General features: G+C 40.0%; 1 protein-coding gene across 7 annotated transcripts; it reads left to right on the top strand.

Annotated features, from left to right (window-relative positions):
* Nucleotides 1-95,626: 95,626 nt before the first annotated feature.
* Nucleotides 95,627-235,934, top strand: FAM110B (family with sequence similarity 110 member B). Of its 7 annotated transcripts, none has more exons than XM_063079703.1 (5): nucleotides 95,627-95,754; nucleotides 133,079-133,176; nucleotides 176,488-176,576; nucleotides 212,511-212,606; nucleotides 233,062-235,934. In XM_063079703.1, the coding sequence occupies exon 5, from the start codon at nucleotides 233,387-233,389 to the stop codon at nucleotides 234,497-234,499; it is 1,113 nt and encodes a 370-aa protein (XP_062935773.1). In that variant the 5' UTR covers nucleotides 95,627-95,754; nucleotides 133,079-133,176; nucleotides 176,488-176,576; nucleotides 212,511-212,606; nucleotides 233,062-233,386; the 3' UTR covers nucleotides 234,500-235,934. The 7 variants fall into 7 exon arrangements, with proteins under 7 accessions (XP_062935773.1, XP_062935774.1, XP_062935778.1 ...); XM_063079704.1 differs by lacking the exon at nucleotides 95,627-95,754 and adding an exon at nucleotides 129,866-129,976; XM_063079702.1 differs by lacking the exons at nucleotides 95,627-95,754; nucleotides 133,079-133,176 and adding an exon at nucleotides 171,549-171,720.
* The last annotated feature ends 52,424 nt before the right edge of the window (nucleotides 235,935-288,358 follow it).

Raw genomic sequence — 288,358 nt, forward strand, 5'->3', positions numbered from 1 at the left:
ACAGGGATCCAGTATAACAACAGTGGATTTTGGCTGAACACGCTGCAAAACACAGACTGTCTCTGAAGAGAAGTGCATAGGTAAGCCCAAAATGAAAAGAAGAGACAATAACAGCACAGTAGAGGAATCTGCTGCCTGTGGTACCTATAGCTACATTAAACATTAAACACAGCCCAACATCTAATCAGATTAACATAAATCCTCACACTAAAGGCCTATTTATATCAGTTCTTCTTACCCAGTATAACATGCTTGGATTTCAGCAAGAAATTACAATGCATGAAAAAAATGAAAACAAGCAAACAAACAAGATATATACATACATATGCTGAAGAAATAAAGAAATCATCAGAACCAGAGGCAGATGTGACACAGATGTTGGAATTTTCACACAGGGAATTTAAAGTAACAATGATTAATATGTTAAAGGCACTAATGAAAAAAATAGATAACATGCAAGAACAGATGAATGATGTAAGCAGAGAGATAAAAATGCCAAGAAAAAATCAAAAGGAAATGCTAAAAATCAAAAACACCATACCAGAAATGAAGAATGCTTTCAATGGGCTCTTCAGTAGACTGGACATGGCCAAGGAAAGAATCAGTGCACTTCAACATAGATCAATAGAAACTTCTCAAACTGAAATGCAAAGAGAAGAAAAGAATGAAAAAAAGAAAAGAAAAAGACAGAACAGAACATCCCAAACTGTGGCCATCATCAGAAGGTATACACACAATTGGAATACCTGAAGGAGAGGAAAGAGAAAATGAAATGGAAGAAATACTTGAGGTAATAATGGTTGAGTATATTTGAAATTAATGACAGACACCAAACCACAGATGCAAATCCAGGAAGATCGGAGAACACCAGGCAGGGCAAGTACCAAGAAGGACCATACTTAGGCTTATCATAGTCAAAACAATCCATCCCAGAAGTCACCTGGTAAGTGAGTAGGCAGTGGGAATCAAGCTATCTGGAGGTACTTGTAAGAACTTCAAGTAATGTTTAACACCTCTGTCTTCCCTCTTTCTCACCTTCCACATTAAGTTGCTCACAAAGTTCTGCCAATCCTTCCAGAAATATCTCCAAATCCAGCATCTCCTTTATCTTCTTATTGCCACTGCCTGGGTCTGGCGCCTCATTATCTGTTACTTGGAACTAACACAATAATCCATCTGTCACCAGTTTCTTCCCTACATATGGAGGCCAGAGTAATTGTCCAAAAAACTCAGCTGGTTCTTTAGGACCTTCAAATTGAAACCCCAAATTCTGCTAAAAGTCTGGCTACAAATAACCTTTGTAGATTTATTTCTACTGCCCACCTCCACACACCCAAACTGAACACAGTCTCTTTTTGGGGGGTGTTGGTACACACTATTCTCTATTCTTAGACTACATCTCCCCTCATTCCTCATCTCTCAGTCCTTATTCATCTTTTAATATCCAATTCAAATATCACCTTCTCAGTGAAGCTTTCCCATAGCCCCACAGTTAAATTAGTTGCTCTGTAATGCTGTGCTTTAGTGGTATTTTACTAATACTTATTGAAGCAGTTACCGTGTTATATTAGTTTATTTTTTCACATGTTGATATGTGACCCTAGAACGTGAGCTCTCCAAGGGCAGAAGCAGAGCACATAGTACACGCTCCCTTAATGTGTTGAAGTAAAATGAAAAGATGAGATAATTTTTGGAAAGGACATGGATGATGAAGATAAGAGAATTTTCTGAATGTAAAGAAAACTATTAGAGAGGAGGTTCTGGGCATTTGATTGAACAATTAATTTGGAAACCAGCAGCTATTGTTGAATTGCCCAGGAAAGCAGTGATACTTCACTTTATGAGTAAAAGCATGTACAAACATGCAATATCACATCAGAGATTTCTCCAATACAACCAAGTCTTGGGACTCTCCTGGTGGCATGTTCCTTCCCCCTGTGGTCCGCACTCCCCTCGCTTGTCATTACAGGAAAAGCTCCATGTGCTCTGCCATGCCCAGTATTCCAACTTTTGATAATCGTGGATCGTCAACTCTGTCAATAAATATTATAATACGATTTAATAATATTTCCATCAACAACTCTTAATTTTTAACAAAATTTCGCTACTAAGAGGTTAGTTCATTTTTGATGTTATTATCTGTCTATTACATTTTATTTTGGCTCAAACTCAGGATGTAAACCCAATTATAATCCTTTAAACTTTCTCTGAACAGGTTCCAGGGAGACCTGAATGCTTCTGGCTTGGACCTCTCTAGGCTTCCCCAAAGCTTGTCCACAGTGCCAGTCATCCCCAGTGCAGCTGCCCATAGCAGAGGCCACGGGCCATCCTGATAAGAAGGAGCAAGGAATGGTCTCATCAGCTGGGCCCAGGGCAGAGTCAAGAGGGAGACAGGTGTGCAGGGAGAATAAGGCCATGTGCTCTCAGAACAACCTTTCCTAACTGCAGGGGCTCTGGACTTGGTGTCTACAGATCCCCATGTGATCTGTGAACAGAACTATATTTCAATACCATTGGTTTCCTCTGTAATCCTATTGATTTTATTTTATGGCTTAAAAACATCATCTTTGAGAAGGGGTCTGGGTCATGAAAAAGGCTACAAACTCCTGCAAGTTTTTTTTTTTACAAAAGGACCATATCGCAGAGGGATACAGACCCCCTGAAATAGAATGTGGATTTTATGACACCTGCATTTTCCTGAGATATCCCAGGGCTTTCACTAGCATGAAATGGGTACTAGAGAGCCAGAAATTAAACCCACTGTGCTGCAGTGAGAGTTGTTCAATTTGACAGGTTTTCAAGTGACTTTTCTAGAAACCCCAAAATCTATCTCCACCTAGTTTGTATAAGCAAGCACTATTTCTTTTCATTTCTTCTAGGTTTAGGCAAAGAGTGACTGACTAATCGGTTAACTACATGCTGACTGATCATATCTTTTATCTCAATCTACTAGGCCCAGACTAGGGCTTAAATGGTCAACCCAAGACTTCAGGTAGTCCTGTCTATGTGACATCCCTGCCTTGTGGGCAGAACAAGTGATTTGAGGTCAGGACACCTTACTACTTACCAATATTTCCACAAATCCATTCCATTTCATTTTTACATGAAGCCTTTACAGTAAAAATACCCCAATACAGCAAAGTGGGATTTCAGGCAAAGTCCCAGCCTTAGACTGATTCACAGGACAGCTCCGTAAGGGGGTGGGACTTTATGCCCGACTCCCACCCTCTGTCCATATCACTAGCTTCCCCTGGGGAGTGGGATGATGGGAAATGTGTACTTCCAGGCGCTTTGGGCTCTCTGGCATGGGGCAAATTGAGCCCAGGAGCCCAAGAATAGTTCTCCAAAGACAGCCACAGGTGCCAAGTGTTAGAAGCAAAAGCACACTTTGGGGATGGTTGCAAAGATATGATAAAAGGGATTCCAGAGGATTTGGGTGGAACATTGACAGTATCTGCTACAAAGAGACTAAGTGATTTCCCCAGGCATATATGAAATTAAATATAGGTCTTCAAACTTAAAATGTCACTATTGTGTTGAGCCTTCCATTATCCAGAAACATCACATTTTCAGAACATTTCTCATATTCTACTAACCAGGGCATATACCTGAGATGTAATTGACAGCCACTCTATGCATACCCTATGAACAAACTACACAAAGTCACTTAATAAATCCGAAAAGGCATAATAACATGGCTTGCTAATTTAATTGCTAAAAAAGTAACAGGTAACATACTTTGTCATGTCACTGTTGATGACTTTGGCTTCCCTCAGCATGACACAGGCTGGGACAGAGGAGAGACTGGTGATTGCTGAAAGGATGGCTTGAATAGAATATCTAAAGTAAGATGAATTCACAGGAAATGAAGCTTCATTAGCTCAGATGCCTCCATATGGAACTGCTTGTTGGGTCAAGAGCTTTCCAAAAAACCATATGAAACCCTGGGAAATGTCTGTTTTGGATGCAAGAAATCTCAAGGGATTTTATGGATTCAAATCTTTGTTATGGAAAAAGAAACTTTGAGCTGAGTCTGGGAAGTTTGAGTTCTGGGAGACATGCCAAACTCAGAGCTGACGTGATTTGCAATAACCTAGTTAATCAACCATAAAAATCAAGGCTTTATCGTTTTTCAGACATAATCACACACTGTAATTTTGAATAGTAGGACTTATTGTGAGAAAACTGTGTGCTTTAGCTAGGGTATATGTTTGTTCCAAAGGCTGCTAAGTGTAAGAGTCTCAGCCAAGAACTTACCTCGTCTATAAATATCCAATATTCTAATGTTTTCAGATTTCATTTGCTCATACTGTCAAAAGATAAAGTGACTTCAGAGAACTTTCATGACTTAAACTTGGGTAATGAAAGAATCATTTTTTTTTAAATAAAAGAAATTGACTTTCAATGACAAAAATTAGAAATTCATTCATTGCTCACATGTAGTGTAAAGCTACATGTAAAGAATTTTTATGTAAATAAATCAGAATTTTGAAGCCAGCCCATAGGCAGATTCATTCTTACTAGCATGGCTATGTCAGAGATGGTTATTTCAGAATTTTGACCTGCTATTTTTTTTTTTTTTTTTTAAATACAGACTATCTGAGATCTTAAGCTGAAATTTTATAAAAGGCCTAGCAAAGCGGTTTTAAGGGGCTGGCAGGAAAAGAGGGGGAAATTAAAGAAAGAAGCAGATCAGAAATGTCAATCCCAAGAGAAATACTAAAGACAGTGAAGTTGAGCTGTGCGTCCTGCCTGTTGCTTCAGGCACCCTCCCTTTGGGAATGCCTCATTCTTTGAAGCTGCTCAGAATCCCGCAGTGGGTCTCAGGCAGATATGCCCAGCGGAACAACCTACAGAGCTTAGAAAAATAAATACAAGTTCCTGAGATGTTAGGTTCCCAAAGTGTGTTCTAGGTACCTCTGGGGACCCCTGAGACACTATCAGAGGAAAACAAGGTTAAAACTATTTTCATAATAATACTGAGATGCTATTTGCCTTTTTCACTCTTATTTACCCTTAAGTGTGCCATGAAGCTTCCCAGAGGCTATATAATGTATAACATCATGACAAATTGAAATGCAAAAGCAGATAAGAGAATCTAACTATCTTCTCTTGTCAGACACTAAAGAGATTTGCAAAAATGTAAAACAATGCTACTCTTCACTCTGTTTTTCTTTAAGATATAGTCATCTATAAAAACGTATTTATGATAAGATATGATAGGTTTATTATATTTTAAATGACTTAATAAATACATATTTTTAATATTTCTTAGTTTTACTTTACAATATAGTAAATATTAATAGATAGAATCCAGATAAACAAGAGAACTCTGGAAACTTCAATGATTTTTAAGACTGTCAAAGTGTTCCTGAGACCAAAAAGTTTGAGAATTGCTAGCATGATAGAATGACCATCCTGATTTAAAAAAAAAAAAAAAAACTAACATGTTTAATAAAACATAAGCCATATTTTTAGATGCAGTGTCAGCTGACATAGTTGTAGGTGATTTGCAGGGCTCAGAAACAGAGTAGAATCAGGAATTCTGGAAGCAAGCAAGCACCAAAGCCAGTTACGCTCTGAAGATACCTGCTTAGTCCTAGAAACCTTGGGCTTCTGCTTAATGAATATCCAGGGGCCAAAGCTTGAGACCTCTTAATGTGGGAAGTCTAATAAAATCCCTGTTGTAAAATGGGAACCCCAACTGGTTATGTCCTCAGTTTGGGATAAGCAAAAATAAGTCTACGACTTGGAATGGTCTAGTTAAGAAATTTGCCTGTCTTGACTGTGGGACTGAGTGGAGAGGGAAAAAAAACTCACAATTCTCCTGGTAATTCATAACCACGAAGGAGCTTTTATGATGCATGGAAGTCCAAATTTATACCACCTGGGTAGTCTAAACAAGCTCACGTAGAGAATTTAGTTTGAAGGTCTTTGGATGATGGTACCTTTGCACAACTGGAAAGGTACCTTCCCACACCCCACTTTGTATCCCTAGGTATGCTCCCTCCCTCTGCAAGTCCTTAGCCCCCAAAACACATTTAGTCATATCTGCCCAAAATTATAGAATACCAAAAAAAATTGAAATAAAAAGAACTAACAGCAACCAAAGAAAATAGACTGATAAACAACAAAAGAATAATTTATAACCAGTCACGAAAGGACAAATACTACTTTTTGATTCCACTTATATGAGGTATTTAAAATAGTCTAACTCACAGAAGCAGAGAGCAGAGTGGTGGTTACCGGGGGCAGGAGGGAGTAGGGAGTTGCTGTTCAGTGGGTATGACATTTCAGTTATGTAAGATGAATAAGTTCTGGGATCTTCCGTACCACAGTGTGTTAACAATATTAGTTAATAACATTGTATTGTAAGAGGGTACTTGAAAAAGTTCAAAGAAATATTCGTATTATCTTTTAATTCTGTTTTTCCACAAAATTTTTGAATTTTTAAAATCTGTTAAGAGGGTAAATCTCATGTTTAGTGTTCTTACCACAATAAAATAAAAATTTTAAAAATTACATTGAAAGTTGATTTCTCAATAGAATAATGGAAGTTAAAAGAAATGAAATAATATTTGAATCAATTTGAGAGAAAATAAGTCTCAAACTCTAATTTTATATACAGCAAAACTTTTTGTAAGAGCAAAGGTAAAATAAAGATATTTTTAAACAAGCAAAACCTAGGAGAATTTACCACTAACAGATCCTCACTAAAGAAAATTCTAAAGGAGATACTTCCAACAAAAGAAAATGTGCCCAGATGGAAGGCCTGAGATGCAAGAAGGAATGCTAAGAAAGATATAGGTAAATATATGGAAAATTCAGACACTTATTGATCATAAAAGAATATTAATGTCAAATTTGTGGGGTCAAAAAACAAGATAGTACTAGGAAAACAGACAAGCAAATATAAAATTTGGGGGAGGATAATCAGGTTTAGAATTATTTGGAAGGGAGTAAAGATACTGATTTTTTTTCCCGAGAAATTGCTAAATATGCATTTTAAAACTGACTAAAATAACAACTAAATAGTTGATGTAAAACATAAAATTTCCAAATTGATGTTGATTAAAAAATTTTAAGGAAAAAAATATCTCAGTCTAAAAGAAGGCAAATAATGGCAGGGGGACTGGAGAAAAGAAACAAACAAAAATATATGGAAAAAATAGAACACATGTGATAGGAAATACACCTAAATGTGTGAGAAATAACAAAAGAAGTAAATGATTAAAGTGTTGAGTTAAAAGATGAAAATTAACCAGACAATTTATTTTGGGGGTTTTTTTTGTTCATTTTTTTGTTTGTTTGTTTTTCTGTGTGTGTGTGTGTGTGTGTGTGTGTGTGTGTGTGTGTGTGTGTGTGTGTGTCTAGTAAGGGGATTGTAACCCTTGGCTTGGTGTCACCCACACCGCGCTCAGCCAGTGAGCGCACCGGCCATCCCCATATAGGATCCGAACCCGCGGCCTCGGCACTCCCAGTGCCACACTCTCCCGAGTGAGCCACAGGGTCGGCCCTAACCAGACAATTTATAAGCAAGACTGAAAGAAAACTGGCAAATGACAACCCATGGACCTTGTCTGGCCCCCGTCTATTTATATATGGCTCTTTGGTTAGGAATGGTTTCCATAGTTTTAAATGATTGGGAAAAAAGATTATGTGACAGCCACCCCATTTGAACTGCAAAGGCTGAAATATTTAGTCTCTGGCACTTTAGAGAAAAAGTTTGCCTATCTCTACTCTAAAATATAAAATCATAATATCCAGAGTGGAGACAGATTGGAGACAGATATATTAGTTTTAGAATAGACCATTATTCTCCCTCAATATCCAAATATTAGCTAGACACGTGCACATCTTGCTAAGTACCACGATTGTTAACCTCCCTTGTAGTTAGTTGTAGCCAATAGGAAGTGAACTGAAGTAGCTTAGACAACCTCCAGGCCGGGTTTTTAAAACAAATACATATGCCTCCCCTTCACTTTCCCTCCTTTTCACTGAACGGAGAAGATGGTTGGTGTTGGGGTGAGCCATCTCTGACCATGTGGATGGGGTCATCACTTGGAGGCTGGCAAAGCACTGAGACAGAAGGAGCCTGGGTCCCTAGACAGCTTATGGAAACAGAAGTGTCCTATAATCCCTGTACTGCTCACTTCCAGATCACTGCAGTTTAAACAGAAGTAGTCTTCTCTCTTATTTCAGCCATTCCTAGGTGGGGATCTGTGTTACTGTAATTAAGCTTGTATCCTAGCTAACACGTCAAGCAAATGCTAACTAACTAGAAAGCTAGGTAGGTATAATAATATCAGACAAAATAGACTTTAAAACAAAAAAAGATCAAGAGGGTCATAATAATAACAGTTTCGTTGTACTGAAAGATAAAACAATTCTAAACTTGCATATACCCCAACTCTACACTTACATATCTTCACTGAATAAGAAATTGACGAATCCACCCTCCTCATGAAATATTTAACACCTCTCAATAAGAAATGGATAACACAGACAATAAAATTAGCAATAAAATATTTTAAAAGAAAAATTAATAAGCTTCATCCATAAATTATCCCCCATTTGAGATGATTTGACTTACAATTTTTCAACCTTATGATGGTGGTGTGAAAGCAATGCACATTCTGTAGAAACCTTATTTCAAGCACCCATACAACCAGTCTGTTTTTCACTGTCAGCACAGTATTCAATAAATTACATTAGACATTCAACACTTTATTGTAAAATAATCTTTGTGCTAGGTGGTTTTGCCTGACTGTAGGCTAATATTAAGTGTTCTGAGAACACTTAAGGTAGGTTAAGTGTATTAAATACATTTTCAACTTATGATATTTGCAACTTATGATGGGTTTATCAGGACATAACCCCACCGTAAGTCAAGGACATCTATAGTGAGTAAATACAGAATATTACATCCCATAATAAAAGAATTTACACTCTTTTAAAGCACAAGTAGAATAGTTTTGAAAACAGACCACGTTCTAAGCCATAAACCTAACTTTAACAAATTTCAAAGGATGGTAAGATACAGAATGTATCCTCACAATACAAATTAGTTATAAGTCAATGACAAAATAAACTAAGAGAAAAATCATGTTTACAAATTTTATAGAATTCTAAACAACTCAGAGAGCAAAGAAGAAAGAATAATGCAAATTATGAAATACTTATAAATGAGCAATAACCAAAATATGCAACAAAACTTGTGGAAAGTAGCAAAAGCATCACTTAGTTACAAACGTATACATAGCCTTTTTAAAAGATAAGGTTCAGACCCAGTGTCACCCTCTCCCACAATCAACCAATTTTCAACTAATGAAAAGCAGTGACTGCCAAGCTGGGGCCACTAGAGCTCAGGGGAAGAGGAGGAGAGACCTACGGAGTTCATGAAGGCAAGAAAAGCCATAATAAGAGAAAGAAAGGATTGCTCCCAACATTTCAAATCCCAGCCACTTCCAGTCTGGCCCTGGTGAGCACACGGAGCAAGAGCTGGCAAAAACCACACTGTGCCTTTCATATGAAGTTTCTTGGAATCTGCAGGAAAGAAGAGGGACTTGGTGGCCCTCAGGCCAGCAAGACCACTAACAGTATTCCTGTGGACCCACATAGGAGCGAGGGGCCACAGACAACTGAAAAACAGAGCCACTCAGAGGCCTGTGAGTCATCACAAGGGACCGATGCATGGTCTGTCCCATAAGAAGTGTTTGGAGTGTGGGCAGTAGGGGAGATGACCCACTGGGGGAGCATTGGGGCACAGCATGGACAGCTGATCTGCCCTCCATCAGTGCAGGACCACTCAGTGGAGACTGGTCAGGAGTATAGAACTGCAAGGGGTACAGTTTGCTGAAAAGACTCAGGCCCAGACCAGAGTTTCCACACAATTGAAGTGTACTGGACCTCACAAGATCCAGAAGAGATTACAAGGTCAACAATTAAAACTGAGCTGCACAAAAAACCTTCCCCAGGGAATCAGCAGCAAAGCAGCAACTTAGCTCAACCACAGGGCTCAAGTGCTGGTTCCCACAGGAAGTTCCCCCACTTTAGAAGTAAGCAAAGGACAACAAATTAGTTCCAGTGCAGAGTTTAAGTGGTGGGAACAGTGAATGATCCAACACAGAACTGAAACAAAAAACAAAGAACCCACAGATCAGAGACAAAGTTCTGATATTAACCAGTAAAGGTCTAACACCACCAAAGAACACCTAGAACACCTAGAAGGATGGGACGCTCTCCAGGCTCCCAAGCCAGTGTGGAAGCAGGGCCAAGCATTTCAGCCACACCCCCTCAAAGTCTACATCCAGCCCAGTGACACCACCGAGCTGCTGCTGGAAGTGCCCTGGGATCCACTGCCTGAATGAGGGGGGTACCATGGGCCTTGAGCACATCCCCACATCCTTCCTCCCTTTCCCACCCTACTCCTCCCCTTTTCCCCCTCCTCCTCCCCCCAGCTGCTCTGTAACAATAGCTTCAATGTAAAAATATAATAAGATTTAATAAACAAATTTTTAAAAGAGAAGAAATCTTAAAGCCCCTGGCTTTAAAAGAAAAAACAAAAAGATAAGTTTCAATGACTTTCATACAGATATAAAACTGAATACATGTTAAAAATATTATTTCTTTAATCAGTGAGTGAACCATGCAGATGTTAAAACTGTTCAAAAGAGAATCCAAAGAACAGATACATTTATAGATCAAGAACACTGAAAAGAATATGCAAATGGAGGTAAAACTTATTTTTCCACAGGGAATGAGAGAAGTAATTTGCACCTCTACCAGGCAGGACAGAATTTGCATGTCTATAGACAAAAACTATTTTGAGTTGTTATCAGTTACCTACAACCTACAGAGTTGTAAAGCAGCTAAAAGCAAATGAAAGGGTAGAATCAGACAACCCAGAAGGGTGTGTTGTGTGTAGACAATGCATAGTTTTCCACAGAAGGACAAATTTTTCCTTTTAATCACTCTCCTTAAGATTGAAAATACTAAAAGAGACGGATTATTCACGATCACAAAGTAAAGCTGTTCTCACTCATTTGGGCCTCATTATTTATAGAGGAGCAGCAAGAGTGTTAATTTACCATAAAGGCCTCTTTGAGTCTCTTTTGTTGCAATAAACTAAGCTTATGAAGTTTAGGAGGGAAAAAAAAAAAAAACAACAAAATAAACCCAAAGAATAAAAGATAAGGAACATAAAGAAAAGAGCAAAAAGTCATGAACTGAGAAGAAAGCAGACAATTCCTCCATCTGCCCCGGGATAAGAGAGCTCGAAAAGCCTTGCTCCCCCTTACAACACGATCAGCAAGCTCATGTCAAATTCAAGACTTTTTTAAAACCACCAGAGAACTGAGATTGCAGAGCAACAGCTGGTCCAAAATCTAAGGAGAGAGCGTACATGCAGGGAGAGAGGAGGTGGGGACACTCTTTTGAGGTATACCACCTGGGGCAGAGGAAACCAGCCACTAATTAGTGTTGAGCTAAAATAGTGGAAAAATTGGTGAAGGCCAAGCATGAGCTGGCTGGACAGTGTGAAACTCGGGGGGCTGTGGAAATTGAGTCTGCATTCACTTGCAGGCTCTTCTTCTGCAAACCACAGTGGCTGCTCACAGAAAAGATCAGAAGCCGCAAGAAACTCCACAGTACAGACAGGAGGCATGGGACGAGCAGAAGGGCATGAGAGGCAAGAAATACTGGTCCCCTCAAAGCACCTGTGAAAACTCCAGGCAGCTGGGGGAAGGAACAGAGGAAACTCTAGGCCCGGGGAAGGAGCAGGATTACATTGCGCTCAAAACTGTAGCCAGGGAAGGGGCAGGAACACAGAGAAGGTCACACTCCCAAGACCCAGATAAGCAATGCAAGCCTAAGACCAAGAATTAACCAAAACAACAGATACCAGCACCGCCTGCTCCAAGCTAACAAGCTTCAAATAATAAGTAACAGCATAATACTGATGGGAGGGAACAGGAGAAAAAGGAGAGAATTCAAAGAGACTTTCTTTGAGATGCAAAGGAAAGATCTAAGCACAGAATACAGCAGATCAGGCTTCACCCTAAACAAAGGTATCTCTAGAGCAACTTGAAGCATTTGTGATACAGTTACCATAGCAACAACAAATCTCAAACACAGGCAACCATGTTCTAGGCCATGAAACAAACCTCAACAAATTAAAATGAATAAAAATCTCAGACCGTAATGGTACTAAAGTGAAAATCAATAACAGAAAGACATTTTAAAAATCCCAAAATGTTTGGATATTAAAAACATGGTTCTAAAATACCCATAAGTCAAAAAGGAAGTCACAGGAAAAAATAAATAAATATTTTGAACTAAATTCAAATGAAAATAAAACATACCAAAATTTATGACATGTAGATAAAGCAGTGCTTAAGGGGAAACTTCGAGCCTCAAATGCTTATTAGAAAAAAGTCACAAATCAATAATTTAAGCTTTCACCTTAAGAAATTAGAAAAGCAAACTAAACCCAAAGAAAGTAAAGGCAGGAGATAAAGGTAAGTGCACAAATCAATGAGTTTGAAACCAAAAATCCATAAAGAAAATCTATAAAACCACAATTAATGCTTGGAAAACATTGAGAAAACTGATAAATCCTTAGCCAGATTGAACAGGAAAAAAAAGACAGATGATACAAACTACCAATATCAGGAGGAAAAGAGGTTATTGATACAAACCCCACACATATTAAAGAAAAGAATAAGGAAATATTACAAAATTCTATTCATATACTCTTAACAACCTGTACATGAAATGGATCAATCATTGAAGAATACAAATTACCAAAAGGAAACAGATAACTTCAGGAGTCCTGTATCTATTAAAGTAACTGAATCCTTGCTTCAAAAACTTCCCAGAAGATAATTTCAGTCTCAGATGGTTTTACTGGTGAATTCTATTAAATACTTAAAGAAAATAATAATATGAATTCTATACAATGTCTTCTAGAAAACATAACAGGAGGGAAGACTTCCTAATTCATTTTATGAAGCCAGCATTACCCTAATACCAAAACTAAACAAAGACATTGTATGAAAAGAAAACTACAGACTAATATCCCTCATGAACATATATACTTACAAAAACTCCTCAACAAAATATTAGCTAATCAATCCATCAATATATAAGAAGGAAAATATATCATGACCAAATGGGGTTTATCACAGGAATGTACGGCTAGATTAGCACTCACAAATTCATCAATGTGTTTGTAACCTCCTATGAATCTATAATTATTGCAAAATGAAAAGCTAGGTAAATTTTAAGATAAAATAAAAATAAGCAAAAAAAAAAAAAAAACCAACAAAAACCCTTAATGTTAATACAGAAAATCATTTGATAAAATTCAATGGTCTTTCAAAATTAAAACTCTCAGCAAACTAGGAATTGGAGGGAACTTTCTGAATTTGATAAAAGGTATCTTCTAATAAAGGACACTATCATATTCCACGGTGAAAAACTCAGTACTTTCTCCTAAGTTCTGGAACCAGGCAAAGATGTCTTCTGTTGTCACTCCTATTTAACATTGAACTGGATGTCCTGGCTATTGCAATATAGCAAGAAAACAGAAAGATGTATACATCGAAAAAGAATAAAATTGTCTCTATTCATAAACAGCAGTATAGTCTATGTAGAAAACAAACAAACAAAAAAACTCTACAAAAGCAGTTCCTGGAACTAATAAATGAGTTTAGCATGTTTTCAGGAACTTGACATACAACTAATATCAATTATATTTTTATATACTAGCAGTAAACAATTAGAATTCAAAAAATTTAAAAGCAATACAACTTACAGTAGCACCAAAGAATTAAATTATTAGGTATAATTCTAACACAATATAGGCATTATTTTTATACTAAAAACCACATATAAATGATAATGATGAAAGAAGTCAAAGACCTAAATAATGGACATATAACATGTTCATGGTTTGAAGCACTAAATATTGTTTGATGTTATATTATTCAGGGTTCAACCAGAGAAGCAAAATACGTTAAGAAAAAGATAAGACAGATAAATGATGGAAGATAGATATGAGAGAAAATTAATAACAAGTAATTGGCTTGTGCAATTTTAGGGGCTTGCCAAGCAAGTATGAAATCCGTAGCTCTGGCAGTCAGGACAGGAGGATCGCTGGCAAGGTAGAGCTTATAGGAATGGGCCAAAGCTGTTGTCCACAGGTGACCAGGGAAGGAAGATCATAAGCAAGATAGAACTCTACAGACATCCCACCAAAGCTGGTAGAATTTCTTCTTTCTTTTGGAGAAGACTCAGCCCTGCTATTAATACCTTCCAATTTATTGAATAAGATCCACCCAGATTATATAGTAGAATTACCCTAACTTAGTCAACAAAATACTCCTTTAGGTAATTATATCTATGCTTTAAGTACATCTGCAAAATAACTTTGCAGCAACTGGTGACTGTGGCCTAGCTACATTGACACATGAAAATAGCCATTACCAATGTTAATTCTCTCCAATTTGATCTATAAATCAAAATCCCAGCATGTTTTTCTGTAGATATTAAAAAGATGATTCCAAAATGTATATGGAAAGGCAAAGGAACTAGAATATATAAAACAAATTTAAAAAGAAGAAAAAAGGATAGAAAACATACTACTTATAGTCAAGATACAGTAATCAAGACAGTGTGGTATTGGTGAAATGACAGACACGTATCAATGAAATGGTATAAGACCCCAGAAATAAACATTCACAAATATAATCAAATTGTCTTTTTACAAAGATGCAAAGGCAATTTGATAAAGAAAGAATAATCTGTTCAACAAATGGTTATAGAACATTTGAACATCCATATTCAAAAAAAAATAAAGTTCAAATTTTACCTCATATTTTATACAAAGCTTGACTCAAAATAGATCAAGGACCTAAATGTAAAATATAAAATTATAAGATTCTCAGAAGAAATTAAAGGAGAAAATATGTGTTATCTATGTGTGGGTCTGGGTAAAGATATTTTAGATTGAACGCCAAAAGCATAATTGATTTTTAAAAAACCAATTAATAAATTGGGCTTTATTAAAATTCAAAACTTTTGCTCTACAAGACGCTATTGAGAGAATGAAAAACACAAGCCACAGTATGGGAAAAAATATTTGCAATCATATCTCTGACAAAGAACTTATATTCAGAATGTATAAAGACTCTCAAAACTTAGTAAGAAAACCAATTACCAAAAGAGGTTGGGGGCAAAAGGTCCTTAGACATCTTTATCAAAATACCTAAATGTCTTTATCAAAAAAGATATATGAGACCAAATAAGCATATAAAAAGATACTAAACATTACTGATTAATAGAACAATGATAAAACAAAATTGAAAATAAAGTAACACTTCATGCCTAAAGAAGATATAAAATTTTAAAAATCTGGGAATACCAGCTCACATGGGTGGAGAACAACTTGACTTGCACACACTGCTGGTGGCAATGTAAGATGCTACAACCATTTTGAAAAACAGTAGGGCCATTTCTTATAAAGTTAAAAGTGTAACTACCATACTACCCACACAAAAAGCTATGAATGAATATTTATAGAAGCTTCCTTCATAATAGCCAAAAATTGGAAACAACCAAATCTCATTCAGCTGGTGACTGGATAAACTGAAGTACATCCATAAAAAGGAATGAACTGTGGATTTGTGCAGCATGGATGAATCTGAAATGCATTTTGCTAAATGAAAGAATCAGACCTAAAAGACTAAATTTGCATGGTTCCATTTACATGGCATTCTGGAGAAGGAAAAATTATAGGGAGGAAAACAAGTAAATGATACCAGGAGCCATGTGGTCAGCCGAAGTGTTGTCTTTAAAGGAGTAGCACAGGGAATTTGGGGGGAAAGCGGTAATAAAACTGTTCTGTATGAAACTGTGGTGGTAGATAAATGACTCTACAATTGTCAGCCCTATAGATGTATAAACACACACACACACAAAAGCAAATACTCCATGTTAAAAATTCAACAAGGATATGCATTAACGATGGAATGCCAAGGGGGCTGGCCAGTTAGCTCAGTTTGTTAGAGTATGGTGTCATAACATCAAGGTCAAAGATTCCAATCCCCCTACTGGCCAGCCACCAAAAAACAAATAAACAAACAAAAAGATGGAATGCGAGCTGTGACAAATAATTCTAACTGTACTGCAAATAAATCACACACCCACACTAAACCAGACAGGTAAGAAAGGAGCTAACTTAAGTAACTTTGAAAGGGGGTGTCTTGTCTGAATACAGTAGACAAACAAAATTGTACACAAACACTGCATCTAATTGGCAAATCTTTTTCTCACAAGGGTATGGGTTAGGAATTCTGAAACTTCTTTATTTATACGTTAAGGTAGAACAAACATGTAAATAAATTGTAAATAAGGAGAGCCAGGTTTCTCATTGTTAGAGGGAAAAGCCACAAATAAGGAAATGGGGAAAGCTAGAATAAACCCTATGGTACTAGACTGGAGTCTGCCGTATCAGTATGGAGTGGTAGTTTATTATCTTCATACACACACACATACACACACAGGTAAGTAGTTCAGAAATACTGACGTGTGTCTATGTATGAGTTAATATAAATATGCATATATTTCTTATATCTGTCCACAAAGAGGGGCTGAAAGCAAGGACAACCCAGTAGTAATGAGCACACTTGCCCAGATCTTGGTTTCTAATCCGATTCTCCAACAATGGAAACCAGGGATTCTTGAAGAACTGGTTAATTACAGGTATGAAGCCGGCAAAATACAAAGTGAGCCTAGAGCATCTTGTGGCTACAGAAAGTAAGAAAGAGCTAAAAAAAAAAAAAAAAAAAAAAAAAAGAGGGAGAGAGAAAGAAGGAAGGGAAGGAGGGAAAGAATAAAAAGAAAGAAAGGATGAGCCTAGCAAAAAGACAGGATCCTGAAAAACCTTCCAATGTCCAACATTAGAACTTAAGCAACAAATAAATAACAGTCCTCATGAATTATAGAACACAGAATAAAATAAATATCCATAAATTCATATTGATATAAATAAATACCTGAATACATGAATAAATAGGGGAACAGCAACAACTCTTTCTTACAGAAGAATCTCAATTAATAAATGTAGAAAGGATGACGGAAATAGAAAACACCATTGGAACAACACCATGGTAACTGCCGCATGCAAAATTCACCAATGAATGCCAAAATAAAGGGTGAAAGGTTAAGCGGAAACAGGATATTTGCATAGTCCCAAATACCACCCCAATATATGCAGTAACTACAAACAGAGAAATAGTTTACAGTGGAGAATCCTGGCAGACATCACATCAGCCAGGTGATCAAGGTTGAAATCACTAGTAATATATGTCAACATCACATAGCTTTGATACAAAGGGCACATCGCCTCAGTGGTATACTTTCCAGTATAGCATAACCTCAGTTTAATTATGAGAATACGTAAGAAAAAAATAAATTGGGAGGCAATTTACAAAATAATTGGCCAGTTCTTCGAAAGTCTGAAAGTCATTTAAGATAAGGAAAGTCTGAGGAGCCCTCACAGTGTGGAGAAGACTAAGCCATTATGGCTGGGTGCAGTGTGGGATTCCAGTTCAGGAAAAGGACATCAGAGAAAAACTGCTGAAATATGAACAAGTTCTGTTCCACAGCGAATAGTACTGTACCAAGGCTAATTTCTTAGTTACTGTAAATGTTCCATGGTTAGATAATGTAGGGAAAACGAAAAGAAAAATGATCAGGATCCCTTGGGGGTTTGGAATCTTGCCAAGCATTTGATGTAAATGATAACTGTGCACGTGCACCCAGGTGTTCCTTGACTATTGTCTGTGGATGTGTGTGGGTGCCCAGGTGTTCCTGAGTTGTCTGACTCATGCCCAGGTGTTCCTGGGTTATTGGACTTAAGTATAAAGGACAAACAGCTCAGATACAAAATGGCCCTAGGGATGCTCTGGGAGGCCACTGGGGAGGCTGCTGCTAGCTACCTGAGCTTTCATCTGAATAAAGCCTATTAATTTTTAACTACAGCTCCCAGGATCTTTTTCCTATTACCTAGCTCATGGACCTGGAGTTGAGAGGTTTGTGACCCAGTCTGTACAAAGGGTTTGAAGGGTCTGTGAGCCCTAGCCCTGGCAACACAGATAGGATGTTAACATATGGAGAAGCTGGGTGAAGAATATACAGGAACTTTGTATTATTTCTGTAGATCTTCTATAAATCTAAATTTATTTCAAAATAAAAACAAAATATAAAAATCAACTAAGCCAAAATGAATTGTTGGAAAAGAGTCATAAAATAAACACACTTCTGGCAAGGCAAAGAGAGAAGGCAAAAAAATAAAGATTCCTGTCCCCAGTATCCTCCCTAAACATCCACTCCAATTTGGTAGGTTTGAGATGCACCCAAGACCCAGGCATTAGCAGATTTTCAAATACTCACTACAGAGACACTCTTATTTTGACTGCAGTTCTGCACGTCATCCCAGTACCTCCAATCACTGTCTTTCCTTCTTTCTCTTTGGCCCTCCCTTCAAAGTCCTGTTAGATGGACGGCCAAGTTGAACTCAGCCCATCAGTGACTTTTAGACTATTCTTTTCCAAACAACACCCTTAACCATTTGCAGTAACGTGAAGACAAGTGAGAACACCTTAGGGGGGCTCAAAAAGTTTGACTAATCTCCAAGTTTCTAAGAGGGGCTCAAAGGTCAGGGGTGGTAACTTCCCATATGGGTCCTGAGAAAGTAAACAAATTAGGAAAGGAAATCTTGGTCAGACTTTGATGAAATATAGATTCTAAATTATGGGGTGAAATGGACCAGACATTGTCCAGACAGTGTACTTTACTTGTTTCATGTTTTCCTGACAAAAATTCCAAAAAAAGAAGGTAGTTTTATCCCCCTTTTATTGATGAGAATACTTTCACTCAGCGAGCATAGGGAACCTGCTCCAGTTAAACATCCGCTAAGTGGCAAACACAGGTGCTGAAGCCTGGCTTTTCTACAGCATAAGCCACGATCATTCTCCTATAGCCACATGTCAGCTTATATGGTGCTCATTTTGCTGTTTACAGTCGGGTGAGTAAAATGGTTTTGTTTTACTAGCTCCACGGCTGCCTTGCTGTTCTTTATTTCTCCATGACAAGTCTTTATTTTTAAAACTAAAGAATGAGCCACATAGTCCCACAAAACTCTCTTTTTACAAAAGGAATTTTTGTAAATCCTATCTTGATGGACTCATCCTGAGGATGTAGAGTAACATAAAGGCTTTCCAAATCTGTATGAAACAGCCCTGCTCAGTGTCATTATGCAGAAGCCTTGGAAGCAATTCTTTCTTGCCGAGGTGGTAGTGTGCCATTTGGCACAGCAAGGCATTCTAGTCTGAGCCTTACTGATGAATTGTGTCCCAAATGGATTTTTTTTTTTTTCCTAAACAAAGTTGAATTAGATTTAATCTGAGAACTTCTCCAGCTGGCTTACTTTCTTATACCAAGTATTGAACTGAATCTCTCTCTTCTAATTCCCTTGGTTCTTTTCAGATGACGATAACCCATCTAATCAGTTCGGCATCATCTTTGGATTTGAGTAAAACCCTTATAATCTATGTGACTTAACATAATTAATAAATACCTCAAATGTAGGTAAAAGAAGCAGAGGTAACCATTTGCGGTAATGTGATACAGTTGACAAAGGCTTCGGAGGACTCCAAAAGCTTTGACCGATCTCCAAGTTTGTAAGAGGGGCTCAAAAGTCAGGGGTGGTAGCATCCTAGTTTGGAAAAAAAGAGCTGCCATCACTAAAGGTAAGAAGAAGGTGGGAGTAGACAGATTTTCTTTGTGGTTAATTGCAAATTAAGTCCGTCTCAAAAAAGAACTCTCCCCGATATACGAGGGGACTTTGAAAAGCTCATGAAAAGGTTCATATTACCTTTCAAATCCACTTTTCCATGAACTTTATGAAATAGCCTTGTATTTTCCTCTAGGATCTTAACACAAGATGATACAACATCTCTTGATAGTAACTGCTAATGAATATCACCATTGACTTGAGGTATATTCAAAAATCAGTGTATGGAAGTGATATTCCACAGTAACTATTTATTGAGATGTTTACTGGTCACCCCAAACTCATCACATTCTAAGTTTAATTTACCAGCTCCCTTCCTCCTACTTTGCCTCAGAGCATTTCTCCCTCTTAGCTTACCTCTTTATGGCAATGGCCTCACCATTCCTATATCAGACTTGGAGCCACCTCTAATTTTCTAGCAGCCTTTCAGGGAATTACAGAGCTAAGGGCTTTGCAGTTAGATAGTCCCAAGTTTAAATCCTGACTCCAAATCCCTTGCTGGTTATATGCTATTGATCAGTTGGAGCCTCAGTTTACTTATATGTAATATAGGGATAATAAAGTTGGCCTCACAGCATTATCGTGAAGACTAAATAGGATAAAGAACAATGAATACCAATCACAGGACTCAACGCATATTAAGGGTTCAAAGTATTTAGGTTCTGTATTAATCATCTTGGGCTGTCAAACAAAACACCTTTTAAGACCGTGTGGCTTAAACAACAGAAATTTATTTTCTCACAGTCTGGAGGCTGGAAGTCTGAGATTAGGATGTCAGTATGGTCAGCGTTATGGGTTAAATGTAACCCCCAAAAGTTAATGTATTGGAAACTTGACCCTGATTGTGACAGTGTTAAGAGGGTGGGAAATCATGCCCTGGCACGGGGCTTCCCAGGGCCTGCAGGCCGGCCTCCCCTCCCACTCCCTCCGCGGTTCTCTGGCGGGGCTGGTGGTGTGGGACGTCCCCGGCCAGCGTCGGGAGGGCAAGGAAGTACGGGCTGGGCCGACTGTCACTCCACCGCACCCTGGGCTCCGGCCCCCGGTAAACTTCCTGTTACCAGGAGGCAGATACCATCTCTGCGGCCACCAGTTAGGAAAAATGCCTAACCAATTTCTGGTTGGGAATAGTGTGGTCAGAGAGTTCCCGAGTTCGCTTGAACCTGCCGGAGACCTGACTGCGGGCGGGCACCAGACTCGGTCTGTGCCGGGGGGATTCAAAGGTGAACCATGTGCTGCGGGCTCCTCCCCCGAGGAGCTCACGCTCTGATGTGGGAGATAAGACAAGTACACAAATAACCGTGATACCACGAGGAAGGTGATAAGTCCCGAGAAAGATCTACACAGTGCTACAAAGGCACCCAGAGCGACCGGTCGTCTGTGCCTAGAAGAAACCTGGTAGACTTCCTGGGCGAGGTGGTGCCGAGCAGGGTGTTGAAGGCCCAGCTGATAGATGAGGGCTGCAGAAGTCACGTCCCAGCCCAGCCCAGTGCGCACAGAGCGGGGAGACTCGAAAGAAACCAGACACCATGTGGGGTCGCCACTGCGAGATCCAACAGCCCAGGCCAGAGCGCACAGAACAGGGAGAAGTCCTGCACGGGAAGTGGAAGCTCAGCAGAGACCACACACCCTGCACTACTGACCCGTGATCCAGCAGCCCAGCAGAGTCCAAGCTGACCAGAGAGGTGGCTCCCTGGAGAGGCCCAAGGCCCGAGGCAACCACACACACAAGGCACTAGAGGCAAACTGGGCAGTCACAGAGGTAGCCATACCAAATTGGCAACCACAGCAACATCTTAGTTAGTCAATAGTCTCAAACGGGTGGACTGTGAAACCCCCTGCCACAATGAATAAACGTCAATAAAAAGATACCAGAAATACAAAAAATCAAGAAAGTACACCACCAAAAGTTAATAAATCTCAAACTCTAGATCCTATAGAACAAGAAGCCCCAGAAATGACTGACAAGGAATTTCGAGTGGTGATTCTAAGGAAATTGAATGAGATACAAGAAACCTCAGCTAGACATCATGATGAAATGAGGAAAAGTATATAGGACCTGAAAGAGGAAATGTACAAGGAAATCAATGTCCTGAAAAAAAATGTAGCAGAACTTGCCGAACTGAAGGAGTTATTCAGTGAAATAAAAAACACAACGGAGAGTTTAACCAGCAGGCTTGTCGAAGTTGAAGAGAGAACCTCTGAACTTGAAGATGGGCTGTTTGAAATAACAAAAGCAGACAAAAAAAAAAAAGAAAAAAGATACAAAGACATTGAAGAAAATCTGAGAGAGATATCAGACAACCTTAAGCGCTCAAATATCTGAGTCATGGGTATTCCTCCCCAGAAGGGGAGGAAAACGGAGATGGCATTGAAAAGATATTCAACAAAATAGTGGCAGAAAACTTCCCAGGTATAGGAAAAATCACAGATCTTCAGATCCAGGAAGCTCAACGATCTCCAAATGTATTCAACCCAAAAAGGCCCTCTCCAAGACATGTTATAGTCAAATTGGCAAAACTCAGAGACAAAGAGAGAATCTTAAAACCTGCAAGAGAGAAGCATCAAATAACCTATAAGGGAGCACAAATCAGGCTAATATCAGACTTTTCATCACAAACCCTTAAGGCTAGAAAGGAATGGGATGATATATTCAAAATACTAAAACACAAAGATTGCCAGCCAAGAGTACTCTACCCTGCAAGGTCATCCTTCCAAAATGAAGGGAAAATAGTATATTTCTCAGACAAACAAAAACTGCGGGAGTTCACTACCACACAACCACACATACAAGAAATTCTCAAGGGAGTACTGGGTTCGGTTCCTGAAAAATAACTACCACTGCCATAAAATGCAAGAAAAATCTAAACTCACTAGTATAATAAAAATGGCAATCATAAAGAGAAAACAAACAAACAAAAACACTATTTACAACCTAAGGAACCAACAAACAGTGAAACCAAACATTAAATCAGAAAGCAAGGAACAAAAGAAACCTAAGACAACCAAACAAACAATAAAATGCTAGGAATAAATCAACACCTTTCAATAACAACTCTTAATGTAAAAGGCTTAAATTCCCCAATCAAAAGACACAGACTGGCTGACTGGATTAAAAAGGAGGACCCAACTATATGCTCCCTACAAGAGACCCACCTCACCCATAGATTCACATAGACTAAGAGTGAAAGGATGGAAAAAGATATACCATGCAAACAGAAAAGAAAAACGAGCTGGAGTAGCTATTCTTATATCTGACAAAATAGACTTTAAACTAAAAACCATAAAAAGAGACAATGAGGGACACTACTTAATGATAAAAGGACTGATCCATCAAGAAGACATAACAATCATAAATATGTTCACACCCAATGTTGGAGTAGCCAGATTTATAAAACAAATTCTATTAGACCTAAAGAAGGAAATAGACACTAATATCATAATAGCAGGGGACCTGAACACCCCACTGTCAATATTAGACAGATCATCTAGGCAAAGAATCAGTAGAGAAACACAAGACCTAAACAATACTCTAGACCAATTGGAATTGGCAGATATCTACAAAACATTCCATCCAACAACCTCAGAATATTCATTCTTCTCATCAGCACATGGGTCATTCTCCAGGATAGATCACATATTAGGTCACAAATCAAGTCTCAATAAATTCAAAAGAATTGGAATTATCCCATGTATTTTGTCAGACCACAATGGATTAAAACTAGAAATTAATAACAAATGAAACTCTGGAAACTATACAAACACATGGAAATTAAACAGCATTCTACTTAATGACATATGGGTCCAAGAAGAAATCAAGCAGGAAATCAAAAAATTTATTGAAACTAATGAAAATAATGATACATCATACCAAAACCTGTGGGATACTGCAAAAGCAGTATTAAGGGGGAAATTTATTGCATTAAATGCTCACCTCAGAAGAATGGAAAGATGGCAAGTGAACAACCTAACACTTCACCTTAAAGATCTAGAAAAACAAGAACAATCCAAACCTAAAGTTAGCAGACGGAAAGAAATCATTAAGATCAGAGCAGAACTGAATGAAATTGAAACCCAAAAAACAATTCAAAAGATCAATGACTCAAAAAGTTGGTTTTTTGAAAAGATAAATAAAATAGACAAACCATTAGCATGGCAAACAAAAATAAGAAGAGAGAAGATTCAAATAACAAAAATTAGAAATGAAAAAGGTGATATTACAACTGATTAATCTGAAATACAAGGAATCATTCGAGACTACTGTAAACAACTATACACCAACAAATTTGAAAATCTGGAGTAAATGGACAAATTTCTGGACACACACAAGGTCCCAAAACTGAACCATGAAGACGTAGAAAATTTGAAAAGACCAATAACAATAAAGGAGATTGAAGCTGTTATCAGAAAGCTCCCAACAAAGAAAAGCCCAGGACCTGATAGATTCACAGCAGAATTTTACCAAACTTTCAAAGAGGAATTGACACCGATTCTTTATAAACTATTCCAAAAGATGCAAACGGATGCAAATCTCCCAAACTCATTCTATGAAACAAACATCATCCTGATACCAAAACCAGGTAAAGATATAACCAAAAAAGAAAACTACAGGCCGATATCCTTGATGAATGTAGATGCAAAAATCCTCACTAAAATACTAGCAAACAGAATACAGCAACACATATGTAAAATTATTCACCACGATCACGTGGGATTCATCCCAGGGATGCAAGGTTGGTTCAACATACACAAATCAATAAATGTGATACACCCTATTAATAAAGTCAAACACATGGACCACATGATCATGTCTATAGATGCTGAAAAAGCATTTGGTAAAATTCAGCACTCATTCATGACAAAGACCCTCTATAAGTTAGGTATAGAGGGAAAGTATCTCAACATAATTAAAGCCATATATGATAAACCCACTGCCAATATCATCCTGAATGGGGAAAAGCTGAAAGCTTTTCCTTTAAGTACAGGAACTAGACAAGGATGCCCACTCTCACCACTCCTATTCAACATAGTGTTGGAAGTACTAGCCAGAGCAATCAGAGAAGAGAAGGAAATAAAGGGCATCCAGTTTGGAAAAGATGAAGTCAAACTGTCCCTGTTTGCAGATGACATGATCCTATATATTGAACAGCCTAAAACCTCTACAAAAAAACTCTTGGAATTGATAAATGATTTTAGCACAGTAGCAGGATACAAAATCAACACACAATAATCAGTAGCATTTCTTTTCTCCAATAGTGAACATGCAGAAAGAGAAATCAAGAAAGCCTGCCCATTTACAATAGCCACCAAAAAAATAAAATACTTAGGAATTGAGTTAACCAAGAAGGTGAAAAATCTCTATAATGAGAACTACAAACCACTGCTGACAGAAATTAGAGAGGATACAAGAAGATGGAAAGATATCCCATGCTCTTGGATTGGAAGAATCAACATAGTGAAAATGTCCATACTACCCAAAGTGATATACAAATTCAATGCAATCCCCATCAAAATTCCAATGACATTTTTCTCAGAAATGGAAAGAACTACCCAGACATTTATATGGAACAATAAAAGACCACGCGTAGCCAAAGCAATGCTGTGCAAAAAAAATAAAGCTGGAGGCATAACACTACCTGACTTTAAGCTATACTACAAAGCTATAATAACCAAAACAGTATGGTACTGGCATAAAAACAGACACACTGACCAATGGAATAGAATAGAGAATCCAGAAATCTACCCACACACTTACTGCCATCTGATCTTTGACAAAGGCACCAAGCCTATTCACTGGGGAAGGGACTGCCTCTTCAGCAAATGGTGCTGGGAGAACTGGATATCCATATGCAGGAGAATGAAACTAGACCCATACATCTCACCATGTACTAAAATCAACTCAAAATGGATTAAGGATTTAAATATATACCCTGAAACATTAAAACTTCTTAAAGAAAACATAGGAGAAACACTTCAGGAAATAGGGCTGGACACAGACTTCATGAATACAATCCCAGAAGCACAGGCAACCAAAGGAAAAATAAACAAATGGGATTATATCAAACTAAAAAGCTTCTGCACAGCAAAAGAAACAATTAACAGAGTTAAAAGACAACCAACAGAGTGGGAGAAAATATTTGCAAAATATACATCTGACAAAGGATTAATATCCAGAATATATAAGGAACTCAAACAACTTTACAAGAAAACAACAAGCAACCCAATTAAAAAATGGACAAAAGAGCTAAGTAGGCATTTCTCTAAGGAAGATATACAAATGGCCAATAGACATATGAAAAAATGCTCAACATCACTCAGCATCTGGGAAATGCAAATCAAAACCACACTGAGATACCATCTCACCCCAGTTAGGATGGCTAAAATCCAAAAAACTCTGAACAATAAATGCTGGCGAGGTTGCGGAGAAAAAGGAACTCTCATACATTGTTGGTGGGAATGCAAAATGGTGCAGCCTCTATGGAAAATGGTATGGAGGTTCCTCAAACAATTGCAGATAGATCTACCATATGACCCAGCTATCCCACTGCTGGGAATATACCCAGAGGAATGGAAATCATCAAGTCGAAGGTATACCTGTTCCCCAATGTTCATCGCAGCACTCTTTACAATAGCCAAGAGTTGGAACCAGCCCAAATGCCCATCATCGGATGAGTGGATACGGAAAATGTGGTACATCTACACAATGGAATACTACTCAGCTATAAAAACGAATGAAATACTGCCATTTGCAACAACATGGATGGACCTTGAGACAATTATATTAAGTGAAAAGAGTCAGGCACAGAAAGAGAAATACCACATGTTCTCACTTATTGGTGGGAGATAAAAATTATATAAATTCACACGCGCGCACACACACACACACACACACAAAAACGGGGTTTGGGGGAAGAAGATATAACAACCACAATTACTTGAAGTTGATACGACAAGCAAACAGAAAGGACATTGTTGGGGGGGGAGGGAGAATGGAGGGAGGTTTTGGTAATGGGGAGCAATAATCAGCCACAATGTATATTGACAAAATAAAAGTTAAAAAAAAAAAAGAGGGTGGGAAATCCAATTATAGTATTTGAAAGACAAGGGCTTTGAGAGGTGATTGTATTGTGAGGACTGTGCCCTATTGAATGGATTGATCCATGTATGGAGTAGTGAGTTATGATGGGCATGGTTCTGATGGCTTTATAAGGAGAATGAGAAGCTTAGCTGACATGCTCCTGCCATTTCTCACCATGTAACTGGAAGAGTCATGCACCGTGCACAAATCCCAGATGTCGGGATGGCTCACCTCACAAAGACCACGAGACAGAGACCGCTGCAATCAAGCAAGAGGAGTTTATTCCAGCATGCTGGCATCACTCAGTCTCTTGGACAGAAGTGACCCTGAGGTCTTAACACAAGCACTTTTTATACAGTTTTTTAGACAGACTTTGGCAATAGGATGAGTTGTATACTGCTTACAGGTTATCAGAGGTGACCTTTGGATTTATTGGTGAGCTTTAGCGGGCTGGCTCACCGATAAGGAATAGTGTATTTCCCAATCATTTATCTTCCTTGTGGCCAGGTGGCCTCTAGATAAGGAACTGGTCAGTTCCTAGTACCGGGTGGTGGTTAATCCCTTTCTGGATTTTAGTGTGCCTGGGCCCACCTAGCCTCTGCTTAACCCCTTAGAGGCTGCCTTACTTAAAATGGCATTAATTATGTTTTCTCGTTTTTAGCAAGCATTAATACAGAAGCAAATTGTGCGTGTTAAAGTTATATTTTTCTCTACAATCTCCCCCCTTTTTCTTGTGCATATTTCAATCATGAAATACTTGTCTCTTGTTGATTTAATTCCTGATATTGTTGTCTTAACATCATAATTTGAACAGTACTAACAAGTTCTGTAACAAAAGGTAGCAGGCGATTTAAAATGCAGGGACCAAAGGTCAGAAGCAATATTAAAATAATTAGTGGTCCTAACAGGGTTGACACGAGGGTCGTGAGCCAGGGGGAGGAGTTGAACCATGACTCAAACCAGCCCTGATTTTGTTCTCTTTCTCTTTTTTTCTTTTGGCTAGGCCTTCCCTAATTTTGGCCATGGAGTCTTTAATTACCCCTGCGTGATCAATGTAAAAACAACATTCTTCTCTTAGTGCAGTGCAGAGCCCCCCCTGCTGAAGGAACAAGAGGTCTAATCCCCTTCTATTTTGTAGGACCACCTCAGAAAGAGAGGTGAGGGACTCTTGTAATTTAGTAATTGAATTTTCTATTTCTTTAATATCAGCATCTATGGCTGCCTGCAAACTTTGGTAATTCTGATGTTGAATAACCAGAGCTGAAGCTCCTGTAGCTGCCCCAGCTGCTCCCAATCCTAAGCCTAAAAGGACAGAGAGCGTGATACTTAGGGGCTCCCTTTTGGTTTGGTAGTTCCCGTTATTTTCATCCCAATATGATAATAGTTCTTCATAGGGATGATAAACGAGCCGAGGCAACAACCGAACCAAGACCCAGAAATCTTGGGTCTCTTTTAGGACCTGTAAGCTAACACAGGGCGTGATCCCAGTAGCACAGGCCCACCATCCTTCTGGAGGGGGCAACAGATATGTGCCACTAGACCAGTGGGTCACGTTAAGAGTCTGGTTGCACAGCTGGCTGTGTGAAGAGAGGATTTTTCCCACACATATTCCTTGCCCCGCAACAGCTGACAGAGTGAGTTTGACTTGGAGACATCAGTTGTAATATTAATTTCATTTCTGAAGGCTATTCCTTCATAATATGGGGGAGCAACATTATAGCAAAGCCAGCAGGAGCGGGTAGCATTGGGGTTGGTGCTATTTAAGACCTTGACGGCTTCAGAGATTAAGCGGAATAACCCAGGTTGTTCTTGAGGACTAGGTTCAGGGGGCTGAGTTATTTTCTTTGGTGCTGCTGCCTCTGTCCCTGCAGTGGGGACTGAGGACTCTGGTTGGGTACCCGGGGGGTTCTGAGGTCGTCTTTGGTTTGACCCCCAGAACTAGGTATTTATTTGGGCCTATGGCAGTATACTGGGTTTCAATTTTGAGCTTGATAGTAAACAACAGCCCATCATCATATTCTGTTTTATAAAACTGTAGTCCCCATGTAAATCCCTTTTCCCATCCGATGGCTTTTTTTTTTCCCTGAATCCATGAAGGACATTTGGAGGGGGTGGCACCATCCCTTGCAGGCAGGGACAGTCTTTTGGTGGGTATAATTAGCAGTTACCTTTATATAATCCCAGGATGATGATGGACTCCAATATGTGTCTCCCGTGGTCTCGCACCCCCAGCTCTTACAGAAATAATCTGCTTTTTCTCCACACTGGGAGCTGAGTTTCCTGTTGCGGTGGAACCCAGGGCATACATAAAAGGTGAGAGCACTTAGCCGACTCCTTCTAGAAGGGGCTGCGCAACCTACCCCTCCTGATATCCCAGGGCGGCCTGGTGGGCTGGGGGCAACAGGGGGTTTATAGCTTTCAAAGTATTCTTCTAGATCCCAGTTGCCTGAGGCTCCTAAAGCCAGTTTACACACATCTGGAAATAAGTCAGGCCACCACCCTCCTGTAGTTACCTTGGATTGACTCCAGATTGTATCTCCCACCCCACTTACAACATACCAAGTGAAATTTCTGGGGATGTGTGGGCTGCTAGTTCTTGCGCCCTGGAAGAGAATTGTTAGGCATAAGAGGAGCAAGAGAATTTTCATCTTATAATATTTAGGGTATCCGAACAATTTTCAGTCTTCAGGGGTGCTCCTTGGAACTCTGGACTCTCCAGGCAGCGTTTCCTGGTCCTTGGTCCTCTGGCGGCGCAGGTTTTACATGTGAGGTGTGGATCCAAGTGGAGATCCCGTCTTCCTTCACAGCCATTGGGGTTGTTAAGAGCACCAGGTAAGGTCCTTTCCAGCGGGGTTCCAGGGTCTGAGAGCGATGTCGTCTCACATAGACTGTGTCTCCAATCTGGAACTGGTGAGAAACTTCAGGGGTCCCAGGCTTATAGGCAGCCACTAGCTGCGTCCAGACTTCCTTCTGCAATGCTTGTAGTCCCTTCAATCTGGCATATAAGTCACTGTTACTGTGGCAAACGGGTTCAAAGGCATCCCCCAATAAAGTCAAGGGGGCAGGGGCACCATAGAGAATTTCAAAGGGAGTCAGGTTGAACCGGGAGGGGGTGTTCCTAGCTCTAAATAGGGCCAAGGGAAGGAGCACCACCCAGTCCACGCCAGTCTCCATGGTTAATTTAGTCAGGGTCTCTTTTAGAGTCCTGTTCATCCTTTCTACCTGTCCTGAACTCTGGGGTCTGTAGATACAATGTAATTTCCAATCGACCCCTAGGTGTCTGGCCACTCCCTGGCTTACCTTGGCAACGAAGGCGGGCCCATTGTCAGACCCAATTACCTCGGGTACCCCAAAGTGTGGGAAGATTTCTTCCAGGATTTTCTTGACCACGACGGTGGCAGTTTCCTGCTTTGTTGGGAATGCTTCTACCCATCCAGAGAAGGTGTCTACAAAAACTAGGAGATACTTGTAACCATATCTGCCTGGCCTGATCTCTGTAAAATCTACTTCCCAATACACTCCTGGTCTGTCTCCCCTGAGTCTCTTGCCAGGCCCCGCTGTATTTTTGCAGACATTTACTTTTTGACAAGGTACACAGCTTTTAACTATCTGCTCTGCTAATTGTTTTAGCACTATAATATGATATTTATCCTCAGGGCAGTCTGGGCCAATTTATTTACTCCCAGATGAGTCCATTGGTGCATTTGTTTGATCATGGTGTGTGCTTGGTCTTGTGGCAAGATAGGCTTGTCTGACGCTGCATGCCAGCGCCCTTTCTCCTGATCAAAGTGGTTATCAGAGTCCCTTGAGATCATTGCTACGTCCTCAGCAGAGTATTTAAACTTGGGCTTTTCTAGCTTAGGGACGTTAACTAACAGAATAGACGAGGACCCGTAGGCTGCTGCCCTTGCTTCAGAATCGGCCAAGTTGTTTCCCCTGGCGAGGGGGGAATCCCCTTTTTGGTGGCCCGGGCAGTGTATAATACTCACTTTTAGTGGTCGGTGAAGGGCCTCCAGCAGGGCTACGAAATCTGCCTTGTTTTTGATTTCTTTTCCTTCAGAAGTTAGCAGACCCCGCTGTTGATAGATAGCACCGTGCACATGGGCAGTGGCAAAGGCATACCTGTTGTCTGTGTAGATGTTGATTCTTTTGCCCTCTCCTAGTTCAAGGGCTTTTGTGAGGGCGATGAGTTCTGCCTTCTGAGCGGACATTCCGGCAGGTAAAGTCTGTGCCCATATCAGGTTCTGGCCATCTACTATAGCAGCTCCTGCCTTTCGTACTCCTTCCTCCAGGAAACTGCTGCCATCAGTGAACCAGGTGGCTTCAGCGTCCATCAGAGGCTGATCTGACAAGTCTTTTTGCCATCCATGTGCCTCTGCCAGCACTTGTTGGCAGTCATGGATAGGAGAGTCGAGGTCAAGGTCTAGAAGCAACGTGGCTGGATTTAAGCTCACCGGTGGAGCAAAAGTAACCCGGTCTGAATTCAGTAAGAGAGTCTGACAGTGAGTCATGCGAGCATTTGTGAGCTAGTGGTCGGGGGGCTGGCAGACAACACTGTCTAGGGCATGAGGTGCCGAGATCACCAAACTCTGTCCCATAGTCAACTTGTCAGCATCTTTTACCAGAACTGCGACTGCCGCTATGATCCTTAGACAAGCTGGCCACCCCGAGGCTACTGGGTCTAGTTTTTTAGACAGATATGCCGTGGAGGGGGGGGGCGGTTTTTAGCCTTCCCTATCCCTGCAGTTTCTGCCCATGCCTGGGGGTAGTTTTCTAACCACCAGTCCATCTGTCCGGTCTCCCGCCCTTGTTTCTCAAACAATTGATATTCATCTTCCAGCCTGAGAGTTAGTACCTGGAGAGGCTTTCCTTGTTGATTTAACACCCGGGGTCCCTCGGGGTCAAAATGAATTTGAACACCCATTTTGGTGAAGAGGTCTCTTCCCAGTAGTGGGTAGGGGCACTCAGGAATGACCATGACCGAGTGGGATACCTGGCCCACGCCTAGGTCCACCATTCTTCGGGTAGTCCATGAGTACTGTCTGTTCCCTGTAGCCCCTTGTACCCATGACTTCTTTTTGAGAAGGGGTCCATTTGCTTGTTGCAATACTGAATTTTCAGTTCCAGTATCTACCACAAGCTGAGTAGGTTTCCCCTCCACTGTTAGAGTTACCCTGGGTTCAGGGAGGGGGTCCAAACCCCATCCCCTCTAATCACTGTCTTCCTGCAGGGCCAAGACTTTGGGGGCCTGGGGCTTTTTCTTTTTCTTGTGGCATTCTCGGGCCCAGTGTCCTTTCTCCTTGCAGTATGCACATTGATCCTTTGCCTGGGGTCCCTTCCTGTTGCCCGGTACTGTCTTACTGGGCTCCCTAGTTTCCCTGACTACAGTGGCCAGAATTTTGTGAAAATTTCTTTCTTGGTGATTTTCCCTCTTTATTTCTTTAGCCTCCTGCTCTTTTTGCTTTCTCTCTTCTTTTTCTTCCTCTGACTCTCTATTATGATAAACCTTTTCAGCACTAATTCCCTCAATGACTTATCTTGTAACCCTTCCAGCTTCTGCAGTTTCTTCCTGAAGTCTCTATTAGACTGTTCAATAAAAGCATCTGTCACTGTAGCCTTGTGCTCCTCACTGCTAGGATCATATGGGGTAAACTGACGGAATGCCTCCATGAGTCTCTCCAGAAATGCTGACAGAGACTCATTGGACCCCTGGATCACCTCTCTTACCTTAGTCAAATTGGTGGGCCGTTTTGCTGCCCCTCGGAGACCTGCCATTAGAATCTGGTGATAGACTTTCAGGTGCTCCCTACCTTCTGCCGAGTTGAAATCCCAGTTTGGTCTGGTCAATGGGAATCCTGCATCTATAACATCAGGGAGGAGGGTAGGTCACCCATCGTTTCCTGGAATGTTCTTTCGAGCCTCCAGGAGGATTCGTTGTTTCTCCTCGGTGGTGAACAGGACCTGGAGGAGCTGCTGGCAGTCATCCCAGGTGGGCTGATGAGTAAAGAGGAGGGATTCTACAAGGTTAGTGAGACCCTGGGGGTATTCAGAGAAAGGGGGGTTCTGAGATTTCCAGTTGTAAAGATCGGAAGAAGAGAAAGGCCAGTACTGTAAGGGCTGGTTGCCCTCTTCATCAGGAGGGCCATAAGCCCGCAGGGGGAAGATAGGAATTGCCTCTGGAGAGGCTACTCATTTGCTGCGTGTCCCTTGAGCAGGCCCTCTCTCGGGTCCTTGTGGGTCCTCTGGCGGAGCTGACGGGTGGACTGCCTGTGGTCGGAGAGAAGGGGGCTAGGGAGGGGGAGGGCCTAGGAGAAGCAAGTCTGAATCAGTGGAGGGCAGGACTTCTGGCTTCTTTTCCATCCCTTGAAGAGCAAACACAGCCGATGGACCTGTTAGGGGAACAAAGGGACAGACCCACGGAGGAGGATCGTGACTAGGTCTTCCCAGACAATGATATAAGGGATCTGGTCTGGGTGACTTTCAGAACTAAAAATCTTCCTTTTTACCACCGTGATCAGCGGCGGAGAGAAGGAACCTTCAGCGGGCCACCCAAATTGGAAAGCCGGCCGCTCCAAAGAACAAAGTGCTGCCCACTTCTTCCTCTTAACTTGCACAGACAAATTATTAGCCCTGTCCTTCATGTCAGTACAGTATTTCAGAGTCAGAGTTAGAGGGGTAGAGACAGTCTGCCCCATGTCACCCCAGAAAATCGTCAGTCCCCACACACACACAACCAGACAAACAAAAACCGAAACACTGACGCGCCCCTGCCACGGACGCCACAACCAGATTATCAGAGAACTCGGAAGGGGTCCCCTTCCTAGAGATCTCCTGTGGAGCCGAACTTGTTCGTCTCCCACAGAGGAATCTGGAGCATCCTCCAGGATTCCTGTGGCCGTGACGTGCCGGTACGTCTACCTGCCGCTATGACCACTACAGACCAATGGCTCTGCCTCAGAGCCTCAGAAAACCCGAAACCAGATTACAGTAAACAACAAAGAAGACTCAAAGACAGACACAGCATCACACCCTGCATAGATTGTCACCACCCAAAAGAAGTCCCTCACCATATGTGTTCCCTGAACCTTGGACTTCCCAGCCTCCAAACTGTAAGAAATAAATTTAGTTTTCTTTGTAAATCACCTGGTATTCTGTTATAAGCAACAGAAATGGACTAATACAGTCAGGTTTGGGTTAGGGCCCTCTTTCTGGCCTTCAAACAGCTGCCTTCTTGCTGTGTCCCCACAGGGCAGAGAGAGAGAGAGAGAGAGCAATCTCTTCTTATAAGGCCACTAAACCCATCATGAGGGCCCCACCCTCAAGACCTCATCTCAAACTAATTATCTCCCAAAGGCCCCACCTTCTCATACCATCACATTGGGGGTAGGGCTTCAATCTGTAAATTCAGATGGGACACAATTCAGTCCATCACAGTTTCTTATTATGAAACATAGAGAAGAGGAGCTCTTGAAAACTGTGCCTCCTTTTTTACCTAAATCATGGAGTTAGTGAATCAAGCTGAAATCGCACCAATAAACTGTCACAAAACAATGCAACCTATTTCAGAGAAAGGACTCAACAGACATACTCAGTAAGAAGAAAACATTTTGGTTTATATCCACTACTTTATAAAGGCCAACCAGGCTGAGAGGAGAAATGATAACATTATCCAGGGTAGAGTTCTCAAAGTAGGATGTGCCATGGCAACTGGCCGGTTGTGACAGGCTGACCAATGGGCAGTGAAAGGCTGCTAAGGAGCAGTCCCTTCCTGGGCTCTCAGGGAAGTGCAATGCCCACTTCTGTGGTACCTTTAATTCTACATTTGACTAAAGTCTACTTGTTAGTAGCCTACTAAGTGAGTTATTAAAGGTAAATGACATTTGATATTCACAAACTAAAACGAGTGCACGTATTTGTTTAGTAATGATTCCAGTTCAGTATTCTACTAAAAAATACCACTCAGACCCAGCATATTATAAAGCTCATCCTGTGTACAGAGTTAAAATGCCTCCAATTTTTAAGGAAGTTATTTTAAATTGGAATCTCAATCCCCATTTTTCGCCAGTTACTTATGTAAAGGATATTTCTTTTATATAACACTTCCCACATAGCAAGTGATAACAGGTAGTAATTACTACTATTAGTTAACCCTCTATAACCATTTACTTGCCAAATCCTAGATATTCATCCTCTAGTGATTTCCCCTCTCTATTTCTGCAACCACCTGAACCCAGGCTGCATCATCCCATAGCTCAGAGACTCAACACTGTTCTACTAACTTCAGTCTCCCTGGCCTTTCTGCTCATCCACCCTACAGTTACATCAAACTTCTTTGAATGCCACTTTACAGTAGCATTCATTGCTTCTTGCTTTCTTCAATTTAAACACATTTATGTGCCTGATTCTTAAGATAACCCTCTATAACCTGCCCTTCCTATCCAGCTGTCCTCAATTCCCGCAGTTTGCCAATACGAGTTCTTCACTCCCAGCAAGCCGAGCTCTTCACAGATCCACAGAGGCTCTCGGGAATTCAGGAGCGATGTTCTGAGTTGGGAGGCCCTGCCTTTCCATTTCACCTATCCCAGTCTTGCCAGTCATCAAGATCCACGCTAACTGCCTCCTCTTCTAAAACTCTCTCTAAACCACTCTAGAGTTTATTTCCCCTCTACCAAACCTCAGAGCACGTAACTACTGTGCCATTCAACTCAACACATACTGGTGCATTGTCTCACAAATTTCTTTAACCAGGCCTTGTATATTTCTTATGTGTTATTTCTTTCCTCTCACATAGGGAATTTCCCCAAGGACAGAAACTTTGTTTTAATCACCTTGTGCATCTAAAAATAGTGGTGGACATGTAGGATAATCAGTTATCACAGAGTGTACAATTGTCACTATCTGGCAAAGTATTAGGGGTTTTGGCCAAATTATTTAGTTTAATATGTAAGCAATCCTCTATGGCAGGTATTTGTTATTTCCCACTTTAAAGATGCATATTCTGAGGTTTGAAAAAAAAGTTACCTGCCCAAGATCAGAGAGTTAGTGAACAGCAAAACTACGAGTTTATTCAAGGAATGTTTGACCCCCCTGAGTCTTGATTATAGCAGGAATTCAACACAAACTTGACCGTTGACAGTTCTTTGAAACCAATTTGCTCTAGTCCAATTTCAATGACTTCCACACCATTGAACACAGTATCGAGTCTCAATAAATATTTGTTGGTTGATTGACTATAGGCAAATGTCACATAATTAGCCTAATGAGCTTTTCGTATTTTAATGGGTCATAGAGCACAAGACCACTGAGAATCTTTTCAGCTTCTTTTCAAGAACTTGTAGTTCTACATATTTTCCACTTGGGGAAATAAACAAAGACTATCCAAATGGAACAAACAGACGCCACTTATTCAGAGTTCATTAAAGAAGAATCAGCCACCATCACTTACTTGCATTTGGCAGAGACACAAAAGCAGGCAGAAGAGTAGGAAAGCTTTACAGTGGAAACAAGGGAGCTTCAAATGTTCCCTGAGTGGAGGCTGCTGGCCCGGGAAGCAGGAGGCAGCTAACTGGAAGCAGGGGATTGTGTATGATTCGTTGGTCCTGAGTTGGAACAGGGGCAGAGTGGCAAAAACTAGGGCAGCTGGCAGTCACTAATCAAGCCCTGACCTTTTTGGGTCAATTGCTTCAGAGCTTGTGGTTTGACAAGATTGTGGGCTGTTTTCTGCAGAAGTTGTGGGGCAGAGTTCTGTCTTCATATAGGGTCTGGCTACTGTCTGTTGGTACAGTTTATCTCTTACCCTTAACTATCAACCAACTTTTTTCCTAATTTGAATTTTGTGGGTATTTGGAATATTGCTTCTATTTTTAATTATAAAGAGACCCAATTTAATATATATCCAAAGTCTTAAGTTTAGTGGGTTAATAAATTGCTTTCTTAGGAAATGCAATTTTCTATAGAGGCTCCTTATCTTTTTTAAAAAATAAACTTCCCCCTCTCCAAATATTAAGAAGCAGTTAAATCAAATGATGACCACGAGTGTCACTTTTCCCACATAAAACACTCAGTGAAAGTCTAGTGCCAACAAAGAATGTGAGTTCAGCAACCACAGACTATAAATAAGGACACGGGCCTGTTTTCAATATGTAAGGGTTCTTCATAAAGTTCATGAAAAAATAGAATAAAAGGATAATTCTAATATTTCCATGAGCTTTTTGAAGTATCCTTGTACTACAGTGAACCCTCTTTCAAACCTATACTCACTGCTATTTTAAATTTATGAAAAAGTTTTTTTTATGTCTGTGTTTTCATTTTTTATTGAAACACAGTTGATTGTACATATCTGTCGGGTACTGAGTTAAATATCCACACCCGTGTGCAATATGTGATACTCAAAACAGGAAAATTAGTATATTCAACATTACACAATATAATCTTTTCTTAAAGTTTTGACATTTGTAAAGTTTTGGGCTTTTCTTTTTTCTACATTTGCCAAATTCTGCCTGGCTTGTTTCAGACAGTACCCAAAATGTAAAAGACAAAACACTGTAAGGTACAATATTTTTTTCCTGATAACACTATAACTAGCTCGTTTTAATTTTTACTGACTAGTTTTGTCAAATCCAGAGATTTGAGGACTTTAATCTCTGAAATACTCATTTTACTGAATCACCAACTCAGTTTGTCCTCTCTGCTGTAAATTAAATGTACTACAATTTTTTTAAGCTGCTCACATCAAGTTGGAAATTAGAATTGGTCTTATTCAAGGCTTTATGCCTGAATCCAAAAAAATACAATACTCTGTTACATAGAATAGTGCCCTTTACATCTTACCTGGAGATAAGGGGAAAGTCAGCTTATTTTCATCAAAAAGATAAGCAATTTTCTCATGAAAACAACAAAATAAAATGTTTTTAAAAGCTGGGATTTTTCGAAATTGGAATCAATTAGCACACATTGGTTTGTGCTTCTGAGTAAACAAAAGGAAACCAAAGCTGACCTGGTTTTCAGGAAGTTCTGATCTAGTCAGGGTCCAGTCCTAAGCCATCACACCAAACACACAAGCTCTGGCTGGGTAAAAAGGGGAAGACGAAAAATATCAGAATGAGCAATGTGATGGGATGGCGGACTGGCAATGGTTATAGCTTCGGGGAGGCCGATCGCCAGCCAGTTCTTGAATTGGCAGAAACATTTATGATGACAATATGTACTGTCGGGTATTTGAAACATATCCTACACATCGTAGGTGGGTGTAATTACTCACCTGATCATGTCTACTTGACTTTAACCTCCAAGCTCTAAGTTCTGCCCCTTTCAAAAAAAATCATGGACCTGAATTCAGTCCCTAAATGGAGTAACATAAGGGAAATATGTTCAGAATTCAGCGTTATATCAGCCCAGCTGCCAGTCAGAATATTATGCCTTCAAAAATAATTTAGCAGACTCTCTCCCAAAAGTGCCTACAGAACAATTTTTTTCTTCTTCCTTTTCTTCTGCTGCAGTAAAAAATAAAAATAAAAAATTCCTATATGCATGGTGTTGGAAAGGCAGGAATAAATTAAGGAACATTAATATGCATGCACTCACACACACCTTAACTGTTGCAAGAGCATCTGCTTTTTAACTGAGTTGAATGGGTGAGTGGTTTGGTTTCAGTTATAACTGGAAATTCTGTCTCCATCTGCCTCTTCTAATTATTAGTATCAACTAAGTCATATGCATTTAAGGCTTTTTTTTTTTTAGAGAGGGAGAAATGCTTTCTCATCTCCTTCCCAGTCTTCCTCACACTAAACTGTGAACTTCTCCAGGGCAAGGGCTGAATTCCCCACAGGGAAGTAAATGAGAGACTATCTCAGGGGGCCACACCCGCCCACCTGCATCACCTTCTCCTTGGCAAAGTCAAACATTAGACTTGAAGGCATTTAGATTTTTGGCTTCATGGACACTGGAGTGGAATTACTTCCAGTCTGACAATGGCTTCCTTGGCTTTGCCTCTGGACCCAGCCAAGCAGCTCCACCATCTCCCCGTGGGGTCTGGCTGTGTTACTGCTGAGCACAGTGCAGTTAGTGTGTGATCTTTAAATAACACCAAGTCTGACATTTCTGGTTTATGAGCATTTGGGGACTAAGATAAGCGCCTTTGACAACTGCATTTGAACTGGGTTTTGATGATGAACTAGACTAGAATGAGACTGCCTCTAGGGTAGGACGCACGTGGCCCCATCTGCTTAAGGTTGATTGTGAATAACTGATAATGACCAAGCAGACGGCAGTCATGCCCTGATAACAGGGCTGTTTGGAACAGCAAATACCAGTTTTTAAAATATTGAAGATAAGTGGTATCTCCTTGAACGCCTGGTCTGGTAGTTAGGAGCCAGTTTACATTTTTCACTTTAAAGTGATTCATTCTTGGTTGCATTAGTGGCAAGAAGAAAGGAAAGCTCTGGAAAGTAGAACAAATCATTGATAGAGATATTTTGAAGTATAAACAAATGATTTCAAGAACAATAGTAAATATTTAACCAGTTTCTCTTTAACTTCAATATTAGTATACTAGTGATTATGAAACGCAGTTAAGAAATGAGAAGAAAAGTAGGTAAGAGGAAAGAAGAAAGGAAGGAAGGAGGAAAAGAAGGAAGGAAGCAAAGGAAGGAAAGAAGGGGAAATAAAATATCTTTTGTAGTTTTTTAGGTTTACCTGCTGCCAATTTTGTTCTTCCCGACACTGCAGCTGTATTATTAAAAGTTTAGAATGAAAACCCACATAAATCGAGACATGCCACAGTAACCCAGACATGAGGGATCCATAAAGATTAATTCTCACACAGAAAGAAATAGAATTAGAATTACAAATCTAGGTTCTTCCAATGGTAAATTATATTTTTACCAGACTTACAAATTAAAAAGAAAAAATCTAAAATCCACAAAACCATTTATTGATGACATATCTTTGAAAGATGCACAAACAAATTTAACCTTCCTGCATATAATTTTATGATAGTGGGTTTTTTCCCCTAATAATTCCAAAATCTGTGGCTTGAGCCTAGCACCATGCTGTCAGTCCACTTAAGCACATTTTAATGAAGGAAAACTAATCTCTTTGCACTGTGTATTTTTTTCACACAGAGCCTGAGTGCATGCTTAGTACTCTGCTATTAACACGATTTAGAAACCACTTTGAAGCTTTGAATTTAGGTCATCAATACAATAATTTGGCAGCGTTAGCTCCACTTGGTAATAAAAAGTCATTCTTTTTTGAAGTCTCTTAGCATTACAAAGAAGCAAAGGCATTTAAATATCTCCAACACAAGTTCTAGCTCATGAACATTTGTATTCTGAGATATGTTTCTAATATACACTTGTATTTTAAAAATATTAACAGCCATCAGCTTCCCAAAGTGCATTGTTACAATTTAATTTACTTTATCATTAATCTTATATGAATATTGAGGATTAAGGAATTGAAGAATAATTCAGTTTGGGATATTCTGTCAACAGATTCTCAGCGGAAACCAGTTAAACATGATTTTAGGTTTCTAAAGAGAGCACGGACTGTGAGAGAAATCAGTAAGATATCTAAGATGTTGGAGATGAGGAAAATTTCTTCTGGCCAAAACACTGATAAATTAGGAATTTAATAGTGACACAATCTGTGACACAATTTGAAGAACAGGAGGACAACAGTGACCTACCACCCAGATCCATCACTCTGAGCAGGAAGAGGTGGGAGAGGAAATCACACATTTAAGGGAACTAACAACATTCCCTCATGCATTTCCAAGACAGCTTCTCTATTAAAGGCACACCCCAAATTTTTGTTTGCTTCTTAAAATATATGCATTTTAAAATTTTTCTTCAGAACAAAGTGAATCTAGTAAAGCAAAAAGTAAAATTGACCGTAGATATAAGTGCAAGCAATTCCCTAGACAATAAAGTAAGTCAGCTATAAAAACTAGTAAAGGAGTTTGATGATCTCTAAAAGCTCTAATATTGTCACTGAATAATCATAATGCTATAACAATCATAATGCAGTCACCACCTGGTCCGCAGCACTTACTGTGTGCTAGGCACTGTGTGTATATGAACTCACAATTCATAATGACCCTGATGTAGTTAGTATCTTTATCCCCATTTGGGGGTTTTTCTTCTTTTTTTTAATTAAAACATAATTGATTATACATATCTGTGGGGTACAGAGTTGACCAGCAATACTTGTGCACAATGTGTGATGACTGAATCAGAATAATTAGCATATTCATCTTTATAAAATTTAATCATTCTTTGTGCCCATTAACCCACTTTTCCCTAACCCCCTTCACCTCCCCCTTTTCCATCACTAGGAACCACATTTCTGTTCTGTCCTTTTGAAAGTTCAGTGTATTATTGTGATTGTTTTTTCTTTTTCTTTTTCTCTTTCTTTCTTTCTTTCTTTTTCTATCTTTCATAGCTCCCACTTATGAGTGAGGACATGTAGTATTTCTCTTTCTATGCCTGGTTTATTTCACTTAAAATAATTTTCTCCAAGCTCATCCATGTTGCTATGAATGGCAGAATTTCATTCTTTTTTATGGTTAAGTATTATTCTATTGTGTATATATACCACATTACCTTATCACATTGTCCAACAATGGACATTTAGATTGCTTCCAATCTAAATTGTAGGCTATTGTAAATAAAGCTGTAATTAACATGGGAAGTGCAGATATCCCTTTGACTTGATTATTTCCATTCCTTTGGATATATACCCAGTAGTGGGATTGCTGTATTGTATGGTAGTTCTATCTGAAGTTGTCTGAGAAAACTCTATACTGTTTTTCATAATGGCTGTACTAATTTACAGTCCCACCAACAGTGTAAGAGAGTTTCCCTTTCTCTACATCCTCACCAGCATTTGTTATTCTCTGTCTTTTTGATAACAGCCAGTCTAACTGAAATGAGATGATATCTCAATGTGGTTTGGATTTGCATTTCCCTGAAGATAAGTGATGCTGAACATTTTTTACATCTTCCTTTAAGAAATGTCTATTCAGCTCCTTTGCCTATTTTTTAATAAAATTATTTGCTTTTTTACTGTTAAGTTGTTTGAGCTTCTTGTATATTCTGGATATTAATCCCTTGTTGGATTTATAGTTTACAAACATTTTCTTCCATTCTGTAGGTTGCCTTTTTGCTCTGTTGATTGTTTTCTTTGCTGTGCAGAAGATTTTTAGTTTGATATAATCTCATTTGTTTTTATGGGGTTTTTTTTCCTTTTGTTGCTTGTGCTTTTGAGGTCTTGTTCACAAAGTCTTTACCCAGTCGTACATCCTGAAGTGTTTCCCCTATGTTTTCTTCTATGAATTTTATAGTTTCATGTCTTATATTTAATTCTTTAATCCATTTTGAGTTGGCTTTGGTATATGGCAAGAGATACAGGTCTAGTTTCATTCTTCTACACATTAAAGATACAACAAAAAAAGAAAACTACAGGCCAATATCCTTGATGAACAAAGACACAAAATTCCTCAACAAAATATTAGCAAACACAAGACAGAAGCATATCAAAAAGATTATACATCATGATCAAATGGGATTCATCCCAGGAATACAAGGAGGGTTCAACATATGCAAATAAATGAATGTGATACACCACATCAACAAAATCAAGGACAAAAACCCTATGATTATCTCAATAGATGCAGAAAAAGCATTTGAAAAATTTAAAATCACTTCATGACAAAGACTGTCAATAAATTAGGTATAAAAGCAAGTATCTCAACACATTAAATGCCATATATGACAAACCTACTACCAATGTCATCCTAAATGGGAAAAAGTTGAAATATTTCCTTTAAGAATAGAAACAAGACAAGGATGCCCATTCTCACTATCCCTATTTAACATAATATTGGAAGTACTAGCCAGAGCAATCAGGCAAGAGAAAGAAACAAGTGGCAACCACACTGGAAAAGACAAAGTCAAATTGTCCCTGTTTGTAGATGACATGATCCTATATACAGAAAAATCTAAAGACTACCAGAAAAAGCTTAGAGCTGATAAACAAATTAAGTAAAGCAACAAGATACAAAATCAACACGCAAAAATCCGTAGCATTCTTATACACCAACAATAAACTAGCAGAAAGAGAAATCAAGAAAGCCATCCCATTTACAATAGCTACCAAAAAAATAAAATGCCTAGAAATAAATTTAACCAAGGAAGTGGAAGACCTCTACAATGAGAACTACAAATCACTGCTGAAAGAAATTAAAGAGGACATAGAAATATGGAAAAAAATCCATGTTCATTGATTAGAAGAATTAATGATGTGAAAATGTCCATACTACATAAAGCGATCTACAGATTCAATATACCAATGACATTCTTCATGGAAATAGAAAAAACAATCCTAACATTCATATGGAACTTCAAAAGACCCCAAATAGTGAAAGTACTACTGAGCAAAAAAAATAAAGCCATAAGAATTACACTACCTGATGTCAAATTATACTACAAAGCTATAGTAATCAAAACAGCATGGTACTGGTGTAAAAACAGACATAGGGACCGATGGAATAAAATAGAGAACCCAGAAGTCAATCCTTGTACCTACAACCAATTGACCTTTGACAAGGGCATCAAGAACATACAATAGGAAAAGGACAACCTCTTCAATAAATGATGCTTGCAAAACTGGATATCCCTGGTTTTTAGATAAGGAAACTAAAGCACAGTGTATTAGTTTTCTGTCACTTATAACAGAATACCTGAAACTAGGTGATTTATAAAGGCACAAAATTTATTTCTTACAGTTTTGAAGGCTGGGAAGTCCATGATCCAGGAGGCACATCTGGTGAGGACCTTCTTCCTGGTGGAAACTCTCTGCAGAGTCTCAAGGTGTGCAGAGTATCACATGGTGAAAAGGTCTAGTGTACTAATGAACTTTCTTCCTCTTCTTATAAAGCTACTGGTCTACTCTAGTGGTAACCCATTAATCCATTAACCAATTAATCAATGAATCGATTAATGATTCATGAAGTCCTAGCCCTTATTATCCAATCTCTTCTTAAAGGCCCCACCTTTCAAATACCATATTGGGGATGAAGCTTTGATATTAATTTGGAGGAGACAAACATTCAAACTATATCACACAGTGAGGTTGGATAAATTTCCTCAGCTCACAGAGTTGGCATGTGCTAAACTACCTCATAGCTTTTGCACTCAAGACAATCAAATTTCAGCAATGTGCCTAGACCAACCAACCAAAATTAGCCATGAAGAGTTTACTAAAGTCCCCCCACTCTTAACAATCTATTTTTGCAGAGTGTGTGTGTATCAATGTGTGTCTATCTGTGTGTGTGTGTGTGTGTGTGTGTGTGTGTGTGTGTGTGTGTGTGTGTGTGTGTGTGTGTGTGTGAAATCTATACCTGTTTAGCTTCATACAATGCAAAGTCTTTTTCAGAGTGTTAAGACTTAGTACTAGACTAATTCAGTTCTGGCACAGTGGGAATAAGCCTAGAATAGAAGCCTGGGGCCCACCTAGCTTGCATCTAGCAATGCAATGCTGTGAATCACCAAAAGCACTAGTTTGCTCCAGTCATAACAGAAAAGTTGCCACTTGTGGCTATGTATATATGTTATCAGAAAAAAAGGTAACATTTTTAGGTCATTTTTTCTTCTTTCTTTTAGCATATTAGCAAAAATAGTTATGTTTTTGGGCCAGAACAAATCATCACAAACTTAAATACAACAGAAATGTATTATCTCACAGTTTGCAGGTCAGAAGTTGGAGTGGGCTCAGCAGGTTTCCCTCCAGTTTTCACAAGGCTGAAATCAAGGTGTCAGTGGGATTATGTGACTTTTTGGAGGCTCTAGGGGTGAATGGGCTTCTAGGTTCAGGCAGGTGTTGGCTCCTTGCAGCACTGGGGCCCTGCTGCCTTGCTGGCTGTCGCTGGGGTCCTTTCTGGTTTCCAGATGACTTGCATACTCCCTGGCACACAGCTCCCTTCCCCCATCTTTCACCAGCAATGGTGGGCTGAGCCCCTTCACACCTGGAATCTCTCTGAGCTCTGCTGTGGCCCAGCACTCTGAGGAACACTTCTGCCTTTCTCTTTGTCATTTAAAGTCTCATGGGATTATACTGGGCCCATCTGGATAATCCAGGATAATCTCCCTATTTTAAAATTAGCTGATTAGCAACCTTAATTCCATCTGAAAAGTCCCTTCAGAGCAGTATCTAGATTAGCTTTTGATTGAATAACGAGTGGATAGGAATCGCAGAGGACATCTTTGGAATGCTGCTAACCACACACATTGACACTCTACAGATAAACATGAAAATGTTTTCTTAACCAGAAATTAGGAAGTTTTGTGTTCTAATATCACTATTCCACATTCTGTATTTTTCAACTTAATAGCTGTGTTACCTATTAACAACAATACATTAGAACTAGGAATTTAGATAGTTATAATTCTGATAAAAAGATGCTTTAATCAGCACATTATTATTTTATATGACATCCCTTTATAATCTATAGATACACTAATTGAATTGAATGATCTGAAATCATATATGTTGTATTTTAATTGATTTGGATATAATAAACTAATATGTTTACATTAAATTATTCTCGAGAATTATGGGCATCTGACAATTATGGACAATATTATTTTCTTTAATGATATGTTTTAAAATGAAAAACATTAGAGAAGTTATGAAAACACTATACACTACTTTTACTGGCTTTTTCTTTTGACTATCAATAGAACGGCCTATAAAAACAATTTCATCATCGTGACTAAATTTTAGTTCAGATTATAAATTCTCAAGAAATTAGTTACTAGCCCTAAATGGGGAGACTGAGGTGGTACAGTGAGAAAGAGAGAGTATGCCATTTCTGGCAGTTTCCTGAAAATGTGACCTTAGGCAAAGCACTTAGCTTCTCTATGGAAAGCAAAGCAAAATAGGGGCAAAGCACTCCCCTCTCCTAATCTGTGAAAGAGGTAGGGCTCCCTGAAGAAGGAGCATTTCATCTAAACAATCAATCTGTCTGTGCTGGGGTATGAGGCTGTTTCCAATGGCTGGAGTCTTATGGGAAGTGAGCTGCAGCCCCCACCGAGTGGTTAGAAGTGCCCTCGGGCATTGGCTCCTAATGTTTATTATTTTTATTTTTTATTTTAATGTTTACTTGTACATATTTGTGGGGTACAGTCTGTTGTTTCATACATGCAAATACTGCACAAATGATCATTTAGGGTAGACAGTTTTGTACCCATTTTGTACCCATTAGTCCACTACTTTGGCTCCTAATAAAAAAAAAAAAAAAAGACATTTGCAAGCTGATGGTACATACCTTCCACAAATTGAATGGCACTGTGTGCCTAGATCATTAGAGAAAGACAAGAGTCAACGGTTTAAAAATCTCCAGCAATTATTCTACTGCGTCAGACTCCCAGCGTTCGTATTTCCTCTCCGCTGACATCCACAACCCTCCAACCAAAGGCCATTTCCTCTCGGTCTGTCAACAATGGAAATTGAAAACAGCTGCTCACCAATTCTTTGGCTAATAGCTCCGTACACACTATGTTGTCAGGTCTTTAAGGTTACCTTCAATGCCTGAAGAGGTTAGAGAGGACAATTTTGGAGTTAAGAGGCCTTAGTACCCATCGCATCCAACCTCCACCAAGGCAAGAGTCCCATCTGTAACTTTCATCCTTGAGCCATCCCGGGCCTCTGCAGAACACTTTCAGACGGGGAATTTGTGACCTTCCCCGCCCCCAAGACAGTACACTGCTTGTTTAGATCACTTGAATTGTCAGAAAGCTCATTCTTATATTCAACTGGAATCTAGCTGTACTTTCTGCTTGACCTTGTTCTGTTATCTAGAATCAAACAGAATTAACCGTTGTTTACCTACGTGAATAGAGCTCTCCTATTCCCCCCAATGGTTTATTCTTGTTTTAACACGATCATTTCTTCACATGAGATGGTTTACATTCATCTTACTATCCTTTTTATTTCTTCATGCTCTCTATTGTGTGAATGTCCCTGTTTTAAAAAAATGAGTCAAATAGTAGGACACTGTACATAGCTCAGGAAAAATAAATGACCTATAGTCACAGGCAAAAACATGGCTGAATCTCACAACAGAATATTGACCAAAATAAGCAGGAGACAAAAGAATATAGTATATCCCCATTTATATAAATTCAAAACTAAGTTGTTTAGGAACAAGTGTATAGATGTTATAACTATAAAGCAAAGCCATGATAGTGTTTACCTTTTGGGGACTAACGAAAGTGTGGTTAGGGAAAGACATGGGGCTGGTCTCAGAGATGTTTTGGAGTGTCAGCAATGCTCTATTTCTTCACCCTAGTGGTGAAAAAAAATAGAGTGGTACCAAAAAAAGCAGCATTTTAACTATTCCAGATGAATCTTTTGGTGTATGCCTCCCTATTCTATATAACATGTTTGAAATACTTTGTTTTGTGGCTTTAAACATTGTCTGTTGACTTCCCGCTGCAGATGGTGAAGATTTATGTCCCTTTTACTAAGAAACCCCCACCCACACTGCACACATGCATTTTCCTGTCCTCACAATCTCCCAATGTAGCTATATCACAATTTTAGATAAATATTGTGTTTACATTACTGTGACAATGAATGCAATAATCACAGCTGTCATGGAGTACCTGTCCCCTGAAAACCTTTTTGTTTTTCTTGGAGTTAGCAATCACTTTTCTTTGTTTATTTGCTTGGTTTTCAGTGTTCTTTTCTTTCCCAGTTGTATAAACTCCCTCTCAATTCACCAAATACATGCTATTTCTATCAGGTTAGCAGTTTCTTTAGGGAACCTTTCCCAGAGCTTTTGACTGTCTCTAATCAGACCTGGTCACTCACTCAAGACCTTACTGCTCATGCTGGGCATTCCTTTCACCTGTCTCTTTCATTAACTTCTGTTTCCCAGATTCCATGACGTCCTCCTTCTTTGTTGACACCCACATTTTGTTGGAACACATTCCTTTGTAGCTCCCTGTAAATGGGTGCTTGAAAAGTAATTTATTCGAGATTTTGAATGCCCAAAAATGTCTTTATTCTGCCTTCTCACTTAATTGATGGTTTTCATAAGTACAAAATTCTAACATGAGGAATCCTTTTTCTCATAATTGTTAAGGCACTGCTCCACTGTCTTCCAGTTTCCAGTGTCGCTACTGAGAAGTTGATATCAGTCTTGTCTTTTTGCTCATCATTCACCCTTTGAAGGTAGTTTGGAAGCTCAATCAGGTGTTAAGAAAGAAAATAATAATAAAAAGTGCTACCATTTTAGGTGTATTAGACACTGTATAGGTCAAAATAATATACACCCCTCATAGCTGTGTGTTGTCTGCACATCTCATAACCATGCTCTTTGTCTTTATTGAAGTCATGTATTGGCAAACTACAGCCTATGGGCCTAGCCTGGCCTGCTGCCTGGTTTTGTAGATAGCTTTGCTGGAGCACAGCCACGCCTGTCTGTGTATATAGTGTCCATGGCTGCTCCTGCACTAGAGTGGCACAGTTGAGCAGTTGCAACAGAGACCCTATGACCGGCAAAGCCTAAAATATTTACTCTCTGACCCAGAAAAAATTTGCACACCTTTGCTTTATTGCTAAAAACATATTAAATATGACAAAAGTAGAACTAAACACAGTGGTGAGGTGCTAAATCTCTGTGAACACTGACACTGATTCATTAACCAGTACTAGACGGTTAGCAATACATCTCTTTAGCTTCATAATTTTTAGATTATACATATAAAATGCATAAGATAAAAGCATATAAATTAATATTGACTTTAAATTGAATGAATCATCTTACAAGAAAACCCTAATCACTTGGTGTTCAAGCAGTGATAACATTCAAACACAAAAAAATCACTGTAGAAGATATTCCTCTGCAGCATTCCCAAATACTATACATGGATTGTTGGGAAGTCTAAGGGATTCTAAGTATTCCCAAAATGGATTCTAGGGAACATTGTCCTGTGGAAAGGGAAAAAGGACTAATGCTACAAGTTTGTGAAATATTGTTTTCTACATTTTCCCTCTTGAAGACTTACAATATGTTAGCAAATGAAAGAGTGAAAACTCCCACAAAAGGAAAATATAAATAACTTTGTTTATGCAAGTGTTACCCATTGGAAATTGCCCATTCTAAGTCCCTTCCAATCCTGAGATTATGTAATTCCATTTTACCTGAATCTATATCTTAGGAAACATTGTCAAATGTTTGCTGTCATCGTTGGTACTAACCCGAATGATTAATGACGTTTTTCATGGTTTCAGAAATTCCATCTTAAAGTTATCTGTGTGTATAGCAGAATTTCACCTAGAAGCTCTCCAAAAGAAGCCGACAGTTAACAAAGACAGAGGCAGAAGACTAAGACAAATGGTGTTTATCAGTCATTTCCTCCCTCTCCCTTTTGGAAAGGAATGAGGGGAAAATAGGAACAATAGTTGTTTAGCTGGAGACAAGCAGGATAACCCGCAACTGCTGGAAGCAACTGGAATGCTCTGCACTTAGCAACCCACATCAGATAGCAAGACAACCCCTCAGAAGGTTTATGGCAGAGCTTGTCTTCCAGTCTTGGACAGTATTGACTGCTGCTTTAATTCTGTAATTTGGTATAGATTTGCTTAGGGCCACTGATAGATGATGGTTCTGTCATCTCCTGTGCCATGAAGTCCTTTCTATCACATCTGCATTCCCATCACCCACCTCCCTACCTGTCACAGATGATTCTAGTCATTAATAAAATTAGCTATGCCTCAGCTTATATACTAACGATAAAATGTTATGTCTTATGCTTTTTTTCACTACACACTAAGTATATACTAAGAGCCATCACTATAAGCTATATCTTTCTTTTTATTCTATTCAAAATCTTTTATTTACTTGCACATACTTGAGGGTACCAGGTGTTGTTTCAATATATGCATATACTGCACAATGATTCACTTAGGGTAGATAGCATAGTTTTGTACCCATTAGCTTTTTCTTTTCACACAAAGCATGAAATTGGAAGGGTCCCAATGAATGAGGATTTTCTCTATTTCTGTAAACTTACAATAGTTTGCTTCCTGATGCATCATTACATTCAAGAATCAAGCTGTATTATCATTCCCATTTTGCAGATAAATAAACCAAAGCTCAGAATGCTTAAAACTTACCAAAGGTCTCGTAATATAACTGTGATTCAAGCTTAGATCTTCTGTCTACAAATTCCATGTTCTTTCTAACAAACCATGCTGCCTGTCCAAACACTCTTGTTTTTCTCATTCTCCAATTCTATCAGTCTAGTAAGTCTATCAAAAAAATTAAAAATTAAAAATCCTACAAATAAGAGATAGAGATATGAGGTTTGCTTACTATGAATTCTTCTTGGTAAACCCAACAGGGCTCCAATATGTCTTACACTTTGCCTATAAGTCATCAATTAAATATTATGTGTTTTGAGGATTTTACTGGGCAACAGCATAATACTAATTAGTTTGTGGCTTCTAGATGCTAACATTTTTCTCTTTAAAAGCACAAGCAGAGGAAAGAGATTTTTTTTTTTTTTTTTTTTTTTTTTGGTTTACCTCCTATGTGCCAGAAGACTTTGTGTTATATGTTTACACCTGTTTCTCCATTTAACCTTCACAAACACATTGTAAGTTAGGAAAGTGCTATTATAATCTCCATTTCACGGATGATAAAGCAGATTCACCAATGTGTACTAACTTGCTTAATGCCAGAGAGGTGCTGCTGGTGAGCTACACTTTTATTCCAGGGCTGCCCAATTCTGCTACACCAAGTTATCCTGAGACAATGTCAGCCCATGTCAGGTCCTGGCTGCTTTTCTAGTAATTCCTACTGATTGTTTCTCAGAAATTTCAATAATGTTTTATAATTCCATCTGCAAATTATTTTAGTAATTATTTCTTCTAAAGTTTTGTGTCTTTTTTGAACAGCAGCAGTTCTTTCCTAATTAGTGTAAATGAAATTCAGAGAAATAGTTAACAACTCTCTGTAAAAAAGAAAATCTGCCAATAGGGCAAGCCAGGTGCATACAGAAGACACAGACCACCAGCAGATGCCCGATTGTTGAGGGCCCCAGCATTGCTGCATAATGGCTCTGTGTTATTATCTGTATTAGAACTAAATGGAGATAAAAATAAAACAACAAAGTTTGGGGGATGAAGTTAAAGCAGTGTTTCAAAGAAATTAAAACTTTAAATATTTACATTAGAAAAGAAGAAAATTTTAAACCAATTACCTGAGATCCCACTGTTGGAAACTAGAAAAAGAAGAGCAAATTAAACTCAAAATAGGTAGAAGTAAGAAAGTAAAACAGATAAAAATGGAAATAAATAAAATAGAAAATAGAGAAAATCAAGAGACACAAGAGTTGGCTTTTTTTAAATGCTCAACAAAATTAATAACTCTAGGTAGAATGATCAATAGAAAAAGGAGAGAAAATACAAATTACTAGTATCAGGAGTGAAAGAGATGACAGCACTAACCACCCCACAGACATAAAAAGATAACGGGAGAATATTGTGAACAATTTAATGCCACATATGTAACAACTTGGGTAAAGTGAGCAAATTCTTTGAAAGGCCCAAGTCACCAAAACTGAATCAAGAAGAAATAGATAACTTGAATAGCCCTATACAGTTAAAGAAATTGAATTTATAATTATAAACCTTCTCACACACGTACACACACACACACACACACACACACACACAAAACCTACATCCATAATGGCTTCTCTGATGAATCCTATCAGCTATTTGAGGAAGAAATAAATGAAATCCCACTCAAATTCTTTTAGAAAATAGAGGAGGAAATATTCCCACTTCGTTTTGTGAATCTCCTATCATTTTTATTCTAAAACCAAAGATATTACAAGAAAAGAAAACTACAGACCAATGCTCTTTATAAACATATATATAAAACCTCATAACAAAATATTAACAAATTGAATCCAGCAAAATATATAAAAATATACCACATCATGACCAAATGAGTTTTACCCTACAAGTGCAAGATTTGTTTAACATTAGAGAAATAATCAATACAATTCACCATATGAACAGCCTAAAAAGGAAATGCCATGTGATCACTTTAACAGATACAGAAAAAGCACTTGACAAAATTCAACATCCATTTATCATTAAAGTTCTCAGCAAACTAGAAATAGAAGGGAATTTCCTCAGTCTGGTGGAGGACATCCATTTACAATAATAATAAGAAGAAGAAGAAGAATAAACTACAGCTAAAACCATATATGGCTCACATTATGTTTCTATTGGACAGAACTTATCTACAGATTCAAAGTAGTGTCAATAAAAATCCCAGCAGGCTTTGTTATAAAAATTGGCAAGCTCCTTTCAAAACGTATATGGAAGTACAAAGGACCTGGAATGGGCAAAACACATTCAAAAAAGAACAAAGTTGTAGGAATACATTCCCTGATTTCCAGAGTTACTATAAAGCTATATAATTAAGGCAGTATGATATTAACATAGATTAATACAAAAAAATAGTCTCCAGAAGTAGAGCTACACTTGTATGGACAATAGATTTTTAACAAATACAAGATAATTCAATAGGTAAAAGATTGTTTTTTTTTAAAAAAAAAATTGTGCTGAAACAATTGTTTATCCATGTGAGAAAATAAAAATAAAATAAAATAAATGAATCTTGACCCTAACCTCACACCAAATATAAAAATTAACTTGAAGTAGATCATAAACTAAAACTTAAAGATAAACTATTAAACTTCCAAAAGAAAAACGTGGGAATATCTATTGATGATGTTGGAATAGGAAAATATTTTTAGATAGAACACAAAAAGTATAAATCATAAAATTTAAAATTGATAAATCAGACTTCATCAAAATAAAAATTTCTGATTTTTGAAATACTCTTAAAAAAATGAAAAGGCAAGCCACAGACTTCAAGAACATGGCCATGATACATAAATCTCATGCAGAAAAAAGCCTGTATCCAAGATATATAAAGAACTCTTATAATTCATTAATATAAAAACAAAAAAAAAAACCTTTAAAAAATGGGCAAAAGATTTAAATAGATCCATCACAAAAGTATCCATCCATACTGCCATATTGACATGCCAGTAAGCACATGAAAAAAATGCTCAGCAACATTAGTCATTAAGGAACTAGAAATTAAAGTTACAATAAGCTATCACTACATACCTTCTAGAGTGGCTAAAATTAAAAATGTTGATAATACTAAGTGCTGACAAAAATATGAAGTTACTAGGATTGTTATACATTGCTGTTAAGACTTTAAAATGGTAGAAACACTTTGGAAAATAATTTTGCAGTTCTTTATAAAAATCTAACATATACTCACTGTATGACCCAGCCATTCAATCCCTAGGTGTTTACCTACAGAAATGAAAATGTACATTACCACAAAAATTTCTACTTGAATGTTGAGCACTTTACTCTTAATAGTCAAATTCTATAACACTTGAATGGATAGACAAATTATGGTGTATTCATATAACAGAATGCTATTCAGCAACGAAAACAAATGAACTACTGATACATGCAAAAAATATGAGTGTGGCTGAAATAATTATGCTGAGCAAAAGTAATCAGACACACAGGGTGCATGCTGTGCAATCCCATTTTATGAAAATCTAGAAAAAGAAAAAACAACAGAAAACAGAAAGCAGATCAGTGTGTGCCCGAGGTGGGAATTGACTGAATACGGGCAGAAGGGAACTTTTTTGGGATGATGGAAATGATTTATATCTTAATACTAGTGGAAGTTACATGGTTATATGTACTTGTTAAAACTCATCAAAATGTACACATAAAATGGATGTATCTTATTGTATGTAAATTATACCTTAAGAAAGTTGATTTCTTAAAAGCATATGTATAGAAATAGGAGAAAAATAAATCCAGGAGTACATATACCAGGGTTGTCCCACCTGGATGGTATAACTATGGATTTTTTTTAACTTCCTTTATGTTGCACTTCTGCATAATTTAGGTTTTTTTCCAAAATAATGGTATGTAATGTTAGTGAAAAAATTTAAAGTAATGGTGACATCTGTTCATTTACAAAAAGAGCCATGAAGGTACTTTTCTAAACTCCTTTAATAATTTTCTCGTCTTCTCACAGGAACAAGGATAGGCTTATTTATCCCTTAGCCATCTACTGAACCCAGCACCCCCAATCACTCCTGGTGAATGAATTGAAATGTTGGATTCGCTTTGAGTATCAAGCACACCTAGACTGCCTGGCCTGCTTCCTTCAAGACTCATTTAGAACTCTCCCCGTCAATGCTCTTATTCTGGGCCTTTCCTATTGTCCTCCACAGTTACCTAGTGTTTTAGCTCTATCAGTTGTGCCAAAGAAAACTAGAAATGGACGGTGGCAAAAGTGGTAAAAAACAGATTTGACTCAGGTACTATTGCAACAAGAGAGAACCGACCTCAGTGTGGAATGGTGCTCAATTTCAAATACAGTGAGGGAAAGTGCAATTCATAGCTAAAGAGCAGGGTGGGGTTCAGTGGATGAAAAATTACACAGCAGAAACATTAGCAGTACGAGCAGGATTCTGGCTAAACCGACTCGACAGGATTTTTGCTGAAAGCAGGACAGGGTGATCAGACAACACCTGGGGAATGGTGGGGAATGAGAAATTTGATCAGATATTAAGGGTGGGGATTCTCACAGTTAACTCTAAACATTACAGACATGAATCTCCATGAAGAAAAGTGTTACTTGGGAGTACGGCATTCCTATGGGAGTATGCCATGGTCAACTACGTGCATATTCAGGGAAATAAAGGAAGACAAAGGGTTTTGAAGGGAAAGTGACAGAGAATTACATAATTGTTTTGGGTTATTTATTCTTGGCTACAAGGATCAATGACAAAGGTGATGCCAGCCCGAGGTTGGACAGATGTCCTCGCAGCAGTACTTTTTGTTGTTTGCAACACCTTTGTTCAAGGTGTGGTTTTCGGAGTCCTTGGGGGTAGCTCTCCTTACCACACATTTGTGTGAGAACCTCCCTGGCCTTCTGCAGCTCTATTTGTCAGGGTTTTTGTTTGTTTGTTAACACAAAGAATCCATTTTGCTTCTGAAATCTTTCATGCCACTAAACTGACCTAGCACCTTTCTTGCTTTTGAGGATGAGGCCCAGGGACAAGGCCTCGCCAAGAAAGAGCTTAGAGAAGACTGACTGAAGTTTGGTTAATGAGGGTCTCTGTCAGGTGTCTTTTCTCGTCCTGCTTCAGATTTCAGGCTGTTCTTCCTCTGCAGACCGGTCACATCCCCTGCAGTCACCGAGGATGACAACTCCTTCTCCCAGGGCCTGGGGGTGCTCCTTGCCACTGAGAGAGCCCCTCCGCCTTCAGAAGGTCCTGATCCAGGCCTCCTGAGGGGAACCTCAGACACCCTTTGGCCATTTTCTCCTATTCCCTTCACTCCTTGAAACCTTTTTTTTTTCCTCCTTTGGTTGGCTTCCACCATTGTGTTTTGTTTTGTTTTGATCCTAGGAGGAATTTCTTCGCTTGCCTAGAAAGTCAGATGATACAGGAGTGTCCCCTGACCCCCTTCACTTCCTGGTCCTCCTGCAGGCAGAGTGGCTTGCTTTTGTGTCACAGGTCTTCAGTCAGTGCCTCCTCCAGGACAAGTAGAAGAAAGTATTTTGTTCATCCTGTGGATCACAGAAGGCTTCTTCCCAGCCAGAGTGACAGGCCTGGTACATCGTATCAGGGACAGCAGTGTGTTCCCAGGCACAGGAAGTAAACTAACACACCTGGAAGCAAGCCAGATGGGCAGATCCCAAAGGTTCCCTACGTGTTTGCCATCTGGCTTTACAGTGCCTCCTCTAAAGTTATTTTTTCATGATAGCCTTTCGACAAATCACCTCAAAGAATTACTGAAAAGGTGACACTTTTAGAGAATGTGGTGAGGGGGCTTGCACCCCTGCCTAGCCGTGCGTTTGCTCCTAGCCTGCTTTAGGGGAGCACCACAGTGGACAAGGGACTGGTGAACAGGAGGGGAGAGCGCAAGGTCCTCAGTGGCGCTGAGCTGCTGGTGCAGACAGGACTGAAAGTCTTGACCAAATCAGGGCTACAGAAACTCTAGTGTAGGTTACAGAAGTGTCCCAGACACGTGTTCAATAGTGGGGTGTAGTCACACTGATTCTGTGTCTCCTCCCACACCGTGCACTGCCTTCTTGACTCTAAATATGTGCCTGTGTGTAAAATGACAAGAAAATACAGTAATCTCTATTGGACTCATATAACAACACACAGAACAGTTGTTAAATAATTTTCAGTTGCCTTAGTTCTTATGAAAAAGAATAAACATGAATTTAATTCTGATGGGAAAATCCATGGTGTCTGAAATGCTCCCAGCCTAGCTAGGTCACTGTCACATTTAATATTTGAGAAGAGCATCTGTAAATGATGAAACGGGTTTCTGAGTGGTGGGAAAATAAGCCCTTTAGTCCTGCAGTAGGTATTTTCCACGAATGAGTGTTCAGGGCTGCACAAAGGATTAATGAGAGAGAGATACAGCATAATCGAAGCATCATGCCATATTCGAACCAAAAGGTTTGGATAATACAAGCCTCCCCTCTTTCCCTTCATATTTCTCATTACATTTGAAAGAAAGGCTTTTTAACACGCCCTGTCTGTTATCAGCACAGCATGCAGTATCTAGGAATATTTGACTTAAACAGTTGCTGACTAGAGCTCTTTGAGACTGTATTGCATGGTCTCCTTTTCAGGTCTGTATTCTTTTGTTTATATGAGGAAGGCACAAGCACCTTAATTAAGTGTGATCGATGAGATTACCCTTTATACGTTTTTAATTAGGTGTTAGATTGAAGAAATATTAATCTATGTGAAAACTGTCATTTTGCCTGCATATAGGGCTTTAGTAATCAAATAAAATATTTTTGAGTCAAGAACTTTAGTTACATGAGAACAAAAAATTCATTTATTTTAAAAAAGGGAGCAATATAGAATCACGTAAATTTAAAAATCCAAAAAAATTTTAAAATGCATTGTTGCTTTATAAAAAAGTTTTCTTAATATTTCAGTGAGTCAGTTTCTCTATAATGTTAGCTTTCAAGATAGATTAGAATGTCATTACAAGAAAATAAAATTAAAATAAGAATATACATACAATTTGCAAACTTTCTTATTTTGATTTGAACCTATTTATTTTGGGGGTGGAAAATATAGTAAGGTGTCCTTCAGCAGACTTCCTTCAGAAATAAAAATAAAATTGTCCTTTTTAAATATTATAATTCATGTATTTCTGAAATTACTGAAGAAAATTTGAATTTGTTTATCAAACTAATGAGATAAAGAGGTTTGAGATGTTGACAACTTAAAGGTGTAAGTTTTATTTTTATCAGATTTATTACTCTGCATGCTGAGTGCATAATGAGTAGCTATTCTGGGATTGATTGGCACACATCATTGGAAAGGGGAAAGAAGGATATGGCTAAGGAATCCTAGGACTATGGTGACAATCTGCTACCTCTGCCCAGAAAAAGGTGCCATCGAAGGTCTAAGCCCTAAATAACAGCACTCTGCACAGATATCACCTAGAAGCACCTGTTCAGCTCTAGGATTCTGGATAATTCAATTAAATTGTACTTACTGGTGGAACATAACAGTTACCCTGAATGCTTTACGTTATTCTCTGCGGTTCATATTCTCCTACCTGCTGGGATTTTTGAGCTAGCACAATAATCAGCACCACTTCGATCTCTACCAAAGTTCTGAACAACTGGGAAACAGGACAATGGACTAACGCAGACAAAGAATAAGGCACAAAAAAATTGTACAATGTGGCTCATATTCTCAGACAAATGGGCTTCTTAATACTTTAAGAATTCAGCCTGGGCTGCTCAGAACTAAGCACAACTTGGGATCAAGGAAGGCCTGTTCCCACCCACCCCCATCCTTCTCTCCCCCACAGAGCCTGCCCTTGGTGGGGCAGTCTTGGGAATGCTTATTCTTTATAGGCAATTCATCCCGAATGGAAGTGCCTGGGCTAACATGCTCAGATGCTCCTGCCAAAATCACTGGATGTGTCATTCCATGTCTCTAGGGATGGAACCATCAAGAGATACAGACACAAGCTAACGTTTTTTATACAGAAGGATACATCAGGATGAATTCACCCCTAATACTGTCCATGGGGAGACTGTAGTCTAGTATGTCCTTTGTCAAGAGTTGGGGGTCCATGACGATTCCATTTTTCTTGTGTGATCCAAGGAAAGCAAGCAGGTCCATCCTGCCTGATAAACCCTCTTTCCGTGAGAGTCTTCCTGGAGCACGAGCTGGTCAGGATGGTGAGGACATCTACCTTGGTGGGTTGGTAATACCTGCCCCAGTCAGGCTGGAAAGTGAGTGACTGATAGTGCTGCCAAGTCCCCTTCCTGAGCCCTGGGCCCTAGCAATGGAGCTCTGTGACATCAGGAACCTCCACGGAAATGGGGAGAAGCTACATGATCTGGAGTTCAAATCCTGCTCTTATGATGGCTCCCTGGAAAGTGTTTTTATCGTGTGGCTTCATGCTCAAAAACACTCAAAGGTGTCCCCATTGCCTCCCAGATAAGGGCAAATGCTTGGCTTCTACACCGGCACTTTTCTCCAAACTCCTCTCATGAATCTCCTATGCCAGTCAATGGGCTCTGTCCCCTCCCCTATAAAATGGATTAAAGAACCTCTTCAGAACCTTCCATCTCTAACAGAAGGTGTGTCTTACCTGTAGGCATGGTTAAAAATCAAGTAATGTACGAATCCTTTGAAACTGCTTGAACATGTGCATTTTTCTTGGGAGAGGGGTCATGGCTTTCATAGACTTTTCAAAGGACCTGAGCCCCAAAAGGGAAACCACTCTGCTCATCACAATCTCTGGCTCAGATACTGGGACTGCTCATAGTCTATGGCACAATATGCTTTCCAAAAACACTCTGTGCCATAAATACTTTCACCTGAACCAATAAGCTTTATGGAAACATGTCAAAGTGCTGCCTTGAGTCACAGGAGAAGCAGGGAGGTGATTTGTGTGTTCTGCTGGCTTGGAGGTGTCCCTTTTCCTTGCTCTGCTATGATCGTAACTTCACTTGTCATTATCTGTCACTGTTGTAAAGACAGACCTGACCCTCTGCTCAGACTCCCACAAACTCCAACAATCCTATCTAGTGGCCCTGCTCACTAAGAATTTCTTAATCCTGCTTTTGTACTAGTTAACCTGGGTGAGCACTTTTCCCAGTAAGGACCAGGTGAACTCTGGTGTAATGGATTTCCCCTAGAACAGTGGACATGTGTTAGGCACAGAGGGAAATTTGGCTGAGATGGAGTCCACTTCAAGTTCATAGTTCCCCCTAGTAGGTCAGAAACACATGCTTGGCAGGTGTTGGCTACTGCTTGTGGATGCAATTTGTTATGCAGGGAAGAAAGTAAACCACTGTTTATCCAGGTTCGCCACCTATTTTGGAACTATGAAAAAATCCTAGACCAGCCCTTTACCCCGCTCCTTTTTCCAAACTTCTTTTCAAAGCTTGGTCTGTAAAAGCAGCAACGAAGTTATTGGAGAGAGCTTAAATCTGTACTTGTCTCCTCATAAATTTCTAAGATTTCCTATTTTCCACTGAGCTATAAAGATTACTGAAAGAAATCTTATTATGTTTTGCACTTTGTTGTAAATAATCCCAACTCAAAACTTAAAGAACGTTGTCTATGGAAAGCTAAAAACAAAGGTAAACAAAGAAAAACAAAGCAAAACAAAAATTTTCTTATTAGACCTTCAAGTGATGAAGTCAACACCTTAGCAACCTCTCTTTAACCTACCATTTTAAAAGTACTTAATTCTGGGGAAAAAATTTAAAAAATGTTTAATTTCATTTGAATTTAAGAGAAATATTGGGAAAAAAATGAAGGAACATAAATGTGAAAGTTGACTCAAATTGTTTTCCCAGATTCTCAGATGCCTTCCTTCCTCTTACTTTTTTACCTGAACTGAAATTTTCATTTAGAGTCAAATCTTAGTTTATCAGGGGCACATGCGGAAACTGTCATTCACAGTCTTCTTCTCCATTTTCCTTTCCTCTGTCTTTTCCTTTTTCTTGCCCTTTGGTTCCTCCTCTGATCAGCTCACCCCAAGTCTAAATTATTTAGTTCCTGAATTGTTTAATCATCATCATTTTTTCCTCAGTGTCTAGGGGTTTCTTTCTTATAAGTACACTAGAAGGGTTCACCAAGCTTCCCCCAGCCATGGTCAGGAGAGAAGGACACTGGACACACCACTCGGCTGGATGGATTCCTCTCTCTCTCGCCCACGTCATAAAGAAAGAATGAATTGCTCTATCCACTTTCCAGAAAACAGGGATGCTGCTTAAGCTCATCCTGATAAAAATACAAGAAACTTACTCTCAGATAAGTGGGGGGAAGACAAACTCAATCTTGTCACCAAGCAGAGCTGGTAGCTTCTGTGGAAGTTTCTCTGCACTCAGAATCACCTCCCAACCCCCATACACACACCTGACCAAAACCCCAACCCTACTGGGACTAGTAACTGAGACACTTGGAAGGTTCTGAGGGAGTATCAACTACCCTTCATCCTCAGGAATGCCTCTCGTGATAACTTTCTCACCCCAAGCAAGCAAGTCAGGCACAGTTGAACTTGGAAAGTTTTCAAACCAAAACTCTCTTACTCTAAGCTGAGGTCTTCAAAATCACATGTGAATCAAATACATGAATTTTCAATTGCAGAAATGATAAATTATCTTATCTCAAATTATGCCACGTAAAAAATAATTTGGATTTCTCAATTCGATAAAATAAATGATAAATTAATTTGCTTACTCACAAAGGTTGTCAATTTGCTTAATTATGCTCATAATTGTTGTTCACTAGAAATGTCAGTAGGTTAAACAAATGCTCTTCTGTTTTCGTTTCAACGGTTTAGTAGAAAAGAAAATCAGTTGAGAGGTCTTGAATTACACTCAAATAACAGAAAAAAAAAATATTTTCAAGGGATTTCTTAGTAGAAATGTTGATGTAATGGTTCTTAGCTAAAAAGAATCCACTTATGAAAATATTTTTAGTGGTCTATGAAGCATCATTAAGTTTAGAAGAATACTCTTGAATATAATTGAAGTATCATATTGCAATGCATAACTTCATTTATATGATTGTTATTATACTAATCATCAAATCAATATTTTCACATAAAGGAGAAAGAAGTTTCCCGGAGTTATAGTACATTCTTAAGACTTAATCTCTGTTTACATTTCTGAATGCCATTTCCAAACCCACTTAAAGTAGATAACGACACAGTAAAGTTAAGCATGAGACTTCATGCTACAAATTCTGTGTGTTGTTGTGAGGTTAAAGTTCATATGCCTCTCCACAATTACTTTTTACAAATCTGGAATTAAATGCATTTAAAGATGATGCAGTTTTAAAATGGATGCCAAGTCTGGCTAATATCTAACTAAATAACATTTTTCAATCTCAAGAAGCATTCATGTAGTCCAGGAAACATTTGGGCTTGAAATATGGGGATGCATCCTAATCCCACGTTATTACAGGGGTACTAAGAGCATGCTCTGCTGATGTCAACTTGAACTTACAAACTTAGCCTTTTACGGGTTACCTTGTGTAGCTCAGTGTAATGGGGCTTCCTTGGTTCCCTGACCTATAGCTAAAGTTCAGCTTGGGAAAGTTCCTTTAAAAAGTTCCATTTTAGAATTGTCTCTAGGAAACAGGTAAATGGTGAATGACCTCCAAGTGGGCTGATTGCATATGGGCCTACCATGTTCAGAATTCAGATACAGTTGTAGAGAGCTCTCCAAATATCTTCTTATAACTCAGCCACCATGCAGGTCCAATATTCTAGGTTAAATCAAACGTAACAGTAGATACAAGCATGCACTTGTGCATAATCTATTCTTCTTGTTTAAAAATGACTTGGCTTTGTGGATTATTGTTGTTTGATGTTCATTCTTTAACAGTATGCTCACTGGTTCCCTAACACTCTGATAAAATTACTGCACTTAATGCCAAGATTGTGTGGACATATGCGTATGCTGTGCAAATCTGTAAAAGCTGCTCCAGTTAATAAGCTTCAAGGTTAGCACACTAATGAACCTTGTCCTGTTCAATCATATCAGCATCAAGGACATGGTATTGAAAGGCCTTGTTTTTTAAAATCACAGACCTTGTGAACGTTGTGTTGAAAATCATATCAGTGACTACAAGAACAGAATAAGCCAGCTGTATACTGGATAGATCAGAGCATTGTAACAGCCCCACTTCAGTCTGGGAGCAATGGAATTTTTTTCCTCCTCAGATAAAGCCAGTCGTAATCTTTCCACTTCTATTAGAACTAGTAAAAACCTTTATTTAACCAATGTGATATATGGAAGATCTGCTCAAACACTGTTTGGTCAGACTGTGTTTCCAAATTCAGTTCTTTCTTGTCTGGCAAGTACAATAAATTTAGTTATGTCTTTTACTATTTTTGTATTTTTATTAACTCTTATTCTAAACCATATCTGTCTGGTCAGACTTTGATGTTCTTATATTCACTGTGTAGACAAAAAACTTGGAACATGAAGACATCTCAACAATGTCTGCTTGCTCTCCAGTCAGTCTCTTAAACCTCCTTGAACCAGTGCTCAAATATAAATAAAGGTAATATTCACAGATTATTGTTATGACTAAATGAATACAAAATGCAGAAACACTTTGTAATTTAAAGTGTTTACAAATGTTAGATATTATTACAGTATGCAAATGCATTTACTGTTTATATTTATATTACAACATAGAAAGAAAAATTAATACCATAGTAATCAACATTGTAAAAAAAAAAAAGACTATGGATTTAAAAATGTTTACTTATCACTTTTGAAGTAGATACTGATTTTCCAGACCCTAAAATTCATTAACTTGAAAAGAGAATGTCAAAAAAAGCATCAATTTTGAAAACTATCAATTTTAAAACATTATTGATTATCTATAGTACCTGTTCACATCATACTAGATGTTGAAGTGGATATATAAATATGTATAGAAGATACCTCCTAATCTGAAAGAATATAATTTTATTTAAGGAGATAAGACTAATGCATATGAAATAATTAGAGAATAATGTAATATCGACTGCCATTATTCAGACTAAAATTAATACTAGTTTAAATAAACTATTATAAATAAAAAATTAGCACACTTTGGCACTATTTTAAAACAAGAGACTCTCAGTAAGAAAGGAATATATTAGAATAAAGGGAAATAATTCCTGAATCAGACTGAAGGTGTTGAGATTCTGACCCTGTTATATGCCATAGGAAATTACACGCTCATAACTTGTTTTATAATGACTATTTTCTTTAAAAAATCTTTAATAGATCTAATAAAGTGCTCTTTGAGGAAAACAACTCACTGATTTGATAAATAAAAAATATTTTCTGATTAAACAAGAAAAAATATTAGGGTTTCATAGTATTACATAACCATCTTCCAGTGAACTAGATTTATAGCATTGATTCTCAAACCTTAAAAATCATTTTAAAATGAAGATTCCCCATGCTAGACCCCTAAGTCTGTGGAATTGGAATTTCTGGGGGGTAGTTTCCACATACGTGAACACTTAGCAAGCACCCTGGAGATTCTGATGCAGTTATTCCAGGGAAAACACAGAGAAACACAACTCTAAGAAGTAAAAAGAATTTATAGAGGGCATGGCCTTTCATCACCTAAAAGAATAAACATTCTTAAACAGTTTACAAGCTAAGAAAAATCTTTTATTTAATAGATTTAATTAGAAAGCTTTACTTAACTTTTAGATAGCATATGTATCTTTCTCAAACACACATTTCTAAATGTTGGCCACAATTAGTATCATACGGGCTACATCAGTGTCTACGACAGAATAAAGGGACAATTAAAAACATTTAGAAATATGCTTGGAAAATTTAAATTATACTTTCAGATAACAAATGTATTAAAGAATACATAGTAAGGGGAATTAGAAAATATCTAGAACTTGTAGGATATAGCTTAAATAGCACTTATGAAGAAATATATATCCTTCTTATCTTAGAAAAGAATAAAGGCTGAAATTTAATGAGCTAAGTTATTAAATTAACTTGCCAAAGTTAAGACATTAGAGAAAATGAAAAAGAATTGATCCAAAGGAAGTGAAAGTAATGAGATGGCAAAAGTAAGAGCAGAAATCAAAGAAGAGAACAAAACTGTCATAATGGGGATCAACACAGCCAAAAATTGGTTATTGACAAGGACATAATAAACTAGACAAAAATCTCTGCTGAAAGAGTAAGAGGTGGCGTGTACACACAAATATACACGTGCACTCACACACGAACATTTTAATAATGATGAAAGGGGATATAGCACAGAAACATCAGAGATTAACAGATAAGAGAATATTAAGATGACTTATAGCTATTAAATTTAAAACTCAGATAAAATAAATAAGTTCCAGAAGAGATCATCAAACAAGATTAGCTAAAGGAGAAATACAAAACCTAAACCTTCCTTTACTATTTAAAGAAATTGAATCAGTAGTTAACAATCTTCCCACAAAGAAAATGTCAAACTCAGGCTTTTTATGGATTATTTCAGTTTTATACCAAATCTTCCAGAGAAGAGAAAAAGAGGGACCACTCTGAAGCTCATTTTACATCATTAAAACTACCTTGAAGCCAAATATATACAAGCATGGCAAATGAAAAGTAAATTATAAGCCAATTCAGTAAGGTACATAGACTCAAACCTATCTATTGGCAGATGAATTCAAGCAATATACATAAAAGTTAATCGATCATATCAAAGTATTATAGTTCAGGAATTCAAGGTTGGGTTAACATTAGAAAACCTACTAAAAGATTTCAGCACATTAATAGATTAAGAGAGTAAAAACAGATAATATTTTCAAGAGATTCAAAAAAACCATTTGATAAAACTCAAAACCTGTTCATGAAAAAAATGAAATTTAAACTCTTAGCAAATGAGAAACAGAAGAGAGTTATATGCTGACAATCTGCAACAAATATTATACTTAATGATGAATGCTAGCAATCAGAAACAAGATAGTTGATGTCTCATACCATCATTTCCAATAAATGTTCTGGAGACTCTAAAAATCAGACTAGCATATGTTGTGCAAGAGATTTCCAAATGTCACCTCTCCAACAGCCACAGTCATCACCTTGTGTGTAGCTGGCACCGCACACACATTTATCTTCTGTTGGAGATGTTTTTCATTCAGCAGTCTCCCAAATTATAGCTCAAGTTTATAAACATTTAATAAACAGAACTAGTCCAAAAGGTTCTCTGTGGTTCTAAGCTGACCCAAAGTCTTTACAGAATCAAGGAGGCCTGAGACATGTCATAAATTCAATCAGAGTTTAGGACGCAGCCTACAGTCACTGACTTTGATGGCTCCCCATACTCATAAAATCTGTGATGTCCAGACAAGCCCAATGGAAGAAATCCTTTACATGCTATGCTTATCCAACAGACTGTTCATCAGCAGCCTCTCTCAATCTCTCCACGTGACCAAAATTCTCCAGTCTTGATTTCTGAACAAAGGCAATCCAGTCACTCAGTCACCAAGTACCTATAGCAAATTACCACAAACCGGGTGACTCAAAACAACAGAAACTTATTCTCTCATGGTTCCAGAGGCCAGAAGTCTGAAATCAGTTTCACTGGGCCAAAATCAGGGGGTCAGCAGGGGCATGCTTCCAGGGGAGGAGCGTCCCTCCCCTCTTCCAGCCTCTGGAGGCTGCCGTGATTCTTGGCTTGTGGCTACATCTCTGTAACCTCTGTGGTCACACTGCCTCCCCTCTTCTGTGTGTGTCATCTCCCTCTGCCTTTCTCTTAGAAAGACACTTGTGATTGGATTTAGGGCCCACCCAGGTAATCTAGGATAATCTCCCTAGGTCAAGATGATTAAACATCTGGGAAGACCTTTTTTCATAAGGTAAAGAAAAGTTCCAGGTTCCAGGGATTAGGTCCAGTTATATTCGGGTGGCCATTATTCAGCATACTACACAAGGTGACCAGGAGTAGTCTCTATGCTTCCTGGCAGGGCTGCACTGGGCTTTACCTAGGACAGCTGCCCTCAAACAGGCAGCAATAATATGTTCTGCCTCTGCAGGCTCAAAAGTGATAATGCCCATAGCTGCCATTGTAGAAATCTGCAGCCACGGGCTCACAAGTGCTGCTGGAATATATATAAAGATATTCATTTTAACTTAAGAGCAAATAAGCATGCTTAAAATTAAGTGACACTTGCCACTGACTAGCACCGAACTTGGCACATAATTGGAGGCCACCAGATAGGTGTGTAGCTGAGTCAAGGGATACTATTAACGTATTTTTGAAAGGAGATTGGATTTGGAGAAAATGCTCCTTGTCTACTTTACCACAGTAAAAACCATAGAAAACATGCCAGAATGCTGATGTTTCAGCAAGGCCTTTTGTGTTTTGAGGAACAGAGACATGCGCAAGAAAAGAGGATCGGGTGGGGTTGTTGTAAGTAGTACATGGCACAGCTACAGCCGGACACCAGGCAGCCCTCCCCTGCCCTGGCATCTGCTCTGCCCTTCATGAACACACACTTCTCCAGACACACCCACCTCTTCACAACTTCTGTTTGAACGTGACCCAGAATGGCCACCCTGTTCAGTTCCTCTCTGTATTGCTGTTGGCAGTTTCCTTCCGAGTGGCTTACTTTAAAGACTCAAAGTCTGATTGCTATAACTTTTTTTTTTTTTAACAAGACAGAGCTATCGTGGGAGGTTAAGACTGGCTGACCTTGGGGTCCTAGTCAATTTCCAACGAAGGTCAGGTTGGGGAAACAATTAAGAAAAAGTCATGTGGTAAAAACACACACCACTTGAGGTAGAAGGGACTGTGTGAGGGGAGGGGACACCCCCCAGAAGTGTATGTGGGTGGACGGGCACACTAACCTGTATCAAATACAATCTTCTGTTGGAAGTCTGAATCATTAAAATTCAAATAACTCCTCATTAGGCCACGTACATGTAAAGGTTGAAAATCTCAAAAAGCAAAAATACCATCTGGTTGGTATATTCTAAGCATTTACTAAGGAATGAATTTTTTAATATCATTATGCTCAAAATCTAATGTCACATTCACAGTATATCACTATTTTCTCTCTTCACATCTGCTCTTTCCAAACTTTCAATACATTTACCAATCGTTCTCTTGCCTTTGGTCTTGCCTTCCCACTTCTCCTTCCGCACCCACAACCTTTCTCACAGACCTCCCTGATGATAGGATTGCTGGGCTCTATGGGGCTTAGGGCTCAAAGAATCACTTTCTTTATCTCCTACCCAGCTACGTCTAAACTGTCTTAGTCTAAAAAAGAGACCAGACAGAAAGCCTTGCTTTCTGCTAGGTTGGGAGGACTATTTTTAAATACTAAAGAAATGAGAAAGAGGAGAAACCAACACAGTTGAAAATCCCAAACAAGACCAGTCCCGAAGAGGTTGCCCGGCCAGTTGCTGATAAATGTGACATTACTTGTAGTAAAGATGCACTTGGAAAGGATACTGGCTTCATGCCCTCAGTGTTATATATTGAGTCCCCTTGTGATTTGAGAACAACACAAGGCACTGAGTTAGACAGGACAGTCCCTCATCTTAAAGAACTTCCCCCAGTGGTTGAAACATAACAGACCAAATTATTGCACAATAACGGCTATGCAAAAACAGAAGTTTGTATACAGTGCAGCGGCAGTTTGAAGGATCTGGAAACGTGGTGTTGGGCATTCAGGAAAGATTCCACCAAGCTGATATTATTTTTGATATTTGAAGGATGTGGAAGAATTTCCCAGTAGAGAAAAGAGAAAAGGAGCACTCCTGGTACAAAGAAAATTATATGCAAAAAGTGCCCATGCTGAGGCATAGTGGTTTGAAACATGGTAGCTGAAATTTTTAGCATGCATAACAAGGGGAGGGGTAGGGAATGAGATAAGAAGTACAGATTGAGGCCAGATGGGGAAGGACCTGGATAATCAGCCAAAGACCTGGATTTACCTTGCAGTCACTGGAAGATGCCAAAGGTTTTAAAAAAGAAGAGAGAGATGGCCACATTTGGGTTTGCTGAGGACAGGACAAAAGTAGATCAAAATGGGGAAGGGCTGGCTGGAGGAAGTCATTTAGGAGGGCTTCATAACAATCCTGGCGAGAGCTCAGGAGGCCTAAAACAAGGCCTGGAAATGGGAGGGTTAGGAGGGGAGACATTTGAAAGATGTTTCAACGGTAGCATCAACTGGATTTTTCACATGCGGAGAGAAGACAAACATGACAGCTATTCAACCTGGACTTGCTAGCCTGACTGAAGAGTATGGAAGGTGACATTAGCTGAACTGCTCACAGGAGAAAGAACAGTTGGTACAGATTTGGGGGAGTTGGGTTGAGCACAGGGAGAGGTGAAGGGAACTACTGGCGAATTTGGACAGGATAGGGTAGCATGTAAAATCAGGCAAGACAACTCTGTGACTGCACTGAAAGCCACTGGATTACACACTTTAAGTTGGGAATTGTATGGTATGTGAATTATACCTCAAGGAAGCTATTTTTTTGAAAAGCACCAGGCCAGGGAGGAAGAATCCACAAAAATGACAGAGCAAAGACAATAGAGAGATTTCAAGGAGGAGGTGAATACCCTTCACCTCTTCCCTTACTTTCCTCCCTTTTCATTTTGGAAACCTCTACTCCTTCTCTGCCATTTCTTATACTATTTACAATTTCAAGTTTCCTATTTTTTAATCCCTACTAGGAGGAGCCTGCAACTCAATTTTATTGAAATCCAAATTCTGATGATTCTGCTTCATAGTAAATTCATATATGCTAGAATTTCTCATAAAGAGAACCTGTAACTAGAGAGAAATTGTAATTTGTATTTGACTGAGCATATGCAGAATGTTGCAAGAATTTAATGCACTATAACAAAGTGAAATGTTTTATTGCTTATTTTTTTAAAAAATGATTTTGAACAACCATATCAGGGTATCCTTAAGAGCTAAGCTTTTAACCTGATATGGGCCGAGCCCATGGCGCACTCGGTAGCGTGCTGCGCTAGCAGCGCGGCGACTTTCCCGCCGCAGGTTCGAATCCTATATAGGAATGGCCGGTGCACTCACTGGCTGAGTGCCGGTCACGAAAAAGACAAAAAAAAAAAAAAAAAAGCTTTTAACCTGATATAGCAAAACCATATACAGACGCTCCTCAACTTACGACAGGGTTGCGTCCCTATAAACCCATTGTAAGTTGAAATATTTTAGATGAAAAATGCATTCACTACACTTAACCTACTGAGCATCATAGCTTAGCTTAGCTTACCTTAAACATGCTCAGAACACTCACATTAGCCTACAGATGGGCAAAATCATCTAACACAAAGCCTATTTTATAATGAAGTGTTGACTATCTCCTGTGATTTATCAAATATGGTACTGAAAATAAAAAACGGAATGGTGTGTGGGTACTCAAAGTATGGCTTCTACTGAATGTGTATTGCTTTTACACCATCATAAAGTCAGAAAATCATGTCAAACCATTGTAAATCAGGGACAGTGTGTATAAATACCTAAATATACAGATTCTGCATATTGGATAAATTCATAATCCTGAATGTTTTTACTCCAGTGACAAAGTACTGATAACACTCGATGCTTGAGAAACAGAAAAAACTATCTCAAAATCATATAATATATTTATACAGGTGACAATGGGAAGTTTTCCACATAAAAGAACCAAATTATCAAAAAGAATAACTCTGAAGTAGTACTAAACTCTACTTTTAAGAAGGGAGGGGATTCCCCTTACCAGCCAGCTGACCCACACCCCCCAAAAGGAGAGGGAGTTGCAGACTGAATGTTTGTGCCCCCATCTCCAAAATGCACATGTTGAAACCCTGACCCCCAATGGGATGGTATTAGGAAGTGGGGCCTTTGGGAGATGATTAGGTTTATATGAGGTTATAGGGTGGAGCCCCTGTGGTGTGATTAATTTCCTTGCAAGAAGAGAAAGAGTCTGGAGCTCTTTCTCTGTCATGTAAGAGCATAGTGAGAAGGTGGCCACCTGCAAGCCAGGAAGAGAGCCCTCATCAAAACCTGACTACAGTATACTGGCACCCCAAGCTTGAACTTACAGCCACCAGAACTGTAAGAAATGTTCATGTACAAGCCACCCAACTATGGTATTTTTGTTGTGGCAGCCCAAACTGACTAAGATGGAAGGAGGGGACCCAATTCAGAGTGACCCCATAAAAATGCACGTCAGATCATGGTCATGATCATGTTGCTCTTCTTCTGGAAACCCTCCCAGGCCTTCCCATCTCATCCAGAATGAAAGCCAAGGGCTTTCCATGGCTTTCAAGGCCCCTGCTCCCTGGGCCATCCCTTCCTTTCCTGCCTGATCTGTCACAGATTCTGTAATACATAAATGATAGGCACCCTGTGAAGGATATAAGTATATATGAACACATTTGTCCAACCTACGGTTCATGACTATGGGCATCTGCATATGTATCAAATATCCATGAGAAGCCAATGCAAACAGTGAGTAATGTTGAAATTCTATGAATATATATATTTCTATATAAAGATGATTTTTAGATAAAAATAATCTTAGAAAAGCCATTTGAACTCTGTTGCACTTGTGTATGAGGATACTTCAAAAAGTTGGTGGAAAAATGAAATTAAAAGATAGTGCAAATCTCTCTAGGAACTTTTTGAAGTATCCTTTTATATGATTTCTTTGAATATATTCTTGTGTTTTTCCCATGTATTGAACTTTTTATATCGCTCAATTGTTAACTCTGAGTCCAGAGAATAGCTTTGGGACATTTTCATAAGTTTTACCAGATAGATTCAGGAGAGTCCATAATATCTCTTGCTGAATGTTTGAGAGGATGCAAAGACCAGACCGAGAGGAAGCACCATATACCCAACATTGTGGGAATAGGCCCCAGACACTGAGGCAGACTTTCTCCAAGTCATTTTGCCTAGAAATGGCTCTTCATAGAACTTTACTCTGATTAAACAAGTAAATAAATAAATAAAAATCCTTGGCATTTATAATGTTTGAAAAAACAAATCCTTCAAGAGATATCAGAGAAAACACATACACACACATGTATGCATGCACACATTTTAATGAGATCTTCCACTTCAAAGTCTAAAGAACATCTGGTTCATTTGGGGACATATATCATAATCTTAAGAATGTGCAGTGGCTAAAGCCCAAGAGAAAAAAAATGCAATGGAAAGTATATTCAGCATTATTGTAAATGTGTTTTATTGCAAAACCGTAAAAGATTTATGACTGAGTCGTGAGGATTTGCAGTATAATTTTCTCACTTCCTTTTATAAAGAAATCGTATCAGCAATAGCTTTGTAAAACATCAGCAAGGGACAGCATAATTTTAAAGTCACATAATAAATAGTGACAAGAAACATTACTAAACCAATTAAAATTTATACTCAAAATTCCCTAGTAAATTTACTTATAATTATTTTAGAGTCTGTGAAGGTTTCCATACTGCTGACCTGAATTTAATTACTGCTTAATATATTTTAGGACATCTGTTTAAAATAAAAAAGTTCTACATATATTATTAATTATATGTCATATTCTCCCTGTCTAGTTGAAGGTGTGTGAAAATAAGAAAAATATACAAAGAATAAAAGTTTGCTGTGTATTCTTTCATGTCCTGAATTTAAGAAGGTATAAATATTATTCATTTAGAAATCCATTTTTCAAGGATAAATTCTAGGAGCATAAATACAAGAGATCTGTAATACTATAAAGACAAGCTAGCATTGAGCAATAGAGTAACTAAATGTCCTTTATGGAAGGCAGATTTTATGACAGAATACAATGGAAGAAATATTTAAGTATTTATAACAAATATTTTGTCTACAAATTTTACATGATATTCTTCTTCATGAGTTTTAAGAATATGGGGGGAATTCTAGTGTGATTCTCGGAGTCCTGTGGGTGGTTGTGTCGGCAGGTAAGTTTTTCAGACTCGGGTCTCACTGTGAGTTGTGCCCAGCTGAGCTCTGTAAACACTGTCTGCAGGTTCGTTTGCCTCTAAAAAATCCATCTACTTTGGAAGTGAGAGGAGAAGTATAACACTACAAAACATTTACAAAAATATGATACAAAGCTTAGGCAATATTCCTCCAATAATTCTAAATTCAGATAAGAATATTCTCTTATAGCTAGGATCAAATTATGAAGCCAGGAACTCCTGGAAAAAGAGCTAAGCCCCAAAATATAAAGGATGCAGGAGAAGCCACCTCTTCCGGTACTTTTCTCACACCCTCTCACCCTCTGTGAGAGCATCACCGGCATCACTTAACATCTGTCATGGGAGGGCGCTAACCAGGAAAGAGAATCTGCATGGAGGGAACCCTCCAAGTTTATTTGGGGGATGGTTTCCACAGACCATCTGTTGCTCAGAGGCTCCTCAAATAGTAGTCCTTTCTAACCCTCTGCCCTCTACCCTTTTGGAAGCAGGGCCAAGTTTATAGAGATAGTAGACCGAGTTACTATTTCTTGGGGGTACTGGGCTGACTCTGTCCAGAAATTCACATCTTGGGTTTCCACAATAGAGAAACACCAAAGGAAGGCTATCAATGTTTTCAGACTTATAAGTCTGATGGCAACAGGAAGTAACTTGTATGTCAGAAGACTAAGTTGCCAGGCATCCCATTTAACAAGGAAGGTTCTGAGCACCACTTGGTTTACCTTTTTCCAAATTTCCATTAATATCCCCTGACTATATATAAAAAAAAATACATAAAAGTGTATATGTGCATTGTAAACTAAGGTTGGCACATAATATGCAAGAGTCTAGGGCAAAATTGTACTGCTTACTGCATGAATAAACTCAACTGAGAAACAGAATCATGGGTCACACCACACTTAAACTAGTACACTATGGCTGGAAAGCAGAAATTAGGAGAACAGTTTGATTTACTACCACCACCTCTCCATAGCTAACTCATTCGTTTTAAACCTCATCTCTCTTACTCCCCAGAGACTGAAACTGCCAGTGAAATATACAGCCCACATCCTACCAGGCAAAGAAACTTAAGAAAAAACACTCTAGGCGAGAGAAGAGAGACGCATCCTCCCAGAAGTGCATGCTAAGGATCTCATCTTCTATGCACCAAACCTGGACCAGAAAGAACTGCTTTCTGAGCTGTGAGAACACAGCAGTGAAAGAGAATGACACAAAGCTCCCTCTTGCCTCGGTGTGAAAGGATGGCCCTAAATAAATATTGCGTTACTGAAGATTCTTTCTATCAGAAATGATGGAAACCTAAATCACCCAAGCTACAGAGGGAAGTTGATTGGATCGGGTGATCTATAGGGCAGAGAGGGCAGAGGTGAAGCTGGCTTCACGGACAGCCACAGCCACGTATCTCTGCTCCCTCCTCCACCCCACTCCTTTCCTTCATTTTCTCTCCTTCCTTCCTTCCTTCCTTCTTTCCTTCCTTCCCCCATCTTTCCACTCTCTCCCCCTTTTTCTCCTTCTTCCCTCTCTCCGCTTCTTCATCCTTCCTGTCTGTGTGCAGCTTTATTCTCTCTAAGTACAGAGAGACATCCTCCACCCGCAGGGACACTAGACGTGCAGCAGCCCTACACTCCTGTCCTAAGGGCTCTAGCAGCAGCAGGAGAGGCTTCTCTGCCAGCCTCATTTTATTCTTGAGGAAGGACATCTCGGGCAGGGGAGAGAGTAACATCACCAGCATGGCCTGGGTCACTTGTCCCTGTCTCCATGGGTGGAGTGGGAAGAAAGCAGTAACCAAAGAAAGGGGAAACATGGTTAGAAGAAAGGGTAAAAAATAGCATATATATTTAATGCAAATGCCCGCAAAACATCAGAAATTGTGCTAGGACAGTATTAACCTCTTCAGGTATAGCTTTTTGTTTTGTTTTATTTTTACTTTATGGTGGCATATCAAAGTGCCATAAACTTCACATATTTAAAATGTACAATTGGATGAGTTTTGACATGTGTCCACCCTTGAGATCATCACCACAGTTAAGATAATGAACATTTTCATCACCTAAAGATTTTCCTCATGCCTCTCTGCAATTCATCCCTCTCTACAACCTTTACCCAATAAACTACTGACCTGCTTCCTATCACTATAGACTAGTTTGCATATTCTAGAGTTTTCGTAAACAGAATATTGTTGGGCCTGGCTTCTTTTACTAAAGGTATTGGGTTTGAGAATCAGCAATGTTGTGTACATCAATTGTTCCTTTTTATAGCTGAGCTGTATTCCACTGTACAGATATACACTATTTGTTTATCTAACTGCTGATAGACATTTGGGTTGTTTTCAGTTTGGCACTACTACACGTAAAGTTGCCAGGAGTATTTATGCAACAGGTTTTGTGCAGACATATGCTTTTGTTTTTCTCAGGTAATTACTTGAAAGTGGAAACTTCCAGATTGTTTCTAAAAGTTTTTACACTCACAACAAGTTTGTTTTATATTCCCACTAGCAGTGTACATGTTCCAGTTGTTCCACACCTTCACCAACACTTTGTATGTTCAGTCTTTATGTTTTAACCTTTAAATTGGATAGATAGTGGGATCTCATTATTGTTTCAAATTGCATTTACCTCATGATTAATGATGATGAACATTTTTTAATGCGCACGTTGTCCATTTTTGGAATGTAAATTCAAGTCTTTTTTAATTGGCTGTTTCTCTTATTCCCCATTGTAAGAGGGGTTTTTTGGGGTTTTTTTTTTTTTAATATGTTTTGGGCATAAGTCTTTTGTCTAATATATATTATGTTGTAGTCTGTGACTTACCCTTTATTTTCTTTTCCTTTCTTTCCTTTTTTTTTTTTTTTTCCAGCCATTGCAAATTCTTTATTCTTGCTTCAAGTTTTGAGTTAATGCTTACTTATCATGATAACTTTATTCCCTTCAGGTTGTTACCAGCTAAAGGGCTTAGCTTCTAAGAATTGATTAAGATCTGTCTTTTTTACTGTGCTGGCTCTTGGGACTGTTCTATTCTCTGCTTATTTTCTGTTATTGGCCTGTTATCCCCAAGCTTGTGCTAAAAAACACCATGATTTACAATACATGGTTCAATAATATATGATAGATTAAAGGAGAATATACCATACACTGTTCATCCTTTTAATACATTATAATAAAACATAACTCAAGATATGACATGCAATAGAATCCGTGACAGTATGCAGCAGGATATTTTTTAAAAATCATATTCCAATATATCTCAGATGCTAAGGTGAAAAAGAGGTTCTGGGAAATTGAAGATTATGGCAGATTGAACGTTAGCATTAGGCCTGGACTTAACACTCGTACATCAGCAGAGAAAGCAGTTGTCTGTTGATGGAGTTTGGATGTGTTGTCCCCTCCAAAACTCATGTGGAGATTTGATCCCCAATTTGGTAGTGTTGGAAACTGATTGAGTCATGGGCATGGATCCCTTATGAATGGATTAATGCTCTCCCTAAGTGGGGAGATTAATGAGTGAATTCTTGCTTTATTAGTTTCCACGAGAGCTGGTTGTTTATAGGACCCTAGCACCTTCTCTCTCTCTCTTGCTTCCTCTCACCATGTGACCTGCTTGTACCCGCCAGCTGCCTGCCACTTTCTGCCATGAGTAGAAGCAGCCTGAGGTCTGTGCCAGATGCAGCTGTCCCAGAATCGTAAGCCAAATAAACCTCTCTTCTTTATAAATTACCCAGTCTCAGGTATTTCTGTTATAACAACACAAAATGGACTAATACATCTGTCCTGTATGACTTAAGGAGGTGGTGGTAGTGGAGATCCCTGGTCCAAAACTCAATTTCATTATGAAACAGTTACGCTTTTGGGTCTCAAGTCTTTTTTAGTAATCATTGGAAAAATCCAAATATCCCAGACAGTAGTCCCACCTTCAGTTTTAATTAGGTGATCTTGTAATTATCAGGAGTCAGAGCTGATATTTTCCCATTTCCCACTTCTCACTTCACCAATTAAATATTCTTACAATGGTATGGCCCCATTTACCTCTCTCTCAGACTCGTCCTGTTTTGTCAGGTGTTTTCTTCTGCATAAATTGTAGATCCCATTTTACTATATTACTGTTTGTGTTTTAAGTAGTTTCCTCTTAAGGAAATGCTGAGAAGATCAACCCCTAGTGTGTTACGTGTACCCACCTAGCTGTCCGCGCTGCTGCTCTTCGCTCTTTCTTGTCCTGTCCGGGTTCGTTTCCCAAGCCTGAGGAATGTCCTCCGACATTTCTCTTAGTGCAGGTCTGCTGGCCACAGATCTCTCAGCTTTCTTTTATCTGACAATGTCTTTTTTCACTTTTATTTTTAAAGGATGTTTTTGCTGGATATGGAATTCTGGGTTGACGGTTTTTCTTCTTTTCCATGTTTTAGAGATGTGAGTCTATTGACCTCTGGCCTTTATTCTTCCTCCTCCTCCTCCTGTCCCTCTCCACCTCTCCCCCTTCATCTTTTTTTTTTTTTTCATTTTATTTATATTTATTATTGTGGGGTACAGTGTGTTGTTTCAACATGGGCACACACGGCACAGTGATTCACTTAGGGCAGATAGTACAGTTTTGCATCTGTTAGTTCCACCCCTTCTCTTCTCCCACCCTTGGTAACTTTCATTTTCTTAATGGTGTCTTTCAAAGAACAAAGTTTTAACTTTTGATATAGTCCAACTTATCAATTTTTTCTTTGTCTTTTATGTTTTTAGTGACCTGTCTAAGAAATTTTTGCCTAATACAAGACCTCAAAGATTTTTTTCCCTTTGTTTCTTCTGGAAGTCATAATATCTTTAAATTTTATATTGAGCTCTGTGACCCATTTTGAGTTAATTTTTGTTTATGATGTGAATCATTGAGGTTCATTTTCTTTTTACATATAAATATCCAGTCGATCTGCCAGTATTTGTTAAAAAGACTTACCTTTTTACCATTGAATTTCCTTGGCATCTTTGCCTAAAATCAATTGATAATATATATGTGGGTTTATTTACAGAACATAGGAGTAATAAAAAGTGCCTCTAAGAATAACCTACATTCCCAACAAACTGTTTATTCTGTTCCATTGACCTGATGCCAATATTCTAACTAATACCAAAATGTCTCGATTATTATAACATTAGAGTAAGCCTTAAAATCAAGTAAGGTAAGCCCTCCAATATTGATCATGTCTTTCAAAACTATTTCAATCTATAATTGGTTCATTGCATTCTAATACACATTTTAGAATTTCTACAAAAAAAAAAACAGACTGGAGTTTTGACTGGAACTGTGTCAGATCTATAGATCAATTTGGGAAACTTGCATCTTCACAATATTGAGTCTTCTAATTCATGAATATGGTATGTATAACTCCATGTATTTATTTAGGTCTTTTTTTACTTCCTCTTTGCAATGTTTTGCAGCTTAAAGTGTGAAGGTCTTGAAGTTCTTTTGTTAGATTTATTCCTATATATCTTTGTCAGTCAGGATTCAACCAGAGAGGCAGAACAACAGGAAATTTATCAAATGCAATTGTGGAAGTCTCTAAGTCCTTGTGTTGAATATTGGAGCCTAAGTAGAACAGGGAGGGCAACTGTTATGATTTGAGTGTTTGTCCTCTTCAACGCTCATGTAGAAGTTTGATCCCCAATGTGGCAGTGTCAAAAGGCGGGGCCTTTGGGAGGTGACTGGATCGTGAAGGTTATGCCCTCATGAATGGGTTAATCCGTTCGTGCATTAATGGGTCCTAGACAGGTTGATGAGTGGATTATCACAGGAGTGGCACTTGTTCTCCACCAGTGATCACGTTGCACACACTCATCCCTCTCACCGTATGACACACAGCAGCACCTCGGGACTCTGCGGGGAGTTTCCACCACAAAGAAGGTCCCCACCAGATGCAATCTCTTTCCCTTAGACTTCCCTGCCTCCAAAACTGTAAGAAATAAATTTCATTTCTTTATAAACTACACAGTCTCAGGCATTCTGTTACAAGTGACAGAAAATGGACTAACAGAATCGTGAAGGGGCGTTAGATGTAAAGTGGGAGGAGCAAAACGAGCTGGAACCTCTGAGGACGTACTGGATCCTTTCAGTTCTCACCACCTCCACCTTGATGAAGTGCATGTCCTGCAGGAGAAGATGACAGCCCGAATCAGGGAGAGCAACACACACCTGGCTCAACAGTAGAAGCTAAAAGAGGATTCAAGAGAAAAGTGATCAGTGGCAGGTGCAGGTGTTGTCTGTGCCAGTGTAATGAGACAGCTGATGAGCAGCAATGACAGTGAGATACAAAAGGTATCTGCTCCAGCCTCCCCAGCATGTACACAAATTGCTTCTTTACTTCTGCATTCCAAGGCTCACAAGAAAACATCTCTTTTAGTGGCTCACCCTAACTACAAATACACAGGGAAGGGAATTCTGGAGGAGAGTTCATCCCAGACACGTTGACACATTACAAAACCACCCCAGTCCACTCCTTTTCAACTTGCCACCCATAAACATCTCTTTAAAACATACTTAATTTCCAAATAGAAATAACAATAAAATCACATTTGTACAACCATGAGGCACACAACAAAAACAGGGTAACCCATTCCCCGAAAGTTGGTGCAAAGACTCTTCTTTGACTTAGGTTGATGTTCATTCTTCTTCCAGTGATTCACGCTCCTCATTTGATATCCTGTAACTTAAATACCTGAATGCTGAGATACAAAGTAAACTATTATTAACACATGTTAGATGGAATTTGGAAAGGGGAAGAAAACAAAAATATTGGTTAATATATATACAAACATTCTCATAAAAATAAGGAATAAATACTCTTAACTATTACTCTAACTGGTCATGTGGTTACAGCTGATATTTGTAACTAAATTCTTCCACTACCCATTCTATATTTCCTTTGCCCTTAGGAAGCACCTCAGCTGGTGGTGTTTACTGGTGACCCAAACTTCCAGGCCTGAATGATCAGCTCATTAGTACTCCTGCCTGAATTGGGTTTTTGTAGTTTCCATGGACTTTCATCTTAGGACAGGAAACTACTAAGCAGTGCCCCGGGAAATCCCCTGCATTCCACACATACTGCTCTCTGCCCGCACTGTGGAGTAGCCATCTAATTGTCCCTTAATGGTTGTGATCAGTCATTCCAGTTAATATAATAACTATCTTCTCTGCCTGTTGGTTCACTAGCTTGAGGATCCCAGAGTGGTCAGGTGACAGTCTCAAATTCCAGTTCAATGGTATCATTGCTGTGGCCCCTGGTATAAGCTTTCTTCCCTTTGGAATTAAGACCTCTAGATAAACAGAGTCTAAAGTTGCAGGAACAGGAAGCACAAATTTTTCTCATAATGACTAGGAGTCATAGTAAGACGTTTCAGATGCGTGAATCTTGAGCAGGGGAAAAGCAACGGATTTAGAGCCTATACTGCGTCCTGCAGGAAATTTCCTGTGCTCCCCAAGGGGCCGCCACTTCACTGATGCTGTAACTGGATCTTCAAAAGGCCACTGTACCGGTTGGTTCAGAATGGTGGGGACCAGGGTAAGACCAGTGAATTCCATGAACGTGGGCTCATTATCACACTTCACCTGCTGTAAAGTGAGTTTCTTAATCAGAAGCAATGCTAGGTGTTTAAATCCATGAATGGTGATTTTGGCAGAAGCACTGCAGGCAAAGAAGGCAAAACCATATCCAGGGAAATTTTCCACTGAAGTAAGAGAAAAGCACTGCTCCTGCATGATGGAAGTGGTGCATTGTAGCAGCCTGCCGCCGGGTAGCTGGGTGATCGCCCTGGGGAATGGTGCCGTATTTAGGACTCAGCTGGTAGATGGGCACTCAGCAGTGGCTATAGCCAGGTCTGCTTTGCTGAGAGAAAGTCCATGTTGCTTAGCCCATGCATAACCTTCATCCCTGCCACCACTACCACCTGTTCATGAGCCCATGGGACGACAGGGGTGGCTGAGGAATGAAGCTGACTGGTCTCCACAGAAAGAGTCATCCTTTCCACTTGCTTATTACATCCTCCCCTGCTGAGATCACCCTTTAGTAAGCATTCACACGGAACACAAATATAATCACATTCTCTGCGCATTCTGTCAGGCCTGTCCACCTGCCTCTCCCCCTGAGGGCTGGCATTTGTACTACACTGACAGTGAGAGTCTCCTTAAATTTTGAGCCTTAAGCACCACTCTTGTATTACCCTACTCTTGGATCAGGCTCATATCCCAAAGTCTGGGCTATCAAAAGACCAAGCAAATTTTATTTTAGAACTTCTACTGGTAAAGTTTGGGGAAAATGAAAAGAAAGGAAAGGATTCCACAAAAGAGGGATACTGTTGGTCAATCCTACCCAGAAATTTCAGAACCAGTTATTCATTCATCCCTTGACTTAACATCTATTGAACGCCAGGCCAGGCAGTTGGGACTTTCTGCTGAAGATAGTGGGGAGCCACTGAAGAGATTTAAGCTTATGGAAAAAGACTGACATTATTAGATTCACGGTATGCATGGATGTCTCTGGCTGCTGTGTGGAGATGGAACAAATGGGAAGGGATTGGAAACAGGGAGCTCACATGTCCTTCCCATATGAGCTTAAAAGAAGTGGTGGTCTTTATACCTCAATGAAGCTGACAAGAAAAGAAGGACCAGTCAGTTCTTCTCAAACTAGCCTAGCCTTAGGATGCAGATAGGGGTATTACAGGAGTGGGAGCAAAAGAGAAGTTTCAGAGATGAAATAATACAGAGTCTTAGAAAAATTTATACATAATTAAGAGATGAGAGAAAGGGGGAGCAGCATTCTAGGCAGAGAGACCCAGTGATGGAGATCTAGCTTAGGAATTGGCAGAACTTTTACAACAAACCATTAGACTGGTTAATATGACCCAGGACAAGATAGCCTTGAGGAACACCAGCCCCTAGGGAACAAGTAACTTTTTTCGTGAAACCCTGGGAAATTCTAGTGCATGAGCAGGACTCAGATATCCACCTGAGTACTGACCACTCTACCTCCTATCATGGTTCTCAGGCAATTCATTCATTTACCTCTCTCAGGCCCAAGTTCCTCTTATACACAGCACTTGGAAGGTTGTTTTGAGGCCCATGTAAAATTCAACCCCATGCCTTCATGTATTAGGTGCTCATAAATGCCAGTTGTTATTATTACAATTATTAATAATGGCAGCTTGAAGAATTGTGTAGTTATGTAAGTTTGTGAATCCCTCTCCCAAACTGATAATGAATGAATGTTAGCCTAAAATGGGATCTTAAATTGATTTTCTCTTTGGGTTTTTCATGATTTGGTCCTATTCAAAATATTTGCTAATATTGCTAACATAAATGAAAAATAGAATACAGGCTTATTAAATTTACCAATGACATTAATCTGTGAGAAAAAGTATATTTAATGACAAATTAGAATTCAACAAAAATGTGAAAATGATAGTAGGTAGATCATTAGGTACAATTAGCAGAGTTCCAGAAAAAAAGAATAATTTCACATTAGCTTTCTTTCTGCTCTTCAAGCATGCCGAGTTCACTCCTGCATACGGCCTCTGCACAAGTTTTTCTCCTGCCACAATGTTCCGCTGTCTTGGCTGGCTCCACTATGTCATTCAGATCACAGCTCAACAATCTCTTTGGAGTGGCTTCCTTGAGCACTTGATTTTAAATATTACCATCCTCCTCCCATGGAGAAGTCATCGTATCCCTTCATATCATTGCCTTTGTTGCACTTATCAAAGTCTAGCAAGTTTTCATTTCATGAAGTTCAGTTGGAATATAGCACGTGTTTCTCTTTGCCTAGGGCTTATTTCTCTACTAAGATTCTCTGGTGACATTCACAGGTACAAGGCTGTTCACATATAGATTCTGTTTAGACTCAGAGTATGCACCGCTGGTCCTGTATTCAACTACTTTCCTTCTTCTTTTCAGGAAGTCTCAGTCTCCAAACCAGAAAGAAAGCTGTTGGTGAAAGTGAGGAGAACAGATGGGGAGGCCATTGTCTGTTCTTTGAATGGTGCAGACTCTTGTTTTCTGTTTTGTTTGGCAGAAAGCGAGGGAAACTGCTGAATTCTGACCTTCTTTCTTGCCAGTAGCTTGGCTCCATTTCGTCTGACCAAATAGCTTCAGGCTAGCAATTGTGATTCTTATTCAACTCCACTGATTTTTAAATCCTTTATGGAAAATTATCTCACTTTTGAAATAGGTTGATTGGTAGTTTTGGTCTTTTTATTCTGTGTTCAGCTTCTTTATAGATATTTTAGAGAAAGGTTAATGGGGCTGCTATCTAGACAACCCTTTAACCACTTCAACCTCAGCATAACAACCGCTGAATTGCTTTTACATGTACTGTTGGCTGTTTAGGGTAGGTTATTCATTGTTTCTCTGAGCACGTGAGAATGACTTTATACTTAATTTGCAGTTCCCTGACTATTAATGAGGCTGAATGCATTTTTTATATGCTTACCAGCCATTTAGATGTCCTCTTTTGTGAATGTCTGCTGAAGTATTTGTCCATTTTTCTTTGTTGTCTGTCAAGAATTCAGTTTACCTTTTAACGAACAGAACTTCCTAACTTTATATAGTATATTTTATTAATCTTTCATTTCATGTCTTAGTTACTATATCTTTATAACAAGTCTTAGTATTCACTAGTAAAATTCCTTCAACTTTGTTCTTCGTTTTTAAGGTAGTTTTGAATAAAATTGTTGAAATATTGTTCAGTTGGTTTTTTTGTGCATTTTTTAAATTCAACAAGTTATAAGCTACTTTCAGTAGATTATAGGCAGGATCATCAGTTTTTACTAGGAGAATGACCTAGAAATTGTGAAATTTTCACATTTATGTGATAAAAATCTTCTACTATTCTCTTCTGTTAACTAGATTAAAATCCTTGCTGCCTCCAAAATGTAATAAACAGCATTTCCAGTATACTCTGTCCCATATTCAATCACATTAGGCAACTGGGAGAATTTTAATTCACTTAGTAGACATACAACCCTGTTTTAACATTAGAGAATCATATGGCCTTCTGCTCTTAGTAAATGGTCTTAATTACCCAGAACTAATTGTTTTATAACTTGATCTTATAAGACTACAAGACTCAAACAAATACCGAAGTATTTTGTTCAGTATTCACAAAGTTCTTAAATCCACAAAGTTCTTCCTGATAGCGAAACAGAATATTTTCTAACTGATGTTACTTTTTCAAATCTAATCCTTTGCAGAAATGCAGAACCACTGATCAAGTTGCTCTCCATCCCACCACCCAGAATCTCATAAACCTTAAGCATCTCCTGTTCTCAGTCCTCCTAGGACCTATTTCCAATTCCCTTATATTTGCTACCTTTGAAATGTGGTAATAAAAACTCAAAACAGAAAGCAAGAAGAGGGCTATTTCTTAGACTTTGAAATTAACATTTTTTTTCAAATACACTTTTCCAGTATCATATTGACTTTTTTAAAAACAAAAGGTCACAAAATTATCTCATATTTAGCTTACAATCAGCCAAATGAGGTTGGCCCTCATTAATGACATAGCAGTTTCCAAAGGTATGGTTATCAGTGGAATGTTTAAGCAGAATCTGCATGATCATCTGCCCATGAAATTGGACTAGACATCCTCTAAGATGTGAGTCTAAGATTATTTGACCCCTTTCAACACATCCTCAGCCTACATTTATATGTATTTTCTACTGCCAGTACTTATCACTAAGGCTTATCATTTTTCACTATTCTATATCACCTCACCTCTAATATAAAATCCATCTTCACATCCTGTTGGCTCTACTTCAAAAATACAACCCAAATTCATTAAATGTCCCTTCATCTTCATTACTGCCACCTTGCTGCAAGCTACCTACTTCTGCTCCCCTAGATAACTGCAGGTTTCCAAACTGGTCTCCCCGTTTCTGTTCTTACTCCCCCCTCACCCCACCACCATCATTTATAACACCTCAGCTGGATTGACCTTACAGGAGCATAACCTTCCATAGACTATATAACTTCCAGGGTTCCTTCCTGCATGTAGAATAAAATGCTGATTCCTTACCCCGGCCTTTTCTCTTCTCCAGCCTCACCTGCTACTACTATTCCTTGCTCATTAAGCCCCAGCTACATTCATCTTCCTTTTTCTGAGACACAGCTAGCTCATTCCTGCCTCAGGGCCTTTGCAGTGGCTGTTCCCTCTGCCTGGAATCCACCTTCACCTTTACAGGGCTAGTTCCTTCTACTTCCTCAGGTCTCAGCTTAAATGCCATCTCCCCAGTGAGAACTTCCTGACCGAACTAAACTGCACATCTCCGTTGTCACTTGCTTTCAGCATCATCATCCTATTTAAAACAAACTCATTATCATTTGAAATTATCTCATAAATTTATCATGATTTGATTACTTTTGCTTTCCCACCATGAGTATAAGGAGTCCTGTGAGCTCAAGAACCTTACCTACTTCTCGCTGCTGTGTTCCAGGAGCCTTTAGCAGAGCTTAGACAGAGAAGTTTTGCTGTACATGAAAGCTGAATGGACAAGTGGATTAATGAATAAGTGAATGAGTGAGTGAGCTTTTTTTACATTAAGCCCATTCTTTCTGCATTTTCCTCTACCATCTTCCTCTTAATTCTGACTTATGTAAAAACAACTTTACACATAATTTATGCATATAGTTTGTCAAGCACATAACTGCTAAGATCTCTTCTTGCTTTGCGAATTTTGAGTATATTTATATGCAATCACACGAACATTATCTTCAGCATATAAATGTTTTAGAGTCTTTAGTCTTTGATCAGTCACATCATTGTAAATGATTGGCAGGCTTTGTCTGTCATGTTGTGAAGTACCAATGATACTACCTATTATTGCTGCCACCCAAGTAGCTTTATAAATACCTGAAATTTCTTCTATATAAAATAGAATTCTTAGGAAGCTTTCCTTATCACTACAGTGGAAGAAAATACAAGTAAATTAAAAGCAACAGCAGCTGGAAATATGCAGGCATATTTGTGGCTGGAGTTATTTCACTACTTGTACATGATGTGGTATACCACAACATGTGGAAAAATACAGTAAGGCCTTCATTGCACAGGCTGTAGTTACAGTATTGTGTAACTTAGATGGTTTATTCTTTCTTGCAAATATTTTACTATAAACACTATATGCTGAAATCTTTTCTGGACAATTGATGTCTATTTCCTTCAAGAAATTTTTTTGTAAAAATTTTCTTTGTAAAAATCTCTTTTTACAAATGTATGTTTCTGTCTTCTCCTCACCTTTACCAAAGAAGTTCCAATCCCACAAATGTGGAAAAATGCCTTTAGGTTTATTAAAGTTATTTATTTATGGGAGTATATGTAGTAAATCAAACCTGTCCATCCTGAAAGACAAAAAGACAGAATTCTGAGTTATTACTATATCTGATTTGCTTAAAACAGTAAATTCAGAACTCCAGGTAACATAATTTTGCTACTGTTGTTGGGGAGAGAGAATTAGGTTAATTTGTTCAATGTATCCGGAATTTATGCCCCACATATGGCATTCTTCAGTGAAAGATGTTTTTAAAAAATAGTTCTCAGAAATCATAAAAATGATTTGCTTTAGTTTCTGACACTTTCAGTGGTCTCTTGTCAATTTCACTAATAAGCAAAAGAAATATTTCTTCTTGTATCTAGTCTTGAGGACATAGAAAGTCTTAAAGATCTATTTGCTTAAATTTTTTTGGGGGGAGCTTAATATTATCTCACTATAATTGTAATAATTCTGATTTAGATTTATTAATCTAAATATAAAATAAAGATGATTTCAAAAACACAAACTAAAAATTTTTTTTTACTCCAAAATCTCACAGTTCTTTTTTATGTATAATTCCAAAACATCTGTTTTGTATAAAAATTTGTTGAATATTAAATTACATAATTATGATTCCTAGTACTGTATGCTTTAATCCTGTCATTATTTGTAAATTGAAAAGCCTCATTTTATAATTTAATCATGCCAGTCAACAGAAGTCAAAAATGCCCCACAATAATATTCAATACTAAAGTTAGAGACAAGTGGCCAGTGACTCCATGACCATCTAGAATCTCCTGAAATGCTGTTTAGAAGGGACTGTCCAGCTGGCTGGCGTGCCATCAGCCATTCATCAGATATTTCTGTTCTCCTCATTACTACCCTTACTTTTCTTCTTTAAATCTTTGTCTACCATGAACTCTTCAGAGAAGTTATCAATATTTTTCTTATTTCAATCCTCTATCATTTAAAATTGTAACTTTTTAATCCCGGAAAACATACCTTCCTCTTCTTAACCCTCCCATTATGTGAGTATAAAGTCCCATTAAGACTTAATTTTCTTGAAGAAATGTTCATGGCCATCCCCCATCTGACTTCTCCACGTCTCACCTATTTGGCACTAATTGGAAATAGATATTGCATTATACTCATCTGACCTTGTTTGTCTGCTCAGTTTTTTTCATTGGTATATTGTTACCTAAGGAAATTGAAAACTACTTGTGGATAGAAATCACATGTTATAATTTGTTTATAATTCTTCCCAGCCCTTCTGCATCATATGCATAACGGACATTATATAATTTAGTGAGTGGATCATTGGAATAGCTCTCGTTATGATGGTACATAATTATGGATGGGATGCATTTCCTTTAATTACGTAATCATTTTATTCTACTGTTATAGTTAGAGCAGATTAGGCCTATATACACTAATCTATTCCTTATGCAATGGTTTATTAAAATGCCTCTTTAAAATGTAATAAGCTTCTGCATTTAAATAGGTTCTTGCTTAATAGATTCAATCATTAAGAATAGCAAAGACTTTCTCTCACTGAAATCATTAATACATTTACTTATGTGGAGATGGGCAGAAAGATTGATACTGGCATACAGTTTGAAGCTTATGAACAACACAGTTATTTACTAAGGTCACATTGGCTCGTTTCAGAAATGTTACCATAAGTCACAAAATATTTTGCAAAATGATTTACAGTACACTTACAGTTACAACATTGAGTCTATTGTACCAGAGAGCAAATCAGATTCTGTAGAGGAAAAAGACAGAAAAGCTTACAAAATCAAATTTTATAGCACCAGGGTTGTTTTGTGCACTACTCCAGGGGGCACCATTTGCAGCAGGTCTACAAAGGTGGGCAACAAAGGCTATGCAGTTTTATGCGGCAGCCCTGGAGAAACCAGAGAGAGTATAGAGAAAGGTATTGTAACATTTTGAACGTCATTGCTACTCCTTAATTAAGCAGTCTTGAAACTCTTGGGTGTCTAATCAATCTGTTATGATCCATGATGTCACAACAGTCTTACCAATCATTTTACTTAGAAGAAAAGAAAAATAAAATATAAAAAGTAAATTATATGTTTAAAATACATGTCAATAAAATAGACTTAAGAAATAAAGCACAAAATATATGACAAGCTTCTGAATATTAAGTACTTTTCATACTTTAAATTTCTGTCTACAAATATACCTTAACCATTAAAATTGTGTACTGTTTATGCAATTATTATGTCTTAAAATAGAAACAAATTTCATAGCAATAGTTCAGTCTCTAAATAAGACCATCATTTAGGAAAGTTAAAATGAATTATATTTGCTAAAACTAAGTAAATTATGAGATTCCATATTAATTATATGCTCTGGGTTATTTTTCAGCTATATATAACAGTATTTTTTAGACATTATTCAACCAGATGAAACACTGAAAATCAAAATTTATTACCTAACATGAAAATAATATACTTTCTAACTTAAATTCTTTTTATAAGACCTTTGAGGTACAAGGAAATAAAAAGACATAATATCTATTTCATCAACATCTTACTTGGGTAAATGAAAATTAAGGAGTAGATTGTATCTGTTTATATAAGATAAGCTTTCTGTATTTCAGGTGGATTATAGAGTGGTGGTGCTATGGTCTGAATGTCTGTGTCTCCCTGAAATTCATATGTTGAAACCTAATCCCCAATGCAATAGTACTGAGGTGAGGCGTTTTGGAGATGATTAGATCATGAGGGCAGAGCCTCATAATAGGATTAATACCCTTCTTAAAGAGTCCTGAGGGAGCTCATTTGCACCTTCTAACTTTTGAGGACTTAGTGAGGAGTGCCATCTATGAACCAGAGAGACCCCACCACACAGCAAATCCAGCAGTACCTTGATCTTGGACTTTCCAGACTCCAGAACTGTGAGTAATAAATTTCTGTTGTTTGTAAGTTACCCAGTCTAAGGTATTTTGCTGCAGCAGCCCAAGTGAACTATGACAGGTGGGAAAGAGAGTTACGTGAGGGAGTACATCCACTGTTATGGTTAATTTTATGTGTCAACTTGTTTAGGCTAAGGGACGACCAGATAGCTGGTAAAACATTATTTCTGGGTGTGTTTCTGAGGGTGTTTCTGGAAGAGATTAGTAATTGAGCTGGTAAACTGAGTAGAGCAGATGGCCCTACCTAATGTGGGTGGGCATCATTCAATCCATTGAGGGCATGAATAGAACAAAATGCAGAGGAGGGGTGAATTTGCTCTCTCTTTCTGAGCTGGCAACATTCATCTTCTCCTCCTTCAGACACTGGCACTCCTGGTTCTCAGGCCTTCAGACTTGGACTGAATTACACCATCATCTTTCCTAGTTCTCTGGCTGCTTGCAGATGGCCCATTGTCGAACTTCCTGGTCTTCATAATCATGTGAGCCAATTCCCATAATAAATATATACTTATTTGTATAGGAGATACTATTACAATCATAAATAGGTATTATTTATTAATTGGAGATAAATACATATCTTCTATTAGTTTGGCTCTGTTGCTCTGGAGAACACTGAATAATCCTTTAATTAGCCCAACTGAATTAGTCAAGAATATAAAATACATACTGTACATGTAACTGCCTGGATGCATGTAGCTGTAGGTAACCCAGGCCATGCAGGAAAGCATTTCTCAGGGTCTGACAGGCTCAGTAGTTCTACTTAGGCTTCTTTTATACTTGGATCTTATACTTTAGTTCTTCACTTTGGAAAAGCTAAGACTACATTTAAGGAAATATTAGTTTGGCTGCACTCTCCTTCAGGGAGAAAGCAGAGTCCCCTGTCAGGCATACCCAAAGAACATTGCTGTTGCCAGGTTTCCAGCATTCTGGAAAACCCATTTTCCTACATTCCCCACAACCTTCTCACCCCTACCCTGGTGATTCACATCTTGTTTCATTCAAGAACTGTCATCACAACTCCATTCTCTCAAATATAATTTTTTCTTTAGAGAAAAATAACACCTTGCTTATCAGAATTAACAAGAATATTTTGCTATTCATATCCTTAAATGTGTGGCTTTGTGAGTCCTTCCAAATCAGAGTGACAGTTAGATCTTCCTGTCACCCTTCATTTCTGTTCTTTCCTGAATTCGGATGTGTGTACCCTGGTGGGAAAGATGCCCAGGTCATTGTTGGCAGCATACTCAGATTAGGGGCTTCTCCAGGATGATAGCATATCCTGTGCTCAGGACTCGATCATGCAGGAAATGCTGCATTGCAGATGCTCCATACCAGTTCCTAGGGATAAGAAGTCCATATATAAAAAGTGACACAACCATCAGAGTGTGCATTTATCTCAGTAAGTATCTCATGAAACTTTGTGAGCTGCTCTGATTTTGCCAAGTGGGAAATTTCAAAGAGGGGTTAGCTACATCTCCTATTCTCATGTAGTTTACAGTCTGGAGAGATTAATAAGGAGCTACCCAAGACCATATTTATTATTAAGGGATTTATTTTGTGTTAGATAAGTTATTAGTGCATAGTGCAATTTGAGTTCTGAGAAATAAGCCATCTAATCCAACATAACATAGGAAGACCTTCTTATAACTGCACAATTAAGAGTTTGGGAATCCAGCCAATCCAAAAATGTATAAGAGATTATTACTCTTTATGATTATAAGAAAATTGTACTATTATTTAAAAATTTTCTTATTACTTAGCATAAAACTTCAAGCTAACAACTAAACAGGAAGTAGAAGCTGTCAGAAGAAGATTGCATATGGGTAAATGTTGAGTTATACGTTGCTGACTGAGTGTGTATCCACACTTCTGTCAGAAACACCAAAATGGCAACATATGCTGATGTTTTTACAAAGGATTTCAGCCTAGCATGATTTAGTCTTCCTGTATGTTCTCTAGTAGAGTTTAGACAAAGCTTTTGGGACGGGTGGAACAATGAGATGAGAAGTCAAGTGGCTCTCTCCACCCCCCACCTCTGTCTTTTCCTATCCTCCTCCCTCTGGCATTCCTCTGCCCCATTCCCCTCTGTGACAAACTAGCTGGGAATTTGCAAATGTTGATGTTCTAAAAAGATATCTACTTAGAAGTTTTGGCTGCTGGAGGTCAAACTAGTAGAACATTAAGGATATGTGTAATTTGTGAGTAAAGAAAATGATTTGGAGTCACTGAGCTACTGCTTAAAAGATTGATTTTTACCAATTTGGGGAATGGAAGAATAATCATAGAAGAGGCAATAAAGATCATGCTTGACTGGCTGTGTGATTACACATTTAACTGGGAGAGCTACTAGACTAAACGCAGGTGAGATGTGAACTACCAGATGCACAAGTGAAAACATTGAGAATGAGAGATTTAGTTACAGAATGAGTGAGGGAGGAATGAGTGGGTGAAGGACTTGGAACACACATCTGTACAGAAGGCACTCTGGTGGCATTTTGTTAAAATTTCCCTATGATTTGTAGGTGATTTCTACAAATGTCAGAAATACCATTGCTCATCCTTCAGATTAATATGACATGACTACATAATAGAATGCCTACGTGAAATTCTGAATATATCTTTACCAAACATTTAGAAATCATAATATACACATTTTTAAAAGCACAGGCAAAATACACATTGAACCCTAAAACTTACAAGTCTGTGCACCTACTCTGAACATGTTCTGAATAGAGGAAAATGGTTATTATGTATTGGTACCATCTGTGGCTCAGAGACTTCATATTCCCTACTTGTCCTTTACTCCTTGTTTTCTCCTGCTTGTTACCTATCTTGCTCATTAGCATGTCTGCTATATAATGGTAGGTAGGAGGAGAAAAGCTCAAATTAGTTCATTTTTCTGCTACTAATGAACTGGTTTAATATTCGATTAGGAAGAGGTTGGAATAAAATTAAGGAATTTCAGTTATTCATGGCACCCTTGATTTTTTGATTCCAGGGAAAATGAGAATTAGTGAGCTCCACACCAAATAGATGGATTTTATTTCTAGTAAGTAAGTAAGTAGCCTAAGGTTCTAAACTCACGTTACCACCAGTAATTTAAAAACAGTCCACATATTTATTACCTTATTTCACATTGTCTATGAGAATACAGAAAGTGTTTATATTAACCTAATGTTCCACATGCAATGCAAGCAAATTCTGAGAGCATAATCCTTTCAAAATATTTAAAAATCTGGATGTAGGTGAAAGTCTCGAGAAAAATAAAAACAAGAACTCATGTATTATGTCATAGAAGTGCACAGAGCATCTCAATTCTCAAGCACAGATCGGTTTTATAGCTGGAAAGAACCCCCTCTGCATAATTACCCTGTTATATGTAATTTGGCAATCTAGAGAGCCTCAGGAAATTTTTCATTCTGTTCAGTGTGAGTTAACAGAAGAGGAAAATCAATTCAATTCAGTTCAGTTCAATTGAAGAGACAGTATCTGTGTGTCCTCCATGGTCTCGGCTTCCTGGGGGCAGGGGTGGGCGACAGTCTTTGTTATTCCTTGTTTTTGATCCCTTCCCTTCACCAGTGCCAACTCCTGAGTGCCAGTGACACCACCTCCTTTATCTGCTGCATTCACAGATATGGATAGATGTTTTGTGTGATTCATAGGCATGTTTGGTTTAGGGTAAAAAAACATAAAGGCTTCAGAGTCTTTAAATCCTCCAATTACTGACTCTGTGACCTTCAATATGTCACTGACCTTCCCTCAGCCTGAACTTCTTGTTCATAAAGTGGGAATCACAATATTATGTTAAGGGCCGTTGAATGATGCAGATCCGTATTCATGCACATAGTTCAGTTGTTTTCCTTCTGATCATCAGGCTGAACATGCAACAAACTGTGAAACAAGCCAGAAGAGATAATCCTCTGGGGCTGGCCAAGGTGGAGGGCATCTTAGTCCGGCAACAGACAATGCTTTTCTAATTAGTAATTCTCTTATCTCCGCCTTGCTGTGAGCGGTCCTTTTCCAGTGTGATTGCCTCTAGCATATCCACATGCTCCTGCTAAGGTGCATTCCTCACTGCTTTTTTTAATAACCTCAGAAGAACTGAAGACTGTTAAGGGGAAAAGACAAATTGAGCTTGTTCAATCAATACCTTTAATTTTACATACAATTCTAAATCAATGGAGCCTGAAGTGAGGGTTTCTCAAGTCTTTTTCTGTGGAATGAAGAGCATATATTCACAGACTTTATTAACCTTAACCCTGGCTGATCACCACAATCTCTTAGGGAACTTTTAGAAAAATACATGTGGCCATCCTTCCTCCCTCCAACTTGCAGACCTGGTGGTGTTAGGATCACTTTAGGGGATTCTGTTTCATGGTTTGAAAACCACTAGTTTATGCCATGGTTCCAGGGGGAGGTCCAAACAGACAGGGTTGTGTGACCCTGGATTAACTGAGAGGTTGCTGTCCAACTCTAGAGCCAGCAAACAGGCACAGACATCACAGGGACCCACCATGTGGATGTCGGGGAAACTCTGGACATTTAGCAGAATTTGTTCCTGGGGAATCATAGCCAATCATTTAAACAAGTGTCACTCAGAGCTGAGCCTGGATTCCAGAACTCCTTTGTCTTCACTTTTCCTCCCAAGCTGCCCTGTCATGTTTCCAGAGATGCACTTCCTTATACCTGCCTTCTGTGGCGCTCACATCTGTTTATGATATACTATTATTCAGCTCATGGCTTTTATACATTTGAAATTTCACTAGTTGTTGACAAGACTGGAAGTGTACCCATCTGGAGAAAGACTAGCGGAGACTCTGAACTCGTAGCTTCTCAATGTCACATTGTCCCATAAGAAACCACTCCTGCGATCAGAGGCTTAGGACTAATACTTCATGACCTTGGTCCCAGACCCCTGCTCGAATCCCACCATTGACAGTGACCTGTGAGTAATGGTTAAGTCACACACTGATTAGCGCATAGATGCTTGTTTGGGTACTAGTCAAATATTGTTATTTACTTTTAAGATGAAAATCTCTGAGAAACAAAAGAATTTTAAGCATAGGCCAATGGCCCACATCCCCTGAATAACAGACAACATGATAAAATTCTAGTACAACAAACTAATTTCAACAGTCCCTTAAAGTCTGTAACAGTCCTTAAAACTTTTAGTCCCCAAAAGAAGAAATGTTCTATATCAGCACACATTAAAGAGTATAAAAGCAAGTTTTAATGGAGTAATTGATAAGACAAAAAATTTACTGGGAGGTTCTGGTTTTGATGTTTTATTATTTTCTCTCTGGTTCTCTACCAAATCTTTTATTGTTTTTTATTTTTGGTTTTGGTAAAGGCTATGTGCAGATAGTAAATCTATACTGGGCAGTAGTAATTCCCTAACTGGGAACCTTAATCACATGAAAAGTTAGGGCTTCCTACTAAGTGACCTCTTTGGCATATACTTTATTATCCAAAACGTAATTTAGGCAATAGAAAAGCTAGAACTCATTGGTTACATTCCTTTCAAACCATAAATCATAGAAGAATCTTTTATGACTTTATAAGTGAATATTTTAGAGAGAAATCTCACTCAAAACAGCATAAGCAAGAAAGATAATTTATTGGTGCATTTCCTTTGAAGCTGAGGGGTTTTGACTGGTTTCAGAGCTGGTTGCATCAGGACTATTTCTGGCCCTGCTGCTCTGGTTTTCTTCTGGTGGGTTTCATCTCTGGTGGGCTACCTACAGCTGCTGCAGGCTTACATGGCATGGTCTCAGGAACTGCTGTATCAGTCAGGACAAAGGACTCCCACTTTTCCTGATCACACCATGTGTCCTCCTCGCCCCCATCTTTGTGCCCAGGGGATGAGACGTACTCTCATTGGCTGGCCTGGGTCACATGCCACCACAATGACAGGGAGGTTTGTGTCCTATTCACAACCAACGGGAGGGAGCAATTCCTAAAAGGAAAGGGTTGGGCAAAGAAGTTAAAAAAAAAAAAATCTCAGAAAACTACGACAAAAAAAACTTTTCTACTTTAGAGGGAGAGAAGCTGGTTCCTCTTCTTCTGGGAATGATGAAGAATAACTTCATTCTACTGTTAAACAACTTTTGGAGTTAATGAAGACACGACATGATCTGGGATCACAAGGAACGCATTAGTATGTCAGAGGAAATTTCCACTTAAAACCCAGTACCATGTCACTTTCTTAAAATGGTGCTCTTGTAAATAGCCAAAATTTTTTTATAGAAGTCTGAGTTTTATTTGTTAATTTCTGAACTAGAATAAAACAACAGTCAGACAATTCAAATATAGATCCGAGAAAATGGGATGAATGGAATTGTATTTCAAATGTACTAAAGGTTAAAAAGACATCTTTGCTACATATTTTTGAGAAATAAATAATTATTTTGTGACTACATACCATTCGAATTCAATCATTTTGATAAATATGAATTTTATCTTTTATAGTTCTCAATAGCAAAACTAAATTAGATGTGTTTACTCTTCCTAAAAACTACCTCTCCCCTCAAAAAAAACCAAGTTACTAAGCATTCTAAAAAAAATCTACACGTACTAAGCAAAGAATACCCTAAGAGATGAATAAGGATGCATCCAAACGTTTACTTAATTTTGAAACATCAGCTGGCCCACACTCTAGAGTACGTCATGCTTGAGATTTTGCTCCATCTTTTCCTATTTTCTCCAAACGTCTTTTGGAGTCTTAAAAATGTCTTTGGAAATTAAGCCCGTCTGAGCACAGGAGAGTCAGGAAACAGCAAATGTCCAGCACCAAGATGCTGGGGATGCTTCTGACTACCTACCAGGTGCACTTACCACGTTCATCACAGAGGCTCGGGGTCGCGAGCGCTGCGCGGTCTGAACACAGTGGATTCTTCACGCCGGTGGGAGCTGGGGTGGGGGAGCAGGGGTGGGGGTGCTGGAGTGGGGATGAGGGTGGGGGTCGGGGGAGGGAGTGGTTAAGGCCTGGGTGGAGTGGAGGTGGCTCAGGGGCCGGGGTGTGTGGGGTAGCGGTGGAGGTGAGAGTTGGGGGGAGGCAGAGCTAGGAGTGAGGGTGCAGCGGGGGTGGGGACGGGAAAGGTGGGGTGGGGGCGGGATGGAGGCGGGGCGGGGCGCTCGAGGGGCGGGTACTCCCTCTCAGGGACACGCGCTCTCGGCCCCAGCAACTCGCTCCAAGTTCCCTCCCTTGCTCTTCGGCGAAGCCTGCCTGAGCCCTCCCACTCGGTGCAGAGCGAACGACCGCGGCCGCCGCCAGCCGGGCCCTCCGTGGCCGCGCGTCCTGGGCCCGCTCGTCCAGCCCCGTCCGCCCTCTGACCGCGGCCCCGCGGCGGCGGTGGCGGCGAGGACTCGGTGGCCGCGGCAGTCCGCGCTCGGCCCTCGGTCCCTCGCGGACCCGACCCTCCCTCCTCGCCGGCCCGGGGAGCCTGGCGCCCGGCCCGGGCCGCACCGCCGGGGCCAGGGACGCGGCCGAGGTAAGACTGGGCGGTGGAGGGCGGGAGGGCGACCGCGGACCATGCCGAAGCCGCGCGCCGCCGGGTGTGCGCCCGCAGCCCCCCGCCCGGCCTGGGGGCCTCACTGGCGCGGACGGTCCCCGGCCGGCTTTCTGGGCCACCAGGGCAGGCGCGGCGCCTCTGGCCGCCCTGCGCCCCCTCTGCGCTCGGCTGCGCGTCCCGGGCTCGGCGGGGAGGCCGGCGCGGGCAGCAGCGGGGCCCGAGCAGGGCCGGGGGAAGCTGGCGGCGCTGCGGAGCCGGGGCGGGGGCGGGCTCCGAAAGCGCGCCCGCCGGTTGCTGCTGGAGGACTGGGTTGGCGAGGGAAGGGGACGCCACTCGGCCACCGCTCCTTGCATGGTCCCTCATCTCGGAGCTAAATACTTTGGGAGTATCAGAATCTCCTAATCCCTGGCTGGGAGTTATTGCAAGAAATGCAGATTCCGAGGCTCTGAAAGTTTGTTTGTTTTTGGTTACCCCCTCCAGCCCCTCCCATGGCCTCAATTGTCTCTCCTTTCCTTGAAAGCATACAGGCTTGAAAATGACTGAAATTCTCCTTAGCCCACGCGTGCACCCCTCACCCAGCGGGGCTCAGGACTTGGCCACAAAGCGCGTGCAGGCTGTACGAAGCCCCGCTGCCCAGCCCGGTGCCCTCCCATTGTTAACAAGGGAGCTGCCCGATGTAAATGGCAGTGACAGGTCTCCCCTAAGCTGACTTGTGGGGAAGGAAGCGGAGATAACTTGTCTGTGTGCTTAAATTACTCTGGAAAAATGGAAAGAAAACACCTGGTGCCCGGCTTTTCAACCCTTTCAAGTTGTTCTCAGACTTACTGAGCCACAAAAAAAAAAAAAAAAAAAAGAGCAGGCTTTCTTTCCTGCCTAAGATACAGGCAAACTCTGGATTTTTCCTCACAGCCAAGTTATGTCCTATGCAAAATCTGACACACATGTGTGACAACATTGTTTCAAGGACTGCTGGCGTTGCAAGGACTGCAAACTGACCTATTTTTGAAAAGGGGAATATGATAGTAAAATTAGCATTTTTGCAGTATGAATAGTTTGACTTCCATTTTCTCCATTTCCCCTGCTGGCGTGGAATATATTTATTTATTTAGTATTTCCCCCCTCATTTTACATTTAGAGTCATTTCGGGGAAGATACCTATTTTAATTTGTTGTTCTCATTTTGTGACATCCCAACCCCTGGCCATTGAGGTGAACTATTTATTAATCAGATATTTTAACATAGGGTGAGTTCATGGTAAGCCAGAATTGTTTGGTGGTTAGTATCATCCCATTGATTTACTCTGCAGTATTTAATCTGTTGTATTACTGTTCATTACACACTGTAAAGTTACTGATTGGATAGGGAAGTGGTGATGCTTTGTCAACCTGATAATCTATGAAGTGCTGAGAACAGTACGTGGCATTTAAGAGCTATGTTAGTGTCAGCTAGTATAATATTAAGTTTTTATTATCAACTCATGTGGGTTTTTTTCTGCTTGGAAAATGGTTGTTTTGTTCTTTTAATCCCAAATATTTTAAATCATGGTCTGTTTAAAGTCTTGGCTTTAATTTGAGATCGGAATTGATGTTGTGTTATTATTTTGCTTATGACTGATGCATGTTAAGAGTTGCTTTTAGTACATCTTATGTAGTGGATCTATAAGGTCAAGACCAAACTCCTGAACCTAGTTGAGTCCTGGTAAATTTCATAATAAGTAGACCCAATTATCCTTGAGGGCCTAATTTGTCCAAGGAGAGACCTAGACATTTTGGAAGATCTGGGCTCTGAACCCCATCTTTAACCCTCCTCCCCTTGTTGTATTGGTTTAGAATAATACTTCTGATTCCTAGTTGAAAGAACCATGTTTACACAGCAGAGTTGTAGTTCCCACTGTGTTAAAAGATATTAAAAGATAAACATATCTACTGTATATACATCAACCAGAGTAGGTAATTCTTACTTATGCTTTAGAATATTTAGAGCAGGATTTATAGTCTAACTAGCTAAGATAAGAAAAATTAAAACTGTTTACTTGATATGTGTCAGTAACCAGAACATGTTTGTTATTGAGATATTTTTAAAGATTGTCAGGAGTTTAAACTTATTTCAAGCCCCCTGCCCCCGCCCCCCTTAACTTTCAAGTGACATCTTTTTCATTCCTAAATAACTTACTTAGCTACAAGAGGTGCTGTGTTAACTCTTGGGGCCCTGCGGGAGCCCAGCTGCTGCCGGTAGAGCGCTTGGCAGCAGATGGTGCCGTGGATAATGCTGATGGACAAGGTGCATAAGTGGGCAGGTAGAATGGGAGGGGTTAATTCAGCAATCCCATTGCTCACCCCTCCCCAAAACCTACTGCTTACCACACAGACACCATCCAACATTTTTAAGAATAAAGCTTTTTTTTTTTTAACATTTTCCTTTTGCATCTTCAAGTTCTTTAGACGTTACGTGGTCAGGTTTTTCTCTCTGAAAGCCATAGTCTTTCAGGTGTCAGAGAAACATTCCTTGTAAAAGTATCATTTAGCCAACTGTACCCTTTACTTTTAATTTCCCATTCTAGAGTCAGATTGACCAACCTGAGCCTAGAGGATCTCCAACTAACCTGGACTTTTTTTTTAATACTTAACTTGTTAGAGAGAGAAACAAAAGATTAGACACCTATTTGCATCTTGAATTTATTTTAAGACAACTTCCTATGGTCAGTTCTCAGTTGTTTTGATTTTTGCCATTTTTCTGGCTCCTGGTAGGATGCAATGAGAATTGATATTAAGGATGAAACTCCCGAAGCTTTGCAAAATCATGACTCATCCAAGAAAAATGTATTCATTCTATTCAGTACAGGCAGCAAAGCTAGAAAGTATGCTCAGTAAAACGGTTTTCTCACTCACAGTAGCAGTTACCTCTGAGAGCCGGTGCTGGGACCGGCATAGTCCTAGGCAGTTCATAGTGCATTCTCTTTACTCCTCCAAGACCAATAGCTGCTATTATCTCCTTTCTGCAAGTGAGGTGTAGTGACTTGTCTGAGTCACATGGCTCATAAGTAGCAAGGTGCATGTGTCCCCAGAGCCCACGGATCTTTTCACCGCACCAGGAGGAATAACTTCTGCCTAGAGCATTCTGCTGCGGGAGGCGTTCACTAACTTCTCTTTTCTTAAATACCAAAACATATCTTCTCTATAACTCAGTGATGTGCTTTGCATTTTGTGGGTAGCATTTGGTCATCAGAGAGTCCAAAACAAAACAGGAGAAATTAAGCCATTTTTAATTTTCAGAGGAAACAGCTTAAGATTTCACAATATCTTATTAAAGATTGCCTGTTTTAGGAAGTTGAGGTGACAGATGGCAGGTTTAACTTCTTTGAACTATGTAAAGGGTAATAAAAAAGGCTTGGATTTTGAAGTAATAAAGAATGTTGAGCCTGTTTTAGCTGCTTTGCTCAGGTGATCTGGGGACAGTTACAGCTCCCTGTACACCCAGTGACTACCTATTTTGCTTTGGCTTAAAGGAGGTTTGTTCATTTGAACCACTCAAGTATGCTGGAGAGGATTAAGATGCTTAATGAAACGTTGGATCAAATCCCCATTCTATATATTCATTTTTTAAAAACTTTATTTTACACTTTTTAGGCAGAACCTCATTTAATTTTTAAAAAATGGTGAATCTTTTTTGTATTGAAAACATTATGGAAATACAAAAAAAGTAATATTTGAGAATTGTTCAGAAGAAAACACATCATGCCCAAAGTGTTTATCAAAGAAGCTACATGTAGCATTGACTAAACTTTGAAAGGATAAGTTATGAGATGATTTGCATGGAAGATTTTGGAGAGTAGTTGTAGGAAATTTTTTGCTTTTCATTGTTTGTGAATGTCGTCATCCAAACAATTAACTACAGATAATTTAGACACAGGCAAGGTTTCTCCACTGTTACAGAATCCTTTTTCATCCTGGTTTTAAACAACCTGCGTTCGTTTCTGAATGATCCTTTTGTGACATAAAATTAATGAACATAAATCATGCATATGCCTATTTTCACACCTTAGGTTTCCTCCTACTTATGAGGAGAAGGAACTTAGCAGCATTTGTACGTTTTCAACATTTTGCAGTTGCAGTCTCGTAAGAACACATTAAGAATCACATTAAGAACCAGGCATGTTCAAAAACACAAGCCTTGCTTTTCTTTCTTTTTTTTTTTTTAAAGGAAACCATAGTAGGTGAAGCAAATTACTTCCTTTTTTCCAGTATGTTTGTGGTAAAAATAGTGAACGTGTGGATGACTAAACAATTTTGAACTGGCAATAAACTGGGATTTTAAAATTATAAACACTTAAGAGAGAAGTTAAAAGGTGAATATCTAAGCAAAAGGAAACAGTATGTCATTTGGCAGACAGGCTTTTGGGAGAATTATAAGAGTTCTGTGGTATGTTTTATACATCAGGGCAAGATCACTGGGTTTTGAAATTGTCCAGTTCCAGGTAAAGCTTTTAAAAATACAATTCACAAGCATATGAGAAATTTTTGAGTAGTTATCTTATAATACAAAGCTTTTTTTCCTCATAGCTGCACTAGAAGTTTGTTTCATCTTTTAATTGTTTTTTTTTTTTTCAGGAAGAATCCCAGCTATGGGATCTTTCTTGCCAGTAATTTTTTTGTGCCATTAACTGGAACTTAACATAAAAAAAAGTAATTATGCAAAAGAACAGTTTAGTCATTTTAAACAGATGTTTATAAAGGACTCATTGTGTGCCAGGTACTTTGAATAAACAGTCTTCAGGAAAGACAAGGTACCTGCCTTTTGGGGGGCTTTATAGTGTGAAGTAGGAAAATAAATAATAAAATAAACAAAAAAATGAAGAGCTAATTTAAAGCACAGTCAAGAATGGGGCGACTTTCTCATCTGGGCAGGGTGGTCTGGGAGGACCTCACAGAGGACTTTAATGCTGGGACTTGGGAACCCCTAAAAGGTCTGATTTCAGGTATTGAAATGGGAAAATAGGTGCGTCTTAGAATCGGTAAAAAATGGTATGTTCTGGAGATCAAGGTGAGAGGACCCGCACATTTGCAGATTTGCATTTTCTTTCTATGTACCTGAGTGGTACAAAAGGAATGGTACCTGAATGGTACAAAATCCTGTGTTTGGAGGTACAGGAGGGAGGTCATGGGTTGTGGAATTACCCACCCCAAGATTGGAAGGTGGAGTAAAAAACCATGCCACGTGTAAGTAGTCTTTCTGATACTTAAAAAAGATGTAGAGGAGGTATTTATTTTATTTGCCTCCATGTGCACTACAGACTGTTGGTGTCACATAGACCAGTAAGCTGCGGAGGCCCAGATTTGCCACGTTCAAGGGGAGTTGCAGACACTGCCCCAGCCTTGAATGTGCATGTAGATCTGGGAGTTACAAGCTTTGTTTTGCTCTGCCACAGGACTGGGAGCAGGGCAGGGTGAGTGCTTGGTCATGGTCGTATGGATCCCTGGCCAGAAACTTAGTTGTAGGCCAGCAAATGGCAAAGTAGGTTACTGAGTGACAGAGAGACAGGTCTTCCATTCGAATCTGTCTGGGTGCACAGCTGGCTCTGTGTGAAGCTGAGCAAGTGATGGAGATTTCAGGAACCTGAGTTTCCTTATCTGTAAAATGGGGATGACTATACTACCTACTTTCTAGGATTCTTAAGAGGGTTAAATAAGATGATACTCATAATACACCAAGCCCTCTATTGAGGTTAGTTGCTGTTAGGTGTTTCTGTTGCATGGATTTCGTTTCATCTGTCTATCTCCTAATGTGGGCCTCAGGACTAAAGTCACTCTTTCAGAGACTCTCCCTGACTGCTGAAGCTAAAGCAGCCCCTTCTCTAGCCACTCTCTTACTGCCATGCTGTTTTATTGTATCCACAGCCCCATCCCTAACTGAAATCGCATTCATTGTAGACGTGTTGGCGGTCCATTTTCCCAGGGTGAAAGGGGCTCTGTCACACAAGCTGCTGTAGCTTCAGTGCCTAGAGCTGTGCTGGCCATATCTCCTGGCCAAGTATGTGTTCACTGAGTGAACTGTTTCCTTCCCTCCGGGGCCTTGTGGGCACAGCTGAAAGCCTAATCCCAAGCAGGGTCATCTCTGGACTTGTTCTTTGCACAACGAGGTAGTGACTGGCTTTCCAATTGTGTGTGTACATAGCTGAGGTCCCGCTGGCAGGTTCTGAGAAGTCTTTGATAGAGTATTTTGGGGAATGGGGTAGGAGGAGATGGAGAGCTTGTATTTGGGAACATTAGTTTCTTAGGGTAGTAGGACATGCTTGTCTTGCCCTGGCTTTTGAGATGGTGCCACCTGCTTGGTCTTCAAGCTAAATGTCACACGAGGCCTACCTAAAGCCTGAGATACCAGCTTACAAACACCTAACTCATTATATAAAAATCGTGGGAGTGAACACAGTAAGAAAATGCAGCTACTGTTGTAAAGGCGACCGATGCTTGTGAAACTGCTCTGGCCCCCAGAAGCCAGAAGCCCTGTGTTTTCCCAGCACTGAAATTGGTGCTGAGCTGGCACTCTGGACTGTGGATTATTCTCCCAGTTTCTGCTGTTACGTTGCTTATGATACCACATCTCAATATAATGACTTTCATTGGTGCATTAATTTTTGATGCTGTTATATCTTTCAAGAGGAAATCCTATTCATTTTAGAAATGAGTATGTATTCTTCAGGCTTTTAATCTTTCACAGAGCTTGCTTATTGACTAGTTCTTGAGCGAAGTTTAGTAAATAAAATGCAAAGACTCACCTTCAAACCCTTGTGTGGACACTCCATAATCACAGATGTGTCTACATAGTTAGTTAACACACGTGCAAACACAGTAGTTAGTTCCCTTTCCCTGGCTACCATGGGGGCACCATTTCTACTCTTGGTCAAAAATACATTTGGAAATTGGGCTCTCAGCAGTGTTGGGAAATACCAATGAGTCTTGACAGCACTTCTGTGTTTTGACATAGTTCTACATAGTTGGAACAAGGTGAATGGGGAAGTTCGTTGTACACTTGACTGTGAGTTGGGGATTTTAAAAAATCCTTTTAATCTAACCCTGGCCGGTGCCCTTTCAAATGATCATTAATTGGAATGTTGTGATTTTTAAGAATCAGATGTTTTTCTTCTCAATAAATTTTGTTCTTGTTTAGTGACCATGAGAAAAGAAGAGAAAGCATTGTGTTGGTTTTTAATATGACTAGTCACGGTGCTCTTCACGGCTTCTGTTGGCTTTTTCTAGCTTGCAGCATAAACCGGGTGTGGACCATAAACCATTGTAAAATGTTTTGGCCAAAGTGGCCCCCAGCTTTGAGAGGATAAACTGTCTGGTTACTTACCTCTTTCATTTAATGAAGGTTTTATTTTTTTCTGGTTCTCATGAGTAAATTTATATTTGCAGCTCTTACAGGGGGAGTCTATTACAGTCATATAAATAACATATTTTGTGGATAGTTGAAATGTTCTTTTAGGTAGTGCCAGAGAAGATTTGTGGTCTGCTTACATTGTTTGAATTGGTTTTAAATGAATTTCCTGAGAAGTGATGAGAGTCCCACAGACATCGTGGAGCTAGTGTGCATGTATGTGAAGGGACCAGTGTTTACTGTGAGCATCACAGTGGCTGTGTTTTTACAGTTAGAAGCAGCTCTGCCCTCGCCTCATTGTGACGTGAGTTTCAGCTCATGTGGCCTGATTTGCTTATCTGATTTCTCCTACAGATATTTTACCTTTCAGAATTCACTAGCACAAGACTGAACTGTTTTGGTTGTTCATCCCGTTACTATTTCCACAAGGTTTTCCAGAGTAATTTCAGTGTGAAGCATTCTACTGTGAGTTAGCAATAAAGAGACCACATCACAGGTCCTTTTAATTGAGCATATCAGCACATTATCAAATATCTTTATACATTTTGTGTCTGAAATACTTACGTATCTTCATTTTACTTTGGATTTTTCATTTACCATATAGTATTAGTTTTTTACATATACCTTATATTAGTCGGGGTTCTACAGAGAAACAGCCAATAGGACATACATACAAAAAGGTTTATTGTAAGGAATTGGCTCACATGATTATGGGTGCTGAGAAGTCCTATAATCTGCCATCTGCAAACTGGAGACACAGGAGAGTTAATGGTGTAAGTTCTAGGCTGATGTCAGGAAAACACAGATGTGTCAGCTCAAGTAGTCAGGTGGAGAGAGAATTCAGCCTCCCTTCACCTTTTTGTTCTATTTGGGCCTTCCACCACTTGCATCATACCCAACCATATAGGGGAGGGCCATCTGCTTTACTCACTCCACCAATTCAATGCTAATTTCATCCAGAAACACCCACAGACACAGCCAGAAATAATGTTTGACCAGATATCTGGGCACCCCAGTGGCCCAGTCAAGTTGATACATGAAATTAACCATATCTGTAGTATAATCAAAGTATTTCAGTAATTTGTAAGCTGGTTTCAAAACATTTTGTAAAAGTACTGCTTCCCAAGTCTGTCTAAATGAGCTGACTCCCAGAGTGTTAAGAGAAGGTACCCTTGGTCTAGGTCCTGCTCTTCCTTCAACACTTCCTTCACTGATTTAGTTGATTGCTGCTTTTTATGATGTGTTCTTGGTTTGTGAGTGTCTCTTCCATGAGACAGTAAGTTCATTTGGGATGGAGATAGTTTCTGCATCTCTCCACACTGAGTATTGTCTATGAAAGGACAACAGTGTTATTGATACCCTCTCCTCCCTACTCTGTGTGGTCTTTGCAGAGTGCACATGGAGATGACCTTTATGGCCATGAGCAACTTTAACTTGTACAGGGATTAAGTCTCCACTTTATAGTTTATGCCCAGTACAACTTACATTCAAGTTTAAGGTGATAGTAATTACTTTGTATAATTGCATTGCATTTATAGTTTTTATTTTTATTTGATCTTCGTATTTCAGCCAAGTAGGGGAGCATTTTAAAACTGGAAAATATACATTTTCTAGTTTCAACAGAAGATAGTTATTTGATTTGATGATAATAGAGTCCATTTATTGCCTAATATGGTAAATATCAAAAAGGAACTGAGTGTCCTATCATTTTTTCAAAAGCACCTGATTATTCATGTCTGATTATTTGTCCGTCACCACATGTAACCAATCATAATAATAATGATAATGATATTATTATTGAGGCAGACCCTTATATAGTGTTTACTATGTTTCCAGCACTGTTTTCAGCACTTTACTGATATTCTTTGTATTTTCATGATGGGTTTCTTTATCTTATAGTTGAAATAATTGATGCATTTCTACTTATATGCACTTTTAGTGCTGCTTTGTGAGACATTTGGCTTCAAGAGGCAAAGAACTGAGCAGCTGCATATAACTAGAACTAATTAACTTCTCTAAGAGTTTACTTTCACACTTGTTGTGAGAATGCTTTGGGCTTTCCTGAGTCCCTCGTCTGTTCCTCTTTGGGCCAGGAGTTGGTTTGAGAATAGAATCAACCACAGGCAGCAGCTCGGTACAAGGCCCAGGGGACCATGATGGTGGGGGGTGGCCAGGTGACAGGTGGTGTGGCCATGGCAAAGTCCAGTAGGCTGGCTGTGGGTCTTTATTAAAGCCCAGGGAAGAGTTTAACTAGAGACCTCCTGTGGTGAAACTGGCTGAGTCCACGTGTATGTAGAGTCAAAACTTCTCATCAAGGATGTTTCACAATTAGGACATGAACTCCGTGCTTAACTGAACTCTTCTTTTTTTTCCAAAACCAGTGCTAGGATTTTGGCCAGTGACATGGTGATTAGAGATGTCCCTGGTTTCTGGCACCACTTCCATTTCCTAGGCAATGAATATTGCCTCTATGTGCCTGACACTGTGTGGTTACCTGGTGGGCGGAATCAAGTCTTCCCTCATCCAGAAGCGCCCAATAGCTCTAAGTCCTAGGTGCCACTTCTCCTAGTTAGAACTTCATCTTCGTCTTCACCTGCCTCCTAGTTAGAGCTGCACTTCACTGGTTCTGATCCTCAAGTTACTGCCTGGCGTAAGAGAACTTAAATGCCCTTCCAGATCCTTCTGACACTTGCACCCTCTGAAATGTCCTGTTGCCCTTGTTGATGCCTTGTACATCTTGTGAAAGGGATCACACGCATCCCATACTGCCTACTGGACTTGGGAATGCAGTGTCAGTGGAAGAAAGATACGCCTTTTTATTATTGGAGAAAAAGAGGCTTCTTCGCTTTTTCTTTCTACCACCACTTTTTGGCCCCTCCCTCCCCTCTGCTGTGGCCTGAATGTTTGTGTCCCTGCTGATTCATATGTTGAAACCTAATTCCCAAGGTCATTGTATTAGGAGGTGGGGCCTCTGTGAGGTGATTGGGGCATGTGTGTGGAGCCCTCAGGAGTGGGATGATTGCCCTTATAGAAGAGATCCTGGAGTGCTGCCCTGCCCTTTCCACTGTGTGAGGACCCTGCGAGTAGAACACGTCATCTGTGAACCGTGAAACGGGCCCTCACCAGACATAGAATCTGCTGTTCTTGACTTCCAGCCTCCAGAACTGTGAGCAATAAATTTCTGTTGTTTATAAGCCACCCAGTCTTTGTTATAGCAGCCCGAATGGACTAAGGCTCCCCTTTGAACAAAAAGTAATACAAACAGAATGTTATGTCAGAAGGTATTTTTGATATGTAAAGTAACAAAACTCCTAGAAACTTTTCCTCTTTCAGCAAGAGGGTAAATCCGTCAGACCTGAAATAGCAAATATAGTAACAAGACGTCTTTTGTCTGTGCTCGTAGGTTTTTAATGGATTAGCTGAAGCTCTCTGGTGTAATGAAGTGACAGTGTGGGAGTCATGAGAAGCTTGCATTTGGAAAGGGCTGGGTTCTCTCCCTGCATCTGAGCTAAAGCTAACACCAGGCAGGCGCCCCATGAGTGGAGAGCCCTCCACCCTGAAGGCAGAAGACAGGCCAGTCTTCATCAGACTGCATTCCTGCCAGCTGGTGCTTAGCAGCTCATGACAACCTGAGTCCCCCTGACGTCCCCTGGTCATGACCTTTCCCCTCTGTATGACCCTGAAATGTCTCTCCTGCCTGGCTTCTCTCTGTTTCTGGGGCACCCTCCACCTCAGTGCAGGCCTTGGTCATTTTTTCCTTTTTCTCTGATCTCCCTGCCTCTATTGCACTTTACTGCCTCAGAATTAGCTGAGCCATCAGCCTTGTCACCATCCTCAGCTCCCAAAATCCCTGGTCATTGTGCCCAGAACAGTCTCATTGTCATGCCCTTCCAGGTCCTGGGGGCCCCTGCAGCCCCCTCCCTGGGCATCTCCTGGCCTCACACCTGCACTCTCCTCAGCCTGAAGGCCTGTCATCCAAAAAGCCTTTTACCATGCCTGCTCTCTAAGTATTTTCCTTTACCTTCTGTGGTGTGAACAGAAAGAACAGAAGAAACAGATGCGTCTTTATGATGCTCAAGTAACTGGAATGTAAAGGCGCACAGTATGTCCCTGTCTGACCGCTGGCCCATGGGACCCGATAGAGGGGCATCAATCATAGTTGAGCCAACAGAGTCTTGAGAGTGTCTATGTCAGTCCTAACCCTCTCTGCTGCCCTGAGAGTAGTTTGTGTCTGGAGTCTGAGGTGACTAATCTCTCAGGTGCTACAGGAGTGTGCAGATGGGATTGAGATACCACCGTTGATAATATCCTGAGAGATTTTGGAGAATACAAGATGTGCCGGAATCAAGGTAAATGCCTTGGTTTTTCAGAAAGCACCAAGAGATCCTAGACCTGCTCTGCATAGCCCTGGAAATGTGACTGGACTGAATTGCCATGTCCTGTAAGTGTAAAAATATACCAAATTTTGAAGATTCAGTTAGAAAAAAGAATGTAAAATAAATCATTTTTATATTAATTATGTGCTGAAATGATAATATTTTGAATGTATTGGGTTGAAGTAAATATATTACCAAAATTAATTTTACTTGTTTTTTTCATTTTTTTAATATGGCTCTGGGAGAACTTAAGATTCTTGGGTACTTCAAAAATTTCATGGAAAAATAGAATTAAAAGATAATATTACTCTTTTCGTGAACTTTCTGAAGTATCGTCATATAGGTTCACATTTGTGGCACACATTGTATTTCCACGGGACGGTACTGTTCTAGATTCTACAATTCATTGACATTACTCCATATCCTTGGCAGCATTCTAAAACATAGTGGGAAGCAGATGGTTGTGTACTTGTAGAAAGGAAAGTAGTAATAAGTAAAAGCAAGAATAGCTTCACTAAGAGCAAATTATGCCAAGCTGACTTCAGTTGTTGTTTTGGTTTTTTTTTTTTTTTTTTTTTCATAAGGTTGCTAGGCTAGAAGATGAGAACAGTTCGCAGATTTGTATATGCATTGGATTTCTGCAGTGCATTTGAGACGTCTCGTTGGATAAGCTCAAGGAAAATTTCGAGAACAAGGAGTTGTGGTTGATGGTGGGGCTGTGTCTACAGCTGGTGAAACTCAGTTCTCCAGGTACTGAGTATTGATGGTTGTGTCAGGAACAGCCTAGGGGATGCTCTCGGGCTTCCCATAGAGCTTCTTTCCTTTCAGTGATGTGAAGGAACATGACTAATGTCATTGGCAAGAGGTCAAGATCGGTCAGGATTTTAGTAGTCTAAAAGGAGGTTATGCACAAAAGCCATGCTCTGCTGAGTGGTCTGGAGTTCATTGAACACATTTGTTGAGCACATATGTGCCCGAGCACTGTGCTAGGTGCTAGGAATAAAGATTAGCAAGATAGTGTTCCTAACCTCAACATGTATCTAAGGAGAAAGAAAACCACTTAAATAAAATGGCACTCTGTGTGGTACCACACCAGTAGAGGCACGTGAGTGGAGGGTATGGGACATGAAGGGGATATCACCTCCAGCTCTGCTGGTTTCTTGGCAGGACTTGAGCTTGATTTCTAACTCTTGCTGCAAAGAATGGTGTAGTATTAATTGGTCTAAAATCAAAATCATTATTTTTAATGGTTCCTATCCAACAACTTAGTATATAGCAAATTAATTTATGTAAGATTTTTCTGCAGCTGTGGTAGAAAGCTTGGTAATATCTGCTTTGAAAATTTTACAGTACACAATTGTCTCGACAATGTATTTTGGGGGATTTACTGGACCCACATACTAGAGTGGCCTTTAAACTATTATTTCTCGAAGAACAGTCTGACTTTGCCCACAAGGTACCTCTTTGGTTGCATCTCTACAGAAGTGAAAGATTCTACATTCTGGTCAGGTGTTTTGAACTTTAGCTAAAAGTTAGGAACCTGCTGGGCTTTTAACAATCTGAGAGGCTTGTTGGTTCTGGTAGATTCTTTCAAGGGTTTTACATAGCCCATCCACGGCTTTGCTTTTTGATCCATCCATCAACTTTGACCTTCCAAGTACCTAGCAAGGGGATCCAGGCAACGTCTAGGTGGCAGGGAGTTATCTTAGCCGCTCTCAGAATCACCTTCATGACTGAGGAGCTCTCCCATCTGTCATGGGCTCTGCTTTGGCTGAAGGATATTTCAAAGACGGCCACATGACTTCTCTTGGAGATGTGAGTCCTCTCACACTTTATCGCCCCATGAGCTCTACACTATACACCTTTAAGAATCTGTCAAAAATGTGCAAGGCAAGTAATTTGATTTAAAATATAGACAGTAAACTTTAGACAAAATCGAGGGACAACTGTAGGAACTTAATAGGAAACTATGGTTAGTTTCTCCTCTGTCTTGAACTCTGTATTTATTCCATGCCTAAATTCTCTCTAGGTCCTAAAATTTTTATTTCCTGTTTTCCTCTGATTTTATTCCACTTATTTTTCTTGAAGTTTTCTTACATGTTTTTGTAAAAGAAGTCAGGGTTTAAGGTAAAACTAGAGGCTTTCTTAATGTCATTTTTGGTCTATAAGTTGGTTTTGTTTAAACTCTTTACACTGGGAAGATAGGAGTTATAGGAGAGTACTTCACATAGCTCATAGAAAACTAGAATTGAAAGATATACGAATCTTTCCATGAACTTTTTGAAGTACCCTTGTATCTTTGACCGTGTTGAAACTTTTATATGTTAAATCTTTAAATCAAAGTGGGCAAGTTTTTTATTTTATTTATTTATTTATTTATTTATTGGTAGGTAAGAAAAAATATTTAGAGGTTGCATTTTTTTTCCCCATTTAAAGTTAAAAGTTTTATTGAGTCCTAGTGAAAAAAAATAAGTTTTTACCACTGAATGATCTCTTTTGAGTAGAAAATCTTCTAGGGAGACTAGGCGCTGGTTCTGGTGGCTGACAGACCTTTGGGTTCCTGTGCCCGTGCAGAAGTACTGGAGGGCAGTTGGGGTTACCCCAGCTCTTTCTCAGAACATCCTGCAGGGTTGGCATTGCTTTGGTTCCACTTTAGGAGTGGGGACATCAGTGTGAAGAAGTGAGATGGACTCTTCAGGTCGTCTGAGGAGTGAGTCAGGAGCTGGTGTAGAACATGTGCTGAGTGGTCCCTCAGCCACGCTGCCACTGACCTCCCAGCCTGGTTTTCCCATTCCTGGGATCCTGGGTCTCCCCTGCCTGAGCTTGGCGAGGTGGGGTGAGCATGGGAGGACTTTTCCTTCCCAGGCTGAGCTGATGCCTTCCTAGGGGTGGCTCTCAGAGGCCCCAACTTTCCCTTTGCCCTGGGCTGTCTATTCTACCAACCGGTCTTCCCTCCAGGCCTGGGAGGGGCTGTTGAAGAACCCCAGGTGGGTTTTCTTCAAGGAGAAAGGCTGTATTGGAATTAGTGTGCTGCCTCAGGAACTGAGGCTGTCTGGGCTTTACTTACTGACAGAAATTTCCCCAGTACTGAACTAGGTAGCAGACACCTGACGTTACAGAATCTTTATCCTAAGTGGATCGAAGATGGAATGTCATAGCAAGAAATGTCGGGTCCAGCATAAGAATGTGAAGCGGGAGCCCTTGGGATGTGCCCAGAGGCGGTCCTTAGGCCCAGCCAGGGGCTCGTGGTGGGGCGGGTGCTGTCCTGTCCCTGCAGCAGTCCCAGCTGGGCACACCCGGGGCTCGGTCAGTAGTGGTTACCATACCAGAAAGGCCTTTGTGGGAGGAGGGATTAGTGAATTGTGTGTGTGTTTCCCACATTGCTGAATCGAGGCCCATGAGGACAAGTGGGAGGGAGGCAGGTTTCAGAGGTGACCCAGAGCAGAAGGGGCTGCCATGTGGAGTGGACTCTGGCGTCAGTGGGTGGGGGCGGGGTAGTGATAGTGGACTGGACGTCGTCTTTCCGTCCTGCATGGCAAGGCTGAGATTTTTTTAACCTGATACGTATCTACCTCACCCATAACCTGCAGTTTCTGTTGCTATTTCCAGCACCATCTTTTTTACTTCTCATTTTGAGTTTATTTCATCATGTCTTAGAAGCTCTGAGCCTGCTCCCCGGTAGACTTAATGGAGTCTATTCAGGGCACTCTCAGGGGCACAGTGCTGAGAAATAAGGTCACTTCTCTCTTTAACACCAAAATCAAGTGATAAATGCTTGTAAGCGCAGTATGAGAGGTGTGCAGTAGCTGGCCTTTCTGCTGGGGTGTCTGTTATGTGCTGCGAGTGTGACTGGAACACGGGCCTCATGTGCATAGGGATTGCCTGTGCATTTGGATCCTGGAATCCGGTTGTGAAGACACGCTTTTGCCTTCTGTGCTCTCTGGCTTGGAAAAGGCCCAAACAAAACTAGAACTAGCAGGATTAAGTTGGCATAAAAGATACCAGCCCTTCCTTGAAAGGCCCTTCAAGATTCCCTATGCCAGTGGCCCAGACTGTCGACCCAGTAGGAACACTTGGGATTCTGTGGCTTCCTGGGCCTCCCTCTGCCCAGTGGGAATTAGTCGAACTGCAGAGGGCCCTTCCTGACTGATGCTCATGTAGCTTTAGGAACCCTTGATCTGGGTCAGTGCTTTGCAGACTGTAGCACATCAGAGTCCCCTGGAGGGCTGTTCAAACACAAATTGCCAGTTCACTCCATAGTTTCTGATTTGCTAGGTCTGGGAAGGGCCTGGGAGTTTGCATTTTTCACAAGTTCCCTGGTGATGCTGAGCTGGTTTGGGTAAGGACCTCCTTTGAGAGGTGCGTAGTGCTAGGTCTGAGTCCCAGGCGTGGTAAACTCTGCAGGATCCTGGCAGGAGGGAAGGTTACAAAGGTGGATGTCTCCTAGGGAAAACACTGCAGAGAGCAAAAAGTGTTATAAAAGTTCTTTCAGAGCAGATGACCTTTAACCTTCTCAACAAGAATCTTTAATACAGTCCCTAATTTTTAATGTAAAGTCCCTTCTGCTTAATAAGCCATAAGTGTGTATGTTTTTGCCTACCCATTTTGCATTTGTCATTATTCCATATAGTTTTTCATATTTACAAATATCAGTTCAGCTATGATTTGCTTTGAGGGATATCATTTCTTGAACATGTTACATACTTGGAAGCAAACCTATGGTCTTCATTTTATTATTTTTAAAAGAAAACATGTTTTTGTAGTGTATTCTGCTTTAATAAAATATTTTTAAATGTGTGGTTATAAGACATTTTTAATAACGTCAAGACTTTAGGCCTTGGTGAATTAAAACATGATTTTGAAAAGTTACAAGGATTTCAAGTGAAATCTAGTAAAATGTGTTTTCTGTAATAAAAATAAGTCCTACCTGGATACAAATTTAACTTCTTGAATATTGAACTATTTCTTATTATATCTTCAACTCATTCTGTTTTTATGGTTTAATTATATAGTTGACCCATTTAGTCTGAATACCTCACAAAACAAAACTAACTAGGGTATCTTTTAATCAACTTTAGCCTCTGAGAAATCTGATGTCTCCATGGTGAGTATGGCCACAGGGAACTGGTGTTCTCTATGCAGCTTTGATGATTTCTTTTTTTAATCTACGAAATAGATACTTTTAGATAAATGATTATGTAGAGAAAGCTAGGAGTTGAAGTAAAATCTGCATAACAAATGACCCCAAAACTCAGTGGCTCAAATGATACGGATTTCCTGTCTTCACATTTCTGTGGGGATTGGAGGGTCTTAGCTAGGAGAGGTTATGGCTGGGGGCTCTCAGGAGCCCACAGTCAAGGTACTGCTGTGGCCACCATCAACTGGAGGCTGGGCAGGGCCTAGAGGCTCCGCTTCCAATGTGGCTCAGCAGCAGGCTGGAGAGTCAAGGCTGCCTGATGGATCAGGAGCTCAGTTCCTTCTCACCTCGGGCCTGTCCTGAGGCTGCTTGAACTGTCTTGGTTATAGGTCAAATTCCTGGCCAGGGAAGAACCTGAACAATGATCGATGATCCTTTGTAATGTCGCAGACTGTGTCTGGCTAGCTACTCACTTCAGCGAATTTTGCCTGAGGTGCTGCCACGTGCCAGGAAGTGCTCCTGGCACAAGCCTGTAGTGTCCTCTGTCCTCCAGGAGCTCATGATCCACCAGAGAAAGGCTAAGCCCATGGCCCAGGAGAAGATAATGTGAGCAGAATGGGCCCAGCCCAAACAGGAGAGGCAATGTGTCCAGGAAGGCTTTCCTGAAAAAGGTCAGATCTGAGCTGAGTCAGATCTACCTACATTTTAAGGAAGGGTAGGTGTTAGCTAGGTGAAGGGATGGGCTGGGAGTGGAGAGTTGGGGGAGGAATTCCAAAGGGAAATTCTAGGTAGATACGTTTTCATTTTAGAAATGAGAGACTGGTTGAGGGAAATTAACTGACTTGCACAGGATCCTGTGGCCATTGAGTTGGCAGGATTCAGCATTTATCTGCATCTGCGGGAAAACTTGAAAGTAGAGGTAAGATGCAAGGTAGTATTTCGTATCACTGGAGACACATATTCAAAATAAAGATTTCAGGGCCCCACTTTGGACTTAACTCTAGAGGAAGGGCCTCAGGTGCTGTTTACTGTTGGTGCAGTTGAGAGCTTAGCTTTGCTTTCATCTTGAACTTGGCATCGAGAGAGTTGAGGAGTTGGGGAAAAGGGGCTGCAGTGTCTTTTCTGTATGGGCTGAGGGACATGAAGGCCAAAGGATGGTTTTTCTTAGAAACCTCCGAGTGACATTACAGCCATATTCTATTTAAAGAGATTTCCGAAGCCCCTCAAAAATAAATTGTGACAAGATACTCACAGGCTTTAGTATCTTGGAAGTCAAGAAACAGTTTGATTTTTGATATTTGATTTGATTTTCTATTTGGTATTTGATTTGTTTGATATTTCATGTGAATGAGTATCTGAAAGGTGCTAATGAGGTATTTCATATTTGTGCTGGAACCAAAAGCTGAGAAATATCCTGAATTCAAGAGCCTAGACCAGTAATAATGTCCTGGGGTTTCCTAAGACTGGAAAAACATGTAAAAAGTAGGAATACTTAGAATTATTCAGAAAGGGTGCTTTGCTGTTCAGGATTGCTGTGTATCTCTTTCTTTCTTTTTTTATTGAAACATAGTTGATAGTACATATCTGTGGAGTACAGATTTGAATATCAATACCTGTGTGCAACATTTGATGCTCAAATCAGGATAATTAGTATATTCAGTTTTGTACAATGTAATCATTTTTCGCGCCCCCTTACCAATTCCTCACTTATCCCCTCTCCACCTCCCCCATTACAGTCTCTGGTAACCTCAGTTCCACCCTCTCCTTTTGAAAGTTCATCATGTTATTCTGATTGTTGTGTCTTTCTTTCTTTCTTTTTATTTTATTTTATTTTATTTTCGCTCCCACTTACGAGTGAGGACATGCAGTATTTCTCTTTCTGTGCCTGGCTTTTTCATTTGTATTTTCTCTGAGTTCATCCATGTTGATGTGAATGGCAGAATTTCATTCTTTTTTATGGCAGGGTAGTATTCCATAGTGTATATACACCACATTTTCCTTATTCAGTTGTCTGTCAATGGACATTTAGGTTAGCTCCAATTCTTGGCTATTATTGTAAGTAGAGCTGCAATAAATATGGAAGTGCAGGTATCCCTTCAACATGATGAGTTCCATTCCTTTGGGTATATACCCAGCAGTGGGATTGCTGGATTGTATGTAAGTTCTGTTAGTAGTTGTTCGAGGAACCTCTGTACTGTTTTTCATAATGGCTGCACTAATTTACAGTCCCACCAACAGTGAAGGAGGCTTCCCCTTTCTCTGCATCTTCGCCAGCATTTGTTATTCTTTGTCTTTTTGGTAATGGCAAGTCAAACTAGTAGGGTGAGATGATATCTCTGTGTGGTCTTGATTTGCATTTCCTGATTAGCAATGTTGAGCATTTTTTTCATGGTCTGTTGTCCACTTGTATATCTTCCTTTGAGAAATGCCTGTTCAGCTCCTTTGCCCATTTTTTAACCAGGTTATTTGATTTTTAATGTTAAGTTGTCTGAGTTCCTTGTATATTCTGGATATTAATCCTTTGTTGGATGCATAGTTTGCAAATATTTTCTCCTATTCTGTAGGATGTCTTTTAACTCAATTATTTATTTTGCTGTGCAGAAGCTTTTTAGTTTGATATAATCCCATTTTTTATTTTTTATTTTGTTGCCCATGCTTTTGGGGTCATTCCTAAAGTCTTTGCCCAGTCCTACTTCCTGAAGTATCTCCCCTGTGTTTTTTTTTTAAGGAGTTTTATAGTTTCGGGTCTTATATTTAAATGTTTAAACCATTTTGAGTTGATTTTGGTATATGGTGAGAGGTATAGGTATAGTTTCATTTTCCTGCATTGGATGTCTAGTTTTCACAGCACCATCTATTGAAGAGGCGGTCTTTTTCCCCAGTGTATGTTCTTGGTGCCTATGTTGAAGACAAGTTGGCTGTAAATATGTGGGTTGATTTCTGGGTTCTCAGTTCTATTCTATTCAGTTGGTCCCTGTGTCTGTTTTTATGGCAGTACCATGCATTAGCTTTGTACTATAATTTGAAGTCAGGTAGTCTTATGCCTCCAGCTTAATTTTTTTTCTCTCAGGATTACTTTGGGTATTCGAGGTCTTTAGTTGTTCCGTATAATAATAGGATTGTTTTGTCTATTTCTATGAAGGATGTCATTGATATTTTGATGGGGATTGCACTGAATTTGTAGATTGCTTTGGGTAGTATGGACATTTTCACAATGTTAGTTCTTCTAATCCCAGAATATGGAATATTTTTCCATCCTTTTACATCCTCTTTTTTTTTCGTTTACCTGTGACTTGTAGTTTTCATTGTAGAGATCTTTCATCTCTTTGGTTAAATTTATTCTTAGGTATTTTACTTTTTTGGTGACTATTGTAAATGGAATAGCTTTCTTTGTTGTTTCTCTGTTAGTTTGTTGTTGGAGTATAAAATGCTGCTGATTTTTGTATGTTGATTTGTATCCTGCAACTTTACAGAAGTCAATTATCAGCTCTAAGAGTTTTTTGGTAGAGTCTGTAGTTTTATCTATATATAGGATCATGTCATGTGCAACAGCGACATTTTGACGTCATCTTTTCCAATCTAGATGCCCTTTATTTCTTTCTCTTGTCTGATTACTCTGGCTAGTATTTCCAATACTATGTTAAATTGGAGTGGCGAGAGTGGGCATCCTTGTCTCATTCCTGTTCTTAAGGGAAAGCTTCTGCTTTCAGCTTTTCCCTACTCAGGATAATAGTCATGGTGGGTTTGTCATATGTGGCTTTTTATATATGTGTGATATAATCATATGGCTTTTGTCTTTCATTTTGTTGATGTGATGCATCACATTTATTGACTTATATATGTTGAAGCATCCTTGCATCCCTGGGATGAATCCCACTTGATCATGGTGTATAGCTGTATTCTGATTGCTAATATTTTATTGAAGATCTTTGCATGTATGTTCATCAAAGATATTATCCTATAGATTTCTTTTTTTGTTGTTGTGTCTTTGCTTGGTTTAGTATCAGTGTGATGGGGCCTCATAGACTGCATTTGGGAGAATAGCCTCTGTTTCAATCTTTTGGAATAGTTTGAAGAAAATTGGTATTAATTCTTCTTTGTAGGTTTGGTAGATTCAGCAGTAAAGCCATCTTGTCCTGGGCTTTTCTTTGTTGGGAGACTGCTGATTACTGCTTTAATCTCATTACTTGTTATTAGTCTGTTCAGGTTTTCTGTGTCTTCTTGGTTCAGTCTTTGTAGTTTGTATGTGTCTGGAAATTTATCCATTTCCTCCAGGTTTTCAAATTTGTTGGTGTAAAGTTGTTTATAATAGTCTCTGAAGTTTCTTTATATTTCTGTGGTGTCACTTGTAATGTCTCTTTTTTCATTTCTGATTTTTGTGATCTGAGGCTTCTCTCTTTTTTGTTTTTGTTAGCCTAGGTGATAGTTGTCTATTTTGTTTATCTTCTCAAAAAACCAACTTTTTGTTTCATTTATCTTTTGTATAGTTTTTGGGGTCTCTAATTTAGTTCTGCTCTGATTTTAATTATTTCTTTCTGTCTGGTAATTTTGGGATTGGCGTGTTCTTCTTTTTCTAGTTCTTTGAGGTGTAGCTTTAGGTTGTTTATTTGAAATATTTCTTTTCTTTTGATGTAAGCATTTATTGCAGTAAAGTTCCTTCTTAGTACTTATTTTGCAGTATCTCACACATTTGCTATGCTGTGCCTTTATTTTCATTAGTTTCAAGAAATGTTTTGATTTCCTGTTTAATTTCTTCTAGGACCCATGGTTCATTCAGAAGCATGTTGTTTAATTTCCATGTGTATGTATAGTTTCCAGATTTTCACTTGCTATTGATTTCTAAGTTTAATTCTTTATGGTCTGAAAAGATACTTGAAGTGATTTCAGTTTTTTAAAATCTGTTGAGACTTGACTTGTGACCTAACATGTGGTCTATCTTGGAGTATGTTCACTGTGCTGATGAAAAGAATGTATATTCTGTGGTTGTTGGATGAAATGTTCTGTAGATATGTGCCTAGTCTGTTTGGTCTAAAGTGTGGTTTAAATCCTGTCTTTTCTCTTGATTTGTTGCCTAGGTGATCTCTCCAAAAACTAGGGTGTTCAGGTCCCCAACTATTATTGTATTTGGGTCCCTTTCTTTAGGTCTAATAGTGTTTGCTTTATATATTTGGGTACTCCAGTGTTGGGTGCATATATGTTTATGATTGTTATGTTGTTTTGCTGGATAGATTTCTTTTTCATCATATAATGATGTTCTTTGTCTCATTTTTACAGTTTTTGGTTTAAGGTCTGTTTTATGCTATATAAGAATAGCTACTCCTCATTTTTGATTTCCATTTCTGTGGTACATCTTTTTCTGTACTTTCACTTTTAGTTTGTGTATGTCATTACTGGTGAAGTGAGTCTTTTGTAGACAGCATATAGTTTAGTCTAGCTTTTTAATCTAATCAGCAAGTCTTTGTCTTTCAAGTGGGGAATTTAATCCATTTACATTTAGGGTTGTTATTGAAAGATATTGTCTTTCTCTTTGCATTTTATTGATTTTCATTTGGATGCTTTAAATATCTTCTGTTCCTTTCTTTCCCTTTTATTGCTTATCTTTGGTGTTTGTTGGTTTTTGAAGTTAATAAGATACAGTTTCTTTCTCTTTCTCATTTGCATTTTTGTACTACCAGTGGGTTTTGTTCTTTCTTGTGTATTAATGGTAGTGGTTATTGTTTTTTGGATTCCACATGCAGGATTCCCTTGAGGATTTCTTGCAGGATTGATTGAGTGATGGTGAACTCTCATAGTTTTTGTTTGTCTGGGAACTACACTATTTCTCCTTCATTCCTGAAGGATAGTTTTTTTGGGTATAGTATTCTAGGCTGGTGGGTTTTTCTTTTTGGATTTTGAATGTGTCATCCCATTTTCTTCTGGCCTGCAGAGTTTCTGTTGAGAACTCTGCTGTTAGTGTGTTGGGAACTCCCTTATAGGTGACTTGATGCTTTTCTTTCACTTTCTTCAGGATTCTCACTTTGTCTTTGAATTTTTCCAGTTTGACTATAATATGTCTTAGAGAGGATCTTTTTGGATTGAATTTGTGTGGTTATCTTTGCGCCTCCTGGATCAGAATGTCCATATTATTCCCTATACCTGGGAAGTTTTCTGCTATTATTTTATCAAACAGTTTTTCAATGCCTTTTCCTTTCCCCTCCCCTTCTGGAACAGTTATGATTTGTATTTTTGTGTACTTATGGTTGTCTGCTTGTTCTCAGGGTTTTTACAATTCTTTTTTTTCTTTTTCTTTTTCTTTTCATCCACCTGAGTTATTTTGAAAAGACTGTTCATGATCAGAAATTCTTTCTTCTGCTTGTTTGAGCCTACTTCTTAATCCCTTTGTTGTGGGTTTTTCTGTTTGTTTGTTTGTTTGTTTGTTTGTTTTCATTGAATGACTCCTTTAGCTCCAGGAGTTCTGCTATATTCTTTTTAAAACTATTAATCTCTTTGTAAATTTGCTCTTTCATACTCTGTTTTGTTTTGCTCAGTTCATTGTGTTATCTAACTGAGTCTTCTTATATCTCATTGAGTTTCCTTATGATTGTTACTTGGAATTCCTTTTCCTTCATTTCAAGGGTTTCTTGCTGTATGGGGTCTTATATTTGAGAGTTATTGTATTTCTTTGGTGGACTCATATTTGTTTGGCTTTTCATATTTCTAGTATCTCTATGTTGATGCCTGGTCATCTGACAGGTGGTTGCTTCTTCTATTACTCTGGAGTGGCCTTTGAGGAGAGAGACTTTCTCCTACTGATGTGCTTTATATTTACTATTGAGTAGGATGTTCTAGTATTGCTTCTGGGTAGAACCAGTAGTAGTAGTCTCCATGAGGTTACTTCATTGGTATTCAAGGTTGGAGTTGCATGTGAGTGCCTTCAAGGCCTAGGCACTGGGGCCCTTTGTGATTCCTTGCTGAGGTTATTGACACTGTGTTTGTTTGTCCAAGATGTGGGCCAGATCTTGAGTTCTTGGGAGAAGCACCTGTGTGCTCTGTCATTCTTTGGTGGGGGTGGGTGACCCTGGGTGGGCTTTTTGGCCTCCCAGCTAGCATCTCCTGACACTGATAGGTACACTGGTAATTTTCTTCCCTACTCTGGCTATCCTCGATTTCTGCACTCCCCAGGGGTTACACATGTGTCTTTCCCAGGATCAAGACAGTTGTGTGGGCTGCCCATGTAGCTCCCACCCCCAGGTGCACTACCCTGGGGGCAGTATAATTCTCCATGTGGGTTGGGCCTCTGGGTCATGGGTCTGCACTTGCTCACCTCACTCCCTGGACACCAGTGGTGACCTTTCTTGTGATGGGCAACAGTTCTGGGACCATGCAATGGCTCCAGCCACTGTGGAAACAGTGACAGGAGGCCCATTTCAATCTTCTTCTGCAGAAGGAGTATGCCCTGGGCACCTCTAGTCCCCTGTCTTCTCCAAAGTTCCCCAAATGGTGCTTATTTCATAAAGCACTGTTCTAAGCTGCTTATATGTATTGGATCATTTTGTCCTCAAAAACAAAAATGTTAGCCTTCTATTTCCATTTCCCAGGGCTATAGAATGTGAAGAAAAGAATACGTACACTAGTTAATGGTTATTATGTTGATAAATGCTCAAACAAATGTATTCAAATTTTTAATATTTTTGTCAAGTTTTTTTTTCTACCTGTCCTATCAATTATTGAGCACAGAACACTAATATCTCCAACTATAAATGTGGATTTTTTCTGTTTCTCTTTAATTTTGTAAATTTTTGCTTCATTTACAAAATGAAGGTTTTATAATTAGATGCACACATGTAATGTGCATTTGAAACTCTCATGTCTTTGTACTGAATTGAATCATTTATTATTTTGTAGTGCCCGTTCCTTATTTCTAGGAATACTTCTTATCTTGAAGTGTACTTTATCTGATATTGATGTAGCCACACTACCTTTTCTATGATAAGTGTTTGTGTAGTATATATATATATTTTTCCATTCTTTTATTTTTAACCTACCTCATGTTTATACTTAAAGTGTGTCTCTTATAAATAGTATGGTTAGGTGTAGCTTTTTTTATCCAGTCTTGAAAAACTCTCCCTTTAAATTGAGGCATTTAGTTCCTTTACATTTAATCTAATTTACATTGGTATCATCATACATTGATATGGTTGATTTTTATGTTGATATGATTAATATGGTTGATTTTAACTAATCTCTCATTATTTGTGTTCTATTTATCTGATCTCTTTGTTCTTTCTTGCCTCATGTTGGATTAATCAATAATTTTTAGTATTGTATTTTATCTCCTTGGCTTTTTAGCCAAAGTTTGGTTTTATTTTATACTGATTCTTCTAAGGGTTACTATAGATGATAGATAGGTAGATAGATAGATGATAGATAGATAGATAGATAGATAGATAGATAGATAGATAGATAGATAGGTAGGTAGATAGACAGACAGACAGACAGACAGGTAGATAGACAGACAGACAGACAGACAGACAGACAGACAGACAGACAGACAGACAGATAGGTTCAGAGTCATCATCTTCATTGAGTTACTATTGTACCACTTCACATTCAATGTGAGAATCTTACATGAATATTTCCATTCACTCTCCTCCTATCTTTTGTTCTATTATTATATGTTTTACTTCTACATGTGTTATAAACCTCATAATATATTACTATTTTTCTTGCATTATCACCAATTATCTTTTCTTTATATCAAAAATAAAGAAAAAAATACTTAAAAAAAAACACACATTTAGCACTTATGTGCTCTTCATGCCTTCCTGTAGATCTAAGTTTTTCCATTTGATATTACAAATTGAGCATCCCAAATCCAAAAATCCAAAATTTGAAATGCTCCAAAATTTGAAACTTTTGATTGCTGACTTGACAATCAAAGGAAATGCTCATTGGAGCATTTCAGATTTTGGATTTTTGGGTTTGGGATGCTCAACCAGTAAGTATAATACAAATATTTCAAAATTCAAAAAAATCAGATTTTGATATCCAAAACACTTCCTGTCCCAAACATTTCAGATCATGAATACTTAGCCTGTATTTCCCTACAGCCTGAAGAACTTCCTCTATCATCTTTTGCAGTGTGGAGCTACTAATGACAAACTTTCTTCGCTTTCATTCAGCTGAAAACTTCTGTCTGTCATTTTTCAAGGATAATTTTGTCAGGTATGGCGTTCCACGTTGACAGCTATCTTGTTTTTTTCTTTTCAGCACTTTAAATATGTTGTTTGGCTTCCCTTGTTCCTAATGAGAAGTTGGCCATCATTATTACCTTTGTTCCCCTGTATTTACTATCTTTTTATTCCCTCTTGCTTTTTGAAAATTGTTTATTTATGTTTTGTTTTTAGCAGGTAGATCGTAATATGTCTAGGTGAGTTTTTCTTTATCTGCATGGGGGTTACTGAGCTTCTCGGTTTTGTGGGCTGATTTTTTTCAAATTTGACACATTTCATCTGTAGATATTCAAATATTTTTAATCCTATTTTTCTCTCTCCTCTCCGCTAATTTTCCATATGTTTTGTTGTTTGATATCATTTTACAAGCCACTGATACTTCATTTTTTTCCCTGTTGTTTTTCCTTGTTCCTCTCTTTAGTTTGGAAAAATTAAGTTTACCCATTTTTTTCTTCTACAGTGTCCAGTTGACAAGCCCATTCAATAATTTTTTTATTTTAAATATTGCATCTTTAGTCTTAGATTTTATTTTAGAATTTTTATTTGTCTTAAAATGTCTCATCTCTCCTCCCATTAAATTCTTATTTTCTTATATATTCTTTAACATATTTGTTATAGTTGTTTTAAAGTCATTAACAGCTAATCTATTGAGTCATCTGTGATTCTGTTCTTATTGACATGCTCTTACTCATTGCATTTATTACTTTTTGCTAAGCCCATAGAAAATTTTCTTTTTTTTTTTGGTCTGGGTGAAATTTCTTGTTACTGTGGGATCAAATGCCTTTCATGTGCCCCTTTTCCTAATTGGACATGAAGTCTCATGTGCATTTTTGAAGCAAGTGTCCCCCAAAATATGAAGTGTCCGTGAGTTCTCTTGCCCTCTGGATTCTGATTGGGTTTGACCAGTGCGAAGCTCTGGCTGATGATCATTCCCATTTGAATGTGTTAAGTGACATTTTTCTAATTTTTCCTTTATCCACGTCTGAAATTTGTGATATCTGTGCTATTCTAATGAGCCACTACTAGTTATTGGTACCTGCCAACAAAATAGGCTGTCTGAAGGGGAATAAAAAAATAAAACCAAACTTTGCTCTTTAGGACTTTCCCTGAAACACCCTTTTTAGTTATGCAACTGTCCAATCACATGCAAGTCAAAAAGCATGAAAAGTTAAAGATACATACATCAAATTGATTTGTAACATTACTACTACTAATGGATGAAATGTAATTGATTATTTACTGTTTCAGGTACCATGCCAGTGGTGTCAAGTGCATTGTCATTTAATATTCAGAACAACCCTGGGTAGAACTGAGATTCCAGCTAGGGGTTGTTTGCCTGCAAAATGTACATGTTACCACTGAGCTATAACTGCTACGTTGTTCACCCACTTGTTGATCAACCAGTAGTGTTTTATCCAGTACCTCCTCTCCTGTGGTTATAGATTTGAGAGTGGAGCATGGTGGACATAAAAGAATCCAATGACTGTGTTTGTGAAACGTATAATTTGGTTGGGGAAGTGAGGCTTATATAAAACACCCCCAAAATGCTACAAAAGATCATATAATATATGCTATATTTTATGGGGCAAGTTGTATTTTTTATCATGCAATTTAGTATTATTAAGATAGTAAAATTGCCTTTAATGTAATGGAGGCATCAATTTGAAATTTTCTCATAGTGTAAATCTTTCTTGGCCAGTCATTTATATTGACATTAATTTCCTTGACGACCTAAAGAAAGCTTATAGCCGACATTAAATATTGAAAGTCCAATCTTCAGTGAAACCTTATTCTTACTTATTTTGCAAACACACTCTACAGCTTGTCTCACACATTCCACTTGCTGGGGTGTCTGGGTTTCTGGGCTTCCACTTGGGTTGAGGGTTTCTGGGTGTGTCAGGGAGAAGGGAGCCATAAGCAGCATTCTGGGGTGCTCGTCTCTCTGGATCCTGCTAGTGCAGTCAGGCTTTCATTTTCATACGCACAATGATGTATATTTAGCTTACCCATTCACAAGGGCTTTACTGGTGAGAAGCACCTGGCTCTGTTTCTCTTCTGAACTCTAAATGCCCTTTGACATGAGAAGCAAGGAGTGCTCAGTAGACACACGCTCCACATGAGGTCATTATCCTAGGTGGAGTAAGCCAGTCACGAAAGGACAGATACTGCATGATTCTACTTATGCGAAGTACCTGCATGGAGTAGACAGTGCTGATAGGCAGTGTAATTTTCATTGCCAGAGACTGAGGGGAGGGAAGAGTGGGGAGTTATTGTTTAATAGGTACAGAGTTTCAGTTTTGCAAAATGAAAAGAATTCTGGAGATGGTAGTGGTGACGGTTGCACAACACTGTGAATGTACTTAATGCCACTGAACTGCACATTTAAAAATGGTTAAGATGGTAAATTGTATTTTAGTTGTATTTCACCACACTTTTAAAAAATGCAGTAACATAAAACATGATGTCTCAATAAAACCTATGTTTAAGCCTTAAAAAAATTTTAAGAAGGTGTCTCGTGGGCTATATTGCATTTTACTAACATCATGCATAATTTCTGTATGATGGCAGAAAATAGCAGTGTTCATGTCTGCATTGTTCTACACTGCCTTTTATTGAGATGAATCTTTTTTTTAAAAAAGGGAAAGTCAAAAGTAGAGATTCTTTGGCATGAAATCACTGGCACCTGCTCTGAAAAGCATTGGAAGAGAGCTCCAGTCATACTTCCAACCTAGACAAGGAAGCCCAAGCTCAGGATTGTTAGACAGTGATTAGTCTCCCCAGGAGCAGAACAGCCATGTGGGTCCTTGTGGGGGTGAACATGAGGAGCCCGTGTGTCCTTCAGGTGAGACCTAGAGTCCTTGGTCCAAGTTTGAGTATGTCGTGGAGACTTATTTTTTAAGGAAAAAAAAGAAAAGGGAGACTTGAATTTAATCAAAACTCTCTCTTCTTTGGTGTTTGTAGATGCTTGGAAAGATGGAAAATCGCCAGTTTTCCATAGCAGAAAATAGAAATTTGTTGATGTAATTTCTTGGCATGATTTTCTAGGGTTATTTATATTATATTACATAATTTTAATTTTTATTTATCAAGCAACAAAGTGACTGATTTAATACATAGTTATTTTAAAATAATTATTTAAAGATCATTCTCCAGATAAGACACATGCTTTCTGCCTTAGGTGGTTGTGATTTCCTTACTCCCGTGTTTCTTCTTGAAGGAAGTATTTTCCGTAATGTAATTTAATAGGGGATTTTGCATGTAAAAATTTGAGTAACTACAAAATACATGTTTTCTGCAACAGCTTCTGCTGGACAGAGAAGTGCAGTGACTTTGGAGGAACGGGGCTGACTAAAAAGAAAATATCTCTCAATGTAAGAGGGTGCTTCAGAAAGTTTGTGGAAATATAGAATTAATAAATAATACTAATCTTTCCATGAATTTTTTTTTGAAGTACTCTTGTATTTTAGATTTAGGAAATGTTTGATGTTGTACAAATTCAGAAATTTTTAAGGACAGTGGCTGCTCCATTCTCTCCTTCCAAAGTAGCACAGTAGTTCCACAGAATCTATCAAAGTTCCTCTTGTTTAGGTTCGTATATCTGGATCTCAGTGAGTCCCACCCAGCTGCTCCTGGCATTTTGGCTGGGAACTTTATCGTGAACTCTGTGTTTGCTTTGTAATTTTAATGCTCTTTTCTAAATGAGTTACTATTTCTAGCTACTGACTCACAATCCTTAAAACTCTAGAAAAAGACAAAATTATTAATGAGATCATATCCAGTTAATAATGTGCTAGCTTTAAAAACATGTATTTATATAATAAGTTGGGTATCTGAGTTCATTTTTAGGAGTGTTAAAAATGAACATTTGAGATGTGTATATGCACTCCTTTTTTAAAAAATTCTTCTTTGCAACTAGGTGCATTTATCCTTAATTTGCAACCCAGGTACCTTTATCCTTAAAAAAAAATTGTGACACTGACATTGTAGTAAGAATTTTACAGGTTTTTCTCTGTCATTTTTCAGAAATTTCTATCTGGGACATAACATGTAGGTTTGCTAAATGTTATTGTTTATGGAAAATCAATGAACAAAAGTGATGGGCTACATCTGAGTGAATTTAATGAAACTTTTTGGTGTGCTTTTTCTTTTTTTTGTAAAACCCAGAGAAATATAGGGATCCGTTTCAACTCAATCCAAATAAATTAATTACTGGATCACATCAAAGGCCTCTTTTTAAGGTGTCTCTACAGCATGTGAGGAGCATTACAGTGAGGTGATTTGGGTCTTTTTAGTTTGAATCTCAAGAAGATGCCTCTCATCATGTAATCCTGACTTTCTTGGAAAGAACAGGAAATTTTCCAGATTGTTCAGACATCAGTGGATCCACAACCAACAAATGAGATATAAGAAATCTTTATTAAGTGACTCCTTTGTGCCTGGCATTTTTACAGATACTATTTTGTTAAAACCCCTTCCTCTGAAGTAGGTATTATTTCTATGCTTTGATGAAGAACAAATGCCCGATGTGACTTGTCCAAGGCATGTTCCTGTAACTGTGGCCGGGGCTTAACCCCAGCTCTGCCTCCTTATTCAAGGCTGCTGCTGCACAGTCAGTGAACATTTCGTGCTTACAGGTGCCGATTTCTTTGCTGGATCATTTATAATACCTTGTCACCTAATCCTCACAGTGATCCTTTGAGGTAAGGGCTATAATTACTTTCATTTTACAGGCCAGGAAACTGGGCCTTTGAGAGGTTAAGTTACTTACTCAAGGTCACATAGTGCCATAGGGGCAGGATTGGGACCCAGCTGACTTCAGAATGCCCAGGAGTGTCCGCTAGGTAATCACTTTGGCTCCAATTCTGTGTCCCAATGTAAGGAAGCCTGGATCCTTCTGTCTTCTGTAGCCCCAAGATGACAGTGTTTGCCTGGGCCTACTCTGTACCTGCTGCATACCCCAGTGGCTGCACTGCTTGTGGGTTATTTCAGACAGGACCTAAAACCCACAGATATCTGTACTATCTTGGGTTTCATGCATCCCTGACTTACTCAAAAATATCCGTGAAGTGTTACATCCTAGGCTAAGTCCTAGGGATTAAGATAACCAGGCCGAGCTTTATCGTTTAGTGGGAACATACAGCTATAACTAATCTTTACATGTGGAGTGAATGGTTTCCTGGGGACAAGTCAGGCACCATGAGTTTGAAGAAGATAAAGCGTAGAGAGGTCAAAGGACGCTTCTCCAAGGTGGGATTGCCTGAGCCAGGTATGAATGGGCTGCAGTCTCTAGACACACATCAGGAAACATGAGAGGTATTTGGGACAGTGGAAGGCACGTGCCACACAGTGTGAAGGCAAGGAAGAGCATGGTCCTATGAGAACTTCCACAGTGTTCTGAATAGCTGAGACAGCATCTGGGGGACAGTGGCAGATAAGGCAAGGTCCATCAGGGGCCTTGTCTGCCATCCTGAGAGGTGTTTGGCCTTGATCTTGTGGGTGATAGGGAGCACCGAAAGAGCATAAAGATTGTATGCAGGGGGACAGCAGGGCATGGTCACAACTTGCTGCAGGTCTCCCTACCTTGTGAGGCAGTCCATTCAAATTTGAGATTGTTCAAATGCTAGAATGTCTCATCATGAGCCATATTGCCTCTCTCTACCTTCTGCTATTCAGAATGATGTCTCTTCCTCCATATGACTGTCCACCTGCCACCCTCACTCCCTGCACTTCCCTAGTAGATTTATATATTTTCATCTCCCCATGCCTTAGTTTGTCAAAATCTTGTAGTCCTCAGCACTCTTACCAGCTTGGATTGTGTAGTAGGTACAGAGTCATTCCAGACTCATGCATCATCTTAGGGATTTAGTAGTGGAGGTTTGGCAGCACTATAAGTGATCTGGGCACCTTAAGCTGGGTATAGAAGGAGTTTGTGATGAGTATATCCAGAGCATAAGAGAACGTTACCCTTACCCCTGCATGGGTTGACCAATTCAGAGCAGAGGAGCACTTGTGTGTCTTTGTCCTGAACTCAATAAATACGTCTGGTAGTTCAGTCTATAATTTCACCAGTATTTATACCATAGCTGACAGCTGAGTGATAAACTCAAACTTGTAGTCTTTTTCATGTAAATTAGTTTATACTTTCTACCATGGAATGCATTACTTACCTTTTCTGGATAGTGAACTTTGTGTAAGGGCAAGGACTCTTTCTTATTTAAATCTTGGTCTTTTTCCATTTAGTGTAGTGACCAACTCATGATAGCCCCTCAGGAAATATTTGTTGAATGAGTGCAGTTTGGTTATTACTTTGTTTAACATATATTTGCTATTTATACTATAAAACTGTTCCAACTTTGCACATTTAGAATCATAATTCTACTGTATAACATTTTAGCCATTTTCAAGCTTGAATCGTCTGTTACTTTAATAAACCTGTCTTATATCTTTAATTACATTATAGATAAGCCTGTCCAACCAGTAGACTCCAGGACAAAGCATTGTGGACACTTAAGAGGTGTTACCCACTTAGTATATCAAAGCGTTCTTAGTAATAGTTTCAGAGTTGATTGGTAATCTGGCACATATCTCTTCATGTTTCCATACTTGGTTTTTTCCTAAACACTTCTTGGTAATTCTTCTATTTTTTATATGTTACCCTATGTAGATTATCAGTAGTTTTAGGAAGTTAATTTTTTTATGTTGCAGAGGTTTATTGTAGACTAAGTTTTTTGGAAAACTTATATCACTTTTTGGAAATCTGTTATAAGGCCACATCCTATTAGAAGTTGTAGGACAATGGAATAATTTAATTTTCCTGTAAGTAGTAGTATTAACTCTCAGTTTTCCTTTTTTGGTGGTCTCCAGGTACTTTGCCATCATTGATTACTATAGTTGTTATAAAATATTTGAATACATTAAGTACCATCCACTGAAGGAATTTCAGGTCTTACTGACGAAGTTAGTGAATTTTCAGGTTAAATGATGGTGGCATTCTTTTTTTAAAGTCATTTTTTTTTTTAGGTAAAATGTATATACAATTAAATTTACAGAGTTTTATTGTACAGTTCAAGGAATTTTCACAAATATGCAGTCAGGTACCCTCTACTGCAGTCATGATACAGAACATTTCCATCACACCGACATGTTCCCTCCAGCCTCTTTTCAGTCGCTTTCCCTGCTCTTCAGATTCATTTGTGTTGTTGCATGTACCAGTCATTCTTTCCTTTTTATTACTGAGCAGTGTTCCCACATGTGGTGTGCACTGCAATGTGTTTAGCCATTCACCAGTGAATGGGCATTTGGTTTCTTTCACATTTGGGGCTGTTATGAATAAGGCTGCTGTGAGCGTTCTTGTGCAAGTCTGTGTGTGGACTCTGTGTTTAAATTTCTCTTGGGTATATACCTAGGAGTAGAACTGCTGGGTCATATGGGAAAGGTGAGCTTAACTTTATAAAAAACTGCCAACTTATTTTTCAAAGTGCCTGTAGTATTTTGAGTTTTCCCCCATCGTATGAAAATCCCGCTTACTCCATATCTTGTAAACACTTGCTGTTTTCAAGCCTTTTAAAATTTAGCTGTTCTAGTTGTTGCATAGTGGTATTTCATAAAAGTTTTGTTTCCCATTTCTCTAACTAATTATGATGATCTCTTTGTGTGCTTACTTGGCATTAATTTTCTTTTTTGAAAATGTCTGTTGAAATCTTGTCCTGCTTTCTCCCCTTTTAATATGGCTTTTTGGCACTGAGTTTTAACACCTTTAGTGAATTTATGTAAAAAATATAAGGAAAGTATTTTATTGCTTTCATAGTTTTGAGAAAAGAATCCCTCTCAATGGATATTTTTTATCTCCTGAGCCATTTTTTTCTCTTTTGGGCATGTGTAGAGGGGCTTGTTTTTCTGTCATCTGTGGCCTATTTTGATTTATCTTACTTTACTTTCTTGCATATACTCTTTATTTTAGCTGAATCTGACAAGTCACGTTCCCTGGGAAGACCACAAGAGGATTTACTGACTGCTCCCATAAGCACATGCTCACACATTGTTGCGAGGTTGCTCACACAGAGGAATCCAAGACCAACGTTGGTATTACAGCTCTTTATTAGGTAACAGCTCTTTTTGGTGTTACAGCACTTTATTGCTTGCAAGCAAGGAGAGCATGAGCATCAGGCTAGTGTCCCCTTGAATGAAGGAAAGGGGCAGCCTTATATAGCCAAAACTTCCTGCCCAGGTTCTCATTTAGGTCCTCTTATGCAAATGAGGGATGCAAGTCTGTTAATTCAGATTGATTGGCTATGGGACATAGCTCATTGGTCAGTTCTGGAGCCAAATTTGCATTCGGCCCTTAGGGTGGTGCCAAACCGCTGTTACCTTTCATTAGCACAGGGTGCAGGAAGCAAGCAAGGTTACAGAAGCTAAAGTTCTCGATTAAGACAGCCAAGCATAAAATTTCTAAAACAGTTTCTCCAGCGGAAGGGGGCAGGTTTAACAATCAGAAAATGCTCAGGGTTCCCTGCTTCAACATGCACTCATCCCTTCTACCTTTGTCATCAGTTGCAGTGGGTAGGGCACCAGCCACCTCATGCTTTTTGATCCTCATGCACCCAACACTGTGCAGTATAAATAATGGGGGAGTAGACAAATGACTATTGATGATAGTAAGCTGCCAATCTGGGTAAACTGAATGCTTTAGAATGATTCCAGAGTTTTAGAGAGTATGAGTTCTGTCTGAATTGAGGGATCTAATACTAAATCATTTTTAAGTTTCTTTAAAACTGCTTATGTAAGCTTTAACCATAAAATATCCATATTTTGCTTGATAGCTGTCTGTAAAATCTACTTGACATTGTGTTGTAGGAAACTATATGATTTCAGTTTGAATATGAATAAGAGAAGGAAATTGTATTTTTAGAGTACATGTAGCTAGATTAGACAACCTAAGAGTATCCCAAATTTCGTTTCAGATTTGAATGGGCATTAATGGTTTAATCTAGCTTTATAAGTGGAGCAAAAGGCAGAGTGTGCTCTTGATAGTTTTGAACTGTGGTTTATATTCACATGGAGTTAAATTGACCCACCAAGTGGAGTTCATATTATGTAAAATGATTTTGTTTTACTCTAAAACAGATGAAATTATAAGCTCCTAAGCAGTTATTTATGGAGATTAAAGATTGGTTATGATCTAATAGAATGCTATAGTGGCACATAGGAAGTCTGGGATCTAGGGCTGACTTAGCTGTGTGACTTTGGAATGGTCACTCAACCACTCTGGGCTTTCATTTTCTCATCTGTGAAATGAGTCATCTGGAGCAGAAGACCATAAGATCCCCAAGTCTCAAGCACGGGTGCTAAGTAATTATTTTTATTAGGATGGTTTTGATTTCACATGGCAACTTTGACGATAAATCCAATCTTGAAGTTCTTTATACGTGGTACTTACTCCCCATCCCGATCATAATTGTGTGACTTTTCTTTCTCTGAATCACTATAGTAAGGGTTCAGCTCTTCATTGTTTTCTCTCTTCAAAAAATGTGAGAAGGAAAAGACAAAAATAATGATAAAGATGAAAAGGAATTTTTGATACAATTTTTGGCCAAAACAGAAATAGTGATTGCAAAATTTTAAAATACAAAACCTTTTGCTTTGCTAGCATGAATCACAAACAATTTGCATTGGGCCCAAACATATTTTAGATTAAAATTTCTCTTAGGTAATATTAAAAGTTTATGATTTTATTAATTTGCGTTACTAGAATCCCATATATTTCAGCAGGCAAATAAAATAAAGTTTTAAATTACAGGTTAAAGGAATCAAAAAGAGCCAGGGAACTCGGAGTTTCTATTTTAATCTAATACTGATTTTACTATATGTTCTTGTTGAACATTGTTAGGTTACGGGGCAGGAGAAAAGTAGGTTGTTCTGAACGTTTTAAAGGTGAGAGTGGGAAGTATCAGTCTTAGTTGCTATTTAAGCAGACATTTTCAGGCTTTCTTTTTATTTTTTTGAAGCTATACAAAAACTAGGTCAGGATTTGTAGCCTTACTAATAAACTTTTAGCATGCTGTTCATTACATGTTGCTCCAGAAAGGAGGTAATGATGGTGGGGAAGCTGGCGCAGGCCATAATGAAGTGGTCCTTAGCCATCATGTTGTGGAGTCCCAAGTGCCTCCTTAAATATTTTACTATTGGTCACTTCTATAACCATGCAGAATGTACAGTAAATCTCAGTAAAGATATCCACTGCAGTCAGAACGTTTTCCTTCCCTGCCTGAGCTCCACCTTGCAAGTAAACAGAGATGCAGTCATCTGGACTGATGACATCCGGAGAAAGCAGATGCTAGAGGCGAAGACGGTTACAGTTTCCGCCACAGTGTTTTCTTTTGAGTTGCCAGATGTCCGGATGGATAACAATCACTTTCATGTTTTATCCAAGTGTCTCCAAATACAGTAAAAGCAGTTACATGTCTGACAGCCTGGGGGAGCCCCTTCCCCCGAAGAGCCTCAGTTTCTCTCCTCCTTTGTAAAATGGAGTCACGTTTCTGAGCACAGGCACCAGCCCAGTCCATGTTAATTTTTTTCTTTCCCGAAAATGAAATATTGTATAGTCCATCTTTGGGGTGGCATAGCCACCAAGCTCTGTCCTTTATCTAGAAAAGAGAAGCCCCAGGACATGTAGGAACATGTTGTTCGTGAGTTTAGGTCAGAAGTGCATTTGGAGAACAGGGTGAGCCGCAGTACCTATTTTGTATTTTCTTCCCTTGCAAACATTAACAATGTTTCTGGAGTTCAGTATCTCTTTTTCCTTCCCCAGTTTTGCAGTTGCTTGTGAGGAGGCTCCATCGTTTGCTGCATGAGTCTGTGAGCTGGAAGGAAGGACAAATCCTACCTGGGGTTGCTGAGTCTGGAGTGGTGCAGAGCCCATGGGCTCCAGGCTAAAGGCTGTACACAGGCTGTCTTTGGTTTGGTTTCTGTTAAACACACAAACACAGCCTCCCCCATAGTTGATTTTTGTTTTCTTCTGGAATCAATTTAAAGTGTAATAGAGCAGCTAAATTAGAAAAGGGCTTAGAACCCAACTTTTCCCTAGGTGTGTCAGGAAATGTACTGTCTCTGTTAATTCAGTGAAAATCACTTTCTTTTTAACGATACTTATAAATCACTTCTCTTCTGCAGCACAATTTATATAATCTGTGTCCTTTTCCTTTTAGAAATCCCCAACTGGACATCCAGAGCACCATTCTTGTTCGTCCTGAGTCTGGAATTAGAAGCTACCAAGACTTTGTAAGGCCTGAAAGCGCAATAAAAGGTAATTATATTTTTAAAGTATATTATTAAATTTATGTGTAAATCTGATTGTTAAGTAAATATACCCTTTATATGTTGAGCAGAATTTAGGTCTCCCTTTCCCATTTCCCCCACCTCTTTCATTCTTATTTAACTTCTCTTCCCTCCCTTTTTCCCTCCCTTCTTTCCATGTGTTCCTTCAGCCAGCATTCGTGGCACATACACTGTGTCCCCACCTCTCACGTGCTGGCGGGAATGGGAGGGAGTGGCAGGGACCACCTCTGTGGAGATGGCTGTCCCCCATGCCTGCTGGGTGAGCACAGACCCTGCTGCCCCAGTCTGGCCGAGAGGCTGGTTCCGGCGCTCACTGTCCTGCTGGCCCTGAAACGCACGCACCTCTCCCAGCAGCTCTGAGCGTACCTGGCGGTGTTTATTTTGATGGTGTTTTATAGTCACATTGCATTCATAACGCATTGGTCGCTGGCAGAGGATTTTCTGAGAATTCTGAGCACTCTTTCTGTGGATATTTAGCTTCCCCAATTTGAACTGTTAGAATCAGAATCACTCATGGGGTTAATTAAGTAAAGCAGCAACAGTGTACCGTTCCCCAGCTGGTGAGTATTCTCACTGGACATGGGACCTGCTATTTTTTTTTCCAGTCATTAACATAATAGGTATATTGCCCCCCAAAAATAGTAAATGTTACAGATATATAGCATAGAATGTGACTGTCTACTCTAAATCCACTCCCCAGAGAAAATACCAGTTAGATTTGGGTACACGTACATAAGTTATTTTCTTCTCCATGCACAAACTAATGTTGCTAATCAAGGCGTTTAGTCTGTAGTAACTGCCTTAACCCTATGAATAAAAATATTTGAGGTAAAGGTAGTTTCAAAATTTCTGCTAAATATAGCACCCTATTCTTGCTCTTGTCCTTTGCTAGTTTAGATTGTGATTTCTCTCAGTCGGGGGCCATTGGCGTTCTCATGCACCTGGTTTATTTTGATGGTGTTCTGTAGTCACATTGCATTCATAATGCAATGGTCGCTGCAGTGTGCTCGGAGAACCAGGACTCGGGTGTCAAGGTGAGTGCCCTTATCTTGGGTGCAGGGCAGGAGTGGTGACCATCTCCCCAAAGTGAAAATGGCTTCAGTAGTGCATGCACTCCAACACGGCTCTTGAGACGTCAGTGTCATTCTTCACAGTGCCTCTGCTGTCCTTAAGTTGATTGTAAGTTAGCCGTTTGGTTGAGAGCACAGCTGCTTCCCCTGCCATGAGGCTTTTTACCAGAGCTTCCCGCTTTTCTCCTGGGCTGCAGGGGCCTCGCCCCACTCCCCAGACTCAGCCCTGTACTGACTTTTCATCTGGCCTTCGTCAGCCTCCTCACACACCCTTGGAATTGATGCCCCGCTCCCATTGCCAGCCCAAAACAATTTTACCGTGATTGCAACAGTCCTTATTCTACCCATGTGTCCACATATTAGTCTGTGTCCCTGTGCTGTCCCCTCCTGAGCAGGCCTCTGCCCTAACAAGCTCAGTAACCAAGAGACTATTATGGTCCAGGCACCTAGTGGGCCATAAGCCACAGATGACCACCGAATGGAAATGGAGCATCTATCCAGATCAATACTCTTTATTCTGGAGTGCCTTGCACTCTGGCCAGTCTGAAGCCCTGGCCTTGGGTCACATGCTCCCAGGTCCATTGAGCTGTGCCAGCTTTGAGGCAGGACTTTCTGTGTTCTTATAGTGAGTTACTTCAACGAAACTTTGAGAGGAGGGGGTGTCCCAGACAGACTGATCAGTTGGCTTGTGGGTAGGGGGTCCATCTCTGACCAAACCAGCCCTGTCCCCTTTGCTGTCTGCTGTTGCAGCTTTTCTCTGGGTGGGGACAGAGGGCAGGACTGGAGAGCCCATCTTCTCAGTCCTGGTGGGTGAGAGTATGGCTTTGGTGTTAGGAGGGTCTGGGTCAGCACCTGGACTCTGTCACCTACAACATCTGTGACCTTGGGACGGCTGTATACTTTCTATGTCCCAGTCTCTTCATCTGTCAAACCAGGACAACAGTAGTGCTGTATAACAGGATTGCTGTGAGGATTGAGTGGGTGAGTTGCCACATGGGCTGCCTCATGGGAAATGTTGAATATTTGTTAGTAGCTTTTGTCACTATGATCTCCTGCAGAATGGAGGTAATATATCTACTTCTCAGGGTTGCTCTAAGCATTAAATGAGGTGGTATATATAAAATGCATTGTGTTGGACACATAAGTGGGGGCCCTTGGTGATAATGGTAAAATAATAATAGCGTTATCAGCAAATGCGTTCAGAATGGGACAGATTGTGACCCTGAATGCTAGCAGTAGCAGGGAAGAATGGCTACAAGTTCAGTAATCTCATTGTTAGTTTATTAAACCATTGTCTATGTTTTGGTCACAAAGGTTCATTCATAAAGGATTTGATTATGATTAACTATTGGAGTGAGTAGTTAAGAGTTATGTACTCCTAAAATCCTTTTATTCTTATTAGTGCCTACTTTTTAAATATAAAGGGCATTATATTCTTGTATTTTTATATTTTAAAACCAACTTAAGAATAAAGATAGTAGATCTTGGATAACATTACAGTGCATTAGTATACACATGTCTTTGGTTACAAATATATATGTGTAATTATTTTTGGTCTCTGATTATGTAACCTCTTTTTCCATTCTTACATGGGAAGAATACTGAAATATTATCACCCATGTTATATGGTTGTTCCAAAACTATAAAAGGGGAAGCAAACAAGAATATTTGATTCTATTATACCTAAATTAAATGAAGCTTATTTTTTAAATTGTGACCTTTTCCCTCTACTTTGAACCAAAACACATTTGAATCCTTGGTATGTTACAGAATTTTCTTACCATTTGTTTTGCATGTTTACTTTTTGTACACTTGAAACAAATGACATAACTTGGCTAACAAATGTCTTTTAAAGGAAAGGGCGTATAATTATATAATTTGCTGTGAGTCACCTTAGAAAGTAAATGTATCTGAGCCCTTCTGGCAATAGAGACCTGTCCTGTTATCTCTGCATCTGTGCCTGGCATTGGGCTTGCTCAATTCAGATGGGAACTGAATTGAAAATGCAGCAGGGGAATTGGAGAAGTGAAAACCCATTTGTTAGAATGCTGGGAACATGAAGACTTCAAATTTGCCTTTAGTATTATTGTGATACACTTTAAACTATAAAGAAAGATATTTAAGTGGGAGTGATGTGTGTATTTGAATGCAGTGATATTAGTTCTTTGTTCCAGCCTAATTTAGGATGCTGATGAGCTAGAGTCTGTTTCTTCTTTTTTCTGTCCTTCCTCCCTGCTTCCTCCTGCTTCCTTGCACAAGGCCTAGTCTGTCCCTGCTCTTGCAGGGACTCTGCAGTGACCTTGCTGTGTGCAGTGTCCGGAACCCCTTTGGAGGTCCTGGTGAGAATTCTCCCTAACAGCAGTAACTAGCCTTCAGCAATGAGGCCACTACCCTTGCATTTCTGCTGTTGTGACTTGTATTCTGGGAGACCCCTGCATAGGTTACACACTGAGGGAGGGAGTAGTCGCTGCTCTGTTGGAATCCATGGTGGCACATCTCTGATATTGACTTAAATCCACCTCTTAGAGTGGTTTTATTAGTGCCTTTTGCTATATCTTTTCCTAGTTGATTTGGAAAGAAAATATTCTGCCTCTGTTAACATCGCTCTATTCTGGCAGAGAACAGTTTTATGGTTGAATTTCCATAAGACTGTTTGTATTTCTCAGAAAAGAAGCAGGCCCAGCCAGAGGTTTTATATTCTGTTTGAAATCAAGACTTACCGTCTCATGCTAGAAATCTAAAACCAAACTTGTTAAGTTCTTCCCAACAGTACACCTCTGCCACTTTTCATTATGATTTTTTTAAGTAAATTTGCGTAACTAAAAATTTTACTTTGTTACATGGATGCAGATAGGTTTGTCCTGAGATTAAAGTCGGAATAACACAACTACCTCTCAGAATTTGCCAAGTGATAGTTTCTGGAAACCAGGAGTAGTTAAGTTGCTGATCCGAATGGGGTAGATTAGTGAGACCTGCCACCCCCCCAACTTCCTCCCCCCCTGCCAGAAACATTTGATTTCAGCTCTTGTTGAGTTTGCCTCCTTATTCTCTTTTGGTATTGATCTGACCTAAGTACCAACAAAGAGCAAACTATTTATATTTAAGCTTGAGAATATTTTAATATGTAGTAATATACAGTTCTTCAAACCCTAAGAACTTGAATTTTTCTTCTCCAAGTTCTCCAAGTGTACGGATTTTTTAAATTTCTACAATATAAACTTAGATGTTCCTAGACTAAGTTTGTCTGATTGATATCAAATTACACTCATTATTATTATTGTTTATCTTGCTCCACTGTTTGGTTGAAGGAGAAAAACATCTGACGGTATGTTTTGGTTTTTCAACTTTTTTGAGACCATGAATGTATTGATAGGCTTTTCATGTATTAGTGACATTAAGGTAGAAATATGTTAAATTTTCTTTTCAAAAAAAAAAAATTAACCTTCTACAAAGCTTATAATGTAAATGAATTCTTATTGTTACATAGTTGTTGTTTTTTTTTTGTTTTTTTTTTTTTTGGCAGCTGGCCTTTATGAGGATCTGAAAGATTCTTTTTTAAAAAACAGTACTTTTAGTTTTTTTCAGGTTTTGGTACACAAATGTATAATTACACTTGCCTTCTCTAAAAGGAAATTTGTTTATTTTATTGATATAAAATGTTTTCAATTTAAGCTGCACACTCTAGTAATGACTAAGGTCTATTTTAACAGGTACTGTTTACAATCTGTTTAAATTTTTTAGTGGTATCTCTTTTCAGTGAGTACTGTCTTTGGCAAAGTTTCCTGGTTTGTTTCCTTAGTTAATTAGAATTAGAAAACAGCCCTTTCTTTTCTCTCTCTCTCACTGTTGTCCAGGCCACCACATCTTGGTATCCTGATGTCCCTCTCTCCCTGCACCCACTGCAGTTACCTTTTCATCTCTGAAGCTGCTCTTCTTTCTTTGGAGTCTGTCAGCTGAACAGATAGGCATCACCAAAGCATGACACAAGCAGGACTGTCTGGGTTTCAAATGCAGGGTGTACTGGACCGAATGAATTCTAGATTGTTCTGCTTAGTAGCTCACCCAGTTTTTGTTTCTTAATCTTCCAAAGATGCTACCAGGGGGATACTTGCACCTATTGAGAAAGCATGTTGTACTTCTCTCTCTAAAAGATTGCTGATGACATATAAATGTGTGGTAGCCTTTTTTCACTTAGATATTAAATCCCTCTGAATCAGGTGACAAAGCTGCCATCCCTCCTTACCATCAGCCTGGGACCATCTTTGATGACTGTTCTCTTTGTTCAGAACTGTGTCATATTTTGCATATGAAATCATGAAGTGTTTGAGGTAGAGATATTGCAGATTCGACGTCTTGATTTTACAGAGAAGGAAATAGAGATCATTTTACAATTGCCTTCATTTAACATATTTGTAAGAATGCAACAAAAATATCTTCTTCTATATTTATTCTTAGTATAGGCACTCTTCGTGTAACTAAAATACTTTTGAAAAGTGACAAGTGCATCAAATCATATTAAAAGTGATCAGCCCCTATCCCCACCCCAGTAAGGGAGAGCCTCGCTCCATTGGGGACTGCAGGAGACAAGAGTGGCATTTGGGAGCTGGTTGCTCATGGCTCACGTAACAGACGTACACTGGGCATCCACAGTGCCGTGCTGGAAAATCATGGCCCTTGTCTTTGAGAAGCACATGTAGTTAATCTGCCAGAGTTGTTATCTGATCTTATATTTTATGAATTTAGCATTCAAATAGGCCAGGAAGGTTTTTTCAACAGAAATTTCCTGAGGAAGCTGAAGCAGGCATATGAGTGCTGCTATGATAAGTCTATGGAAGGGCATTTCCCAGGTCCATCTGGGGGAGTTCTGATCATATGGCTGCCTCGCCTGGGAACAGGCTGAGGCTACCTCTGCTCCGGGATCAGGCTGAGGCCGCCCCTGCCTGGGCCCTGCCTGGCTGGCCCCCCTGAGCTGAGTCATCTGCAATCTGAGAACCTTCTGTGTTGGGTCATGCTAAAAAGGCAAAGAGCTATCTTCGATCAGCCTTTCTTGGACTGGAAGAGGAACCCATTCCCCTGATAGTGAATGCGATGTGTACAATGCCTGTTCGATTCTCTGCTGGTTGGCAGAGGCAGGCATAGAGGCCACCCTGAAGCACCACAAGCGTGTGCAGTGGCCAAGGAGGCCTTCGTCACCAGCTCCGTGACCCTTTCCTTCCCTTTTAAGCTTCTTACCATCTGCCTAGAAAAAGTCTTTAAATATGGGATCCCAAAGTTTACATGGTCTTGAAATTTCAAGCACTAGTATTTTTCTCACAATTTTTGAAACAGTCATTGAAGAAATGATATCTGTTTGACAGGCTGTATTGGGCACCAGGCCTGTGCGTTGGGCAGTGGAAAGTGCCGCAGGAATTTCAGAGCTGCCTCTGACACTGCCTGCCCTCTGGCAGCAGTTTGAGTCAGCCTCCTCATTTGAAGGTCACCTCTTTTTTGACATGCTGTACCCATTTCAGCTGTCCAAGGGTGAAACCCTTTCTTTTTTTTTTTTTCCTGCAACATGTTTACCTTTTTCTACTCTTAATTTGGGCACAAATTATTCCATCCCAAAAGCTAATCATTCTGCATTCTGTGACCATTTAGTTATGAACACATAGCAAGTACAAGCAGTTTGCTTTTCCCTAAGCATTTCATTTTTCCAATATCTGAAATAAGTTCACAAAGAGAAACTGGTGTGGGTAGCCCAGTGGGCACGTGGCATGTGTGCACAACAGCCGCATTCTCAGCGGTTGGTTTGTGGCTCCTGGACCGTCATCTCATCATCATCTCAGGCACACTTAGAAACCAGGTGCTCCCAGTTGGTCTACCCCTAGGTTAGTCCTGGAGAGAGAGCGCACCTAAACCCGGGTGGTAGTGGTCATCAGACCACCTAGGAAGACTGCTCACATCAGAAAATGGATACGTTCACGTTTTAGGGAGTAATGCCTATTTCCACATAATATTAAAAGCATATACGTTTCCTTTTTGCTAACATTTATATTATGAACTTTAAAATTATATTTTTACTTGAAAATCTAAAGACTTATAGTAAGATGAGTGGAGACTGAATTTTAATAAGGCAGGACCAATGTTTTTTTTAATTTGGTTTTTAATGAGGCTGAAAATGTCCACTTATATTTTTCCTTTTTATTTTAGCCTTAGTTCAGTAAGTTTGTTGGCATATGACGGTTTATTGCTAAAATAAATTGTAGTGATGAGTGCATGTGTTTTTTTTCTTGTAAATTAAATGAGGGTTTTGAAATAGGAAAGTCTTAATTCATAGGGCACACTGCAGTGACAAAACCATGTGAGGGACATTAAGTGGCAGTGTTCATTCCAGCAAGAAATAGGACCACGCTCTCATCTACGTGTTTCTCATTCTTCCCTGTTCTACCCTTTGATCCAAATTCAAAACATTCTATCATGAGTAAGTGTCACCAGCGGGTGGTCCCATCAATTAATTGGAGTGATATTTCAGCCAACATGTTAGCAAATGTTCTTTTATGATTTTGTGTCTCCCTCCGCACCCCCCCCCATTTGATTTGTCATTGTTCTGCAGCTTCTGCCTATTCTGAGTAAGCCACAGTCAGAGAAAATCACAGTAGGTGGGGAGTCTTGCTGCCAGGTAGAGCAGAGGAGGGCATTACCCTGAATGGTGAAATTCACTCACCAGCGTGGTCAACAGCTGTCACCAACATGTGACATTGATGTTTTGTGCTACACTGATGGTGAAGGAAGAATTGGGGTCAATAACACTTCCTGCTGTTGAGCATGTGGTAAGCAAGACTTTCCTAAAACTAGTGCATGATCTCTACTCTCAATTTCAGCCATAAGATGGGGTAATCTTACATGTAGTGACCTGGCCACCAAGGGGTTGACAGACAGCTCACTCCTGCTGTCAGCTGGAAGCAGTGCTAAGAACTGAAATTATTTTCTTGTACTCCGGTCTTTCTTGTATGAAATAAGCACAGGTCTAGCTTCAGTTCGTAGTAAGATGCACCCTCGAGTACACTGTGTAAACTCTCCAAGCCTCAGTTTCCTCCTGTTTTCCATGAAGAGGCTGGATAAAATAGATTCTGATTCCTATGTTTCCATAAGACATGTAATTTTTGATTTGATTACTATAATCAGGCAGTAAGTTACAACAGGTGATGTCACTGGACCAAGAGTTCCTGTTCCTTCCTCTAGATACCATATACTTGATCCAGTGTATTGCACTAATTGCATTTATGATGAAGAAATTCTAAAATCACAAATGTTAATGAATTTAAAACAGGTGTTTTTATTAACCTGTTGAGATACAGGGTTTGGGCACTTCTTCCTGATTTGCTGGCTCAACCTAATGGTAATGGGAACTGTGGGTACAATGTCAGCATGATGCAAAGATAATACTGGGAGGCCCATTTGTCTTTGGGCTGCTTTTTGCACACATTGTTTTACGCAGCATATTTATTCCTAGTGTAGTCAGACATCGATTCACTTGGGTTTTTTGCTATCCAGATTTTAATTTTGCCCAGTGGGATCTCCCCATCTCATTTCCTCAGAGGAGAAGTAGTTAGGTGATGTTTGTGAGAGGTACTCTGGACTGTTTTAGAACAACCGGATAACGCTGCATGGTTGTGTGCGGCGTCTTATGGGAATGACTACGCTTGTCTCTATGCTAGGTGTGGAGCAAGTGAGGCTTGAATTGTTGCGTGCATTTAATTCTTTTAAAAAAGCATGCTTTCTGTGTATGTCGTTCTGTTTTCCCCTATCTAAAAACGATAATCTGCACCAAAACCAGTTATCCAATCTCCTGGGATCCTTATATAAGAATTGAAATAGATAAAAAGCACCCACGAGCTAACGTGCCAGGGCTTTTTCTGATTTCTAGCTGTCTCACTTCACACTGTGGAGACTGGCCTGGCTCCCTCTAGCCTGGGAAACTTTGCGTCTCCCTCAGGATGCCAGGAACGGGAACTGTTTGCACTGCAGTGAAGAAGCTGATTTTCCAAGGTGGGAGTGCAACACACCAGGGGTTGGCTGATATTTAAAGAACATAAATGAAAGCAGCAGGCACCTCACCAGGGCAGACGCAAGAGCCTTGGGTCAGTTATTCTGTTCCAGGACTGACATCTTATCGATGGCTGAGCATGTAAACTGGAGCTGTTTGTCCACTGGGTGTGTCCTTCTCCATGAGGAGAGGCCACTAAAGGTCAGCCCAGGTTCTGGTGAAACCTGTGCCTCAGCCCAGGGGTGGTGTGAGGACAGCCAGCACTCAGGTTCGGGGAGTTTGCTTTTCAGACCTAAGTATTACCTCAAGTATTACCTCAAGGTTTTACTTTGGTCAGAAAGTTAGCTTGTGAAACAGTGTGGTCTCATGAAAATCCTTTCCTGTGAATCAAAAGCTTTCATTTTCATTCTGGAATAAATTAGTGAATAATTCTTAAACCCATGACAATTTATTTAATCTTTTTCTACTTTGATTTTCTTACCCAGTAATACTAATACCAAATCCGAACGAACACTTACATAGTGGTTTTTTTTGTTTGTTGTTTTGTTTTGTTTTTTAAATTTTATTTTGTCAATATACAATATGGTTGATTATTGTGGCCCATTACCAAAACCTCCCTCCCTCCTCCCTCTCCCCACTCCTACCCAGCAATGTCCTTTCTGTATGCTTGTCGTGTCAACTTCAAAGAATTATAATTGTTATGTCTTCTTCTCCCCCCCAGTTTTTTTTGTGTCTGTGTGTGTGTGTGTGTGTGTGTGTGTGTGAGAATTTATTTATTTATTTTTATCTCCCACCAATAAGTGAGAACACATGGTATTTCTCTTTCTGTGCCTGACTTGTTTCACTTAATATAATTCTCTTAAGGTCCATCTATGTTGTTGCAAATGGCAGTATTTCATTCTTTTTTATAGCTGAGTAGTATTCCACTGTGTAGATATACCACATTTTCCGTATCCATTCATCCAATGATGGACATTGGGCTGGTTCCAACTCTTGGCTATTCTAAATAGTGTTGCAATAAACATGGAGTACAGGTATCCCTTCAACATGATGATTTCCATTCCGCTAGGTGTATACCCAGCAGTGGAATAGCTGGGTTGTATGACAGATCTATTTGTAATTGTTTGAGGAACCTCCATACCATTTTCCATAAAGGTTGCACCATTTTGCAGTCCCACCGACAGTGTATGAGGGTTCCTTTTTCTCTGCAACCTCGCCAGCATTTCTCGTTCAGAGTCTTTAGGATATTAGCCATCCTAACTGGAATGAGTTGGTATCTCAGAGTAGTTTTTATTTGCATTTCCTGAATGCTGAGTGATGTTGAGCATTTTTTCATGAGTCTGTTGGCCATTTGTATATCTTCCTTTGAGAAATACCTACTTAGCTCTTTTGCCCATTTTTTAATTGGGTTGCTTGTTTTTTTTCTTGTAAAGTTGTTTAAGTTCCTTTTATGCTCTGGATATTAATCCTGTCTCAGAAGTATATTTTGCAAACATTTTCTCCCACTCTATTGGTTGTCTTTTCACTCTGCTGATTGTTTCTTTTGCTGTGCAGAAGCTTTTTAGTTTGATATAATCCCATTTGTTTATTTTTCCTTTCGTTGCCTGTGCTTTTGGGGTTGAATTCATGAGGTCTGTACCCAACCCTACCTCCTGAAGTGTTTCCCCTATGTATTCTTGGAGGAGTTTTATTGTTTCCAGATGTATATTTAATTCCTTAATCCATTTTGAGTTGATTTTGGTATATGGTGAGAGGTACGGGTCTAGTTTCATTCTCCTACATATGAAGATCCAGTTTTCCCAGCACCATTTGCTGAAGAGGCAATCTCTTGCCCAGTGTGTAGACCTGGTGCCTTTGTCAAAGATCAGATGGCTGTAGGTATATAGGCTGATTTCTGGGTTTTCTATCCTATTCCATTGATCTGTGTGTCTGTTTTTATGCCAGTACCATGCTGCTTTGATTATTAGAGCTGTGTAGTATACTTTAAAGTCAGGTAGTGTTATGCCTCCAGCTTTATTTATTTATTTATTTATTTATTTATTTATTTATTTATTTATGCTCAGGATTGCTTTGGCTATTTGTGGTCTTTTCTTATTCCATATAAATATTAGGATAGTTTTTTCCATTTCTGAGAAAAATGTCATTGGAATTTTGATGGGGATTGCATTGAATCTGTAGATCACTTTGGGTTGTATGGATGTTTTCACAATGTTAATTCTTCCAATCCAAGAGCATGGGATATCTTTCAATCTTCTGGTGTGCTCTTTAATTTCTCTCAACAGTGGTTTGTACTCATCATACAGATTTTTCACATCCTTGTTTAATTTTATTCCTAAGTATTTTATTTTTTTAATGGCTATTGTGAGTGGGCTAGCTTTCTTGATTTCTTTTTCTTCATGTTAAGTGTTGTAGTATACAAATGCTAGATTTTTGCACGTTGACTTTGTATCCTGAAACTTTGCTGAAATCATTTATCAACTCTAAAGGTTTTTTTGTAGAGTCTTTAGGCTGTTCTATATATAGGGTCGTATCATCTACAAACAGGGACAGTTTGACTTCATCTTTTCCAATCTGGATGCCCTTTATTTCCTTCTCTTCTCTGATCAGTCTGGCTAGTACTTCCAACACTATGTTGAATAGGAGTGGTGAGAGTGGGCATCCTTGTCTAGTTCCTGTTCTTAAGGGAAAAGCTGAAAGTGGGCTTATCATATATGATATTGGCACTGGGCTTATCATACATGGCTTTAACTGTGTTGAGATACTTTTGTCTATACCCAACTTGTAGAGAGTCTTTATCATGAACAAGTGTTGAATTTTGCCAAATGCTTTTTCATTGTATAGAGATGATCATATGGTTCTGTCTTTGATTTTGTTGATGTGTTGAAACAACCTTGCATCCCTGGGATGAATCCCACTTGATCATGGTGTATAATTTTGTATATGTATTGTTGTATTTTGTTAGCTAGTGTTTTATTGAGGATTTCTGCATCTATATTCATCAACGGTATTGGCCTGCAGTTTTCTTTTTTTATGGTATTTTTGTTTGGTTTTGGTATCAGAGTGGTGTTTGACTCCTAGAATGAGTTTGGGAGAATGGCTTCTGTTTCAGTCTTTGGAATAGTTTGTAGAGAATTGGTATCAATTCTTCTTTGAAGGTTTGATAGAATTCTGCAATGAACCTGTCCATCCTGGGCTTTTCTTTGTTGGGAGACTTCTGATAACAACCTCAATCTCTTTTATTGTTATTGATCTGTTCAGATTTTCTTCGTCTTCTTGGCTCAGTTTTGGTAGTTTTTATGTGTCCAGAAATTTATCCATTTTCTCCAGATTTTCAAATTTGTTGGCATATAGCTGTTTATAGTAGTCTTTAATGATTCCTTGTATTTCAGAGGTATCAGTTGTAATATCACATTTTTCATTTCTAATTTTTGTTATTTGGGTCATCTCTCTTCTTTTTTAAAAAAGTTAGCTTTCCTAAAGGCTTGTCAATTTTATTTATCTTTTCAAAAAGCCAACTTTTTGTTTCATTGATCTTTTGTATCATTTTTTGGGTTTCTATTTCATTTAGTTCTGCAGTGATCTTAATTATTTCTTTCAGTCTACTAACTTTGGGTTTGGATTGTTCTTGCTTTTCTACTTCTTTAAGGTGAAGTTAAAGTTGGGTTGTTTACTTGCCATCTTTCCATTCTTCTGAAGTAAGCATTCAATGCAATAATTTCCCCCCTTAGTAATGCTTTTGTAGTATCCCACAGGTTTTGGTATGATGTGTCATTATTTTCATTAGTTTCAAGAAATTTTTTGACTTCCTGTTTAATTTCTTATAGAATCCATATGTCATTAAGTAGAATGTTGTTTGATTTGTACGTGTTTGTATGGTTTCCATAGTTTCATTTGTTATTGATTTCTAATTTTAATCCATTGTGATCTGAAAAAATACATGGAATAATTCCAGTTTTTTTGAATTTGTTGAGACTTGATTTGTGACTTAACGTGGTCTGTTCTGGAGAATGTTCCATGTGCTGATGAGAAGAATGAATATTCTGAGGTTGTTGGGTGGAATGTTCGGTAGATATCTGCCAATCCAATTGGTCTAAAGTGTTGTTTAGATCTTGTGTTTCTCTGTTGATTTTTTTCCTAGATGATCTGTCCAGTTCTGAGAGTGGCGTGTTCAGGTCACCTGCTATTATGGTGTTAGTGTCTATCTCATTCTTTAGGTCTAATAGTGCTTGCTTTATAAATCTGGCTGCTCCGATGTTGGGTGTGTATATATTTATGATATGTCTTCTTGATGGATAGATCCTTTTATCATTATATAGTGGCCTTCTTTATCTCTTTTTATGGTTTTTGGTTTAAAGTTTATTTTATCTGATAGAAGAATCGCAACTCCAGCATGTTTTTCATTTCTGTTTGCATGGTATATCTTTTTCCATCCTTTCACTCTTAGTCTATGTGTGTCTTTACAGGTGAGGTGAGTCTCTTGAAGGCAGCATAGTGTTGGGTCCATCTTTTTAATCCAGGCAGTCAATCTGTGTCTTTTGAGTGGGGAATTTAATCCTTTTACATTAAGAGTTATTATTGAAAAGTGTTGATTTACTCCTGGCATTTCACTGACTTTTGTTTGGATGTCTTAGGTATCTTTTATTCCTTTCTTTCTGATTTACTGTTTGTCCTCTATGTTTGTTGTTTTCTTTCGTTGCCAGATAAACTTTTTTTCTCTTTATTGTTAGCATTTTTATTTTACTGGTGGGTTTTGTTCTTTCTTGAGTATTCATAGCAGTGATAGTTGATTTTCAGGCACCAGACACAGTACTTCCTTTGAGAATTTCTTGTAAGGCTGGTTGTGTGGTAGTGAATGAACTCTTGCAGTTTTTGTTTGTCTAAGAAATATACTATTTGTCCTTCATTTCAGAAGGATAGCTTTGCTGGGTAAAGTATTCTTGGCTGGCAATTTTTCTCTTTTAGTATTTTGAATATATCATCCTATTCTTTTCTGGATTTTAGGGTTTCTGATGAAAGGTCTGAGGTGAGTCTGATTGTGGCTCCCTTATAGGTAACTTGACACTTCTCTCTTGCAGCTTTTAAGATTCTCTCTTTGTCTTTGAGTTTTGCCAATTTGACGATAACATGTCTTGGAGAGGACCTTTTTGGGTTGAATATGTTTGGGGATCTTTGAGCCTCCCAAATCTGGAGATCTGTGTCTTTCCCTATACCTGGGAAGTTTTCTGATATTATTTCACTGAATATGTTTTCAATGCCATTTCCTTTTTTCTCCCCTTCTAGAATACCCATGATTCAGATACTTGAGTGCTTAAGGTTGTCTGTTATCTCTCTTAGATTTTCTTCAAGTTTTTTAATTTTTTTTTTTTTTGGTCTGCCTGTTATTTCGAACAGACCATCTTCAGGGTCAGAAATTCTCTCTTCTGCTTGTTCTAGCCTGCCGATTAAACTTTCTGTGTTTTTTTATTTTGTCGAGTGAATCCTTTAGTCCCACAAGCTCTACTACATTCTTTTACATGGCATTGATTTCTTTGTACATTTCTTCTTTCAGGTCCTGCACACTTTTTCTCATTTCATTGTGTTGTCTGACTTTTCTTGTATCTCATTTAGTTTTCTTAGAATTGTTGCTTGAAATTGCTTGTCAGTCATTTCAAGAACTTCCTGTTCTATAGGATCTAGAACTTGAGAGTTATTATTTTCTTTGGCGGTGTCATACTTTCTTGGTTTTTCATATTTCTGGTATCTTTCCTTTGGTGTTTAGTCATTGTGGCAGGGGGTTTCACGTTCCACTTGTTCTGTCCTGGATCCCACAGGGACTGCCAATTCAGCACAGCTGCCACAGGGCCTGTGGGCTCGGCAGCTCTTGGGTCTCTCTGGACAGCGGGGACTGGCCTGGCTGTGGTCCCATGGCTAGGCGCCCACTGGTTCTGGCATGGCTGGCTTAGGGCCTGTGGACCCAGTGGCTCTTATGCCTCTCTGGGCAGCAGGGACTGGCCTGGGCTGGGGGGTCCTGCGGCATAGTGCCCGCCTGTTCCGGCATCGTTGGCTCAATTATCCCCATTTTATAGATGAAGAAATTGAGGCATAGATAGGTGAAATAACTTGTCCAAGGTCACACAGCTAATAAGTAGTGAAATTGGACTTGAACCCATTCAGACTGGCTCTAGAATTTTCTGTTAATTACTGCGCTATACTGTATCTCTGAAAAACTAGTATGATGTTCCCTGATTCTTTTGTATTTGGTTTCTCTGAGTACCCCTTTATGGGAGATATTTGAGCCAATGAATATGAGTACTATTTCTCTGGTACTTATATTGTTTTAGGGGGCTTGCATAAAACACCTTGTCTGTGCTACTTGGGAATTGCTTTCCACAACAGCATGAGCTCATACCTAGACAACTACGTACTGAGAGGCACCACATACACTCACACAGTGACTCATGTGCAGTCCTAGGGGTGCACTCACATAGACCACAGTGGTCATGATGCCCCTGAGATAATGCAGTATGTAGCCTGTACCACTGTATGTGCAGCCCTTCATAAGCTGACTGACAGCCTTATTTAGATAACTTTCATGAACATGTAAAAAATTAATATATATTATGATAATATTTCATGCTGTATCAGCTCACCTCACTACATCAAAGCTACCTTTCAGTTAAAAATATATGAATGAAAAAATAAATATATTATTTTACATAGCATACGTCTATATATTAAAATGTCCATATAAAAGCAGCAGCTGCCAGTTAAAGAAAGTATTAAGGTTGCAACAGAACAATCAAAAAATGTACCTGTAAAAATTTCTAATTTAGATACACAGTAGTTGGCCAGACTGTGGACATTATACTTAACAAAATAATCAGCTTGATAATTTTGCAAATTATAGACTCACCCAATAGAATTACAAAATAAAAGCCAATTTGAAATATTTTAGCTATCATTTAGCTTGATACCAACAAAACTCTTCCATACATCAGATTTTAGGTATTCAGGGATACTCTTTAATGAAGTACCAGTCTGGTTAACAATCAGCCAGTACTTGGAAATTCTCATGAGCAAGAGCAGAATTGAAGCAGAGCCCTCAAACTGTTTTAAACAAATATCTTCAATATTAAATAGGTTATATAGCATTCATACTGTTTAGTTTTGGGAAATAATGAGTTAATTGCTTAAAATAAAAAGCTGTCTTTTTAAGCAGCAATTAGTTAAAAAATCAAAGCTTAATAGTCTGTTAAAGAGTTATTTTAAAAATTAGTGAAGTGAGATTAATTGTAATCTGACATTAAAGTTGGTGTAGTATAGGTCCAAGCAATTAGGATGTCACTGCCATATTAATTAAGGGAAGAGGCGGGGTCACCAAGCCTAACCAGTGGTTAGGGGCACACTTGAATTCTATTCTCTTAACTGCTCAGAGTAGTGCTGAATATGTAAGTGGTCATAAGGGTTGCACAGCAGGGACTTGGCGGGAATCTCCTGCATCTCTGACAGCATAATCACACTCCCCCTCGCTACTGTGTCACTCTCCAGTTAGAAAGTTAACTGGTAGAACCATGATTTAAGCATCTTGAGGGTAGGAAGTTTTATCTGTGTATTGACTGCTCTGTCCCCAGGGCCTGGCCCCTAGTGAGTGTTCAGTAAGTAGTCATGAAATGAATGAATTGAACTGTTTATTGATCTGACTGCACTCTGTCTACTTATTAGGCATAGGTCTTGTATGTTTCCGTGAACAGCTTTAGTTATGTGACACCTTTGAATGAATCAGACTCACTTTATATTGTACCTTGAGCCCATGCAGACCCAAGTTTCATCTAACACACGTGCCCATTAGTTCATTAAAGCAATTCAAGTTTTATCTATTGATTAAAATTCAGGGACCATTGGACATCTGTGAAAACCTCTGCAGTCTGGAGCACAGACCAAGGAGTATTTTTAGTCAGGCATTCTTTTAAAGAGAATATTGCAGTCAGTTCAAGCTGCTACAACAAAATACGTTAGACTTGGTAATTTATAAACAGAAATTTGTTGCCCAAAGCTCTAGAGGCTGGAAAGTACAAGATCAAGGTGCTAGCAGAATCTGTGTCTGGTGAGGGCTCATTCTTTTAGATGGTGCATTTTATGTGTCCTCACATGGAAAAGTGGGGTAAGGCAGCTCTCTGGGTCTTTTTAAGTACATTAATCTCATTCATGAGGGTGGAGCCTCATGACCTAATCACCTCCAAAAGGCCCCACCTTCTAATATCATCCCCTTGACAATCAGGTTTCAACATGAATTTTAGGAGGACATGAATATTCAGATCATAGCAGAGTATTCTTCCCTCCTTCAGCAAAGAGCATTTCATTAACATAAAGAAAGCAAAATGTGACATTCACTGATCATGGTGGCCAAGGTAGCATTATCAGATTAGCTATAATTGAATTTTCATATTCTATGCAATTCAATTGTCAAAACCAACCCTTACTGTACGTTAATACACAACTGTAGACTTTAAAAATAAAGCCATAATAATTCAGTCTTCTAGGACTTGTAAATTCTCAGAAGTCCTGTGTACATTTTGTGGCCATTCTGAAGAGTGCCCATTTCAGAGAGAAGGAAACTGAGGCATAGAGAGGTTGTGAGGAGCCCAGGCATTCGATGTCAGACCCATGATCCCATGTGTTATGTTTTTTCTACTATGCTGTGTATGCCAGAATCCTCATTAAGTACAACATAGTCACCCATTATCAAACCTTAGAGATAACCAGAAAGTCTTAGTACCACTCAATACGTATATAGTTTCTTCCTTGTTAGTTCAACTTCGGGAACTTGCAATCTGCAGCATTTCTTAATCCTCAACTTGTATCATCTGTTCACGTTTACTTTAATATAACGAGTGATTGATCCAAGTCAGGCAGCCATCAAGGGCCAGTTTTAAATATTACATCTCCGGTCTTGCACTAGACTGTGCCGTTCTGCTGATTGATGGCTTTGGGAATCCCAATTTACTGTAGCGATCGTGGTCCAGTTAAATGTGCAGGTGCAGTGCTTGGTGGTTTTACGAATGTTGGAGAGAATTGTGCTGCAGGGTCTTAAGGTCTCATGTCTTAAATTGAGAAGCCTGTTATGTATATGACAGATTTCCAAAGCTGATGTTGTTGACAGCCATAAAGTTAACACACTTCCAAAGCAAAGACAGTTAAATGGAAGAGTTATGAAGAGAAAATATTGGCAATGGCATTTCCAAACAATATTGACATAGCATTTTAGGAGTGAACACTAATTAGGTAGAAAATGGAAACTCAGTAGATTTCTTTCCTGTAGGGAAAAGGTAAATATTAAGTACCTGAAGCTTTGGCTCTGTGTTTGGGGAGGATATTTGTAGTAAGGTTTGGTACTAGGGGTGGTATTCATAAACTGTAGCCAAATGTGGGCTATGCCTGGAAGCTGCACTTCTTGTTTCCTTCAGAGGTTCCAGAAGGAACCATAATAGCCTCCAGCTATGCCCTCAGTGGCCTCCCTGGAGGCCACCTGGGCTGTGGGTCCCGTCACTGATGTACAACAGCTGACCAGAAGCACTCTGGACCTCATCGGACTGTAATTCATCATCCTGTTTTCCTTTCTCTCCCTCTCTCACTCATTTTTTTTTAAAACTTATATAAATCCAGGCAGGGTATTTTGTAAAATATTTGAAGAGGTAATTTCCTATCAAACAGTAATAGAGGAATTCTATCTTTATACAGTTTATACTTGTTTTGGTAGATGACTGATCTCTTGTGAAACTTGAGAGGTTTTTCAGGGCTATTTAATGTGCATAATGAATATTGAGATTTTAGGGTTTTTAAAAATAGCTTCTTCATGTAGGTGTTAGTGTGCTTGACGACCAGTTTGAGAATTTTGAAAAAAAATTTTTTTTAATGTCAAAGTAGGACTTAATTTAAATGTTAGCTTCTTTGTTTTAACTCTTTTTCAACTTCTTCAGAACAGTTATTAGCATAAAAGCTTAATGATTCACATTTCTTAGGTTATGTATGTGCAAGGAAATTCAGTGTTGGTTCTAAATCCTATGTAATCATTCTAAACCCAACTTGAAATTTGAGGGTGTTTCAACATATTTCAGTATCAGAAAAGTAAGTCAGCAGTGAATCATTTATCAAACAATATTTTGTAGTGGTTTTTCTATACCTTAGTCCCTTCCAGAAACATCTGCAAACTTTTTCAGGAAAATTGTCTGTTCCTATTTTGAGGATAAAAATAGCATTTAACGTTCCTTTAGTGCAGCTTTTTGGGGATGTTTCGGTGGTGCTGAATATTTTTTTTATTTTAAAAGGAATATTAACTTTCATCTCACCATTGTACTATTTGGAATTCCTAACCCTGCTGATCCCTGACACCCTTGCCCCTACGGGGGAGTTTCCCATTACTGGGGAAGGGGTTGTCCTTGGGCCCCAGTCCCATCCCTACCTGCCTGCCCTCCTGCTGACAAGGCAGCAGTATGTGTTCTGCCACTCTGTCTTTTTTTTTTTTTTTTTTTGTCTTTTTGTGACCGGCCACACCGTGCTCAGCCAGTGAGTGCACCGGCCATCCTTATATAGGATCCAAACCCGCAGCGGGAGCACTGCTGCGCTCCCAGCGCCGCACTCTCCTGAGTGTGCGACGGGGTCGGCCCCTGCCACTCTGTCTTCATCGTCCCTACCTTCCTCTACCTGCCTTCCATACCTTTTTAACTGTGATTTAAAAAAAAACAAAACATAAAACGTACCATCTTAGTCATTTCTAAGTATACAGTTCTTAGTGGTATTTTGTTTTTGTTTTATATCATTACATTTTAATATTTTGTATATTTACTAGCCACACCTTTGTGGCCCATGTATATATGTATAAACTACTTAAGGGGTAGGGCCATGTATTGTCCTTTTCACTGCATTCGGTCAGTGTGTTTATTACGTGACTATGATTTCCAAGCACAGTGTTCTATGTCCCTGACTTTGTCTGGCACACAGCAGATGCAAAACATCTGATGATTGAGTTAAAGAAATGTTTTTAGGAGTAAATTTCAGTGGTGGAATTTGAAAACAGCTTGTGTGGAGAGTCACAGCTGAACCTTTTAAAGATAAATGACAAATAAGACATATTATCATGGGGAATTTCTCACTTAAGAAAAATTATTGTAAAATAATGGCAATTAAGATTTTCATTTCCTCCTAGTGGGACTGGTATGATAGATACTCTATGTGTGTGTCTTTTCCTAAACTATAACGTTGAGTATTTTCTTTTTTAATTGCTCTATTTTCTTAAGAATCCAATCATTGTCATTTTACATTGCTGGGTCAGGAATGGAAGGTTTAGTGTGTTGGACTTAGGTTCTGAACTCATTCTTATACTATACTGTTTCTGTGGAGTCAGCTTTGTTTTAATAAAGCTCTCTATTTGGGGTATTTCAAAGTTAGCGAATAAAAGTGTTCCCTTCACATGGATGGGCAAAATTTCATGGTAATCAGAATGTGGTACTAGAGATCTGAAAACTTAATTGTAACGGATTAAAACTATCAGTTGGCTTTATATTAAAGCAGGCAACAATGGATTGTAATAGTTCTCAAAAAGCTAATTTTCTTTTTAAAAAATGTAGTTGGTCACAGTTCTTGGGCACACAACAAATGTCAGAACTGCCCTTAATGAGGTCAGATATTTCTGTTTAGCTCATAATAGTCTTGAATATGTGGACGGACGGATGATGGAAGGATGGAGATAGACACTTTCTTAATTTACCTTTCCACCAATCACACCAAACGTATAATTCCCAGGTACATGGAATGTTAAGCGTTAAACATACCCCTGAGACCATACTGATTGAAGTTGCTTGTTTCAAGAAATCTCTCTTAATGTACTGTGGGTGTCTGGAGAGCAGGGGCTGACTTACGTGTGTTTGTAAGTGCCTAGCATGGACGCAGAAGGAGTGTATCTAAGTTGAAATAATAGCAGGATCCAAAAGCAAAATGAGATGCAGAATGTTTATATTTTAGTAGTTGATGTTTACTCTTAAGAAAAGCAGTGGTCAAAAAGCATCCTCTAATACTTACTTTCTCTTGTAATAATCTTGAATGGTGTATTTTTATTAGCATTCCCAGGAATTATTCCATAAATACTTACAAAGAATTCTGTATATAGTAGATAATTAATATTTTGATGAATAAAAAATGAACACTTTTTCTGATACACCTCATAGAAACCTAAATAAATTACCTTGTTGATGTTCCTAAAATCCATTGTATTTACTGTCCCGGGTATTGTAAAGGACACTTACACCATGGGGGTGGGAAATCCTGGGACCGTCTTAGAAATCTGCCTCCACAGAAAGTTCAGGTAAGATGCTCGGGAAATGCCAGATTTACCCCAGTTCTTTTTATACTTTTGAGTTGCTGAAGACCATCTTTCATGGACTTTCTTAAGCTCACTGTGTTTCTGTAGGAAACAGAAGCAGTTCTGTCCTTTACATACAGAGATGTTACTGATTTATGGTCAGTAGGGTGAGGTTTGAGGCTTGTGACTCTCACACACAGATCTGCATTCTTTCAGCCAGTCACCCCTGCCCTTGCTGGTCAGTTGATGCCTGGAGTCAAGTGTCCTGTCTTGCAGTTAACACAGAAACCAAGCTGGCCCAGGTGAAGGGCCTAATGTAGGCTAAGTACTTGACGAGTTGGGCCACAGAGAGCCGCCCTGAGTTTGGGACCAAAGGAGTGACCTTCCAAAATCTCTGTTTTGGGCAGATTAACCTGGAAACTGTATGGATGGTAAGAGGGGAGAGGCCAGAAGCAGAAGCCAGCCAGGAATTCGGAAGTGAGTGCTCACTTATCAGTGGCAAGGGAGATTTGGAAATGGATTGTGTTCCTTGAATTACATTCATAATCATAATGCCAGTAAAATAAAAAAGAGTGGGAAAGCATAACCATGACAAAAGAGAAAATAGGGCAGCTTTTTAGGACCCATGATCACCTGGGTAGCCTTCGGTTACTTTTGAGGGAGACCAAGTGTGAGGAACTTTCAGGGTGCATTGTCAGGAAATCATCAATTTGTTAGGGAACTTGCAATTGCAACTGGATCTGTGGGTATTGTTTTAAGTGGGTATGCATTTGGGGTTTTTAAAAATCACCTAAAAAAGTTAACCAGAGGCACATGGTTTGCAGTGGATATCAAATGTGTGTTTTACATGGGGTTGTATTTCATGTTTATGGCATTTGGCTGTGCGTTCTCCCCTACCTCTTGGAAAAACCAACATTCCTTTAAATGAGATGGATAATGGATTTATAACATTTACTACTCAGTGGTAGGGTGTTCATTGCTTCTGAATACTCTACGTTCTCTTTATTGGAATCACTGACCTAATCACATACTCGCAGTTTTCTTGGACTCAGTATTCAAAGGAAGTTTGGCTTTTACTTCCTATTCTTCCCAGTGTTTGAAGAGTTTTTAACATAAAACATAGAAATCATCTGTGAGCCTGGGAACTGGACAGTGAGTACATCTGTTTTCACATAAGAATAAAATGCTGGTTTTACAAATATTCAGTGCGAATTTCTCACCACAGAGTTGGCTGAAGTTTTCCGTATTTGCAGTAGAACTTGAAATGAAAATGAAACTATATAGCTTTGTTAAGGTTAACATGGGAAGGTTAACATTTAATTTTATCCTTTGTTACTAAACTAGGTTCTGAGGCAATGCAGCCACAGTAGAAAGAGGTTGAGATCCTGATGTTTTTAAAGCAAACCAACAGAGTAAATAATATGCTAATTCAATAAACATTTATTGATAATGTGCCCTGAACCAGGCACTGTTCTGCAGGCTAGGGATATGGCAGGAAACAAAAAGAGACAAAATGTTCTGACTTTATGAGGCACATATTTCAGCGAGATGAAGCAGAGAATACAGAACATAAATTTGTAAAATATTTGGTATTTCAAATGGTAAAAAGTACGAAGGAGGAGATAAAGCAGGGATGGGGATAGACGTGTGTATTGCGGGGTGGGGTGGGGGTGGTGGGTTCTCTGATGGTCCTTGCATGGGTGGGAGGGCCTTAGGGATGTGGTGAAGGACATGGGCCAACACTGCTGTGATCAGGAGGCCTTAGAGAAGACTGTGTCACGTGGACTGCAGTAGAGGTCCTCTGCTGGCCTTGAAGAAGTGAGCTGCCCTGTTGGAGAGGCCTTTAAGAGGCCACGTGGAAAGGAGCTGTGAGCAGCTCTGGAAGCTGAGAGCGGCCCCAGCCCACAGCCAGCTGGAAGACAGACACCTCAGTCTCCCAACTTCAAGGTACTGAATTCTGCCAACTGCCACAGGACCCACATTTCCCAGGCCTTTGGACAGGAAGATGGCCCAGATGATACCTTGACTTGTGGACCCAACTGAACCATGCCTGGACTTTGCCCCACAGAAACCGTGAAGTAATACATGGGTGCTGTTTTGAGATGCTGAGTTTGTTGCCCAGCAATAGAAAACTGATACAGATGGGGGCTGGGGAGGGCCTCGCTGGGTGGTGGGAGGGGGGAAGTCAAGACCAGACAGGGCAGGTGTGAGCCTTGCACCTTTCTGTGGGAAAGGCATCCCAGGCAGAGGGAGAAGCCCCTGAGCAGAGGGTGCCTGGCGGATGCACCTGAGCAGCCAGGAGGGTGCAGCAGAAGGGAGGGGGTGTTTATGGCTGATGGAGAGGAGGGACAGCACTGTGGTGTCAGAGGTGAGGTCAGAGAGGTCGATTAGAGCCAGGGTGGAAAGGGCTGTTGGGCCGTGGTGGGTTTTGGCTTTTGCTTGAAGGTGATGGGGAATCATCTGAGGGTTTTGGACAGAGGAGAGGGACATAGTTTCACCTTGCTTTTAATAGAGTCTCCTGTGGCTGCTGTGCAGGTGAGTGTTGAGAGGGCAGAGACAAGAGACCACTAAGACGGTGCAGTCACTGAGGGAAGCCACAGGCAGTAGTCACTGGGCCAGGGTCTAGCTGTGTGGGTAGGTGGTGCAGAGGGGCCAGATTCTGGGAATGCTTTGAAAATTGAGTGTATGGGATTTAATGACAACTGGTGTGTGCAGTGTGATAAAAAGATAGGTAGAAAGAGGAACGTCAAAGCAGTTGGAAGAAAGACGCTGCCATTAACTGGTAGAGAAGGGTGTAGTGGGGACAGGTTTGAGGGAATCAGAAACTCAGTTTGAGATGGTGATGACATGCAAAGGGAGACATTGAGCTGGCCATTGGATATGCCTGGCTGCTGTTCAGGGGATAAGATGGACTGGAGGTGTAAGTGAGGGAGCCATTAGCACATTTATGGTGTCTGAAACAAGAGGTCCCTATAGAGCGCTCTAGTGAAATACTTTCAATTGCTTTATCTTCATGATTTTTGTGTTTTATTATAAGCTTTTCTATGTCTCTCTGGAACTTCAGCTCACTTAAGAAACTGTTTCTGTTTGTGTTCAGTCTACCGTGTTACATATCGGACCCTGGGAGTTGAGGGTGTGAAGCTGAATATGAAACCCTGGATGTGAAATCTCCTGATGGAGGATTCTGACACCAACTAGGAGCAGTCCACGGGGCCAGATCCTTTCTTCCTGAGGTCAAATAGATGTATAAATCTAAAGTCTCTTTCCAACCCCAGATGAACAAGAACAAGCAGAGTATTTATATGCTTCCCCTAGTCCTCAACTTCATTACCAAAAAGTAGATCAACAATCAATGTAGTTTCTCAAAATGGGATTTACTGAAGACCCGTTGCAGGTTAGGTATAGTTTGTCATATTTCTTAAGTTATGCACAACTAAACAAATAGATACACAAGAGCAGGAGAGTAAACTGTGGATTTACTAGGTAGGAAAAAACTGAGACTGTAAGAACAGCGATTGAAAGGAGGTGAGAGCGTGGTCTCTGGATCCGTTGGTAAATCTGCATTTACCTCCCTGGCCCTGGGACCAGCATATGTGCAGCTAGGGGCTAGTCAGAGTTGATGGTAGGAGTAGAAAGAAACATTTCGCTCAAAAGCAAAAGACCTGCACCTGTGGATGGATCTGTTTTTATATAAGTAATTCCTTTAGTTCATAAATTGCTTTTCAGGCATGTTATTTACTCATATATCTTAATAAGTTATTTCATGCCACTTTCTCAGTCCTTTTTTCCTTCTATTTTTCTACATGATATTATCAGATGGCTATTTAATTTAGTATTGAATTATTATGGGTGATAGGTAATTGTCAAAGTGAAGGAAAAAAATTTTAAGAGACTCACACAGAAGATGATATAAAATCTTTGGGAACTGAGATAGTTATTCATACCCTCTCTTGTTCCCACAAAGTCTCTAAGCAGTGACCTTTGAGAGTTTGAGTTTCCAGTAGCTTTCCTACTGTAATGAGGACACCAGCCCACGACAGCCAAGCTAACCTTGTCATCCAGGACAGTCAGCACCAGGAATCAGAGAGCAACAAGGTTTAACTGTTCGCACCTGATTTTCAGTATTAAAAGTCCAGAATAACTATCCCCTTGCCCCCATGAGCATTTGCTCAGACCTGACCAGCAGACGTGTCATGCTGGGGGTCTTGCTTTAGCAGACTTCATTTGAGTAGGTCCACTCTCCTTATACCTTGATACAGCATCTTTTTTGTCCTCCCCCGCCCCCCATTTGGGGTTATGTTCCTTTTTGGCATTTTAAATAGTTGCCATTCCTGATCTAAAGATTACATTTTAATTAATTTTTCTTAAACCTGTGGACACAAATTCTTTACTGTCATTTGAGAAGGACACATCATGCTTTTCTCTGCTCACCTTACTGTTTTATGTGTTTTTCAAAAGCATGGCATTTTCAGTGCCCTTTTGAAGTTGAGTGAACCAGTTGTGCTCTTAAGTGACAGAAGTGACTTGTTTCTATTTAAGGTGCACTGGGCCTGTTAGAGCCAATCCCAGTCACATGAAGCATCCTCTCATAAGTAGAACACTTTCTTTAGCCATCTAGAGTCACACCTGGGAAACACTGTTTTCAGCTGTTACCAGCCTTAACACCTGTTAACATTCTCTTTACAAAAAATGATAAACATACTCAAATCTTATGCTTCATGATAAAACTTAGAAACTTCCAGAAGCTCAAGAGAAACATTGCCCACCTCTAACACTGTACAATTGGATACAAGGGGTTGCTTACTTATGGTTCTTTTTCAGTCCAAAGTTTCAGTTTTCAGTATATGTTAGAGACTGAATTCCACACAATATTTTAGTCTAGTCTAGATCAGTAGTTAGCAAACTATGGCTCATGGTTCAAATTCAGCCCACTGTCTGTTTTATAAATAAAGCTTTATTGGACACAACCACAATTATTCATGTATGTGTTGACTGTGGCTGGTTTTATGCTTCAGTGGCAGAGTTGAGAAGTCATGAGAGATTGTATGGCCTGCGAGGCATCAAATATTTACTGTCTGGCTCTTTACGAAAAAGTTTGCCAATGCATCGTCTACAATATGTAACATTTTTTAAACTGAAATTTTTCATTCATTAAGTAAAATATATTTTTAGCATTTTTAATTTGTCAGGATAAGTCCATCTAGAAGATAGCCAGTGGTTTAAATTAAATCAATTTTAAATATTGAGCTTGCTACGATGATTTCAGTCTCTACAGATTATTAAAATTTAACTTAAGAAGCATAATATGGGGAAGTGTAAAATAAAAGGCATCAGATGAAACTAAAAGAGAACACTGACATTTAAGTATTAGGTTTCATTTTTATAGAGCTTGATAACATTTAAAACGAAAATCTTCATGAAGGCATAATTCACATGTCTGCTGGGGTATCCTTTATAAATGGCCCGAGATGACATGTTTATGGCCTAAAATGAAGGTTGGATTTGCTTTTACTAAAAACAAATGAGGGCTTAGTTTGCTCTGGCTTGCATGTGCGTGTGTGTGCGTGCATGCATGTGTGTGTGTTAAGATTTCAATGTTTTTTTTGATAGGGTAGTGAAACTTTCTCACTAATGCGTAGTTTTTTGCCCTGACATTCAGTTTGTGTGAGCTTTGGCTGTCAGTGTGTGCTCCAGCATGTAACATGGAGCCCACCCTCCCAGCGCTCTTTCCACCATGCCCTGCTCTCTCCACTGGTTGTCATCTAACAATCTGGAACCTGAGCTCAGAACTTCTGTGTGTTCTCTGCATCACTGTCTTTGGGAGCTAAGGTAGAACCCAAAGCTCAGAATGAAGAAGCCTACATTTTTGGGGGGAATAGTCTGCCTTTCCTGTCTAGGGCTGGTAAATGAGGGCAACCAAAGGATCATGTTAAATGCTACAAAATCTAATTACTGCTTGATTTATTTACACCATGGCGGAGGGGCGAGTTCACTGCCATGAAGAAAACACACTCGGCTGGGCTCCCTGCCGTCGGCCTGGTCACGGGCTGCCTACAGGGCACAGCTCCCTCTGCTGGCCCCTGCGGTCGGTCACTGCTCTCCCTGGTGAGAGTACTAGGGGGACGAGCTCACAGGTCCCCAGCCTGGGGTGGCGCCTTCTCCAGGGCACTGAGCAAGGGCCCCTGGAGCACAGGCTGTTGGCACAGGTAAGGAAACTCTGGGCTTGTCTGTAGAGTGCCTGAGAGGAGCCAGCCACGCTCATGCACACGCGCACACCACACACACACACAGGGTACATTTAGGCAGCTTAGTGCAGTGTTTTTGGCAGGGCTGCTCTTCTCCATTTTCTGGACATTGGGAAAATAGACTGTTTTTTTCCCCTAAGGAATATGACTTTTAATTTTAATTTTTCTTATTTTTTAATTTTAATATTTAATTTTTCTTATTTCTTATAAGGCTGTGAATCAACCTTAAGGATCCAAATTCTGTAAAGCAGACTATTTTAAATCACAAATCCTCCTTTTCCCTCCCCCCACCCTCTTCCTAGCCAACTCTCTTGAGCCCCAGGGAAGGCCCAGCAGCTCAGAAGCAGTCATGTGGCTTCATGGTTCAAAGGCCCATTTTGGAGTCCACGGCCAGTGTCCACGGCCAGTGTGCCCGGCCTCTGGTTCCACTACTTACATGTTGGTAGCCTCAAGAAGGTTAGTTATCTCTCCATCAGTTTCCTCAATTGAAAATGGTGACAATAGTATCTACTTCATGGTATGGTTGCAAGAATTAAACGATTAATGGGTTTTAGCATGGGGACCAGGCACATTTAGAGAGGATTCAGTAAAGGTCAGCAATTGCTGGGCGGTCACTGAATGAAAGACTCACCTGTTCTGTGTCACTTACTCCCTCCTTGCCTCTGCAGGGGTGGCCGCCAGCACACATTGCTTTGAATTGTCCTATGTAGTGTCACTGGGAACGGTGTGCCCCATGGGGAGAGTATGTTGTCACTAACATGTTTTAGAATTTTCTACTTGTGGCTTTATTACTATTTTTTAAATTCTCTACAGACAATACACCCCCTTATTAGTTTCAGGGGGGCCACTTTCCCCTTCCCTTCCTTTTTGAAGCTGTGAAATAGCTATTGTGATAACTATTTTTATTTAAGAAGAGACTAGGTCTTAATGAGATTAAATAATTTAACCTAAATTCACATAGGTAGTAAGAAACAGAACAGATATTCACACCCAAGACTGTTTTTAAAGCTTTTTTTGATGGCAAGATTCTTAGCTGTAAGTTTGAGTGATACAGAAGTTGAGAAGAAAAAAAATGCAATTGTATACAGTAGCCCCCCTTATCTGCAGTTTCAGTTACCTGCGATCAGCCGTCGTGTGAAAACATAGGTGAGTGTAGTACAAATACAATATTTTGAGAGAGACAGACAGAGACCACATTCACATAACATTTATTGTAGTATATTGTTATAATTGTTCTATTTTATTATTAGTTATTGTTGTTAATATCTTACTGTAAGTTAAACTTTATCATATATGTATGTGTAGAAAGAAACGTAGTATATATAGAGTTTGGTACTATCCGCAATTTCAGGCTTCCACTGGGGGTCTTAGAACCTATCCCCCATGGATAAGGGGAGACTACTGTATATTATACTCATATAAAATATATATCAATTTCATCCAGAAAACTGCTTTATTACAAACACAAGACAAATTTTAAAAATTAGGTAAAAGTTGAAAAGACAGAAATATTAGTTGAAAACCGAGAAGTATTTTAAGCTGATGTTAGCAGTGACTAGCTTTAAAATAAAGCCTGTGTTCAAATAGGGAAAGTTACTCTCAAGTCTTTATAATCTCAGTATAAAAACATAATGTGACACTCAAACGCATAAACTGTGATGTTGTAAATGCACATGATATTGAGTAATCATTTTTTCTTTATATATACTTGGTATACTAATATAAATAAGAGGTTGAAGGGTTCAGTGGAATTTAAAATAAAAATAATTTTATTAAGATGATAAATAGTAATAAAACCTTTTAAAAAACTTTATAGTAATACTATATTGGTAATATCAGATTTTTAAAAATTACAATATGAGGGGTTTTTTTGAGGTAAAATTTACCAATCTTAAGTGTACAGCTAGATGAGTTCTGACACATAATATGCACTCAGGTAATCACCCTAATAAATATATAGAATGCTTCCATCACTCCTGCAAATTCTCTCTTTCCTCTTTCCAGTCAAATCTCCCATTTCTATCTCTTGAAGAAATCACTGTTCTGATTTCTATCATAAATTAGATGTAATTATTTTTAAATTTATATAAATGGAAACATACAATAATGTTCTTTGTGCTGGTTCGTTTCATTCTATGTAATGTCTTTGAAATTCACTTCCATGTCATCAGCAGATCATTCCTATCTATTGATGAGTAGTATTCCATTGTGTGGCTATTCCATAATTTATTTTTTTCTCCTGTTAATGGATATTTGGATTGTTTTCAGTTGTGCATTTTGAGTAAAGTTGCTATAAATATTGTTGAATAAGTATTTCAGTGGACGTATGTTTTCATATATCTTGGGTAGTACAATGAGTAGGATTGCTGGGTCAGAGGGTCAGTGTTTGGGTTAGTTTTTAAGAAACTGTCAAGCTTTCCCACTAGCAATGCGTGATGGGAGACAGTTGTTCCACATCTTTGCCAGCATTTGTTACTGTCTTTTTACTTTTAGTGATCTAGGTGGCTATGAAATAATGTCTTATTATGCTTTTAATTTGTATTTCCCTGATGACTAATAATGCTGAGTGTCTTTTCATGTACTTATAGATCTTTCTTATTTCTTTTTTGTGAAGTGTCTGTTCAGCTGTTTTACTCTTTTTTAAAGTTAGATTGTTGTCCTTTTGTTATTGATTTGTAGGAATTTTTTATTTTTTCTGTCTAAAAGTCTTTTTTCTGGTATATGTGTTGGATATTCAGTATTTTCTCCCATTTAATATTTGCCTTTTCATTTTCTTAAGTGTTATTTGATAAGCAGGTATTTTAATTTTTTCGAAGACCAATTTATGAATTATTCATTTTACAGTTGGTGTTTTTGTAGCTCTAGAAAAATTTTACCTACTCCAAGGTTGAAAAATATTCTCTTTTTTTCCCCCTAGATTCTTTATAGCTTTAGTTTTTAACTTTTAGATCTGTGATCTATCTCAGGTTGATTTTTTTTGGTGTGAGGTAGGGGTCAGAGTTTACTATTTTTCCCAAATGGATATTTAATTGTTTCATCATCATTTGTTGAAATTTCTTTTCTTTTCCACTGAATTGTCTGAGTGCCTTTGTCTAAAATCAATTTTACATATTTATATATGGATCTATTGTTAGACTCTCTCTTCTCTTTCATCGGTCTGGCTATTGTTATTATCACCACCATGTTGGGTTTACCATGTCTTTATGAACAGCTTAGTCTTCCATCATGAGGAGGTGGAGGAGACTTCCTTATTACTTGGAACACAAAAGACTGACCCATCTGGATTCCTCACAGTGGCTCACATTTCCACAAAATGCAGAACATCACTAATACATGATTCTGACACTGAATTTGTAGGTGGAATGTGTTATGCAGTTGGATGACTTCAGTTTGTTCAGATTAGAAAAATTTGGTGCAGTACATTCCATTTCACTGCAATGTAGGTCAGAGAATAATGCTGAAAAGAAATATGTATGAAGGCATGAGTGAGCAAAGACTAGTAAATTGAAAAGGAAAAGAGATGAACTGAAATCCCAATTAATTTCACACAACCAAGACCAACAAATATTTTAAAAGACAGTGCTTTTAGTATAGGTTTTTCTTGGTTGCCAAGAGAGTATTTTTTTCCCGGTAAAATACATCCTCCCAAAAGGTACACACAATACAGTACATTTTGGGAGAACAGAAATTATTTTGCAAAAAGAAAAAGGACATAGAAGAAATTCTGTGTAAGTTCCATCGCTGAAAATGAGGACATTTTAAGAAAAGTGGTAATTACAAATCAAAAAAGATCTCCCTTCTCTGTCTTCCCTTCCTCATCCCATCCCAAGACGCTGCACATCAGTGCAGGGCCCTGGCTCTGTCACCTAGGGCATCTCAAGGACGAGAGTTGGAGCATTCGTTCTCATTGGCTTGACCACCCGTCAATACTGATGGAGGAGCAAGGCCTTCACTCAGAGAAGCCAGGATCCACTCTGTTCTGTGTTGGACAAGCTGCACCCACTGTTGATAAAATGAAATTAACTAAGAGCATCCCCCCGCCACACACACACAGTATAATGTCTTAAATATAATGGAACACCAGGTACCATCTTTTTAAAGCCTGGCTTACCTCACATATTCAAATTGTTTTTGTTCTTAAACAGTAGGAATAAACATGATGATCATGGTTACCCTTTGGGGGAAGATAATTGGAACTATAAAACCTTCTTTAGTCTGTAAAATGTGCAAAATACCAACAAGATACCAGGTGGGCAGTTCCCGTCTCTGCCCTCTGGACTCCCGTAGTGCTTTTCCACTCATCTGTTAGGTACTTTGTGCCATTTATTCCTATTACAGAACATTTCTGAGACATTAATTTAAAAGCTTTCTATATAATTTAGTATGCAAACTGCTTGTGCAGGCTTGACTCACACTTTATTATAAAAAACATTCATCATATGCTATTCCTCGTAAGAGGAATTTAAACTCTCCCCTACATTAGAAGACCTTCCTGCAGTGGAATTAAAATAGCTTCTCCCTGAATGGTAGCACTGGCTTGGTAAAGATCATGAGCAGTCATTCAGGGTGAATGTAATCGAATACCTGAAATTTAAATTAGCTTGTAATCTGACTTTGAAAATAAAGTAAGAGAAACCCAAGAAAGTTTCCTTAAGGTGACTCAATGTCCTTCTAATCAGAGCTAATCGCATGTGCACAATAAAAGTAAATAGCGACAAAACTTATCTTTCCCATGGCTTGTTCTCTCTGATACACTGATACTGTGCTTAGAAAAGGTGCCCTACATAGAGAGAACCCGCATCTGTGAAAATGACTTTCAAATATCACTAGAGATTTAGACACTGTTCCAGCAACGTTTGGAGGAATCACTTTTTGTGTGTGTCCATAAAGCATAAATTGTTAACCCAAGAAAGAACCTTAAATAAATGGCACAGATTTTCTTCTTTATTTAGTAACTCTTATGATGTTCATATTTTCAAAGGATTCTTTTTCTTCAAATAATGTCTTTCTCATTCTTGAAGGACACTTTTTTCTGTTAAAATCACTGAGTGGTAAACTCTCCAGGAGAATACCACCCCTGAAATTAAAAAAAGGTCCCGTAATTATTGTCCCTGCCTTTAACAGGATTATGTAATGAAAAATTGGGGTTTTTTTGCTGTAAAAGAGCATAGAAAATTATCTCTGCATATATTATTGTGTGTAAATAGAAACAGGAGAAATATAGGAAATCTCGATACAGAAAAATAGTCACTGTTCAAGAAAAACTTAACATTCTGAAAAGAAACTGAGACATGATTATTTTCAGTAGGAAAAAGTCTTAACTTTATAGGTAATTACATACTTAATGGTATAGATGGAATAGAGCTCAGTTTGCTTCAAGGCAAATTTCTGTTAAACAAATCCCATTTGCACGTTAATTTCTATTGTGGAACTTAAAAAATTGGTCCCTAGATATGATAAAATTACCTTTAAAATATACACATATAAATGGAAATATTTTTCTGACAAGCTCATTGAACCATTAATGATACTGAGCTATGAGTCACAAGATTTTTTTAAACTGTGGAAGTAAAAATATAATCAGACACCCCAAAATATAATCTTTTTGCTTTATTTTAAACTCGATCCCCACTATAGTGGTAACAACCTGTAAAGCTTCAGAAACTTCCCAAGGTTCCAGTCAATCTTGAATCATGCTTGTGTGTTTAACTTTATATCCAAAGAAATTATTTTCCATTCTCCCCTTCACTTAAACTTATTGGCTTGTTTGCAGATGTTTGATTCTGGCCATATCTTCCACCTGTATAAGAAGTCTTTAGGTAAAAGGAGAGAATTGTCCAAATAACAAAGAGTCAAAATATCTGAGCTCTCCTTAGAAATGAGGACTGATACCGGTGCCAACACAGGCTTGCCCTGATGTCTAATAATAATCAGCACATTGGCCAACAGTTCCAAGTTGAACTTTTGGTTCCCAACCTAGTGGATTTGACTGATGGCTCGGAATGGTTGGCACATCAAAATCCCGTTTTTAGATGCTGCCACTTACTAGCTAGTTAACAGAGCTGAGCTGCACCATGTAGACTGGCGGTAGGCCAGATCAGATGACCGGGACGTAAGGAGGCAGAAAGCTCCAAGACTGAGACTGTAGAGGGACGACTCACTAAAAATTTGCCACCCACAATTTTATCTTTTCCTTGGTTGGGAGTGGGGAAAAAATATAAAGTTTTTATAAACAATTTATATTAAGTGTTAGTAATGACACAGTAGAAAAATTAAACAATTAAAGGCAGGTCAGCCATCTCTACCATGCAGAAATAAAAACTATTGACATTGTAGCATTGCCCTAGAGCTTTTCTATGTGCATTTTCACAGGATATGTATATATGCACAGACAGAATTTTAACAATAATGGAATCCTAGTGTACATCTATTTAAGGCTCTCTCCTAATATTCTGCTATATTTCTATTTAATAAATATTCTTCTATAATAATCACTTTTTAATAACTTCATAATATTGCATTAATTTTACTTATGCATCATCAGTTAGCAAGTTCAGGTGCTTACCTCCAGGGCCAGCATCTTGCACTTCTTATAAAATATTACCCCAGTGTAAGTAGGGGTCAAATTTTCTGATAGGGGGACAAAAGGCTGACTAAGTAGTTTCAGGAGGTGGGTAAGTTTGGGGGCCTATGTGGCCTGTCAAGTTGTGGGCTCTTGGTCCTTTTGCACCCTGGGGACAGGGTGTTACATGTTAGGAAAAGGGTGCAGGAAGGGAAAGAGACATATCAGATATAAATTTTGTCTGCATAGATTTTTTTTCAAGGGTTAGTCCCACACCTAAGAAATTATTTTGCTCTTTTTCTGCCATGTGACTTCTTGTTTCCAGCTATGTTCTTGGTTACACGGGCATTACTGGGATAATCCTGGTGCAATATGGACCTACAATAAAGCCATTTCAAAGTCCAGATTACTGACTGCAGCAGTCCATTGGGCAGGTTGGGATGACAAATGACAAGAGAGGCTGAGATCATGTAAAGACAGCAGGATAGTAGCCCATGGAAATGGGAAAAGGTGGCCCCAGGGGGACAATGTATCCAAGCACTGTGGTCGGGCACCATCAACTCATGCTGCGCAGCCACGCAAGGGTTGTGTGTGGTTCCTGGGAAGTCCCTCTGGTGTCTGTGTGAGATCTTCAGCTCATAGACAGACCAGTGCGTTGGTGGCCATCAGACAGCCCAAGGCAGCCCAGGGTACAGCTGCTGTTCCTTGACATGGCAGCACCTACTAGCCATTCAAAGCAAGCCTCCATGAAATTCTCTCCTGAGCTAGTCTCTCCTCCAGCCACATGGGGGAAACATCAGTGTGGTGGCCCAGCTTGTGGGGGACCTCCCTCCCAAGCCTGGTGCTGTTCATCAGAGCAGAACCAGCTCTCATGGGCCCTTCTCAGCAAGGTGGAGTTTGATGGACAACTGAAACTGAGACACTCCCAACCAGTCTAAAGTTATGTCAGAGCCCTGGGTTTAAATAGAGTCGTTTTTAGTGCATGAGCCCTCACTTCTTTTCCAAGGGGAGAAAACCATTACAGAGTTCTGTATGAAAATTCTTGAAACACAGGCCACGTGCTTTCCTTTCCAAGGAAAGGTTGGAAAGTCAGAACAGAATTTGAAGAAATCCATGCAGCAAATGTAAAGCGTACACATTCCTGTCCTCTGGGCCAGGAACGGTAGGTGATGGTTCCAAATTGGAGGATAATGGGATTCTGTTACTAGAAAGGAGATCTAGAAGGAATGAATCAGCGGCCAGACTTCCGAAGGGCCTGGGCCAAACCCTTTTCCTCCTCTTATGTGTGCTGTTGTGTCTCCCTCTCCCCTCCCTCCTGCATCCTCTGGCCTCTGCCAGCCTCTCCATGACTTTCATGGCTCTTGCAGGTCCCTACCCATACTTCAGCCAGGGAAGCAGGAAGCCTGCCTTCAGCCCAGCCAGACCCACCACTCCACTCGTGTGCTTTCACAACATCCTGCACTGTGCTGCAGCTTACCCGATCATTACTACTCACTTGTTAATTAATCTCTTCATGATTGTCTGTCTCATTAGGATGGAAGCTCCATCAGGGATCAGAATTCTGTCCTACTTCCTGCAGTGTTCCCAGGGTCCAGCACAAGTCCTTGAATAGAGTAGGTGCTCAAAACTATTCACTGAATGAAAAAGTGATTTTTCAGAATCAAGGATGAGTTAATAGAAGATCAAAGACAAGAGCGCTTATTTGTGTGTATATATGTAAATATATATGTATATAGGCCCCACTAACAGAGTGGGAGTAAGAAAGATTACCAATCAACTTTTGTTACTCAGTTTCAAAACAAATATTGGGTATGAGCACATTGAAAGAGAAGATCTAAGAAGGGACAGTAGCTTTCTTCTCTAAGAAAGTGTCTGTTTAATGTCTTACACAAAACAGGCATGAAACGAATTAATAAAACAGCTTTTTAGTGCCTATTTTGGGCTAGCAGTCTGTTAAATGAAGAGGAAAGGAGAAGCTGTTAGATGTTTCCTAGAGAAATGCCTAGAAGTGTTACTAGTCTGTATCCTGGCAGCCTCCAGGGGGCTGTGCCTTAGGCCAAATCACTGGAGCCAATTCTTCGAGTTTTACCTCCTGATAATGGTGGTTGCGCTTTAATTACGGTAGCAATTACGGTAGCAAACGCAGCAATCTCTCCCTTTAGCAAACTCGTCTCCATCGTGTTCTTACAGAGTTTGTGTATGTGTCTGCAGTTCTACATGGTTTTCCACTCGTGAATTTATGGACCCTGAGTTTCTCTGCTTTCCCTTGGAGTTTATGGACCACGCCATTCCCTTCACTGGTTATTTCCCTATGGTTGTGGCACCCAAAGATTGAAGGATAAAATGCCCCTTTGTCGGTATTCCTTTTCCATGGCTACTGATGAATCCCAGGTAATATTTGTTTCTTTGGAGCAATCATAATGCCTGTTGAGTGTGACAGCTTTTGGTAAAGATTTTCAACTAAAAAAATCAAAAGAAAAAATTACAGAAAGGAGAAGTTTGCATTGTATCATTGGATTGGAACTTGACTGGAAGAACATACCAATTTCTAGGAATTACAAAAATAAATTTAACAGATTAACAGATTTGATTAGTATCCGCCCAGGACTGTTAATTCTGTAAAACATATTGAGAAGAAAAATAAATGACTTTAAGGGAAAACAAATAAATAAGTCTCAAGGCTGAAAGATGCATTTGACTAGCTGACTTCTCTCCCTTTTTCTCATAAATTTATCATTTTGAATTTAATCCAACTCCTCATTGCAAACTTCCCTCAATTTATATTCAATAGAAAACACTTTTTGAAATGTATATCATTTAATCTATACTGAAAATCATTAATGAAATACAATTATGAATCCATAATTTCCTGAAAATTCCTTTTAAGTATAGTTCATATAGAATCAGGTGAAAGTGGTAACTATTGTATATCCAAATAGAAGTAGGTGAAATAATTTGCCCCGCTGCAGTGGGAACCAATAATGGCTCCCTGTGACATTAATCAAGTCTGCCATTAGCTCATCATCATTCACTACTTCTAAATGATGCTTCTGGCAAAGCTGTGCAATGGAGAAATGTCTAGGTACTTCTTTTGAGTACTGTGATACTGGGAAGGAAGGTAGACAATATGGAGCAGTGATAAGAACACTACTATTAAATACAGCTTAATTTAGAACTCACATAGAAACCACTCTGGCAGTGCTAAGTACTTACAACTCACTATCAGTAACCCTTCTAGCTGGCTCTAGTATTGTCTCTGAGACACAGAGAAGTTCAGTTACTTGTCCGAGGTCACACAGCCCAAGTGGTGGATCCAGAACTTAAACCCAGGCCGTCTGGCTGTTGGAATGCATGCTTTTCACCTACATATCAGACTGCCTCTCACAGGATTTGGCTTCTAGAACTAGTTTTGCCATTAAATTGTGCAGGGGGTAAATTTCTTTAATTTTTGCTTTTACAATGACTTTTCTGTCCCTTGTAGCTATGAATTATTATTAATCAGCGTAGTCAAGGTTATGATTTTCGACACCTTGATTTTCACTTTTCCACTGTGGATGGAAATTTGGATGGTATTTTGAAGAGATTAATTAGCTCTTTATGACAAATAAGTGGCAAATTGCTAATCAGTAAATAAAGTGGGACTGGGATTTTATAGCACTGCCACCTGACATTTTCATGATGTCGATTTTATTATTTACTTCTCAGCACTGGAATCTGTTAAGCTTAAGTAAGCTGATAGTGCTGTCCTGTACCTTGATTTAACCACTCTTCATTACTCTAGATTGGGGGGAAAATAAGAATGCACTTTAAAAATCACTTAGAGTTTATAAGGTGACACATTAATCCTCAAAATGACAGGAAATCAAGATGATTTTGTCTATGGGGTTTAATTTATTAAAATTTAATTTGCTCCTGTGCTTTGCTCCACTAGCTTGGTGCTAGCAAACTAGCTATAATTAGATTAGCAGCCTGCTAAATGCTGGTGACAGCCTGTGCCTCAGAGAGCATGTGCTGGCTTCTGCATGTGCCTTCTCTTCATTGGCTGCTGGTGCTGCTGCTCGCCCCTGTGATAGGTTTCCACAGTAATCTTTATGCTGCATTAGAGACATAGATACAGAGGTACTGTGCTGTGTTCTTGCAACGGTGAGGTGCTCGGCTGGGAACGTTAAAGAAGGAATAAGGCACCGAAGAGAAGGCATTGTCTTTGTTGTAGAAGATCCTTGGTTATACACCGCCAGCTGCAGCAGGAGGTCGGTGAAGGGGTCTCAGTTCATGGTAATTACTTTAAGTCTTTATCTCCCATGGAAAACACGGCCATGCATGAAATGAAGCGTGTTCATCGTGTCATCAGTTTAATCTGATCTTGCTTTGTTAATATCATGGGTACTTCAGCATTCCGTACTAAAATGCATTCTCCCAGGGAGAAGGCTTGCCTGGTAAACAGCTTAACCTTATTCATGAAGGGGTATTATTTCTACCTGGATTCAGGAGTGCATGTGCTTGGGAGTGATTCTTATTGGTTCTCTTCTGCTTTAGAAAGCCCGATGTTCCCTCAATTGAGGTGTCTTTGTAGGTGCGTTCCAGTACCCAGCCGACTTTGTTTGCATTGCGTCCAGACTCCGTGAATAACAATCGATCAAGGAGAATATAGTGAAACACTTTAATTAGGACAGGGCAGCGACTCTAGCAGGAGAAGCAGCGTCTTAGCAGAAGGAAGTAATGTGCTATTGTTTCTTCAAAGATGTGTGCAGCCTTCATTTTGGATGGTGTTCTTTGTCTCACCTTTTGTAGTTTTCATTAAGCCTTTTTAATATAGAGAGTGTTCACATATCCCATTCTGCTAAAAATAGTTGAAGTGCATATTTGGCTGTGCCTAAACTGGAAATTTTTGACTCATGGCTTTGTTTAACAGTACGTTGCTTTTGGAGTTTAAATGAAATCACAAGAAGGTGGGGTTCTTACTGCTTACTTTGACTACTATTTGACAACATTTTTTATTTCTATTAATGGCTCCCTGGATTATTTTCCAAATCTAACAATAAATGATCTTAAATTCTGTAATAAAGATGGTACATTCTGAAGGAAAAATATTTTAAATGGGCAAGGCTGAGGTTCAAAAACACAAACATATGCAGCCTGAGCGAGTTTTTGCTTCTGGGTGTGCCTTGTCCAGAGTCCTATTTTACGCCAAAAGAGCCCTGCTTCCATTTAGTCCTCAAACTTATAAATTGATGTCCTTCCATGTCTGACTGTGGAGTCCACAGAAACTTGTGTATTGAGTCACCAGTCCCAGGGCTGGCTGGCTGCCACCATGCGTCTGCTGTCAGCAGGGAGCCTGCTGATCTCTGAATGCCGTCAAGAACTCTTTCCCTGCCCCATTCCAGCCAAACACTGCAGTTTACCTATTTTGTTAAAATAACTGCTCTGATCTGGAGCTCTATCCTGGTTAAAGGGTTCTGTGTGATCTCTGGCAGAGGGAAACTTCAGGATACTAACTGTGCCTCGCTCCCCCACCCCACGGTCCCGCCCTTGTCCGTCCTGAGGGTAATAAATCATCCCATGTAAAAGCCCACTCAGGTAACAGTGCTCAGCGCGGGGAAAAGAGGACTATTGGGAAATTTGCCGGGTATTGTGATAGAGCACCGTCTGCAATAAGCAAGTTTGGAAGTCGTTAGCTGTAATACGGTGTCTCTGTGACTGGAGCAGCCGGAGGTGTGTACCCCCGCGGGCCGTCTTGATGCAGACGCGCCTCGGCCCCACCGCAGGCGGCGCAGCCCGAGCGCGTTGGCCCCTCCTCGGACCTGCAGACTCCTCCTATCTCACCCCGTCATTGTCCGCCTGACGTGCCCCGCTGCTGCGGATCAACAGTTAGGCTTGGACTGTCATTGGGAAGCGGGAGTTGAAGCAATTCCGTGGTAGTCTGTCTCTGTCTCTGTCTCTCTCTCTCTCTCTCTCTCTCTCTCTCTCTCTCTCTCTCTCTCTCTCTCTCTCTCTCTCTCTCTCTCTCTCCCCCCCCCACCCCCCCCACCCCCACTCTCCGGAGAATTTGTAAGAAGTAGTGTGCCTTAAAAGTAAATTTCCTGTTGTCCTTTCTTTTCTCCACGGACAGATGTAAAGACTGCATAGACCTCCTTTGTGAGCAGAGCCCTGTGGAGCTGCGTGTCACAGACAGCCGTGGGAAGTAGTTCTAAGGGATGTCACTTCTCAAGGGCTGGATTTGTGTAGAGCCTTTCTGTGTGGAGGAGGAACTTCTTAAACATTTTAATAGAACTGTACGTGTGTGTTGTGTAATGCACTGGTATTATGATACCCCAATGGGCCTTTTAACATATACTGAAGGGGCATTTTTATAACAGGACTAAATAAATGGTATTTATGTTTTTACAAAGTAACCAAAATACGCACTGTTATCCTCAGGTGCATCAGATTGTAACTTGTTTTTTTTTTTTTTACTACTCTATGAGGAATCTTTATATATTTCTGAGACAAGAAAGTAAAAATAAATTTCTTGGACACTTTAAAATTTTGTTCTTTCTCCTCCTCATAATTCCATAGCTCTTTACTGATGAGAGAATGACATTTCTGACCAATCAAAAATAGGTCTATCAGCAGGAACACAAACATAGACTATCATAAAATTAATACATTATCTGTTTAAGGAATAACTTTCTTTTTCTCCTAGGGGCTTATAATCACAACAGGAAAAGTGGTAATCAATTTAAAATCTGAAAGTCATTCCATGTAAAATACAATGTGCCACAAAGCAAGTAGACTGAACAAGGTCTGCAGAATAACTGTATAAAGGACGGAGCAAAGGAAGTACATGCTGTTGGATGTTAAGAGTTCCAGAGTGATACGTATAGCTGGCTTCATGAGTGGTCACTTGGGCATCTGTGATAGCAGAAAAACTGAGAGATCTGTCATTAGCAACTGATAAATATTTCAGGGTTGACCTTCCCAAAGTTGCCTGGATTGGAAAAGTATTTGAAGAGATATTAGGCCTTTCATCTAAATGTAGTTATTTTTTTCTTTTATTATTGTATTCTCTAATCATGAGCCATCATATGCTAGACTCTGTACTAAGCTTTATTGAGAGAAAGATAGTAGCCACAGTCCCTTCCTGCGAGAAGCACCTACTGAGGAAGACAAATAGCTAAATAAATAATAATATGGGTACAAGGAACAGACAGAGACACCTTGCTTGGTGATACCAAGGTGGGGCGACCAGTTCTTTAGAAAGGGGTGAGGGAGGCCAAGGAAGGACTCAGGAGAGAGGTGATGCCCAGTCCAGAACTTATGACTTTCTGTCTTGACACCATACATACTACTGTTAATGTTATGTAGGAGGTGGTGTGGCCACAGATCTGTTTCCTATTTTGTACTGACTTTAAGTTTTACCAAGTCCTCTTATTTCTGACATATAATAAAGTATCATTTCTCTTCTTCCCCCTACTAACTCTTCTCAAAACACGATACAACGTGGTTGCATGAAAATATTTTTATCTTTAGTAGATTTATATCACATAGGATTTGAAATTTTTTAATATATCCAATAATTTAGAAATGCATCGTAAGGGAATCACAGAACACTTTCAATACCGTTGTACTCTAAGTAATTTGGTGATTACTTTTGGAACTATTTGCATTGGCAGGAATTATCATTTGCTCCTGGATGTCTATAGACCCTTGAAAGTCATTTATTTTCTTGAGCTCATTTAAGAAAGCTTGTAAAACTCGGGCTTGGATTAAAACACTTGCATTTCACCTTACCACGATTAAAACATCTGCTTTTGTTATATATAAAATTGGATTTAGATATCTCTTAAATCTTCCCAAATTTGGAACAGGAGGTTCACTTTAAGCATCATTAGGTCTTACCACCAGTAAAATCTCTACTTGAGAACAGATGCTGCATTTCCGCTTATGCAGGGCCTGCTGTCAGGAAATCCTCCTCATTATATAGTCAGGCTTCTACACTGACTTCCCGCTGTCCTTACCCCACCCCCTGGCTGAGTTGGAGGTATTGCCCCTCAGGGCTGAGTGTTGCCTGTGCCAGCAGCTCCCAGACCCTGCTCACTGCCAGGAAACAGCTCCTTTCTCTTGTCCTTCTCTCTGATTTGTTCCTTCCCAGGCTCCTTCTTTGCTACCCACCTTTTATGTAGTTGTTCTCCAAGGTTCTGGCCTTAATCAGCTTCCGTGTCTACACCACCTGCTCTCCATTGCTTGGTGCATCCACTGCCACACCGTGGCCACTGTTCCCCACCCTCCCCAGCCACACAGACCCCCTGCGCTCCCTGCACACCCAGGAGAGCTTCTGCCTTGGCTGCTCTCTCTACCTGGACTGTGCTTCCCTGAATAGCCCATGGCTTGTTGCCTCACTGCCTACGGGGTTTTGCTCAAGTAGAGCCCTTAGTGGGCTCCCCTCTCTGGAATGTAAACTCCACAAAGTCAGAGATTTTAAGTCTTAAGCCCCAGTGCCTTGAGCAGTACTTGGTCCATAGAAAGTGCTCAGTCAGTTCCTGCTGAATGAATGGATGGATGAATGAATGAATGGTTTCTGGCTTGGGAGCGCTACAGTGCAACAGTCGAGAGCTCTGCCTCAGACAGCTGAGTGGTGCCTCAGTTTCCTGTTCTGTAGATGGAGAGTGTTCCAGGTGGGCTCTAAGGCCCTTCGAAATGCCTACACTCTATCACAGTTCTGGAAATGAGATGATATCATGTAAAACATCATTTATGTTGCTTCTCGCAACTTGATCTTGTTATTCTTTCCATATAATTGCTGTCTGTGGTTAGATGACTCCTCTAAAAAAACAAAAAAACAAAAAAACCAATAGTTGAAGTGAGCAAAACACTTAGTTTCTAAATGAAGAATGTAGAAATAAATACATTTTGGTTTACTGACATATTTGCTGTCTATTTTTTTTAAAGATGTATTGACCAATTTTAAAAGAATTACCATTTTCTCTTGCTAAATGTATTTAATAGCCTGCTTATTTTTGTCAAATAAAAAAGCAATAGCGGTCTTTTTTTCTATGATTTTAGATATTTCCTGCTACAGAGAGCACTTTAGGAAAGGAAGGCTTCCCAGTGACCTCTGCCTGCTGTCCATAAATTGTTCATTCCCCCTTCAGGTAAGTATATTGCTTTGCTTTGATCCATTTTAAACAGAAGGTATTGATTCTCTGTGAAAACCTTTGTCGTTATTGCATTAGGACAGAGAAACTGATGTTTCAGATATTTTGCTCTCTGGCAAAAAAAAAAAAAAAAAAAACAGGAGTCCCCATCTTTGAGGTTCTTGCCCGGACTGAAATACCAGTGATGGAGATTTGCTTTTCCAGGAAGATCCATGATACACCTTCTGCATATCTGTCTGTTGCTATGGTTTGTTAGCCATATGTGCATGGATTTGAAGTCAACTTAAAAAATGAACATCCTAACACTTTAGTGAGAAGTCGCTCATCTGTAGTTGGGGAATGAGAGGGTGGTGGGGTGGGGTCACTGGCAAGAGCATCAGGGGGTTGGTGGTGGGGAGAAATCTTTGCAGGATGGTCTCACAAGGGAGACAGAGTCAAGACGGCAGAACCTAAATACCAGCCCAGGAGCTGAGACCAGAGGGCAGGGTAGGGGTTGGAGGAACTCCAGGCCAGCAGACCTGGGAATGCACAGGTGCTTTGTCCACACCCACGCCACTCCCGGGATTCTTTCCTTGTCTCCACAAGCTGATACAGAGCCTGGAAACATCCTTTCCAGGTCTCTTCCTATAGCCAGACCCAGTCCTATGAAGGAGCTGAGGAAGTGGATGAACAGTGGTCATGGTCCAGTTGGTTGCCCTCTCTTACAGAGATGCTGAGAGTTCAGTATCACCAAAAGGGGAAGTCAGGAACGTTTAGGAAAATGGGAGGCAACTCTCTAGTTCACTTATGTCTGCTGCAAGTTGAAGAGTTATAAAGATCAACCCTCATGAGACTGGGTGCCCATGTTTCCAGTGACCACATGCTTTGATTTGTCTGACAGCCTTCTCCAGCCTACTTTCCAGCATCGTTTGTAATGTACTTCCTCGGTGGCCTAGTGGTGAGCATAGTTGCCTTCTGTTTGTAACGTACCATTTCTTAGATAGTGTATTAGTCCAGTTTTGTTGCTTATATCAAAATACCTGCAACTGGGTGATTTATAAAGAAAACAAAATTTATTGCTTAAAGTTTCTGAGGTTGGGAAGTCCGAAGTCCATCTGGTGGTGACAACAGTGACCCAGGCATCTCACCTTTGCAAGATGGTGGAAGCAGAGAAAGCAAGAGAGAGAGAGACAGACTCTCCTCCTCTTTTAAAGCCCTCAGAACCACACCATTTTTAATCCATTCACTACTTCATGGTCCAACAATCCAATTACCCTTTCAGGGCTCCACCTTTCAATTACCATAATAGGATTTCCTGCCCTGTTAACAGTCACAGTGGGGGCTAAGTTTCTAATACATAATACTTGGGGGACACAATTCAAGTTCCGGTGAATTTTGGGAAGGTCATAATTCAATCCACTACAGATAGTATGCCATGCATTTTATCATTTATTATTATTGCATTGTGCAGGATATTGTAAGGTGAAAGTTATCACTCTCCAAGAACCTCAGAACCTAACTTAGGCTGACAAGTAAAAACCAGCCTGTGCCAGGTGGAATTCTGCACTCTATAGGAAGAGAGGAATTAAAGAAAAAGCGAACAGCACACCCCTCAGTGCTGTATTCTCAAATTCATCACCATCTTGCTTATCTTCTGTGCCAGACAGAAGAAGCTCTTGACATGAAAGGCTGGGGCTCCTGTTGGCTGGAAGGAACTCAGTATCTCCCAACCCTTATAGAGCTGAGGTTATAGAGTTGCACCTTAGCATATGTGGAATTAATAGGGAATGCCTTCTGACAGGCCTGTATACTCCACTCTGCATATAAGGAGCTCACCCATCCTGGTTTGCCCATGAGTGGGAAGTTTTCCTGTGATACAGGACTGTCAGTGCTAAAATTGGGAAAGTTGGAGCAAGCACACCAGGACATGTTGGTCCCGTTCATGATCCCATCACCCATACTCTCTTGTACACAGCTACGTGGTGTTTCTGCTCACCAGGAGGCTGTGGACAGCAGTTGAATTTGTAGCCCCAGTGACCAGGAAAGAACTGGGCAGTTGCACAGACTTGGGTGCAACTTCAGCTGTGCTGCTTACTAACCATGAGGAGGGACTGAGTTAGATTGTTTTTCTTCTGTGAGCCTCAGTTTCCCATATGACAAATAAGAATAACAGCAAGCCAGCAAGAGTGTTGGGAAAGTGATAGAACAAAGCACTGGGAGGTGCCTGGCATAAGTAATTGCCTGTATCAGGAAGGTTAGAAAGAACACAGCCATGTAACTCATCACAATGTCAGCAGGGTTGTAGGCACTGTCTTACTCCCTATATCTAATTCTCAAATTATGTCAGGTCAGTGTGTGCAAGTTACTTTGAGTGGTTTTTATATCAGTTTTCCTGCTTTAAAGAATGTTATGAAAAGCATAGTTTTTTCTTATCCATAGGCAGTTGTTTTAAACTTTCAGTCTGTTACTGCATTTAAAGTTCATTAAAACTTTATTCTTTTCTAAACTCAAGTTACAGATAAGCAGTCTTATGAATACATAGGTATTATTATCATCATTAACATTTTTCACTACTCTCAATAAGTGCATTTATGATTACTTTGTTTTTAAAAAACAAACTGGGTCTTTTTAAAAGTGGTTCCTTGTTTAAAGAAACTGAAAAGGAAAATGAAAGCCTGAAATAAAATGATATTTTAATGTTCTTTTGTCAAACTTTTTTGAGTTTTTTCATTTTAATACATGAAACCTCCTGAGTAATGTATGTATAAGTCATTTTTAAAGGAATACACAAATGTCAGTTTCTATGCATTATTCATGTGATTGCAGTTTCAGGAAATAAGCTAGAAGGTTCCTCTGTTTTTAGTTTCTTGATATCTTAATCAAACTTAAGTAATTGAATGTCAGTTTCTCCTTGAAAGTTTCCTTTTTCAAAACTTCTCTGGGACAGATTTTTGCTCTTTTATATTGTGAGTGCTAGATATTTGAGAAATTGCTGGGAGCAAAAACAACCCTTGTACATTTTTTTTTTTGTTAAATGGTCCTGACCAAAAATATGTGCTAGTTTTCCCCAAACACTGCTTTTTCCAATTCGATGTTTCCTAAAGCTGGTCTCACGTAACGAACGACTGGTGCCTTGCTATGACTCAGCTGCCTTTCATGCCAGCACCTCTGACTTTTCCCTCTTCCAAGTCAGCTCTTTGCAAAGAGAATGACTCAGAGCGCTCAGGTTCTACTAGTACGTCAGGTATGGCTCTTCCAAGGCTGTCTCAGCTGACCTTGACCAAGGTCTCCTTGGGAACCTGGGAATGTCAGCCACGATCATGACCTACTGTGTAGTCCAGAGGAATGAGGCTTGCTCCCTACTTTTTTAAAAAGAAGAGAAAGAGGAAAGAGCACTCTCTCTGGGAAAAGTAGCTGGGATTTTAGATGTTTCTCCTTATTCACAAAAATTGTATCAGCTTCTGTAAGGACAGATACAGGGGTAGTTCCAGCTCTAAAAGAAAATACTCCTATACTCAGAAAGAAAGCATAATTCTATTTTTGAGGATATAAGACATCCATTATGACGTTCAAAACTGTATTAGTCCGTTTTTGTTGCTTACAACAGAACACTTGAAACTGAGAAATTTGTAAAGAAGTGAAATTTATTTCCTACTGTTTTGGATGCCAAGAAGTCCAAAGTCCAGGGAACACATCTGGTGAAGGCCTTTTCCTTGGGGGTGACCCTCCACAACAGCATGGGATGTCACATGGCCAATGGCTAAGCAAGAGAGAGCGTTAACCTCCTCATTCAGTCTCCTTTATAAAGCCATCAGAACCACACCCACTACTCCATGAACAGATCACCCCATTCATGAGTATACAGTCCTCACTATCTAATCCCCTCTCCGAGGCCCTATCTTTCAATTACCATAATAGGAATTCCCACCCTCTTAACACTGTTACAATGGTGGCCAAGTGTCCAACATGCAAACTTTTGAGGGACACATTTAAATCATAGCAAAGAGTTTGAGGATTTAATGTCCATCTATTATGAAGCTTAAGAACTATTGATTACAATTTAAATTGTTAAATTACCAATTAGATTACTTGGCACATTTGAAATTTTTTTAGTCAAATGAAAGACAAATTCTGTGTTACTGTGTGTGCATAGTTTTTGTTGTTGTTAATCATTAATGGTTGTTACAATGTAAGTTGGGTCATTGTCAGTGTAGTTACTGGTATTCTTACAAAGATCGGTGGGAAGGAAGAATGGTCTGGGTTCAGGCCCCTGGTCTGTGGAAGGGCTGCTGTGTGAGCACTGTGTTGGCTGCCAGGTGCCTCACTTGCAGTCTTCACTTGCCCTGCAGAGAAGGCTTTACAATCTTCATTGTGTACATGGGAGAAATAGGAATCAAAGACGGTAAACCTCAGACCAAAGGACAACCATGTGATGAGACACACACTGGGTATGAAACCAAATCTACCCAAGGGTTTTCTGTCAAACCCCACAAGACCTTGTATACTGGTCAATTTCTTTATAAAGACGGGGTCAGAAATTCAGTGGGAAGGTTGGTGGAGGAAACTGGGCAGTGGGGAAGGTGGAATGGGAATGTTAGAAGGACACATGCATGTCTGGTGGAATATTAGAATGATTCCATGGAAACCTGGAAGTCTTCATTAATGAGAGAAGGAAAGAGACCAAAAAGTTAAGGAATGAGGGACAAGACTGTAAGAGCACACAGGCTAGAGAGAGGAAGACATTCACAGTGATTGCAGTTGTGCCAGGAGAAAGACTAGAATTTCAAGACCCTCCTGTTTTCTTCCCAACCTGTCTGCTCCCGTCCCTAGGTGTGGATTGAGAAGGTGTTCGTGTGTGGTGACTAGCCAGAGACGTTCAGGGAGACGGTGCTCGTCAGGACCGTGTGAATAGTGAGCCCTGGAGTATCCTCTCCACGCTGGTCTCTCTTCCACAGCCTAGGATAACCGTGTGTTAAATATGCAATTGTTACATTTTTTTAAATGTATCCATGTTCAAAGAGGCAACAACAAAAAAAAACCCCAAAATACTCCAAATCATCATTTTTTCTTCTGGAAGCCTTGCTGTTGGGCAGGGCGGACAGCACCTGCCTGTGTGGTCTCTGGGGAGTGTCTGCCTCTCAGAGCGTCGCATGACACAGCCCATCACTGTCCCCAAGTACTCATCTTTTGCCTTGACTTGAGTCCCGGGTCTCATTCTCCAAAGCACATGAAAGCCGAGCTCACTATCATCCTTGGCCAAAGAGAGAGGGCTTCCACCAGGGCCATCAGCAGGGGACCGTCCTCTGGGGAAGCCATGCGCAAGTCCTGCAGGGTCTGCCCTGCTCGTGCTCCTCGCAGAACCGAGCCGTGTGCAGGTTACCTGCCACCAGTCTCCACTCCCATAGCGGCCCCTTTAGGAGATAGCAAATTCTTTCACAAACGCCGTTTTCACTGTGTTACTTCCCTGCTCCAACACCTTGTTTCTCCCGGGTACCTGTGGATGCGATTTGAAGTCCACAGTCCCTCCTGGCCCTGCACCCCCGTGGTTTTCCTCCTGTGCTCCAGCTCCTGGCTCCATGGGGTGCACGGCCACCGCTTGCTGGAATGCCTTAGCAACCCCTCTCTCTTAAGAAGTCCAAGAGTGCCTTGGCTTATTTCAAAAGTTACTTTTTTCTTTCAAAGAAAGTCTTTTTGAGCAAAATCCAAGAGATTTGGGCATTTATTCATATATCTTCATTCAACAAATTCGTAGTTCATGCAACAGATTTTTTTTCACAGTGTAGTACATACCATGTACATTTGTAAGTAGCCTTGAAATTATCTTTTGCTTTATTTAATCATTTGTATGTTCTCTCCAATTATATGATAAATTCATTGAACAATTCTTCCTTGGAACAAAGAACATGAGCTCTGGAAGGGATGAGAGGACAGATAAAGCAGCCCCTCCCAGGCACGTCCTACGTGGTGCGCTGTGAGAAGGGGGTGAAAACCTGGAGATTTCAGATGGTTTTGCAGCATCGGCACTGCTCTGTGGACTGATCAGCTTCCTGAAGACAAATGAGGTGATTTACTAGTGCAGAAAGCCCTTCATGAAAATAAGAATCTTTATTCAGCAACACAGAGTAGAAAGCAATTGTCAGTTCTTAAATGTCCATAATAGAGTGACATCTTAATGGACATGGAAAAAACACAATTGAAAGGAAAATAACATCTCTAGAAGGTAAAACAGACCACTGACAGCAGGAAGGCCCTGCCAGTAGAAACTCCATCAAAATCCCACTCACCTGTGAAGGCCCACTTCACATTCTCTCTTGTGTGAAGACTTCTTATCCCTAAATCTCTGTTTATTCAGAGTTTACATTCTGTGTACGGAGTCCCTTATGACTCTGAGTACATAGTCATGCACATTTTTTAGTCTGTGAGTATAAAAGTCACTTATCATAGTCTTGATTTATGTTACAGGAAGTTTCATCTACCTCTGTCTAATAGATTGTAAGCAATTTGAGTGTGGGAATCCTTAGAATCTAGCACGGAATCTAGCAAACTAAAGAGGATTAAAAAATATTTGTGGAATTTAACAGGACTGAAGAATCTTTTATGAGTAGGAAAGAAAGTCACTGTATGTTTCTCATCTGCCTCTTTGGTCACCACCTCCCACAAGCTCTGATAGCAGCGTCTTCAACTATAAAACACAGCAGATTAGGGGGTTAACAGGTCCAGTGACATTATTTCCCTGAAAGAGGGAGTCATAGTCTATTGGTGGAAAACAAAAGGAGAAAATAAAGTCAAAAACAAAAGGGGGGGGGGACAGAAAAAAAAATGAGTTGTTTATAGTTGGCTGTAGCTGAACATTATAGTATAGAATTATAAGAACTTGGGGTTAAACTTTAGTCAAAGTAAGGAGTAATCAAGGCATAAGTAGCTTTATCTAAGACTCTTTGAATCTGATCTCCTCAACTTCATATAAAATAATGGCTTTATTTACAAAATTCGGTTTGCGTACAATTTTGTTTTTTAGCTCAAATGGACTGTTGCCTTGGGATTCACAGATTCGACATTCAGAGATTTGGTTATTTGAGATTGGCCCGACATTCAGTAATTAACTTAATTCTGCAGGGAGTACCACCTAGAAAGACCACACGTGAGAGCCCTTGAAGAATATGGGGTGCAGGCCATCCCCACTGTTCTCATCAGAATTAAATGGAATTTTGTCATTTCTGTTAAAAAAAAAAATATGTATCCAGTGCCTAGTGCCCCTGAGGTTTTCATGGGGATCAAGAGACTTTCCTGGCCTGAGATGCTGACATTCTCAGTCTTCTTGTGAAGGGATAAAAACTTTTGAAAAGTCATTCCGAGGAGAGTGGCAGCTACTGGTGCTAGAGTTGGAAGTGAAGGAAATGTGGGGAAGTCCAAGAAAGGGATGAGTTTTAGGCAGAACTGAAGCTCTGGTTATGTGAAAGAGTAGTGTGGCTGACTCACTGGTGGCTCAGATCTGTGACAGATGAGAGATTCTGCTGCTGACCTATGTATTTGAATCTGGTTCAAGCTAGTGCATGCTAAGGGTCTGTTCTGTGTTGTTCCCACAAGTCACAGGGCTCTCTTTCCCGAGGGTCAGGGCTCCTCTGAAGTGTGCTTGTGACCAAGACTTTGCTGGCTGCCATTTGAATCACACGTAGTGTTGGAAAAAAAGGAGTTAGCAAATGTACCGATGGTGTGCACCTCACTTCAGAGACTGATAAAGTATTTTCAAGCATCACTTTAATGGCAGTTGGCCTATAAATAATGTCAGAGTTTCTCGTAACTTTACTTTGCATTTAAGTGATTTTATAAGATTCTCTGTGCTTTCCTTCCTTCCAGCAGTGGAAGTTTTTTTGAACATGATTTTTTAGTGGCAAACTTAACACCAAGTGTACCCCAGCACTCTCCACCCCCAGACAAAAGGGGTTGTGAAGCTCACTTTTTACCTGCTCATCGGTATTATGTCCCAAAAGGTTGCTCTCAGGTGCTGGCAGATAATTTATACATCATTTCTAAGAGAAGTATGGTAAATGTCTTAGTCCATTTTCTGCTGCTAAAACAGAATACCACAGACTAGATACTTTATTTGGCTTATGGTTCTGGAGGCTGGGAAGTCCAAGAGCATGTTGCCAGTATCTGGTGAGGGTCGTCCCATGGCAGAATGTGTCACATGGTGAGGGGAGGTGAGACAGAGAGGAAACCATACCAAATTCATCCTTTTGTCAGGAGTCTGTACAGCACTTTACAGATTGCCACCCTTTGGTTTCTGCAATCACTAACCCACTCACAATAACAGTATCAATCCTTTCATGAGAGCAGAGGTCTCATAACCTAGTCACCTCTTTAAAGGTCCCACCTCTCAACACTGCTGTCTTGGGGATTAAGTTTCCAACACATTAACTTTGAGGGACATATTTAAACTACAGCAGTAAATATCTCCACCCATAGCATTGGAGTCTAAGCACAGCACAAGGAGTAACTTGCACCCTGCACCCTCCCAGGCCTCTCCCTCTGGACACTGTGTTCTGGGGCGCATTAAGGTGGGCAACCAGGCTTGAGCCCAGTGGTCAGAGTTGGGACTGATATACCACTTTCCTCCCTGCCCACATTTCTCTGCCTTGCTCCCAGGTTCATCTGGCAGCAGACAACAAAAGCAGGAGGAAAAAACAGGACTTCATTTTCTTTTACTCGCCTAGTTTTATTTGTAGTTCAACATTTTGTGGTATATTTGTAAGGAAAAAAACATTCTTTTGGTGGGGAGGAAGGTCATACCCCTCCATTTAATCAACTGGGAAATCTTGGAAAGCTGATACACTTATAGATTTAATTTAAAATTTTACCACTGCCTTGTGAACCAGAAAGGTGTGTGTGTTGAGTTCAAGCTGGAAAGTTTCACATTTGTCTAAGGCTCATTTGTGTACAAAGCATTTCAAGGCTATGTGTTCACTTTCAGCTCCACCAGATGTCTGTTTTCTCTGCTTCGAACCTTTCCCAGGATGCATCCCCATTATTTAATGTGCTGCAGTTTATTCCTGCCTCCGGCCAGGGGCACTGACCATTTGCTGCAGAACATTGCCCGCTATGCTGTGTTCATCATCTCTGCACAGCAGTCACTTCCACAGCTGAATCTTCAGCCGTTCTAAGGTGGTCTCCACCGGTGTTAGGCAAGAATAAATTGCCTCATTTGGAGCCTTTGAGAACATCTCTCTATTTTTTGTGTGTGTGTGTGACCGGCCGCACCGCGCTCAGCCAGTGAGCGCACCGGCCATCCCTATATAGGATCCGAACCCGCGGCGGGAAAGCGCTGCTGCGCTCCCAGCGCCGCACTCTCCCGAGTGCACCATGGAGTCGGCCCAACATCTCTCTATTTTTAACAGCATTTTCTCACTAAGAATTCAATGAAGAAATGCTAAGTATAATAAAGAAAAATTGAATGAATAAGTGACTATAAATCTACCATTAAAAAACAGGAAATTAAGAGATCACTTAAAGACATTTTATGCCAAATCTGCAGCATTTTAGAGTTTCTCACTGTCTTTGTAATGACACTTGTTATTATATGTTTGCCATATTTTATTAAATACAGCAACTATGTTTCAGAGCATTTTATCGTTATTAAACATTTGCATCCAGTTGGTATCTTATATTTAAGACTATTGAAACCTGGCTTTGAAGTGCTATCTGAAGTGTCCTTATATCTCAAACTAATAAGTCACCTCTTTATTGGCACTGAGCTTTGTACGTAAGTAGGGCCACTATGCACTTAGGATATTCTGTAGAGAGCACTCTTCTGTTTTAAACGTGTGCACTATTGGCATGGTATGTACTATACTTTACAGACTGCCAACTTTGCTTCCAGTCCCCTCACTTGTCAGTGACAGATGGTGATGCTCTAGGATTACATTTCAGTACTGGTTTATTTCCCAGTAAAGACAATGGAATGTTAATGGACTAACAGCTCCATAGCGAAACAGCTGACTTGCTTGATACTGCCCAAGTAGAAGATAGTGAAGCGGGCATGTGCTTAGCATTCAGTGGGCACGTCCCAGGAGCTGGTCATGTGTTAAGCCCTTTATGTGCATCCTCTCCCTTAATTCTCACAGCAGGTAGTTGTTGAGAAATAGCAGGTAACCACAGGGTGAGGTCTGAGCCCACATTGTCTGGTTGCAGATCTTTCCCTCTTAACTACCTTGCCAAGGAAGGACGAATGTGATGGTTTTAGGTGCTTCACGAGCTTTGGAGGTGAATGTTTTCTTCCTGTTTAGAAACCGTGTTCTTTCAGCAGATTAAATTTACCCGAGGTTCCTCTGAACGGAAGAACTTGCTACCAGTGCCAACTAAGAGTTCCACTTTAGGCGTGTTTATCCTGCAGTGGCCACAAAGGGACCAGGGCTCTCCTTCACCTCCGTCCTCATCTGTGACCCAGGACCCATGGGTCACCTAACTCTCTGGGACTGTCAGATCACCAGGCTTCACTACCAGCTTTATGATTCGAGGCCACTGATATAGCAGCAGCTGTTAACAATGTGCTTTTCTAATAGGCTTATACATTTTACAAAGCACTTTTATTTCAACAGCCTGAAGGGGTGGGGACAACTGTTGTCTCAGCTTTATAGATGAGGCAACAGAAGCGTAAGAGAAAAGTGACTTCTCAGAGTTACATGTGTCAGAACTGGAAGCGCCGGGATATGAGCGACTCTGGCTCATTCTCCATCCCAGCTCCAACGTGAGACCTCTCTCTGCGACTAGCACCCTGTGGGCTCATAGGAAGAATGAATGAGTGAAACTTCATTAGTGATTTTCAGACTGTTTTGTGGATAGTTATGGGCTTTAAGGCTGACCAGGATTGGGACTGGGGATTCTCCTTCAGCCAAAACCACTGTGCACTTCACATACCAGTGTCCCACAATGTCTTTACTTTAGGGAAAGCTTCTGCAGCTAAAAAATATTTTGAAGACTACTGGATGTCAAGATTCTTATTACATGCTTAGCTGTAGTCTTTAGGGGCCAGTACCAATTTAAAAATAAATGAAATTGATATAAACATGAGTAAGTTGTCGATGGAAAAGTATGATTTGACTTACAAAATTAATTTATAGCTTTCCAAAACTGTATCTATTGGGTGAAACCAAGAGATTTCCCCAGAAGTAAAACTCCCTAATACCTAACTCAATACCTAACAATTAGTTCAAGACAGGCTTAGAGGAGTGACCCAAAAATGTTGTTAAAATGAAATTTAATAAGAAAATAATTTTTATTGTGATACATATTTTAAGTGCACAGAATATCAAAATTTACTTATTTTACACCTGTTGAAGTATGCTAGGGTTGCAAATATATCACAATCAATATTAAAGGATAATCACAATTTTAGTTTCCTTATTAAATCACATTTTACTGCATGCATACATATATTTGGTGAGTCTGTATAAAACATTGTTCCCTCTTCCTCAGTCACTCCATAGCTGTCTTTATTATTTTATTGACTTGATGAATTCCCAGTTCCAAATGATGTTTCAAATCATATATGTAGTTTAGAACTTCTGCAATAAAGTGACATTTCTGTACAGAATTCTCAACCTTTCATAGTTAAATTCTGAATTCAATGAAATATTCCTCTCTTTTTCTATAACACATTATCTATGTTATCTTCATTCTTGGAAGAGATTTGAGTAGCGGGATTGTATATGTTTCTATTTATGGGATGCTGTGGATATGAACACCTAATAAACCAAATCATATTTCTCTCATTTCCCAAACTTTAGAAAGGTTTATGATTCTCGATGGATGGTGTGGACTAGACTTTGTGTGGACATTATGAGGAAACTGGACACCACTTCAGGGTCTCGCCTCCATCCTTGTTTCAGCAGCGTCCTTAGTGAGAGGAGGAGGGTAAAGTGATATTTTGTCCAAAAACCATCAAGGACAGATGGTTTTTCTTCTTTTAATACTAGCTTTTCAGTCAGAGGGTTTACAAGATGAAACCCATGTACATCAACTTGCTGCCTTGTCAACTTGATCCCTTGTAAATCTGTGACGTTTTTCCTTGTTACAGCAGTTTTCTATTCTCGTGTGCATAAATACTGACTTCTACAGGGTAAGAGACTAGTGCCATGAACATTCCTTTAGCAGTGGTAAAAACTCTGCAATAAAGCTTTGAAGTTTTAGGATGACAATCAAATGGTCTAACAAAAGGCAAGAGAAGCTAAAATAAAAACCTTCACCGATGAGTGGTTTTATTTTGCATTAACTATGTGTCTTAATACTGCCTATCAGATACTGCCTTCTTGCATCATCCGCCAAATCGGTGACCGTTAGTGTATAAGGATTATTAAGTGTTTTCGTCACTCGAAGGTCAGTGGCTAACCTCTAATTTCTGCAGTTCTGAGAAAGTTAGCTCTCTGTTTCAGCCTTATCATTTGCACTGGGGATCTACATGTGGAAATTTAATGCTTGTGATCTCACTGCTGTCTTCCTTTTAAGCTGTAGTGTTTCAAACGTGGTGTCTTAGAGTCGGACTAATTTAGTTTCATAGTTTAATTTACTTGTGGCTGCCTTAGCTGTATGGTTTTTGCTTTCCACAAAAAGATACGATAGAATCTGCGCCCAAGGGCATTACCTTCTACTACCCAAAGTCCTTTTCCATCCCTTGTCCTGTTTTCCCTGTTAGCAGCCGTGATTTTGCCTTGGGCATTATTTGATTTGGTGTGATAAATGGATTAAGGCCAAAATAAGGATCAAAATAATTATGACAATTTGAAAAGACACTCTTTGGGGGAAAACTATACATCCTTACTTCGTAATGATATGATAAAGAGAATTTGAGGAATGACTGTAATACAGAGGTATTGATAAATTCTACTTCTGAGATAAAGTCATTCATTGTAAAAGTTCACGTAACTCTTATTTGTTTTAAGATCAGGAAATCATCTTTTAGAAGAAAGCATTTCATACAAGTAGAACACCATCAAAATTAATTTTTACTTTAAAAACATTTTTTGCCATTATGGCATCTTTTAGAAAATTTTATCCTTTATACATCTGTAGTATGATTTCTGTCCTCGTACATTAGCAAGGTTCAGTAGCAGACCTCCAATTAACTAGTTTAATTCAAAATAAAGTCTATGGTATCTGTACTCTCTTCAGAGAACTCCTTTGAGCATCTCAGTGGTTTATAAAGATTGACTTGACTTTTTCCCCACAAGGCCTAGTAGAAGACACTGTCTAATTTTTATGTTAGCAATACTGAAAACATTAACAGTAATAATTACAGTAGCTAACATTTATTGGATACTTGCTGTGTGCTTTATCCCCTTTTAAGCATTTTTCAGGATTTTCTCACTTAATCTTCAGATGAGGAAACTGGAGCCCCACATCCTGTGCCTAATAGGCCGCCTTCTGCTTGGGATGCGTGGAGCACTGCAGAGCTGGCTGTGCCTTTGCACTCCCAGTCAATGACCCTTCTCCTGAATCATGCTCTTCAGTTGACCAAACAGTCTGTAGTGTATTACACATTAATGCCACTCCTTATGGTGAATGCTGTAAAACAAAAGACAAGGGCATTTTCATGCTCATCTCTCCAGCAGGAATTATATTTGAAGCAAAGCACAATGAAAACATTTCCTTTAAAGAAATATGCCCAGTGAAGACTTCCTCATTCCAGGATTTGTAAACGCTCAGTTTCAATTATGTAGCATCCCCTGCACTTGTTTCCAGCTGGGCATAACCTGTCTCTTACCCAAGCACAGGTGGATTCTCGCCATCCCTTGTGCATTTATTACAGCACAGGTCTCCTGCTGGTGCACACAAAGCCCCTGCTGACGACAGCCACTCCCTGCAACATAACCACATGAAGGGCTTTACAAATATCCAGCTTTTTGGATCAGTCCCTTCTCTCTTTCAGGATTGTGCATCAGAATTTTATAATCAGGTTGGCTGTAACTCACAGCAAGAATTAAAGTGAAATCTCTGGATGACTTTATCACCGCCATGCCTCCATCTGAACACATACCTGATGGTCATTGTAGACTAAAGAACAGGGAAAAATCCAAGCTTAGGTAACTTCTAAACATTAATGCCAGGTGCCCCTCTCAGCATTCTCATAAAAATAAAAAATTCTACCCAAAATCATTATTGATGGTGACCCTGAAAACCCAAAATGTGGATCTCTCTTCTCCCCCTGTGTGGTCTCTGAATTATAGGGAAAATGTGAGATGATCTTCCCATGGCAAAGCAGCCTGTTACCATGGAAACAACTTACTACCATAGTTTCTAAACCCTCTGGCTAGTTCCAGGAACATTGACTCTGTAATACTTTTAAAGAAATAAAAATAAGTCTAAGATTAATATCTAGCTTTTTTATAGTTATATTCATTGAAAAAAGCATTCATATCAAATGACAAACAAACCTTTCTCATCTGGGAAGTGTTACATTTAATATTATTAATGATAATCCTTCACACAGGCAGAGTAACCACCACGAGGAGACTCACGTTCCGTTGCTGCTAATTGAGCTTTTCTTTTCCCTGTCACAATTTGGGGCTTGGCATTAGATTCATCTGGAGGAATATAATTTCATTTAATGTACTTTGCTGTTTATGTTTATTTTGGTCTTTTCAATCTCAACATCCTTATGGAGACATGCAGTATTTATCATGCCTGCTGTCTCTGCACGGACAGGGTGCTTAATTGCTCACTTTTCCTCACAACAGTAGATTTTGTATGTAGATTTCTATTCCGGATGATTTCTTAGTTGAAAACTGGGAATAACATCTCAAGGGATGTACAGAAAGATTCAGATTCCATAGTGGTAAAGTGTGATGTACTTCAATATTTAAATGTAGTTTTTAAAAAATGAATACTTAATACAGTTTAAAAAATTAAACACAGAAATAGGTTTTTGAAACTCTGAGGAAAATAAGTTTGTTTATTCAGTCTGTTGGATTCTTGTTTAATACATAATTCTATTCTAATATTCTCTCCCATTTCCTCTGGGCAGACTTAGTGCTCTCATATTAATTTGCATACATTTATTGTTATTTTATAAACATGTTAAGATTTTTAAGTATATATAAATATGAATATTGCATGTGTATATGTATATGTGTATTTCTAACTATACTGTCATCACTTTCAGAATAGATCTCTGAAATTTCTTTCTTTCTTATGTATTTTCTTATACTATTTCTTAAGTGTGTTTTCTTTTCTATTATGTAGCATGTGGTATGACATGTAGGCGGGCTCCGTGAAAAGGCTATGCTGTGTGCGCATCATTTTCATTCTAGAAATGTTGAGTTCTGTCAGTCTCTTCATTCTCTTTCCTACTACCTGCCTGCGAAGCATTCAAACCTCCCTCTTTTGTTCTGGTGTCCTCATTACATACTCTGAATTTGCTTACCCTTTCTGCTCCCTCTTGAGCACTCTGTGAATACCGTCTCACTCAACTTCTCCCTGCCCTGATCCCTCTCCCTTGTCCATCCTTTCCTCTTGTAATTTAGATTCTAGGAAAATCTTTTGGAAGTCAGGGATTATAAACTCTGCTCTCCTGGTTCTATGGAATACCCAGCATACATACATTCTCAAACTATAAATATTGAAATGGCACTACTTAAACTTAATCTGGTGCTTCATCCTATACTTTGAAAAGAACAGTCATGAATTCGACATTGGGTACTGGGAGTTATTCCTGTAAGACAGGTTCTGAAGATGGGTGGGCTCCTTCCACAAAAGCAACATGCAGGCTGGTTTATTTCTGTTTGGTTCTCATTGGAATATGTTTCATATATTAAGTTAGTTTCCTAAGGCTGCAGTAACAAAGTTCAAAAACTGGGTGTAAACAACAGGGATTTATTGCTTCACAGTTGTGGAGGCTGGAAGTCCAAGATCAGTGTGTCAGCAGGGTGGGATCCTTCTGGGCACTGTGAGGGAGAACTTGCTCCAAACCTTTCCCCCAGCGTCTGGTGATTTGCTGGCAACTTTGGTGTTCCTTGGCTTGTAGGAGCATCACCCCATCTCTACCTTCATCTTCACATGGCATTCTCGCTGTGTCTGTGTACAGATTTCCCCTTAAAGACACCAGTCATGCTGGATTAGGGGCCCACCCTACTTCAGCATGACCTCATTTTAGCTAATTACATCTGCGATGACCCTATTTCCAAATAAAGTCACTTTCTGAGGCACTGGGGGTTAGGATTTATGCATAGGAATTTTCGGGGATATACTTCAACCCATAACACATACCATTACAATAAAACTTGTTTTATATTCTAATTCTGTTCAGTGATTTTACAAGTAGATCTTGCATTTGGGTCAAAATACAAATCAAACACAACTGGTGTGGATACATTTAATAAGTGAAGACTTGAGCTAAGATGCCTTGGCAAACTTGCTAAGCAGTCTGATAGTTCATGTACTTGAGGGTCCATTTATTTTCTAATTATACTAACTTAACCTCATTTGAAGAATAAATTAATTGTTTGTAAACTTGTGCCAGTAATTGTTATTCCCAGATGGTGGTGAAATCTCTAAATCTCTTTTTAACCTTTTCATCAAATGGGAATTTCATTTTAATCCAACAATAACCTTTTGATTTCTTTTTTAAACATGATGGCCATAATGTGTATTTAATCAAAGTAAACCACATTATTTATTAATTAGAGCTATACTGATTTCCAGTCTAGATAAACTGACTTCCTCTCTAATGTCCACGTTTTGAAAATTAATTTCTTGATGGTACTCTGTTACATTGTAATTTAATCATGGTGTATCAAAGTCACCAGCGAGTAAGATGGCCATAATTTTAAGTGGCAGGTGGTGTCTAATGACCCACCATCATTTGTACCTCTTGGTACTGTTTTCCTGAAGCAACAAGTCTGTGCCTGCCGGCCCTGAGGCAATAAGAACTGTCCTAGTTGGAGTCCTGGGGGGAAAGTTCATTTATTCCCAACGGGAGACACCAAAGCAGTAAGCTGGAGAAACAGCATTTGCCGGCTTATGTTGCTGCCATTGAAAAGGTGCTCAGACCCTACATCCAGAACTTGAAAGGAAAGGACATCTTCACTCCAATGCTACTTTTAGTTATTTTCTAGATCATCACATCTTACTTTTCCTTTCATTCAACAACACTAACTTATTTACCAGCACTTTTCAAGAATGTGTTTACATGAAAGGGGAACGAGGATGTTAAGAGACCCGGATTGCAAATCACTATGCCACTGCTTCATTGTAATTCAGAGTGAGTCGTCCTGCCTCAGTTATAGAAAGAGTGGCTGTGATTGACAACACAGCAGCAAATGAATATTCCCCACAATTCAACTTATTTCTGTTTGAGAGCAAAAATTTGGGAACTTTTTGATCCACAGCATGTCAGTTTCTTATTGTGTAACTTGACTTTAATGCTAGATGGTTTACTATTGTTTATATAATTTGATCTTCAGTAAGATTACACATTCCTCATGTCCGACTTTTGCTTTAGATTATATCTAAATTAACTGATTAAGAATGTTTATAAAGGTAGCAAACTACTCTAGACCAGATGATATGATTTCTAAGCATGGAAATGAATTTATCTGGGCAAATATTACTATTAAGCTAATTACATTTGTTACATAAGTGAGTTGATTTCCACCAAGCATGTAACAGCGACTGAGCTGGAGCTGTAGGAGCTTCCTCCTGTGCTTCTGCCATCAGCCTCCCTTCTCCCTTGCAGGTGCCCCAGCACAGTCGCTGCTTTTATCTATTCTCATTTTGCATATGTTTTCAGTAGAAACATCTCTACCTCCCTGAGTCTCCATTGCTCCCTCCTTCCTTGGGGGCCTGGACATCTTCCCTGCACATAGCACACCTTCTGATACTTACTGCTCCTGGGACAGTAGCCCTTCCATAAACCAAGATGGACATTGATTAGCCCCTCAGGCTAGAAACTTCAGAAGCATGAAAGAAGTTCAAGAAGAGAGTAACACCATCAGACTTGTGCTTTAGGTATGTCAGTCATAATCGATCTGTGCAATATTATATAGTGCCAAGCTTGTTATAAGAAGGCCACTGAATTAAACAACTTTGCAAGGAAAAAAAAGTTATTTTGTTTAAGGGAAGATTCAGTTCTCAAAATTAGTTGAACTTGGTAAGAGGGTACAGACAGGTTTATACAGTTGGCTCAATGAATGTAATTTATAGAGAATGGCATGTATTTCTGTAAGTAAACGCCTCTGTCCTTTCCTAGACATATCAGTTAACCTTGATAATAAACTCCCATCATTTTCTCTACTTTAACCCTCTCCAGGAGATGTAAAGGTATAAAAATGAGTCATTATAGTTTTACATTTCTAGCACATTCTGTTTTCTAACCTGGCACTCTGTAAAACATATGTGAAAGTGAATAAGGATTCCAGAGAACTTCTTGTCTGTGGGAATCCAGTTCTGGCATCACCACTTCTGGAAAACCCCTTCTCTTCCTGCCTCCCCCGGCCCCACACTGTTCATTTCATGCCTTTCCTTGAAGTTCCCTAGTGCTGTCTCCCTAGTCTAACACATCCTTTATTACACTCTAATCTAAGTGTCTGGTCATCTTGCCCAGCTAGCGCACAGCCTAATAGAAGCTCTCTGGCTTGCCTCTCGCTTCCTTGAGCTGGGCTTGCACAGTATGTATTTGCCAAGTGAGTGAATGAAAGACTAAGGAGGGGGTGTTTCAGCTCTTTTTCCAGCACCTTCACCTTTGCCTCTCTGCTTACTCAAGTTTCATGCTTTAATTTTTCTGCAACACTCTTCTTTCACAATTTATCAATCAACTTAAGAAACACGCTGATTGGATAAGATGTTTCTTGGCAGTGTAGTATGGAATCGTGTGGTAGAAAGGGATGCTATAGTTCTAACCGTTCTTCTCCAACAATTTCAACAAAGTCTTTACAACCTGATGTGCAGCGGATTTTAAGGAAGTCTAATAAAGATGGTTACAGAGCACCTGGGAGCAGGCTGGATCTCAGGGCAAAGTAGAAAATCATCGATTGAAACTACAAATAGAAATATAATGTAAGTATGTCTCTTTACATTCAAACCATTTTCTTGCCCACGCTCTTTGTACCTGGGGATGGAGGGAAAGAGCAGGAAGTGGATTGGTACTGGATTAAACAATGGTGATTGCAGATTTTTCTTATAACACATGAAATTCATTGTAAATGTTAACTCTACCTATAATAACTTGCTCGCAGCCTTCTCTATTTAATTACTTTTGAAATAATTACTCCCTCAATCTTCTACTAAGATTCTTTATTTTTATGTAATATGTATTTTCAAAAAGTGATATTTGATTGCCTTTTACACAATTCTTTAAATATTTGAAATTGTGCTTTTATATGTGAATACAGGCAATCAGAATGAAATTACATTGTTTGAAGTAATTTTCCAAAAAGGGTTCTCAGATGGCTCAGTGATTTCCTAAAGGATAGAAAAATGCTTTATTAATGGAGAAAACCAGAGGCCCATCTTCTTCTGGGAATACAGGTTGAATTTTAATTGAATAACTTCACATCATATTATTGACATGTTAGGCAGTGGATTTCCATACCAGCAGTTCTTTAAAGAAAAAAAAAGTCATCCTTTTTCATTGTCTTTTCTAAGAAATGGGAATTTCCTCAGATGGGTAACCATCAGCTGTGCAGTTGAGAACCTTACCCAGCAAGAGGTGCTTTGGGACTGCATTGTCTTGTGTATGGGGGAGGTGGTAGATTCTAAGGCTTGCTACTTATCTAAAATTACTGCAGGATCAGGTTGGAGAACAAGTTCTAGAACCAGATGCACCTGAGTTTCATCACAGCTCTACTAATAGTGGGGTGATCTTAGCAAGCAAGCTAGTTAACTTCTTAAGCCTCAGTTTCTTAAGGGTTGTGTGGATTGAATGAGAAGATGGATTTAAACTCTTAGTATATACTGTTGTTTTCTTGGCCCAATTTTTATTGTATTTAAAAGGATGATAGAATTATTTCTCAGAATTTTTCTATTCAGATGCCATTTTCAACTCTGAATGTTCATGCAAAGCTTAGCAATTTGGTTGTTGCCCAGGATAAGTATAAAATACTCTGTTGTAATCTATCAAGTTAAAACAAAAGTGCCTAGTGGATTTGAATTCTGCCCAGTCATTACTCTTTGCTTTTACATGGTTCCAAACTGCATGAATTTCAGTTACTACATTTTACTTAAATAAAACAAGTTCTCCAGCACCACAGTTCAAACTTCAGTTACCAAGGTATATATTAACTGTCGTTTCGTAGAGTGCAAACGTCATGGTTAGCTCTTCAGTCCACAGATCACTATGTAAATAGCAGGTGCTTCTCTCAGAGAGAGCTATTCACGTCATTGAAAGCAAAAAGGATTAAATGTTGGAAGCTGAGCCAGACTTAGAAAGGACAATTGGCCAAGGCATAGAAAAGATTCTTGTGCCATATCCTATGCTGTAGGATGGGATGAAGAAGGCAAGCATTATTCAAACTACTCTTGATAAGTCTGTACAAAGAAATAAAAAAATTTTGCAGTGTTTATGTTGTCAACTATAGTGTTTAAAACTGTAGTCTTTATTTGTGTATACATTTATAATCAACAAGAAGAGTTTTAAAGTTTTGATAAATTTTTTTAAAGGACAGAACAATCATAATTGTTGCCATTGATTATTAAGTACGCATTGCATGGTTTCAGCTCATATGGTTATTTTTACAGTCATAATTTTGCAAAGCGGGGACTATCTGTACTGAAAAATAATCTAACAAATCTTGTTGCCATTTAGATTTTATATTACTGAAAAATTAGGTCACACATCCTCTTTCATATCAGCAGTATCTTCAAGTACTTTCCTAGCCTTTTAATGGCAACTTACATAGTAAGTGATGTCTTATTGATCATAGACCTTCTTTGACATTCTAATATTTGTTGCTTTTAATTTTCAAGACGTCCAAACATTAAATGTTCCGAGACTCATTTTTCTGTGGTGCTTTTAGTGAAATATGTTGGCAATATATAAGGTTTTTTTGTTCTTTTCATTTGAGAAGAAGACCCCACCAATATGCTCTATGGGCAAACAGCCACATCACTGCAGTATGTACAGCAGGTCAGCAGGTTTTGGTGACAGATCTAGTCCCTTAGGAGTGTGAAAGTTCTGTTTGCTAGTTTAGGTCAATAAGATTGGGGTTCATTGTGTATTATGAAGAATTCATGCAGAATGTTTTCACTTTTAAAAGTCTAAAATAATTAAATCTGTCTTGTATCATTCAAACTTATAATAAACACCTATCATTTAAAACCTCGAAATTGGTTGGTTTTGAAAGATGTTCATATAATGAATAATAACAGGGGCCTCTGGATTATTTTTAATGCATCTGATCCTATGCTATGGTCTGTGTAAGAGAGAGGAACCTTGATTACTGTTTTGGAGAATGTCCCCAGTGCCCCCAGCATGCCCACAGCAGCTACCACATCATTATTCTGTACTCTGAGGGGCCTCAGACCGACAACATGCTTGGTTATATGCAGTCATGAAAAGCCTTGTTTGGGGAATGTTTGTGCTTTTGAAGATTGGTTTAATCTTGTTCAGGGAATGAAGCTGATTTAAACAAAGCTCAGAGGAAGTCTGAGAGTGGGGAGTTTGACCTTCTGCACTATCTTTTCCAACTTTTTACTTAAATAACTTCCAAAACAATCATTTAGCAAGGAAACGCATTAATTTTGTTCTTTTAGGGATTGCTCTCTTTATATATATATGAATTTGTGTATAGTTTTTCATGTAATACATTTTGTCATGTTTGTCAGCTTTACAAAGAAAAACTCCAAAAATTTCTGTCTGGGCTTGGGGTGAATGTGACTGTAAGGAGTGATTGAGCAGTAGGAACGTGCCAGTGAAGTAAAGAAAGGAGTCAGCAATGTTGATTTGGAAGATCCTTTGCTAATTCTCAAATTCTAGTTGCTTTTACTTCCATCCATCAAGGAGGGCAATTCCAGGAATAGGGAAAAGGGAGATATGGGAGCCTGACCAGCACTGAGTTGGGAGAGACCTTCAGAACTGTCACTGGAGCGCAGAAAGGCAGCCTGATATCACTTCCCGACAGATCTTACCTTCAGACCTGACCTAGAAAAACACATGGAGCCTCTTCTTTGGCTTGAGCCCCCTGTGAGGCTTTCTGGCACCTTTGGGGAAGTGGATGGCTTGGAGCCACTGCTGCTCCTGCCCGAAGGCTGCAGAGCAGCCCTCATGGGCGTCCTGGCCCGGTCTCCTGCTGCACCTGGCAGCTGCAGCGTCCACCCTGGAGCCTGAAGCCCCGGATGAGTACAGGAGCTCCGGCTGCTCCTCGGCAGCTCTTGGGCTTCAGCTCCTGCCCTTGCTCGCCACATCCAGCAGTGCTGAATTCCCCGCCCTTTCTGGTTTGGCTTTCTATGGGTCATGACTTCCTGTGACTATTCGTCTGCCACGACTGCCTGTCCCTTCTCCCACTTTGCCATTTTATGAACCGCAATTAAAATGCTGAAGAATTCTTTCCCACTCTTCCCAGGAACTTCATTACTTCCTCATGTGGGTTGCAGAAGTTATTATTTATTCGTAACAACCATGGTACCTGCTGTTTGTTGGGTGCCCTTTTTGCACAAGGCACTTGACAGGCATGATCGTGACCCACCAGCAAGCCTCTGCAGCCCTGCTGCAGACTCTCACGGGTGAGGAACTGAGCTACCTTGCCTAGTCTGTAGCTAGTAAATAGTGCAGTTTGGATCGAAAGACTTCTTATCTTTTACCTGTTTGTAGCACATCCCACACCACATCATTATTGTTTGCCTGCTTCGTTTTCATCTTCCCCTACAGGTCTTGTGAACTTTTCTGTGTCTTATCTGTGCACTCCCACCCCAAACACCCAGTCCTGGCTTGGTCCGCAGCCCTTGCTACATAAATAACTTTATCAGAGGACCCACTGAGTGAGTGAATGGAAGATTGAATCAATTGCCAAGTAGCTACGGAATCAGAACAGAGGCAGCAAGAAAGACTAAATAAAATCCAGTTTTACAAATTTAACATAATATTTGCAGGAATAATTTTCTGCTATACAGGTTTGGCCATGGTGAGAGTCTATGTAAATAGAACTTGTAAAGACTCCAGGGCTTAATTTACTTATCGGCCTTAAAGAAAGTCACAGTAGCTGTTTCTGTCGGTGGCACTGAAAAATGATTACTTCATTTTCTGCGGTAGTAATCCTGCATAGGCACCTTTTTTAGCCACTGGCCAGGCAGTACATGAGGGCGGTTTGGGGAGGAGGGGTAGTTGGTGTCTAGTGTAGCCTGTACCCCTCCCCCACTGTGTGCTCCACTGCCACAGTTGAGGAAGGACAGACAGGGAAACGAGGTCAGGAATCCAGGACAATGGCAGGGTGCCTGGGACACTGATGGGGATTCCAAAGGCCACCAGGCGTTCTCAATGACATCAGAAATGCAGAAGGTTGCGGGACTGCCAGAGCCATCAGCCTGCAGGGATTGCTGACCCTTAGACTAAATAACACCCTGCTGCCTCCAAGTCACTCACTTGCCTTCCCGCACAATTTATTATGGGAATGAGTTGGGCCTGGAGAAAACAGTTTACTGTGACTTATTCAATTTACTTATGTACTGAGTGGCTCAGAGACAGGGTCAGATGGAAAATTAGGAACATCATTCCCTCTGTGTTTTCTATGATGATTCTTCTCTCCCATCACTATCTACTGAACAACATGGGGACAGAATTCCCTGAAAAACTGCAGTACAGGAAATCACAGAGGCCCCTGTGATCTGGAGCTAGTGGGATCAAACCTGCTATTTAGTATCCATTTTTTTATATTTGGGCTGTTGAGAATTATTTGTGCATGAAACCCTTCAAGGCAGATGATATCATCATACTCCTTTGTTTGGGAGGAAAGGGGTGTACTTATTAGTCTAATTTGTCCCTAACCAGAAAGTACAACTAGATGCTATGATTAGAAAAAGAAGAAAGAAATCAGTGTTTATAGAGAGAAGAATTTACTTATGACATTATTATGCATTTTGAATTGTAGAGGAGAAAAAGGAGAGAAACTGGTTAAGACAATTAAAATATCTTCTTCGGAGAATCAATGACTGATTAAAATGGCTCAGAAGGTATATGTATTAATCATAGTTGAAAATACAAAACAAATGTTACACTGATTTATGTATAATGAGAATTTAAATCAGCTCTAAGTATTTGAAGGGTATTTACCTATTATCATTCTTTTCCTTATCATTTTTTTTTATCATAAATCAGAGTCCTTGACTAACAATTCTTTTTATTCTGGAAAATTGTTTCAAAACCTGATTTCAACTGTGTTATTGGCCAAATATTACACTTCTGTTTTTCTTTCAAATGCAGACCAACAGGGAGTAGAAAATTAGATTAAAGCAACCACTTTTTTTTTGGTTTTTGAAAAAATTCTCACAGAAAGTCAATTATACATTATGCATTTAATTTGTCATTTTAACAATGCTGTAAGATTGTGCCAGACACTTTAAGGAGAGACACACAAGGGGAAACATAGTCTTTATTCCTTAAATAAAACATTTGTCTTTAAATAGCTATAAAAGATGCTACAGGAGAATAGATTCCAAATTATAGTAGGCCAAACATAAAATCCTCTGAATGTTATTTTTGAACTTTACTTTTCTGAAGATGCATTATTTCTAATTTTATAAAACTGGTTTGATTGGATATTGTTACTTGATTATAGCAATTCATAAATTTTATGTTAAGGAAAATATTGGACTTCGAATAATGTGAACGGATTAATCTTTAAGAAAATAACTTTATATTTTGCATTTATGTACAAGTCTGTGTATCTCTTATTGCAAATACAAAGCAGCCTTCTAAATATACATGTTCATTTTGACGAGACCCAACCCTCATCTACCTATAAACTTGAAAAATAATTCTGAGCTTAGGAAATGGCTCCCTCCATGTGACGCATGAAAGTATGATCTTCTCTCCCAAGTTTTCACCCAGTACCTTATTATCAGCTTATATTTAATGTGAATTTTTACAATTTGACTGTCTGATTTTTGAACTCTGTCGATTTGGAGTAGAAGCAGGAATAATGGTGAAGGGGTTGGAGGATTTCAGGACAGGACAACAATTACAAGACAATTAACAGCCAACAGCCCGGAACCATGAGGAACACTGGAAATCTGAAAAAGTCGACATCTACAGGCAGTGTTTATGTGTATTGCAGTAATTAGTGTAATAGCCATGAATTACCAATAAACGGAGACATACAAGTATATAAACTACTTTTAAAAGATTCCATCAGAAATGCTGATTTAAACAAACTGTTTCAATCCTTAAATAAACACGTGGCAAATGGGTGAAAGGACATAAGCTTCTATTTTCGAGGTCCCCCCAAGTGTGCACAAGCCCCTTGTCATCCTCCGACGATAGGAATAATGGAGGGACTGATGCCCTATTCTCTCACCTCTTCAGTTACCACCTAGTTTGTACCTGGCGGTGTGCTAGACATTTTTCATGTCTTATTTAACTGAAAAAAGTAAATTTAATTCATCCATAGATATTTGTAGTTTGGATTAGTTACAATTCAAGCAAAAGGCCATTGGTAAAAAATATAATCTTGTTTGTGTGGGGGGTTTTTTAGTACAATTTAAAATTATAAGGATATTAAAGTTTAAAATTAGTATCTTCACATTGGCAGCTTACCTAGTAATTTTTACAAGTAAGTTCTAACTTATTTTTGTTTGAAAAATCATGAATATTGCCTTGTATAAAGCTAGACTTCCAAAGTCTGAGTCATTGCAATCTGTACCTTGAGCATTTGTTTCTAGCATTAGTAACAACCCCTGCCCCTCCACCCCCCATCCTACAGCTAAATGTCCCCTGGGTAGTGATTCAGCTTCTGCAAGGATCTGAGGCCCACTGGGCCAGGCTCCTAGGATCACTCCCCTGGTGGGTTTGTGGCCCTAACCCTGTGGGTTTGCAGCCCCAGCCTGATCCTGTCCTGTTCCAGATGAGTGCTGGTTCCCATTAAACCTCGAAGCAGTGTCTAGCAATGTGTTCCCAACAACATTCCTGAAGGAAATATTATCTGGCTGTTTGATTTTAAGGGATCTTTTAAAGTTTTCTACGAAATAAATGTCGCGGTCCATTCAGGCTGTTATAACAAAATACCCTACACTTAGTAGCTTTAAACAACAAAAATGTATTTCTTACAGTTCTGGAGGTGAGGAAGTCCAAGATTAAGATGCCAGCAGGCTTGGTGTCTGGCGAGGCCCATCCTGGTTCACGGATGACGGTCTTTTCCGAGTCCTTACGCAGTGCCAAGGAGGAATTCTGCTCTCTCTTCAGCACCTTATAGGGGCCCTAATCCCATTTGTGAGCTCTCTGCCCCGTGACCTAATCACCTCCCAAAGGCCCCACCTCTTAGCACTATTTTATTCGTTCTTAGGTTTCAACATAGGAATTTTAAGGGGACACATTCAGGACATAGCAATAAAGAAACAAATCTCTGATTCATTAGTAAAGAAATGTATACTGGGCACTGATCTTCAATGGTGTTTTATAGGTTTTTATATCTGTAATTGCTTTAGATTCACATTTTAGCTAAAACTTTATGAAGCGAAAAATATAAATGTCAAAGAGTGTAAGTGACTTCTCAGCATTACATCATTTTTAAAAAGTCACAATGCTCAGTCATAGCCCCTTGTCCCTTTATTTTGGTATTCTGAGTTTTAAAGTAACTCACAACTGCCCTGCCATTAATGTCATCTGCACACTTCTTAAGTTTGCTCTAGCCTGACCTCTAGATCTTTCAGGAGCATTCCCTGACCCTTGAGAAGAAAGAGACTCACTTATAACACAAAGGCTAATATTTGTACAGGGAGACAGCACTTTCCCAGCTTATTGCTGCAATATGAGACAGAATCAGAAGTCCTGATAGTTTTCATCTATGACTTTTCCCTGTCCATGGGAAGCGATTGTATTGGTGTGAGAGAATTACTCCTAAAAGCCATAGTTGTTGTTACTAAAGAATCAAATAGATTTATATTGAATAATTATTTATTCTGGTAATGATACAAAGACAAATTACGCATCGCCATTAATTATCAGAATTTTGTTTAAAAGTTGTAGTTGTATATAACATTCAAAAAGATGCTTTTTCATCCTTAAGGGTATTCATCCCTGACCTTGTGGCCTTCATCTTCACAGCCAACCCCACATTGGTCTCAGTAGCTTTATGTTCTCATAATGCTACTCCAAGTTCATCTCCTGAACTGCGGGCACACAACGCAAGGCTTCTCTTTCTGGACTCAAACACGAAAAAGAGATCTCCCTTCTTAGTTACCTGAACAAGTTTTGAAGGCTTCTGACTTATGTGCTGGCACTGGGGTGAGAGAGCAAGCCACTAGATGAAGTGACAAGTGTTCGGTGGGGTTGACGCTCAGTGTGAGCCAGGCTGTGGGCTCACATTTCCTATGTGCTGATTGACTTAATCCTGACTTAATACTCCTAGGAGAGGAGTGGTAATCTGTCTGTTTACAGATGAGGAAACTGAGGCAGAGAAGGGACCACTAAAGAACATTCAGCTCGTCATGTGGAGGGAATATTTAAACCCAGCAGGTTCACCCCGACTCCGTGCGTGTTGCTCTCTGATGAAAGGCAGGATGAGTGATGGTCTCAGTTGGTGTCAGGCCATAGAACACTCGAGTGCTACAGGTTACCTGTGCTGCGGGTTACCTGTGCCTCTCTACTGGCATATAGAATAGTACCTGAATATAGAAGGAGCAAACCTATTTATTCAATGTACAAATATGCCAGTCCTAAAATTCAGACCAGATATATTCCTTAACACTTTTAATAGTTCTGTAACCCATCAGTAGAATAAACTAGCCTATTTTGAAGGTCTTGGGAGTCCTCTTCCGCCCAGACACTAAAATTTCGATGTTTCATGATAGCAATCCTAAAGACTGTAAACAAACGTGTAGCTTCTTAGGAAGAGAGATGGAAAGGACCGTAAATTACCTTATTTGATCTTGTCCAGAGTGTATTCCATTTCAGGCTTATAATTCTGAGTTCTGGAGGCTGGAGGACAGAACAGATTGTAGAGCATCAGGAATGGTTTATTAACTCAAAACCATTTCAAGCTTCTCCATAATGTGACACACACGGCAATGTGGCATACACTCAAGACCTAAAGAAAAGCAAGTGGGGAGGCCAGGGAATGAAAAGAGTCTATTTTGTTACAGGTTTATTTTATAGAATTTTTGTGCAACTCTGTCCAGAATCCCCTAAGCAGTAGGGGAAAAAATCAATAGCAGGTAGACTAATTAGGGAATCTAAGTGAAGGAGGTTCTCTGAGTCTAAGAAAGCAGAAAGCAAGCTGAGCTACCTGAGAAAGATGGATGTGATTCCATTTAGTACTTTCTTGGTGACAGCTGGACACAGATGCAAGAACAAAGACTGTGTTCAAGTTTAATTCCCAGTGGAATGATCCCTGGACCAATATTCAAGAAAAGAGCCAGAGAACACTTAAAAAGAGAAAATCTGCAGAGAGCTCAGTTTTTACATATAAGCTCAGAGCCACAGAACAGCTGCCATGATCAGTGATGGCAAATTTGGGGGAAACCTTCACCTGTCTGCACCTCAGTTTCCTATTTGGTCAAGTGGTGATCATGAGAAGCACACATCATGGATCCCGCCTGCCGTGTTCAGATTCTAGCTCCACCCCTTTCTAGCTGAGGTGGAGCGAGCATTTTCTTGGGCAAATTATTGAAAAGTCTTAACATATTGCAGCCTCATTTTCTTCATTTGTTAAATAAAAGGTAGTGATAGCCCCTGCCTCATGAAGTCATTGTAAGAGTCAGTGTATTAATGTTGTAAAGCACCTTGGAGAAGTTCTGGCACATAGTAAACACCGTCTCAGTGTTATTTCTATAATGATGATTAGTACGTAGTGTGTATCTAATAAATATGTATATTAATAGACATAGTCTATCTTTAAAACTAGAAGGCATTTTTGCAATTCCCTTATTTAATCTCACTAAACTTAGTAGAGACTTAGGTTCTCTGTTAACTTCTTTGAGAAAACTAAAAGGAATTAATTACAGGACAGTATTTTTAAATTTTAAATCAGAAAGTATCTGTCTTTATAAATAATTATATAATACTGTGAAATCTCTCACCTTCCAAAAAATATTGGAAAAAATCTAGAGTAAGATCTTTGGATGTGAAAAAGATAGATCCTGTGTTTACACAAATATCATTAGCCTTTAGTTTTAAAAGTATTTAGCCAGTTGTCATTAATCTCTTTATTGATGATAATGCCATTTCCATAATACCAAAGGACTTAATTCAGTATGTTTCTTTTCTGTTTCCTCCTCTCTCCACCGACCTTGTTCTGTGACATTGTTTTCCATGCGTGTGATGAATGAGCACATTCTGCCCTGGAAATGCCAATCTCGCTAGTCAGCAGTGCAGATTGATACAGCCAAGAAACAACATCGGTTGAATCTGAAGAGACAGAAAGCTCTCTGCACATGCTGACCATGAATATGGCAACTAGCCACCTTCAGGGCATTCACATTCTAAGCACTTGCCCCAGCCAAAACTGGTCATCTTTTTGGGGGAATGTGGGAGGGACCAAATGTCAGGTCAAGGTGCTTATCAGAAGATTAGCAGTGGGAATTTTCTTTGAGCTCGCATAGGAAAAAGTGTCAACAATGGCGACTTCCAAGCAGAGATTCCTCAAAGAGCCTTATTTTTTTGTTGCAAAGCAACAGGACTCTGTAGCAGCATTAGTTGTGAACATCTTCCAGGTCATTTATGGGTTAAAAGTTTCAAAAGTGCCCCTTTTTTATAGCTGTAACTTCAGATGTTAGTTTGGTGCAACCTGAGGAAAACTGTTTTCCTTTGCTACCCTAAAACACATAACAATAATCATAGTGATAAATTTACAGAACCACTCAACCATATTTGTGCTTCTAGCCTTACAATTTCATTTTCAGATTCTCATTTTAACATTGCCTATAGACATTATCTTATATATTACTTTAAACACTCAAAATTAATATCACTCATGATTTTTCTGAACCAATGGGATAATGGTATCCTTTAGAAACCAGAAAACACAAACATTTTCATAAGTGCCCATCCATGTGCCTGCCAACTCAGGATGGCTGCACTGAAATCTGGAATGAAGCCCATCAAAATTGGGCAGCATCACTGAAGAAAGTTAGTGTGCATGCTCTCCCTTTAAGAAAAGAGAGTTTCTTAATTTGTTCAAAAAGTCTCAACTTGTTTTCTCTACATTTGAGTTTGTAGGTGTCTTAGTCAATTGTAGCTGCTATAACAGAATACCTTAGACCGGGCAATTTATAAACAATGGAAATTTATTGCTCACAGTTCTGGAGGCTGGGAAGTCCAAGGTCAAGGTGCCAGCAGATTTGGTGCCTGGTGAGGGCTCTCTGCTTCATAGATGGTGACTTCTATGTGTCCTCACATGGTGGAAGGGGCAAACACCCTCCCTCAAACCTCTTTTATAAGGGCACTAATCCCATTCATAAAGGTGGAGCCCTCATGACCTTATCACCTCCTGAAGGCCCCACCTCTTAATACTGTTGCTTTGGAGGTTAGGTTTCGACATGACTTTGGGGATGACACAAACATTCAGACCATAGCAGGGGGAGTAGTGGTATGTAAATTGCTCATTGTGACAGAAGATCTAACACTCCAAATAACTTGGTTCTCATGGGCAAGATTTTGAGAAACAGATGAATATATTTTTCACCTTTTCTTGTTGGTCCTCCTAGTCTTGTTGCAATTGCCATAGGATGTATCCAACCCCCTCTGTTGGCTCTAGTTCTTCCCACTGACCTCTCTATAGACACTCTGCAGGGTTGTTCTGCTTCCCAGTCTGGCCTGTGAAAGGAGAGAAGGTGACGGCTGGGGTTGCTCTGGTCCTTTGGCACTTACTGTGCCTGGCATGCCACAAAGTGCTTTGTTCATGTTATCTCACTTTAAGTACTCAGCAATCTCATAAGATTGGTTGTGAACATCATTCCTTTACTATTGAGAAAATCAAGACTGAGGTTTGGGTACATAACCTGCTTCAGGGACATGCAGCCGGTAAGCAACAAAGCCGGGGGTAAGCCAAGGTCTGTGTGACTTGCAGCTTCGTGCTTTCAGTCAACATTTGTACTTTGTCTGTGAGCAGGTGCACACAAAATCCCACACCCCAGACTTGTGTCCCTGACTCAGTGATTTGAAGGGCACCTTCCTCAAGGGCACAAGGTTTCTAGCTAGAGCGAGGAGGTGAGGAAAGGCAAGAAGATAGGCAAACTGTGTTTGCACATAAATACTTCGTCATTAAGTTAGATGCCCTTTACAAAACATACTGCTTTCTTATTGAGATCACCGAAGGAAGTCCTCTTGATGTGCCACTTTTTCATCTTGTCTGAACTATCCTGTAGTCTGTGAAATACTGAAGAACAGTGGGTAATATAGGAGTAAGAGAATAACTCCACCGATACACATTACCTGCCAGGAGAAATCCCAGGCAGGGCACCTTAGAAAGTACCTCTGGTGTTTCCACAGGTGAACATTTCTGTAATTCATTTTTGTGTTGCAACATGAGCTTACGGTCTGCTGGGTCCTGGAGGTGGCCACCCCTCCATTGCAGATAAGCATAAGTGCCCAAGAGCTCACAGGGTGGCACTGCCAGCCCTTATTGTTGAGATTTTGAGGGCACACATAGTAATCAAAATGGTGCCATACTCAAGAGCAGCACTTGATGTTTTCAAAATTGAGGAAAGTGATTTTTTTCTGAGGATAAATGATTATTATCCTTCAGTTTTATTCCAAACAATCCTTCTTCAAGCCTAAGGCTAGAATAAAGACACTTGCAGCAGGGACTCAAAAAGTTCCCAGCACTTTTACGTAAGAGGCTTACAGAGGATGTGCTTCAGTGAGATGAGTGGATAAACCTAGAAAGAAAAAGATTCGAGATCCAAGAAAAGAGGGGATCTCACCCAGGAGAGCAGCCAAAAGCAGTTCTAGCGTGATGTTGATGAGAACTCACAGCAAAGCAGCTGTTGAGCAACGTGAAGAGCAAGTGGCCCAGAAATGACCCCAGGAACAGAGATCCAAGAGGAGGCATGCATGAATATATACACAAGAGCTGTGTTGAGAAGAATCTCATGTTTTAAGTGCATGCCTCTGGAATCCATGAAATTCCCAAGGTGAGGTAATAAGAATGGACTTAACTGGGCTGATTTAAGACTGGGAGAATATGGGACAGTCATTGAGACCCCTGGAGGGGTGGCTGGAGTCACAATTCACTGAGGCCCTTGACCTCCCCTGCCGGACAACACCAGCATGAGGGGGGAATTTTCAGGTGAGGGATTCAGAGAGCCGTTGAGAAGCACCGATTTCAGGGATGCTTGGGGTGTAGGAGAAGCATGCTTCCCCCTTAGTTACCCTTTGCTTTTTCAGTCACTTGACTGAATATAATGGAGATACAAGGGTGAATGATAGTTCAGGAGACAGACAACAAACAGAAAATTTTAGCTCGTGGCAAGTTGATGCAGAAAGTCAGCCTTGTAGTAGGACTCCAATGCGCTCTGAGCAGGGAAGCCTGAGGCTCATGGCTCCGCCTGGTCCACGTGCACAGATGGTTGTCGCCCTGGCTGACCAGCAGCATAATGCCCCTGAGGCTTTCTCACGCGGGTCTGAGAAATCTGATGGAGTTTGTCCAGGTCAGGAAGAGTATTTGTTTTAGTCCATGCTAGTTTCCCAGATTCCAATCCTCCATTCGAGAATGCTTCATTTATAAAGTTTTGTGTCTAAAAAATTGGATCTGTAGTATATGCAAAACCTTTAAGCATGTTTTCAAGTCATTTTTTATTGTCTTTCCCTTGAATTTCCCAAGGAATATGCCAGAAGGCAGAAATTAAATAAAGTTTAGAGTCTTTATATTTTGTTTACTTTTTAAGTTAATCTTATAATGAATATGTAACATAGCGACTCATTCTACAGTGTGCTGTAACCATGCCTTCTTTCTTGTAGAGAACATCCTTTTTCGTAGTTAATGGCCTCCTTTTTTTTTCCTTTGGCCTTATTTTCCACATACCTAGAGTCAATTTTTTTCCCATGTGTTCCCGCATTTCTGCCATATGCCTCTGAGTAATATTTCAAATATACTCATGCGTGCCTACTCTTGGATCTCTGTTCCCGGGGTCATTTCTGGGCCACTTGCTGTCCAAGCTGCTTAACAGCTGCCTTCTGCCTTGCTGTGACTTCTCATCAGCCTCACGCTAGAACCGCCTTTGGCTGCTCTCCTGAGTGAGATCCCCTCTTTTCTTGGATCTCGAATCTTTTCTTTCTAGGTTTATCCTCTCATCTCATTGAAGCACATTCTCTGTAAGCCTCTTAAGTGGAAGTGCCTGGGAGGTATATTTTCGAATCCCTGCATGTCTACAAGTGTCTTTATTCTATCCTGTGCTTGAAGAATTGTCTGAGTACAAACCTGAGGACTAATAATCATTTTCCCTCAAAAAAAAATATCATTTTCCCCAATTTTGAAAATATCAAGTGCTGCTCTTGAGTACAGCACCATTTTGACTCCCACATGTGCCCTTTTTCTCTCTAGAAACTTTTTAAGATCTTGTCTTTATCCCTCAAGTTCTGAAGTTTTACAGTGACCTGCCTTACTGTGGATTTTTTGTTTGTTTTTTTGTTCTTTGGACTGATATTCTGGCTCTAGATACCTATATCTTTTCATCTGACTCACATTTTAGTATTAGTTCTTAAATAATTTCTCTCTCTCAATATTCTCTGTTCTTGCCTAGAATTTTTAGTACTTGAGTATTGAACTTAGAGGATGGATCCTCCAATCTTTGTCTTTTATATTTTCTAACTTTTGTCATTTTACTCTACTTTATTGGAGACTTTCTTGATTTTTCTTCAAACCCATCGACTGAATCTTTTTAATTTCAGTTATATATTTAATTTCCAAAACTTATTTTTGCTTTTTGTGTGTTTTTTGTTTAAGAGCATTTGGTTTTTATTTCGGGGCTGCAATAGCTTCATGTATTTCTCTAGCTGATTTCCTAGGCCCTTTGAAGTTCTCTTCAAATGTCCTTTGAATATCTCGTTTTCCTCCAGGTGCTTTTTTTCCGGTTTGATTATTTGTGTCTCTGGCTTTCATGTTAGAGGCTTGGCTGGCCATTAACACTTAAAAGGGAGTTCCTAGGAATCGCACTGGGATCTCAGTGTGTGAAGGTGGGAGTTGTTAAATGCAGCATGCATGGTAGGAAATCCTGTTGAACCAACTTCCTATAAACTGGAGCCCCGAACATCACTAGATGTCCCTCCCAAAACCACACCTTCCCAAGGCCCATCAGTCCCTTCCTGGAAAATGTCCTGTGTCCTGCTCCTGACCTTGTGAGAGCTCAGTAGACTAGGAGCAGCTGCAGGTCCCACCTCTGCAGGTTCCTTTTCCTTAGTCCTCCTGCTTTCAGATGCTCCTGCACCCCTGGAACCCCTGGGTGCTGGCAGAGGAGGCATGCGGAGGCTGCCTCCCTACTTTATTAGGATGGGGGTCTCAGGGCCCACCACTACTGCATTTGGAGCTTCACTGGTTCCCTGTTTTCAGCGTTGTTTCTAAGCCACACTCTGGGCTCTCCTGCTGGCAGGTCCTGCCTGGTTGAGGTGGTGCCAGCCAATGTCCTCTCTTTTCACTGCATCTTCCCGCAGACACCTAGACTGTTATTTCCACTGACCTGTTAGGTTAGTTACTGTCCATCCGCTTTGTATCTCTCTTGCTCTTTTGGCCTTTTGGTTTTTTATTGTCATATTAATAGGGTTTCAGGAATGAAAAGAGATAAAAGAACTCATGCTACCATTTTGAACCAAAAGTAGTATTTGTTTGGCTTTTTTTTTTTAATCATATTTTAAAATTTATATTACACATTAGTCAAATAATAGCAGTCAGGCTCTTTAACTTATATTCTGTATATCATGCTACAATCTTTAGAACCCACTGTGCAGAAAATGCTGATTTCTGTAATCCAGGAACATGATATGGTAAAGATCTTATACACTGATAGCGATTATAAAATATTTGATTAATCATGACTTCTGCTTTATAAATATTAATTGAGAAAGAATTTGTCAGTAGTGCCAGACTTGTTTTCATAGCTGTCCAGACTGTAGATTCTGAGATACAGTTTCTTGCTATACATACTTTCTTTGGAAGACAGAATAGAAGCAGATTTCTAAGTTAATTAAGAGTGTTTGTGACAGGGATTCAGTTTTGTTCTATATATATACAAATTGTGTTTTTAAGATTCATTACAAATGAGGAGGATAAGATATCCATGTAGGAAAAAGATCTTAATTTTGTGTCTTCTTTTATATCTCTGCTAATCTTTTTATCTATTTCAGTTTCTTATTTGGGGGTTGGTCACTGGTTACCTAATAGGAGTGTCAACCCACTAGAGGAGACAGAGGGGAAGGCCAGGTTCCCTAGTAACATCTTGCTGTTCACTAGGTCGAATAATTAGTTAGCTTCTTCTGTTCTACTGATTAGAGGCCTCTTATACTGACAGAACTTTGAGTACTGGATGAATTGGGATACTCAGTCACCCCACAGAAAAACAAATTGGACTGGATGGATCTTTTAATTCCCTTCTGTTTGTGACATTGTGAAACTCTCAGCTTTCTTGATGACAAAGCTTAGTAGACCATTGCTAAGAGGAATTCTAATTGATCTGTTCTTGAGTTATACTTTCTACCAGAAATATCCCCATCTCACAGCCAAACATTTAATAGGCTAGTTTGTGAGATTGGGAGTCCATATTTCACTGCACATATAACTTTTCTCACTGGACCTTTTCATTATCTTTGCTTCAATCCTGGAAATGCAGTAATAGCCCACACCCTAGTCATGTGTTTGAAGAGAGGTGGGATTTAAGAAGACGCATCCTGAACTGGCCTGGAGCATTTTGGGGACATGCCACAGGGTAAGAAAATTGCCTTGTTTGTGTCACTGATACCAGAACAGACTCTCACATTTAAATGGAACTTAAACTTGCAAAGCGTATGCCATTTTTAAAACTTTACGAATCACTCTACACACATCTGTTAAAATGGTCATTTAAAATATAGAATTAGTGAAGAAGATTTAAGAAATGTCAGATATGATATCTCTGCATATCATTCTTCTAAGTAGATTACAAAGAAACGGGGAATTTAAAAAGAAGAAAAAAGTGATTCCTTCCTTTTAAGTTTGGTAGACCAAGAAGTCAATTCTGCCCAAAATCCTTGGGTTTTTTTTTTTTGTTGTTGTTGTTGTTGTTGTTGTTGTTTGTTTGTTTTTTTTGGTGCTGATTCTTTTTTAAATTCCTTGTCAAAAGAAAACTTTTAAAGCATTTCAGTTTGGAGTAAGAAATCATTGAAATCTGGAATTGTTCCATTTGGATTATATGGAATTTTTACATGAAAATAATATTGAGAAACTATTCAAAGAACACTATGAATGGATTAAATTTCTTTTGTTTCTAATCTCATCTTCTCATACCGTTTTCAACTTGGTATTTTTATAAGCATGAGTAATTTCATATAATAATGTCTTATTGACTTCAGTACCATTTAAATAACATATTTCAAGCCATGTATTCTGAAGCATAATTAGGGAAAAAGACTTTTTTCAAGAAAAGATTTTATTTTAGAATTTTGGAGCAATTTAGGAAACACAGTCCCAACTTTCTGATTTTGAAACCAAAGTTTGAGCCTATTGTTTTCTCAATATTAAAATATGAGACATGTGAAAGCCTATTTTTCCATGTTTGTCTTACATTCTTATTTCTATTATAAGTTAACTTCTTGTGGTGTTTTCTTTTTGTTTTTTGGTTTTTTTAATAATGGTTGTTCATTTATTTGGGGAGCAGATTGTGTGGTTTTTTCCCCCAGGCTTTCTTTTTAACTTTTTACTTTGAAATTGTAGATTCACAGGAAATTACAAGTATAGTACAGAGGTTCCAGGTACGTCACCCAATATCCCCCCATGGCTGTGACTTATGTAATTATAGTACAGTATCAAAGCCAGGAAATTGACATTGGTACGGAGCGTACGCATACTTCTGTGTCATTTTATCATAGCTGTAGATTCATGTAGCCACCACCAAAGTCAGGCTCCTGTTCCACACCACAGAGCTCTCCCTGGCACTCCCTTTATAGGTGCTCTCATGACCCTCATCACCTCCTGGCAACCGCTAATCTCTTCTCCAGCTCTACACTTTGAAATTTTGAGCATGTTATGTAAATGGAATCATGCAGTTTGTGACTTTTTGACACTGGCTTTTTTCATGCAGCATAATGTCCTTGAGATACATCCCAATTGTCACTGGCATCCGTGGTTTTTTCCTTTTCATTGATGAGTACCAGTCCATGGTATGGATATGCCACAGTGTACTTAACCATTTGCCTGTTATCAGTCATTTGGTTGTTTTAGTTTGGGACTATTACAAATAAAGCTGCTGCGAATAACTGTGTACAGGTTTTCATGTGGATATAGTTTTCATTTCTTTGGAGTAAATGCCCAGGAGTGCAGTTACTGTGTTCTATGCTTTGTTTAGTTTTTTTTTTTTTTTTTTTTTTTTTTGTGACCGGCACTCAGCCAGTGAGTGCACCGGTCATTCCTATGTAGGATCCGAACCCGCGGCGGGAGCGTCGCCGTGCTCCCAGCGCAGCACTCTACCGAGTGCGCCACGGGCTCGGCCCTGTTTAGTTTTTTAAGAAACTGGAAAACTATTTTCCAGACTGGCTCTACCATATTACGTTCCCACTACTGATGCATAGAGTGATGTAGTTTTTCTGCATCCCCACCAATCTTTATTTGGTGGTATCACTATTTTGTTTTAAATCTTAGTTGTGCTAACAAGTGTGTAGTGATTCATTAATGGCTAGAGATAGATCTTAATGGCTAGTGATATTGAACATATTTTCCCATATTTGTCTGGAGTGCTTTGTCAGATATGTATTTTGCAAATATTTTCTCAGTCTGTTGCTTGTCTTTTCATCCTTGTAAGAGGGTACTTCATAGAGAAAAAGGTTTTTAATATTGATAAGTGAAATTGATCAGTTTTTTCCTTTTATGGATCATGCTTTTGATGTCATATCTGAGAACCTTTCATTGAGCCCAAGGTCCTGAAGATTTTCTCTTACTTATCTCCTAAAAATTCTGTAGTTTTACGTTTTGTGATTAAATCTTGATCTTCTCTGAGTTAATTTTTTTGTTTGTTTTCTGGTGGCTGGCCGGCATGGGGATCCGAACCCATGACCTTGGTGTTACAAGGCTGTACTCTAACCAACTGAACTGACCGGCCAGCCCTGAGTTAATTTTTACAGAAGGTTTGAGGCATAAGGTGCAAGGTCAAGATTCATATTTTTGCCCATGGGTATGAAGTTGCTCCAGTACCATTAGTTGAAACATTGGTTCTTCCTCCCTCCATGTGCTTTTGCAACTTTGTCATAAATTACTTAGCTGGTTTTGTATGGGGCTGTTTCTGGGTTCTCTCTTTTGTTGCACTGATCTATGTGTGTGTCCCTTCTCAATACCACGGCCTTGATTACTGTTGCTGTGTAATAAGTCTTGAAATCAAATACAGTGGTTCCTCCCACTTTATTCTTCCTTTTCAGAGCTGTTCTAGCTATTACAGTTCCTTTGCCTTTCCATATGAATTGTACAATAGTCTTGTGTATGTGCGCGTGTAACTGATGGGAAGTTCTGCTTGATACTTACTACTCCCTCTTCTCTCTCATATTCACTTAGCCCACTTTTCTTATACCTGCTTCTTCTTTGTTGTCTATCTTGTCTGACATGATTTTCTACATAGAAAATCTCAAGGGATCTACAAAAAAATATATACAAATAAAAAGCCTTCAAACCAAAAAGGAAGTTCAGCAAGGTCTCAGGATATGAGATCAACAAAGTCAATTGCATTTCTGTATACCAGCAGTGAGTATGTGGAAATCAACATTAAAAAAATACAATACCATTTACAATGGCTCATAAAAAATGAACTGCTTATATGTAAATCTAATAAAACACATATGGGACTTATATGCTGATAACTACAAAACACTGATGAGAAACATCAAAGGTCTAAGTAAATGGAGACGCATAACCATGTTTCTGGACTGGGAGACACAACCTAGTAAAGATGTAAATTTTCCCCAGATCGGTAAACAGGTTTAATGAAATGCCTCTCAAAATCCCAGACAGATTTTTTTCATTTAAATTTGTTTTAATTGAAACATAATTGATTATACATATTTATGGGGTACAGAGTTGACTATCAATATTTGTGTACATGATTGAATCAATATTATTAGCATGTTTATCATTACAAATCATAATTATTCTTGTGTCCTTTATTCAGTTACTCCCTAACCCCCTCCATCTCCCTCTTTCCTACTTCTAGTAACTATAGGTCTGTTCTATCCTCCAGAAAGATTTTTCTGTAGATATAGATTCTGTTTTGATTCATTTCATCTTCACAAGGTAATCTAGAATTGCCCTGTGTTTGGATGGATTGAACAAGGAAATGATTTTCCTACAATACCAAGTACTTTCAGGACTTTTAATTAGAAATAACCCTTTCACCGTAAAAGTTTAGTTTATGCCTTCTGTATGCCAGGCTGTGTGCTAACTGCCTTCCAGCCTCTGTGCATGTAATACCCACAACTGCCTGATGAGGAATGTGCTGCTTTTAGCCCCATTTAACACATGGGAAAACGGGCGCACATAGAGGGAATTTCCTTGTCCAAGGTCACAGAGCGAGAAGATAGGGAGCAGGATTCAGACGCAGACCAGCGTGAGCCCTAGATCTGCTCTGCATTCAGTGATCCATATTCCCTCCTCTCCTTGTGACCCACTAGGGGGTCTTGGGGGCTTCCTAGGTTTCAGCAGGGTGCTCGCACCAAGTGCTCTCTCAGAGAAATCTGCTTTTTGAAAGTCACTGTAATCCTTCTATCACTTCACTCCCTAGTGACTTGCAAAGCACTGTTTTGAGTATTCTCAGTCTGCTATAAGATTCAATTTCCGGCTAGAGAACTGAAGCCAAGGATTGTATTAAATTGCCCAGCCATAATGGAACATCTCTGATAGATGCATTTCAGAAAAAAAATAACCTATTTTTGAGAACTTTGATTGAAAGAGCTCTTCCCATCTGTCAGAGAAGGATGGCTATAGAAGTATTTGTCTTTTGCCCTGCAAGTGGGAGAAATGGATTTTGGAATGACACATCACTTTTGTTGGGTGTCAGGGGAAGTAGGTCATGTCATGATGTTTAATATAGTGTTTGAAAAAGCTGACACTGAAAACTGAGAAGTTGAATATTGAGTAGTTCTTTGACCAAAGAGTAGAAGTGGACTACTGAAATATTCTCTAAGATAGACAATAACTTTTATATATGTGTGGGTTTTTTTCATTGTCTCCCTAGAATAACTTTCACTTTGGTGGTCAATTGTAGCTTGATGAAAGGAGTTATTGACTATTCATAGATGTATTGACTTCACTTATTGAAACGTCTTTCTAGATGTCCTATAAACAAAAGAAAGCTCAACCTCCTTGAGTTCTAGAAAGAGCAACACTGGGAGTAATCCAGAATGCCTTCGTAAGTAGAATAGATGAACGTTTAAAAGCTTCCATTTATATTTGAAGCTATTAAGCAAAAGAGAAAAATCCAATACCCTCCCTCTAGTAGTCAATAAAGAAAGAAGAACGTCACAGAAGAGTCTGATCCCCTCTGAGCTAATGGAGGGGAAATTACAGGAGTCAGAGCATTCTTTGGAGACGCAGGCATCATGCCCAGTGTTCTCCGGTGGCATCTCAGTTCTGAACCAGTGGCCCCTGTCTCAGGTGTCCCACGTCCTAACTGAAGGGCTTGATGACTTGATTACTGAACTGCAGTTGCTGGTTAAATGTTTTCTGAAGAATTTGGGATAGCATGATACAAAAAATAACCTGATACATGCAAAATATAACAGAACCTTTTAGCACAGTTTATTTATAGAACCATCCAGCTCTTGAGACATTAGAGGCTGCCTTTGATCTTCAGGCACCAGCCACCTCCTTCGTTGGCCCTACATATCATCTCTTAGCCCAGTAAATGCCTCGTCCCCAGTGGTTTCCTCGGCCAGCCTGTAAACTCCAGTAGTTTCAGAGTCTGTGCCCCGCTGGAAGTGCAGTACAAATTCTATACATAGAAACACACTGTATAAGAAGTACATGAGATTTAGGGCTATAAAGGATGTAAGACTCAACCGTGGCACAGATCTGTGACTGCTAGAACAGTAAGGAAGAAAGGCAGACAGCTTGCCGTGGTGGAACCAGGCCGATTCGGGGTCTCTGCTGCCTTTAACTGATGAGACGTCTGCTCACCTCTCCTTCCTCGCTCCCTTACTCCCATCCAGCCCACGTCTTACACCTTCCTCTTCTTTCCTGTCTCTTTCTTCTTAAGCTTAATCCATTTATCAAAAATATTCTTGCCACTTTCCTAATATATTCTACTGCAATTATTCTTTTAATGTTTAATTACTTATTATGCTTTTTAAACTTTTCTTCTGTCTTCACATGTTCTTTTGTCTTCATGTTCCTTTCTTCTTGCTTTGAAAATAGTAAATTTAATCTAGGCAGTGAAAAAGTTTCAAAGAAACACAGAACTTAATGGAAAAGAACTCCACATTCATCTGCCACACCCTCACACCCATGACAGGAATCCCCTCTAAAACGTCCTGGATAGACAGTAAGCCTGCCTCTGCATGAACCTTGTGTGGGATAAAAAGCTCACTTGTTTACAAAGTGATTAATTCCAGTTTTAGACAGCTTTAATTGTTCAAAAATTGTTCCTTCTATTAATCTGCAAATTGCATCTCCAGTCTATGGCATTCATCTGATAATATTTCCTCCAGTTAATTACAAAGAACAGTGGCTATCGTGCACTGCCCCTGTGCTAAAATAAGCCCTTAGTATCATCCCCATGGCCCAGGTAAGGAACCTAAAGGTTAGAGATGATTATTCAAGGTCATGCATGGTAAATGGTGGAAGCAGGATGGGAACTTAGGTGGAAGCTAACCCCAGAACCTCATGCACGTGGCCACACCAACCCCCTTCTTCTGATGGGCACAGGCCACGTTTTCCCTTAGAATCCAGCCATGGAATCTTACTACCTCTACTCTGAATTGTGCAGTCTGTTCCCTGGAATATGTGTGAATGCCCGAGTGTCCCATGAGGGCAGGGAACAGTGTCTGTTCTTTTCAATATTGCCAGTGCCCAGAACAGTACCTGGCCATGGTGGCACTTGATGAGTGATTGTCAAGTGATTAAATCCCTTCGTTAGCTATTACAGACTCTATGAATTCTTAGCTGTTTTTCCGTAGGGTCTCTAATTTCCTTTAATTTCGCAGAAGCTATACTTTCTTCCTCTGTCTTGTAGACAATAAAGTTTTTATTCATCAGATGATTTGCTTTTGGCAGAAGGAGACTTCTAGCAAATGGAGAGTTGCAGCTTCCAGTAACTATTAGGTTTTGCTTCTGTGACAGTTTATCATCTGTGCTAGAAGGTGACTACCGACCTGCTGGTGTCTGATAACATTCCCGCAGGACTCTGCACCCACCAAGGGAACCAAGGCCAGTGTAGGCACATGCTTCAATCACAGCAGCGCTCTTCCCCTGTCATGCCTGTAGAGCCCTTATTTAGAAAGCTTGTCTCCTTCGATGTCACAGGCCAGTTATGGAAAATCCCATATGACCTTCTGACACTTATAAGCCATTATTTTCCACCTGTGTTTAAGTTTTTGGTTCACATTCTTATTCTCCTGTTCTCAGTGCATTAGCGTGGAGTCTGTCCTGCATCACTTGCATGTTTCTTGTAACGGTGTCATTTCCATCAACATATAAATATGCTGTTCATCTCCAGTCCCTTCCTTCCCATTGTCTTCTGAGCCCCACCTTCACTTTACCAAAACTCTTCTTTTTGAAGTCAACAGTATTATCCACCTTAGTAATTCCTTACTCTTCTTTTCAGCAACTATGCTTACCACACTACATGTTATATTTACCTGTTTATCACCATGTATGTGAGTTCCATATGCTGTTTATTCTGTTCACCACCCAGAACATAGTAGATGCTCAGTAAACCCTTTGTGAATGACAATACCCTACTGGTGTCTTCCTGCCTTCTAGTTCTTCTCTCTATGTAAACTGGCTTACACATGCTCCTTTTGGGTGATTCCCTGAAGGGTAGAACCTGTGGGAAGTTGTCCTTGTCATGTTGCATGGGTCTCCACGGTCTGCAGGATGCAGGCCATCCTGTAAATAAGCTCAGAGATGGGCTCAGGCTTCCTAAAGACAGTCTGATTTTTATCTAATCAGGTCATGACCAGATTGTTAGTTTCTCTTGGTCCGAAGGCATTCTAATTACCTTGGCAAGATAGTAGAATACTTATTTTCCATTAAGGAGAGTGTCGTGACATTTTGAGAGCCCCTTGGAGAATCTCACCAATGAGCTTTTTTGTCATGCCTCATATTGGCTTCACTGGCCCTATTCTTCATGTTTTATGAGTGCCTCTCCTCTCAGAGTTTGCAGAGCATCTCCCTGCCTCATACTCCCCTCATGGATGTACGCGGCCCCTGTTGGCTGCTTGGAGTCACGGATGTTTCCATGCTTGTCCAGAGCAGTGCGAGGGCACAGGCTTAGAATCCACACAGCCCCGAGCTTGACCAAGCTTCTTCAGCTCACCAACTTCAGGCAAGGCACGTAAGCCTTCTGAGCCTCTGGGTGCCCATCTGTTAAGTGGGACGGATGCCGCGTGCTGGACAAGGCTGGCAACAGAAGGCATGTGCCGCACCTGGCATGAGGGCCGGCAGGTGGAAGCTGTGTTTCTCTTCTGACACTGAAGGTGATTGTGCCCAGAAGCCAGAGCTTGAGAGATCATGAAGTACTAAACATCAACAACTGCCTTTTAGCAAAAATTATTCTCTGTCTTGTTAAAAACATAACAGAAAACCCCATTTCTCATTAGACAGCAACAAAGCTAGAGACTGAGAAAAAAAAACCTATTTCTAAAAGCCAACTCTCTTTTTCACTTTGGGGAGTTATTTTTCTTTAGTAAACAGGAAAGAGAAGCTTTAAAGTTAATCAAGATAGAGGCAGTTAGTTTGTTTTAAAGCGAAAGCGTGAAAGGATGAAAGGACAATGTAAAAAGGACATTCTATACTAATGTATATTGAAGACAGAGTCTTCAGAATTAGTGAAAGATTTGTACATCCAACAATGTCTGTGGTTTTTTCAATTTTAAATATTTACCAGATTACTTTTAATGTAGGTTTTGGATTATTATAATCCTTAGAGAGCCTCTTAAGTGAGCTTGCTTCTTTTTCTTCTTTTTGGCAGAAGGAGTAGGGAGGTGGGGAAGTAAGCAAGGCCATCTTCATAATACATTAGATGAAAAGTTGTAGATTTTTATTCTTTTATCTTGAGGCAAAAACACATTCCAAACTGGACTCATGTCAGACAAGAACTCCCACAGGGAAATGCCTGGGAGGAAGGATGGGATGCAGAAGAGGTCAAAAAAGGCTCTCCAGTGGGTGTGATGACTTCCACTGGGAAGACTCAGGGAGGACAGAGGATTCCAGCGGAGGGAGAATAACATTGGGCAGGTGAGGCTGTGCAGAGGGGAGGGAACCTGTGGCCACAGACCCAGATCCTGGCATCATCAGCCTCTCCTCCTCCCTGCCAAGGCTGGGCCTGCCTCCAGACTCAGCCACAGCAAACTGCCTCACAAGCCCAGGAAGCTGGCCTGCTGCAAGGAGCTCGGAGTAGAGCTGGACGGGACCTGGGCAAGTTGGAATGTACCTAATAGTCATTCCCAGGCTCTTTGTCACTTGGACCCAAAAATAATATTTCAAGTGCAAATTATGGTGAAGCCTTATCATGTACCATTCTAGGTTTGAAAGTGATTTTATGTAAGATGTGTTAGGTGCTAAAAAGATTAAAATATGTGCTGCAAAAAATAGGCGTCTGTCATCTTATATGTCTTAATTTGAAGATGATTATTTATCTCACAGTTCAGTCTGAATCCTTAGAAATGGGAAAAAAAAAAACTGTCTTTTCAGTGTACACTTGAGGCAAAGAAGCAGTTGTTCTTACAACTGCTGTACTAAGAGCTCTTCAAGCAATGGAAAATAATCCTAGGTGTTCCTTGAGATCAACAGTATTTATTATTGTTTTAAGTGAACCTACTTGTTCTGCTTTAAAATTCTACCTTGTATTGATTTCCTTTTGTACCTTATTTGTGTTCTCAGTACAATTCAGTGCTAATGTGTTTGTTAAGTTGTGGATAAACAGTTTCTGTGCATTTGTGTGCTATTGCACTGGGATCGCCAATCAAGAAGAGGCACTTTGAGTATTGTTTCAACTGTATAAACATTCCTAATTTCACTTCCCAAGTTTTTTATCTGACATCTTCGTTGGGCCTTTACAATATAAATGCATGTGCTAGATATTTTACTTAGCATTTAGCATTTTAGTTCAACTCAGTGAAGATTTTAGTGAGTTCCTACTATGTGCATAACTGAGGGCTTTAGTAGAAGTAGCAATAAAAAGCATGTGATATCTGCTCTCCAAATGCCCTGTGCAGTAAGATGGAATGAAACCACAGTCTTGCATTGCTTATGGTTCGTTTTAAAATACCTTTCATTATTTTTATCTAAGTTCAGCTAACTTTGATGGGTCTGCAATCAGTAGTGTAAAGGAAGAAAATCAAAAATGAATGGAACCCAATTTATAATAATTTTACCTCCTCTACTTATGCATTTAAACTATTAACAAGTAGCATGGTTATTTAACAAAAAGTTGAAAAGATTGTTCTTTTTTCCTCCTTCACCTTCTGGAGGAAGCTGGTACTAAGCAGCAAATGACCAGAAGAGTAGATTTTAGCAACTAAAATATAGTGTGGGTACGTGAGCCACATTATTTAAGCATAAAGCATTTAAAAACACATCAGGGCGTCATGTATATCTTTTTAAGAGCTGGAACAACGTGACATGGGAGGAGAGCCGAGCCGTCTCTATGCCAACATCGGTGTGGAGCCACTCGGTTAGCTGAGGATCTTAGATAACATCTTTGGTATCTTTGGACATTTATTATCCCCATTTTACAGATGAGGAAACTACACTTGATTTAGTGATATTGGTGAGATTGAATTTAAAAATGTAGGAAAGACATTAGTTCAGTTCCAGGATACCATATGTGCTTAATAAGAAAGGGTCATTATTAACGGTAGTTTTTAACATAATTTATACAGCAACTTATCTACCACACTTAACAGCAGACTCGGTTCACTTCCATCCAAAAAATGCTGCATTACTCTTTCTTGCTTCAAGTTTAACTGCTTTACAATTTTATTACAACACGTGTTTTATTTCAGGGTAAATGTTATTCTTTACCCCAAGGCTGATCAGTAGAAATTAAAAATTTTTTCAGAAATGAGTGTTTCATCCATCTCTATTGCCACAGTCATCTTTCTTACCGTGTGTGCGCCAGTTCCCACAGAGAACAAGTTTACGTGGCTAAAGGATACGCAATAGATGCTTCCAGCGGATGTTGGTAGAAGACCTGGACATGGGCTCCCAGATCCTCGCAGCCCTGGGTTCTGGTCTGGGCTCTCTGCGTGCCACACACCAGTACATACCCTCTCTTTTATGCAACAGGGGGTCAGACTGCCTCTTGTGGAGGTGAGGCGATAGTGAGGGGGATCAAGGTATGTTTGTTTGGAGAGGCAGGCAATCCTATTGGATTTTCATTAGGAATTCTAGTAGCCCTGCTTTTGAATTACTTGCAGTAATTTTCATCAGGCAAGTCATTATATTTCCAAATGATTTTTGGTACTGGCTACGCATAGAATCGGTTTCTGTAATCCCAGGTAAAAGGCAGGGCTCTCCACGCTGATAGAAGTTGGTGGCACATTCTTCACCTTAGGTCAAGATAGAATGTTGAACCAGAAATGTGATTTTTTTCTTCTGATTTTCTATTTCTTTTTAATTGTCCTAAGGAGAAGGATGACATTTTGAGAGAAACCCATAACATTTTTCATAGTCGGTTTACTTACAAATGAAAATCAAGCTTGTGAACGTGTTTTCTGAATGACCTTGGAGAATGATATTGCAGAATCCATCATAGATTGAGATTTGACCTGCTGTTTTTCTCCTACCAGCTTTAGGTTTGATCTCATTTTTAATAATGGCTTTATTATTTACTCTAGCCTGTTTCACTCACATAACTGTTTGCTTTGAAATTTGAAACCGCATATTTTCTTTGTAACTCAAATAAAAATGGGGTCATGCGAATGACCTTTTAGCCAAAAACTGCACAGTCAATCCACTTTAACAGAAATAGCACAGGCTCTTTCGTTTGAGAGTAATGGAATCATTTTAAGACAAAAGATCATTCAGTTACCATGAAGCCTGAAATCTAATGATGGTGATTATCAGTGCCAAGTTGTGGACACTGGGGACAACATTTAATAATGGCTTATGTTTACTGAACAAACTCAGAGCAGACGTCCACACAGCACTTTCAGTGTGTTATCTCTGGGAATTCTCATACCAGCCCCATGAGGTACAGGACTTCTGATTATCAGCAGTTCATCAATGAGGAAACTGAGGTACGCTGAGCCTGAGTAACTTGCTCAGGATTGCAGAGCTGTAAGTCACCGGGCCACCCAGTGAGTGCAGTTGGCCCCTGGACCTGACTCTGAACTGAGAAGGGGCAGTTCCCGGGTTCCAGATGCAGGATGGTCCTCAGAAGCCAGCAAGCAAACACCAGGTCAGCAGGCAGACAAGCAGAAAGCCTGAGGATCCTGTGTGAACCCTTTTTTTTTTTTCTCTTGGACTGGATCCATTAGGGCATAAACAGAAAGCAAGTGTATTCTTTTTCACATGCCCCAAGAATTTGCCCTGCCAAATTCCCCTTTCCATCCTGGATGAAATCTCAGACAGGACCCACAGCCTTTTCAGTTTATCTTAAATAATTTAGAGTTCCCAGATCGGTTTCAGGCGTGGAAGAGTCCTGCCTAACGTCAAGATCAAACTCCCTCCTCTCCACTTTAAACAAACCTCTCCCTGCCCAGCTCAGCCCTAGAAACCTCTGTGCAGGAGGGGACTTAGCGAGCGTGGTTTGCCCCCCTCCTCCCTGCTGCAGTTCCTGTCCCACGCACAGGGGGGGCCAGCTCAGACCCTGTGTCGGAGGGTCGTGTGCAGGGGAAAGTGACGAGGCTCTGCCCCTTGGCTGTTCCAGCTGGAACCTGCCATTCCCTGGGCATGGCACATTTCAGAGCTGTTCTCCTTAGGGGCTTTCGGATTTCCTGGAGGCAGCCGCGTCTCTCCCCCAGCTAACGGGGGTGCTCACAGCTTTCCCTTTGGTGCAGGGCTTCAGGTGGACCCTGTTGGCTTCCTTTGGGGGAGTTCCTTTACCAGTGACCCCAGACCACTTTTCCCCAGGTACACATGGGCCCAGAAAACCCTCCCCATGAGCTTGTGGAAACACAGCTTCTTGCCTGGGTCATCTGGCTGGAGAGTCCAGCGCAGACTCTGCCCTTAGTCCTCTCAGACTCGAGTTACAACCAGTCCCCAGCTCCTCAGCTCCAAGGCACCTGTACCGGGACTCCCCGGTGGCCTTGGGCTCAACCTCAGCCTATCTGAGACGAGGGGAGCCCACGGCCATGTTGTATACCCCAGCACTGAGCAAAGAACTTCAGACTATCCAGAGGCTGCTCTCCTGAGGCTGAGTCGCCTCCTGTTCAGCAAACTCGCTTTCTGCGCCTACCTGACCTCATGCAAAAACGTTGTGGGTAACAAATTGTATGAACTGTCCACTCTTCTCTCCAGACTTGCTCAGTTCAGAATGCCACCTGGAGGACATTGTCATGACATAGTACATACTCAATTACATCAAAATAGTTTTCCCACCATGATCAAAATGCCTGTGTAAGTTTTGTGCTGTTACACCAGTATCCCTCAGCACACCGTGCGAGACCCACCAGGGTAGGCATCCCTTGATCACGTGCACTGGTTAGAGGTTGGCCTTCCTGGCATCTCTACATTCGCTCCAACGTCCGTTTCCCACCCTCTGGTCCTATAGAGTGGATGTGTCAAAAGAAACAAGGCTTAAAGCAGTTGCTGACACCATGGGGAAGTGGTTTACCCACCTTGTAGAAAATTAAAATACCTATTTAAAACAAAATAATGGAAATCTGAGGCAAGAGGATTTTTTATTAAAAAACATTGGGAGACCTACTCTAGCCAACTGAAAGATTAAGCTAAAAAAATGAATAGAATATGGAATCAAAAGTTTGATGTTATTAGGGAAAGTCCATGGTTTCACAGAATTTACAAAGCGATAGTGTTATGGGCAAGGAGATTATTTTACTTACAGCTTGGAGCCGATTGCTGATGACAATACCAAGGTTAGAAAGAGAAGATTCGGTGGTCAGAATTATAGACGGTGAGGGATGTCACCACGGAGATAAGAAAGGAGGGGACACATCATTCAGTAATTGAAAAAGAGCAGGTCCTGAAAGAACAGTGGTTTTGACCTAATGTTTCTAGATGGTTGGCCCTCTGATTTCTTAGTTTCTGTCCAATTCATAGTGTGCAAATTCAGTTTTTACATGCTTTTTTACTCACTCATTTACTTTTTCACTTATGTTATTCTCCTTTACTTTTGTACTCTTTACTAGTTATTCTCACAGTATAAAAGGGATTAATAAAAGTGATTATGTGCTAGGAATGGAAGGTGAGGGAAGATGTCATAAACATGACCTATCTTATTAGTTAAAATGGATAAATAAATGTCTTCCAAGTGGAATGGCATTGCTTGCTTTAACCCACGAAAACTAAGCAGGATTTGTGAATGCGTTTTGCTTTTAAGTATAATTTTTTGTGATACTCAGAATATCATTAACTATTATTTGTGACATGCATTAAGGAGGCAACGAGTTTGGTGAAACCCTGTTGGTTTACGATGTCTCAGATGGCAGATGCGTGAATGGGCACAGCTGGCTTGGAGAGGCTGCCGCAATTCTGTTTGCCTCAAACCTGGGGCGCAGAGGAGGAAGGGAGAGGTAATTAGAATGGAGTCACTTCTGGGTAGTCACGCCAGAGGCCCAGAGTCACCCTCAGCACCCACTCCTCACCCTCCACGTCCCATCTGCCTCCATGATTGGCCCAGTGCACCTCTTAAACACCTTTTGAAACTGTCTATCTTCTCTCCATCCCAAAGACACCCTCCTGATTAGGGTGACATGAAAGAAACGTGCCTGTTACTTACTTAGCCCTCTCAAAAACCCTAAAGAGGTAGGTACTGTTATTATCCCCATTTTCCAGATGGGAATCCTGAGGCAGGAGGGTGAAGTAACCTGCCCAAGGCTGCTCTGCCAGCAGTACTCGAAGCCCGCGGCCACCTCCCTCACCTGGACAACACTGACCCGCCTCTCTGTGGCCACACTTGCGCCCCCTCACCCTGTCCCACACAGTGGCTGGGGGGATATTTAAAAAGTACAAATCTGACCATGACACTAATGCTTAATTACCCTTTAGTGCTCTCCCATTAATCTTTGCATAAAATCCAAAGCCCATCTGCCACTCCCTCCACCCCCATTAGGCCTCTCACCGCTGTCCTCCTGGCTCTCTGTACCGGCCACCAGGTGTTTCTTAAGTTTCTCGAGTGTATCCTGAACTCAGTAGAGAGCTGCCCTGATGATTGATGTCCTGGCCTTTATTCAGTTCTTCCCAACTGCTGGTTCTTCATCTTCAACTGCTTTGCAACAGTCCGGAGGCATTCATCATCATTATTCCATTAATATTCATCAAATTTATTTTGAATCTTTTTTTCTAAATTGTTCTTGACTTTTCTACTTTACATCTTACACATAATTGCTCAGTCAGTAGGTGCTAATCTATTGATTCAACACAGCCCATAATTCAGTAAGTACTCTCATATTTTGAGTGCAATTCCTCTTACATTTGTAAAGAATTCAAAAGTTAACATTATATGAAATTTTTACTTCAATGGCAAGGTTGTGATCCTGTCCTTAAATGGGAAAAAACAAGAATATAGGTAAGAGAGTGATCCCTAGTCAGGTTGGAATCCTATACCTAAAGTCAGTAAGCACAAATACCATTACCCAAAAAATCAAAAGCAGTGTTCCATAGGACAGTTATACCCATACTGTAAAAGTTTTGTGATCTGACCTGTTAGGAAACTAGAAGAATCAGTTCTTCTAGAACTCTTTACAAACCTCAAAGACAAAGTGCTTCTTTTGCTACTGGCCTCCAAGAATGGTTAAGTTGAAGGCATTTTCTGGCTCACCGCATTTAACACATTCATTTTCATAGATAAGAAAATCACGACACTGAGATGTTAGGTGACTTAGAGTTGAATTAGCAAGTTCTTTCAAACTCTTTACCCCCTTTTTCCTGCCGCCTTAATGTACAGAACAAGTGACCGGTTTTCACGTGCTTAGAAAAGCCCATGGGTGAATCCAGGTTGTGCTCCGTTCCCAAGGTCCTTGCTCTAACACCAAGGTTTTCTTTCCTATTTAAAACATAATAACTAGTTCATTTCTCTTTACTTACCTGAAGCACTACTTAAAGGAGAAGTGACAAAACAGCAGACCACATGTGGCCCACGGTGTTTCAGAATCATGAATTTTAGACTCGGGAGGGTTTATGCAGCTCTCTGGGTTTGCTGCCCTGTCAACAGTGAGCCATGATACACGATGCCATGCATGCCTTTCACCAGACCCCTCAACCCAGGTCACGTGCACTTCATTATCTGCCAGACCTCAGAGGCATCGAGGCACGCGTTGCCTCAGTTACAGGAACCTTGGCTTTAGCATTTTTTCAATTAAACTTTGGACATCGAAGCTCATTTTCTACTCCTACTGGCCTCCAGTATAGCAAACGTTATGGGTCTCGCCCACGTCACAGATCAGCTGAGGGGTCCCTGTCTTCATCTAACATCCCTGTGAGCAGCTGACAGATTGGAAATTATATTCAGGCCAGTTTGGTTCTGAAAACTTTGGATTCTCTGAGTTTGCTATTTCTGTGCCAAAAAGTCCAGATTTGCTCAGTGATGAGAAACCTTGGCCCGTGTCCTCTGTGCTAGAGGCATTTAGGTTCTAACAGGAATGGCTGCTTCTCCTTCCCCTTGCTACTCAAAGGCATGGCATCAGTTGGATCTGGTGAAAAATGCCTGCATTTTCTGGGTCCTCACCCCGAATCTATTGAATCAGACTACATTTTAATGACAGCCCCAGAGGATGTGCAGGCACGTTAAAGTTTGAAAATCACTGCTAGAGTGAGTAGTGGAAGATACCATTTCTCCTCCTCGGGTCTTGTGTCTCTGTCCCCTCTCCTCTATGCAACATAAGCCCTCTATGCACAGACCAGGATTCCCACATACATAACGTGACCCTCTCCAGCCTTGCTCCTGATGATCACCCCCAGGCCAGATTATTTAGGGTTCACGTCTGCCTTGGTTGATTTCAAGGGCAGGCCATTTTGCACCTTGGTGTTGCCAAGTTTCTTTTCTCAGCACCACACTCTCCCGAGTGAGCCACGGGCCGGCCCCCCAAGTTTCTTTTCCCCAATCTTTTTTATCCTTTCATGAAATTTTCAAATGGAGGTTAAACAGGATAGAATGTAGCCAAAATGATTTGTGAATGGAAGTCTCTCCCTCCCTCACACTTGTGTCCTCCCTCCTGAGCCATAAATCAAGGATGGGGCAGAGCAGTATTAGTTTTACAATTACTTTCGTTGATGAAAACATGCAAGGCAAGATCTAATTTTTCTTCCCCCAAACAACACAAAGCTCCTTCTAACCCAGCAGTCTGACTGCTCCATCAGTGCCGGCCTCATTCAAGGGGCCTGTGCAGGACGTCAGAGGGCCGGCAGCAAGGCCACAGCCAGTAGTGTGTTGCGTGCCACAGTGCTCCCCAACCAGACTTCATGGCTCTCCCGTTTATGACATTGAGATGTTGCTCCAGGTTTCCTGCTGTGCCATTAACCATCATCCATGCTCCTGCCTAATCTACATCACTTACATTCTACACTGAAAAGTCTGAACTAGAAAACTCAGACTGCTGCCCCAGGACCGTACAGCCCTGTCCCTACCAACAGTTTTTACGCAGGAGCTAAAAGAACAGGAGCTAAGGAATAACTATTAAGAGAAAGAGCAGCCTAAGCCACGTCATTATTTTTGAAATAAGTCTAGTTTGTTGGCCAAAACAGGTAGAAAACTTTTGAGTGTGCCTTATTATTATTCTATAGTACCCAAAGTTTGTATAGCATTTTCTGTTGTTTTTGAGTCTTCCAATGAGATGTCCCCAGAGTTCAAATCAAAACTTTTAAACTCTAATAGTCATTTTTAAATATCATCACTGTGTTGAAAATTATTAGGGAAATTGGGAATGGCAGTGGGAAAAGGGTAGAAACAAAAAGGACATGAAGTGTGAAACGGTTACAAATAGTTGCTGTTTCTAGCATACATCTTTCTCACTGGTTTTAGTCTGGTAATTGTTGCCTAAGGCTGGGGAATATGAGACAAACCAGCATGCCTGGAAGAACCATCCTAAGGGATCTGCCCCATGAATTTAAAAAAAAAAAAAAAAAAAAATTACACTGATCGCAGTAATTCTTTGAACTTTACAAAAGGAAGGAACAGAACTGAGGTTACCAGAGCTAGGAAGGTGGGAGGGGGTTTGGCAAGAAATCAGTAAAGGGCCTCAAAAAATGATTACATTGTGTACTGTTGAATATACTAATCAGCCTGATTTGAGCATCACATGTCACACACAGGTGTTGATATTCAACACTGTACTCTGTAGATGTATACAACCAATTATGTTTCAATTAAAAAAAGAAAAAAAGTGGTATGCAAAGAAGACCTGGAGCTTTCTGGGGAAGGCTTTCTAGAAGATAGACTGGTATTCCTCCGTCTTGTGAATTGAGGGTAATGATTTTTATTTCGTGTTCCAAATGGTCCCAAAGCCCAGCTTAGCAGACAGACAGGCATGTGGGAAAGCCAGGCAGGTCCTGATGTGGTAGAGTTAGGAGAGAAAGCTGCTGTGCAGGCCAGCATCAGCTCTCATGATAACTACACTCATCAGTCAAACAGCATTTCCTGTGAACAGTAAATGCAGGAATCAGAGAAAAGTTCAGTCATTCTTCAATTTTCCATTGTGCCATTTTGAAATTGGAAGTTAACTCCCTCATTCTTAGCTCCCCAGAGCCACGTGATTTTGGAAAAGGGATTATAGGTATCTCGTCCAATCAACTCATGCCCCAGAAGAAGGGATACAAGCTCCATTTCTTGCTACCCACTGGGCAGTCCACACACTGGAGGTTTGCTTTGGTCCTTAGGGACAAAGCTGATGGGCACAGACTTTGGTCCTGCCCTTCACTCACCCCTGAACTTTCTGGCACTGTCCCCTCTGTGGAGGCATTTTGGAAGCTCCAGAGGCAATCAGCAGGAAAGTTACATTGTGTTCATCAGAAGCATGGTCTGTCTATCCTGGGGGGCAGCCCTCTCGCAAGAATCCTGGGTGTGACCCAGGGTCCCCTGCCTACTCTGGCTGCAAGTCCCCTCAGTGGAGGGGGTGAGATTGTAAGTCTTCCCCCCGCCCCCAGGAGGGTCCGGAGGTCACTTTCCCAGTGAGGTGGACCCAGAATGGTGATGAGCAGATACAGAAGCTCCACAGATGAACTAGGGCTCCCTTCTTGCATTTCTTTCAAAATATGTTCAAAGAAACAATCTGATTTAATCTTCATGGGAGGAGGTGGTTTTTTAAACTGAACTGAAGTGTCAAAATAGAACTGCACAATTAAAGGAAATCATTATGTAGGAATTGCCCTGGGGGCTCTCAAATTGTGCATAGGAAAATATTTTTATTAGAACAAATCCCTTTGCAGATCACCAAAATTGTCTCTAACAAAACATGGTGATGGGTTGTATTTAAAGTTTCAGAAGATTACAAAGAGAAATATCAGCCTTTCCCCCCCCACCACCACCATCTTCATTTTGTCACCTGAGAGTGGATGACTTTATAGTAACATAGCTTTATTTATTTTGTAAATTAGTTCTTTGACATGGTAGTTGAATACTTATTATCCCTAATTATAACCAAAGATGCTGATAAGGTCATTAACCAGACCAGGTATAAGCTTTGCAATGCTAATACATCTGTAAATGTTCTCTGCAGGCAACAAAAGGCAATGAGAGTAGTTGTTCCAAGGGCTCCAAAAGGCAATGAGAGTAGTTGTTCCAAGGGCTCCGATAAACGTTAGATTACATTGTGTATGGAGTAGAAAGACTCCTTATAGAATTATACTGGGAGTATTGATGAGTGTTCAATTTTAGAAGGTTCTCCAGGGTTTTTTTTTTTTTTTTTTTTTTTTGGTAGTCAAATTTTCAGAAAGTTGTTTATAAGATTCATGAATGTTTAACTGTTACTCAAGTTTTCTGTAACTTAAAGTAACATATTTAAGTATGATTGACATTTTAAGATTTTGTTCTAAGTGTTCTAGGGGATTCGAGAATATACTCATTTACAAAGAAACTTTTGATTTCTGCTCATTAAGTGTGAAAAATTATGGAGGATTTACAATCAAATTTTTTACTCATATGGTTAATTTCGAAGTATTGCTAGTTTTTTAATATTAAAAGGAAGCTTGTGTTTAATGAGATGAATTTCATACACGTTCTTGGTTTTTAGGAGGAATTGTTTTCCGACACATTGGTTGGCAAAAGTAAGATAACTGAAACATATTGAGTTGTTTTAAACTTTGTTTTTACTGTCAGTCCCGCTTCTTGCCCATCTTTTCAGTTTGTGAAGAGTTAGAGAAGTGATTGTTTCAAGGGTTCCCGAGAGATTAGCAGTAAGGAGTCAGAAGTTTTGCTTCACTGCAAAAGAGAATTAATTCACGACGTTGCAGCCTAAAGCAGTTAAGGGATTCTTAGGAACCCAGTAGCATTTAAGGAAACGGGACTTGGCTAAACCCTCATTTCTACATTCATCTAGTATTCCTGGGGTTTGATCGAAGTAATGCCAACCGGGCGTGTTCAGGAGGCGGCTTCCACCAATGGGGAGGCAGCTGGAAGAGTTCGCGCGTGGGAAATCCCAGCCCCTTTCTTTCCTGCCGACACCGGCCTCCGGCTGCCGCGCGTCGGCCAGGGTCAGGTGCACGGTCCGGGTCGTCCTCCGCGTTCGCTTGCAGGGGGATCGCCTCTGAGCCGGCTGTCCGCGCCCCGGGAGCAGCCGGGGCGGGGCGGGGGCGCTGCGGGGCTTCTGTGTTGCTAGAGCCGTGATGTCACCCGCCCTTCCTAACCCGCGGTTGGTTGTTTTGTGTTTCAGCTCTGCCTGCAGTTGAACACAAAGACCTGGAGGAGACTCCCACATCCTTCAGGGAGAAGAAAGGAGGCAGCGAAGCAGATTAAAGGAACTTGTGGCTTGTGGCCTTTCTGTGCGGGGGGCCGCCTGCAAGGGGAGCAAAGTGCATTAAAGCCACCGTGGCGGTTAATGAGCTGTGAGATGAGGCGCCGCTGCTGCTGCTGCTGCTGACGCTCAGCTTCCAGATCCATCTGCTGCCCTTTGTGCTGCATGTACATGTGTCTTTCCAGGCCGTCCGGAGGCGCCCAGAAGAGCATCCAACACGGCTGCCGGGGAAAGACCGCGCACCATGCCCACGGAGACGCTGCAGACAGGTAGCATGGTGAAGCCGGTCAGCCCCGCGGGCACCTTCACGTCGGCCGTGCCCCTGCGCATCCTCAACAAAGGGCCCGACTACTTCCGCAGGCAGGCCGAGCCCAACCCCAAAAGACTCAGCGCCGTGGAGCGGCTGGAGGCCGACAAGGCCAAGTACGTCAAGAGTCAGGAGGTGATCAACGCCAAGCAGGAGCCCGTGAAGCCGGCCGTGCTGGCCAAGCCGCCCGTGTGCCCAGCCGCCAAGCGCGCGCTGGGCAGCCCCACGCTCAAGGTGTTCGGCCACCACGCCAAGACCGAGAGCGGCGTGCAGAGGGAGAACCTCAAGCTGGAGATCCTCAAGAACATCATCAACAGCTCGGAGGGCTCCAGCTCGGGCTCGGGCCACAAGCTCGGCGCGCGCAACTGGCCGCCGCACCGCCCGGACGCGCCCGACCTGCACCGGCACTCGTTCGCCGAGTCGCTCAAGGTCTACCCCACGCAGGGCCGCGGCAGCCCCCAGGAGAGCGGCTCCCACGTGGGCAGGAGGCTGCTGGAGCAGTCGGCCGAGTCCTTCCTCCACGTGTCGCACAGCTCCTCGGACATCCGCAAAGTGACCAGTGTGAAGCCCCTCAAAGCGATCCCCTGCAGCAGCTCCGCCCCTCCCCTGCCTCCCAAGCCCAAAGTCGCCGCCATCGCCACCATGAAGTCCCCCGAAGCCGACCCTGTGGAACCTGCCTGTGGAGTCAGCCGAAGACCCTCCCTCCAGCGGTCCAAGTCAGACTTGAGTGACAGATATTTCCGAGTGGACGCGGACGTGGAGAGGTTCTTCAACTACTGTGGCCTGGACCCCGAAGAGCTGGAAAACCTTGGAATGGAAAATTTCGCAAGGGCTAATTCTGACATAATATCCCTCAACTTCCGCAGCGCAAGCATGATCAGCTCAGACTGTGAACAGTCTCAGGATAGTAACAGTGACCTTAGAAATGATGACAGTGCCAATGACCGAGTGCCATATGGCATTTCTGCCATCGAAAGAAATGCTAGAATCATCAAGTGGTTATATAGCATCAAACAAGCTAGAGAGTCACAGAAGGTCTCCCACGTGTAAGAGACAGTGCTGGAAAGGAGGGAGGGGTGGGTGTCTGTCTGTGCATATGCAGTTGTGAAGGTTGTGAGGTCTCCTTGAAGTGTTGTGAGCTTCTCCACTCTTTGTGTTGCTTGTTGTGCAATGTTTTCCAGTTGCATGCCTGTCAACATGGGGACTGACCTGGCTTCCACGTCACCATCGCTGCAGAGCCTGGCTGAACACACTCATTTGCCAAAACTTGCAGGCCAGAATCTAATTAGGGCTTTGCTCTTAAGCAAAACTGTTTACATGGAAACGGTATACGATTTCTTCAATATTTATGTGGTTCTTGTGTTTTTATATCCCACGCTATTGTGTCTTAATTAAAAGTTTTATCAACTGGCTTTTAAGTTGAGAGCAGAATCTTTTTGAAATAAAAAGCCACTTTGCCTACATACGAGAACATGACCATGGGAAAATGAACAAGATCTGCTACCAAACAGATAGTGACTGACCCCAAATAGAACCAGGCTGCGTTTTCTGTGGAAAAAAGTGGTGAGCCTGACGTTAATCGTTTACGTGTTGAAATTCTCTTGCCACTTAATGAGGCAATCGCTGGGGCAACAGTGCTATGTTTTGTGTCCAATTCAGTGTGTAAGTGCTGGTGGGTCTGTGTAATACCACAAGGAAAGATGATCAGATTCAATGAAGGATGATTGAATCTAGGAGGTTGGGTGTTTGGGGGTTTTGCTGATGTTTTGATGTGGGATAATTCAGAAATTTCTAGTATTAATCATTTGACAGAAATGGCTACCCTAAAGCTGATACTGAATGCCTTTTTTGAAAAAGAAAGTTGCGTTTTGTTTTTGTTTCTGTTTGGGTCAAGAACTCCTAATTCTGTGGTGTTTCTCTTTCTCGCTGCCTTTGTTGTTGTTTTATTTGGGAGAGGGGAGAGGGGCTTGTGAAGGTTTGAGCTATTGGAAGATATCAACAAGACGGAAATACCAACCATATCAGTATAGAGCCTCCCGTTCAAAAGTGAATACACTTGGTAGCTGACCCATATCTGAGCAGTGTGATTCTGCTGTCTCGCATGTAGTATTCTCTCAGGCTGTGGATCTTTGTTACAGCTCTAGGAAACTGTAGAAACATGACACTATGTAGCTTTTCCACCCTGTGGTCTCTAGTGCTGCCTGTCAACTTGTCCCTTTTTCCCCCAGTAACCTATCTTCCAGGTGGTTTAGTTAGCTGTCACCCAGCTGACAGTGTGGTATGGTAGCAGAGAGGTAACCATGCCATGGTTTGCTTCATTGATCTTGTCACACTCTGAAGTTCTCAGCAGCACTATCTTAGACTTCATCAACTAATAGGAAACTTTTTATGGTGTAAATTCTGTAAGACTTTGTACATATTTCAGTTGTTACAAAATCTATTAAAAAAAAAAAAAGAAAAAGAAAAAGTTACGCTAATAAATAGCTCTGGTGCAGGCAGTGATGGTGGTGGTTTCTCTTTGTCCTTCCCTTTTCTCCCTCCACAGAAATTTAACTTTGGACTGTGAGCCAAGAAGCAGATTTTTAATAGTCTTGAAGAAACATTATTAAAGTTGTTTTCAACCTACCCCAATTATTCTGAACAGCGGTATTCTTAATTGTAGCTATAGCAAAAGGCTTTTGCTAAAATAGTTACATCAATATTCCTAAAACATGCTGCTGCTTCTTTACTTAGTTCACACTTCTGTTATTTTTGTCTTTTCTTAAACATCAGGACTTTTCACATCTTCTACAAGACTCTTCAGTTGTAAATATTTATGAGTTCTTACCATGAAGGCACACCCTTGATATGTATTGTATTTGTACAAGCCCAACAACAGTGCCACTACATGTGTCCATGCATGTGTCCACTCATTCACTTATTCTTCTTTCAACTTGTTACTTGTTGAGTGACTCCCTTTTTCAGGCATCGTGGCAGAAACTGAACCACCGTGTTCAACAGCACAGCTTCTGCCTTGAGGAATGTAGATTTTCACATTTATTTTAAGAGAAATATCATGCCTCTTAGTGGACGTATTCCATCTCCTATTATTCAGACATTGAGTATTCAATCAGTATTTATTGAATCAAGTTATTTGAAGATTAATGCATTTCCCATGGTTCCACATAATATGTAAATGTGAAAGGCAACATTAAAAGTAGAAGCATTAAGAAGTAATTTTCAGAAACAAATGATACTATATTAGCCCATTTCTGCTGCTTATAACAGAATACCTGAAACTGGGTAATTTATAAAGAAATGAAATTTATTATAGCTCAGAGTCTGGGAAAGCCACAGTCCTGGGGGAAGTACATCTTCTGAGGGCCTTCCTGGTGGTAACTCTACAGTGACACAAGGTGTTACATGGCAAGAATGGGCTTAGCAAGAGAGAGCTAACCTCACTTGCTGTCCTCATAAAGCCATCAAAACCATACCCACTAGTCCATGAGTAAAGCAATCCATTCACAAGGGTACAGTCCTTACAATCTAATCACCTCTTAAAGGCCCCACCTTTCAATTACCATGACAGGATTTCCCACCCTCTTAACACTGTCACAGTGGGGGTTAAGTTTCTAATACATGAACCTTTGGGGGACACATTTGACCTATAGCAGATGTGACTCCCAACTATACTGTTTATAAACATTTTGACCTATAGCAGATGTGACTCCCAACTATACTGTTTATAAACATTTTCCTTTGGAAAAGCAAACTTTGTTCCTTGACTCTTTCTACCTGTTTTGAATTCTTCCTGGTTCTCTTATTAATGTTCCTTTGAAAGAGAACCCTGTTTCCCAGAAGAAACATTTTGGGTTGCAGCTATGAGTGGTGGTGATACAATGCATTCAAGACAACAGAATAAAAATAAGTTTTCATAAAAAAATAAAACAAGTTATCTTCCTTCACTATTTGTGTTGAAATGTGACCATTTAAAACATACATGGCTTAACATTTACATATCCATCTGTTTATGTGGCTATTGAAATATTAAAATAGATGTTATTTTCCTAAGGAAACCATTTTTGGGGAGATGAGCACTTCTTAGCTAATTTAATATCACTGCTTGTGCTATTTTAGTCATAGATTGTGTTTGAATCTTCCAGTATTTCAATACCATGTGTGATCTGTATTCGGAGGGGACTGTAAATCACTCTTACTACATAATTCATTCTAATCTTCTGTGGCCTTATTTATATAATGAAAAAATGTGAGGCTTTTAGTTCCTACAGAAGGTGGCGACTCATTTTCTTTTTGTTCTTAAACTAGAGTTTCTATAAAGCACTATTTTAAATACTTAATATTAAATCCTAAGAGCGAACCATTTCCTAATTGTGAAATACTCTTTGCAAAGTGCTCATTCTTATAGCTCATGGAAATATCATGTGTGCCTGTGCATGTGTGTATAAAATGGTAGTGTTGGTATGAATATAATGTTGTCATATATACTTTACACTTTTTATTCCTACCTAATGCAAAGTGAAACATGATTGCACTATAGGATACTAGGAACTAGCTGTTTCTTTCTGAAAACCACCAAATCTTAAGACAATCCTTATATACCCATCTCCTTTGCCATTGCCTTAGTTCAAGTTCTCACCACCTCTTACCTAGGCTGTTGTTTCTAGAACTTCCTAATCGGAAGGCCTCCCCACTCCTCAACACCCAGTCTCTTTCCCATCCTATTTCATGCCAAGGATAATATAATCACCTCTGATCATGTCACTTCCCTGTGTGAAATCATCCTCTGGCTTGAATAGGTTGCTGATGGGATAAATCCTAACTTCTTGACAGAACAGAGAACGTTGGGCATCTACCTCTCAGACTTCAGTCACCCAGCCCAGGCCTCCAGGCCCCAACCAAAGGGAAGTTTCCATTGGGAATGTTTTATCACGACATTTGTGATTTATCGTGTAACAAATTACTCCAACAATACACATTTGTTATTTCAGTTTCTGTGGACTAGGAATCCTGGAGTTGCTTAATCCAGTGGCTGCAGCTTAGGATGTCTCATGAGGGTGCAGACAAAATGACAGCCCAGGCTGCATCTTCTGAGGACTTGACTGGGGTTGGAGGACGCGCTCCCAAGACAGTCACATGGTGTTGGCAGGAGGCCTCAATTCACAATGTGGATCTCTCCTGAGGGTTATCTGAGAGTCCTTACAACATGGCATTTAGCTTCTCCCAGAGGGAGTGACCAGAGAGAGAGCAAAGAGGAAGCCACGGTGTCTTTTGCAATCCACTGTCCTGAGCCACACACCTCCATCACGTTCAGTTCACTACAAGTAGGTCACTAAACACAGCCCACATCACGAGGGGAGTGATGCCCCATATTTTAAAGGGAGGAACATCAAAGAACTTGACATATTTTAAAACAATCACTGCTGCTGAGGTTTCTGCTTTCTCCTCTCTCCTTGATGTCACAGACGCTTGCTCTTTCAAACACAACTATCAATTGTTGAAATATTTTTTAGTTTCTATGTTGCTTTTTCCCATTAAATTATAATTTTGGTCATGGCCGTGGATCCAATCTTTGCTAGCCTAAATGGTGCCTTTGTGGGAATTTTTGAAAAACATATCTTCCTCAATGCATTTTATTTCCTGCCAGAAAAAAAAATCTGTCCTAACACACAAATCTTTGATGACTGAGATAAACCATGGACCCAAAGTTGGGCAGCCTGCAATGCAACAGCCCAGAGTACATAACAGATGCTTACTGTTTTCTGATTGTTTTTTGTTACCTATGATGTCCAAGTCCTGTGCTAAACTATAATGCTACCACCATGAACCAAGAGTGGTAGTTACTGTCCCCGTTTTAGAAGTGAAGAACCTTAGTTCCATGGAGATTAAGCACCTTAACCAAGATCCCAGAGGAAATAAGTGGCAGAATGGAACTTGAACTCAGCTCTGCGATTCCAGCTCTGCCCTTCCCATGGCCTGTTTCAAGACAAGGGAGGCAGACTAAGTGTGTTGTGATTAAAAACAGAAGGCCCTTAAATTCATCTTGATAATTTTATCTGCTGCCAGTGTATATAAACATGTCTCCAATGGGCAAAATTTCAGCAATTTCACTCCTACCTAAATGGTAACCCATAAATTTAGAAAAAGATTTCCGTTGTTCCGTTATGAGTAACATACAGCCCACTGAGGTCAGAGGGCCAAGGCTGTTCAAATTGTGTTCTGTCAGTTTTGACCGTGCCATCGTTTAAGGTCGCATCCTGTCTTTAAGGATCAAAGACTTGTAGAAGGGTAAACAGTAGAGGAAAATGTCTGACTGTAATTCAACCATCAGGAAACACATTTTGACTTTGGTGAATGGGCATCACTGCATTTGCCCCTCCTTGAAGGTGTGCATGGTGTGTTCTGACCAGAAGATGCATGGGGGAAGGGATGAAGAGGGTAAATGTGCCCAGGTTGAACTGAATAGGTTCTGGCCTCAGCCGGAGAAGAGGACTCATCTCACTGCTGACTTGTCTACTGATTTCTGCAGTGCTGTCCACAGGCCCAGGCTCAGCGGCTGCACATGCGGCTCTGCACAAGTAGCCTTCCTGAGGGTCTCTCCAGGTCTTCAGGTCACTTTCTTGTTTTGGCAGAAACCCAGCAGAAGGAAAAGCCAGAGGGAGATGGGCCTCGCAGTGTTTTGGAGCCCCTCCTCTAATACGTGAGACCCCTCTGCCTGGAAGTTTGCCTCCGCTCCCTGTCCTGTGGAATGTGGGGAGAGCCCCGTTCTGCAGTGTGCTGTGTGTGTTCCCCTGGCCTTGGGGCTTTGAGGCAGCACTGAAAACTGTTGTGGAGCATTACGTGTGAAGACTGTGACAATTCAGAAAGGACTCAGTTCCTACTGTCTTGGCAAGTGGGAAGGCAGGTGACGCTTGAAGTCCACATGCTTAACTGAGTGGCTTTTTATGCCCGAGCTGCCCAAGAGACTTTTACTAGGGGAAGGAAATGAAGTCTATAAAAAGGATTCTTCTCTGAATGGAAGGAGTCTCCAGAAGGTAGAGCCTCATTCCAAGTGGACAGACGCTGGCAGAATCCAGTGTGACCGGCTACAGAGCTGGGAGGATAAAAATGATACAGACTTTGACTAACTGAACATTCCATTCATTCGATATTCATGAAACAACTACCACTATGTTTTAGACACTGTGCTAAGCACTGTCTCATTTTATTCTTACAAGAATTTCAGAAGTAACTTAGAATCCATCTTACTGATGAGGAACCTGAGATTAGGCTACTTCTCAAAGGCACGCCTGCAATAAGTGGAGAAAGTGAAACCCAAATCCAGGTTAATAAAGCATATCCTAAGACTCATTCTATGCACATGAAAATGAATTTTTAACATCTAGTTTGACGGTAGCCATTTTTGCTCCTTTGCAGTAAGTTGCACTGCAGAATGTTTCTCAGAAGATTTAAACACTATTGCACATGCTGGTTTAAGATTCTTCCATACAGTGAGTGACTCGAAACTCTTCATCATATTTGATCATGTCAGGTCTGAAGCTTCTGAGTTCTTCTGAGAGAGACATTACTGATCAACTGTCCCTCTCCATCTTGTACAGAGGAGAAAACAGAGATGCAGAGAAATGGGGTGGTGGGACTCAACCAGGGCAGTAGAGCAGGTGGCTTGCAGGTGGGCTGGCAGATGGGGCTGTACTGCATGACTTCATGAAGGAATAAGGATCAGGAACAGTGGAACTACGTACAGCGGACAATTCCATCACATGAAACAGGAGCAACTTGCTTAACATACATTCTCTTATCCCTATGCCGTGTTCCATGTCTCAAAAACTCTGTATCAGCTATTTAAACAAACTTTGATTCAGAGGTTTTCTATTAATATACATTAACTATTTTTTAATTAACCCTAGCAGGTATAAAATAATAAAGATGAAGAAATATCCCTAAGGAAGTTTTTGGCAATTTTGGAAGTCATTACTACTATTTTAATATTATTCTAGTTAACTCCACCATGCATAGATGTCCAGTGTTCCTCAAGAGCCTAGGGACCATTTTTCTAGGCCTGACTCCTCTGTCTCCTCACCTGCTGGGGTGGATATGGCCACTGGTAGTGATATTCCTTTTCCTCTCCTTCTGGGCTCACAGGAGGATTGCATTTCTATACCTCCGTAGTGTTAGATGTGGCCGGTGAACCATGAGCAGAAGCAATGTTACAGCTGAGGGGAGACACAGGAGAGCCAGCCCGTGATGGTCCATCTTCTCTTCTTCCTGACATGGCAACCAGGAAAGCTCCAGAAGGCAGAATCTCCATTAGGACCCTGAATGAGGGCAACATGGAACAGAGGCCTCCACCCCCAACCAGAATGGATATGTCAGCTCCAGGGGATAAACTTTGTCCTTATAAGCCACTGAGAGTGTGGAGCTTGTCTTTTACTGCAGCACAGTCTAGCCTGTCCTGACTATGGGCTCAGTTAACATGCAACCCATCTGCCAAATGGGGCAGATAAGCGAGAGCGCCATGTTGTTCCAGAAGCAGGCAGAATCAAACAGCCAGCATTACATTATTTCTCAAAGTATGCCCCCAAAACACTATATTTGATTTCTTGAGTTTCTCAGTAGAAAGCAAATTTCTGTGCTCCACTCTAGACCTCAGTCAAAATCCTAGGGAGTGGGGACCAAGAGTCCGCATTTTCACAAATGCCCCCAAATGATTCTTCTGCATGTTAACATTTCAGATTTTGGACTCTGCTTTCACAGATAGTCAACTTTCAATGTTCATAACAGAAAATCGTGAGAATGCAGTAGTTGCCAGATATGTGAAAATACTTTGATACAGTTTAGAGTCATAATTATGAATTCTAGCCTTTTAGAGTCTTATTTTCAGAAATTTTAAAAAAAGCACATTCAAGAGTACCAGTCGGCTGTGATAAACTTGGCAGATAGGCAACCTCTGTCTGTTTCCAAAGTCCCCACCCATCCCAGCCACTGTGATCTTTCATCTGGACTACTACTGTAGCCTCAGAGCTGGTGCCCTGCTCTGCTCTCTCTCTCCTCAATTTATTCCCAAAAAGCAACCAAAAGTGATCTTTGAAAAGCAGGAACAACATAGTGTCTTTCTGCTGCTGAAAACCTTTCAGTGGTTTCCACTGCAGTTATGACACAATAAAAAATGCCATACCTGGGCCAGTGAAACCCTGTGGGCATCTCCTCCCCGTGGCCCCATGACCCTGGCCCCCATTCTGTCCAGTCTCACTCTGCAGGGGGCACTGCTCCCACTCGGTGTTTACAGAACCTACAAACCCTTTTCATTCCACTGCCAGGGGTCCAGGGTCTTGCTGCCTTAACAGACCACTGTCTGCTTATATTCCATTTTCCTGTTGCTGACTCATCGTCTTAGATTTGGCTTCAGTTGACATCTCAGAGGGCCCTCCCTGCCACCTTGTCTAAAGTAGATTCCTCATGCTAATCCCATCCCCTGCTTATGTCCTTCCTGGCACTTTACAATCTCAAGTTCCTTATTCATTAAGTTATTATCTGTCTTGGTCACCTTTTACCCCCTCTGCTTAGTTCAGCGCCTGGAACAGGGTTGGAGAAGATCATGTACCTTTGGAATGAATGGATGAATCCAAACCGAACTCCTCAGCTGAGTCCCACCTCATGGCTGCGGAGCCCCCACCAGCTTGTCCTTCTGCCTCTCCTGTCTCTGTCGCTGTTGCCATCCTCTCCAGATGGGACCTGGGCTTGTCATTGAAGAGTTTCCCTCCTATTTATTCTTGGAAAATGAACCAAACAGTGTGTTTAAGGTAATGGGAGTCCAGAATATGGATCTCTCTGTACAAAGAGACTTTACAAGCAAATATTTCTCACTCCTTGTGCAGCTCCCCTAAAAGGAAGGGGAGGTCCTTCTGTTCACTATAGCCCAAAGCAAGGGGAGCTCTGCTGGGGTGGGGTTGGAGGGTAGCAATCCAACACTGCAGACATGGTCTTGATCTTGTTGCCCTTGTACTTGTCCCAGAGGACAATGAGTAGCATGCCCTTTTTCTTTGCAAAAAAATACAAAAGTTTACCCTTTATGTGAAAATATGTCCTCAACGTAGCGCTGCTAGGTACCGCCATTGAAGCCCTCCTGGCAGACTGTCTTGAAGGCAAGTCTGGCTGGGAAATACTTCCCACTGTAGCCTTTCAAGGTGACCTCTTAACCACGGGCTCACTGTCCTGTTCTCTGGAAATTCTGCTAACTGGGGCGGGAAGCAAGTCATGTGTGAACGTGATTGCTCCCTCAGCTAAATAAAACTCTGGCAGCTGGTAATTGATAACACATGGAGGTTCAACTGGGAGACAGGAAAATGGGAGGGGGACTCTCATTACACCACCCCCTCCAATGCTTGGATTAGCATGTTTTGCTTCTTAAGTGTAAATAAATTTGAAGCTTTCGAGGATTTCTAGGCATGCATAATCCTTCCCAGCTGTCTCCTCTTTTTATATTGGATGGAGAACAGCAGCTAGGTGAGTTATTTATGTGCATCACAGCTCCTGGCAGAGAGCGTTCCGGAGGTTTCGGTCCCATCACTTTGCTCTATTGGGTTCTAGGTCAGTTGAAGGGCTTGAGCTACTGAGCATTTTATTTTGGTGGAAAACGTTGAAACATTCATTTAGTAACTTCATGGGCATGTGGCTATTTCACTAAAGGCTTTCCCTATTTTTCCCAGTGAGTTGACAGCTGCACATGGTTTAGGAATGTGTGGCTAACGTCTGGCTGCAGGAAAATTACTCCGCTTGCTCTGGACAAAACAGACTTGATGGGTTTTACCCATGTTTCAGGCTTTTCAGAGCATCTCAGTGTTCAAGCATCTGATGAAGAACTAACCCACTCCCCTGAAGACTTCTTGCTCTGAGTTTACAGACTTGCTTCCATCTGCTGAGAATTCTTTGGTTTAAAGAATCTGTGAATTGAGATCTGGACAGCGTTTCAAGTTCCCAGATGTCTTCAGCATGTAATTCACAACATGATGGCTTTTAAATCCAGTTTAATAGTTGAAATGGATTTTTGTACTTTTTGCGGTGTTCATATGCATGCACATGTTGGATTTCTTAAGGAATTTATTCCAGACAAATGTGCTGCGGGTCAAATTACCCTACAGTTATTTCTAAAATTAAAATCCTGGTGATTTTCTTTGGTTTGTTCAGAGGGATTTGAAATGCTATGCAGACCAGCAGAATAGTAAGGCTGATTTCAAGCTGAAAAGGAAATATAAAGCATCTTCTTGAGCATTTACTTGCTCTTAACCTTCTTTTGATGGTAATTGGGTTGCTTTTCACACATTCAGGTTTAGGGGAAAGAAAGAAAGCAATGGAGAGCAAATGTCATGTACAGTGAGAAGCCAGTACAGCTGCTGCCATTCTGCTGGACTTTGCTCTTTCTGTCCATGTACACGGGCCCACTAGGACGTCACCTCCCTGAAGACAGGAACTCTTTTTCCCACTACTGTATCACCAGTGCCTAGTTAACTGCCTGGCACATACTGGGTGTAGGTGCTTAATGTTTGTTGAATGAGAAGCCAGGATCACTCTAGGATTCCTAATCTGAGGGGAGAGACCAGAAAGGCTTAGCTTCCCAGCCGTGTGTGGCTTCCCATCAGCTGTGTGTGGTCCTTCACAGACTCCCCCAGTGCTCATGCTGTTGGTTCTGCCTGTAGCCTTTTCCATGTCATTTCTCTTCCCTGAGTTGCTGTGATGTCTGGGCACTGCTCTCCACCTGGGAACACAGCAGTGAGCCCCCCAGACAGAAAAGCCCCCTGGAGCTCTAGGCTCCTTGACGGAGACAAAGAAAAGATAAAATAAGCTAAATAGGTGAGATGTATAGAATGTTAGATGATGACATGAATTAGGAAAAAGGAATAAAACAGGGAGGAGAGATAGGAAGTGGCCTTGCTGGGGACATCATCTGAATGAAGGCTGAAGGAGGTCAGGGAGGAGCCCTGCAGACATCCAGGCAAGGCAGTCCAGGCTGTGGGGACATCAGAAAACTGCAGGGAGGCCATGGGGCTGATCAGGTAGGACCTGTTGACTATTTAGTAATAAGTGTCTAAGAAAAAAAAGATGTTCTATAATTAAATGCCATTTATGGGAAACTCCAGGTTGAATGAATTTAAGCAGTTCTCTGGGATCATTATCAAAGACTTTAATTTCCGAGATTTAGTGCAAACTGTTTCCTAAGTATTTGGGTCGGAAACCACTGGGAATGTCGTTCTCTAAAGATCACAGAGTGAACCCAGGCTGGGGCGGCTGGCAGCAGAGGCCCCACGCCCACCTGAGAACTAAGGCCACAGAAACAAACAGAACAGAGGCGACTGGCAACGCTCCCCGGGTGGAGTCTCCCAGAGCCAGAAGAATCAGGAACCTGCAGTGGAGCCACCCACAGAGGCCAAGGAATTTCTGAGAACTTGAAACTCCTCCGTGCCAGCAGCCCAGCCAGCAAGTGACAACAGCTCACACTCTGCTGTCAACTCCTGGGAAGTGCCAGACCCCTTCGCCACCTGTCCTCGCTCCCGCCTTCCAGCCAGAAGACTGCAAAGAGGGTGAGAACCGGCTTGGGAATTTGAGGATTTAATTCCCGGTTCCTTCTCTTCCTGCTGTGAACCTTCGGCAAGTCACTCGAATTCCCTGATCCTCAGCTTTGTCACCTGCTGAAAGGAGACGCTGTTGCCTCTCCCCAGTTGTGTGGATTAATCTTTCGTGAGGGTGACATTTGCATACACAGTGGCACACTATGGGGCCTAGTCTCTCCCTCCACACCACTGTAGTCTCCCGTTTCATGAGGGGCGTTTCAATTGCTCAGCAGAACGTATTGTCACCGTAAAGGGGCCTGAGCTTTAGGAAATGATGAGCCACAGGAAAACGTCTTTCATTCATTTAAATCAGAATGGCTGCTGTAGGCCAGGCATGCCCTGGGTTTTGTGCAGCACCAAAAGCAGCCGGACAGGTTGGTGGGGAGAACTACACAACTCCAGGGGGGTCCCCCCAGCTGGAGCTCCATGCCCCTCCTCCCCCATGTCCCCCAAGTTCCAGTTCAAATCCTGTGAAGCCCAAATCAAACAATCTCCTTCCCAAGCCTTCCTGTTCCTGCCGCAGACCTCCCTCCCATGTATGTTTATGATGATTATTCATTGTAGAGAACATTGGGTGATAAATCATGTAAGCCCAGTGGCAGGTCTTGCATTGTTCTTTAATTGCTGTTAGAAATTGTTGTTTAAGTCTCACAATATTCTAATTAACTTTTCCCACTGAGAAGACAAAGGGAAAGCCCACCCATCTAAACCCATCTGAATGTTCACACTCTGGCTTCGTCCGGGAAAATCCACTTTGCATACATGCTGCCCTGACATTCACTTGAACACAGATGTCCTTTGTAGGACTCCCTGTTCAGGTTTTTGGTTTTGGGTTTTGGGGGTTTTTTGTTTGTTTGTGTCTATCTATAAGAATTAACTGTAGTTGCCAAAATCATTTTGGTTCAAATGATGGACAGATGTGTAGATATGTGCAGTTAATTAAAGAACTAGATAGACAATCCGAGCTCTGAACTGCACGGTGCTGTCCCTTTCCTCCTGGATGCCTGCAGTCCCAAACCACTGAAAGCACTTACAGTCTCCATTGTGTTTCACTCTTACAGGATGAGAACGTTAGTGAGCTCAGCAAGTGTGGGGGAAAGGGGGACGGGGAACCAAGGAGGAGAGGAGTTTCCCTAAGTGCTTGTACATTGCTTTGAGCTCGATTTACTGAAAGAAAGTTTTTTGCAAATCTCATTATTTATTACAACTTTCTGCAAGCTAGAAACTATGCTACATGCCGTACCTAGAAGGTAAGTACTTATATTTATTCACAGTAATTCAGGACTCAGTTGTGCAGGTTTGTTTTATAGTACTGAACTTGAAACAGAAAAAGGCAGTGTCTTAGCTTGGGCTGCTATAACACAATACCACAGACTGGGTGGCTTAAATAACAAACATTTATTTCTCAGATCTGGAAGCTGGAAGTCCAGATGAGGGTGCCAGCATGGCTGGGTTCTGGTGAGGGCTCCCTTCCTGGTCTGCAGAGGGCTACCTTCTCACTGTGCCCTCATGTGTCTCTTGTGTCTCTTCCTCTCTTTATTAGGCCACTAATTCTACCAAGAGGGTCCCACCCTCATGAGCTCCTCTAACCCTAGTATCTCCCAAAGCCCCCACCTCCTGATACCATCACATTGTGGGTTAGGACTTCAACATATGAATTTGGAGAGAACACAAACATTTGGTCCTTAGCAGGCAGCTTGCTGGAAAACAGGCCCATTTGCAGGGCATGTCTGAAGTCACTTGCATGCATATCTCCCAGCCCAGGCCCTAAAAGGCCGAGGAGCTGCAAGATTATCCAGTATCAAGCAGGATTACATAATGTTCTACATGCCATTATCCTCGTTATTGCTATTTAAAAGATTTTGAAGTGTTGAAACCAAAGGGGTTTTAGGGTTTTCTGTGCGAATGTTTCTATTCAGATGTGCGTGCATGTGTGCGCGAGTGTGTACTCATACTTTTTATAAGAAAAGTTTTACTCTAGAATTTAGGGATTTGAAAGTGTGAGCAGAGGGGACAGAAACCTGCCTTGTGGGTGCTTGCCATTTCTTACTCCATCTCAGCAGGTACTTTGAGCCCACTGATTTCATTTCCATCCTGAGACCTTGCTGAAGCAACAGATGCTCCTGTAGATAATACACAAGGTCAGACCCAGACCCCACAGCAGCCCAAGGCAGCTGCAGACTCTCTCGCCAGACCATTTCCTACACACCAGTCTGTCACATACCAGCAAAAACAATGGACCTGTCTGTCCAAAGAGCACACCGTGTACAGCACAGCTTGTTAAAACTCCACCAACTGTGACCTCTGCATGAGGCAGCATTTCTTTTAAATGACAACAGTTTGTCAATTTGGTAGAGGAGAGAATATTCCCCTGGATGCATGGCTAAGGATAGGCCCATCCCCAGGTACTCTCCAGAGAACAAAGGGGAGACTATTTGTTTTAAGGATATGGCAAAAGGAGTAAACAGGGACATCCAGCCAGGAAATTTAGGGGGTAGAAACCGGGCACGGGGCAAGCCAAGGACAACTCCAGAATTAAAAGTCTACCCAGTTCAAGCAACAATCCTAGCCTAGATTTTTGTTTTTATGTTTTGATTTGCAATTGCTCAGAGTATGTTAACTCCTAACAACTATTCTCTCTCAAAATGAATATCCAAATGGTTTGTAAAGCTGAGATGTCACTGATTAGGTCTGAGTGCTCCAAGCGTGACAATATCTAGTGGATAATCAGCAAAAGGGATGCAGCCTGGCTGCAGAGAATCCTAGGCTGTCGCCCCCTCTCTGTTCTATAGCCAATAAAGGGAGTGACAGAGAAGAGCCCTTCAGGCTGATGCCCTTTTCCAATGAACTGTTTCTGTCCCATTTCCTATGAGGAAATTATAAACCATGTTAATTTCAGATGTTCCTCCAGGTGTTCAGAAATCATGCTGTGGACATGGTTGGTTTGCCTGTGAAGTACCCACCGCCCCCTGTTCTGGAGACAATGCCCCCATTTCCTTGAGGTGTGGAGCCTACCTGCCACGACCATCCAGCTCTTGGCTGACTTCATTGGCTGAGAGAGTGCCTGGGACTTGGATAGGGCCAGTTCTAGAGTGTCCCATCTCCACAGCCCTTCAGAGGCCCTCCCAGTGAGAAGTGGAGGAGAGGCTTTGCTAGAACAGACCATGGGAGGTGACCCTGGAGCTGCTGGGGCCACCACGTAGAGGGATGCCAAGCAGGGACAGGGACGACTGACTGTTCAGTCATGCCTGTCTGATTGTCAGTTCCATTAGCAAAAAATAAAAATAAAAATTAGATTGAATTGAGTTTTTTGTCATTTTCAACAAAGAGCTCTGACTAAAGCCTTACGTATGGTGTCTGTTAGAGAGCTGATTTGTCTAAAGACTGTGAATCGCACAGGCCTTGAGCCAGTTTTTTAGATTCACATTCTCCTTGAAAACTTTGTTCAGATGAAGACTCCATTAGAGCTCTACAGCAAGGTCAGAGGGAGTGGATCAGCAGAACTGCTAGGAACCATCTGGGGTAAAGGCACTGGGCTGGGGCCAAAGACTGCCACTTGGCAACTCCAAGTTTGGGGTCTGCCTCTTCCAGGAGAATTGCCCTCTGTAAACTATGGGCACTTTAAAGCATAAACTTGTTTATTTTTTATTATGCAAGTAATATATATTAGTTTTTAGAAAAATTGGAAAAAAACTGGTAAGATAAAAATAAAATAGTATAATTTCTCTATTATTCTCACTATACATGTAGGTAAAGATGTTGCTAATTCTTGTCTATCCTCCCGTTGCACTGTAAATCACAGACAGGGCTGTCTTCTCCACTATTTTAATTCCAAGACCTAGCACTATGCCTGCCTCATATTAATCAGAATAATGAATAAAAACAGGAAATGAGTGATTGAATGAATTAATTAAATGGTGTAGCACAACACAGTACTTTACTTCCAATCCCAGTGAAAAATCCTATTTGCAAGGCTCTTGGGATAACTGAGGCTGGAGAAAAAAAGCTGGGGGTCCCTGGATGCCCTGCTTTGCTGCCCTACCTGGCACACCTCACGCTGCAATTTTGAGAAGCTCAGGAATGGCTCCAAAGAGCAGTTGGCTTTGGACCCAGACCTGCATTTGGTATTAGCTCATAGTCTTTTGAGCATCAATAAATATTAGATGCTAGTATCTCATATCCTGGTTCTATTCCACCAGGATGCCCAATGCTGACTATTCTTTCCACCCGACGGATACAAACTCCCAGCCCTGTCTGGCAACAGGGAGTGTCTGCCTCGGTGTGCGAATTTGAACCTGGTGGCCCACAGACCTGAAGTCGTGGATTCATTTCACTCTGGGTGCAGCATCCTCACATTTAGAAATTGGATCCATTCTGAAATCCAGTTTAGAAATTGGATCTAACAGAAGGAGAATAATATGAGTGGTCAAGTCTTATTTTTAGTTGAGAATAAGATATAATTACAGAGTAAGTGATATATTGATCATTCTCATGCCGTTATTCAAAATGTATCTTGGGAACCATTCTGAAAACAGAGCTCCAGAATATTTTAAGAAATGACACCTCTGTGAGAATGAGACTATCATCTCCCATAATAACTACGCTGAGAGTAAACCTCATTTAGATGTATGAGCTTCAGAAGGATTTTTGAAAAGCATATGTCCTCATAATAATACCGTACAATTTCAATCATACCCAGTCATCTTGGTGTAATCTAAGCGTGAGAATATGCAAAGTATTATTTGTATTGGGTTGTGTCACTCCTACTCTCACATTGATTTATTTTCTAAGAGAACCTTAGTTGTACAGATTTGATAAATTAGTGGTTTATCTTGCCCCGACCCAAACAGCCTCAGGTATTAAAAAGACTACAAGGAACTATTTTCAGATATCTGCCTTTATGAAAAGTCTAATGATAATCATTAGCAATTAAGAATAAGCTTATTCTTTAATTTTTACATTTGTTAGTTAGCCTTCTAAAAATTATTATCTAAACCTACATTCAAGCTCTGGGTCTTAAAATTCTTTTGTGAAAATAAAGCAATAAAGCAGAATTCAAAAAACATGTTTTCTTTCTATATGATGTAAAATTACATCAAAAAGTTATTTTAATGAATACTACATTAAAACAAAATATGTGATGCAATATTGTGGATAGTAGTGGCATTCTATATTAGGCCATACTACATTATCTTAATAGTTGGTATGTTATGCTGTATTAATAATGATCATCAAAATATACCCTGTCTGTAAATGAGAAAAAATAAAATAATAATGGGAACCAGCCTTTAGTACATGTGTCTTACTAGTTAGCTGCAGGCACTGAGCTGAGGACTCCTCAAGCATAGTCACACTTAACCCTTGCAGCAAACTTGAGGGAGAAATAGCAGGATTCACACATCTGCTGAGGAAACCCAGGTGGATCTGGTTTTGCATCCTCAATCTAGCATGTTATCTCAGAGCCTGGGTTCCCAGAGCAAAAGCTGTGGGATGTTGAGGTCTAAACCAGACACCTCTAGGGAGATCCTTCTTTTTTCTCCTTCCAGAACACAAGCACTTTCCCTGACTAGGCCTGTCTGGGATGAGGGACCGGAGGTTAAGCAATGTTTCCCTCCAGAAAGGGGTTCCCTCCATGGTGACAGAAATCCCAACACAGTAGCCTTCAGTTCTGCAGGAGGGCTGGTGGAGGGGGTGGGGGGGGTGTTAAAGGGAGGGCCTATGTGACCAGGCACTCTGAATAAGAAGTGGGCAGCCACACACACAGCAGGTCAAAGTCTATCATTCATTCATTCATTTCCTTAAACTGAAATTTCCAAAGTCACATCCCTATCAAAAAAAATCTTCATTATATAAAAATCCTCTAGGGGTTAGTAACCTAAGTCTTCATAGGCTGAGGGAAACAACAAAATGCCACTGCTCTGATTCTGAGGAGGAAAGAGAGTTTTCATTTAAATATCTTCATGCTGTGAAAATTTAATGAACACCTACTATGTGCAAGGCCTGATGTTCTGGAATATCAATGTTTTCATGTAGGACATGAATCAGGGGCATAAAGGACTGGTAGGCTTTGTGCATGTGGAAATAGAAGGCAAGAACCCTGTAAGCAAACACAGGGGGTGGAACATACAGGGCTTATACAAACAACCTGTAGTCATACAGTCCCGCCGCCCGTTAGGGTGTGTATCAATGAAGAGCAATGACATGGGAAAGGTAGCATAGGGTTAAAGAATTTGAGCTCTGCCTTGTAGCCATTTAGGATTCTTTAAGGATGATGAATTTTTTCGCATAAGCTTTAGGCTTTAAAGGTTGTTTTCTTTGTTTAAGGGACGCTGGCTGAAGATGCTTTGAAACATTTGGAATGTTCCCTATCACAGGTGACCAGGCAGGTGGGTGAGAACTGGAGCCCAGGCATGGCACCAGAAATGTAAACCTCTGATTTGAATGAATACTTGAAACACAGGTAGCTCAAAGGGTCTCAGCTCATTCTCCATCTGCTGGGTCTTGGACAGCTGTCCCAGTCCTGGAGCCTTGAAGTCCTTTAAGGCCCTGGATCATATCCCATGCCTAGGCTAGTTAGGAAGCGCTGATGTTAATATTGCAGCTGGGAAGACCACTTAGGTTTTGCAGTGAGCTCCTTTAGAATCCAGAAGTAGACGGGAGTGAAACAGCCCATAACTATACAATGCTCAGGTGGGAGCTCTTGTTTGGATTGCTAGTGAATTTTATGGATGGTTCTGGGAGCTGCTAAGAAAGTATTCACAGCATCTCTGGCACTGGCCAAGCTCTTTTTCAGGTGGTGATGGTCCTGCGTCGGAAAGATGTCAGGGCCTGAAGCGTTCTCAGAGGCCCTCTGAACCGCATACCCGTGACTCCTTTGGGGTTGGCACAACTCAAGCCTCTCACACACCTGCACCTGCAGCAGCTTCTGTCATGTTCTTACAGGAAACCCAGGCTGTGGATAAAGAGCAGGCGACAAATGGTCTGAGAGACAACCATTGACAAAGTAAGTGACAGTCCCCTCGGCAGTATGCATCACATCCAGGAGGCTCTGAAGCTGTCCCTGCTTAGCTGTGTGTTTACGTGGCTAGGATTTTCCAGGCTGTGTAATGAGGAAACCTACAAAATGTCCAGCAGTGCTTTTCCTAGGGGGTCTGTGAATGGGTGCTGGTCTACAAACCGATTGTTACTAGTTTACATAGAGATGATTGTGAAAATAACAAGTAAACACTTAAAGCCTTTGTGGTGATTTGACATGGCTGCAACATTCAAGTATATGACTAGTGGATTTGTCTCTCTGGACAGAGTAGAGATAAAAAGTCCTGGTCTGCAACAGACTGGAAATTAACACAGCAATGACAAACCCAAAACCAAACTGATCCTTCACACAGCTAGTTGTAACAGCAGTGCTGTAGAGAGCACGATGGGCCACTGGATTTGTGTGACTTATTCTCAATATGATTTGAGTGCCAGCCATGTGCCTGCAGCCAGGGAGGGAGGACTGAGTGTGGTCCTGAGGAGCTCACAGCTCAGGTGGAAAACAGACAGGCAACCAACTAATGCAGCCCAATCGGGCAGGCACTAGGATAGAGCTCACTCAGGAACTCCTCGCCACCCCAAGGCATGGCTGGTCTTCCTTGGCCATTTTGCGGATGCCTGGTGACAATGATGGTTGTGTCCATTTATCAAGCACTTACATTGTACCAAAGTCTGAATTAAACAACTTGCATGCACTGTGTAATCCCCAGGAAGACCCTTGGTGTAAGTGCCTCATCGTCACTTTCAATCTACACATGTGTAAAATGGGGCTCAGAAGGGATTTAAAAACTTGTCCAAGATCATAGATTTAATGAATGGAAAAGCCTGAATTGACAAACTGCCTGTGTTCAGAGCCCAGATCTTAACCCCTGCCTGCCTTGCCTGCAGCCTTCAGTAGAGCAGCTGTACTTGCTCTTTAGTGGGGGAGAAAGACCCAAGGTGTCGCCTCTTTTGCAGCTTACAAATGGTTGGCACATAGTAGGTGACAGCAAATGATAGTTCAACACATATCCACTCCCTCCACCTCAACCAGACTCCAAGGAAGGAGAGTATGTCACCACGCTGCCGCTGCCGATGTCAGCATGGCCATGTGACCTGTTTGACCAGCAGGGTGAGGGCAGCATAGCGGTGCACCTGCGCCAACAGCAAGAGCGCCCATCGTGTTTCTGTTCCCTTCTCGTGCTTTGCCAGCGCCATGAGACAGTCCTTGGGCGTCGAGGAGTCCAAGGAAGGTGAGACACAAATGGAGCAGACCTGGACCCATTTCACAGTCGAGAGCCACACTGGACAAAGCCAGCCTCCATCAGCCAACTTAAAAAGCATTAGTGTCCATCAAATTTTGTAACGACTCATTGTCTCAAGTCTTATGTGCCCATCCCTCCATTAGGGAGACCCATTGATCTCACATAAAGCAGCTGCTGAAAATGCAGTCCTTTTCTCTCTCAAAGTGTGGGTGTTTACTCAGTACCTACATCTCTCCTTTGCCACCAGGGCTTAAAGCAGAGGTGATGAAATGCCCTGAGATAGACAGTTTGCCCTGATTGCCAGTATGAAAGAAAACCAGAAAGAAGTACCAGCAAACTTGCGTGAAGGGCTATTTTCAAAAGACACTGGCCGGATTTTTGCAGATGCAAGAGGTTTAAATAAACATCCAAACTTTTGCATGCTTATCAAGACTGAACCTCTGAACCTGTCACACACACAAAAAGATCTAAAGTGGGAGAATAAGACCAAGAGAGCTCATGAATAAAAATTACATTTAACTGTAAATGCCCCCGTGCTCCTACTGGCTTCCCACAGAAGGAAGATAGGCAATATTTTGAAAAGATCAGTCAAAACCATCAGCATACATCGGTTACACCTAAAACAAAGTAAAGAGCATGTGATGTACCCTGCAAAATGCAGTAGATTTGTGTGTTGTAGCATATCTAGAGGTGTAAATACTTTTTTTCTAAATGTTTTTATTTCTATTTGATTTCCATGAATATTTGATGTATACATATACCTGGATTTTCAATTTGTCTGCTGCATAAGCAGATAGCTAATAGTATAAAAACGTGGAACTTATTAAAACATCTGAATCCCAAGCCATTTAGTTTATCTTGAATACCAAACTGAGTATCAGAATGTTTTAAAGTGCATAATTCTCACCACGTTGATTAGATGCTTAAATTCTGTACTCAGATTAACTAATGAAATCCCTAATCATGGAAGGTTTAGGAAATAAGGCATGAGAGAGCCGTTTTAAAAAAATAATTTAGTCTTCGGGATGAAAGAAATTTTTTTATTTTATGATTTTATGCTCACCCCTTCCACCCTGATAATATAACACACATTATAAGGAACCTTGTTTTCTTCTATGTCACTCAAAATGTTTTTATTTTATTGTGTATTAAAACAAGTTTGCTGACTGGTTCCAAAAATTTGTGCACATTGAATCGGCTTTACCTCTTTTTAATAGCGATATTCTATTCTCTCCTCTCTTCTACCTCCCAACCAGTCCGTTTATTCCTGTGCTTCCCAGTTTATTTGTGTGCTGCTCCGCTCTGCTCACTTCTGTGACAGGGAGGAGCTGTCCCAGCTCCTACCCTGGGCAACTCCTCCCACTGACCAAGGACTCGGTTCCTGCTGGGATCCCCAGTGTCCTGTGCAGCATGAACACTGTCATGCCTGTCGTTGTGTGCTCGAGGTGTGGCATCCCTGGAGTTAACAGCACCATCAAACAAGCAAGCCCCTTCCCTTGGCGTGCCCATACCCTCCTCCAGCTACCCTGTCTCATTTGTCTCTTGTCTATCCAAAGCCACACTTCTCTGACAAGTGGACTACATTCTCTGCTTCTGCTTTCTCCTGCCCCTTTACTTCTCCCATCCAAGTACTAACCAGGCCCGACCCTGCTTACTTTCATTTCCTAGCTTCCGAGATCAGATGAGATCGGGCGTGTTCAGGGTGATGTGTCTGTAGACCCCTTTCACTTCTCAACCCACTACAATCAAGCTTCTGACACTTGCAGGTCATTGCAACTACCCTTGCAGTGACCTCTGGTGACCAGTGGCCCCGTGTTGCCAGATGCACAAGCATTTCTCAGCCCTCGACTCCTGGATTTGCAGCATTTGGAATTCACACTCTTCCTCCTCGGATCACCTTTCCCACGTGCCTGGCGTGGAACCACACCCTCCTGCTTTCCCTCCTGCTTTGCTGGCCTTTCTTGCTCAGTTTCCTTTGCTCTCTCTTGCCAAAACTTTGAAAATAGGGGAGTGCTTCAGAGCTTGCTTTGGAGCCCACTTTTGACTCTGCTTTATTTTTTCTGTATCCTTATCCAGTCTTATGCCGATGACTTACAGATTTATATCTTCAGCTCCAGCCTGTCACCTAAGTGGCAGACATAAAACCCACTCTTGGCTTGTTATCTCTACTTGTATAACTTAAAACCAGGAATAAAATAAACAACAATAACAAACACCCAATTCTTGATTTAACTTCCCAACCCATACGCTGTGCCCCCCAGTCCTCCTGATTTGAGTAATTGGCACCTTCGTCCTTCTAGCCATTCAAGTCAAATTTTAGGAGTTATCCATTCCTTTCTTTTCACTATCCCTACCTCGAAGCACTAAGTCCTATTAGTATTACCTTCAAAATGTATGACAAATCTGCTCACTTCTCTTCAGCTCCACAGCCACCACCCTTGTATGAGACATTATTGTCTGTCACCAAGAATACTACAGCAGACCGGTGGTTCTCAAAGTGTGGTCCACGGACCAGCAGAAGCAGCAGCATCACCTGGGAAATCGCTACAAACACAAATTCTGAAATATTGAATTAGAAATTCTGGGGTGGGGCTTAGCAATCTGTGTTTTAACAACTCCTCCTGATGATTCTGATGCCTTCCAGAAGACTAACTTGTCTTTCTGCTTCATTTTTGTCTTAGATCACACGATCTCGCAAATGAAAACCTTCTAATGGCTACAACTTACACTTTGTCATTTTTTTTAACCATGGAGCATTATGTTTTACACATTCTGGTCCCTTTCCACATCTCTGATCACATCTCACAGCACATGGTCTGTCCATTTCACGGCCCCATTCTCAGGGGCCTTCTCTGTTCCTTGACTATGCCAAACTCAGGTCTACTCCTGTGCCTCACCTTGACTGTTCATTATTCCCAAAATTCTCTTCACCAGATGCTCCCATATCTGACTCCTTCTCATGATTCAGCTGTCAGCTGAAACGTTAACTCCACTAAGAATCTCCCCTAAGCTCCATGAGTGCACATCAAGTCATTTTCTATTGCATAATCCTCTCATTTTGTTTCTGGCATTTATGACTACCTAAGATTATATTATCTATTGATTAACTTGGTTATTGTTTGTCTCTTCCAATAGAACATCAACTTCAGCAGAGCAGCAACGTTGTCCCTCTCATTCATTACTCTATTGCCAGTGCCTACCACAGTGCCCGGCACGTACCTATTGGTTGAATGGATGGAGATCTTTATTCCAGTGCTACCTCCAGCTCAGACTTGCTGTGCGACTTTCGTGACTTTGAGTGAGTAACCTCTGCAGTCCAGAGTGCTGAATTTCTGAGTTTCTATTCACCTATTTAATTTGATGAAATATATAAATTCTCCTTTTCCTTAAACAAGCATTAAGATGTTTCAAATACTTATTCTGTTTATACTAAAGGAATACCAGCAAAGGGGTTTTAAGAGGGAAAGGAAGGAAGAGGGGAAGAGACAGGGAGAAGAAAAAGAAGAGGAGGCGGAGCAGAAGGACCACTTATGACCCCACAAACCAGAAATAACCACTGTTAGAATTTCTCTGTATTCTACTCAGTCTTTTTAGTGTGAAAACTTCCCTACCTCACCCTTAAAAGTGAGATTATATTGTACTTTCATTAAGTGAATTCCTAATTTCACTTAATGTTTTATAATCATCCTTTTATGTGCGTTGGTCAAGATTCTTATTTGCAAGCAACAGAAGTTGACTTTGGTTGAAATTAGCAGAAAAGGAATTTATTCAAAGGAGATTGAGTAGATCACAGACTCACCCAGAGGGCTGGAGAATCAGGGTTGGCACTTCTCAGCCAAAAATAGCACCCAAAATCATAGCACAGAATTGGAAACCGTGCTTATAGCTAGTGCCACTTGCACAACCCATCACCACAACGGATTCTTTTGCATCGCCACCTTTCAGTATAATACATGACTGACAGGCCTATGTTACGTGCACACACCTAGTACAAGACAGCCAGGAAAGCAACTGTCTGGCATTTTCCACTTCTGTAGTTGAAGGCAACTTGGGCCCATAAGATGAGGAATTTCCTAAATCTAATTCTCCATAGATGCTATATGTCCTAAAACACAAACTTCCACTACAGCTCACCTCTTTAAGACAGACAGACAGACAGAACACACACACACACACACACACACACACACACACACACAAAAGATGCAATTTTAATACAATATATGATCCAATTAACCCTCTCACAACTGAAAGTATGCTCACCACTTCCCCAAAAGTGATCAATACAAACTCCCATTAGTTACTGCAGCCATCATGGTCCAGAATGTCAACATTATGTCCATTCTTTTTTAGTTCTATCATAATACTGTCTTTTTATTCTTTAACCTGTGGACTATGTGGTACAGTTATCAACCAATAACATAAATATACATACACACACATGTGGATAAAGGGAGAAGAAAAGAGAATGAAAATAGTTCATGAATATATGCATGAAATGCAAGAAAGAAAATGCAATTATGTGTACAGTTATTACCTCCTCCACCTCCCAGTCTTTTGCCTTCAGCCAGCATTTCATGGGGTAAGGAACTTTGTTTCTAAGGGCTGTGGTCCCTTGGCTGTACTTCTTTATAGACTCAGTGTAGTTCTTTGCATGCAAGTGGACATCTCTTCTCTACTTCTATTGTTTATTAGCAACCTGATTTCCCTTAGAACTTGTCACCCCACTAAATAGCATAACCCTATTTTCTTACCTGTTTGCCTAGAGAGTGAAGAGTCTGAAATAAGCAGGTAACAATCCCGGCAAGATGAGTTACAGAAGATGTGGAGCCCAGTGCAAAATGGCAATGTGGAACCCTTGTGAAAAATGTATTAAGAATTTATTTTCCTGTCCTTTTTACTCAAAATATTTTAACATTGATTTGTACATATTGTGGGGTACACAATGTGTTGTTTCAATACGTGCACATACTGCACAATGATTCACTTAGGGTAGATTGCATAGTTTTGAACCCATTAATCCACCATTTTTCCTCCTCCTCCTGCCCCACCCCCCACCCTCTGTCTCTGGTAACCATTATTCTACTCTTTGCTTCTATGAGAACCATTTATTCTTTTTTTTTTTTTTTAGATTCCACATATGAGTAATACCATGTAGTGTTTGGCTTTCTGTTCCTGACTGACTTCACTTAACGTAACGGTTTCCAGTTCCATCCATGTTGCTGCAAATGATAGGATATCATTTCTTCTTCTTTTTTTTTTTTTTATGGCTGAGTAGTATTCCATTGTGTATATATACCACTGTTTTTTCATCCATTCATCCACTGATGGACATTTAGGTTGGTTCCCTTTCTTATCTATTGTGAATAGCTTTATGATAAGCATGGGAGTGCAGGTGTCTTTTTGATATGGTAATTTTATTTCCTTTGGGTACATACCCAGTGGTGGGAGAGCTGTGTTGTAGGGTAGATCTATCTTTAGTTCTGTGAGGAACCTCCGTACTGTTTCCCACAGTGGCTGCACCAATTTACACTCCCACCAGCAATGTAGGAGAGTCCCTTTTTCTCCACATCCTCACCAGCACTTGTTACTTTTTGTCTTATTGGTAACAGCCCTTCTAACTGGAGTGAGATGACATCTCATTGTGGTTTTAATTTGCATTTCCCTGATGATTAGTGACGTTGAGCAGTACCAATTTTAAATTATCTGTATCTTTGTGATAGCCAGATTATTTAGCTGGAATTAACGAACAAAACTTGTGATTTAGCTAGTAAGCAATAGCTAGAATTCTCAGGCCAACTTTAATGAACTGTTAATACCTACACATACCGGTGTACATGGAGTACGTGTGTGTGCACATGCATGTTTTTATTCTTGGTAGTTTACTATATTTCTTATAAAATTTTACTGCGTAGTATCAGACACATAACCAACTATTCATCTGTGTATATCTATCAATCAATTGATCTATTTATCTATAATCTTCTGTGTTTTCCAGTGTATTGTAACTCTGCTAGGAAATAACTTTTCTGTCACATTAATTTTTGTCCTTAGGCAGAGATGTTCTGACTTTAGCTACTCATGAGGTTTTAGTATCAGTTTGTTTGCATTTGGTAACAGAAGGAATAGAATGAATTTGTGACTGGATTCTTTGGTACTAGCGGCTGTTCTAAATGTATCTAATTTGAATTTTCATTTACACAGCTGGTTTTATTTGCTCTGAGGTATTATTGCAAAAAAGGGTAGAAGAAGCACATGTGTTATACTAAGCTTGAGGCTCATTTAAACTTTTTATCTTCCAAATCCTGAACTACAATTGACCCCTTCAAAGTTCAGATTTATACTTATTCCTGGAATTATTGAAATTCCTGTTTTTGTAAAGGAAGTTACAGAAAAAAATCATTAGGAATAAAATCTGTCTCCCAAAGCCTACTAAATAATTATAAGTGGAACTAAAATAACTGATTTAATTTTCCTTCAACAGCTCTAAAAATATATGACTTACTTATGTAAGTAAAGCAATTCCATATTTGCTAGTATTCAGTTTGTTTCAAAAATAATTCATGTTCAGTCCTAATTATTATCTAGGCTCCTGATTCAACAAAAGTCAGGCACGAGGGCATCCTGAATTTTGTCTTGTCTTCTAATATTAAGAGCCTTATCTTCGAATGTTTAACTTCATGTTTTGGTGATGATTTTTTTTATAGTATCTATTACAAAGCTGCCATAGAACGAAATATAGTGATGAAACCATAAAAAAATACATAAAATACATGATGTGGAGCAGTTTCTATTAATCTTAAAACTAAAAGCTACTGCAAGTGGGAAATTCTGAGGTATCACCTCTCTGGGTATCATATTTCAATCTAGTTTCATTTTTAAAAGATGAAGTGCACTATTTATAAAAATACTGCCCCCCTCCCCCACCAAAAAGGTGCAGTTGGTTACCTATGGAAACAACAGAAAGCATGCTTTCAGCAAGCCTTTGGAGTGAACTCTGTGATTTGCATCAACACTAAAAACTACAGAGGATTTTACCTTTGCACGACAGTCACTCCCTTTATTTGTTTATGCATCACACCCTTGGAAAACAGAGTGGGGAGCGGTGGGAAGGAGGAAGATGATTTGCATCGAGGTAATAGCAGGACCTAGAGAACGAAGGCAAAGAGCGCGGGGCCCATACCAGGTATGGCGTGCACTTTAGTATGGTGGGACCTTATGGCACCGGAGCCCAGATGATGGACTGTGGAGGCTGCCAAGCACAGAGGCTCTTGGATGCAGTGAAAGAAAGACTTTGTTTCATAGGCAGCAGAGGGATGGTAGTGAAGGAATATATATATTTAGATAGGTCTTTAGCGAAACAGTGACTGGTTTAGGAAGATTACTCTAATTCATGTTAATTTGTTGTTTTATTTCAACAAATATTTGTTGAGCTCCTCCAATGTACCAGGTGCAAGCTAAATGCTGGCAACACAATGATACCTTCCTGTGGTCATTTCCTTCAGTCTAGTGAGACCCTATAGAATGAATTGGAGGAGACAGATAATAAGGGCAGTTAGGAAACATTTCCAGAAATGCAGAAGAAACGTAAGCCAAGTTGGTGGCAGTGGGAATGGGAATGGATCAGTTGGTCCCAGTTTGAGATACAAACCCACAGAGAATTGACAGAAGTTGAAAATCATTTTGCATGGAAGAGTAAGGACAGTTAAAAAAAAAAAAAAAAACCCTCAGTAATTTAACTGGTGAATTGGAGATACCATTGACACAAATAGCTAGCTGGCAAGTGTATGTTCCAATCCGGGTTAAGATTTGGCTGTACTGATATCTAAGAGGGTCTGAAGTTAGAGCAAGAAAACGTTGTGTTAGAGGAGGAAGGGTAACCATACAATTTATCACCCAAGCCAGGACCCCCTGGAGATTAAACAGGGCACTATTAATAACTACACCAGGACAACAATTATAAATGGGAGCTATCTCAGGAAAGCCAGAATAGATGTTGACCCTATGTTATAATCATCCACACCATATCATAATTTACCTTGTTAAGATAGTACAAACTTGTTAAGGGAGAACACAGAAGGAGAGGAGAAGAGGGTGCCTGGCTATGGGCACCCAATGAAATAATTTATTAAACTGCAGCTCAGGAGACATTGCGATGGGTTACATCCTGGGAAGCTTTCAAAGATGGATAAAAGGCTTTGGAAAATACTGAGTTAAATGCCCCTGTTTACTCTTTGACATTTATTTTTTTTTCTTTGACATTTGTTTTGTTCTTGCTAGTTTTGCCACCAAAAATAAAATGGAGGAGAAGAGATAGGTAAGTGTAGCACCTCTTTAATTTTTTTTTTTATTGTTTGTTTTTTTACATCAAGTCCAGGGTGGGAGGTGGGTGCAGCCTTGGTCTGAGCCCTTGAGGTGTCATTGTGATGTGGTATGATGGGACAGGCCAGAGGGAAAAGCACTGAGACTGGACGTGCTTTTCATACAAAGGTAGCACCTGCAGAGGAGGGGCTGTGCTGAGAAGATATTAGGATCAATACAAATGTGTTTGTTCACAGGAACCATTTATTTCCTCATTAGGCGCCTTTCACCTGTGATGTGTTAGAAGATATGTTAAGAGCCCTGAAGGAGGTGCTGAATGAAACAGTAAGTCTAGAGAGCAGTAATTCAGACCCAAGTAGAGATGATAGCTGAAGGCACTTTAAATTTTCCCTCTTTACAAATGAAATTCTTTTTTTCTTAGAAAAAATGCTAATTAGTTAAGAAAGTCTTACCATGATATGCCGGAGCTGGGCCATACCAATTCACATGGACCGATTGTTAAATTTCCAGAATTTTTCAAGCTTATTGTTATACATAGACATTATTAAAAAATATGTAATATATTACTATATAACATTACATTACATACATAAAAAGGTATAAACAGTTAAAATCCACCACTTTCTAATAGCTTTATTACACTTTACTATAATTTATGCTACAGGGGTTCTTTCCTTCTACTTATTGTAATCTTATGGTACAAATACTCTATAGTATGATAGTTTCTGTGCATCTCTTCCCAATTGCACACTCTGTGATGTCCGCTTGGTAGTATGAAATTGGCCGTGGTGGGTACATTTACATCAAGGATATAGATAAACATTACAAATCAAGACACCCTTCCCCCAGCCAACCCCAAACGTGGTTGTTAAATATTTATTTAGATAGATAGTATCTCCCACTTCATCTATATGTTTTATAATAATAGAAGACAGATTGTTAAATGCTTCTATAGGACTCCTTTTTAAAAATAAACTCTCAACAGTGACACCACCACATTAGCATTCATTGCAAAAAGCAACTGCTAGGAACTGTCTGACCATTTGCTTTAACTGAAAGCATTTTTTAAAACAGAATTCTCTGGAAGAATTACACTTCAGCAATCACATATTTGGGCTGAAGAAAAAAAAAAAAACAGACACTGCTGTGTGTTAGAAAATATAAATTTCATTCTGTATTCCTGGATTATGGGCAATAAAATTTCAATTTTCTGGGAACTGGCTTCTTCCTAAATTAATTGGACACTCACAGACTTACTTGGCTCTTTTAACATTCTGAGTATTATTTTTAGACTTGTGTTTACTACCTTATCACTTTGATGATTGTTTTTCCTGATAAAAAACATGCTAACAAAGAAATCTTACTTATAAAACCTAAATTAGTTTGTTTCTAACCACAGTAATTTTGTCATGTTATGCTAATATGCCAGAGCTAAATGAACCTGTTATTTAATTTTTCTACACAAGGAATGAGTACCAGATTTGAATAGCAGTAGCCCCAGAAACACTGCCCCCAGGAGAGCAAAGCGTCTATGCTCCTTCACATGGAATCTCAAGGAATTGTTAATCAGCCAATCTGGCTTCTAACTTAACAGCAGATCTTTTGTTTGTCACTTTTATGTGTTGGTGTAGATTTCATTGAGACCCCTTTATGAGACTGGATAACCTAGCAACAAATGAAAACAGCTGATCTGATTTTCTTTTCCTTCCACCTATACTTAGAGGAGGCATATAGAAAACGTGCATGCATAATAAGTGCATTTTAATCTAAACCATAAAATTGGTTTTAATGTATTAATATTCAGAAGATCAAAAGGAAAAGCGATTTGTAAGTGGTGAGGTGTCTATGACCTAGGATTATTTAAGAAAAAAAATGTAATTTAATATAAAACTTTAAATATAGCCATTATTTGTAGCTGGCAGGCTTCATTCCTACCCTAGATTTATAGAACCTAATAGGAAAACACGATTCTAATAACTCTTGTTAATCATGCAGATACTTTCAAGAAGTTACCCATGTGAAAAGATCCACATATAGGATTCTAGAGATCTTAGTGTACCACTTAATTTCAGCCCTAGCTACAGCTCATGGTTGCAGCAGTCACAGGAGACTGGCCAAACTTTTACCCTCCTCTTACCCCTCGTCAGGCTCACTGACAGGTTGTAATGTTAGAGGATATAGCAAGGGTCTTATGCAAGAACACGTTAAAAACAAGAGAACACTTTGGACATAAAGAACAATTAAATCTTTAACTTTTCTTCCAAAAATATTTTCAGCGTTAGAGCTGAAAAGCATTTGGTTATACTTCAAGCAACAAATCATTATTTAATTGCACAGGCATATATTTAAGAAGTGCAAACCCTGAATGGAGAAATTTTTTTCTAGATAGAGTATTCCTCAAAGTCATTTTAGTAATAAATGAATTTTATGGGTGTGTACTCTCCTGGATAGATAGATAGATAGATGATAGATGGAAGGATAGAGGCAGACACGTTTATATAAAGATCTATAACTGACACCATTTCTCTCCTTTCACTCTTTGCCCATTCCCTGGATCTAGGAACAGAGTGTTTGTCACCCTCTTCTTTCTGTGTCTACAGAGTAAATGTCCAATGTGCAACACAAGTGTCTATGCAGAGCCTCCTCCCTTACCCCCCACTTAAAAATTTCAGTCCCATACCATAAACCAAACTACCAGCGACCCGGCATGAAGAGACTCTTCAACTGAAGAATATATAGATGTCCTAACAGGAGCCCAGGGCAGCCTTGGGCACCAGTTCACAGGTTCTTTCTTTATCCTTTGACTCTCTCAGGCAGAGTCACTGCATCACACATTCTTTTGATAAAAGCCTCCAGAAGGAGTGTCTTAAAAACACATAGTGCATGTCGAGGCACTTGGGAACACTTCTCGCTAACAGAGAGCTGTTGTCAGTAAATCAGGCTCCTTCTATCATAAAGTCCATTTTATGTTTCTAAGGGGAAAATAGTGCAGAATCATTAGTTAGCTAGATATTTTTTTCAACTTGAAAAGCCACAGAATGTATCTCTGAGGAAAATTAATCTGAGACTATTCTGTAAATTATACAGAGGGTTTCCAAGTCTGAAAATTTGATTTAAGGAATCACTTTTTATAACAGATTTATGCTCATATTTTCAGGTACATAGAAACAGCACATCACCTATTTCCTATATAATTTTCCAGCTAAAAATGGGGGCTGAGGCTGTTGGGGAAAAATAATAAGTATAATTCTTCAAATGAAATGATGTGATAAAACTCACATCATGGCATTTTTTTTCTCTTTGATTTTGACAATGAGGAAAGAATTATAAATACATTTAGCAGTAAACTTGAATGCTATGCATCTGACAGCAGAAGTAAGATTAGTGTATGTTTTGATTGACATTAGAAGTCTATTCCTGTTTGTTTAACTGTGAGTTACTGTTATTTTGATATTAAGTTAATAGAGAGGGAAAAGACATACCATCATCTTGTCAAGCTAAGCAGAGATATAGATCTGATTTCTTACTGGGAAATTATAAACATATTTTCTTTCCTGTTGGGATAAAAATCAGAACTGTAGTTCACTTCCTATTGGGGTTATGCTGGCTGTGTCTGTGACACTGTAAGTATAGAAGCAGTGAGATTGTATATCAGAATTATGATCATGAAAAATATCTGTGTAGGAAAAAATGCAAAGGGCAGGCTGGAGTATAGGAATATGAAATAATCAGATGCACATGTGGTGCTTTAATTGTATTTTGAGAGTAAATTCTTGAATGTGCATAATTTCCATGTGCTTTTCTTGAAATGGTTAGTTCCCTCTCATCAGAATATATCATATTTTGCATGGTGGTTGTGGTGTCTAGTCACTTTCGTGGCAGCCATGGTTATTGTGGTAGCTGTGGGTGGGCCACCCACATGGAGGCAATGTTTTTGGCATGCTCCTTGGTGCTGGTGTTGTACCTGGTTGTGAGGTGTGTCTGGTCCTCTTTATGCCTTGGGTCCCTGGGCAGGCCCCGAGGCACTGGTGCAGTGTGCCTGGTTGTGGGAGGGCAGTCCCGTCCCCTTCTCCATGCCTCAGGTCCCCAGGCAGGCGCATGAGATTTCTTTTTTTTTTTTTTTTTTTAATTTTATTTTGTTGATATACATTGTGGCTGATTATTGCTCCCCATCACCAAAACCTCCCTCCCTTCTCCCTCCCCCCTCCCCCCAAGAATGTCCTTTCTGTTTGCTTGTCGTATCAACTTCAAGTAATTGTGGTTGTTATAACCACCGTGCAGAAAGTCTGCCAACCACTGGAGTACATTGACACAAGGAGAGTCACCAGCAGAGACAAAGAAAAGAAGAGGATGTCTCTCTCCACAAAGCCCATTTCAGAGTGACAGAAGAAGCATCTGCTCTTTGATAATATTGAGGGACATGATCACACCTTTCAGCATTGGACAGATCATCTAGGCAACAAATCAACAGAGTAACCATTATACTTTCAGGAGGAGAGAAGAAATCTAGGGTAATTAGAGGGGGAAGGGGTGAGGGAGTGGGAGATGGGGAGAGATTGGACAAGGGGCATAAAGAATAATTATGATTTGTAACAATACATATGCTAGTAATATCGAAAAAAAAAAGAATATATCATATTTTTAAAATTAGAGTTCAACAAGTATTTATTAAAGGCTCATTTTATTGTATTAATGCTGAAACTATGGGTTTAAATTTTGGGGGGTTAAATGCAACTACATGTCTATTAAAAATAACGAGTATTTCGAGTTTCTGAGCTGTACATGGGAAGGTGTGACCTGTGGGGTCTGCTCTGAAGGGAAATCTGCTGCCACGGATTAGAACTTGATGGGATTTAGCAGTTCTATGTGCTCTCCGGTCCCTTGAGGGATGTTTGGGAAAATATGTTTTCATGCATGAATAAGAGACTGTTGGCACGTGGGATCACTGTGTGACATCCCGTGGTAGCCAAACGCATCCCAAAAGGCCACATTTTCTTCACTGTTTTCTGTGGTGCAGGTCAGTTTACTTAATCTTCAACCACCCCTTTTTTTTCCCCTCCTAGCTTAAGCCCTGGTCAAGTCCCCACATATCTACAAACGTAATAAAGAAAGGGGTCTCTTTCACATCATAAGGTCCTCAATGAAGAAGCCAAAGCAAAAGTGAAATGTAAGGATTTAATGGACATTCAATAGAACATCATTAAGTCATCTGTATTCCAGCTTTTCATGGTGTGAAATCAGTTCTTCTTTTTGATACTTAAGTTGCATAAGTTCATTCTTCTCCTTATAAAGGTTAAAAGGGCATGAAATTTGATATAAATAATTTTACATAATCGTTCAAAACTGGTTATTTAAAAAATAGCCTGCTATGTATTAGGCACTATTCTAGGCCCCACAGTACAGGGTGAATGAGACAAAGTCACTGACCTCATAGGGTTTACATTCTGGGGAGGGTCTGGACAATAAAAAATAAATGTGTAATGCCATGGTCTCTGTGATAAATTCTCTGAAAAAAAAACAAAGCAGAGTAGAGTGACAGAGGATGGCGTAGGAGAAGAGTGATAGGTGGTCAGGGGAGATTTCTCTGAGAGAGTGACATTTGAACATAGAATATTTAATGACCATGGTAAGGTAGTAAGCCACATGAAGGTCACAGGAGGGGCATCACTAGCTAAGGAAACAGTGAGTATAAAAGCCTTGAGAGGGGAAGAAGCTTGATGTAAAAGGAGCAGTGAACTGACTTCATATACCAAAACTGCGTGGTACTGGCATAAAAATAGACATATAGAGCAATGGAACAGAATAGAGAGCCCAGGAATAAGTACACACACCTATAGCCAACTGATCTCTGACAAAGGCACTAAGAATGCATATTGGACCAAAGACAGTCTTTTCAATAACAGGTGGTGGGAAAACTGAATATCCACAAGCAGAAGAAGGAAAGCAGACCCCTACCTCTCACCGTATATAGAAATAAACTCGAATTAGACTACAGATTTAAGTGTAAAACCCAAAACCATGAAACTGCTAGAAGAAAACATAAGGGAAATGATCCACGACATGAGGCTGAGACCAGAGACAAGACAGAAGCAAAGAAGACCAGGCAAGAGATCGTGATGGAGACTTATACTGGGAAAGAGAGAAAGAAAGGTAAACATAGGTAAAGAAAAGGTGCCAAAATGTTAGTCTGGGATGTATTTTCAAGGAAGAGATGATAAGATTTGCTCATGCACTGGATGTTAGAGGACAGATAAACAGTGCAGACAAGGACAGTTGGAGGATTATATTTGGAAGAATAGAGTTACTATTTATGGAAACAGGGAAGAGTGGGGGGAAAAGCATGTTTTGGGAAGAGCTTCATATGGCCTTGTTAGGTTCAAGATGCCTATTAAAGAAATAGATGGAGAGTTCTAGGAAGTGATCTGGGCTGGATATATCCATTTGGTAAACATCAAGAATATAGATGGTATCCAAATCTGTGGGACTGAGCAAGTCCCTCTAGGAAATGAGCATAGGTAAAGAAGAGGTCTGAGGACTGAGCACTGAGCTCTGAGACCTTCTACAATTTAGTGGTTGAGGAGAGGTGGACCCAGCAGTGAAGACTGAGACAGCCCAGGAAAATAGGAAGAATACCAGGAGGTTACAGTGTTCTGGAAGCCAAAAGAAGAAAGTGTTTCAGGAAAAGAGTGATCCCTAGGTCACATGCTCCTGAGATGTTGACTATGATGACCATGTGACCCTGACAATTACATTTTCAATCTGGAGGTACCAGTAAAGCCAGAGGGGACAGGGTCGAGGAGAGAACTCAAGATGAGGACAGATAAGGAATCTGTAGAGGTGATACTTTCTAAATGGATAGCTATGAGCCAACAGAGAACTGGGGCTATGGCTGAAGGGAATGAGGACTCTCAAAAGAGCATTTTTATTTTTGTGTGCATTATTATAGCATATTTGCTGTTGGTCATGATCTAGAAGAGGATAAACCCATGAAACAGAAAAGAGAGGGAATAATTACAAGATCAAAGTCCTGGAGTAGGTGAAAGTAGAAAAGGTCTGTGATGGTTAATTACAGGTGTTGACTTGACTGGATTAAGGGATATGCAAATAGCTAGGAAAGTATTATTTTGGGGTGTGTGTGAGGGTGTTTCTGGAGGATATCGGCATTTAAATCAGTGGACTGAGTGCCTCACCCAGTATGGGTGGGCACCATACAATTGGTTGAGAAAACAAGTATAATAAAAAGGCAAAGAAAAGGCAAATTTTATCACTTTTTCTGGAGCTGGGACACCCTTCTTCTCCTGCCCTTGGACATCAGAACTCTAGGTTCTTCAGCTTTAGGCCTCCAGGACGTCCACCAGCAGCCCCCTAGGTTCTCAGGGCTTCAGCCTCAAACCGAGATGCACACCATCAGCTTCCATGATTCTGAGGCCTCAGACTTGGGCGAGCCACGCTACCAGCTTCCCTGTCTCCTCAGCTTGCAGACGGCCTGTCATGGAACTTCTCAGCCTCCATAATTGTGTGAACAAATTCCCCTAATAAATCCCCTCAGATTTATGTACATGTATATCCTATTGGTTCTGTTTCTCTGGAGAATCTTGACTAATATAAGGTCCAACACACACATCAAGCTGACCTCAGTCAGGAGTAGATGCTGTTTAAGCAGTGTAAGAAGAGGGAACACAGAGAAAATGGGCAGAGATGTCAATAGGTGGGTAGATATGGTGGTGGGTGACTGGGTAGTTATTCTTCTAATAGTTGTTTTTTTTAAGTGAAATAAGAAGTAAAGTCATCTAAGAGTGAGAAGAGGAAAAGGGTAATTGGAGTTTTGAGAAAAGAATATGTGCAGTAGTAATCTCACAGAATGAGAAATAATTGATTAGGAAATTTTGGCTGGCTGGTTAGCTCAGTTGATTAGAGAACACAGCCTTATAACACCAAGGTCACAGGTTCAGATCCTATATCAGATCTGAACCAAAAAAATAAAATTAAAATAAAAACATAAAAAAGAAAGGAAATTAAAGTAGAATTTGGGGACAGTATTGAAGTCTTACTTGGAAAATTGTGGCCATAAATTTAAATTGTGCATCTTCAGCTTAGAGTTTTTGTTCATCTCATTCTGTTGTTCGGGGCTGGTAAAGAATAATGGAGAGTTGGAGTTTGTATTAGTCAGGGTTCTCCAGAGAGACAGAATCAATAGGATATGTTATAATTATATGAAAGGGATTTATTAGGGGAGTTAGCTCACGTGGCTATGAAGAAAAGTCCCACGATAGGCCGTCTATAAACTGGATGCTGGTAGCGTGGCTCAGTCCAAGTCCGAAGGCCTCAGAACCAGGGAAGCTGATGGTGTCCTTGGTGTAAGTTCTGGAACCCAAAAGCTGAAGAGTCTCAAGCTCTGATGTCCACAGACAAGAGAGAAGAGTGTATCCAGCTCCAGCAGATAGAGAGAGCTCACCTCTTTCCTCTGTCTTTTGTTCTCTCCAGACCCCCAGTGGATTGGATGGTTCCCACCCACACTGAGGGTGGGTCATTCCCACCCAAGCCACTCAGACTCTTATGCTAATCTCTGCTGGAAACACCCTCACGGACATGCCTGAAAAGATTGCTTTACCAGGTTTCCCAGCATTCCTTCATCTAACCAAGTTGACATCCAGAATTAACCTTCACAAGTCCACCCCTTGTCAACTTGGTGTCCATACTATCTCCTTAAATCACACTTAATTTTCAAATGGTACAATAACATAATAGTTTCACCTAACATGACACATTATCCTGCATACAACCAGAAATGCATTAATCCCTTTCCAAGAAGAAAAAGGTAAAGTCTTTAAATGATATTTACCCTTTTCCCAATATCCCATAACTTAAAATTGTAAATACTATGAAGTAAGGTTAACAACATTTAAATGCTGGTGTAAAGTCAGTAAGTCTCGTGGTACATGATAGAGAACAAGAGGAACAAAAACAAAGATAATTGCTTAATATGTGTACAGTACATATACATAGAGACATATTCTTAACACAACAGGGAGAACAATTACAATCCTCGTTTCTGTAACTGGTCACGTGGTCGAAACTGGTAACTTCCTTCTTCTACTACCCATTCTGTATTTCCTTTGCCTTCAGTGAGCACCTCAGCAGGTCGTGGTTCTTTACCTGGTGGAGTGACCCAAATCTTCATCCGTGAAGAGTCTGGGCCATTTATAGTCTTTCCTGGATTTGGTTGTTGTAATTTTCCATTGACCTTACTCACAGGGCATGGTAGTACTAAGAGACGTCCTAAGGGATCTCCTGTATTCCAGATATAATCTTCCTCACCTCCATTGTTAAGTAGGAGTCCAACTTCCTTTTGGTAGTCTGGGTCAATCGCCTCAGCCAACACAGTAACTCCTTTCTTAGCCTGTTGATTCAGAGGCATGAGGAGCCCAAAGTGGCCAGGTGGCAGCCTTAACTTCCAGTTCAATGGGATCATATTTGTGTCTCCTGATGGAAGCATTCCTCCCTATGGAACCAAGACCTCTAGGCCAGCAGAGCATAGCATAAAGTAGCAGGGACAGGGAGCAAAAATTTTGCTAATGGGTCCCTAGGGGTAATGGTTAGTGGTGCCACTTCCATTTCCACCTCTTGATTCCTGGACCCATGAATCCTGGCTATGGGAGAGACAGTACCACACATTGGGTGCTGACTTAGAGCATATACAGCCTGCTGGAGAACTTTGCCCCAGCCCTGCAGGGTATTGGCACCAAGCTGGCACTGTAACTGTGACTTCAAAAGGCCATCCCACCGTTCTATCAGACTGGCTGCTTCAGGATGATGGGGAACATGGTAAGACCAATGAACTCTGCGAGCGTGAGCCCATTGCTGTACTTCTTTAGCTGTGAAGTGAGTTCCTTGGTCAGAAGCAATGCTGTGTGGAATGCCATGACGGTGAATAAGGCATTCCGTGAGTCCATAGATGGTAGTTTTGGCAGAGGCATTTCATGCTAGGAAGGCAAATCCATATCCAGAGTGAGTATCTATTCCAGTAAGGACAAAATGCTGCCTCTTCCATGATGGAAGTGGTCCAATGTAATCAACCTGCCACCAGATACCTGGCTGATCACCTCGGGGAATGGTGCCATATCGGGGGCTCAGGGTTGGTCTCTGATGCTGACAGATTGGGCACTCAGCAGTCGCTATAGCCAGATCGGCCTTGGTGAGCAGAAGTTCATGTTGCTGAGCCCATGCATAACCTCCATCCCTGCCACCATGGCCACTTTTCTCATGAGCCCACTGGGTGATGACACGGTGGCTGGAGAAAGAGGCTGACTAGTATCAACAGAATGGGTCATCCTGTCCACCTGATTATTAAGTCCTCCTCTGCTGAGGTCACCTTTTGATTGGCATTCACATGGGAAACAAATATCTTCACATCCTTTGCCCACTCTGAGAGGTCCATCCACATACCTCTTCCCCAAATTTCTTTCTCACCAATTTTCCAATCATGTTCCTTCCATGTCTCTGACCATCTGGCCAAACCATTGGCTACAGCCCATGAATCAGTATATAGTTGCACATCTGGCCATTTCTCCTTCCTGGCAAAGTGCACAACCAAGTGCACTGCCCAAAGTTCTGCCCATTGAGAAGATTTGCCCTCACCACTGTCCTTCAGGGATGTCCCAGTAAAGGGGTGCAGTGCTGCAGCTGTCCACTTTCAAGTGGTGCCTGCATATCATGCAGAATGATCTGTAAACCAGGCTCTAGCCTTGCCTTCCTTAGTCAACTGACCATAGGGAGCTCCCCACGAGGCCATAGGTGCAGGCTGGAGAAGAGAAGGCAGTGTAGCAGGAGTAGGAACCACAGGCATTTGGGCCACTTCTTCATGTAACTTACTTGTGCCTTCAGGACCTGCTTGGGCCCAATCACGTATATACCATTTGCATTTGATGATGGAGTGCTGCTGTGCATGCCCAGCCTTATGACTTGCTGGGTCAAATTACATCCAGTTCATGATAGGCAGCTCAGGTCACATGGTAACTTGGTGGCCCATAGTCAAGCGTTCAGTTTCTACTAAGGCCTAATAGCAGGCCAAGAGCTGTTTCTCAAAAGGAGAGTAGTTATCTGCAGATGATGGCAGGGCCTTGCTCCAAAATCCTAAGGGTCTCCGCTGTGATTCACCTATAGGGGCCTGCCAAAGACTCCATACTGAATCCCTATCTGCCACTGACACTTCAAGGACCATTGGGTCTACTGGATCATATAGCCCAAGGGGCAGAGCAGCTTGCACAGCAGCCTGGATCTGTTGCAGAGCCTTCTCCTGCTCTGGGCCCCAATCAAAACTAGCAGCCTTTTGTGTCACTCAGTAGATGGGCCAGAGTAACACACCCAAGTGAGGAATGTGTTGCCTCCAAAATCCAAATATGCCCACTAGGCACTGTGCCTCTTTCTTGGTTGTAGGAGGGGCCAGATGCAACAACTTATCCTTCACCTTAGAAGGGATATCTTGACATGCCCCACACCATTGGACCCCTAGAAATTTAATTGAGGTATAAGGCCCCTAAATTTTAGTTGGATTTATTTCCCATCCTCTGATGTGCAAATGTCTTACCAATAAGTCCAGAGCAGTTGCTACTTCATGCTCACTAGGTCCAATCAGCATAATGTCATCAGTGTAATGGACCAGCATAATGTCTTGTGGAAGGGAAAGGTGATCAAGATCCCTGCGAACTAAATTGTGACATAGGGCTGGAGAGTTGATATACCCCTGAGGTAACATGGTAAAGGTGTATTGCTGGCCTTGCCAACTGAAAGCAAACTGCTTCTGGTGGGCCTTATGGACAGGGATGGAGAAAAAGGCACTTGCCAAATCAATAGCTGCATACCAGGTACCCGGAGATGTGTTAATCTGTTCAACAATGAAACCACATCTGGTTTAGCAGCTGCAATTGGAGTCACCACTTGGTTAAGCTTACGGTAATCCACTGTCATCGTCCAAGATCCATCTGTCTTCTTCACAGGCCAAATAGGAGAGTTGAATGGGGATGTGGTGGGAATCACCACTTCTGCCTCTTTCAAGTCCTTGATAGTAGCACTAATCTCTGCGATCCTTCCAGGGATGCGGTTTTGTTTTTGATTTACTATTTTCCTAGGTAGAGGCAGCTCTAATGGCTTCCATTTGGCCTTTCCCACCATAATTGTCCTCACTCCACAGGTCAGGGAACCAATGTGGGGATTCTGCCAGCTGCTAAGTATGTCTATTCCAATTATGCATTCTGGAACTGGGGAAATAACCACAGGATGGGTTCGGGGACCCACTGGACCCACAGTAAGTCAGACCTGTACTGAGACTCCATTAATAACCTGACCTCCATAAGCTCCTATTCTAACTGGAGTGCCACGGTGATGCTTTGGGTCTCCTGGAATCAGTATCAATTCAGAACCAGTGTCTAATATTCCCCAAAAGGTCTGATTATTTCCCTTTTCCCAGTGCACAGTTACTCTCGTAAAAGACCACAGGTCTCCTTGGGGAAGGATTGGAGAAAGATTAATAGTATAGATTTTTGGTGATGTACCAGGGTCCTTCTTCAAGGGAACCTGGCCACCCCTTCATTAAAGGGGTTCTGGGTCTGTAAACTGGCTCAAGTCTGGGAATTGATTGAGGGGCTGTGACTCTCTGCTTTTATGATTCGAGTTAGACTTTTGTTCACTTGACCTAGAAGTTTTCTGCTTATACAGATCAAGTAAGAATTTAGTAGGCTTCCTGTCTATTTGACTTACAGGAACACCATGAGTAACTAACTAAAGCCATAGATTTATACGAGTCAGACTATTCTGATTATCACTTTGCCTCTGCCGTCCATTATGGTAACTACATCCACCTGGCCTTTGTCGATTGAGTGCTGCCACTTGGCCCCTGTCACCCTGGGATCCAATTAGTCCCGTTGCATTTAAATGTTCCAATTGCTTAACTGCAGCTCCCACTGTAAGGTCTGGTCTACAAAGAGCAATAACAGGGCTCTTAGGGATGCTGGGGCTCCCCTCACAAATCTATTTCTCAAAGTATCAGTCAAAGGCATGTCTTCTGGAGCCTCCCAGTGTGGGCGAGTAGTTTTTACGTGACAAATCCACTCTAGCATTCCAACCTCCCTAAGCCTTTGAATCCCTTCATCTACGGTTAACCAAGGGAGACCAGGCATCTCTAACTCACTCACAGTGGGCCAGCTTTTGATCCATATTTCAGCCAACCAGCCAACCAAACAATTAGCACCTTTCTTAACTTCCCGAGCTACAACATTAAATGCAGAATCTCTGCTTAGTGGGCCCATATCAATAAATTCAGCCTGACCCAATTTTATGTTCCTCCCACCATTATCCCACACCCTTAATATCCATTGCCATACATGTTCTCCTGGTTTCTGCTTATATGAAGCAGAAAATTCATTTAGTTCTTTTGGAGTGTAACGCACCTCCTCATGGGTCACACTATGTACCTCACCTTTAGGGGCCTGCTGGGCCTTGAGTCTAGTTATGGGTCTAGAATCAAAGACAGGACGTGGGGGTGGGTCCTGAGGAGAATCGGCATTGTCTTGCTCAGTCACTGCCTCAGGGGAAGCCATTACTGTTTCCTTAGGCGATGCAGAGTTAATCCCCTCAGGCAGAGGTGGAAAAGCCATGTCTCTGGGGATGAGGGCTGGGAGTTCATTTCTGGTGAATAAGCCTCCATGCAATTTAGGGGTTCCATGTCCCCAGCTTCATCAGGGTCTTCCCACATGTCCCCTTCCCAACTTGCAGGATCCCATTCTTTCCCGACTAACCCTCTCACTTTAGCAGTAGATACCCGGCGAGGCTGATAATTCAACTGCTGCTGTAGTTCAGCCAATCTTATGATGAGGGCTTGTGTTTGATTTTCAGCAATTTCAGCCCTGAGGGTACTAGAGAGAAGATTCTGGCCTAGAGCACACCTAGAAACTTTTGGGTCATCTGTGTGGTGCTTGAGCCGAGAAATCATTTCACTGAGCTCCCCTTTTTCTTTCTTCAGTTTATCCAGTGTTGTGAGGAGCAACCAGCCAATGTTATAGTCCTCGGATTTCCACAAATACTCAAAAGTATTATGTATAGAGTCACTGAATCCCTTGCCTTTTACAAGTGGTGACTCAAGACCATCAAATGGATTTATCTTGCATATCTCTTTAAATAGTTCACACCAAGGACTATCAGTGCTCTCCATATTATTAGAAGTTGAGCTGTTAGCATTTTTAGGTCTAACGCCTTGAAACCAATTGAGGAAATTCATCTTTAAGATTCTGTTTCTCTAGAACCACTCCTGGTACCAAAATCTGTATTAGTCAGGGTTCTCCAGATAGACAGAATCAATAGGATATGTTATAATTATATGAAAGGGATTTATTAGGGGAATAGCTCATGGCTATGAAGAAAAGTCCCATGATAGGCAGTCTATAAACTAGATGCTGGTAGCGTGGCTCAGTCCAAGTCCAAAGGCCTCAAAACCAGGGAAGCTGATGGTGTCCTTGGTGTAAGTTCTGGAACTCAAAAGCTGAAGAGTCTCAAGCTCTGATGTCCATGGACAGGAGAGAAGAGTGTATCCCAGCTCCAGCAGATCTAGAGAGAGAGCTTCACCTCTTACCTCTGTCTTTTGTTCTCTCTGAACCCCCAGTGGATTGGATGGTTCCCACCCACACTGAGGGTGGGTCTTTCACACCCAGGCCACTCAGACTCTCATACTAATCTCTGCTGGATACACCCTCATGGACACACCTGAACAGATAGCTTTACCAGGTTTCCTAGCATTCCTTCATCTAACCAAGTTGGCATCTAGAATTAACCTTCACAGAGTTCTTCCAAGTAAGGTGGAGAGAAGGTCTTGGGCACAGGTTAGCAAACTCTTCCTGCAAAGAACTAAACAGGAAATATTTTATGCTTGCTTTGTGGGCCATACATTCTCTGTCACAACTATTCAACTTGTCGTTTTAGTGCAAAAACTGCTGTAGACAACACATAAACTAATGGTGCAGCTGCATTCCATTGAATGTTATTTATTAAAACAGGCAGTGGGCTGATTTGTCCTGAGGGCCTCAGTTTACTAACCCATTGGGGAACTGAGAGTGCATGCAAGGGACCTATTATAGTGAGGGACCATGGATGTGAAGCTGGGTGACATGTGAAGTGGGCACAGGAGGATGTGATGGGCTGCAAATAGCCTAGAGGTCTAAATGCAGTTAGCGAACTAGTGGAATAGGGACACTAACTAAAATGAAGTGAAGAAAGAGCAGTCAGTGTTTAGAGTGTTTGCTGGTTGTCTTCTAGTTGTTAGAGGCAATGCCTTCATTGGATAAGAGCCATATGAGGACAGAACTTGAGAGCCTTGCAGCTTTGTGGGTATCCTTTAAATGCTGCAGGGCTAAATCTTGGTGAGGGAAAGAGAGATCTTCCAAGAGTGAGTGCTGTGCTGGAGACCTCTTTCAAATCAGGGCACCTGAAGCTTTGTAAGCCTCCTTTATAGACTGCCCTGAGCAGCAAGACAGGTTGCCTTCCCAGGACTCAGATCTCTGTGGATCTCCCCCAAACCACACTGAGAGTGATGTCATAGTCAAATAGAAGTCATTTTCCAAGAGTCCGTGTGCCCTAAAGTCTCACTTTAGTTCATTTGTTAGTTACTTCCAGTGTATCTGATACCATATCTCTTCTAGTTCATCATTTGTTAATATTCCATGGGGTGGAGAAAAAAGACAGAGTGATAGTTATTATTATTATTGTAAAATCACCATAGTTGAGGACATCTCTACCAAGCCACATCCTTGGCATAACTTTCTCAAGTAATGCAGTATTTAAGTTGTAGTAAGAGTCTTCTAGGTCATTACCAATATAAAATATTATTGAAAGTCAGTTTCCCAGATTAACTCATGTCTTCGTCTACTCATTCATTTTATTTGCTAGGCAGATAAAAATAATTTAGACATGCTCTCTGCCTTCAAGATGGTGTACTTAGACTAGAATTGGAGTGGATCATGCAAATAAATATTTGCAAGACACTGAATTAATTGCTATAGCAGCAAAGAGAGTAATTCGTTTGCTTATTTATCACAGTTTTCTTTTTTAGTACTGTATTTTCTATATGCCAGGCAGATAAAAATGCGCAAGATATTTTCTTTGCTGTTTAGGTGCTCAGAGGCTATGTGTAAACTTGGATATATAAACAAATATGAGTAAACTACTATGATAGCACAAACGAGGTCCATGTTGACTTTGCCTAGGAGGTAAAGAAAGGGTTCACAAAGGGGAAGACTACTGAACTGGGTCTTGTAAAGGGGTTAAGATAGCACCAAGAGGAACATTCTAGGAGAAGGGGATTGGAAAATGCACGGAGTGTAAGTCTGGCTAGAGCACTGGGACCACAAAGGTTGGTAACAGGTGATGAAGTAGGAAAGGTAGGGGAGCCAGGGAATGGGAGAATGGCAGCAAAAGGAACTCAGACCTTCTCATGTAGGTTCTGGGAGACTCAGAAGGGTTTGATCAGGGAAATAAACATCTGCTTTGCATTTTGGAGAGATGATGGAGAATGGATTGGAGGAAGGTAAGACTGGAGGCAAGAGTTTTCTAGTTTTCTGTTTTGTTTTGTTTTTAATTTTGGTTGTAATTAATCAATTTAATTCATTATAACCAAATCAAGTTGTGGTCCTCCAACTTCCACATGGGGGACCACAGCCACTGCTACTACAAAAGTGGCTCACTATGGCCACCATGCAGGCGGCCCACCACCCACTTGACTGCATTGACACAGGAGAGTCACCAGTGAAGCCCAGAGAAAGAAAATGAAATCTCTCCTCAAAGCCCACTCCAGAGTAATGGAAGAAGAATACAAAAAAAAAAAAAAAACCAAAAAATCAAAAGAAAAAAAGAAAATATGATACCACCAAAGAAATATGATAATTCGCAATTACCAGACCCCATAGAGCAGGAAAACTATTGAAATGACTGAAAAGGAATTCTGAGCAAAAATCTTAAGGAAACTCAATAAGATACAAGAAGACTCAGTTAGACAATGAAATGAGAAAAAATATCTGGGATATGAAGAAGGAAATTTACAAAGAGATTAATGCCTTAAAAAAGAATGTAGCAGAACTCCTGGAACTGAAGGATTCATTCAACAAAATAAAAAAAAAATCAACTGAGAGCTTAAGCAGCAGGTGAGAGCAAGCAGAAGAAAGAATTTTTGATCTCTCAGACAGTCTTTTTGAAATAAACCAGGTGGACAAAAAAAAAAAAAAAAGAAAGAAAGAAAGAAAAAGAGAATTGTAAAAAATGAGGAAAATTTAAAAGAGCAAGCAGACAACCTTAAGCATACACACATCTGAATCATGGGTGTTCCAGAAGGGGAGGAGGAAGGAAAAGGCATGGAAAACCTATTCAATGAAATAACAGAAAATTTCCCAAGTATAGGGAGAGACATGCACCTTCAGATCCAGAAGGCTTAAAGATCCCCTTCAATCCAAAAAGATCCTCTCCAAGACACATTATAGTCAAAATGGCAAAGTTCAAAGACAAAGAGAATATCCAAAAAGCAGCAAAAGAAAAGTGTCAAATCACCTATAAGGTAGCCCCATCAGACTAACAGGAGATTTCTCAACAGAAACTCTACAGGCCAGAAGAAAATGTGATGATATATTCAAAAGACTAAAAGAAAAAAAACTGCCAGACAATAATACTATGACAGCAAGGGCATTCTTCAAAAATGAGGGAGAAATATTGTGTTTCCCAGCAAACAAAACCTGTGGGAGTTTACCACCTCATGCCCAGCTTGCAAGAAATCCTCAAGGGAGCCCTCCTTCTGGAATCTGGAAAATGATAATCACTACCATGAATCCACAAGAAAGAACAAAACCTACTGGTGGAATAAAAATGCAAATGAGAAAGAGAAAGGAACTAAATCTAACCACCTCAACAAACAAACAAACATCTAAGACAAACAATAAAAGGAGAAGAAAGGAAGAAAAAGATATTTAAAACATTCAAACAAAAATCAATAAAATGCCAAGAGTAAGACAATACCATTTAATAACAACCCTAAATGTAAATGGATTAAACTGCCCACTCAAAAGACACAGACTGACTGATTCAATTAGAAAGCTAGATCCAACTGTATGCTGTCTTCAGGAGACTCACTTCACCTCTAAAGACGCACAGAGACTAATAGTAATGGGTTAGAAAAAGATACACTATGCAAATGGAAACCCAAAACCAGCAAGAGTAACTATTCTTATATAAGATAAAATAGACTTTAAACCAATAACCATAAATAGAGACAAAGAACATCATTATATAATGATAAAGTTATCTGTCAGTTAAGAAGACATAGCAATCATAAATATATATGCACCCAACACTGGAGCACCCAGATATATAAAACAAGCACTATTAGACCTAAAGAATGAGATAGATCTCAATATGATAATAGTCGAGGACCTGACACCCCTCTCCCAGCATTGGACAGATCATATAGGCAAAATATCATAGAGAAACACAGGATTTAAACTACACTTTAGACCAAATGGACCTGGCAGATGTCTACAGAACATTTCATCCAACAACTACAGAATATACATTTTTCTCATCAGCAAATGGAATATTTTTCAGGATAGAATACAAACTAGGTCACAAATTAAGTTTCCACAAATTAAAAAAAAAAAATCATTCCATGTACCTTCTCAGACCACAATGGTATAAAACTAGAAATCAGTAAGAAGTAAAACTCTGTAAACTGTACAAATAAATGGAAATTCAACAACATGCTCCTGAATGGTCTATGGATCCAAAAAGAAATTAAACAAGAAATCAAAAAATTTCTTGAAAATAATGAAAATAAAGACACATCATACCAAAACATGTGGGACACTGCAAAGCAGTACTAAGAGGGAAGCTTACTGCAATAAATGCTTACATCAAAAGACCTCAAATAAACAACCTAATGCTACACCTCAAAGAACTAGAAAAACAAGAACAAACCAGCCCTCAAATCAGTGGAAGGAATGAAATATTAAGATCAGAGAAGAATTAAATGAAATAGTGACCCCAAAATTATACAAAAGATCAATGAAAAAAGGTTGATTTTTTGAGAAGATAAAATAGGCAAATCTTTAGCTAGGTTAACAAAAATAAATAAATAAAATAAATAAAGAGAGGACCCAAATAACAAAAATATAGAAATGAAATAGGAGACATTACAACTGATACCACAGAAATAAAAAGAATCAGTAGAAACTATTGTGAACAACAATACACCAACAAATATGAAGACCTGGAGGAAATGGATAAATTTGGGGACACACAAAAACTACCAAGACTGAACCTAGAAAACCTGAGCAGACCAATAGCAAGCAATGAGATCAAAGCAGTAATCAGCAGTCTCCCAACAAAGAAAAGCACAGGACCAGATGGTTTTGCTGCTGAATTCTACCAAATCTTTACAGAGGATTTAATGCCAATTCTCTTCAAACTATTCCAAAAAGTTGAAACGGGGTCATTCTCCCAAACTCATTCTGTAAGACCAGCATCACCATGGCACCAAAACTAGACAAAGATACTACAATCTGATGAACATAGATGCAAAAATCTTCTACAAAATATTAGCAGTCAGAATACAGAAACACATCCAAAAAATTATATACCACAATCAAATGGGATTCATCCCAGGGATGCAAGTATGATTCAACACACATAAGTCAATAAATGTGATACATCACATCAACAAAATCAAGGTTAAAAACCATATGATTATCTCAATAGATGCAGAAAAATCATCTGGTAAAATTCAACATTTCTTCACGTTAAAGACTCTCAGCAAATTAGGTATAGAAGGAAAGTATCTCAAAACAATAAAAGCTATGTATGACAAACCCACCCCCAGTATCATCATGAAAAGGAACAAGACAAGGATGCTACCTCTCAGCACTCCTATTTAACATAGTATTGGGAGTATTAGCCAGAGCAATCAGGCAAGAGAAAGAAATAAAGGACATCCAGATTGGAAAAGATGAACACAAACTGTTCGTTTGCAGATGACATGATCCTATATAAAGAACAGCCTAAAGACTCTACAAAAAAATCTGTTAGAGTTGATAAACGATTTTAGTGAAGTTGCAGGATACAAAATCAACATGCAAAAATTAGTAGCATTTGCATACTCCAATAACAAACTAGCAGAAAAAGAAATCAAGAAACCTATCTCATTTACAATAGTCACCAAAAAAAACCCTAGGAATCAGTGCAACCAAAGAGGTGAACGATTTCTACAGGAAGAGCTACAAATCACTGCTGAAAGAAATTAAAGAAGACACAAAAAGATGGGAAGACATTCCATCATCTCAGATTGGAAGAATAAACATTATGAAAATGTCCATACTAACCAAAGTGATCTACAGATTCAATGTGATCTCCATCAGAATATCAATGAAACAATTCACAGAAATAGAAAAAAAAAATCCTAACATTCATATGGAACAACAAAAAACCCCGAATAACCAAAGCAATCCTGAACAAAAGAAATAAAAATAAAAATAAAGGCATAACAGTACCTGACTTCTAATTATACTACAAAGCGATAGTTACAAAAACAGCTTGGTATTTGCATATAAACAGGCACCCAGACCAATGGAACAGAATAGAGAACCCAGAAATCAACCCACAGACTTAACAGCCAACTGACGTTTGACAAAGGAAACAAGAACACACATTGGGGAAAAAACTGCCTCTTGGAAAAATGGTGCTGGGAAAACTGGACCTCCATATGTAGAAGGATAAAACTAGACCATACCTCTCACCATTTACTAAAATCAAGTCAAAATGGATTAAAGATTAAATATAAGACCTGAAAATATAAAATTACTAAAAGAAAACATACAGGAACACTTCAGGAAGTAGGACTGGGCAAAGTCTTTATGAATAAGACCCCAAAAGCACAGACCACAAAAGAAAAAAAATAAAGAAATGGGATTAGATCAAACTAAAAAGCTTCTGCACAGCAAAAGAAATAATTAACAGAGCAAAAAGACAACCTACAGAATGGCAGAAAATATTTGCAAACCATATATCTGACAAGGGATTAATATTCAGAACACGCAAGGAACTCAAACAACTCAACAGTAAAAATACAAGTAACCAAATTAAAAAATGGGCAAAGGAGCTAAATAGACATTTCTGAAAGGAAGATATACAAATGGCCAACAGACACATGAAAAAAAAAATGTTCAGCACCACTAAACGTCAGGGAAATGCAAATCAAACCACATTGAGATATCATCTTACCCCAGTTAATCTGGCTATTATCAAAAAGACAGAGAATAACAAATGCTGGCGAAGATACAGTGAAAGGGTAACCCTCCTAAACTGTTGGTGGAACTGTAAATTAGTGCAGCCATTATGGAAAACAGTGTGGAGGTTCCTCAAACAACCACAGATAGAGCTGCCATACGATCCTGCAATCCCATTGCTGGGTATGTACCCAAAGGAATGGAAATCATCATGTTGAAAGGATACCTATAGTCCCAAGTTTATCACAGCTCTATTTACAACAGCTAAGAGTTGGAGCCAACCTAAATATCCCTCCTCGGACAACAGGATAAGGAAAATGTGGTCTATACACACAATGGAATACTCTGCCGTAAAAAAAGAATGAAATTCTGCCATTTGCAGCAACATAGATGAACTTAGAGAAAATTACGTTAAGTGAAATAAACCAGGCACAGAAAGTGAAAAACCACATGTCCTCATTCATAAGTGTTAGCGAAAAAACAAAAAAATACAAAAGGAAGAAAGATACAGCAATCACAATAATTCACTAAATTTTCAAGAGGAGAGAACAGAACTGAGGCCACCAGAGGAGGGAAAGAGAGAGTGGGAGGGAGAGTTAGGGAGCAATTGGTAAAGGGTGACAAAAAATGATTAGATTGTATAATAATAAATAAAGTGACCATCCTGGTTTGAGTATCACATGTTGCAAACAGGTATTGATAATCAACGCTGTATCCCACAGATGTGTACAATCAATTGTTTTTATTTTTAAAAAATTGTATTGATCGTGGATTGAGTAGCCTGAGCCATATGGAAACTGTCTTAACCCATTCAGTTAATCTCGGGAGGGTAATGAGGACTAGAAGGAGTGGAACGTACGCTTTAACTTTAGTGTCACGTCCAGAGGAAGAGTCTGGTGTAAGGAGGTGAGACTGTTTGTCCTATTACCTGACTTCTCACAGCCTTATTTTCTGCAGGGGGAAGAAGACATTTGGAAAAAATGTAGTCTTGATGCAGTTGCCTAGATAATATGCAGTTTTTCTTTCCTTTGTAAAAGTAAAATCTCAGCGTTGTTTTATGTGCAGTGTAGCCAGACAAGTAATGATACTTTTACTTCCCAATGTCTCCTAAAGGAATAGTTCTTTGATAGATTTTTAGAAAGAAATTTTGCCCTCTCCTCCTTGCACCCTTCCCATCCTCTTGCCCGAATTGCCGTCATGATGTCTGAACTACTGAGTAGCCGTGTTTTTACAAGAGCTTGAACTACAGCATTAGAAAACTAGCATGAGAATGAATGTGACGAGTTAAGAGAAGCGAAGCACGAAGATGGAAGAAACAAAGACGTGGCTGGCACGATCGAATTCATTAGCTGTTCTTGGACACTAATCTCTGCACTTTCTGTCATGTGAGGAACAGCAAACCCCATTTATTGATCCACTGTGGTTTGTTGTTACATTTCATGCAGCCAGATGAAATCATAATAGGGACAGCTATCAGTTTTTAACTAGACAGCCTCGTCACCCCGCCCACAGGAATGATCTCACTGAGGAACACACAGTTACTTATTAGTGCAAAACTGGTGTCTCGATGTATCAATAGTATACTTTTACGTGAAGTGGATCACTATTATTTTGTTACTGCTAATTATTAAAATACTCAGGGCTTGAAAACTAATGTTATGCACTCAGAAGGATTTGAGGTATTTATGAAATATGATTGCTCTAACGGGCTTATGTTCCCCTATACTTTTTGCAAGGAGTAGAAGAAGTGGGTTTAGAGTTAGCAGGTAATTTATTCATATGCAGCAGATAATTCTGGTAAACCTATGCATATTTGTTTCTTTGAAGAAACAAACAGACCAAAGCAAATAAGTGAGCAGCAGTAATAACAGAGACAGTTAAAATCACTAATTGAATTTTAAATTTAATATAAAATTTAAAAGATAGATTAAAACTAACCTTAAAATAAAATACAAAGTTCCGGTAGGTCAATCAATGTTTTTAAAATTTTCTTGATTTTATTATTATTATTATTATCTTATTTTATTTTGTCTGTATACAATGTGGTAGCTCAATCAATTTTTAACACACAAAATGACTCTTCAAATTGTTACTTAATATCAGGCTATGCTCATTTTAATAATTTACTGTTTCATAAAATACTGGATTTTAATGTTCAAAAACAAGATGGAATGAACTCCCTATATTTTCTGTGGTTAATTTTGGAATATCTCCTATCTCTCACTTAGTGACATTAGTTTTCTTCCATCTGCTGGAGAACTAAAAAAAATACGAGCAGTTGTCCATTATCTTCGTAGAAATGGCAAATACAAACCCTTAGCCCTCTCTTTTCAATGTTAAATATGGCGCCTTTTTATTTTTTAGCCCATATGTTTATTTTTAACAAATTTCAACCTTTAAAATAAGCATTGCATTCTAATTTTTTAAATAGATTTAGTTAATTAAGTTATTAATTAATAAAATAACCAAATAGCATTTAATTTTAGATATTCTTGATCATTTCTTAGTATTTGGGTTTATAGCAAGCTAACAAATTAATCTACAGGGGAAAAATCTTAAAAAATACTGATTCATTTGCACTTTAATATTTTGAAATTAGCAAAAGAAATTTATAAATGCATGTTTAGGAAAATCCAAATAATATAAGAAAAAAATCACCTACAGACACACACATTAAAAAGATAATTGAAAGGCTGGCCAGTTAGCTCAGCTGGTTAGAGTGCAGCCTTATAACAACAAGGTCAAGGGTTTGGTTCCCCATACTGGCCAGCCAAAAAAAAAAGAAAAAAGAAATAAATTGATATCATGACCACTAACGGGTCGAGTTATGAAGCACAAAAAGTCAGAATGTGATTCACTATGCTCTTTATAACTTTAATCTCTGTTAGTTTAGCTCCCCTCCTCTGAACAGAGGTTCCTGTGCTTATGTCTATCACTGCACACACCAGGACACACGGTATATATTCGGTATATATTCATAATGGGTCTTTCTGACACCAGCTTGGGATTCCTTGAGAATGAAGACCAAGTCTTATTTACCTCAGTGTACATCCAGCCTCAGGTCTCTTTGTACAATCTCAACAAATATTACTGAACTGAACTGAGTACTGATTTCTTTCCATTCAACAGCTATTGCATAATTGGAGTTGGAGAAAAAAGGATGCCTATTAACACTATGCCTGGTAACCTGAAGCCACATCTAACAGTGGAGAGAGGTCAACATGCTCAAACTTTTAAAAGATAGCTTAGCTAATATTGCAGAATTGAATAACCTAAAGGAATAAAGAATGGACGTTCCAGTAGATTCAATGCAATTCTAATTCTTTCAAAGTAGGTTTGTTCAACCTGCTTGTAATTTATTTCCTAAGATACTTCCTTATCACACAATACATGAACATGACCTAAAAGCAATTTTTGAGGCATTATTAGAAAATGCTAAAGATTGGGTCTAACTTAAAAGGACTGTCAAAAGCAAAGGTAGAAAATGATGTTGTACACAGATAACCAGCTGTTTATGTCGCTCTTGGTCTATGATGCCTCGGGCTTAAAAGGAAGGAAGCCAAGCTACTCCACTGTACAAACAGAATAAATGTTTTAGCAGATTTAGTTTCATTTTCCCCCTATACGTTGCCTAACACAACTTGATAATAATGGCATTATTTCAGTCATGTACTAGCCATCGGATAAGACGTACCATCCAAAATGAATTCTACATTGTATTCTTCTTGGTATTATTTAAAATGTACTGATGCCCTCTAGCACTGTGGAACAGATAAAACACAGCTCTCCAGAAGTCCTAAGATTCAGGTGGTATCTTGAAGACTGTGTTTTTTATTTGTTATTTTTTTTAAAAAAGAACAGTGATAAATAGATTGTTTGCATGTCAAAAAATAAAATGATCCTCAGGTTACCTGAAGGGATGGAAGGGGCAATGTGCCAAGACATGAACAAAAACCATGTGTTAAATATGTGTCTCTCTAGTTACAACGTCAAGAATGGGCATGCCCTTTCTAGGCTTACAGTATATGACATTTACATCCGAACGGTAATAGAACTCTCACCTTTATGTCCAATGTATGTACAAAGGTGCATTCTCAATGAGGATTTGTTTTTCTTCCTCTGGGCAATGAAACCCCCAACTATATAACTTAAAATCTCTTCATAGGGACAATAGTAATGCTTAGCACTTACATAGCACTTAATAGACCCATATACTTTAGAAGACTAATTGATTATGAATCAGTTTGTCTCTACTGCATTTCTATGGATTAGGTCTTGTGGCATTATTTGATTTTTTAGCTGAGATATCACTGATGATGACAGGTTGTTCTGATTTTCCCAGGGAAACAGGAGAGAGCAGCACGAGGTATTCTTCAGTGAGAAATCTCACCACACGGTCACACT

Source organism: Cynocephalus volans, chromosome 15, assembly GCF_027409185.1.
Source record: "Cynocephalus volans isolate mCynVol1 chromosome 15, mCynVol1.pri, whole genome shotgun sequence".
NCBI classification, from domain to species: domain Eukaryota; kingdom Metazoa; phylum Chordata; class Mammalia; order Dermoptera; family Cynocephalidae; genus Cynocephalus; species Cynocephalus volans.

What these genes read in the sequence shown, in the direction of transcription:
- FAM110B (XM_063079703.1), top strand. Translation starts at nt 233,387, where the DNA reads ATGCCCACGGAGACGCTGCAGACAGGTAGCATGGTGAAGCCGGTCAGC.